Here is a 288,358-nt window from a genome sequence, read left to right as displayed (position 1 = left end):
ACTGGTTTTGAAATTTGATGAGGCAAACATGGGAAATTTGAACATTAATAGAAGCTGTGATATTTAGCATGGAAAGAGAAGACGAGAAAGGCAGTCAATGGTATGTAGCATATTCCAGAAAATGATAATAATCCAATGTTTTCTTCCACTGTTGGGGAATGGGAAGAATTACTGAGGTGCCAAGAGAGTAATGGGCACCTAATTTCAACAGCTCACCTTTCACAGGGCAAATGATCACCAAATAGAGTGGCCCTCCTCTTCACCATGACCAGTTCGTGATTTGCACTGGTGAAGCATAGTTGAAGGTGGGGGGTGGCAGAAAATGGTGCCAATGCCAGACGGCGATCTTTGAGATGAAAAGTGCTCCATCACAATTAAGTACACGTCATTAATGCATTATTGCAGCTTCCATCCTATGTCCCTTTGGGAGGCTTAAATGTGGACTCTGGAATGATCTCCTGCTGGAATCTCATTAGTGCTTCCTCTGCACAAATAAGAACTGGTGTAGTGTGTTAAATTGACTGACACAAACAACCATGCTTTGTCCAGAAATAGAAAATGCAATTTTCTTTAGCAAAATAGAATATGAGAAGCAGCGGGGGGGAAATGTCATGCTCAGAACAAAGGTTTGGCAAGGGAGAAAGGTTAAAATCAATCACCCCTATGAAAAAAAATTGAATCATTTTCTATAGTAATTATCTACACAAAGTAATGATATTAAGTTATAGGATTGAGGACTGCTACCTTCAGATTCTTGAACAATGACAGCAATTCACTACAGAAGATGTTAAGGCTGTAGTTTGGTATATAAATTTCTCAACATTTGAAAGGAGCAAAAATGGATGGTTTTAAAGGGAACAACTTAATATTTTTACCTCTAATAGTAAAAAATAATATTCCTAAGAACTGAGGAGTGTGGGGAAAGAACTTAACATTTCTCCACATGTCTTACCGATTTCCAGCATAGTTTTATCAATGCTCCTGATGATAATACACAAATAAACACAAGTTGATTCAAATGATGGAAATTGAACATTGGACAATTCTAGCAGATTTCCTGCACAAACTTCTAACTGTAGGACTGCCTACCTTGAAGATTTATTTCCCAATCTATTATATACACTGCAGTACTTCAAATTATGTGAATCAACTAGATTGAGATCATCCTAGGATGTTGGCTTGATAGTTCATAATTCAGAGTATTGTCTTATAGTGATTTGTGATCAACACATCTCTGTGGCCACTAAAGACAGGCAACAGGATACTGAGTTAATCAATCAATCATATTTATTGAGCACTTACTCTGTTCTGAACACTGTACTAAGTATGTGGGAGAGTACAACATAACAGAATTGGTCGACGTTCCCTGCCCACAACGAGCTTGCAGTCTAGATGGGGATATAGACATTAATATAAATAAATAAATTACAGATAGCCACATAAGTGCTATGGGGCTGAGGGAAGTGGCAAATAAAGAGTGCAACTCCAAGTGCAAGGGAAATGCAGAAGGGAGTGGGAAAAGAGGAATTGAGGATTTAGTTAGGGAAGGCCTCTTGAAGGAGTGGTACCTTCAATAAGCCTCTGAGCATGGGGAGAGTAATTGTCTGTCTGATATGAAGATGGAGGGCATTCCAGACCAGAAGCAGGACGTGTATGAGAAGTCGGTGGTGAGATAGATTAGGTCGAGGTACAGTAATTAGGTTGGCATTAGAGGGGCGAAATGTGTGGGCTGAGTGGTAGTAGGGAAGAGCAACAAGGTGAGGTAGGAGTGGGCAAGGTGATTGAGTGCTTAAAAACTAATGGTAAGGAGTTCCTGTTTGATATGGAAGTGGAGGTTTGATGTTTTCCCCTTCTTAAGGAGGGGAAAACATGGTCTGAGCATTTTTGTAGAAAAATGATCAGGGCAGTAGAGTACGGACTGGTGCCAGGAGAAACCAGACTAGTAATCAATCAATCAATCGTATTTATTGAGCGCTTACTGTGTGCAGAGCACTGTACTAAGCACTTGGGAAGTACAAGTTGTCAACATATAGAGACGGTCCCTACCCAGCAGTGGGCTCACAGTCTAGAAGGGGGAGACAGAGAACAAAACAAAACATATTAACAAGATAAAATAAATAGAATAGATATGTACAAGTAAAATAAATAGAGTAATAAATACATACAAACATATATACATATATACAGGTACTGTGGGGAAGGGAAGGTGAGGGGTGGAGAGGGGGAGGAGGGGGAGAGGAAGGAGGGACTAGAGTGGGGAGTGACAGGAGGAAGGCAGGTCAGCAAGGAGGCTGATGCTGTAATAAAGGCAGCATGGGATAAGTGCTTGGAATTGGCTTAAGCTGTAGAAGGAACTGTCTACATAAGGAAGACTTTCTTGATAAGGAGGTTGTTTCATTGGAATGGGTTATCCGAAGAGGTGGGGAAACCTTCTCTGTGCAACACTAATTGTGGTGTTTTTGTTAAGTGATTACCACTTATTTTATGGTACTTATTATGCTCCAGATGCTGTACAAGGCACTGGGCACCCCACTGTGCTAAATGCTGGAGTAGTTTCAATACAATCTGATCAGACTCAGTCCCTGTCCCATATGGAACTCACATCTAAAGGAAAGGGAAAACAGGTATTTAATCCCCATTTCACAGATGAGGAAATTGAGCCACAGAGAAGTGAGGTGACTCATCCACTGGTCACACAGAAGGTAAATGGCAGAGTTGCTCTTTCCACTAGGCTGTACTACTGCTCCATCACAACAAGTAACAATCAATGGTACTGGGTACCTTCCTTGTGCAGAGCACTATATTAAGCTCTTGGGAGTGTAAGCCAGAAGCAAAAGAGTTAACCCCTGACCACAAGGAGCTTACAATTGAATGGGAACCTACCTAAATAATCCTGTCTGAAGACTAAGGCATAGGAGCTTGTCATGGACAGTGAATGTATCAGTTCATCGTTATATTGTACTCTCCCAAGTGCTTAATACAGTGTTTGGCATGCAGTAAGCGCACAATACATACATTTGAATGAATGAATGAATGAAGGCTAGGCACTTCGTTGAGAGGTCACTCATTCATTCAATTGTATTTATTGAGCACTTACTGTGTGCACAGTGCTGTACTAAGCGTTTTGGAGAGTACAATATAACAATGAACAGACACATTCCCTGCCCACAGCCAACTCTGTGCCTCAGTTTTTAGGCAATAAAACTGTTCTGATGGTTTGGCCCAACCAGGTTTGCAAGGCAAATCCCACTCTTGACAACAGCAATATGTTCATGAAATCATTTTTAGGCCCTTTGCCATTTTTTAACATAGAAAAAATAAACTGTAAAAGCAAATGTTACTTTCTTGACTAAGAATGGAAATTCCTGGGACAAAATGCTATTTGGGAAAGGAAGTACAAGAAAGGAGAGTGTGAGGACCTCGTTATGACCTCAAGAACCAGGCCCCCCAAAACAGTGTATCACCAGGGTTCTGCCTTTCCAAAGTTTCCTTTTTGGAAGAATATGATCTGTGAGTCAATGGCCTCACCTAGGAGACTAGCCTTGATCTAGAAGTTTAGATGACCTCAATTCCATCTTATATTACCTCACTTAACTCACTTGCCTCACTCATTCACTCTTATATTGCACAACACTTACTACTAATTATGACAGATGAAGGAGTCCATTAATAAAGTGATTTGAGCTTCAGAGAAGAATGGTTTCACAGGAATATCAAGGGGATTATGGCAAAGTGAACATTTAGCTTGAACAGTTCTTGAATGCACAGATGTCAAATGCACTTTGGCAACATTCACTGATTTTTCATATGTGAAATAGATATACCTATTTTACTAATGAGAAAACAAATGCTGCAATTTTGTGAAAAGCTGCTGACAGAAAAAGCAAATAATGTGAGAACCAGGATTTGAACCCTGAAGGCAACCATTGTACTGTGCTTGGGACATTGAGGGGAAAATCTTTCCCTGGGAAGGTGATTGAGTCTGCCATCAGGAATGATGGATGAGTCTCTGTACTGAACCTTCAGGCCCCAAAACCTACATGAAGGAATTTATTTTAGTGCTAGTGGTTTGCGCAGTGTCACTTGCACTTAGTCATCCCTGTCAGTCATGATCCTATTGCGGCACAGAGAACAAGTCAGTAGCTGTTCAGTGTTGCAGCACTGCAAAGTGCACGTGAAGGTTTTTCATGTGCAGAATCCATTCATGGCCAAAGCGACTGCAGCACAGTGCAACTGCTGTGCCCTAGTGCTATAACCCGTCCAGCAGTTTCCTTGGTAGCCCTTCCTGTCCTTTCTGCCCAACTGGCCAGCTATTTTTCAGAATTCCTGCTGAGCCTTCCTCCACACAGAACGCCTGAAGTAGTTCTTCACTAAGAAAACTTCATTGTGATGGCAAAGCCCCAGCAGGCAGAAGTGAGACTAGAACTTAGGTCTCCTGATTCCCAGAGTGGCTCTCTTTCCACTGGACTGACAATAAAGCTACTTGCATTCCTGGAAAGTAATAAATGGGTAAACAATTAATTCAGAAGCAGTAAGAAAATAATATGCATCTTCCTTGGTTTTAAAGTTTAAGGGAGGAAGGATTTAAATTGCTAGGATCTAGTTTGTTGTGTTTCTTAAATGGATTGAATTCTTCCCCCTTAACTCTTTTGTCAGCTACTAAAAGGGATGAAACAAAGAACAGCATAGCAAGGACCCAGGGAAGCTAGGACAAATAAAAACCTAAACTCTTCTCTGTGTATTTAAATTTAAATTGCAACACAGGTAAGGCACAAGAGAGAAGAAAGATTGATGAGCATCTGAAACTAAGGATGAAACCGTTTAAGGTTTTTTAATCCAAAGTTAGTGACATTTGTGCATTTTCATCAGTCTTCAGTACTCTGTACTTTTAAGATTTATACTTGCAGGCAAGTAATTCTCTGACTGGATGAAAACTACTCTCTCTCTTTTCAAAAATCTGCTGTCAAAATACCCCTTTTCACCTCAGCCCCCAGGCCATCTCAAACAAATAACTTCTTTTTTTATGATGGTAGCACAGTTTTAAAGATTTTCATATCCATTTTGAACAGAGCTGGAGTTATTTGAAAATGTGCCATTTCACCTGAGCCCCAAAGCAGTTGCAGAAGGAAAGTCATATGTACCTGTCACTCAAAATGCACCTTTCATAAAAGTACAGCCCTTTGACATAACCTGCTTTCTCACTAATTTTATCTCTCAAAATAGTAACTAAACATTTCTTTACAACCATTTGTCTGGTATGTGTATAATTTGATTTAACACACTTAATTTGGGGATCAGAACTATTTGTCATCAATCCATAACAGAAACCATCTCAAGATGCGATCCAGTTCATCACCCTGCCTCCAGGGAGTCAAAGATCAGTGGCTGCCTGCCCTTACTTTTTGTATTCCCATACCTTTCTAGATTATGAATTAAGGACAGAGGTTACTTTTATGTGTGCCTAATTCTGCACATCTTTTAGCCTTGGTTCAGGTGTCTTGGAGCAGTCAAAGGTATCCAAGGATGGTAATCCAAGGTTTGAGCAGAGGCTAATGCTGGGAGAGCAGAGATCATAGATTTGGGGATTACTAAAGAGACCACTGAGGACCGTGTGTGTGTGTGTGGTTTGTGTCGATGATGTGAAATAACAGTGAACCGTTGGGAGACCCCTGAACAGACTGACCAGCCTGGTGGTTATCCACTGGGAAAGGGCTTACCCTCCTCTAGCAAAGGCTTTGTGACAATCAGTATACCCAGCTGTAAGTATGAAAAGAGTGCCAGGCTCTGTATGGCATAAACCCATTAACACAGCAAGACTCTCTCTTTATCTGCACATAATGTAGGCGAGATTGTTAGGAATTGGTCTTTTCAGCCAGACTTGTGCTCTTGGAAAAGATCCACTTTTGGTAGGGTCATCTTTGAAAATGTAGGACCCCTCTTATATGGATTTTTTTTTGCTTTCAACAGTGACACTATTGATTGTGTGCAGGTGTGGTTGAAAAAGGTCCATGAATAACGAACAGTTCATCCGACACGTGTACCTGCGAGGACGGCTCGTGGCTGTGCTGAGTTTGCTGTCTATTTGGTATCTCACCATTTCAGAGACTGCTTCAGTCCCCTGTTGATACTAGAACCTCTGGGCAAGTGTCACAAACCCTATCCTGATTGCTGCTCTCTAGGGCGGTTTGTCTGATGTGCTGGTCACTTCACATTCTACTCTCCTTACTGCTGATACAAAGATATGGGAGGAAGGTGTAGAGAGTATTGCTAATGCAACGGGTGTAGCCCTGCAGAAGTTGTAGTTTCACTCCTCAGGATACTACTGCCACCAATACCACGTAATGGCAAAAAGTTTGGTCATTCCAAATTTTTTATAGAAAAAGAAAAAAAATGAGAAAGTGAGTTTTGTGCAGTGAACTGCATAAATGAATAAATTTGTGTCCAAAAACCAAAGCAAGGCAGGCTAAGATCATTCTAATCTGCATCAATGCTGGAACTAAGCTGCTGAATCTGGGAATGTAATCAAATGTGGCTTCCCCCATCCTGGCACAGGCATGTAGAGCTAGGTTTGTTTAGTCAGATAAATGTGGCAAATTCAACCTCAGAATCTGCCCACACAGTAGCCTCCCTAGTGCTGCTTGTTGGCAAATATGAACAGTTTTGGTAGGTTGATGTTATTTTTTGACCCATAATTACAGAAATTGAAGTTATGGAATTATAGATTTTTTTTATGTTTGGGGTGAGGCAGAACATGAAGAACAAGCCCTGAGGCCCTGGGGCTGAGCCCCTACTTGAGGTCTCATAAATGAGGGCTCAATGCTGCAAGATTTGGATAAGTAATGCTGTCTGGTTAATCTAATGCATTATGATAGAGTAGCTAAGGTGCCAATACCACCTGGCTCTCTAAGGGATATAATAAGGCTTATGTGCTATATTTTCATCAAATCCAATTTCAGTTTAAAGCAAATAAATCTGCTCTGGTAAAAAGCATTTGCTTATGATACTAATGATTGTGCAAAGCTATTTTTATAACTGCATTAACATTGGATATCTTCTTTCTGTTTCAATTCATTTGGTGTGACATAAGTCAGGAACCATGTGAATTAACTGGGTCATCACATAAGCTTTGGTTCAGATTGGGGGGGGTCTGTTTGAAACTGTCCAACACCCAACAAAGTCTTCACCCTCCCACCAGATCAAAAGTTCCTCAAGGGCAGGAGGGGTGTCTACCAACTCTATTTGCTCTCCCAAGCTCTTAGTGCAGTGCTCTGCATACAGAAAGCACTCAATAAATACAAGTGACTGATCCTGCCTGACAGCTCAGGAGTGCAGATGCTTCCCACTATAGGAACGAAGGATGCTCAGAAGCATGCATTTAGAGTCACTGAGAAGTAGGGTGGCCTCATGGAAAAGGCAGTCCTGGGAATCAGAGAACCTGGGTTCTGATCCAGCTCTGTAGTTCCTATCTGCTGTGTGACCTTGGGCAAGTCATTTAACTTTTCTGTGCCTCAGTTACCTCATCTGTAAAATGGGGATTAAAGATATGAGCCCCATGTGGGACATGGACTGTGTCTAAGCTGATGATATTGTATCTATCCCAGTGCTTAGTTCAGTGTCTAGCACTTAGTAAGTGCTTAAAAAATACTATAAAAAAACACTATTAGAATTTGGGAAACCTGCGGTGGTGAGGAGTCTGAGGACTGCCTCTTCCAACAACTTCCAGCTACTTATTATCTTCTTGTTTATTGCTTTTAATTTTTGGTTGATTGAATTAATCAACCAATAAATGGTATTTATTTCTACTGAGTGCTTGTGAAAGTAAAATCCAATAGAGTTAGTAGACATGATCTCTGATTTTCTATCATGTCTCTAATTTGTTGGCTATATTTGCAATTTATTCCTGATTTTATATATATATATATATATACACACACACACATATACATACACATATACACACACACACACACACCCTTGTCTTCCCCATACTCAGAGTGTGACCCCCTTGTGGGATAATGGGACCATATTGAACCAATTATCTTGCATTTACCTCCGTACGTAGCATAGTGCTTGGCTCATAAAGTGCTGAATAAATACCATGATAATAATAATTTTCCAGATACGTTCACTTAACTGTAGGTAGCATTTTCTTCTGGGCATTTTCAAATATGTTTGTAATTTTCTTTTAGTGAGGGGCTGTCTTCTAAAACAGACAAAGCAATGATCATGTGCAAGACCCATCGCATAGTTGGAAGGTTGAACTTGCCAAATGTCTAGTTCAAAAAATACTTTTCAAAATAGCTTCTTTGTCTAGTCAAATCAGAGTGAATTCCTTTCTCCCTTCCCCATCTACTACTACATCAAACATAGATAACATGAAAAATCACTGTGCTCCACTCAGGGGATAAAAGGCTTTGGTGGAAATCTAACTAAATAGTGGTAATATGTCCACTCTTTCAGTGACCTTCTCTCAGTGAAAACATCATCTGTCACCGGGCCTCATGCTTCTTTTTCATTTTCACAACATGTAAGATAATTTATTTTTAAAATAAGAATTACTTTTGCAAGCCACTAGTTAGGGGCAATTGTGATGCAGGGTTTTGGGTCCTTGGAGCTGGAGGGATTCATAGATTGTGTGCTGAAGGGGCAGGATGGAAGAGTATAAAAGAAAGAATAGCTGGAAATTGTCTATAAGAACAGCGAATGTAGGATGAAGGAGTAAGAATACCTGGAGATTATAATCAAGGATAGGAACTACAGAGAGAGAGTAAGGAACCAGAACAGAAGAAGATTATCTTTACCGAACAGGAGGACAAGACCACAGGAGCTATAAAGGATAGCATCTACAAGAAAACATGGAGAGAAGAGGTTGGATAAAGGAGAATTTTCACCCAAAGGACCTAAGGGATAAGGTGGGAGGGAGCTTCTCCAGATACAAAGTTCATATGAAATAATCAAAAGGTAATCTTGGAAAAGACTGAGCAGAATCTATGAGGAGTGGGACAGGGGAATATTAAATCATACCAGATTCCTCCACAACAATCAATCAATTAACCAATGGTATTTATTAGGCATTTGTTATGTTCAGAGACCCATTCTAAGCACTTGGGCAAGTACAATAAATAGAGTTGGTAGACACATTTCCTGTCAACAAAGAGTTTAGAGTCTAGAGGGGGGACAGACATTAATATAAGTAAATGAATAATTTACAATATATAATGTAAAGATATATACATAGGTGCTGTGTGCTGTGGGGTTGAGGGTGGGACAAATATTAAATGCCCAAGTTCAGAGATCCAAGAGCATAGACGATGGAAATGGAAGACAGAGACAAGGAAAAGAGGGCATAATTGGGGAAGACCTCTTGGAGGAGTGTGACTTTAATAATGCTTTTAAGGTGGGGACAGCGGTGGTCTCATGTATGGAGGGGGAAGGGGGTCTAGCCTGGGAGAAGATGTGGGAGAGGGGTTGGCAATGAGGTAGATGAGATCAGGCACAGTAAGCAAGCTGGCAATAGAGGAGCAAAGTGTGTGGCTTGGGCTGTAGTAGATCAGTGAGGTGAGGTAGGAGGGGGAGAGATGATTGAGTACTTTAAAGCCAATGGTAAGGAGTTTCTGTTTGATCTCTTACTCCCTTCTGTGTCTCCCTGACTTGCTCCCTTTGTTCTTCCCCCTTTCCCAGCCTCACAACACTTATGCATATATTTGTAATTTTATTTATTTGCATTGATGTCTGTCTCCCCACCTCTAGACTGTGAGCTCTTTGTGCGTAGGGAATGTCACTGTTTATGTTGCACTGTAATTTCCCAAGCACTTAGTATAGTGGTCTGCACGCAGTAAGCACTCAATAAATGCAATTGAATGAATGAATGATTGTGAGATAGGGAGGATAGTGGTATTGCCTACAGTGATGAAAAAGACAGAAGGGAGGACAGGGTTTGGGTGAGTAGATGAGGAGTTCCATTTTGGACATGTTTAGTTTGCCATGTCAGGAGACTTTCAAGTAGAGGTGGGCTGAAGGCAGGAGGAAATGTGGGACTGCACAGAGGGAAAGAGGGAGATTTGGAAATCTTCCTTGAAGAGGTGGTAGTTGAAGCCATGGAAGCAAATTAGTTCTTCAAAAGCCTGGGTGTAGTTGGAGAATAGAAGGGGACCCAGAACTGAGACTTGAGGTTTTCCCACAGTTAGAGAGTGGGAGGCAGAGGAGGATACTGTGGAAGAGACTGAGAAGGAACAGCCAGAGAAATAGGAGAAGCAGGAGAGAACCATATTAGTGAAGCCAAGGTTTCCAGGAGAAAGGGATGGTCCACAGTTTCAAAGGCAGTTACATGGTCAAGGAGGATTAGGATGGAGTGGAGGTTGTTGGATTTGGCTGGAAGAAGGTCATTGGTGACCTTAGAGAAGGCAGTTACCAAGGAGTGAAGGGGGCGGAAGCCAGATTGGGGGTAGGGGGTGATGGAGAGAATTGTAGGAGAGGAAGTGGATGCAGATATCTCACACAAGGAGTTTGGAAAGCAGTGGTAGGAGGGAGATGGGGTGAAAACTGGATGGAGCCGTGGGGTCAAGGGAAAGGTGTTTTTTTTAGGATAGGGGATATAAGAACATGTTTGAAAGCAGCGGGTTTGAGGGTTTGTGATACTACTAGGAAAGATGGGAGAGTCAAAGAATGGGCAGTAGGAAGGTCAAACTGGAGAGGAGCAGGGGGGATTTTAGGGTTATCACACTTGATGGTTGCAATTTCATCAATCAAGCATGTGGTCAGGTCATCAGGGGCAAGCGATGGGGGGAAGTGCAGGGTTTGAGGAGGGAGGTAAACACTGAAACAGCTGACACAGGCAATATGCTGTGTTTCTGAGGTTTTACCAATTTTCTATTCATGATGGAACATTTTTTCCAATCTAGGATTCTTCCCTTTTTGTAATGTTTCTCACTTTTTACAAATCACAGCACTTTTAATATTTATTCATTTTGAGGTTTTGAGTATAAATGTGAGTTAAAAATAAAGTTAGCATTTCACTGCAACTCCCAGACAGAACTTTTTCCTGCAGTATATTAAATAATAATAATAATTCTGTTGTTTGTTAAGTGCTTACTGTGTGCCAGGCACTGTACTAAGCGCTGGGGTGGATACAAACAAATCAGGTTGGACATAGTACCTGTCCAATGTGGGGTTCACAGTTTCAATCCCCATTTTACAGATGAGGAAACTGAGGCACAGAGTGGGGAAGTGACTTGCCCAAGGTCACACAGCAGACAAGTGGCAGAGCCAGGATAAGAACCCACCTTCTGACTCCCAGCCCTGTGCTCTATAGACTATGCCATGCTGCTTCCCACTTATATTGGTAAGGTATTTATATGTAAACATTTCAAGTACTGGGTATTTAGGAAATAAAAAACACTTTCACCTTTAAAAAAATGGAACAAAATGAAATTTGGGGAAATCAATCAATCAATCAATCAATCGTATTTATTGAGTGCTTACTATGTGCAGAGCACTGTACTAAGCGCTTGGGAAGTACAAATTGGCAACATATACAGTCCCTACCCAACAGTGGGCTCACAGTCTAAAAGGGGGAGACAGAGAATAAAACCAAACATACTAACAAAATAAAATAAATAGGATAGATATGTACAAGTAAAAATCAGATTGTTATAAGCCAAAATATGCATACTGTGCATTGACAAAGTGTTCTATTTAAATCCATCAATAATAATAATAATAATAATAATAATAATAATGGTATTAAGTGCTTACTATGTGCAACGCACTGTTCTAAGCGCTGGGGAGGTTACAAGGTGATCAGGTTGTCCCACGGGGGGCTCACAGTTTTAATCCCCATTTTACAGATGAGGTAACTGAGGCCCAGAGAAGTTAAGTGACTTGCCCAAAGTCACACAGCTGACAAGTGGCAGAGCTGGGATTTGAATGATAGCCTCAATCAAAAGAATTAAGAACAAATTATGGGAGACATACATGGAGTCTGATTTCTTTGAATGACACCCTATTTCTAATGACATAATTACACTAGTGCAAGTAAAATCAATCAATCAATCATATTTTGTAAGTGCTTGCTATGTGCAGAGCACTGTACTAAGCACTTGAGAGAGTACAATATAACAGAATTAGTAGACACGTTCCCTGACCATAATGAACTTACAGTCTAGAGGGGGAGACAGACATTAAGAGTTGTGGGGTGAATATCAAATGTTCAAAGGTCACAGTTCGGAGTGCATAGATGACACAGAAGGGAGAGAGAGCCAGGGAAAGGAGAATCGGGGAAGACCTCTTGGAAAAGATGTGACCTCAATAACGCTAAAAGGTATGGTCCCTGCCCTAAAGGATCTTACAATTGAATGAGGAAGATAGGTAGATGTAAACTGTTTGCAAACAGTGGGAGTATAAGGAAGAACAATGATACAACAGCTAACATATGTTATTTCATAAATAAATAATTGAATACGCACTAATGGTGGTTGTTAGCTGAGTGGAAATTACTAGGGAAATTATAATCGTAGGGGCTGTTAAACACTTATTAAGTGCCAAGCACTGTACTAAGCACTGGGGTGGATACAAGCTTATCAGACACTGTCCCTATCCCACATGGACTCACAGTATGATCTCCTCCTGTCTCTCTAGCTGCTCATTCTCAGACTCTTTCATGGGCTCCTCCTCTGCCTCCCATTCCCTAACTGTGGGAGTCCCTCAAGGCTCAGTTCTGGGTCCACTTCTATTCTCCTTCTACACCCACTCCCTTGGAGAACTAATTTGCTTTCAAGGCTTCAACTGCCATCTCTGTGTGGATGATTCCTAAATCTACATATCCAGCCCTAATCTCTCTCCATCTCTACAGTCTCACATTTCCTCCTGCCTTCAAGACAACTCTACTTGGATATCCCACTGACAGAAACTTAACATGTCCAAAACAGAACTCCTTATCTTTCCACCCAAACCCTGTCCTTCCCCGAGTTTTCCAGCACTGTAGATAGTACCATCATCCTTCCTGTCTCACAAGCCCATTGTTGGGTAGGAATTGTCTCTGTTGCCAAATTGTACTTTCCAGGCACTTAGTACAGTGCTCTGCACACAGTAAGCACTCAATAAATGATTGTATGAAAAAGCCAGTAACCTTGGTGTTATCCCTGACTCATTGCTCTCGTTCAACACACATATCCAATCCACCCCTAAATTCTAGCAATTCAACCTTCACAACATTGCTAAAATCTGCCCTTTCCTCTCCATTCAAATTGCTACCATGTTAATCCAAGTACTTATTCTATCCCGGCTTGATTACTGTATCAGCCTCCTTGCTGACCTCCCTGCCTCCTGTCTCTCCCCACTCCAGTCCACACTTCACTTTGCTGCTCCAATCATTTTTCTACAAAAACATTAAGGCCATGTTTCCCCACTCCTCAAGAATCTGCAGTGGTTGCCCATCCACTTCTTCCTCAAAAAGAAACTCCTTACTATCGGCTTTAAAGCACTCGATCACCTCGTCGCTCCTATTTCACCTCGCTGCTCTCCTACTACAACCCAGCCTGCACACTTTGCTCTTCTAATGCCAACCTACTCACTGTACCTCAATCTCATGTACTCACCACCAACCACTCATACACATCCTGCCTCTGACCTGGAATGCCCACCCTTTTCATATCCAACTGACAATTACTTTCCCCACCTCCAAAGTCTTATTAAAGGCACATCTCTTCCAAGAGCCCTCCCCAAGCAAGCCCTCATTTCCTCTTTTCCCGCTCACTTCTACATTGCCCTGATTTACTCCCTTTATTCCCCCCTCCCTCAGCCCCACAGCACTTTTGTATATATCTATAATTTATATATTTATATTAACGTCGGTCTCCCCCTCTAAACTGTGAGCTTGCTGTGGGCAGGGGACATGTCTACCAACTCTGTTGGAGTGTTCTCTCCCAAGTGCTTAGTACAGGGTTCTGCACACAGTAAAGGCTCAATAAATATGATCGATAGATTGGTTGATTAAGGGGAAGAAAAAATAGATATTTAATCTCCCTTTTACAGCAGGCATTTATAATCCAGTCAAAGATTTGGGGCCAGAATGAGAGCAAGGAGATGAGGTGGTTTTTGGAAGAGGCAGAGAATGATTTTGTACAATAGGAGAGCTTTAAATGTGCTTGAAAACAAAGAAGGACCCACAGAAGAGTGAGAGGTGGAAGATGGCACTAAGGAAAGAAGTGGTTTTTTTTAGAGATGAAAGGGGATGGGGTGCATAGTCGAGGTAGAGTTTGACTTTAATAGCGGGGGGGGCACATCTTGAGATACAGTTGGAAAGGGGGAAGCAGCATGGCTCAGTGGAAAGAGCACGGGCTTGGGAGTCAGAGGTCATGGGTTCGAATTCCGGCTCCACCACTTGTCAGCTGTGTGATCTTGGGCAAGCCACTTAACTTCTCTGAGCCTGTTACCTCATCTGTAAAATGAGAATTAAGACTGTGAGCCCCAAGTGGGACAACCTGATCACCTTGTATTCCCTCCAGTGCTTAGAAAAGTGCTTTGCACATAGTAAGCACTTAACAAATACCACCATTATTATTATTATTATTATTATTATTAAAAGAAGAGAATGTGAACATGGGGGCAGGAGAGAATTAAGAATGGGTTTCAAATACTCATTTTGGAATTACTAATAGTAAATTAGAAATTACCTTAAAGAGTCAATTCTCTGACAAATTCAATACAAAGGATTAATTAGGGAAATCCAAAAAAACTCAACCCAGAGTGAAAATATCTTTAAAAATGCTAAAAATTCATTTTTCTTACTATGCCACTTATTGCTGCAAGAAAAAAATTAAGCAACTTATCATCTCTAAATATACTCCTGAATTTCCTAGTCTTGAACACCAGAGAATCTGAGCTTGTTTCACCCTCTTCTCTTGTTCAAATATAATTGCCTTTTGCATTGCAAACTTGCAATCTTAGTGCTAATTAGTAGCCTCAGATTGATTGCAATGAAAGACAGCAACCCTGCTGTATGTATAAATTAATAGCTATATGCCATCACACCAAGGAGGGGAAGGGTCTTGTTCAAAGCCTATTTAGGGGGGAAAAAAACTGTTTTTCCAAACCTCTCATCACTGCACTATCTACTGTCAAACAGAATCCACCTTTGTAACCTGGCATATTTGAGACCCAATCCTTCTGATAGAGATAGACATCAATGATGACAACAGGGCTACTCTGACCCTGACCAAATGAAACTTGTTTGGTACACAGAATCCCATCAATGTATCGTGAAAGGATGACAAGCACATCTTCTCATTAGCCTCTGAAAAACAACTAAAAAAACAAAACTAGTCCACAAAATAGCCTACCTAACCAATCCAGATGGCTGCTCACCAGCCCTAACCTGTCTCCTCACCAGCTCTAACCTATGGAACTTTCCTGTCATCTAGAAATAATAGCTAAGCTAATATGTCTGAATATCTGAAAAATGCACCCACTGGTGGGAATGATTGATTTATGAAATGGTTTCATCATTATCTGTTGGTGGGACTTGAAACATCTATGAATCACTGCAGGCACTTGAGTCTCCAGTGGTCTACAGTGAATGGGTGCTTCTCAAAGACCATTTGTCTCACTCAGTACCAACATTCCTTGTGTTCTGGAGAGGTATCTAATTCACAACTGTGGTTAGTCATTACCTCCTGTGAGAGCTCAGGTATGGTTGAAATGATTTTCCATTACCCACCCTGCTTGAGACTCCTCCCCCTGCCTCAAATCTGCCCAGCCGTATCTCTCCCCAACTCTAAAGCCCTCCTAAAATGTCTCCTCTTTCAGGTCTCATTACCTGACTAATCCTCACCTTCCTGGTCATACCGTTCCATCAGTTACCTTTAGTATTTACAAGTATATTGGCTTATTCATTCCACTTATTTTTGCATTTACTTGTTGATGTTAGCTCACTTTTACCTTTACTGGTTACATCAACATTTCTCTGCTGGTTTCCACTGGTGCACTTACAATTTGTAGCCGTCTGTCTCCCTCATTAGATTGCCAGCTCTTTGCAGTCAGGAGCCATGAATTTTACTTTCATTGTATGCACCTAAGTACCTAATATAGTAAGTGCTCAATAAATCCTGATGATGATGACGATGGGTGCTTAATCAATGCCAGTTGTGGATTACAGCTGTGTGACCTTGGGCAAGCCACTTAACTTCTCTGTGCCTCCAGCATGGCTCGGTGGGAAGGAGCATGGGCTTTGGAGTCAGAGGTTGTGGGTTCAAATCCCGGCTCCGCCAATTAGCTGTGTGACTTTGGGCAAGTCACTTCACTTCTCTGTGCCTCAGTTACCTCATCTGTAAAATGGGGATGAAGACTGTGAGCCCCCCCGTGGGGCAACCTGATCACCTTGTAACGTCTCCAGTGCTTAGAACAGTGCTTTGCACAGAGTAAGCGCTTAATAAATGCCATTATTATTATTATTCCCTCATCTGTAAAATGGGGATTAAGACTGTGAGCCCCACGTGGGACTACCTGATTATCATGTATCTACCCCAGCGCTAAGAACAGTGCTTGGAACATAGTAAGTGCTTAACAAATATCAACATTATTATTTCAGGATGATCTGGATAAGGTAGTAGAAAGCCAACTACGTATCATCCACTTTTAAGCAACGGGATGGGAAGAAAAACTGTCCTTTTACTGTCAAGGGCAAAAGTCACTAATGAACGGGCAGAGGAACTCTCTGACTATAACTTTATGCCTTAATTCTTTGTAGACAACTGGACAAATTCAAGGGATAGGGCACACAGACAATTGTAGTCATCACTTAAGGCAGCCTGAAGAATAGAGAGTGAGAGTGGTGTAATAAAGAAAACAGGTTTTGTTTTAGCTAGCCTCAGCTGAGTCCATGGTGATTAATAAACCTTTCTCCGTCATGAGAGTGTCTGAGAGCACAGATAGCAAGAAAGTTAATTTTAAATCTAATCTAGATTGTTAGTTTGTCTACGTTGACCGCAAAGGATTTTTGCAAGTTATTTCCAAGATGCGAAATGCATATTCACTGTTTAACTTGTGAGAAGCATTGTGTCTTAGTGGAAAGAGCCCGAGCCTAGGAGTCAGAGGACCTGGGTTCTAATCCTGGCTTTGACCCTTGTCTGCTGTGTTAACTTGGGCAAGTCACTTAACTTCTCTATGCCTCAGTTACCTCATCCGTAAAATGGGGATTAAGACTCTGATCTCCACCTGGAACATGGACTATGTCCAAGATGATCAGCTTGTGTCTAACCCCAGCACTTAGTACAGTGCCTGGCACATAGTAAGCCATTAATAAATAGCATTAAAAATGCTATAGATTCTCTGGGATGGCAGAAGAGAATTTCTAGAAGAAAACTGAATTTTGGCCAATATTTTGATGAAAATCCTGGCAGACATAAGAAGAGAGCAAAAGCTTGCCACCAACACTACCATTTTAGATTAAAGTAATGAACTAGAAGTCACTTCTTTTCCACATAACTCAGGCAAGTTATTTAAATCCTCTTTGTGCCTTATTCCTCCTACCAGGCTGATTTTATAGAGAAAGCAGAGTAAACACTTTGAAATCCTTTGAACCAAGGTCTGCTAAAAATTCAGGGTTACTACCATCCCATATGTGTTTAAAAAGTACACATTTCATGAAGCAGCTTGGTCTAGTAGATAGAATATGAGCCTGGGAGTCGAAAGGACCTGGGGTTCTAATACTGGCTCCACCACTTGTCTGCTGTGTGACCCTGGATAAGTCATTTAACTTCTCTGTGCCACAGTTACCTCATCTGTAAAATGGGGATTAAGACTGTGAGCCCGATGTGGGACATGGACTCTGTCCAACCTGATTATTTTGTATCTACCCTAGCACTTGGTACAATGCCTGGCACATAGTAAATGCTTAACAAATAACATTTAAAAAAAAAGCAGTGAAATGCTGACAAAGCAAAAATCCAGAGGTATAGAACAATATCATAAGATGGAAGTATTAAAAAATTAAAAGCAGCAGCAACACTGTAAAATGAACAATACCCAAGGCAGGTGGTAGAGGTGAAGAGAGTCACAAAGAACCCCCACACTGAAACACAGAGCAGTTATTCAGATTGGAGTACTTTTATTGTGTGATTAACCACAGTGTAACATCCACAGAGTAAAATGAGGATTCAAGTACTAGAATTCCTCAATAGAGGAAGAGTAGAGCAATTTTTCTGGATCAAATCCCACAGTTTTATGTAAGGATACTAATTCCTGAATAAGGAGTATTAGTCACCAAGGAGTTAAAGTGAATTGGGCATCAATTAATCAATGGTATGTACTGAGCTCTTACTGTGTGCAGAACATTTTACTAATTGCTTTGGAGAACATAATATAATAGAGTTGGTAGACATGATCCATGCCCTCAAGTAGCTTTATAGTCTAGCAGGGGAGACAGACATTAAAATATATTATTGCTATGTTCATGAGTGCTGTGGGGCTGAGGGTGGGTGAATAAAGGGTACACTTCTAAGTGCAAGAACAATGCAGAAGAGAGAAGGAGTGGGGAGGAGCTGTTTGGGGTTTTAAAGTGCCAATATATTAATGAGCATGCAAAGTAATGTAAGGGTTGAAGGTGGATCTGTCTGTGGAAGGTTGGGATTTCAGAGGTCTATATCTGTAGATGTCAAATTACAATAAAGGTAACTGGTGTACCAACTATGGTGTAAGTTAAATGCTCTTCCTTTGCTGACTAGCTTAAGAAAACCAACTACCTGTGATACCTCCTGTTCTCTTTTGGTTGTTGTTAAAACTGCCATTGAAGTTGTGGTGGTGACAAGATTTTTTTTAAAAACGATGAAATTGAACTGGAAGAGTGCATCTTTCACTAAACATTTCCATTTTCGGAATTAGACCATAATCAAAGGTGCGCAAGAGCACTTGAGGCCACCACTTAAGAATCTATGGTAGCAGAATCCCTATATGGCCAACTGGCCAGGGAGACATAGCATATATCAGGGAAAAGAACTGAAGATATAGGAAACCCAGGAAAAGCCTGGGCTTGGAGAAAACAGCAGCTCATTGATCCAGGGCAGTAAAATCACAAGGAGAAGACTAGGAACTGGAGGCTGTGGAAAATGTAAAAATGTTCTGCAAGGGGAACAAAAGGAGACTGTTGGGCCCAAGGAAATGGGATCAAATCCGTAACTAGAAAATATCCCTCCCCATAAATGAGGCAATAAAAGACTGGAAGAAAATGTTGTCATTTTTCAGACCAGCAGGAAGCCTTTGATTATGCTAAACAACAATTACCAGGACACTAGGGTCGCCTTCTAGACCCCTTTCTGGGAATGAAGCAGTAATTGGGAATCAGCAGTGAGGAAAAGTCTACCATGTGGAAGAGACCTAGCCAGTTCCTAACTTTTGATATTTAGCACTTGAAGGATCTGAGCAAAATCTAGGGTATGTAAATGAGGCTATGGCTGTTTTGGTTTTGAAGGACACCCTACAGTCTCCAGAGAGACAGAGATAGAGGACAAGGGTCTTCCCTCTTCATCTGAGTCAGAGCTCTGAGACCTGGCTCATCTTCCAGTGTTTTCCTATTGTGGTGATATTTCATTATAGAATTTTAGTGATCTTTACTGTGGAGTAGAAAATCTGAGATAGTTAAATCAGTTGGAGCTGTTGTTGTGAGCTGAAAGGTTTTAGATTGCTTTTCCATTCACTATAACTGTGAATTTTTTCATTCTTTTAGGATTGTTACTGCTCATTGCTACTATATCGTACACCCTTTTAGTTACTAAAGGTTTCATAAATAGCAATTAGTATATACACAGTCTCCTGGAATCTGTTTTAGCACTTCATATGTGTCACAAATTCAACTATGGTAACTATTAGTCACATAGTGCTGAGAGACATGTAATTCAAGCTGCACTATTCATTCAATCACACAATTCATTCAGTTTGAGTGCTTACTGTGTGCAGAGCACTGTACTGGCTGTTGGGTTTAAACCAAATCAAAAATGAATTTAAACATCCTAGATATCCAGGCTCAAAACATGCTCTAAGATCTATGTGGCATTTATACTGTTCTAATACACAAGAGGCCTCTTGAAATCCTCGGAACCCCTCAATGCCCTATTGAATTCAATGGTAGGGAGTGAAATAAATCTCTGCTTTGATTTAACCAAACCAAATAAAAAATAATTTGAACATCATAAATGCACAGCCTTAAATTATGCTCTAAGACCTATGTGATATTTATACTGCTTTCCTAAACCCCAAAAAGGCTCTTACAATCCTCTGAACCCCTCAGTGTCTTGTTGAATTTAATGGTAGAGTCAAATGCATCCCTGCTCTGATTAACCAATTTCTCCAGAGTTTCTGTCCGTACTCATAAAAAAAATGGACAATGTGGGGGCCAAAAAACAGAGATAAAAGCCCATTGCTAACCACTGCTTGACCACATCGCTCTCTCACTGTCAACAGCCCACCATGCCCTCAACCACCCTTTAAGAAAAGGAAGAGACTGTAAACTCATCCCTAGATTGTAAACTCACTGTGCTCCAGGAATGTGTCAGTTATATTGTTAGATTGTACTCTCCCAAGAAGTTAGCAGAGGGCTCTGCACACGGTAAGTGTTCAATAAATATGATTGATTGATTGAAAAGTGTCTATGTTACCCAAGTGAGTTTGAACAGTAGGATTAGGGGAGGCAGTATCCATAGGTCAACCATTTCTCCCAGAAACCCAGATAATAGGACTCCAAGGTCTTAGATCAATGGCAGTAGGTGGCAGGGTAAATGTTAAAAGGAATACTCAGATGGAAAAGGAGCCGTGTGTGTGTGTGTGTGTGTGTGAACGCGCGCAAAAAAAAGAGGGGTAAGAAGACTTTTTGCCCTCCCAGGTATCATGCTCCACCCTTCACTTACTTCTGGAAACCAGTTCTAAGCTGCTCCCAAGTCCCTTTAAGGTGCTCATGCACATGTACAAATGGCAAAACCAGAAGCCCACTGGAAGATTTCTATTTCGGCCTCATTGGAGCCTTCAAGCCATGCTTAATGGAAGGTGGCTTTCATGTTTTCAAAGTGCAAATCCTAAACCTTCTATGGACAGAGGGATTACTAAAGTTGACTATATTTGTTGTGCAGAATAGGCCATCTGTTGTGCATCATTCCCTGAAACCTAAAGGTTACATTTAAAAGAGTTCTTTAAAAATAAGGATAAACACAGAAACAGAAAAGGCTTTGTGACTAGATGCTGACATTCTGAATTCTAAATTGGTGGCAAATGAAATGAAAGAACCAGTAGGTAAGGATCATTTCTACCGCTCCCGCTGCAAGCGAGGATTTAAGAGACTGGAGAAAAGCTAATGTAACATTGATGTTTAAAAAGGATTAGCAGAAGAACAGGAAAGCTACAGACTTGTGAATCTGACCTTTAATATGGGAAAGATTACTGAGTCCCTAATAAAGGATAAAAATAGAACATTTCATAGCGAAAGAAAGGTCAAAGACAGGTGCACTGATGTTATAAAAAAGGGGTTAACCTTAAAGGTATCTATAGCTTTGGAGCCTGACATGGAGAAAAGGAGCAAATCACCAGTCTGTTAAGCAGGTCAGCAACAGAACTGCAAAATGGGATTAGAAAATTTGACACTGACAGTGATGCCTAAGAGGGTGAAAAATGCATTCACTAACAGTGACTGTAAGGATTGGCACGTGAAGACAGATCGCTTTAACGGGAAGTATTTAAGGCGTATTCTTTGACATTTAAGGTCAAGTCCATCTATCAATCAATCAATTCATCAATCATATTCATTGAGTGCTTACTGTGTGCAAAGCACTTGGGAGAGTACAATGTAATAGAGTTGGTAGACACATTCCCTGCCACCAAGATGTCACAGCCTAGAGTGGAAGATCACAGTCCAGAGGAGGCACTCATAATAAATATCATGTGGAATGCTGTCAGTCTCTTTTTACGATTGGTATATATGATTGGTATTTATAAGGTAATTTACATTTTGCTGGTAATTTTGTAATACTTCTAAAATCAAAAGGGCTTTTTATAGCAAAGATGAGAGACTTTGGAGTTCAGCGGATGCAAGGGCACACAGGTTTATCAGTGAGATGTCTTTAAATGATGAAAAATATAAAACTACATGGATTTGGTCAAGAAAAAGGAACAAACGCAGCATGGTTTGGCACTTTTTCCAAGAGGATTAAGAATTCAAATCCATCTGCTCAATCTCTAACAAAGTAAGAAATTTATCAGAAGGTTGGGGCAGCTCTCATAGCTACAGAAGGACAGCAGACAAACTGGAAGGCCATTCTGGCATGGCACAGAAGGCTGGTTCAATGAGAGGAAAACTGCACATTTCTGGACAGCCTACTACAGTACTGGATGAGGTGTCAAAGGAGGTTATTCCCAGGATTATGGATTAGATATTCAATACTGAGACTCAAACCCATATTCCTTATTTCAGTCTTTACCTGTGATACTAGATCCAGTTTTAATCATAATAATAATAATGATGATATTTGTTAAGCATTTACTATGTGCTAGGCTCTGTACTAAGCATTGGGGTAGATACAGGCAAATTGGGTTGGACACAGTCTCTGCCCCATGTGGGGCTCACAGTATCAATCCCCATTTTACAAATGAGGTAACTGAGGCACAGAGAAGTGAAGTGATTTGACCAAGGTCACACAGCAGACAAGTGGGAGAGCCGGGATTATATATACAAACACACATATATATATATATATATATATATATATATATATATATATATATATATTTAGCCTCATTAGATAAGAATATTTGTAGTAGTTCATTGTCAGCAGGGACTGTATCTGTTGATTGTGATATTCAACTCTCCCAAGCACTTAGTACAGTGCTTTGCACACAGTAAGCACACCATAAATACAATTGAATGAAAGAATGATGTGTTTATTATGTGACATACACAGTACTACTAAGCGCTGGGGTGGATTCAAGATAAGAAAAGCAGCAAGGCCTAGCGGAAAGGCCATGAGCTTGGGAATCAGGCAGACCTGGGTTCTAATCCCAGCCCCACTTCTTGTCTGCTGTATGACCTTGGGCAAGTCACTTAACTTCTCTGTGCCTCAGTGACCTCATCTGTAAAATGGGGATTAAGCCTTATTCCCTCCTACTTGGACTGCGATCCCCCTGATTATCTTGTACCTACTCCACTGCTTAGTGCAGTCCTTGGCACACAGTAAATGCTTATCAAATACCATTACCATTATTATATTTGTTAAATGCTAACTGTGTTACCAAACACTGGTACTGGTTAAGCGCTTACTATGTGCCGGGCACTGGTTTGTTTTTTAAATGGCATTTATTAAGCACTTACTATGTGCAAAGCACTGTTCTAAGTGCTGGGGAGGTTACAAGGTGATCAGGTTGTCCCATGGGGGGCTCATAGTCTTAATCCCCATTTTACAGATGAGGTAACTGAGACACAGAAAAGTTAAGTGACTTGCCCAAAGTCACACAGCTGACAATTGGTGGAGCTGGGATTTGAATCCATGACCTCTGACTCCAAAGCCCGGGGTCTTTCCACTGAGCCACGCTGCTTCTTTCTTGCTGTTCTAAGCACTGGGATGGACACAAGCAATTCAGTTTGGTCGCATCCCTTTCCCACATGGGGCTCACAGTCTCAATTCCCATCTTACAGATGAGGTAACTGAGGCCCAGAGAAGTGAAGTGACTTATCCAAGGTCACACAACAGACAAGTGATGGAACCGGTATTAGAACCCATAACCTTCTGAATCCCAGGCTCGTGCTCTATCCACTGTGCCATGCTGCTTCTCACTTGTAAGTGCTGGGATAGATACAAGATGTCAGGTCTGACGTAGTCCCTTCTAATCCCTGCTGTGTGTTCCTGGGCAAGTCACTTAACTTTTCTGTGCCTCTCCACCTCAGTGTCTTCATCTGTAAAATAAGGTTTAAGTAAATGTGAGGATTGTGAGCCCCTTATGGGACAGGGACTATGTCGGACCTGATATCTCCTATCTACCCCAGAACTTAGTACAGTGCTTGACACATAGTAAGCATATCATAATAATAGTATTTATATAATAATTATAATTCAAATGCTTCCTTTGAACAAGGAAACATAATTCTGTCACTGTTTTTCTTTTCACATGAAAAAATAATTTTCCTCTAAACCCTTCCCATATTTTGTACCTTTGAGGATTTCTTGAGATAAGTACCTGTGTATCTTCCTTCTGAATAGTCAGATTTCAGCAGGAGTGTCTGTTATTTGCAACTGCTCAGTGTGATCTCTGCAAAATTTTTTATCTCAATAGCTAGATATGCAAGCAGATAAGACTGCTACCCAAGAGATCATTATTGAATACACTCAATTGTATCCATGCAAGGAGCTGAGCAGGCAAGGTGAATAAATTATGAATTCAGGAGTGTGCAGCCTGCAATGACTTTCATTTCCCCTCTTCCCTCCTGTGAATGCAAAGACTTTCTTAAACTGTGTATACTTTATTAATCATTGTTTTGATTTACTTCAACCTATAAATGGTTAGAGTATCCGAGGGATTTCTGGACACCCCTCTAGTTAATCAGATTAGGGATCTGAATGCAGCTGTGACAGAATAGTCTTTATATGTGAAATGACAAATGGAAAAACCTTCCCTTTCTAAGGCTTGTAACTGGTTGTTTGTTTAAAATAACAGTTTTAGATCCCTTTCCTACTGTGCTGTCTATAAATGATGAACTTTCAGACTGGAAATTATATGAGAGGAATTTAACAAATGGTTCCTCCACAAGGGATACCACCGTAATTAAACACTCCAAAATCCTCTACATACTGTTTGTTGAAAATTCAATTGGTATCATGAAATGGTCTTCAACACCCACATTTAAAGTGACCAGTTCATTCCATCTAATTAGGCTGCTGGGGGCTGTTAATGAATACAGTTGTACAAATCCTTGATAGGAGGATGGAGACACTGATACCCTCCTTAAACTGTATTTATTAAGTTGAAAGCCTTGCTTCAACACTAATGCAAGACTACTGTATTCAATTTTATTTATATGCACTAGCTCAGTAATTATTTTGGGAGCACCTATTGGTACTTGGCCATATTTTCATTTTTGATTGCATAATTTTACAAAACAGAAAAAATATGCATGCAGCCTCCTGGTAGTTTATATTGTAGGAGAGATCAAATGTAAAGGCACACATAGGCAAAAAGAGAGCCATATGCACTGATACACTGGTGGGAGTTGAATCACACTTTTGTTAGGTTTTCAGCTCAGCAGTACCTCATCTCCCCAGCATTTTGACAATGCTCTCTGACACTCAATCGCTCCCTATAGTCAGTACATGAATTGTACTGCCAAGTGCCTTCTGCTGAAGGAATCTGCGGAATGGACATTGTTGTGCTACGTAAAAGGTTTCCAACCTATTAACATGGCTAATAGTGTCGACACTAAGAAGACTAATGATCCAGGAATCCAGCAGAATCACAAGAATGATGAAATGAGAAATCATGCACTCCACTGATTTTTAATTTGTTCTGTTAGTTTTTAGCAGCTGAAAAATTCAGTGGCTTTGACTTAGAGAAACATATCTTTGGTATGAAATGGACATTAGTAGTAAAAAAAAAAAAAAACCCTCAGGTGGTATAATTAAAAGCACTTTGTCCTAAACTCCTGGGTTGTGATGAAGCTACACCAGGGAGAACATCAAGGACTTAATGGGTAACAATTTAGCTCCAAACCCACTTTCTCCCCAGCTAAGTTCATCACCTCAAACTCACTCTCCACTGCCATCAGGTGTCAGATCCTCAAATCCACTGATACACATCACAGAGACTGGGAATTTTAAGTTGAATTGTGCAATGGTTATTACTAGTTGTACAAGGAACTGATGAGGTTCACAAGGGGACATTTTCTTTTCCAAAGAAATCCTGCTTTTAGACACACCATGATCACACCTTTGAGGAGCATAACTTATTGGCTCTGGTGTCATGGTGATTAAAAAACTCAATGGTATTTATTGAGTGCTTGCTGTGTCCAGATCACTGTACTAAGCACTTGGGAGAGTACAATATAACAGAGTTGGTAGACACATTCCCTGCCCACAATGAGCTTGCAGTCTAGAGGGGGATAAAGACATTAATATAAATGGAAGAATCATGGATCTGTACAAGTGATGTGGGGCTGAAGGAGAGGAGAATAAGGGGTGAAAATCCCAGTGCAAAGTTGACACAGGAGTGGGAGAAAAGGAAATGAGGTCTTAGTCAGGGAGGGCCTCTTGGAGAAGGTGTGTTTTTAATATGACTTTGGAGGTGGGGAGAGTGATTGTCTGTCAGATATGAAAACAGAGGGCATTCCAGGCCAGAGGCAGGATGTGGGTGAAAGGTTGGCAGCAAGATAGATGAAATCAAGCTACAGTGAGAAGGTTGGCATTAGAGGAGCAAAGTGTGCACACTGGGTTATAAGTGGGAGAGTAGTGAGGTGAGGTAGGAGGGAGCAAGGTGATTATGTGCTTTAAAGCTGACTGTAAGGAGTTTCTGTTTGATGTGGAGGTGGATGGACAACCACTGGGGGTTTTTGAGAAGTGGAGAAACTTTGTCTGAACATTTTTGTAGAAAAATGATCCAGGCAGCAAATTGAAGTCTGGACTGGAATGAGGTGAGACAGGAGGCAGGGAGGTCAGCAAGGATGCTGATGCAGCAATCAAGGAGGGATATTTTTACTATACCAAAGGTCTAGCGTGCGCATGTGTGTGTGTGTGTGTGTGTGAGCATGCACCCTCTAGGACGATCATGTTACTAACAGTAAGATTTTGTCAGTGTGCAGCTATGGCTGATAAGACCAAAGACCCTAATAGTAGAGGTCTTTAAGATTCTGTTCTGGGCCTCCTATTTTTCTGGCATTACTCTCAGGGAGTTGATCTGCTGAAGACTGTTTGGCTACCACCACTGTGTGGCTACCACCACTATATAGATGAGTCCTAAATCTATCTCATTAGCTCTGACCTCACACATTTCCTCCCGCCTCTAGGACCACTCTATGTGGATGTCTGCTGGCTCCTCAAACTCAATATTCTTGAAACTGAACTCCTCATCTGCCCTCCCAAATCAAATCCCCTTTGCCTCTGGCTCTGCCACTTGTCTGCTGTGCAGCCTTGGGCAAGTCACTTAAGTTCTCTGTGCCTTAGTTACCTCATCTGTATAATGGGGATTAACACTGTGATCCCCATGTGAGACATGGACTGTGTTGAACCTGATTATCTGATTATTTATCCCAGAACTTAGTACAGTGTCTGCCACATAGTAAATACTTAACAAATGCCATTTAAAAAAACCTTTCCCTATCACAGTTTAAAGCACCATTATCCTCCCTGTCCCAGAAACCTACAAATTTGGTATTAACCACACTGACTTTCAGCTCTCATATTCAGTCTATAGCAAGATCCTGGTGGTTTTCCCTCTACAACACTCTCTAGATTCACCCCTTTCTCTCCAACCAACCATCTATGCTCTGGTGGAGGAAATCATTACATCCCTACTATACTGCTGTATCAGCTTCTTCAGAATTCTTCTGCCTACAGCCTCTCCTTGCTCCAATCTATACTTTGCTGCTCTAATCATTTTTTTCTAAATGCTGTTCAACAGAGAGACCTCCCATTTCTCAAAAACCTAACAGGGTTATCCATTCCTCTCCGAACCAGGGAGAAACTCCTGACCAATGGCTTTAAGTCATTCCATCAGCTTTCTCCATTTTACTTATAGATAACTTCTCTCACTTCCCCTCAGTTCGTTCCTTCCAGGTTAACCTCACTGAATCTCGTTCTTGATTCCCATATCTAATCCCTGGCTCACACCACCCTTCCCCTTTCCTGGAGCTCCCTCCCCCACCAGACCACTGAAATCCTCATTTACAGAACCCTTCTGAAAACACACCTGCTCTAGAAAGCATTCCCTGATTAAGCTCCATCTTCCCAGATCCTGTCCATCCAACTGCTACTCTTACCTTAGCACATGTTTAATACCTTAGCATCTATGCAAAATCTCAATTTATATCCATTTATACTTATTGATTTATTCTTCCACACTTTTGCTATCAACTTCTGGAATAATGTTTCTGTCTTCCCTGAAATTATTTGTATATGGCCATTTTTAAATGACATTTGTTAAGCGCTTACTATGTGCCAGACGCTGTTCTAAGTGCTGGGGTCGATACAAGCTAATCAGGTTGGATAGAGTCCATGTCCCTCATGGGGCTCACAGTCTTAATCCCCACTCCTGTCTCTCCCTACTTCAATCTATACTTCACGCTGCTGCCCGGATCATCTTTGTGCAGAAAAGCTCTGGGCATTTTACTCATCATCATCATCATCAATCGTATTTATTGAGCACTTACTATGTGCAGAGCACTGTACTAAGCGCTTGGGAAGTACAAATTGGCAACATATAGAGACAGTCCCTACCCAGCAGTGGGCTCACAGTCTAAAAGGGGGAGACAGAGAACAAAACCAAACATACTAACAAAATAAAATATATAGAATAGATAAGTACAAGTAAAATCAATAAATAAATAGAGTAATAAATATGTACAAACATATATACAGGTGCTGTGGGGAAGGGAAGGAGGTAAGATGGGGGGGATGGAGAGGGGGACAAGGGGGAGAGGAAGGAAGGGGCTCAGTCTGGGAAGGCCTCCTGGAGGAGGTGAGCTCTCAGTAGGGCCTTGAAGGGAGGAAGAGAGCTAGCTTGGCAGATGGGCAGAGGGAGGGCATTCCAGGCCCGGGGGATGACGTGGGCCGGGGGTCGATGGCGGGACAGGCGAGAACGAGGTACGGTGAGGGGATTAGCGGCAGAGGAGCAGAGGGTGCGGGCTGGGCTGTAGAAGGAGAGAAGGGAGGTGAGGTAGGAGGGGGCGAAGTGATGGACAGATTCTCCTATTCTCCCATCAGATTCTCAGATACTCCCCTCCTCAAAAATCTCCAGTGGCTACCAATCAACCTACACATCAGGCAAAAACTCCTCACTCTCGGCTTCAAGGCTGTCCATCACCTCGCCCTCTCCTACCTCAGCTCCGTTCTCTCCTTCTACAGCCCAGCAGGCACCCTCTGCTCCTCTGCCGCTAATCTCCTCACCGTGCCTCATTCTCGCCTGTCCCGCCATCGACCCCCGGCCCACGTCGTCCCCCGGGCCTGGAATGCCCTCCCTCTGCACATCCGCCAAGCTAGCTCTCTTCCTCCCTTCAAAGCCCTACTGAGAGCTCACCTCCTCCAGGAGGCCTTCCCAGACTGAGCCCCATCCTTCCTCTCCCTCTCCTCCCCCTCCCTATCCCCCCCACCTTACCTCCTTCCCCTCCCCACAGCACCTGTATATATGTATATATGTTTGCACATATTTATTATTGTATTTATTTATTTATTTTACTTGTACATATTTATTCTATTTATTTTATTTTGTTAATATGTTTTCTTTTGTTGTCTTTCTCCCCCTTCTAGACTGTGAACCCACTGTTGGGTAGGGACTGTCTCTATATGTGCCAACTTGTACTTCCCAAGTGCTTAGTAAACTGCTCTGCACACAGTAAGTGCTCAGTATATACGATTGAATGAATGAACTTTACAGATGAGGTAACTGAGGCACAGAGATGTTAAGTGACTTGCCCAAGCAGGGGATATCCTCTTGAGAACTGTCTGAGGAGGATAAGAGTGTGGTTGAGGGGTGGGAAGGAACTAGGGAGGTGAGAGGAAGATTCTGGGGATCTCACATCTGATGTCTTCCATTCTGTCAACAAAGTAGACAGAGAGAGGGAAGATGCGGGCACTGGGAGTTTCAGGAGGGAGTTAAAGGTCTAGATTAGTTGGTGGAGGCAATGGACATGGTTAGTGAGATGAAAGTAGTGTTGCTGAATAGAAGCAAGAGAATATTTATTGTAGGTGAGGATGAACTTGAAGTGACCAAAGCCAGGTGATGCCTTGATTTCTACCAACAGTGCTCAACAAGAGCAGAAGTGGAAGTGATCGAGGCTGGAGTTGGGTGGTACAAAATCAATGGAGGGACAGGGGACAAAGGATTTGACCTCGGTGGAGAGGGCAGAGTTGAGGCCATAAATCTGTGCATCAGGAGGGGAGGTTCGATAGGAAATCTAAATAGGGCATGCTATATATGTGTGTGGGAGGGTATGTTTCTGTGGTAGAGAGGATAGTTTTGCAGGGTGGGGAAGTGAGAGAAGGCAGTTTAAGGGGCTGCGGTCAGGGAGTGGGATTTCAGTGATGATGAAATCCAGTTTGTGTGCAGGTTGGTGAGTGGATGAGATGGGATCAAGCAGGAGATTGGTGTAGGTGAGGAGTGAGGAAGCCAGTGGCTGGGGTGTCATAAACAATGAAGGATAGATAGAGAGATAGATAGTTTTCTAGACTGTGAGCCCGCTGTTGGGTAGGGACCGTCTGTGTATGTTTCCAAATTGTAATACCCAAGCGCTTAGTACAGTGCTCTGCACACAGTAAGTGCTCAATAAATACGATTGAATGAATGGACAGATAGATAGATAGATAGATATAAATGTGGTATGCCTATTGCAAGTTTGTATATCAGGCAATGATAATCTTTGAGTGTTTGCATTCTGAACATTTAAAGGACTAATACAGTGTTTGTAATTGTTTTTCTTTTAAGTAGAAGCCCTCTCTCTTGGTAAAGGGAGCTAGTACTTTGGAAGTCCTGGGAAAATAAGCATTTCATGTCTCCAGTTGGAATGGGGTGGTGGGGAGTTTTAAAGAGTGGAGCTACCTGCTGCTCCAGGCAAAATCTGCAAGCGGGAACTAAATATATATAAGGCTGGTTATCCAGCTTGTAGAAGATTGTGTATTGTGCAATGTTACAAGTATGACAGGGCTTGTTAAGACATCAAAATTAAAATGTTTAAACCTCATCATTTACTGTATCTTCAGTTTGTGCCTTCCAGAGTCCATTAGTAGACAGTGGCTTTTCGTGGAATATATTTTTTTTTCCTGATGAAGTGATATCTACAAGTATACTTATTGAAAAGGAATAGCAGCGAACAAGGCTAAAAAGAAAAGGTGAGATCAGGAGATGAGAAAGGTTCAAAATCATTCAATTAATGAATCAATGGTATTTTCTGAGCACTTACTATGTGCAGCACACTGAACTAAGTGCTTGGGAGAGTACAGTATAACAGAATTAGCAGATACGCTCCCTGCCCATAATGAGTTTACAGACTAGAGGGGGGGACAGACATTAGTATGAATAAATGTCATTTATAATATATAGTTTAAAGTTATGTACATAAGCCTATGGGGTTGGGGGTGGGACAAATATCAAATGTATAAAGGTCACAAATCCAAATTCATAGATGACACAGAAGGGAGAGCATATCAGGGAAAAGAGGATTTAATCAGGTCTGGGTTGTAGTAGAAGATTAGTGAAGTGAGGTAAGATGGGGCAAGCTGACTGAGTGCTTTAAAGCCAATGGTAAGGAGTTTCTGTTCAAAAGCAAATAAAGTCAGATGGGGGATTAAAGGAAAGACAAAAGTGACAAAAGAGAATTAATTAAAGGGAAAAAATAGATAACACATGTCCATATTTAATAGTTTATAGGTACCCAAATCCATTATGGAAGAATAGAAATAAGAGGAGCTACTCAAGTGTTCTATTCAATAATTAACGCCCAAGAAGTAAACTGCTAAATTTGGGAGAAATATTAAAAGAAGGGCAATGGTAATACCTCCATAGAAGAATAGCACCTTGCCAAGAGAAAATTACATAAAAAATTTAATAACGGTGATATATAACCATTAATGAGCCATATCTTTCAGGCAGAATCATTTTCCTTCTGGGAAATATTTTACTGGCCTTAACAGTAAGTTTACTAATGGTGATGTAGAATTTTTACTATACAGATATTAAAGTGCTTCTTAAAGGGTCATTTTTTTACCTTTCAAGAGCATTTATCTTATTCAACTTGTAGAAGTTTTCTAAACTTCCCTCAATCCACTTTCACATAAGACAGGCAGAGCACAGCACAATTATTCCCACAACCAATACAGGAAGCCTGCTAGCAGTTAAGGAACAGGTTAAAGCCTAGATATCCTGGTCATCCCAATGAGAGGTAGAAATGAGGGAAACCAAGGATGAAACAACCTATGTCAGACAGTAGTATTTGAAATTCCTGGTCATAGTAATCAATCAATCAGTGGTATTTATTGAGTGCTTTACTGTATGCAGAGTGCTAAGTACTTGGAAGAGTAATAATAATAATAATAATGGTATTTATTAAGCACTTACTATGTGCCAGTCACTCTACTAAGCGCTAGGCTGAATACAAGTAAATTTAGTTGGACACAGTCCCTGTCCCAAATGGGGCTCACAGTCTCAATCTCCATTATACAGATGAGGTAACTACGGGACAGAGAAGTGAAGTGATTTGCCCAAGGTCACACAGCAGACAAGTGGTGGAGATGGGTTTAGAACGCATGACCTTCTGACTCTCATGCCTGTGCTGTATCCACTGTGCCATAGTGCTTCTCCAATAAAATATATTCTCTGTACAATATAACAGAGTTGGTAGACACATTCCCTGTCCACAAGGAGAATACAAGTCTACGTGAGGAGTAATCCACCTTCCTTCTCTCCTTTTCCATGCCCACTCTGATCCTCGGAGATTCAACATCCACATGGATATCCCTGGTGACTCCTCTGACGCCCACCTTCTATCTCTCCTTGACGTTGCCAACCTCTTGCTCCACCCCACCTCGCCCACTCACCAACTTGGTCATACCCTCGACCTCATCATCTCCTACCGCTGCACTGTGTCCACCCTCACCAACACTGAAATCCCTCTCTCTGATCATAATCTTCTCACCTGCCTCCTCACTCACACTCCTTTCCCCTGTAAATCCATATTACTCTCTCAGAGATCTCCGCTCTCTTGACCCCATTCATCTGAGAGCCTCACACCCCACCTCACCTCCCTCTCCTCTCTACCCAATCTTGATGATCAGATTACTGCTCTCAACTCTACCCCTTCTACTCAGCTAGACTCACTCGCTCCCCTTTCCCTTCGCCGCTCTCATACCACTAACCCACAGCCTTGGATCACTGCCACTGTCTGCCTCCGCTCTTATGCTCGAGCTGCCGAACGCTGCTGGCAAAAGTCTAAACACCATGCCAAACTCGTTCACTTCAAGCTTATCCTTTCCTGCCTTAACTCAGCCCTCTCCTCTACCAGACAAACCTATTTCTCCTCCCTTATTGACACCCATGCCCATCATCCCCATCAGCTCTTCCGTACATTCAACTCCCTTCTCAGGCCTCTGGTTCCTCCCCCTCCTCCTTCCCTCACCCCCAACGATCTGGCCTCCTAATTCATTAATAAAATTAAATCCATCGGGTCTGACCACCCCAAAGTCACTCCCCCCCCCCCCTTCTCCCACCCCCCGGCTCTCAACACTCTCTGCTACTCTCCCATCCTTCCCAGCGGTATCCTCAGAGGAGCTCTCCTCCCTCCTCTCAAGTGCTACTCTGGCCACCTGTGCTTCTGACCCCATTCCCTCTCATCTCATGAAATCTCTCGCTCCATCCCTTCTCCCCTCCTTAACTTCCATCTTCAACCGCTCACTCTCCACTGGTTCCTTCCCCTCTGCCTTCAAACACGCCCATGTCTCTCTCATCCTAAAAAACCCCTCTCTTGACCCCACCTCACCTTCTAGTTATCGCCCCATCTCCCTCTTACCATTCCTTTCCAAACTCCTTGAATGAGTCATCTACATGTGCTGCCTCGAATTCCTCAACACCAACTCTCTCCTCAACCCCCTCCAGTCTGGCTTCCGTCCCCTACATTCCCCGGACACTGCCCTCTCAAAGGTCACCAATGATCTCCTGCTTGCCAAATCCAACGGCTCATACTCTATCCTAATCCTCCTCGACCTCTCAGCTGCCTTCGACACTGTGGACCACCCCCTTCTCCTCAACACACTATGCAACCTTGGCTTCACTGACTCTGTCCTCTCCTGGTTCTCCTCTTATCTCTCCGGTCGTTCGTTCTCAGTTTCTTTTGCAGGCTCCTCCTCCCCCTCCCATCCCCTTACTGTGGGGGTTCCTCAAGGTTCAGTTCTTGGTCCCCTTCTGTTCTCAATCTACACTCACTCCCTAGGTGACCTCATTCACTCCCACGGCTTCAACTATTATCTCTATGCTGATGACACCCAAATCTACATCTCTGCCCCTGCTCTCTCCCTCTCCCTCCAGGCTCACATCTCCTCCTGCCTTCAGGACATCTCCATCTGTATGTCTGCCTGCCACCTAAAACTCAACATGTCCAAGACTGAACTCCTTGTCTTCCCTCCCAAACCCTGCCCTCTCCCTGACTTTCCCATCACTGTTGATGGCACTACCATCCTTCCCGTCTCACAAGCCCGCAAACTTGGTGTCATCCTCGACTCCACTCTCTCGTTCACCCCTCACATCCAAGCCATCACCAAAACCTGCCGGTCTCAGCTCCGCAACATTGCCAAGACCTGCCCTTTCCTCTCCATTCACACCACTACCCTGCTTGTGCAAGCTCTCATCCTATCCTGTCTGGACTACTGTATCAGCCTCCTCACTGATCTCCCATCCTCTTGTCTTTCCCCACTTCAATCCATACTTCACGCCGCTCCCCAGATTGTCTTTGTCCAGAAACGCTCTGGGCATGTTACTCCCCTCCGCAAAAATCTCCAGTGGCTACCAATCAACCTACGCATCAGGCAGAAACTCCTCACCCTCGTCTTCAAGGCTCTCCATCACCTCGCCCCCTTCTACCTCACCTCCCTTCTCTCCTTCTACAGCCCAGCTCGCACCCTCCGCTCCTCTGCCACCAATCTCCTCACTGTGCCTCGTTCTCGCCTGTCCCGCCATCGACCCCCGGCCCACGTCATCCCAATGGCCTGGAATGCCCTCCCTCCCCACATCCACCAAGCTAGCTCTCTTCCTCCCTTCAAGGCCCTACTGAGAGCTCACCTCCATCAGGAGGCCTTCCCAGACTGAGCCCCCTCCTTCCTCTCCCCCTCCTCCCCCCGCCTTACCTCCTTCCCTTCCCCATAGCACCTGTATATATGTATATATGTTTGTACATATTTATTACTCTATTTATTTATTTATTTTACTTGTACATATCTATTCTATTTATTTTATTTTGTTAATATGTTTTGTTTTGTTCTCTGTCTCCCCCTTCTAGACTGTGAGCCCACTGTTGGGTAGGGACATCTCTATGTGTTGCCAATTTGTACTTCCCAAGTGCTTAGCACAGTGCTCTGCACACAGTAAGTGCTTAACAAATACGATTGATTGATTGATTGATTACAGAGAGGGTTGATTAGGAAGGACCAGATGTGGCTTTGTTCATTCATTCATTCCATCATATTTATTGAGTGCTTACTATGTGCGGAGCACTGCACTAAGCACTTGGAAAGTACAATTCAGCAACAGAGACAATCCCTAACCAACAATGGGTTCGAGGTCTAGAATTCATAGGACCAACACCATCCATCTACCTTGAATGGATTAAATCTAATCTTGATTATTTAAACACACCATTATTTTAGTGCTCCAGTGGAAATGATACAACGATTTTCTTTGGTTTCCTCATATGAAGACTTGTTGGACAAAATACAAATGATGTAACTAACAAAGACAGGCTTCCTAGAGTAAGTCACTTCTATTCCCTCCTGTTTCCTAACCATACAGGAGCAATGCTTTTGTTCAACAGACATTCATTGCCTACAGAGTAGTACCTAGAGTGTGGTTGTCAATGAATCAGTGTTGTGAAGTGTTGTGGCTCAATGGTTGGTGCCCAGTACACAGTCCTGTTTGAATACTTTTATCAGTGACTCTGATGAAGGAATAGAGAGCATCTTCACTGAATGAGCAGATGGTATCAAGGTGCTGTGGCTGACTAGCATGCTGGAAGTTAGGATCTGAATTAAAAGTAACCAAGTGGGCAATTTTTTAAAACATAGAGAATGAAATTTATTTTTAAAAAAGAGGCAGGGAAGCATAGAGGACAAACAAGCTGCACAAAAATAAAATAAGGAAACAATGAACTAGTGCCGGTCCAACAGAAGAGAGCTCAGGCTTCAGAATGGATACAAGCTTCGCTATGGCCCAGTGATAGGGTGCTGGAGTTCAATATTTTAATTCATGCATAGGAATAGAGAATATAAGAATTGTACTCATACTCAGCATTGTGTTGTGTTCTGGGATAGGGACAAACAAGTAACAAGGAGAATCACAAAGGTGATTTAAGGATTCCAAAATAAAATCCATTGGTAATTGGGACTATTCTTTTTAAAAGAAATAAGGGTTAGGGGCAGTTTAATAATGAGATCCAAGTATTTGAAAGGCTATTACCCATTGGACGGTGACAAGAACTATTCTCAATTCCCACTGAAGCTCGAAAATGGAAGCAAGAAAAAACTACAGCAATTTAGGTTAGTTTGAAGGAAAGCTGCCCTGATGGTAAAGACAGTCTATGGAATGTCACAATCTAGAGATCTTTAAAAATAGAACAGAATCTTATTTGTCAGGGAAGAGCTATGTGAGACCTCTTTCAAGGATGTGTCAAAACGGACAACCAGAGAACTAACACTTTGGAGCACAGGTCTAAATTCAAAGATATCTTGATAAAAATCATTTAACAAAAACCAGGATGAAATTCAACAAGAAAAAGTGTAAGGTACTCATGCAATTAGAGAAAACACACACACACACACACACACGCAAGAAGAACCAAAGCTGGATAAGAACAAGTACCACTGAAAGAACCACGGGTCATGTGTGACCCCTACTTGAATAGAAGTCAGCACTATAATGTCAATATTTTTAAAAATATATGTTACTGGGCTTTATCAAGAAACCCTGTTGACGCTGCATTGCTTGAATACTTATACGGGAATCATGTTCAGCCTCGGTCACCACATTTTGAAAAGGATGAAAAACTGGAAAGCATAGAGGGAAAGCAACCAAAATGATTCAAGTCATATAAAATACCTCAAGTCATTTGAGGAAAAATGAAAGGAATTATAGTTGTTGAGGCTAAGTTGTGACAATGTTGCCTCCGATGTACTCGTGTAAATGCTCCATCAAAGGGCAAGTGGCAAGAAAAACAACTGGAGAGAGTCAGCCACGGGGAGCTGGAAGGAGAAGTGGCAGGAAAGCAGTAAGAGAATTGCCCCCTCTGCCATTCCACCCCCCAGTAAAATTGTCTGTGTCGACTTTCTCCCTGGCCCTTCTGCCGCTGCAGGGCCAGCAGGGAAGGAGGCAACAGAATGGATATTGATCGTTCAAAATGCCGATTCACATACAGCAGTTTCTGAAAAATGAGGAACAGCCTTTCTGGGTCACATTAAAGTAGGGCAGGAATCATTTCTACCAACTATATTGTACATTTTCAAGGGCTTAGGACAGTGCTCTGCACAACCAATAAGTACTATTGATTGATTGATAAAAATAGAAGATGAGTTCATAAGAGGTGAGTGTTAGACATGGATCTTGCCCCCAAAGAAAACAAGGGAAAATCAGCTTTAAATTAAAGAGAAGGTTCAGTTGGACTTAAAGAACTTCTTTATCAACAGGGCGATAAAAAACATTAGACTAATATAAGCGAGGAAATTGTCGCTTCTCCATTCTTAAAGATCTTTAAGAAAATAGGAGTAAATCAGCTACCCTAGAAGTGTTTAGTTAATCAATCAATCAATCATATTTATTGAGAGCTTACTGTGTGCAGAGCACTGGGAAGTACAAGTTGGCAACATACAGAGACAGTCCCTACCCAACAGTGGGCTCACAGTCTAGTTGGTCGCTCTTCATCCTGGAGGGAAGAGATTGGTTAGGTGATTTCTTAAGCACTCTTTTACTTTTGAGTCTATTTGGTACTAAGTATTGTGAAACAACCCATTACACCAAGTGACCTTTTGTTTGTTTGTTTACTTCCAAACAACATTCCTGGAGTTATCTTCATGCTTCTTCTCTCATTTTATATGTTCCATGTATTCTCGAACACTAAGGTGAGGGCCAACTGTTCATATCAATCAATTGTATCTTTGGAGTGCTTACTGTGTGCAGAGCACTGCCCTAAGTCTTGTGAAGCAGCATGGTCTAGTGGAAAGAGCATAGGGCCTGTGAGTCAGAGGGGCCTGGGTTTTAATCTCAGCTCTTCCAAGTGTCTGCTGTGTGACCTTGGGCAAGTCACTTAATGCCTCAGTTTCCTCATCTGTGAAATGGGGATTTAATACCTCCCTCCTACTTTGACTGTAAGCCCCATGTGAGACAGGGACTGGGTCCAATGTGATAAACTTGTATCTCCCTCAGAGCTTAGAACAGTGCCTGACACATACATAGTAAGCACTTAACAAATATCATCATCATCATCACTAAGCTCTTGGGAGAGTACAATATGACAAGGTTGGTAGATACATTCCCTGCCCACAAGGAGCTTGCAGACTGGAAATAGTCACTTTTATTGTCCCATTTTGAAGAAATAATATTCTTTATTAGAATATTAGAATATGCTTTCTAATATCAGAAGGTCAGTTGCTAGAAATTCATCCAATCTGTCTATTCTGGATTTAGCTGCTGCTCTAGTTTGAGAAGATGGCATATGACAGCATGTGACTGTGGCTGAAAAGACTAATGTGACACAAACACTTCTGCTGCATTGATTGCATTTAAGAATCTATCCATGCTATGGTACTGGATTTGTTCCACACTGGACCTGTCTCTGCTTTCAAGGCTGCAATTTAGTATCCTGATCTTTATGAAGTGTTTGCTCAGGAAAAGCAATCTGTCTCTTGATTGCTGCACACCAGTCTGTCTGTCAATCAATCACATTTATTGAGCACTCACTGTGTGCAGAACACTGTACTAAGCGCTTGGGAGAGTACAATATAACAGAATTGGTAAAGACATTCCCTGCCCACAGCGAATTTACAATCTAGATGGGGAGATAGACATTAACACAAATAAATAATGTACAGCTATGTACATAAGTACTTTGGGGCTGACAGTGGGTCTGATACCAAATGTCCAAAGGGTACAGTAGGTCCAAATACATAGATGACACTGAAGGGAGAGGGAGCTGGGGGAAAGAGGGATTAATCCAGAAAGGCCTCTTGGAGGAGATGTGGCCTTAATGTGACGGTCTGTTGCAGTGCCTTCCCAACAGTCCACACTGATTTTTTGTATTGCCTGAACTATAGTAGTAATGGTATTTATTAAGTGCTTACTGGATGCAATACACTTTGCTAAACACTTGGAAATCTATCAAACAATGCTATTTATTGAAGTGCTTTCTGTGTGCAGAGCACAGTACTAAGCACTTGGGAGAGTACAGTACAACAGGTTGGTAGACAAGTTCCCTGCCCACAACAAGCTTACAGTCCAGAGAACCTGAAGGGAAATTGGAGGCTTTCTTATTGGAAGAGGCTGGAATTGATCAATAATCAGTGGTATTTATTGCTGGCACATAGTAAGCACTTAGTAGCAGTGTGGCTCAGTGGAAAGAGCACGGGCTTGGGAGTCAGAGGTCAAGGGTTCTAATTCTGGTTCTGCCACTTTTCAGCCGTGTGACTTTGGGCAAGTCACTTAACTTCTCTGTGCCCCATTTACCTCATCTGTAAAATGGGGATTAAGACTGTGAGCCCCACGTGAAACAACCTGATTACCTTGTATCCCCTCCAGCACTTAGAACAGTGCTTGGCACATAGTACGTGCTTAACAAATACCATCATTATTACTTAACAAGCATTACAATTATTCATTAGTATTATTATGAAGAGTCTGTGGTCTGGTGGAGTTTGCCAGGTGTGGTGGACGGGGAGTTCCAGACTAAGGGGGGCAGAGTGAATGAGGGGATGGAGGTGGGAGAGTTGAGAGTGTGGTGCAGTTAGAATGTGAGCTTGGGAAGAATGAAGTGTGAGAGCGGGGGGTAGGAGGTGAATGGGGCTGATATATCAGATGGTGAGAGTTGATGGAGAGCCTTGAAGCTAATCATAGTAGTTCCAGGTCTCATGGCCACATAGACTTTTGTAAACCACAAAAGCTTTTACAGGTCTTCAATTTAGTATGGTGCCCTTTGAATAAGAGGTGCTTTCCAGCAGATTGGAAGTGTATTATGATATCTCCCAATACCTCCTGTCTCCATTTCAAGCATACGGATGGATACTGAAGCAAACCTTGGGAAGTACTATGTCCAGAAATGAAAGTTTTAAAAAAAGTCTTGCCTGTATGCCCATGTTGTTACAAGTGAGCTCAGTCCCTTCCTGGGCTCCACTTGTTGGACAGGGGACAGGAAACCTCCAGGAAGGAGCCCCTATCCTTCTGCACTCCTCCCCGCACCAGGACAGAGCAGCTGTCCCCATAGCCTGGTGGGAGTACAGGCCCACGGCTCAGACCAGACAATCTCTTGAGGGTCATTCCAGCTTCCAGATTCTACTAAAAGCTGAGCACGACAAGTTATTTCCTTACGTCTTTTTTCCTGTCAAAGAGCATTCTTCCATGAAGTTATTTTCTCCCTCACATACTGGCATCCTGTTAGCCTCCATATTTTATTCAAAACATGCCAGTGCTTGGGTAGCTGCCAGGCAATCCCCAGCATCTCTCTGAACAGACTGACAGAACCTGATTTGTGGAGCTCTTTTTAGGCTAAAGCTCATTCCCATTTCTTAAGAGACCGTGTAAGTCAGTGAGGTCTCAAAGAAGGTGGGCGATAACTTCCTGCTCCTTCCTGACCTCAATCTCTCATCCTCATTACCTAACTGCCGATGAAAATTTTCATCATTCCTAAATCCTGCTCTGCCAGTGAAGCTCCATCAGGGCTCAGTAATAATGACTTCCTTGGGGTGTGTTTCCTGTAGCCTATTATTTTCCCACCACTGAGAGGGCAGTTGTGAAAATGCTCTCAGGCTTTCCATCTAATGCCTCCAGTAAAAGCAGAACCACCAGTATGAACAAGTTCTAGGGGGAGCCCACCCCAGCCAGCCCTTAGGGTGAATGGCGTGTTACACCTAGGGCACTGTAACCACAGCGGGCCAAATCTGGCATTGCAATAATCACTTCTTTCCATTGTACCACCAGTGCTCAATTTTTCAGGGGAAAAAAATAGAATAAATATTTTAGTCACAGATTCTGTGAGCCACAGTAGAAATCTCAAAGTCACTTTGCTTGTATTTTCTTTCCCACTTGAATTATTTTTATGCTGATATTTTCCCTATGACCAGGACTCATAATTTCTATGTGTTTAATTGCAGAGATATACCTAAAGTAGCTGATTATTATTCTACTTACCTTTGCGATCTCTTGATCCTTAACACCTCTCTTTTCACAGTTCACTTTTACTTGGTTGTTATGAGTCCCAGTAGATAAATACCTTAAAGTTAGCATCATTAAATAACACTGCTTTAAAAAAAATCTTGAAATGTTGAGCTCTAGCAGCATGAGCAAGTTCCAATTAGTACAGATCAAAGTACAGTGAGCTAAGAAGAAAGTGAATATGGGAAGGGGAGATAATAAAAGTTACAACTACTCTGACTCAAAGAACATGGAAAGATGCATTTTTTTAAACAGAGACAGGAATATTTTCATCTGCCTAGTTAAGCTGATTTACATTTACTTTTTCACAAGACATTTTCCCTTGCTACTTAATTTAGTTAACTGGCTGTTAAGAAATCAGAAATTCTGTTACCTAACAGTCTGGTGTGGTGTGTTTTGTGTGTATGTGTGTGTGTGTGTATGTAAATTTTCTAGGGCATCCTTAGAGACCTAAATAATTGTTCTTCGTAGCTTTAATTGCTGTCTTCTTTTAGTTCGGTTTGGTGTGAAATGTTCCCTAGAAGTCTGTGTTTATACCTGCTGGACAGAAATAGGTGGATTATAAGGAACTGAATGAAAAGATCAGGCAGGCCCTTTTACAAGCTTCCAAGAGATCAGCTGGAATTGTGATTATGCACACTAAGGTGTAGACAGCTGGAAACCACTTACCCACCAGAAGTGTTTTGTGGGGATTTCAGAAAAAAAAAAAGCTTGTAAATGTGAAAAAATATGGAAAGGAAGAGGGACTATGTCCAACCTGATTAACTTGTATCTACCATAGTGCTTGGCACATAGTAAGCGCTTAACAAGTATGATAATTATTATTATTAGAAAATGTCTACATTTCACTCAGTTCATTTAAAGTAAAAATGGCAGAAGCTATGGTTCTCACTTCTTTGGACTTGCATGGGGGTCCTGACCCTAACCATTATTACCTAACCTAACCATTAACAACTGGTGGTTATGATTCCTAATATTGTCTAGAATCAATTTTACCTTCTCAATCTGCTTTACACAGACACATAAAGCCCTCGGTGGAGTGTAGCAATGACAGAGGGAGTTAAGAATAGGAATTACAGACATAGCTTCATCGGCTGGCTCCCTGACGTCTAGCCAAAACTCCCTGAATTGGGGCCCATGGGGCTGGCAGAGGCGAGAACTCTGAGCAGTGAGTGGTGGTGGATGGCAGCAACTCGGATTCCTACTTTGAACTATTCTTGCCGTTGTTGTTCCTTTCCTTGCTAGGCTCCCTGCTGCTTCACCACCCTGGCCAAATGCTGGAAGCAGGACCAAGCCTGTGTAGCAGCCTCAGTGGGTCGGTTGGTCAGGGAATTGGGCTATCATGTGTACAAAGATCCCTCTGATGTATAATCTGAAAAGGGCACCTCTTCTCAGGATAGCACTTTGTGCACCACAATGGGCTAAACGGAGTGGTGAACACAGTAAGCGCTCAATAAATACGATTGAGTGAATGAATAATCTTGTATCTACGCCAGGTACCTAGCAAGTGCTTAACAAATGTCATTTTAAAAAGAGAGAGCGAGAGAGAGAAGAGGAAAGACCTCTTTAGAAAAGAGAGGCACTTACTGCCGTGAGTCATCCAGAAAGCATTGTAAAAACTCTGTAGCATTGTCAGATCCACTGACAATGGTTTTGTGCTGCAAGTGCCATTCTCCTTATTGGATGGCTGCTGTCCTCACTGTCACATACCATCCTGATGTTCCACAATGCAATTGTTCTTTCCTTTGTGTTTGGTAGATTTTGGTTTGTTTCCACACCCCTAGACTTGTGAAAGCCTCACTAATTATGACCCTCTGGTGAACCTGCTGGGGTGAGGCAGGCAGTGACTGAGGCTCCCTTTCCCTTTTTGGGGTGAACTGTGCATTACTCAAAATGGCTTGCCTCTTAAAGCTGGTATTGCCTCTTCAGCAATCAAGTGACCAAAGTTTCACAATGGCCTTTTGATTAGGCTTCCCACTGTTACCGGGGCCTGGAATTGAGTCCCTTTTCTACTAGCGGTGATGGGTTGCACTGAACCAACCACACTCTCTTGCAATTCCTCCATTAACTAATGTCAATTTATTACAAGACTGCTGGCCAAGAATAAGGGTGCTGTCTGTAGTCGTGGAGAAGAAAATCTATGCACTCCCTCCTGAGGTGCAGATGTTGCAGTGCCCACCTGGTATTAATGGAGCTGTTGAGTTTGTCACTCACTTCCTCCATAAAACAATTACTCCCTAGAAAAACAGTGCTATTTGAATGATACAATTCCTGAAAGCCCATGCAGTAATGGTAACCTCAGGAAACAGGTACCAAAATCAATAGAATGAGAAAGATTCCTGGCAGAAAGTAATGTACTAAGCCTGGAAAACATGGGAAGACATCCCTGCAGTCCCAGCATTGCCACTATTCCAAGTTTCATTCCTCCTTTCTAGCCAAATAGTTTTCCAGTATCTCCCCCATCAATCAATCAATACGAGAGAGAGAAAAAGAATAAATGTAGATGGCCTTTCAGGCTCAAACATGATTACCGACTCCAAAACCAAAGTCACTGCATTCATGTTAAAGAACTGTAGGGATTTTGGATCATTCCCAATGTAGTTTTTGTTATAAAAAGGTGATTAAGACAGAAGAACTCAATGGACACTCAGACATTCACTTTTTTGGTTACTTTCCTGAGCTAAGCCTCTCTAATTTATGAGTGGCCCTGGTGGCTCAAGGCCCCCGGAAGAAAGAGACTGGATGCTGAATATGGGATCCTGAACCTCTTTTTGTGCCCCTCCACTCTTTGTACCTGATTCAACCTAGGTTAAGGGAGTTTGTAAGGCGGGTAAAAAAAAAGAGGTGAAGAAGAAAGTTGTTCTTTGGGTTCAGATGTGATGCTATTGATTTCTAGTATTGAACTTCTCTATTTCCCTCCTAAACCCACCCTTCCACCTAAGTTTCCCATAGTTGACAACATCATCACCCTCTGTATCATAGAAGCCCGAAACATGGGCCTCTTCCTTGACTCCTTGCCATTTAAACTCATAGTTAATGTGTCACTAAATCCTGAAGATCTTTTGCTCCACATTTCCTGGATCGGCCCCCTCCTTTCACCCAAACGGCTATCATCCTGGTACAGACCAAAACATCATAACCCAGCTAGACAACTACTTCAGCCTTCTCACTAGTCTCTCTGTCTTCACCCTCTTCTTCTCCTGTCCAAATATACCTCTGCTACTCAAATCATTTTTCTAAAATGTTGTTCAGCATACACCTCTACATTCCTCAAAGTTCTAACGATTACCCATTTTTAATGGCATTTATTAAGCACTATGTGCAAAGCACTGTTCTAAGCACTGGGGAGGTTACAAGGTGATCAGGTTGTCCCACAGGGGGCTCACAGTCAATCCCCATTTTACAGATAAGGTAACTGAGGCACAGAGAAGTTAAGTGACTTGACCAAAGTCACACAGCTGACAATTGGCAGAGCCGAGATTTGAACCCATGACTTCTGACTCCAAAGCCCGTGCTCTTTCCACTGAGCCACACTGTTTCTCTTTGCACCTAGCAGAAACTGCTTACTATTGGCTTTGAGGCTATCCACCACCCCTCTCCCACTAAACCCCAGCTCATGCTCTTTGCTCATCCCAAACTAAATTCACTGTGTCTCCCTGTCTACTCTCCTATCTCTAACTCCCTGTTCAAGTCCTTCTTCCTAACTAGAACTCTCTCCCCATTCAAATGGGCCATATCACAGGCTCTCCCCAAATTCAGAGCCCTCTTGAACTCACATCTCCTCCAGAAGGCTTTCTCTAATTAAGCTCTACCTTTTTAACTCAGGTCAATCCAAAAGCCACACTTTGCACTTATGTTAACACATTTTCCCTCAGTACTTTTGTATATTCATTCACAGTCATTTTTCTTTTTATCTTACCATACTCCTATCAGCAGTTGTAATGTTTTTTCTGCTTCAACGGTACTCAGTTCTGCTATACCATGTGTTATTTCATTACAATGGATATAACATGATAGACAAATTAGGGGGTGCTCTTACAGTACTTAATACAGTAAAATACCTATGATCATCAAAGGTGTAAAACACTGTACTAGCAGCAGACATAACTAATACAGGAATTTATATAGAAATCAGGTCAAGGTGGATCTTTGCACTATCCATCATCTAACCCATAAATTCCCATCGAATCAACGGTTATCACAACAGAATTTGATGAAGACTACAACTTTTGTGGTATAAAACAAATGACTGTATTTGTAAATAATGTAGTGCCTGCAATCTCCTGTTAGATGGTATGTTCCTTGAGAACAGCAACCTAATTATTTTATTGTATTCTCTCAAGGACTTAATATAATGATCTGAATACTCAAGTGGCCAATGATTGATTAATGAGACTTTTACCATTAAACATGTGGCTAATAAGACTGATGTGTGATCAACAACCCCTTCCACATTGTGAACATGTTAGGAATGGAGCACTGTTGCATTTGTTAACCTGGGTTCTGGCACCAGTTTATTATCTGCCTCTGTCAAGATCTTGGAAAATCGTATGGGACACTACACAAGGTATGGATAGGAGAAACATTATTAGGCACAATGAAACAAAAGCTCAAATAATTTGGAATGACCATTGGTAGGAGACAGCAGCATAAGTCAAACCAGTGTGTGTTCAGCAATGAGAAATGGAGAGCTTTCTTTAAAGTGTAAATATATATGCATGAGAGAGAGAGGTCCTTTAGAATCAAAGTTACCACTGACAGTGAAATTTGCCTATGGATCCCTGTGTGAATGAAAAAGGCTAATATGGGGACCCTCAATCCCAAACATACTGTACTCACACCCAGACCACTCCTTGCGAAAATGGCACATTCATTTCCAGTGCCTAGCTTTATTTTTCCTTTTGCTCTATTGTTTCCCAATCCTTTCAGAACTCCTCAAAAAAAGAAGTAGCTTGGCCTAGTGGAAAGAGCACAGGCTTCAGAGTCAGGGGACCTAGATTCTAATTCCACCTCTGACAACTGCTTGCTGTGTGACCTTAGGCAAGTCACTTCACTTTTCTGTGCCTCAGTTTCCACAACTGTTAAATGGGGATTAAGTACATGTTCCACCTCCTACTTAGACTGTAAGCCCCATGTGGGACAGGAGCCAAGTCCAACCTGATTGCCTTGTTTCTACCCCCAGAGTTTAGAACGTGCTTGGAACATAATAAGTGCTTAACAAATACCATAATAATAAAAAGAGCCATATGCTAATCTAGTTGCAGCAACTGATTTCCAGTTTTCACCTGGAATTCAGCATTGAGGTGTTGTTGTACTGTATTTTAAAATCATTTCCTGTGTCATAGCTTTTGGTTTCCCAATTCCATCTGCCTATTCAGCAAGGTGCTTGAGTATCACACTGTAGCCCATTCTGCTCACAGATTTCATCCACTGCAACTGTGTTGAGATGGACAAAGCTACAATGCTAAGAGACTGACATCATTCTAGGCCTGGGTCATTCTTGGTCCTGTCTTGTCATTTGATGTTGAGTAGAACTGATAAGTGATGTTGATGGAATTTTCAAGTATGCAGGGACAGCACTCTAAAGCTTTATAGGGCTTTACTGTGATCTGGAGTCTTCCCCGAATAATTCACAGCACTCCAGTTGTGTCAACCAAAAAGTCATCCTTAGCTCTCTGTATGTTATTTCTATCCTGGGCACATTGGCATATATGTGTAGTTTCATTTAGTTTAATTTGTATATTAAATTACTTGTTTTGCTATTTCATTTTGAGATAGTTGAACTTCTTCCTACTCAGACTATTCGTAGGGGTTTTTTTGTCTGCCTTCCCCATTAGATCGGGAACTCCTTGAAAGGAGGGACTATGCATCTTGCTCTGTGTATTCTCGTGAGTGCTTGGTAAAATGCATCACCCTCAGTCGATGCTCACCCCACTTCCAATCCCACAGCACTCATGTATGTATCTTTAAATTACATAGCATAAATTACTTATTTATTCATATTAATATATGTTTCCCCCATAGACTGTAAGTTCGTTGTGGGCAAGGAACGTTTCTGCTAATTTTGTTGTTTTGTACTCTCCCAAGTGCTTAGTACAGCACTTAATATGATTGATTGAGTGGTTAATAAATACCACCAATTGACGGAGCCTAATACCAGACAACCATGACACTCTGTTGCACCGTCTCTCGTAAGGACACACAAATCCTTTGCATTTGAAGATCATGCCACTGGCATCCTGCAGGAAACTCTCGTTCATTAATTCTATGAGACACTGGGCCATTTGCTGTGTCAGCCAATATCAACAGCATGTCTTGAGCACCTCTTACCGATCTAGCACACGTCAAGTTTGGTGACTCCCAAGAAACCAAGAACTTCTAATCATCATTGAAGAAGTTAAATGGGCCTATGTACTCTATCACATATAGGAAAGTACAGTGCTTAGCACATAGAAAGTGTTCAACAAATATCATTATTGTTATTGTCGTTGTTATTGTTCTAGCATCTTTGTAGAGTGAAGACTTCTCCAGCTTCATTGTTACCCTGTCTTCCTCAGGCTTGGGCTCCATGGCGGAGAGATGCTTCCACCATGGAGCCAACACCGGTCCCTGCCCCCACCCCGATACCACAGAGCCCCATGCATAAAGCCTCTGCTGCCTCAGGGTATCCCTGGGCTGCCCCAGAGGCTTTCCTTACTAGTTCTCTCCTCTCCAACTCCAAGGCACAGTTTGAGTTGAGCTACTGTGCAGAGGAGGTCTGAGCCGATTCATCAGCTCCATGGCACAAAGAAGGAGCTCCAAATTAATTTGTCACCTCCATGGCCCAGAGTAAGCACTGCAGTACTGAAAGGGGAGTCCAGGCTGCCTCTACCGTGGAGCCAATTTGCCTGCCACCTCTCCCTGTCCCCTTTCACCTGCGGCACCTATAGAGGGCCTGAACCGCCGCTGCTTTGGACCACCTCCATTGGACACTAGTGCCTCTGTACCCTTACACTGCACCTAACCCCTACTAGTGCCAGGGTCCATGGTTCCTGATGCCCCAAACCACTCCTCCTTTCCACACACCCCCCAAGTGTGTGCTCCGTGTTCCTCTAACACTTTGGTATTTTGGGGGTGCCCCCTGTTCCCGTCCCAGGCCACGTGGCAGATCCAACCATAAGGTGGAGATCAATGGGAACACTGGAGGAAGGACCAAGACTAATGAATGGGCATCACTGGAGACTGAGGAATGACAACTTCTTCCTCAACCACCAACGACAAGCCAAAAATCCAGTCCTCAGCATGGGAACTATCGATAGTTTCCGCTGGGGGAAATCATCTTCAGGAGGTCCAAGGAGAGTTGACTGTGTCAGCTTGGCACGAGCTTGTGAAATTGGACAGCTGTGTTAAAACCCACCTGTGTGAGTGGCCCCTGCTCAGTACTTGAACCATCTGTCACGTGCTGAGGCCTCCTGGGAATAATAATAATAATGACATTTGTTAAGCATTTACTGTGTGTGGAGCATTATCTAAGTGGTGGGGTAGATACAAGCAAATCAGGTTGGACACAGGGTCTGCCCCACGTGGGGCTCACAGCAGTGTGGCTCAGTGGAAAGAGCCCGGGCTTGGGAGTCAGAGGTCATGGGTTCAAATCCTGGCTCTGCCAATTGTCAGCTGTGTGACTTTGGGCAAGTCACTTAACTTCTGCACCACAGTAAGTGCTCAATAAATACGATTGATTGATTGATTGATTCTCTGTGCCTCAGTTACCTCATCTGTAAAATGGGGATTAAGACTGTGAGCCCCCCGTGGGACAACCTGATCACCTTGTAACCTCTGCAGTGCTTAGAACAGTGCTTTGCACATAGTAAGTGCTTAATAAATGCCATCATTATTATTATTATTATTAATCCCTATTTTACAGATGAGGTAACTGAGGCACAGAGAAGTTAAGTGACTTGCCCAAGGTCACACAACAGATAGGTGGCGGGGCCAGTATTAGAACCCAGGTCCTTCTAACAACCAGACGCATGCTTTATCCACTAGACTATGCTGCTTCTCTAAGAAGAAGTGAGATTAAAGGCTGGAGAGAGCTGTTGTCCCTGCCTTCTCTATGCTACACCTCTCTGGGGTTGGTAGGACTCATCAAAGACAATGGGAGAGTCCTGAAGGGATGTCAATAGCACTTCCCTAGTCTCCTAAAAACACTTTCTACTATCGAAGACCAGGCCCTGAAAAATGCAGAAAACCTAATGATATGCAAAAACACAGCATTTGTTCTGAGTATGTCACCTATATAGTGGTCCTTTGTATTTGAAGATGGCACAAGTAGATGTTGCCACAACAGAGTCATGAAAAAATGGCAAAGCACCTGAACCCAATGGCATACCCTGATATCTTGGCCTAGTAAAATGAGCATGGACTGAGCAATCAGGAGACTGGAATTCTAGTCCCAGTTCTGCTACTGGCTTAAGCACTTGCTTAAGCACTTACTACATGCCAAGCACTGTGCTCAGCGCTGGGGTAGATATTAATATAACAGATCAGGCCCTGTTCCCATAAGGACCTCACATTTTAGGTGGACATAAAACAATAATTAAAAAAGTAACAGTGGATTGCAAAGAACAATGAGTAACAGAGAGTCAACCAAGACAACAACGATCAAGACAAGTTGACCTGCAGTTCTTCGAGTTGTGAGTCCTCAGATTCTTCACTGCTTCAGGCAAACCCAACTACATTTACAAACAACCTCAGGGACGCATAGTAGATCCAGTCCTGTTTAATTTCATTTATTTTCACAGTGCTGTAGACTATGGGTCCCGCAGTAGCCTTTTTAGCTACACATACACCTATAGGTGAACTTCACTGTCGGTGGCATCTACAAGTACAAGAGATAGCTTATATAAGTTCTAGGGGCTTGGAGACCCCCCCCAGACACACACTAAAGCAATAAAAGATGCAAGATGCCCTGCCCTCGAGAAGCTTAAGATCTAATAGGTAAAAAATATACCACCATTATAAGTTAGAGTGCGGTGAGCAAGAATGACTCCATCTTTCAATACAAAAGCCATTTCCTAAGAGACTGGCCTTTGACCCCATGAACAACAAGGTCAAAGGAAGAATTGGAGAAGAAATTGAGTTACCTTGCTGAGAAGTTTGAAGAGGACTTGAATTGCTGAAGAGAAGTGGAATTGTCTTGCAGAGGAGGTTGAGGAGGGGCTGAATTGCCCTGCTGTAGGGCAGAAGGAAGACTGCTGGATGAGCCTGCACAGTAGGCATGGGAGGGAGGGGTAGCTGCCCCCAGGTTTCACCCAGTAATGAGCTGAAGACAGCAGGCAATCGGAACAGCGAATCAGGACCTCATGCGGCAACCACCCTCAAACAACTGATAAAATGGAGAAAGAATTGGTCCCCGGGGCCTGTGGCAAAAACCATCTAAGACACGCACTGAGATGCCTACTGTGGCCATGACCAAAGCACCTAAGACTTGACCAGCCAACCAGCTATCCAACCTTGGCTTCACAGATTCTGTCCTATCCTGGTTCTCCTCTTATCTCTCCGGCCGTTCATTCTCAGTCTCTTTTGCGGGCTCCTCCTCCCCCTCCCATCCCCTTACTGTAGGGGTTCCTCAAGGGTCAGTTCTTGGTCCCCTTCTATTCTCTATCTACACTCACTCCCTTGGTGAACTCATTTACTCCCACAGCTTCAACTATCATGTCTATGCTGATGACACCCAAATCTACACCTCTGCCCCTGCTCTCTCTCCCTCCCTCCAGGCTCGCATCTCCTCCTGCCTTCAGGACATCTCCATCTGGATGTCTGCCCACCATCTAAAACTCAACATGTCCAAGACTGAACTCCTTATCTTCCCTCCCAAACCCTGCCCTCTCCCTGACTTTCCCATCACCGTTGATGGCACTACCATCCTTCCCGTCTCACAAGCCCGCAACCTTGGTGTTTGTTTTGTTCTCTGTCTCCCCCTTCTAGACTGTGAGCCCACTGTTGGGTAGGGACCATCTCTATATGTTGCCAACTTGTACTTCCCAAGCACTTAGTACAGTGCTCTGCACACAGTAAGCGCTCCAATAAATAAGATTGAATGAATGAATGAATACATCAGTGCTGAAATGGCTGGAGGAATGTCCTTATGCAGAAGGTGTGGGGAGGGATTAATCAGGTGCTGTTAGGAGGACCTTGAAGGAGTGGAGGAAAGGTGGTATAGCTAACCTGGAGGGAGACGGGGAAGGGAAGTGGAAAAGCAGGAAATTTGAGCTAGAAGGATTGTCACATTTGCCAAGAAGGGAAAAACACGAGCTGGGTTGGAGTAGAAGAGGTGAGTGGGTGCATAAAGAGGATCCAGGTCACTGAAAGTCATGAAACTGATGGTTGGGAGATCTTCCTGTATACAGGAAGCAATGGGGAACCACTGGAGCAAGCATATGAGGAGCAATAAATGTGCTGCAATAAATGTTTTAATAATAATAATAATAATGATTGCATTTATTAAGTGCTATGTGCAAAGCACTGTTCTAAGTGCTGGGGAGGTTACAAAGTGATCAGGTTGTCCCCTGAGGGGCTCACAGTCTTAATCCCCATTTTATAGATGAGGTAACTGAGGCACAGAGAAGTGAAGTGACTTGCCCAAAGTCATACAGCTGACAATTGGTGGGGATGGGATTTGAACCCATGACCTCTGAATCCACAGCCCGTGCTCTTTCCCTTGAGCCACGCTGCTTCTCATTTTAGAATGATGACATTGTAGTTTCTGGTAAAGAAGACTTGTGGCCTAGTGAAAAGAGTGTGGTCCTGGGAAAGAGGAGCCTGGGGATCTAGTCCCAGATCTGTTACTGGATTGTTTTGTGATATTGGCAAGTCACCTATCCTCTCTGGGCCTCAGTTTCCCCAACTGTAAAGATGGGGCTGAGATAACTTGTTCCCCTTACCTCTTGGATTTGTGAGCCTATGTGGGTCAGGGACTATGTCCAATCAGATTTTTTTAGGGTATTTATCAAGCACTTACTATATGCCAGGCACCATTCTAAGCGCTGGGGTAGATTATTTAGCATCTGCCCCTCAAAGTGTCTGGCACATAGTAAGTGCTTAATAAATATAATTATTAAGTCAAATATTGTTTTTTAAGATGTAGATAAGGTTCCAGTTCTAAATTTACACATTCATCTTGTAATTGTCTGTAAAAGCAAATAAAGAGCAGTAAAAGAATAGTTTTTAAAACAACCATCCTCATAGTATCCAAATCTATTTCTCCTTTCAAGACGTTTTCCGGTAGAATGCCACCTATTGAGATAGAGCCCTCATCTGAAAAATAATGCCACCTCTTGCAGACCTAATTCATGCAGTATTCCTTTTCTGTTGGCAGGTAGGGCAAAAAAAAAATTCAGTTCCAATAAAGTATTATCTTTCCCTTGAGCTGGGGGTGATTGGCATGCTAAAACCTGTATTTCCTTTTACTTTGCCCCTGTTCTGTCAGGGGCATTAAGGCATAACTTTCAGTATCTAATAAAATAGCATTCAATTCATTGGAACATGAGAGTGAGTCACCAATCTTGGCTATCTTCAACAATTCATCTGCAGAGCAATCAGATAATTCTAAACTTGGACCATTAAGGGAAATGTCCTGCTCAGAATGGATTCCAAGGGTTGTCACCATTTTCCTGTGCAATAACCATTTCAATTTACAACAGAAGAATAGGGGATCCTCATTTCCCAATGCAATATAGCAACCATTTTCAAAACAAAGTGATCTGAGGGGGATGATAACCGCGCACTGTCCACTTTGCAGATGGACAGACTTGGAACAATTAATAATACATGATGAATTTCATAATGCAAGTAACCTTTCATATTTACTAAAGTGTATTCTATCATTATCCAGTTGGTGACGGTATTTTACTGTATATTCCACACTCCAATGGCTACCCATTTCCCTATGCATCCAGCAGAAATTTCTCACCACTGACTTCAAGGTTCTCCACCAGTTCTTTCTTTTCATTCAATCGTATTTATTGAGAGCTTACTGTGTGCAGAGCACTGTACTAAATACTTTCTTTTATATGTACACACACACACACACACACACACACACACACAGAGAGAGAGAGAGAGAGAGAGAGAGAGAGAGAGAGAGAGAGAGAGAGAACAGATATATAAGGCAATGCTAAAACACTTCCGTATTTTTACCAAGAAAACTCTATGGACATACTACCAGAACAATTGAAGATGGAGGTGGGGCATTCTGGGAGACATGTCTCCATGTGGGTAGGAAATGACTCGACAGCATAAGACAAGATATATACATATATATATATATATATATATATACACATATCTGCTCTCCTTATCCAATACACCTTAGCTCATGCTCTTTGTTCCTCCCAAGCACAACTTCTTACTGTGTCTCTCTATAGCCTTTCCTATTTCTGACTCATTGTCCATGCCCTTCCCTATGCCTGGAACTACCTTGGGCTTCAAACACAGCAGACCACAACTCTCTCCTCATTGCCAAAGCCCACCTGAAACCCAACTTTCCCCAGTCAATTCCCACCACCCCAGGTCATGTCCACCAGACAGCTTCTTGGCACTTATTTATATACAGTTGTCCTTACCCATTTCTGTTTGCACCCCTCTAGGTCTCCCCTCATTTGATACTGAGCAACTAGAGGTCAGGGATCTGATGAGTATACTTCTACTGTACTCTCCCAAGCACTTAGTAAGTAGATTGCTAGGCACACAGAAGCCCTCAATAAATACTAATGATTGAAAAATCAATATTTCAATTTAATTTTGTTTTAACTCCTAAAGAAGAGGGAGAGCTATGTAGACTTCTGGACTTGCTCGACCATAGCCAAAATTAACCCATGGAAGCTCTGAAAGGTATTAGAGTTTGAGAATTGGAAATCTTTGAAAGGTATTAGAAGGGAAAAGCCACTCTTAAAAAAAAAAAAACCAAAACATGAAAGTCCTTCTTACAGTAGAGGGGAGGGTGGGGGACATTTCTTCTGAGATGCCAGCACCAGATTTCAATCAGCATCACTCAACTTACATTCAGTCCCTAATACCAGGCAGGTCAAGCCTCATAAAATTCCTCTCAAATTCACTCTTCAGCCCCACCCCTATTTCCCATGCCTCATAGACAGAGTAAGTAGCTTGGTGGGGTAAAAGTGCCAGACAACTCATCACTGTACATAATGATGTTATTGTCTGAGTTCCCTCCCACTCCCCACCATCTCCACCTTTTATACTTCTTATTGTCTGAATTAGACTCCCAATCATTAGTATGATTCACAGACCATTTCTTTACACCAGTGATGGCTTGAATCACGATTGATTGCAATATCTATTTTTCAAATGTCTAAATATTCTGCCAATCTTCTAGTTAGTGTTACTGAAGGTGGCAAGTGTTTAGAATTCTGGCTCCCTCTGGGGAGGTGGGATAGTCTTTGTTCAGAGTGAGTCAAGCCATCCTATTATTTCTGTGTACCATATTCTAGGGCGGTCTGCCTGCCACTAGGGCTTATCAGTAGTCAACAGCCATGCTACATTGCTTGAAGTTGTGCTTCAGGATATCCTTTTAGAATTTCTTCCTAGCCACTTGAAATGACCTCACTTCAGCTCAACATAGAAAAATCACTTAGACATTCATTCTCTATCGTGCCTATAAACATACAAATGAAACTGACAAACAAGGAGTGTGACATCTCTGGGAAGTCCAAAACTCTAACCGTATATGTTAGAAGCAGCTACCAATACTTCCGTGTCAGTCAGCATGGTTTGGATCTTCATTCTCTGTTATTGCCAAACCAACCTCCCAAGAGTCACGCTGGCTCTCTTGAACTTACTTTATACTTCTGGGCCAGTTAAGATATCATCAGAGAGCATGACGTTGAGGCAGCAGAACACAGTGAAAGGTTTCCAACTGATGCAAAATCAGTTCTTAACTTCAGCCCTTTTTCAGGTTAGTAAATCTTTAGTATTGGGCTTATCCTCAAAGTGATCAAAAGACTGTTGTACTCTTTCTTTTCTGGTTGTGCTTCTAGATGTCATCCAGTCAACCAGATGTCATGGTTAGACTCCCTCACGAGCTTTTGATAATGCTTGTCACCTTGAGAGGATCAGAAGCAGAATATAACAGAAGCTTCCAAGTCCATTACTGATCCTTGAGCGTGACTGCAAAAAAAGACAGAAAGAACTGATTTTATTTGGAAATCTTTGGCTACTGAGTGGAGTGAAACAATATCACACAAGGTACCATCTGTTCCACAGCAGTCAGCCAGATCTGAAAGCTCTAAGGTCTCAAATGAACTTCTCTGAACAGCTGAACCGGCTAACTGCCGGAATCCAGATCTGATTCAGGTGTCAAGTACCTTGGGTCAGGTTGCTACAGATGGAGTGGAGAACTCTCAGAAGGGATCTGAAACCACTTTGCTGTAAACTTCCAAGCCTTTGGAGATAGGTCAAGGTGGGAGTGGAGTACTCAGAGCAGCTGTGGACCAAACCAAATCATCCACGCAAAATCCCTGGACCTGGATTGGTACAAATGTTCCCAAAGCTTTCCCATATCCACAATGAGTGGCTATCCCACATCCATACAAAATGCACTTAATGGATACTCAACAAATGCAAGCCTGTAGATGATCAAAAATGAATGGCTTTGCAGTTTCTGAAGATGGTGGCAGTAACCAAGATTCTTCCAGGTACTCGATAAATGCAAGCCTGTTGAGGATCAACGGTGAATGACTTCGCAGTTTGTGAATGTGACAGCAGTTACCAAGGTTCTTCCCAGCACAGTATCAACACTAAAGCAGCAATCACTCCAGCCATGAATAGGTCCTGCACACAAAACCTGTGTGTACTTGGCAATGTACTCCACCCTGACTCTCCTATGTGCTCACTAAACTCTGTATCCAAGCAGGAATATGACTACCAGAAAACAGAGCGTGTGAGTGGTGCTGCGCAAACCACTAGCCCGATAATCAATCAATCAATCAATCAATCGTATTTATTGAGCGCTTACTATGTGCAGAGCACTGTACTAAGCGCTTGGGAAGCACAAATTGGCATCACATAGAGACAGTCCCTACCCGATAGTGGGCTCACAGTCTAAAAGGGGGAGACAGAGAACAGAACCAAACATACCAACAAAATAAAATAAGTAGGATAGAAATGTACAAGTAAAATAAATAAATAAATAAACAGAGTAATAAATATGTACAACCATATATACATATATACAGGTGCTGTGGGGAAGGGAAGGAGGTAAGACGGGGATGGAGAGGGGGACGAGGGGGAGAGGAAAGAAGGGGCTCAGTCTGGGAAGGCCTCCTGGAGGAGGTGAGCTCTCAGCAGGGCCTTGAAGGGAGGAAGAGAGCTAGCTTGGCGGATGGGCAGAGGGAGGGCATTCCAGGCCCGGGGGATGACGTGGGCCGGGGGTCGATGGCGGGACAGGCGAGAGCGAGGTACAGTGAGGAGATTAGTGGTGGAGGAGCGGAGGGTGCGGGCTGGGCAGTAGAAGGAGAGAAGGGAGGTGAGGTAGGAGGGGGTGAGGTGGTGGAGAGCCTTGAAGCCCAGGGTGAGGAGTTTCTGCCTGATGCGCAGATTGATCGGTAGCCATTGGAGGTTTTTGAGGAGGGGAGTGATATGTCCAGAGCGTTTCTGGACAAAGACAATCCGGGCAGCAGCATGAAGTATGGATTGAAGTGGAGAGAGACACGAGGATGGGAGATCAGAGAGAAGGCTAGTGCAGTAGTCCAGACGGGATAGGATGAGAGCTTGAATTAGCAGGGTAGCGGTTTGGATGGAGAGGAATGGGCGGATCTTGGCAATGTTGCGGAGCTGAGACCGGCAGGTTTTGGTGACGGCTTGGATGTGAGGGGTGAATGAGAGAGCGGAGTCGAGGATGACACCAAGGTTGCGGGCTTGTGAGACGGGAAGGATGGTAGTGCCGTCAACAGAGATGGGAAAGTCAGGGAGAGGACAAGGTTTGGGAGGGAAGACAAGGAGCTCAGTCTTTGACATGTTGAGCTTTAGGTGGCGGGCGGACATCCAGATGGAGATGTCCTGAAGGCAGGAGGAGATGCGAGCCTGGAGGGAGGGGGAGAGAGCAGGGGCAGAGATGTAGATCTGGGTGTCATCAGCGTAGAGGTGATAGTTGAAGCCGTGGGAGCGAATGAGGTCACCAAGGGAGTGAGTGTAGATTGAGAACAGAAGGGGACCAAGCACTGAACCTTGGGGAACCCCCACAGTAAGAGGATGGGAGGGGGAGGAGGAGCCTGCAAAAGAGACTGAGAAAGAACGACCAGAGAGGTAAGAGGAGAACCAGGAGAGGACGGAGTCTGTGAAGCCAAGGTCAGATAACGTGTTGAGGAGAAGGGGGTGGTCCACAGTGTCAAAGGCAGCTGAGAGGTCGAGGAGGATTAGGACAGAGTATGAGCCGTTGGATTTGGCAAGCAGGAGGTCATTGGTGACCTTTGAGAGCGCAGTTTCCGTGGAATGAAGGGGACGGAAGCCAGACTGGAGGGGGTCGAGGAGAGAGTTGTTGTTGAGGAATTCTAGGCAGCGCGTGTAGACAACTCGTTCAAGGAGTTTGGAAAGGAATGGTAGGAGGGATATGGGACGATAACTAGAAGGTGAGGTGGGGTCAAGAGAGGGTTTTTTTAGGATGGGAGAGACATGGGCATGTTTGAAGGCAGAGGGGAAGGAACCAGTGGAGAGTGAGTGGTTGAAGATGGAAGTTAGGGAGGGGAGAAGGGATGGAGCGAGAGATTTCATAAGATGAGAGGGAATGGGGTCAGAAGCACAGGTGGCCGGAGTAGCACTTGAGAGGAGGGAGGAGAGTTCCTCTGAGGATACTGCTGGGAAGGATGGGAGAGTAGCAGAGAATGTTGAGAGCCGGGGGGTTGGAGAAAGGGGGGAAGAGACTTTGGGGAGGTCGGACCTGATGGATTTAATTTTGTTAATGAAGTAGGAGGCCAGATCGTTGGGGGTGAGGGAAGGAGGAGGGGGAGGAACCGGGGGCCTGAGAAGGGAGTTGAATGTACGGAAGAGCTGGCGGGGGTGATGGGCATGGGTGTCAATAAGGGAGGAGAAATAGTTTTGTCTGGCAGAAGAGAGGGCTGAGTTAAGGCAGGAAAGGATAAACTTGAAGTGAACGAGGTTGGCATGGTGCTTAGACTTTCGCCAGCAGCGTTCAGCAGCTCGAGCATAAGAGCGAAGGAGGCGGACAGTGGCAGTGATCCAGGGCTGTGGGTTAGTGGTGCGAGAGCGGCGAAGGGAAAGGGGAGCGAGCGAGTCTAGCTGAGTAGAAAGGGTAGAGTTGAGAGCAGTAATATGATCATCAAGACTGGGTAGAGAGGAGAGGGCGGCGAGGTGGGGTGTGAGGCATTCCGAAAGATGGGTGGGGTCCAGAGAGCGGAGATCTCTGTGAGGGAGTAATACGGATTTACAGGGGAAAGGAGTGTGAGTGAGGAGGCAGGTGAGAAGATTATGATCAGAGAGAGGGATCACAGAGTTGGTGAGGGTGGACACAGTGCAGCGGTAGGAGATGATGAGGTCAAGGGTATGACCAAGTTGGTGAGTGGGTGAGGTGGGGTGGAGGAAGAGGTTGGCAGCGTCAAGGAGAGATAGAAGGCGGGCGGCAGAGGAGTCGTTAGGGATATCCATGTGGATATTGAAGTCTCCGAGGATCAGAGTGGGCATGGAGAAGGAGAGAAGGAATGTGAGGAAGGGGTCAAAGTCGTTAAAGAAGTTGGAAGTGGGGCCCGGAGGGCGGTAGATGACAGCTACAAGAATCTGGAGGGGGTGGTAGAGGCGAATAATGTGGGCTTCAAAGGAGGGGAAGGAAAGGGAAGGGGGAGGAGGGATAGTGCGAAAGCAACATTGGGGGGCGAGAAGGAAACCGACACCTCCTCCTTTTCCAGTGAGTCTGGGGGAGTGGGAGAAGAAGAGGCCTGCACTGCAGAGAGCAGCAGAAGAGACCGTGTCGTCCGACGACAGCCATGTTTCAGTTAGGGCGAGGAGGAGTAGAGAACTGGAAAGGAAAAGGTCCAGGATGAAAGGAATCTTACTTAAAACGGAGCGGGGGTTCCAGAGGCCACACTTGGCATCAGCTGTCGAGGGTGGGGAGGGAGGGGGAAGGGTGCGAGGGGTGGGGAGGGTTTGGATTGGGATGAGTTGGCGGGGGCCTGGGCGGGGAGAGTGGGAAGGGGGGTGGCGATGGGAAAGGAGAACTGGGATGGGGTGGGGGCGGGGAGAAGGGGAGGAGGGGGGCCGGGAGGGAGAAGCGGAGGACCTGCGCTGGTACAGAGGAATCCTTGGTAGGGGTTGAGGGGGAGCGGTCTTGGTGGGTGAGAGGGAGGGAAACAGCTGGGTGGGAGAGGGGAAGGGGAAGGTGAGGATCAAATCCTCTGCTCAAAGTTATAGGTTCTGAAGTCTCAGGACCAAGGCTCTCCCATTGTTCCTGACACGAGACAGCTATCATTTAGTGTTTTAGTCTCACAACTCAACAATGCAATGACCTGTGCTATGGGGTGGCAAGAATTTTACTTCTATGGCCTGATGATTTCAGATTTCTTATTAATGCTTCAAAGATGTTTGTCTTGGGCCATATTTCTCTTCACTCAATTTTCTCAAAAATATCCTTCACTTATTTTCAGAAAAATCTGCTTTGTGTTTAGATGGTGTCCAAAGGGTAACATAAGTTTCATCAGGCACTTATTGACATGGGTGTTACATCACCGCCAGCCAATCCAGCTGCTCCAGGCCTGTTTCTACTCTCACTACCGCTGCAAACCCACCACCGCAACCACTTTGTGAGGCTTTACGCCCAGCCCGCACCCTCCGCTCCTCTGCCAGCCCTAACGTCCTCACTGGGCCTCGTTCTATTTATTTTGTTAATGATGTGCATATAGCTATAATTCTAGTTATTCTGACTGTTTTGACACCTGTCTACATGTTTTGTTTTGTTGTCTGTCTCCCCCTTCTAGACTGTGAGCCCGTTGTTGGGTAGGGACTGTCTCTATCTGTTGCCGACTTGTACTTCCCAAGCGTTTAGTACAGTGCTCTGCACACAGTAACCACTCAATAAATATGATTGAATGAATGAATGAATGAATAATAGTAATAATAATAATTAAGTGCTTATTAAATGCAAGCCCTGTGCTAAATGCTGGGGTACATACAATACAATCAGACCAGACACAGTCCCTGTTCCACATGTATGAACAGGTATTTAATCCCCATTTTACAGATGAGAGAACTGAAGCACTGAGAAGTTGTGACTTGTCCAAGATCAAACTGCAGGGAAGTAGATGGAGTTAGAACCCAGGTTTCCTAACTCCCACTCTCGTGCTCTTTTCACCGGATTCAAATTCATTTTCCTCACTTAAAAGAGACCCAGATCTTTAAGAACATCAGATCATGTCTTTCAATACCATACAATTGTCCACTACATGCAGCAGAAAAATCTACTGGTAATGTTTAGTTAAAAGAAAAGTGATGTGCAAATGGACACTTTCTATTTTTATCTTGGCTCTTGATTCACACTACCCTCATGACTTGAATTTGCTTATGTTTTCTGTCTGTAGTATTACTTGGCTGAAATACTTTCCTTTTAATCTGTTTGTGCACTTAGGTATAAATCCCATTAATCAATCAATCAATCAATTGTATTTATTGAGGGCTTACTGTGTGCAGAGCACTGTACTAAGCGCTTGGGAAGTACAAGTTGGCAACATATAGAGACAGTCCCTACCCAACAGTGGGCTCACAGTCTAGAAGGGGGAGACAGATAACAAAACCAAACATATTAACAAAATAAAATAAATAGAATAGATATGTACAAGTAAAATAAATAGAGTAATAAATATGTACAAACATATATACGTATATACAGGTGCTGTGGGGAAGGGAAAGAGGTAAGACATGGGGGATAGAGAGGGGGACAAGGGGGAGAGGAAGGAGGGGGCTCAGTTTGGGAGTTTCCTCACAATTTGCATTTCCATAATCATACTTAAATAAGAATTGTGTCTGCATGTTCATCTTGAGTAATTTAAAGAGTGGATAACCTTCCTTTAGTCAATCCAATGAGTTCTAAATCTTTCTCCATGTTTCTAGCTAGTAGTAGCATATCACATACACTGTTCAGTTTAAGGCAAGAAGACCTAGCAAAGACAATCACTTAATTAGAATTCTGGATCTATTCCCAGACCCACCACTGACAATACATTCATAAAAAATAATGTGGGCCATATTTTCTCATGGCTTCAAAGAGCTGTGCTTAGAATAAGACGCTGAACTGTGAGGCTCATTATAATGCAAGATACACACTGTGCCCCTAGATTTGTACACTGAGTCAGAAAATGAATGCAAATCATTTTCCTTAAGACTTGTCCAATGCCAGTACTGTAGTAGTAATGGCATTCATTGAAAACCCACCAAGTACTCAATAAGTTCTCTAAACTGTATGCTCCTTATGGGCAGAGATCATGTTTAACAACTTCACTGCACCGTACTCTCCCAAGCACTTAGTATAGTACTCTCCACTCAGTAAACACTCAATTAATAGAAGTCATTGATTGGTTGCAATGGACTGTACTAAATGCCTGGAAGTGTTCAGTAGAAGCACAAGACATGATTCCTGCCCATAAGGATGTATTATGAATATATTAAAGTCCTAGTTTAAAGTGAATTCAAGTTCATTCTTGTAGTAATCCTATAACCCCATGAAATTACTATTCCCTTTTTATACCTGATAAAACAGAGAGGCGAGAGAACACACAGCATAACATTTTAGGGCTTCAGAGAAATTTTGGAGTGAAGATGAAAAGCCTGAAATTCCATTTTCAGGGAGATTTGACCTCTGCATTTCAAAATAATTGCATATTAAGTCATAAACACTGATGAATAATTCCATAAATTGAAAAATGATTAAAATAACATGCTTAATTATCATTTCAAAGTTCCATTTCTCTCCAGGATTATGTGCCTTCTTTTTGATACTACTTTACAATTCTGCTCTTCACAACAGTTCTGAGATGGAAGAGATTGTCTCTCATTATATCAGACCCAGATTCAGCTGCAGGCCAAGATGGCACTTGGTGGGGGAGGTTGGAAAAGTGTTCACATACTTTCAAGTAGAAGAATTCTGTTCCAATATACACTTCAATTTTAAGGCTAAATATCCCAGATTAATGGCTTCAGTTCCTCAAAGTAAATAGAAATGGTGACCACTAGAAAGATGATTAGATCTCTTAAACAGAGCATTTCATGTTATACCTGCATATATCTCCCTCCTCGTAACAAGGAGGGACTAAGGGATGACTCAGAAGTGTCACTATCACTGCTTACAAAACTAATCTTGTATTTCCTCTTCAAAAGTCTGGAGGGTGGGGAGGGAGGGAATTATGTGGAGGAAGCTACGATCCAGTTGAATACAGGAGCTCTAGGAAACGTTTTTTTCTTGTAGACGATGCTGTCAGAAAATTATAAGAGGCAGATTTTATTCGGCCATTAGGTTATATGGGTGGAGAACGTGAAGCAGAGTGGCCTAGTGAAAAAAGCACGGATCTGGGAGATGGAGGACCTGGATTCTCTAGCCCCAGCTCTGCCTGTTACGGGGAAGTCAGTTAACTTCTCTGTGCTTCAGTTTCCTCACTGTAATATTTAGATTCAAAATCTGTTCTCCCTCCTACTTAGACTGTGAGCCCCCAGTGGGACAGGGACTATGTCCAACCTGATTAACTTGTAATAATAACAATAATAATCATAATAATGGCATTTTATTAAGCACTTACTATGTGCAAAGCACTGTTCTAAGCACTGGGGGGGGTTACAAGGTGATCAGGTTGTCCCACGGGGGGCTCACAGTCTTCATCCCCATTTTACAGATGAGGTAACTGAGGCCCAGAGAAGTTTAGTGACTTGCCCACAGTCACACAGCTGACAAGTGTTAGAGCCAGGATTTGAGCCCATGACCTCTGACTCCAAAGCCCGTGCTCTTTCCACTGCACCACGCTGCTTCTCTACCCCAGTACTTAGAAGAGTGCTTGATACATAATTAATGTTTAACAAATACTATTATTGCTATTACATCCTCATTTATTATTAGGCCTACCATGTGGTCCAGGGATTATGAACCAGGTGATTATCTTGTATCTGCCCTAGCACTTAGTACAGTGCCTGGTATGTAGCAAGCGCTTAACAAGTACCATTAAAAAAAAGCAGGTGACATACCCTCCAGAGTTCTCCTCCCTCCACCCAGCCAAAGTATTGAAAAAGACTGCAAAGGATTACTTACAATGGGAGAGGATTTCTACCGAGGAAAAATTTCTTAGGTCCAGTTGGATCAGAATTCCACTACTGTACATATCATTTTACATACTATTTAAAAACTTCTTTCTCCTATTTGTAAATTATTTTTTTCCCTGCCACCCAACCCTAGATGGTAAACTCCTCATACTGCTGCACACGGAAGGTGCTCGGTCAATATTATAGATCGACTGAACTCCAGAAAAGAATCTGCAAGCCACAGGAGCAGCAGTTAGGCCCAGAGCTAGGGAGACACCAAATTGGAAACATTTCTCCAAGAACAGTGGGCCAAAGACTGAGGGAAAAGAACACCCAAAGTTTCTCTCCATTCTGAATTGGGTAATCCCAACATATTGATTGCATTTTAGCAGGGCCATAGTCACAGAGGAACCATCACTTGGATCAACTATAAATTTAAAATGTTTCATCCAATGTGACTATTATTTTGCTGTATTGCACTCTCCCAAGTGCTTACTACAGTGCTCGGCACACAGTAAGCTCTCAATAAATACAATTGACAGGTTTATTGATTATAGTCCACAAATAACTTTTGTGTTATCACATTTCAATGATAGCTCACCTTCCATTTTTCAGACTAATCTTGGCACCAAACCTTTGGTCCAACATCAATTATCTCACCTATGCAATATCTGATTTGGATTTTATTGCCCCAGGTGTATTAAACTGATTTTTTTTTCAAGTCCAATAGAGGTTTAGTGCTTCCTTTTCATAGTTTGTCACTCTAGGTGTTTTTTAATTATTGCCATATTTTCAGGGATATTTACAATAAATCAAGCTGCCATATTAAAAAAAAAACCTTTCACATGCATACGAGAATCTGTATGAAATAAGTTACAGAAGAGTAATCAACAATACAATCGTGTATTTGGATGTATAGCTCTATAGACCACAATCTGTGTTTAAGAGCTAATTTAGTAAATTCGACTTTGCAAAGAGTTAGGGTTATCTAACAGGACTAGGCAGTATATTCCAAAAGGACATTTTGCTCACAATAATTCATTGTTAGCAATGCCTTTGCCTCTTCCAAAAATGGGAATTTGTAAGCAAAGTTTGGCAAGAAGTTGAGGTTGAAGGGTTTGTTGGTTGGTAAGCAAAAGATAAACCAGAACAGATCAGGGAAGAAAGGGCAGAGAAAAAATATGGTCTCTCTCAATGTCTACGGACCCTATGGATACGTTTAAAAAATGAAAAACAAAACAAAACAACAACATGTAAACCTTAAAGACATCTGTAGAAAGGTAGGCAAGGCTCATGCCAGGAGCATTTATGAGTTGTATTTGCATCCTATTAAAGCAGTATAGGTTAGCAGAAAGAGCACGGGTTTAGGAGTCAGAGGCCCTGGGTTCTAATCCATCCTCTGCCACCTGTCTGCTGTGTGACCTTGGGCAAATCATTTAACTTCTCTGTGCCTCAGTTCATTCATCTGCAAAATGGGGATTCAGTACCTCTTCTCCCTCTATGTAGTCTGTGAGGCCCATGAGAAACCTGATTATCTTGTATCTACCCCAGCACTTAGTACAGTGCTTGACGTAATAAATACCACAATTATTATTATTATTATTATTATTGTTATCATGGTACTTACTGAGCATTTTGTACTAAGCACTGGGACAAATGCAAGATGATCAGTAAGACAGACTTCCTTTCCCACTTGGGGCTCACTGTTTAAGTGGAGAAGAATAGATTCACAGAACAATGATGACAAGTTACAATCAATAGTAAGCAGCTTAAAAGCAGAAATCAACATTCTTTCAAAAATTTGACGGACACGTTCCCTGCCCACATGTAGTTTACAGTCTAGAAGGGGAGATAAACATTAAAATAAATTGTGGATGCAAACATAAGTACTGAGGGACTGATGGTGGAGCAAATAATGGGTACAAATCCAAGTGCAAGGGTGATGCAGGAGGGAGAGGAAATAGGGGAAATGAGGACTTAGGGAAGGCTTCTTGGAAAAGACATGCTTTCCACAAGGCTTTGAAGGGATGGAGACTTATCTCTCCCACTTTAAAGCCCTATTGAAGGTACATCTCCTCCAAGAAGTCTTCCCTGACTAAGCCCTCCTCTCCTCTTCGCCTACTCCATTCTACACCACTCTTACTTGCTCATTCATTCATCCTCCCTCCCATCCTTACAGCACATATGTATATGTCTGTAATTTATTTATTTATATTAATTCCTGTCTCCCCTCTAGACTGTGAGCTCATTGTGGGCAGGAATGTGTCTATTTGTCTCTATATTGTACTCTTCAAAGTGCTCAGTACAGTGCTTTGCACACAGTAAGCCTCAATAAATATGATTGAAAAAAAATGAAGGGGGAGGGAGTTCTAGGCCAGAGGCAGGACATGGGTGAGGGGTCAGCGACGAGATAGATAAGACTGATGTACAGTGAGTAGGCTGATGTTAGAGGAGAGAAGTTAGATTGCTGGGTTGTAGAAGGAAGTCAGGGAGGTAAGATGGGAGGGGGCAAGGTGTTTGAGGGCTTTAAATTCAATGGTAAGGAGTTTCTGTTTGATATGGAGGTGGATGGGAAATCACTGGAGGTTCTTGAGGAGTAGGGAAGCATGGACCAAACGTTTTTGTAGAAAAAATGATCCAGGAAGCAGAGTGAATTATGGACTGGAGTGAGGAGAAACAGGAGTCAGGGAGCTCAGCAAGGAGGCGGATGCAGTAGTCAAGGCAGGATAGTATAAGTGCTTGGATTAACATGGTAGCAGTTTGAATGGAGAGGAAACAGTGAATTTTAGCAATGTTGTGCAGGTTGAACCTATTGGATTTGGTGACAGATTGAATAGCTTGGTTGAATTTCATTCATTCAATCAATCATATTTATTGAGTGCTTACTGTGTGCAGAGCACTGTACTAAGCGCTTAGTACAGTTGAATGAGAGCTGAGATGAGGATAATGCCAAGGTTTCAGCCTAATGAGACAGGGAAGTTGGTGGTGCCATCTACTATGATGGGAAATTCGGGGGAGGACATGGTTTGGGTGGGAAGATGAGGCGTTCTGTTTTGGACAGGTTAGGTTTGAGGTGTTACCAGGACATCCAAGCAGAGATGTTCTGCAGGCAGAAGGAAATATGAAACTGCAGAGAAAGAGAAAGATCAGGGCTGGAGATCATCCTCACAGAGATGGAAGTTGAAGCCATGGGAGTGAATGAATTCTCCAAGGGAGTGGGTGTAGGTGGAGAATAGAAGGGGATTCAGAAATGAGCCCTAAATTAGCACTCCCGAAGTTAGGGGGTGGGAGGTAGAGAAGGAGCCTGCAAAAGCAACTGAGAAGGAACAGACAGCTGGAGAATTAGGAGAACCAGGAGAGGACAGTGTCAGTGAAGCCAAGATTAGAAAATGTTTCCAGGAGAAGGGGGTTGTCCACAGTATCAAAGGCAGCTGAGTGGTGGAGGAGGATTAGGATGGAGTGGAGGCTGTTGTATCTGGTGAGAAGAAGGTAATTGGTGACTTTAGAGATGGCAGTTTCCATGGAGTAAAGGGGGTGGAAGCCAGATTGAACAGGTTAAGGAGTGGAGGCAGTGTCTAGAGGCAACTTGCTCAAGTAGTTTGGAGAGGAATGGTAGGAGAGGTAGGGACAAGGAGCTGTGGGGTCAAAAGAGGGTGTTTTAAGGATGGGGAGCCATAAACCTGTTTCAAAGCAGGAGGGAAGAAAAAGCCATTGGAGAGTGAGCAGTTGAGGATGGCTATGAGGAAGGGAGGGAGGGAAGGTGTGAAGGGATGGGGTCGAGGGCACAGGTGGAGAGGGTAGATTTTGAAAGGAGGCCGGAGATCTGGGGAGATTGGCTTTTGTTTTTAAAAAGCTCAAATACCAACAAAATTATAATAGAACCAGTGGAAATTCACCAATGAAAGTGAATATACAACACTCTCCCCCACACCTCCCTGGGAGGTGAGTTCATATTTAGAATATATTAGGTTTGCTAGAAAAAATTCCTTTCTCGCTTGCTGATTTCTCCAGAAATTTCATTGTACATATCTGGTTTACTGTTTTTCAAGATTTTATCTTCACATCTGGGCTGGTTTTCTACGCTTGAAAGGATCTTCCCCTCAATGGTGGAAGTCAGGTACAGATCATGACTGAGTGTTTCTACCATCTGGGGAGATACCTTGTTTTTCTGTGAGGAGGGTGGCTCCATCTTGGGAAGCAGCATGGCGTAGCGGGTAGAGCCCGGTCCTGGGAGTCAGAAGGTCATGAGTTCTAATCCCGACTTCACCCCCTCCCCTCGTGCCCCCACGCCACCCCAATCTGCAGTGTGACCCTGGACAAGTTGCTTCACTTCTCTGGGCCTCAGTTCCCTCAACTGTAAAATGGGGATGAAGATCGTGAGCCCCACATGGAACAACCTGATGACCTTGTAATCCCCCAGCACTTAGAACAGTGCTTGGCACATAGTAAGTGCTTAACAAGTACTATTATTATTATTATTATTATTATTATTATCTGTACTCTTTGGTAACGCTATTGTTGTAGGTTTAGAGTTATATCGCTTTCTCAGTGATGAGTAAATGTCCTTAGTTTGGTGGTGAGCAGCATATCCCCGAATCACTTAAGCTTTGACAGCTCACCATTGCCTGGTCTTGAGCTTAATCGACATATTGTTAGAGAAGCAGCGTGGCTCAGTGGAAAGAGTCAGAGCTTGGGAGTCAGAGGTCATGGGTTCTAATCCCGGCTCCACCACATATCTGCTGTGTGACCTTGGGCAAGTCACTTAACTTCTCTAAGTCTCCTTTACCTCATCTGTAAAATGGGGATTAAGACTGTGAGCCCCATGTGGGACAACCTGATCACCTTGTATTCCCCCCCCCCCCAGTGCTTAGAACAGTGTTTTGCAAATAGTAAGCGCTTAACAAATGCCATTATTATATTATGCCAAAGGTTATCATAGCACTCTTTTTTGTTAAAATCACAAGGAGTTGAAAGTGGCACCTGATGCATTTCTCTTGCATTGCCCCAAGGAGTTCTTCAATTTCTGAGTCATAAGCACTTAATACAATGCTCTGCACACAGTAACTGCTCAGTAAATACCACTGATTGATTTTCATTGAGTCAGTCTTGGTGCCAGGCCTTCATTATAGATTTATTGTTTCCTACAAGTATGCAGCTCAGGATATTGGTCATTTAATCACTGAATAAGTAGAGGCATTCAGTGTCACCTTGGGTGTTTGAGCAGTTTATTTAGGAACCAACTGCTCACTCTAAAAGGGAAGAAACTTAGAAAGGGGTTCCAATATTTGCAATATTAACTGTAAAATGGCTTGGTTTCAGACGATACAATTGTCTACAAAGACTTTCTGCCCACATAATTCATTTTTCCAGTGTAGAGACAATTCACACGCCTGATCAGTAAGGAATCTTAACCCTATATCTAGCAAGTATTTTTGTTATTAAGCTAAGGGTCAATGAATTACTGCCTTACAGTCGAGAAATTGAGGTACTTGCTGTTGTTGTTTTGATTTCTGTTCTACTTCCTAGTTCCAAATTAAAATGGTGAATTCAATAGCAGTGCCTCCCAAGAATAATTCTTCATTTTGTTGACTGTAAGTGTGGGCATTTTCCCTTTATATGTAATTTTTCACATAGCGTCTGAAGGTGTAAACTTCCAAGCCGCTATGGGAGTGAAACAGTAGGCATTACTCTTTCCTGACTTAAACACATTGCAGTGCAAATTGGATGTTTGTTTGCAGCTTTATGATATAATGTTTGGTGATATGTCTATCATAAGACTGGATGAAAACCAATTATATGTGTTGTACTGTAAAGTGATTAACTACTGGCCTGAGAACCCAATGCTGTTTGATTCACTAGAAACATATTTGCCAGCCCTGGTTTTTAACAAGGCAAGCAGCAGTTCCACTCATAAATGTTACTCATCACATAATAGCTCTTTATAAGAATAAAACTACATACTTATGCGGTAGAGAGAAATCAGGAATGCAAGACACTAATTGATGTGATCCCTAAAGCTTTATCTCCCTAATATATAGTAATAGGAATTAGAAAATCTCAACTGTGAGAACTCTGGTCAGGATTTTACAATGCTACACAATGAGGAAGATTTCAGGGCAAACCATTATATTTTTCTGGTAAAGCCTCCCTAGGCAACAGATTAGATTTGTACCATGACTCCCTCTTTCAATTACACTTGGAAAAACTGCAGTCACAGCTTGAAACTCCAGCCACATTCCGATTTTCAGTGCTTATGTTTTAGTTATTCTTCTGCTCTGGCTGTTTACAATTGACTGCCATGGTAAAGAATAACCTAATGCTACTAATAAAACAAATCCCTTCTTACTGAAATACCTCTAGTAAAGTCAAGTCATTAAAAAAACCCAACAATCTAGATAAAGTGGGAGGGGTTTTGCTTTTATGGCCAAAACTATTTGCAACCCCTAGAGGGAGATGAGATACTACGTTGTCAGGCACCCTGACAATTAGTGATTGGCTTTAAGGGAAGTCATCATAAAAATCAGCAAGGCTGGATAGAAGCATGTGTGCCCTTAACACTCCGTATTTTCATTCATTCATTCGTATTTATTGGGCGCTTACTGTGTGCAGAGCACTGTACTCAGCACTTAATTGTACTTCTAACTCAGCATTTTAAGACCAGGAAACCAAAAATCATGCATGGAAAAGGCAAAAAGCAGACCTCAAAGAGATTCAGCCAAATTCACAAATTTGAATTTACATTTAAGAACCCAAACCCTGGGTGATGTTTCCTATTTTACCAAACTGACCATGGGAGGGGGCTTCCTCTTATGCTGTGGGCAGGGATGGGGTTTACCACCTGTCACCCGTCGTCCGGGGACAGGTTTCAGTGATTGGCGAGGTGAGAGAGACAGAGACAGAGACAGAGAGACAGAGAGAGACAGAGACAGAGACAGAGAGAGAGAGAGAGAGAGAGAGGCTGGGGACGGAAAGCCTGAGTTTTATATAAAATTTATTCCGCGAGGCGAATTGAATTGAATTCCGCCTAAACAATTAATTGTTTAGGCGCAATGGATTGGACTTCCCTTTCGCGAGGAATATAATCAATTAGCAATATTAGAGCTTCCCTACACGGGAAGAACACAATCACACGTTAATCGCGCGTGGGTGAGGCGGCTAGCTCTCACCCATGTGCACTTCCCATTCGGGAAGAATCCACTTACTTTCCTACATGGGAAGAATTCATTCCGTTACCCGCGCACGTGGTGGGCGGCTAGCTCTCACCATGTGCTCTCCCTACATGGGAGGAATCTACTCATGATTCCCATCAGCAGCGGGGTACCTGGGTCCCACCCACGAGACACTCACCCGTCCCGCGGCCCTTGCCTCAGTGTGTTGGTTCTGATTGCAGAGCGGGCATCTTGGCCTTCGGGGCAGAGAAAGACACATGGGTGGTTGCTGCTGCTGCGTGTCTTGGTGTTCTGACCCTGAAGGTCAGAGGCGACAGGTATTTATCGCCTGTACCCCTAGGCCATTCCAGCTTCCGGCCTCAGTCTATCCAATTTCTGCCCTCACCCCTCTTCCATATCTAATTTGATTGGCACTGGGGCGAGGGACACCTTCTGTATTCCCGGCTTGGGCTGTCAATCTGGCAGATTTGGTTGTGGGGGCCGTATCCCACCCTCACTTCCGAGTTCTGCCTGCTGGCTCAAGTGGCCATGAGATAGCTTTTGACCTCGAGATGGCCGGTACCCCAGGGTCACCTTGGGACACCACCTCTACTGTGTTGCACTCTCCCAAGTGCTTAGCAGAGTGCCCTGCACACAGTAAGCCCGCAGTAAATACCATTTATTGATTGACTGCTTGATTCCATGTTTTAAGAGAGAGCATGAATGATAGAAAAGGGGTCTAAATCACAGTCTAACTCCTAAATGATAGCAGTGCCCTGTTTGGTAAATTTTCTCTTATTGTTATTCAGCATCAAAGACAAATGCAGTTCCTGGAGGCAAATGAAACAGAGGTGCAAATTAGAATCACACCTCTCCGTCTCATTGTGATATCTCTTCTTGTCTGAATAAACACACTTTCCCAATCCTGCCCATGGCAAGTAGCCACTCTTAACACTTGCACTAGAAATCAGCCACCACATATTACATTTAAGTTGCATTCTGCAACATATGGCATGCTCTTGGTTCGAGAGGAAACTAAAGTACACTCAGGTGAGTTGAGAATCACTGATATTTCTCTAGAAAGAGGGAATGAAGACCAGTAATGAACCAAGGGCTCCAGGATATTCATATGCAATGTATTATTCACTGCAAAAGGCAGTAGCTGTTTGACAAAGGGGTGATAATTAACCACCCGCAAAACCTATCAATGGCTTAAATGCGGAGAACTTCATAGTGTTTCAGAGAAATTGGCCATAACCTCACTACAACCCACAAACTGAAGGCATCCATTAATTTGTAAAGCTATGTTAACTACGATGACTTGGCCACAGGTACAAGCTTCAAGTACTGAAGTTGCTACATACGTGCTTTCAGGTTTTTTTTCTTTCTGATTGGGTGGGAGGATTAAAATTGGACCTTAAACTTAAGGAAAAAAAATCATAAAATGTGTTTTAGTTTAGATATCCAAGTTTGGGAGATTTTAGAAAAGCAAGCACACATAAAATATGAATTAAATATGCTACATGAGTATCAAAGAGTTATAAAACAGTGTTTCATTTGGCATATGCATTCCTAAGGACACCGTTGATTTTCGAAAATCACCACTTAACTGGTACACCCAGAGGAAATTATTTTCAGGGTGACTTTAATTGCCATTATCTCAGTGGAAAACTAAAGCATATACATCACTCAGTTTATGGTAGAGGACCAGACTGAAAAAGATTTCACAAGTTAAAGGTTTTAATAAAATTTGGGCATCCATTTCTGTTCTGTACAGTTGCTTGGAAGGGTTTCATCCCAAGTGAAATGTGATAGAGAGACTGTAAAGTGGTTGTGGGCAGGGAATGTGTCTGTTACACTGTACTCTCCCAAGCACTTAGTACAGTGCTCTGCACACAGTAAGTGCTCCACAAATATGATTGACTGACTGACTAGAGAGGTCACAGAATGCTCCCACTCTCTGTTTTGATTTGAGAAATTTGAGACATCTACTACATCCTGGAGTATTAAAAAATTAGATCATTCCACAATCTAGAGTCTGAATCTCACCAAATCCTCTTAGGAAAATGACTGGGGTTAATTTAAGACACTTTGAAATGGCTAAGAGGGATAGTTCAGGAAACCCACAGTGACCAGGAACCTAACCTATCCAGTGCTAATGTGATTATTCAATTTCATTGACCCTGGTTAGTGTGTCCATGTTCTTCCCCCAGGAAGGAAGGCATATCTTCAAAATTCATAAAACACAGCTCCCTTACAAAGATAATTTTTCAAGTGTCAGCTCTAGGGACAGTTTGGGAATCTGTTTGCAAACAAAATAATTACAATGAAAACATGATATGTTTTTTCTTACAATGCTAGTTTGGGCTCAAGCAGATATTCAGTACTCTAAAATCTGGGATTTGAGAGATCCCCTAAGTCTTCAAACTTTTGATGTCTTTCAATAAACTCTTGAAACACTAGTCCTGTGACTAGGATCACAAAATGTTTTCTCAAGAATCTACAAGTCAATGGAACGATCTTCCCTAAATTGACTTTAATAGGTTTACGCAATGCATACCAACCTTCTGCTCTCCAAGGAATGTAAATGGAAGTTATTAGACTAGGCACATTAGATGTCTCTGGGTAGAGCAGGAAGGCTTAAAACAAGTGTCTGTTTGCACAGCTCACACCTGTGAGCTTTCATTCAGAAGAGGGAAGACCTCTCAGCACCCGTTTCAGTGAGCTGCCCATCCGGACGTCTCGTTTCATTCAGTGCTGTGATTTTTCTCGGAAATGAGGCTAGAATAAAATCAATAGATTGGAATTAAAGCTAGAGCTCAGAACTGAAGCAGAAGGTATAGAGTACTGATGGCGAGTCATCTACACTTCAAAGAGAATCTTTGGGGTAAGCAAGAGTTCAATCACTGAAACAAAGCACAACCTGGAAGCTAGATATAGAAAGATCTCTGACAAGCAAAAGTTGCTCCTTTTGATAAGCAAATGTTGAAGTCCCTTAGATAAGCAGACCAGAATGGGGGGAGGAAGCAGTAAATATACATGCACATATATGTATATTTATATGTGCATATATGTGCATACATATATGGTGCATACATGGTATTTTTAAGCACTTACTATATGCCAGGCACTGTACTAAGTGCTGGGGTAGATACCAGCTAATCAGGTTGAACACATTCTATATGCAAAATGGGGCTCACATTCTTAATCCCAATTTTACACCTGAAGTAACTGAGGCACAGAGAAGTTAAGTGACTTGCCCAAGGTCACACAGCAGACAAGTAGCAGAGCCAGGATTAGAACCCAGGTCCTTCTGACTCCCAGACCGGTGCTCCATCCACTAGGCCTTGCTGCTTGTTCAACTGAAACAAGAAAACTTATGCACTCAGTTCTTTCATAACATTTTTTCACAGCATGCTTTGGGTTGAGCACTATCAGGAAATTAGGGAACGTTCTACCAATAGTGTGCATCTGATGGCGGAAGTTGTTCTGGATGGCCACCAAGTCGCCGGGTGACTAAAGAATTAGTCAGACAGCATGTGACTGCCGAAAGTTTTAATAAAGTTTTATTGGTAAGGCTGAAGACCGAATAGGGGGTAACGCACCTGGCGGGCTCATTTCCTTAAGGGAAAAGGACCCAAAGACCAAATAGGGGGTAACGCACCCAGTGGGCTCATTTCCTTAAGGGAAATGTCTTTGTCCAGAAACGCTCTGGACATGTTACTCCCCTCCTCAAAAATCTCCAGTGGCTTCCAATCAATCTGCGCATCAGGCAGAAACTCCTCACCCTGGGCTTCAAGGCTCTCCATCACCTCGCCCCCTCCTACCTCACCTCCCTTCTCTCCTTCTACAGCCCAGCCCGCACCCTCCGCTCCTCTGCCGCTAATCTCCTCACAGTACCTCGTTCTCGCCTGTCCCGCCATCGACCCCCGGCCCATGTCATCCCCCGGGCATGGCCTGCCCTCCCTCTGCCCATCCGCCAAGCTAGCTCTCTTCCTCCCTTCAAGGCCCTACTGAGAGCTCACCTACTCCCGGAGGCCTTCCCAGACTGAGCCCCTTCCTTCCTCTCCCCCTCACCCCCCTCTCCATCCCCCCCATCTTACCTCCTTCCCTTCCCCACTGAACCTGTATATATCTATATATGTTTGTACATATTTATTACTCTATTTATTTATTTATTTTACTTGTACATATCTATTCTATTTATTTTATTTTGTTAGTATGTTTGGTTTTGTTCTCTGTCTCCCCCTCTTAGACTGTGAGCCCACTGTTGGGTAGGGACTGTCTCTATATGTTGCCAACTTGTAATTCCCAAGCGCTTAATACAGTGCTCTGCACACAGTAAGCGCTCAATAAATATGATTGATGATGATGATGATGATGATGAAAAGACCCCAAAGACCGAATAGGGGGTAACACACCCGGCAGGCTCATTTCCTTAAGGGAAAAGGCCCCGAAGACCGAATAGGGGGTAACGTACCTGGCAGGCTCATTTCCTTAAGGGAAAAGGCCCCAAGTGCCCGATACAATGGGCTTATATACTGCTGTTGCTGATCACAGTGATTGGTAGATTTGAAAACAGTGGGGACAGGATTGGTGCAGATTTGGTACAGATTTGGTGCAGAGCTGGGCAGAGTCCATCTCCCTATTTGGTTTGGTTCCTGGACCCAGCCAGTGGGCTGCAGGGTCTAAGGCCAATACCAAATATGGCAACAGAACCGCATACATTCAAACAATATCTGCAACCTTTCCATGGTTCCCCCCTCAAAGACATACGACCCTTATTCCTAAGGGGTTGCTGAGGGTCGGTGGTCCGTCTTCTGGAACGGCTTCATGCTGGCAGTGGGCGATGAACTCATAACTAGATGCATTTGGGTTTGTATGGGTGTACCGCAAACTGGTCGTGAGCCCGATGGCGAGATGGCGGTGGTGTCACGGTCGGGGTGATTTCTCGTACAGCCTGTAAGATGGGGGCAGCGTCCCCCTCAGGTTCCTCAGTTGACTTCTGTCCCGTGGGTTGGTGCTCTTCCCTGTGGAGCCGGAGGTTGCCGATTCGGTTACAGGTGTATTGGGAGGGAGTGTCCTCCTGGGGAGAATCAGAAAAATCTGGGACAAGACGTGTCCTCGGTTTTGGTGCAGGCTGCCTGTCCGTGTTTTCAAGGGGTATGTCCCTAAGGTCTGGTCTGCTAGAGTAACTCTCATCAATTTTGTTTAGGCAATCATGAACTGGGGCTGGCCAGTCCCCTTCCCCATCTTCCGGAAGAGGGAGAAGGGTTGCTGGGTTCAAGGAGTTACAGGTCTTTAAGATAACCTCAGGGGTGTCAAGAAGGAGGGCTTGATATTGCAGCAAGCGGCCTCCCGTGAGCCAATGCTCGCCCCTATTTCCTAGCACTGCTAGGACCCGATGTGGGGTATAGACGGTAAGGGTTTAGACCAAAGTCAGGTTTCTGCTCTCCTGTACCGCTACGGCAGTGGCTGCTACCGCATGGAGACATGCTGGCCAACCAGAGGCGACACTATCCAACCACTTGGAAAAATATGCTACCGCCCGAAAGTCTGACCCCAACGATTGACCTAGAACCGCAGCACAGTGGTGTCGCTGCTCGTCTACATATAAGGCAAAAGGTTTGGCTAGGTCAGACCAAACAGTTCCTGCTGGTATAAACATGGTAGGGGGGGTAGTTTGGCGACAAGATTTTGAGATGCCATCAATCCCCACCACCCTTACTCCAGATGGATGGGTAGGACCGCAAGAACTGGGAAGGACAGAATAGGTCCCGTATTGATAAGAAAATTTATAATCTTACCGGACACTTCCACGCTCCCCCTGGGTTCGGCCACGGAGATGGTTCCTGCGGGGGCCCGGCCGTTCCCTGGGCCCCGTCAGTCCAGGCTCTCAGATGCGCCAACAGCTGGGAACTGGCCAGCCTCAGGGTCAGCGCTTGCCTCCAGTAGTGGGCAGTCCCGCTTCCAGTGCCCGTGTCCCCGGCAGAGGGGCCACGGTCCAGGTGGCTGGCGGCCGTGACCAGGCCTCCACGCCTGGGGGCACTCCCAAGCCCAATGGCCAGACTGGTGGCACACAAAACAGGGCTTCCCGGACCCTGGGCCAAGGGCAAGCACCGTTGCCACATTGGGCGACCTTTCAGGGTGAGACCGACCCTTCGTCAGGGCCGCCACAAGTAACTGGGCCTGCTCTCTGCCCTTCACTTTGGACCTGCGGTCCTTCTCATCCCAGGTTGCCTGGTCACGGTTGTTAAAAACTCTAAAGGCAGCCTCTAACAACTGATTTGTGGGGGTTTGTGGCCCCAACTGCTCCTTCTGTAATTTTCGGTGGATAGCTTCAGCTGATTGATTAATAAAATGCATATTCAGAATAACACTTCCCTCTACCGAGTCGGGATCAAGCTGGGTGTACGTTCGAATTGCCTCTGCCAGTCTGAGTCTAAACATAGCGGGGTTTCTCAGTAGAGTCCTGGGTCACAGCTCGGACCCGATCATAGTTAACTTGTTTCCTAATTCCTTTCTCCATGCCCGCCAGTAGGCATGTAATCATATGATCCCGGAGCTGTCTATCAGTACTCTCCCCTGATAAGTCCACTCTGGTTTGGAGCGAGGGACAGCTATAAAGCAACAGGTTAAGATCTTTCCATGACAGATCGTACTGCAGGGTCAAACTCCGGAATTCTTCCCGAAAGCACTTGGGGTCCGCAGAATATTGTCCCAATTTCCGTTTTGCCATTTCCGGTTCGCTCAAAGAGAAGGAAGCCTGTACCCGCACTATCTTTCCCTTCTCCCCTGCAACCTCCCTCAAGAGGAGTATCCTTTCCCCTCCTTCTGGAGGGGCATAGCGTGTGCCTCCCTGGGTGCTGGAAGGGCTTAGGGCCCACAAGGTGGACTGGTATGGAGGAGGACATAACAAAGGGTTGGGCCTTGTATTGGTGGTGTTTCCCATTCCCTCAGGGGGAAGAGGGGGGCCCGAAGGTACCTGAGATTCTTAGCCAGAGGGAGGGGGAAAGCCATCCTCCAGGGGTCCCCTGCAGAGGAGAGGATCATCCAGTATATCTGAGGAATTGGACCTTAGGGCTGGACCCCCTGGAGGGGCCCAGGAAAAACACATGCTGCAGTTTTTTTTCTTCAGGGCTTTGGGACAAAGCCATAAAAGCTTGGACATTTCTGACCATTTCCCTAACCGCCTGCAATATAAGAAGTCCAGCTGGAGAATGGTATTATAATTTAGTGACCCATATTCAGGCCAGACCTCCTGATCCTCTAATTTATACTGGGGCCATTTTGTGGTGCACAAAAAACAACAACAATCAGTTACTGGCATATTAAATCGGCCAAACCAAATTTGTCCTTATTAAAATGTTCCTCTTTTAGGTGATTGAAAACAAAAAAAGCTTCCCATAATGGGTGGAAAATGTTCCTTTTTTGAGGTTCTGTGTCTGTTTCGGGTTAAGACTGACCCGGTCGGCCTTTCTTCCCCCCAGTGAGCCTGGGGACTAGAGGGTGCCTCCGTGAGAGCAGACAAGAACAATTCTGGTTCTGTGTCTGTCTCGGGCTATGTCCGAGCGCCGCGTGGCATCTCACTGGCGCTGGAATACCCGGACCGTCTCCTGACGAGAGGTCCTTTTCCCAGACCGACCCGGTCGGCCTTCCTTCCCCCCTAGTGTAACCCAGGAACTAGAGGGTGCCTCCGCGAGAGCAGACAAGAACAATCCCGGTTCTGTGTCTGTCTCAGGTTATGCCCAAGCGCCGCGTGGCGTCCCACTTGCCCAACCTGTGGTCCCTCCAACTCAAGGCGTCCCCTGATGAGAGGTCCCTTCCCCGGACCGCCTCCTGACGAGAGGTCCTTTCCCGGACCACCTCCTGACGAGGGGTGCTTTTCCCGGACCGTCTCCTGACGAGAGGTCCTCTTCCCGGACCGTCTCCTGACGAGAGGTCCTCTTCCCGGACCGTCTCCTGACGAGAGGTCCTCTTCCCGGACCGTCTCCTGACGAGAGGTCCTCTTCCCGGACCGTCTCCTGACGAGAGGTCCTCTTCCCGGACCGTCTCCTGACGAGAGGTCCTCTTCCCGGACCGTCTCCTGACGAGAGGTCCTTTTACCGGACCATCTCCTGATGAGAGGTCCTTTTCCCGGACCACCTCCTGACGAGAGGTCCTTTTCCCGGACCGACCCGATCGGTCCTTCCTTCCCCGCTAGTGTACCCGGGAACTAGAGGGTGCCTCCACGAGAACAGACAAGAACAATTCAAAAATAAGAACTCACCACTCCGATGGCTTCAGGCTGTGCTGTGGTCAGCCAGGACGGCGGCAGTCACATCTCCTGGATCTCCCCGTACGGGCCACCAAAATGATGGCGGCGGTTGTTCCTGATGACCACCAAGTCGCCAGGCGACTAAAGAATTAGTCAGATAGCATGTGACTGCCTAAAGTTTTAATAAAGCTTTCTTGGTAAGGCTGAAGACCGAATAGGGGGTAACGCACCCGGCGGGCTCATTTCCTTAAGGAAAAAGGCCCCGAAGACCAAATAGGGGGTAACACACCCGGCGGGCTCATTTCCTTAAGGGAAAAGGCCCCAAAGACCGAATGGGGGTAACGCACCCGGAGGGCTCATTTCCTTAAGGGAAAAGGCCCCGAAGACCGAATAGGGGGTAACGCACCCGGCGGGTTCATTTCCTTAAGGGAAAAGGCTCCGAAGACCGAATAGGGGGTAACACAACCGGCCGGCTCATTTCCTTAAGGGAAAAGGCCCCAAGTGCCCGATACAATGGGCTTATATACTGCTGTTGCTGATCACAGTGACTGGTAGATTTGAAAACAGTGGGGACTGGATTGGTGCAGATTTGGTACAGATTTGGTGCAGAGCTGAGCGGAGTCTATCACCTTATTTGGTTTGGTTCCTGGACCCAGCCAGTGGGCTGCAGGGCCTAAGGCCCGTACCAAATATGGCAACAGAACCGCGTACATTCAAACAATATCTGCAACCCTTCCATGGTGCATGGGGGGGCCCCCATCACATCCATCTGGATAGAAAGTGATGCGATGCTGGAAGAAATGGTTTGTGTGCATGCAGGTGTGGCATCAGTCAGGGAATGTGTACTATTCATCAATTGATGGCATTTATTGAGTGTTTGCTCTAAATAACATGGTACCAAGCATTGGGAAAGTACAATAACACAATCCCTGCCCTGCCCTCAAGTAACTCACAAGGAGTTTTCCCTAGCACATGGTCTGTCAGGAAAGTAACCTCTCTGTTGCAGTTGAACTGAGTATATTTAAATCTCAGAGATCAAGCTGATGGTATTGACAAATAGTGATATCGTGTTATGTGTGATGGGTTTTTAGCTGTTTCAATAAATGAGTTCTCTTTTCCACTCCATCATTATACCACTGTGCTCTGATGATTTATTAGTAGGGGGTCTTTCCCTGAGAATCTTCATTTCCCCAACCACTAGGCCAATGAAGTGGAGAGGGAGAAGAGGACTGGAAAGATGCCCTTGGCCTGCCAATCTCCCTTTTCTTAGGGATACTTACCCTCACAACTGAGTTTCCAGTTTAGAGAAACTATCACCCAGGCTGGGGAAGGCATGGTCTAATGGAAAGAGTATGGGCCTGAGAGTCAGGAGATCTCGGTTAGAACCCACTTGTCTGATTTGTGACCTTGGGCAAGTCATTTCCTCATCTGTGAAATGGAGTTTCAATACTTGTTCTTCCTACTCCTAAGACTCTGAACCCATTTGGAGCAGGAACTGTATCCAGTCTAACTCGTATCTTCCTAGCAGTTGGAACAGTGCTTGACACATAGTAAGTGGTTAACAAAACCAAAAAATTATTATTGGTATTATTATTTCATATCTACTCCTACACTTAGTACAGTGCTTGGCACATAGTAAGCACTTAAAAATACCAGTTATTATTATTATCATTATTGTTATCATTATCCTTTGCCAGGGAGCATTGGCTAGAGGAGTAAGGCAGCTCCTAAGATGAGTCAGACCAATGATGGAGAGAAGAGGCCTATTCCAGGAAACGAAGATTGGCTCTGGATTTCCAAATAGCAGCAATAGCTTTTGGTGCAGATACTAGGCACTTTATACTAGCAAGGTTATAGTTTGTCCTTGTGAGCTTCCAAGAGGCCATTCCTGGTTAAACTCTCTTTTCCCCAGCTTGCTCTCCCTTCTGAGTTATCTATGCATTTGGATTTGTGACCTCTGAACATTAGATATTCACCCCACCCCCCAACCCCACACCACATTTTTTTAATGGAATTTGTTAAGTGCTTACTACGTGCCAGGTACTGTACAAAGCGGTGGGGTAGATACAAGCTAATTAGTTTGGCCATAGTCCATGTCCCACATGGGGCCACAGTCTTAATCCCCATTTTACAGATGAGGTAACTGAGGCATAGAAAAGTCAAGTTACTTGCCCAAGGTCACACAGCAGACAGGTGCTGGAACTAGGATTTAGAACCCAAGTCATTCTGACTCCAAGGCCTGTGCTGTATCCACTAGGCCAAGCTGCTTCTGCACATTAAAGATATGAACAGTTAGGTATGTATCTTTAAATTATAAATTATAAATTATTTATTCACATCAATGTCTGTCTCCCCCTCTAGACTGTAAGCTTATTACAGGCAGGGAACATTTCCACTAATTCTACTGTAGTGTACTTTCCCACCTGCTTAGTACAGTGCTCTGTACATAATAATAATAATAATGATGGCATTTGTTAAGCACTTACTATGTGCGAAGCACTGTTCTAAGCGCTGGGGGGGGAAACAAGGTGATCAGGTTGTCCCACGTGGGACTCAGTCTTAATCCCCATTTTACAGATGTGGTAACTGAGGCATAGAAAGTTAAGTGATTTGCCCAAGGTCACACTGCAGACAGGTGCTGGAACTAGGATTTAGATGCCAGGTCATTCTGACTCCAAGGCCTGTGCTGTATCCACTAGGCCAAGCTGCTTCTGGACATTAAAGATATGAACAGTTAGGTATGTATCTTTAAATTAAAAATTAAAAATTATTTATTCACATCAATGTCTGTCTCCCCCTCTAGACTGTAATCTCATTATAGTCAGGGAACATTTCCACTAATTCTACTGTAGCGTACTTTCCCACCGGCTTAGTACAGTGCTCTGTACATAATAATAATAATAATCATAATGATGGCATTTGTTAAGCACTTACATGTGCGAAGCACTGTTCTAAGCACTGGGGGGAGATACAAGGTGATCAGGTTGTCCCACGTGGGACTCACAGTCTTAATCCCCATTTTACAGATGAGGTAACAGGCTCAGAGAAGTTAAGTGACTTGCCCAAGGTCACACAGCAGACATGTGGCAGAGTCGGCATTAGAACCCATGACCTCTGACTCCCAAGCCAGTGCTCTTGCCACTGAGCCACGGTGCTTCTCATATGTACATACTAAATGCTCAATAAATACCATTGATTGATCAACTGATTGATTGGGACAAATCAGGTTATGGTCATGGAGGAGCCAACGGGGTTAGGACTGATTTCTGGGAGCAGGAGACAAGCAGAGTTAGGAGCTAATGGACGCCAAAGTGATTAATAGAAACACCAAGACATTGTTGGGTTGGGATTTTTTTTTGTGGGGCACAGGAGGGCTTAGTTTGTTGCTGGGTGCAAGGGGAAAGCTACTGTGGGTACTGTTGCTGCTGCTGCATATGGGGGCCCTCCAATTGTATCTGTCTTTTTCATCTCTCACAAACACAATCGATGCAGCCAGTTTTAAACATGCATCCATCTATTTTTTTTAATGGTATTTGTTAAGCACTTACTATGTGCCAGGCACTGTTCTAAGTGCTGGGGTAAATATAAATTAATCAGGTTGGACACAGTCCCTGTCCCACATGTGCTCACAGTCTTAATCCCCATTTTACAGATGAGGTAACTGAGGCACAGAGAAGTTAAGTGACTTGCTCAAAGTCACACAGCTGACAAGTGGTGGAGCTGGGATTAGAACCCATGACCTCGGACTCCCAAACCCGTGCTCTTTCCACTGAGCCATGCGGCTTCCCATAGTGCTTCTTCCCATAGTGCTGCTTCCCAAAAGCATTTAACACTATCACCAGGGCTGGACTTTGGCAACTACTGAAAAGGTTTGGCTGCTCTGAAAAGTTTATCAAGATACTAAAAGTATGACAAGGATGATTTGGCTGGTTCCATCTGAACTGATTGAGTCTTATCAGTTACTTTCCCCAGCACCAACAGACAAAGCAGAGCTGTGTACTGTCAGCTCCTTTTCAACTCATTTCACATACCTAGTTCGAGGAATCTGAAAGTTGGATTCGGGCCTGCGACAAAGATGACTGGATCACTCATGCACTGCTGTTTGGTCTCTGGAAGCACACACCTAAGACAATGAGCAAATAATTATGATACACGACTCAGCAACAGCAGATCTCTTTTGGAAGATGATTAGTCTGAATTTGACTGAGATTGTGTACCAGAAACCACCCCACATACTTACAACCAAGAAATTGATAATGCTAGGATGACCACTGGGACATTGTGTGATCAATCAATGCTATTTAGTGAGTGTTTACTGTGTGCAGAGCACTATACTAAAGCTTTGGAGAGAGCTGATAGACAAGATCCCCGCCCTCAGGAAGCTGGCATCAAAATTCAGACCAAACTGAAGGTCAGCAAGGCAATTTTATCCAATCTTCTTTACGGCTGTGAGACTTCAAAGGCCATCCTACAGACAATACTAATCAAGTGGATTGTACTTTCCAAGCGCTTAATACTTTGCTTTGCACACAGTAAGTGCTCAATAAATACAATTGAATGAAGTGACAAGGGAGGATCACAAGGAATGCTGGAATGCTGTCAGACTACTATTACTGAAGAATCTCTTATCACATCCCACCTTGCCTGGGCAGGCTATATAAAGGAGAATGGATGACAGCAGGATACTCAAACAATTACACCCTGGGGAGCTGTAATAATGAAACTGTAAACAGGATGCAAACAAGATAGAAAGAAGGAATGCTTTTAAGACACAATGAAGAAAAATCTCAAATGATTTGGCATAGTGCTGGACATTTGGGAGATAGTTTCAGACAACAGTAGATGGCATACAATAATCAGGAATGCAGTGACTTTCTAGTTCTTCCTTTTACATTTCAGCTCCATCGGTTCTTCCCTCTGCCTACAGCCACACTCCTTCTTACTTGAGTGGAGTTTGGGAGTGGGTATAATGAATCTACACCAGGCCAGGCTCCAACCAGCTTCCCACGCAAACTCCAAGTCTTACGCATAGTCCCTGAGCACGGGCTCCAGTCAGGAGAGAGGAACCAAGTACCAGGCTCACTCTTTCCCTCAGCTTTTAAAATTTATATTTCAGCTCCACTCCTCCTTCTCCCCTTCCTCCTCCCCCATCAGTTCAGATGAACTTCATGCAAGCATATGCAATGGGAAGCATATGTACTCTTTATATTGTATGGCAACTGGCTTCCTGTTGATGCCATGAGGTGCCTGTCTTAGAAAATTGTTGCAAATATTCAAATTTGATATACATTTGGCTTTTGCTTAACTAAGATTCCACAGGAGAGTTGTTCTTTGATTTGAAAATGATGCTGCCAACAGAAGAATGCATCTCTGAGTGTATCATTGAGACTATCTTGCACACTTTGTTCATGATAATGATGGGGGCCCCCCATGCACCATGGAAAGATTGCAGATATTGTTTGAACGTACGCGGTTCTGTTGCCATATTTTGTATGGGCCTTAGACCCCGCAGCCCACTGGCTGGGTCCAGGAACCAAACCAAATAAGGTGATAGACTCCTCCCAGCTCTGCACCAAATCTGTACCAAATCTGCACCAATCCAGTCCCAACTGTTTTCAAATCTACCAATCACTGTGATCAGCAACAGCGGTATATAAGCCCGCTGTATCAGACACTCGGGGCCTTTTCCCTTAAGGAAATGAGCCCGCCGGGTGCGTTCCCCCCTATTCGGTCTTTGGGGCCTTTTCCCTTAAGGAAATGAGCCCACCGGGTGCATTACCCCCTATTCGGTCTTTGGCCTTACCAATAAAACTCTATTAAAACTTTCGGCAGCCACATGCTGTTTGACTAATTCTTTAGTCGCCTGGAAACTTGGTGGCCATCCGGAACAACCGCCGCCATCAATAATACAATAGTTCAACTTTTCTGAACCTTTACCAGTCAGTGGTATATTTTTAGTCTTTACTGTGTGCATATTAAGCAATTTGGGAAAGTTCAATAGAGCAAGTAGACAGGAGGCTTAATTTGGAGAAGCTGTTTGTGCAGGAATGGTGATGATTGGCCTATGCCATCCAAACTCATTCACCCTGTCCTTCTGTGTCTATTGGCACCCATTGGAAGAGAGCTGGTAGGAAGAAGGGATACAGTCTGTGGTCACAGAACAGAACATCTCAAAGACCTGAACGGACCTGACCAGAACATCTCGGGTGACACTGTGCCCTCATCTATTTTGCTAAGATACTCAGGTTGGCTCAGTACAGGTTGGGGGAGGTAGGGTCTTTGAAACTTTCCTGTGAAAACCAGGGGAAAAATAACAAACAAGAAGCAAGAAAATACAAATAAACAAGAGTAACAACCAAACCAAACCAAAACAAAAAAGCTACAGGGGTCCTCCACTGTGAAATTGCTAGAGCACCTGAGCAGGGAATATACAGGCCATGGCAGTTGTTTCAGGGGCCAGTGCAACATCATCAGTACATCTTCCTTTGGGTAGATTTGGAAAACCTGATCCCAATGACTGTCTAACTGTAAAACCATCCTTCCTCCCACCTCCAGTTATTGTTTTGGTAAGGAAAGACTTCTCCAAAACAAGGTGGATTCAAACCCCATTTCCAAGAGCCATTCTTCATTAGGACATACAATCACCCCAAACCTGGCCAGTTTCCGTGCCACAAATGATGCCATAGACTGTAGATGCTACAGACCATAAGCTCACTATAGACTGTAAACTCCTCATGGTTAGGGAACTTGTCTACCAATTCTGTTATATTACACTCTCCCAGGCACTTAGTAAGTTCTCTCCACACGGTAAGTGCTCAATAAACATGCTTGATTGATTGCCATACTTTCTGGGCAATAAATTCTCATCATCAGGCAATGCCTCAGTCAGAGGGAGTGTGGTATGGAAGCAACACTTGAAGAGAGTGAAGGAGCAGGGGGGAACAAATTGGAAAACACCTATACTCTCTTATAACAATAATAATAACTATAGCATTTGTTAATAATAATAGCATTTATTAAGTGCTTACTATGTGCAAAGCACTGTTCTAAACACTTACTGTGTGTCAAGCACTGTTTTAAGCTCTGCGTTAAATACAAGCTAATCAGGTTGGACACAGTCTCTTTCCCACATGGGGCTCACAGTCTTAATCCCCATTTTACAGATGAGATAACTGAGGCACAGAAAAGTTAAGTGGCTTGCCCAAGGTCACACAGCAGACAAGTGGCAGAGCTGGGATTAGAACTCAAGTCCTGACTTTCAGGCCCGTGCTCTATCCATTAGACCACACTGCTCCTCAGAAGAGAAGGGTACCACACCAGCCAGGATGCCAGGAGTTGGAAAAACTGAAGGATTTCCCCAAAGTCCCCTTTTCTAGGTTGGGACCATAGAAGGACATAGAGAAATAATTGCCACCATTGGCCCCTTGCTCACATTCTTCATTTGACCTGGAACTCCTTCTCCCTTTGTATCTGACAGTCCACCATTCTTCTCACCTTCAAACCCCTCCTAAAATCACATCTCCTCCAAGAGGCCTTCCCAGAGTAAGCCCTCATTTTCTCTATCCATCCTCCCCTCTGTGTCAACTATACAATTGGCTGTGTACTCCTTAAGCACTTTGATACTCACCCCAGCCCCACAACAGGTATGTAAATATTCTTATTCCCTACTATTTTCCCTATCCATCATCTATTTTAATGTCTGTCCCTCCACATGGACACGTGGGTAGGGATCATGTCTACAGTGCTCTGCACACAGTAAGCACTGAATAATCACTATTGACTGATGGATTTCCTTCCTGTTGCCTGGATTCAGTTTGCATACTATGGTTGAGTGAGACACTTCAATCAGTCAATTAATCAATAGTATTCATTGAGCCCTTACTGTGCGCACAGCACTGTACTAAGTACTTGAGAGTACAACACAACAATTTAACAGACACATTCCCTACCCACAATGAGCTTACAGTCTAGAGGAGGAGATCAATCAATCAATCAATCTAAAGTACAGAATATGGCTAGCAAAAGTGGTTTGCTAATTGAGGGATTAATTGCAAATAATGAGTGGAAAAGCACGAATGGAATTGAAGATTAAGAAAAAGAGGGTCTAACTTACTTGTTTCCCTTCTACTAATAGTAATGATATTTACTAAGTGCTTACTGTGTGCAGAGCACATACCAAGCACTAGAGAAGCAGCAAGGCCTAGTGGAAAGAGCATAGACCTGGAAATCAGAAGGACCCAGGTAATAATCCTGGCTTTACCACTTGTCTGCTGTGTGACCTTGGACAAGTCATTTAGATTCTCTGTGCCTCAGTGACCTCATCTGTAAAATGAGGATTAAGATTGTAAGTCCCATGTGGGATGTTAATTGTGTCCAACCTGATTAGCTCATCTCCAGCCCAGCACTTAGTACAGTGCCTGTTACATAGTGAGCCCTTAGCAAATACCATTTGAAAAAAAAAGAAATAAAAAACACTGGAAAAGAATACACAAGTGGGAATGCAACGAGAGGCTCACAATCTAAAAATAAAAAGGGGAAGTGGGGACTGGCAGTAGACACATAAGGAGAGGTTAAACATAACACTGAGAACATAAAGACAAAAACCAAACATGAATAGGGTTCCGTGGCAGGAGGAGCAGAATTTCAGGCTCTTTGCAGCTCCAAGTCCACAATTACAACTATAGCAGCAGTAGCAGCTACAGTCTTCCTGAGGTTTAGTGAAGGGGATACCAAGCTGCAGCTACTTCCTTTCGTCCCACCGGGATGATGGAAGGCGAGTTGCGATGGAGGTCCCTTGATGACACAGATGAGGCAGCATGGCATCCGAGCGAGGAGGATAGTGAGGATCAGCTGGGATCAGCAATGGAGGGGGGCAGACACATCTAATACATGATCTGGTAAGATTTCATTAATATGTCTTCTGAGTCTCAGATTCAACCACTTGAAAATTCAGATTTGCCAACCACAGCCCAGAAACCAAAAGCTCAAAATGGACACAAGTATACTTTGCATAGCCTAAGCGTACCTAATTCGGACATCCAGGATTTCTATTAGCTTTCTTCCATGAACCACACAGCTGTGAAGCAAATTACTTTAGCCTGGATTCTTAATTACCGTGTGGAGGACCCTGGAATCTATAATACTACAGTTTGGGCACGAAGACATCGGAGCCTACATTTGGAAACACTATTTGATAAGAGCTCCAGGTGGCAGCTCTGCAGATTTGAACAGACGCCTATTTCCCTCCGCCCATGAGGCAGATGGCTCTCAGACAGGGAATGAGATTAATCTGTGAGAATGAATCCTATCTGCAGCACAAATTCCATAAATGCATCCTTGACTCATGTAGGCAGTGAGTATTCCTTAGGGTGACCTTTGTTCTTTGAAGGGTCTTAATGGCAAATGGGAAATCTTACATGCCACTGGCAGAACTTTAGAATTCTCCGCACATCAAGGCAACCCCTAAACATTCCAATTCAATCCCCAAGGCAAAAAAAAACCCCAAAACCTTTGAATCCAGTTCTATCACTAGGTTGTTCAGCAATACACCCTCTAGACTCCAGGAGAGGTACTTGACAGTCCTCTCCCCACAGCTCATCCAGTGAAGGAGCTGTGCCTGCTTCATGGGCAGAATGACTGCATTGTGAGAATTCCTTGGGAGAACTTGCTAACTGTCCTAAAGAAAACAAGTCTTCTGGGTGGAAACAGGAGTACCCACTTGGTTTCAGGGAAATGGTATTTTAGAAATTTTGTCTCACCTGCCACCAGATTTGGGGGGAGAGGGAGGCAGGGGCTTAGTTTATTTAGTGTTTTTCATTATGGGCATATGGAAAGGAGAGAGAAAATGATGAGAAAGTGGAATTTATTAGAGAGGGCCAAGAGTGGAGAGGACTAACATAATCAGCATGGCCTAGTGGAAAGAGCACGGGCTTGGGAGTCAGAGGTCGTGGGTTCTAATCCCATCTCTGCCACTTGTCAGCTGTGTGAAAAGACTATGCCTTGGTCTCTTTCACTAGTTCCTTTTCTGCTCCCCTCGCCCAACACCCTTACTGTAGGGGTCCCTCAAGGTTCAGTTCTGGGTTCCCTTCTGTTCTCCATCTATACCCACTCCCTAGGGGAGCTCAAACACCCCCATGCTTCAGCTACCATCTCTATTCAAGAGGCTCCCAAATCTACACCTACAGCCCTGACCTCTCCCCATCTCTGCATTCAGGATATCTCTGCTTAATGTTCTGCTGACACCTCAAATGCAACATGTCCAAAAGTGAACTTCTGACCTTCCCTCCCTAACTCTCTCTTCTCCCTAACCTTCCTATCACTGTTGACAACACCATCTTCCTTGCTCACAAACACGCATTATCCTTATTATCCTGATCTCCCTCCTTTAACTCACATATTGTCAATCACTAAAATCTCCACCTCCCAGCCTCCTGTCTCCCCATTCCAATCCATACTTCACTCTGCTGCATGGATCATTTATCAATAAAAACGTACACTCCATGTCTCCCCACTCCTCAAGAAGCTCCAATGGCTGCCAATCCACCTCCGCATCAAACACAAACTCCTTACCTTTGGCTTTAAAGTACTCAATCAGCTTGCCCCATCCTATCTCACCTCACTGATCTACTACAGTTCAGCCCACACACTCCGCTCCTCTAACACCAGCTTACTCACGGTGGCCCAGTCTCATCTAAATCTCTGCCAACCCCTTTCCCACATCTTCCCCCTAGCCTGCAACTCCCTCCCCCTCCACAAATGCCAGACACCACTCTCTCCACCTTCAAATCACTAATAAAGTTCCCAATTAAGCCTTTCCCAATTTAGCCCTCTTCTGCAGCTTGCTCTCCCTTCTGCATTGTCTACGAACTTGGATCTGTGACTTTTAGACATTTGATATTTGCCCCACCCCCAACCCCAAAGCACTTATGTACATATCTTTGAGCGGTATATTATAAATTACTTTATTCCTATCAATGTCTATTCCCCCCACCCTAGACTGTAAGCTCATTCTGGATAGAGAGCATGTCTGGCACTTCTGTTGTATTGTACTCTCCCGAGTGCTTAGCATGGTGCTCTGCACATATTAAGTGCTTAATAAATACCACTGATTGATACAAAGAAGCAGCATGACTCAGTGGAAAGAGCATGGGCTTGGGAGTCAGAGATCATGGGTTCAAATCCTGCTCTGCCAATTGTCAGCTGTGTGACTTTGGGCAAGTCACTTAACTTCTCTGTGCCTCAGTTCCCTCATCTGTAAAATGGGGATGAAGACTGTGAGCCCCCCATGGGACAACCTGATCACCTTCTAACCTCCCCAGCGCTTAGAACAGTGCTTTGCACATAGTAAGTGCTTAATAAATGCCATCATTATTAACAAATGTCATTATTATTATCATCATTATTTTTATTATTCAAGCTGAAATTAGGCATTCAAAAACAAGGGGTTCTAATTTTAAGGTTGCAGTGAAGTATACCTTGAGACAACACTACATTTCAACTGAAAACTGAAAGACAATTGAAGCAGACAGATCAGCATGGTGCACTAAAATCAAGCAAAGGTGGTTCTTTTTTGAGCAGAAACTTTAGGACAATAAGGAATCAAGGAGGAAAAAGTAAAAATAATGCCAGGACCTACAACCAACACAAAAGCACAACAAAAATCAGGCTGTGTAGGCATGAGGGATTGTCCCTGGACTGTGGACCCCACATTGGTTTGAAAGCCACACGTGACCTCTTTTTTTTACAATGGACAACCTCAGAAGTTATTGAAATAAAGTCTATTTCATTTTAGAATTCTGAAATTTATATAAACTGTAGGATTTAATTTTTAGAATAAGCTTTCATATGCATTCTCTTCACTGTGGTTTTAATATCACAAGTAGATTCTCATAATGATTTACCATCAGTCCAAGTTTCAACAGTTAACTTTGTGATTGACTGACTGATCATCAGTATTTATTGAGTGCCTACTCTGCGCCAAAAACTGCCTTAGACACTTGGACAATCTCAGAAATACAACATGTGATGCCTATACTCAAGGAGTTAGCCTGAGGCAAACAAGCAGACAAAATGATGAATATGTAATAGTTGAATGTGTGTGAGAATAGTAATAATAGAGAAGCAGCATGGCCTAGTGGATAGAGCACAGGCCTGGGTATCAAAAGGACCAGGGTTCTAATCCTGACTCCACCATATGTCTGCTGTGTGACCTTGGGCAAGTCACTTCACTTCTCTGTGCCTCAGTTTCCTCATCTGTGCCATGGGGATTAAGACTGTGAGCCCCAGGTGGGGCGGGGGCTGTGTCCAACCCGATTTGCTTGCATCTACCCCAGTGCTTAGTACAGTGCTTGACACGTAATAAGCGCTTAACAAATGCCACTATTATCATCATTATTATTAACAATGATAATAATAATAATAATTGGGAATTTGTCAAGCACTTACTATGTGCCAAGCATTATATTAAGCACTGGGGTAAAAACATGATAAGCAGACCGAACAAAGTCCCTGTTCCACAGGGGGCTCAGAGCTTGATTAGGAAGGAGAACAGGAATTGAATCATCATTTTACAGATGAGGAAACTGGGGCATGGAGAAGGTAAGCAAATTTTCCAGGGTCACACAGCAAGCAGGCGGCTAAGCTGGGATTAAAACCCAGGTCCCCTGACCCTCAAGCCCATCTTTTTTCCAACTGTGTCATGCTGCATCGTATATAAGTCAACCAAATGGATAAAGAAATAACAAAAACAGGTGAGCACTGAGGTGACTGATGGGATAACCAGGAAGGGGGAGGGGGAGGAATGAAGAGTGATCACTTATGCCCTCGCTGCTCATTTTCATCAATAGTCATTCAATCGCATTTATTGAGCACTTACTGTGAGCAGAGCACTGTACTAAGCGCTTGGTGAACGAGGGGGAGGAATGGTGTGGCTGTCTCCCTAACTCGAGGCGTGGTAGAGTTAATTCCACTTGGACTTTATATAGATTTAAAAATTAAAGTGTAACTAGAACTACCACAAAGAGTACTATACTCCCAGTCCATTCATTTCCTAGAATTGTAGCATAAGGCCTGTCTGAAAATTGATATAAAAATGTAAGCTTTCCATTTCTATAAATGTATTAATTTTTTTTGGAAAGCAGTGGAAACTCTTTTTTCATTTTGTTGCTTGAGATTCTCATGAATATTTCCTGAGGTAAAACACATGAGAGGCAGAATGTGTTGAAAGATTCCAACATTTCATAATGTCATTTTTTATGATATTTGTTTAGCCCTCACTATGTGACAAGCACTTTACTAAGTGCTGGGATAGATTCAGTATAATCAGGTTGGCCACAGTTCCTTTGCCACGTAGGGTTTACAATCTACGTTGGAGGGAGGAGGATTAAATCCCCATTTTACAGATGAGGTACTGAGGCACAAAGAATTTAAATGGCATGCCCAAGGTCACACACAGCAAGCAACTGGCAGAGCCAGGATTACAACCCAGGTCCTTTGTTCCCCTGGCCCATGCTCTTTCCATTAGGCCACATTTCACAAAGTGACTGAGTGAATAATTGCCCAGAAGTGGAGGATTTGTGCATTGTAATCTGCATCTTGCTGATGACTTTGACTACATTAGCCTATTCTTCTATGAGGCCATTTCCTTGTACATGAAGCTAATAAGAACAGCCTCCCTCACAAGGCTGCAAAAAAATTATACAGCATTTTGTAAAAAAAAAAAAAAAAGGAAAAAAGAAAGAAAATAGATCGACTTCATTGTCCAGTTTGACTTTCTGAAATCTGGGTTTAGTGTCTCAAGAGTCTTCACAAAGAAAATACTACCCAACTAGACCACTGTATTAGCCTCTTATTAGTGGCCCTGCCCCAGTCTCTTCCCTCTATCCTACACTCCCTAGGTCTTCTATCTAAAATGTCATTCAGCACATCCCCACATACCTCCAATGGTCACTCTTCCTTCTTTCTCCACATTAAAGCCCTGAAGCAGAATCTCTTTACCATTAGCTTCAAGGCACTCCATCAATTCTACTCTTCTTACTTATCAGCTCTTTCCTTCCACCTCACCCATATCACACATCATACTTCACACATTTTTTTTTACTATGTTTGCTCTTAACTCTCCATCCTCTGACCCCTTGTTCTCAATCCTCCCTTTTGCTTGGAATTCCCTCCCCTTTCAAATCTGTCAAATCATAGCTCTCCCCATTATCATGTTAATCCAATAACCACTCTGAACATTCGTTTACATACCTATCCTTAGCCCTTCTGAATATTTCAAACTATGTTAATTTGCATTAATCTACCAGGCCATATTCCTACAAACACCTGTAAATTGTTTTTTTTTTCTCCTGCTCCCATTAATTGTACAGTAATAAATGGTATTTATTTGCATCATTTATGGGATCCCTGCCCTCAGGGACCTTACAGTGTAGTGATATAATTTGTGTCTACCAGTCTACCCCACTAAATTTTTAACTCCCTGAGGACTGGAGTTATGTCTTTCCCTTTTTTGTACTCTTCTAAGTACTTAGCACAGTGCACACTGAATAAGTTGACACTCAAGAGGGACGTAGCATAGCCTAGGGGAAAGAGCAAGGGCCTAGGAATCAGAGGGCCTGGATTCTAATTCCAGCTCTGCCAACTGCTTTCTGTGTGACCTTGGGCAAGTCACTTAGTTCTCTGTGCCTCAGTTTACTCCCCTATAAACTGGGGTTGCAGTAACTGTTCTCCCTCCTACTTAGACTGCAAGCCCTATGTGCAACAGGGACTGTGTCCAACCTTGTTATCTTGTATCGATCCCAGTGGTTTGTACAGTACTAGGCTTGGCAAATGGTAAGCACTTAAATGCCATAATAATTATTATTGTCATTATTAACCAGGCACTACAGGTCACTTCAACCAACACAGTATCTTCCGCCTGTTCGGAAGTTATTCTTGAGTTTAAAGATGAAGCTATCCACAGTGAGATAGTGTCAGGGCAGGTGGGCGTGGCTGATAAAAGCAATGTGGGATGGAGAGCTCCTTCTATGTCAGTTGCATGTAAAGATTGCCCCTTGCCGCACTGCTGCATTTTTTTTTTTATCCACTGTGCCTGGCACTGTTTTCCTCCCCCCTTCTTAGTGTAATGATCTTCCTGAAGCCTCTACTCTAAGATAGCTACCCCATATCTGACTGGTATATCCCAGGCTGACCTGCCTTCTGACGCTGCTTCCCAGCAGTCAACTGCTGCATATACAAAACACGCTAGTAATATTATTCATTGTCACCCACCTAGTTAAGAGCAGCATGGTCTAGAGGAAAGAACAACGGCCTGAGAGTCAGAGGACTCCCGGCTATGCCAACTGCTTGCTGTGTGACCTTGGGCAAGTCACTTAACTTACCTGTGCCTCAGTTTCCTCAACTGCAAAATGGGGATAAAATCCTCCTCCCTCCTACTTAGACTTTGAGCCCCATGTTGGACAGGGACTGTGCCCAACCTAATAAACTCGTACCTATCCCAACCCTTAGAACAGTGCTTGACATATAGTAAGCGCTTAACAAATACCATAAAAATGAACAAATTTGAGTAAACACACAAAGTGGAAAATGAAAGTAAGGAGGAAACTATCACTGAGAGAACAGTATCATGTCTGGAGATGAGTCACGCTGGGGTTTAAATGAGAGCGTAAGGGTGAATGAAACTACCCAAGTCATTTTCAGCACCAGAATAAACACCTTTGCTCTGGCTGCAAACAAGCAAGTATGGTATTTAATTGATCATGGTGGGGATGTCATCCTGTATACAGGATTTGGCTTGAGAGTTCACAATCAAATTCTTAGTTGCCAATGTGACATACACTGAAGAATCCCCTATTTGAACAATCCAAATACAGATTCTAAATGCACACTTGGCTTTTTATGATCTCTGCTGGAGCTTATAGTATCTAACAGCTGCAACTGTGACTGTTCTCACTAATTGCTTCCAGCCACAAAAAGAATAAACAATCGCTACAGGAAGAAAATTCAACCAGCCAAATATTAATGAATTTTTCAGCAGCCAGAGTCTCTCAGGTCTTGGCTAAAGGAAATCTCATTGATGGTAAAGATCTAGTACATTAAAGGGGACAGAGGTTACATTTAGAAAAGACAAATTCAAAACTTGCATAAAAAGAACAGTATGCTGATCCTGAAAGCATTTAAGATATTATAAGGTATACAACTTTTAACATATGGAAAATCATCTGATGGGTGCTATTTTTAAGGTTTAGCTCTACTGCAAAAATAGACATTTACTCATAAGGAAGTTTTAGTAGAGAACAAGCACAATCTCTGTCTGCCTCATTGTTATTTTTTAAGGCTACTGCTTTTTAGAGAGACTTTTATGGCCCACTCCGATGTAACAGGGGAATCCAGGTGCACAATAATACATGTCTTTCAGCCTCGTCAATCCTTTGCAAAGTGCTCTCTAGCATCAGACGCTTTGCTGAGCACCTGTCTAGCCCATAAGGGGCCACTATTTGCTGAGATCTTGCAGGGAAAAAAAGATCACTGCAATCAGACAACCTGTGAAGCAAGAAAGGACTAGAAATTACTCACCTGTAATTTAATTCTTCATCATCATCTTCTTTTTTTCTTCTTCTTCTCTTCCCCACTCAATAACAGAACTCTGCTGCAACAGTACCAAATGGGGAAGAGGAGAGCTCCCTATCCATAATTCTCTGAAAGGAAAAAGGGATCAGCTCTACACAGTCTTCTCCTTATTCTTGGAAAGATTACTGAACTGCAGCCTCTAAGTCTCAGTGAGTGAAGGGAAGCTGGTTGGTTGCCCGTCAGAGGCAGCCAAGGTGCATTTAGGCAAGGTCCAGAAGTTAACTATTCTTTTACTTGATTTGGTTGCATTGGTATAGAATTTGACAATAAATTGGATATGTATATTGCATAGGAATCAATATTTCTTGACTGACATTTAGGTGATAAGGAAAAGCAGAATTAAAATTAATATGCCTACCGATTTGGGGGGGAAACCATGAATATAGCAATAGCAATAATGATGATACTTATGAATGTGTGAACTGTGTGCAAGGCACTGTTCTAAGTACTTTGGAGAGTACCATATAACAAAGTTGGTAGATATGTTCCCTGCCCACAGTAAGCTTATAGTCTAGAGAGGGAGGCAGACATTAATAATAATCGCTAAATTTCAGATACGTACATAAGTGCTATGGAGCTGAGGGAGAGGTGCAAATCCAAGTACAAGGATGACCTGGAAGAGAGTGGGAGAAGAGGAAATGAGGGCTTAGCTAGGGAAGCCCTCTTGGAGAAGATGTGCTTTTAATAAGGCTTTGAGGGTGGGGAGAGTGTTAGTCTTTCTGATAAGAGGAAGGAGGGCATTCCAGGACAAAAGCAGCACTTGGGTGAGGAGTCGGCAGCAAGATAGGTGAGATTGAGGTACAGTGAGTAGGTTGGCATTAGAGGAGTGAAGTGTGCAGGCTAGATTGTAGTAGGAAAGCCACTAGGTAAAGTAGGAGGGGGTAAGGTGATTGAGTGCTTTAAAATCGATGGTAAGGAGTTTCTGTTTGATGAAGAGGCGGTTGGTCAACCACTGGAGGTCCCTAAGAAGTGGGAAAACATGGCCTGGGGGTCTCTGTAGAAAAATGATCTGGTCAGCAGAGTGAAGTATGGACTGGTGTGGGGAGAGACAGGAGGCAGGGAGGTCAGCAAAGAGGCTGATACAGTAATTAAGGCATGATAGGATAAATGCTTGGATAAACATTATAGCAGTTTGGATGGAGAGAAAAGGGAGAATTTTATCAATGTTGTGAAAGTCGAACTGACAGAATTTAGTGACAGATTGAATATGTGGGTTGAATGAGAGAGAGGAGTTGAGGATACCGCCAAGGTTCTGGGCGTTATCCCATGGGATGCTTATTTGTCTCCCTACTGGGACAGCCCCCACCCCCAGCTCCCTTGGGATCACCAGCTCCAACATAAAAACACAGACAAAACTGATTCTCCAACTTCTAGTGCCTTTCTGGCTTCCAAATCCGGTTCCTTCTCCCCGTCTAAGATTTCTAGCTGATGCAAACACTTGTGCTAAATTAAATCAGACTGACAATACAGCTCTTGGCACCAATTCTGCCTTACAAAGCAGAAGAAAGCTAAGGCCTCTGGAGGCATAATTTTTCAGATAGAAAGTGTAAGCTGTTAAAGAGGAGAGAGGTGGCCTGATGTAAAGAATGCAATTGAACAGGTTTGGCTCTATTGAGTAATGACAATTTTAATCAAGAACAGAAAAATAAAACTGCATTCAGTCCTTCACTGACCCTATTTTATACTATAGTCCTTCCCAAAAATCAGAATTTTTTTTCTGCTTTGAGATCCTTATATATGATCCTCCAGCCAGTGAAGAGGACCTAAATTTTTTAAACAAGGACAAGGAAGAAAAACTGGAACTTGGAGAGTATGACAGCGGCAAAGAGTAGTCTCGAACTAATTAAATGAAACGTCATGAAATTTTTAACACTACTCATTTCTCTGCCTTGGCAGAACTTGATTCTAGAAATTCTCACTCATGAATGTTTTGGAAATCTACTAATTATCACTAAAAATATAAAACCAAATTCATATATCACAAATGCTATTTGTACGCACCTGTATTAACTGTGGGGTTATGATACACCCTATTTCAGAAGTAGGACTATAACATCAAACTAAAAACACGGGAAATTGAAAAAATTTCCAGGAAACCCACTAAGTGCTTTAGCAGCAGTAGAAGGAATGTCAGAATGTCATATGAGATATGGAGGAATGTAAAAAGAAAGTTCAAAGAAACTGAAGTTCTTTCATTAATTTCCATATCATATCATAATAAATGATGCCTTTAACAATTATTTCATAATCTGGATATGATCAAAGTAACCCATCTTTCTACTGGAATTACTTTGCACAATGAGTCAATGACAAAATTTTTTAAATTCAAACCTTTTTTAGAATAGTAAAAACTGTAGATAAATTAATTCAATTCATCCCTATTTTGAAGGGTGCATAAATTAACGTTCATGTGAAGTGTCAAAATATAGAAGTTTTTTTTCAAAATGGTATTTGTTAAGCACTTACTATGTGCTAGGCACTGTACTAAAAGATACAAGCCAATCAGGTTGGACAAAGTCCAGACCTCAAATGGGGCTCACAGTCTTAATCCCCATTTTACAGATGAGGTAACTGAGGCACAGAGAAGTGAAGTGACATGCCCAAGGGCGCCCAGCAGACAAGTGATGGAGGCAGGGTTTAGAACCCAGGTCCTCTGACTCTTAGGCCCATGTTCAATCCACTAGGATGTGCTGCTTCTCTGTGCTTTAGAATCTTTGCAGTCTGTCATGATTAAATGTACTAATTTTTCAACGAAGGGATAATTGCTATCATTGTTCAATTCATTTCCAGTAAAAAAAAAAAGTCTTTGGAACAACAAGTTCTTATTTCATGATCAATATTTGCCTGTTTGCATTGCACGTCTGGTTAAGTTTTTACTTCAATCACTCTGACCCTTAATTTTACCTATGATTCACCATGACCTGTGTGGAACTTTGCAAGACACCAAAACTCCTGCGCTGAATCTGTGCCACTCTGAAGAATTGAAGAATGAAGGGACGAAAGAGAAACTTCGGCTTCTATTACATGCTTTCCAAAGACGGAGAAGCCATGATGTCATTTTACTTGGAAATTGCCAAGGGTCTACTCCTAACTCATTTTCCAACCCATACTAATCAAAAAGCTCTTTGATGGTTATAGTCTTATAGAAGATAAACTTCTTGGGGGTCAGGGAATGGGTCTTCATTTGCCTTGTGCTAGTATGCCTGGGAGGAGCTCAAACACCTGTGAGGAGTGTGCACCCTTGGCCTCCCTCCCACCCACCAGACTACTGAACACCACAGCCAGGAGCCCCCAATGTTTCCCCACTGTGCCAACTGAGGCTTCATGGCCAATCTGCACCAGCAGAAGCTGGGAGACATGAACCAGTGTCATGATGCCTCCACATCCTTTTAGATTATTGGGAAGGCCGTGGCTACGACTGTCATGACTGTTGTACTCTGAGCTGAGAGGATATCTCAGGATATAGCATCTATTTTTCTTGTTGTACTTATTAACTTTTTCTTTTAAGGTTGCATTTGTGTTTTTACAGTTTTATTTTCCTTATGCGCCCATTCTCAATCCTCTCCCCCTTTATTTTTAGACCGTGTGTCTTTTGAGAACAAGTGACTGATTCTCATTCCATCTATTTTTTTCCCTAGCATATAGTAAATGTTTGGCACACAGAGAATTAATAAATGCTATTGCCACACATCTGTCATACCTTCCTAAGTGTTTAGTGTAGTGCATTGCACCCAGTAGGTGTTCAAATACCAAGACTATTATTGGTAGTGAAAAAAGGCAGAAAACAATTAAACCCTAACATTTGGAAATGTTTGCAAAACACCAGCATTACACAAACTAAGAGGAAATTCCTTGTGATGCTTGAGAGATTTGAATAAGAAAATAATGAAACAATGTAGTATACTTAGGCATTACAGCAATGGGGACTATATAAAGGCTAAGTCAAAGGGGAAAATAATCTGGTTTCTATTTTAAAATCATTGGGCTTGAAAGAGGGGCCACATTAAGAAATGGGCAGTATTGCAATGTTATATAAGCAATAAAATTAATCATTCATATTTCAATCAATTCCTCATATTTGTTGAGCACTTAACGTGTGCAGAGCACTGTACTAAGCACTTGGGAGAGTACAATGTGAAAGAGTTGGTAGATACCTTCCCTGCCCACAATGAATTTACAGTCTAGAAGGGGAGACAAACATTAATATAAATTAACAGAAGCAGCATGGCCTAAGGGTAAGAGTTTAGGAGTCAGAGGACATGGGTTCTAATCCTGGATCCGCCACTTGTCTCTGTGTGACCTTGGGCTAGTCACTTAACTTCTCTGTGCCTCAGTGACCTCATATGTAAAATGGGGATTAAGACTGTGAGCCCCATGTGGGACAGGGACTGTGTCCAACCTGATTACCTTGTATCTACCCCAGTTCTTAGAACATTTCTTGGCACATAGTAAGTGCTTAAAATATACCATAATTATTATCATAAATAAATTATGGATATGTACATAAGTGCTGTGGGGCTGAAGGAGGGGTGAAAAAAGGGTGCGAATTCAAGAGTAAGGGTGATGCACAAGGGAATGAGAGAAGAGGAAATGAGTGTTTAGTTGGGGAAGGCTTCTTGGAGGAGATGTGCCTTCAATAAGGCTTTGCAGGTGGGGACAGTGATGGTCTGTTTGAGATAAAGGGGAGGGTGTTCCAGGCCAGAGGCAAGATGTGGGCAAGAGGTTGGCAGTGAGATAGACAAGATCGAGGTACAGTGAGTAGGTTAGCGTTAAAGCATCAGTGTGCAGTTTGGGCTGTAGTAGGAAAGCAGTGAGGTAAGGTAGGAGGAAGCAAGGTGATTTGAGTGCTTTAAAGCTGATGGTAAGGAGTTCCTGTTTGACGCAGAGGTGAACAGGCAACCAGTGGAAGTTCTTGAGGAGCGTGGAAACATGGACGGAACGTTTTTGTAGAAAAATGATCTGTGCAGCAGAATGACGTAGGGACTAGAGTGGGGAGACACAGGAAGGTCAGCAAGGAGGCTGATGCAGTAATCAAGGTGGGATAGGATAAGGGCTTGGATTAACATGGGTAGCAGTTAGGATGGAAAGAAAAGGGTGGATTTTAATGAGATTTTGAAGGTTGAACCGACAGGATTTAGGGACAGATTGAATATGTGACTAAATCTCTCTTTGCCAGAAAACACCCCTTTCATTAAATGGTAAGATTGTCCTTCGCCCCAAATCTCAAAATTCACTGTCAACCCTCAAATCAGGCTAGGAGAAGCAGTGTGACCTAGTGGAAAGAGCACAGGCCTGGGAGTCAGAAGAACTGGGTTCTAATCCCAGCTCTGCCACTTACCTGCTGTGACTTTGGGCAAATGATGTAACTTTTCTGTACTTAAATTTCCTAAACCGTAAAATGGGAATTAAATTCTACCTAGTCTGTGAGCCTCATGTGGCATAGGGATTGTGTCCAATTTAACCTTGTATCTACCCCAGGCCTTAGAACAGTGTTTGGCATATAATAAACACTTAAATACCATAGTAACACACACACACATATATATATATATATATATATGTGTGTTATATATACCACTTATGTTATATAACATATATGCATATATATAATATGCATATATATAACATATATGACTTGCCCAAAGTCACACAGCTGACAAGTGGCGGGGTTGGGATTGGAACCCATGACCTCTGACTCCCAAGCCCGTGCTCTTTCCACTGAGCCACACTGCTTCTCCATGCAATGAACTGTACTGATTGGGAAGTACGAACCAAAAATTGAAACATTCCTTGCCCATGAAGAATTTACACTCTAATATGGTAGACAAACATAACTTAGTTTACAAATAGAATAGTCAAGATAAATAATTGAATTTATAATTGAAACAATCATTGACTGACATTCTTGGATTTTTGCATGAGGAAATGCATATCTAAATGTCCAGAAGAGAAATACATATAAATATATTCGTAAGTGCTGGTTAATAGCATCCCCTACAGGGCTCTGTTCACAGGAAGTGCATAGTACAGTGCTCTGCCCTAAGGAAGTGTCCTATATATTGTTGAAGGAATGAATGTTTTTAGATTGCTATGGGAGAGTATCACTGAGGCAAGCTAGGTTAAGATCCAGGGAGTCAAAGTGAGTAATTGACTTATCCTCCCCATCTTACCTCCTTCCCTTCCCCACAGCACCTGTATATATGTATATATGTTTGTACATATTTATTACTCTATTTTACTTGTACATATCTATTCTATTTTATTTTGTTAGTATGTTTGGTTTTGTTCTCTGTCTCCCCCTTTTAGACTGTGAGCCCACTGTTGGGTAGGGACTATCTCAGTATGTTGCCAACTTGTACTTCCCAAGCGCTTAGTACAGTGCTCTGCACACAGTAAGCGCTCAATACAATTGATTGATATGCATATATGTTATATACCACTTTAATTTAGCTACTATATTATATATGAACATAGATGTTCTTCATATTTGACAAGACACCACTCGTTCTGGTATGCCCTAGGCACCTCCAACCACGTGGATTTAACCCACTGCTGATCACACCCCAGACCTACTAATTGGCTGCACGACTCCTCCAGATACCAATGTCCACTTCACCACAGCTCTCAGGGCCCTTGGCCTCCTCCTCCTCTACAGGACCCCTCTGCCTCTCCAGGAAGTTGCACCAGTTCTTCTCCATATCACCAAAGAATCTCCGTCCCGACCTGTCATGTGCCATCCTGGCAGGACAGAGAAAACAGCCACAGCCTGACACCACTGCCCCAAAATCTCAAGAAGACTGCAGCGGATGCTATTATAGGAGTCATTATGGCCACTGTCTTGACTGTGAAATCTGAACCATGATGAACCTGAAATCAACTCCTCCTACCACCATAGCTCCGTCATAGCTAATTTTTTTTTGTCTTTATGTTGTCTTAGTGTTTTCTTACAATTCTTCTTGTATATCTTGCACCAGTCCCCTCTCCCACACCCCCCTTTATTTTTAGATCGATTCCCCCCTGAGGGCCAGGAGCGCATCTAATTCACACCTGTGTGTTCTTTCCAGTTCTTAGTCCGATTTGCACTTCCCAAGCGCTTAGTACAGTTCTCTGCACACAGTAAGCGCTCAATACATATGATTGAATGAACGAATAGTACAGTGCTTTGCACACAAAAAGCATTTAATTACTATCACTGATGGTGTGTGTGTGTGTGTATGTATATAAAGGCCAATGCAGGATCCACAGTCTCTGCCGCATCGGGCACACAGATTGGTTGTCTCTTGCCGTGCTGCTGTTTTTAATGTTTGTAGCACCTGGCACTATTTTCTCTTTTGCCTTCTTGTCTCTCTTCTCATACAAAGATTTTGCTCAGAGTGTGCTACTCCATTCTTGATGGCAGTGCATGATGCAGGTCTATGCTCAGCAAAAGATTCCCTGTTTTCAGGTGGGATGCAACATTGTCAAGGCATAATCAAGACATATTCCATCCATTTTTTTTCTGAATAGCAAAAAGTGATGAGACTTCATCCATACTTCAGAATAGTACCAATAAATTAATTTGATATCTTGTATATCTTATGTTTCCTTGATTCATCTCACCGTGTCATCATGCTCTGTATTTGCTTCAAAAAGGCTAGTATACTACATTCACTCCAATAAGCATACAGTAGATTAAAACAGTTGAAAAATTAATGTAACCCAGTTCTATAAAGATTGTTAATGGCTATAAAAGTGAGAAACAAGGGCACTTATGACTACCGTTCCTAAAAAAAAAAATCCCTCTCTCAAACTATCAACATAAGTACTATAATTTCTCTGGGTAATAAAACAACCTAGAGGCTTCAGGGAGGAAACACATTAGGAACTATTGAAAATGTAGAGGCCCTCATCTGCAACAATTTTTCCTGTCACAAATTGCCATCTGATTTTGACAAGTCTCCAAGGGCATTACCACACCTCACCTAAAGAGAAGACTCATCCATTCATAATGGAATAACATGTCACAGGGCAATGATTCTGTAGCTACACAACTATTTTATGGGTATCTAACTTAATGGATCCCCAATCTTGAATTTCAAGCACACCTCGTGAGATGACTGAGTTACGTTTCTCAAACATCTGGCTCTATTTTGGGGTGTGTTTCCCACTCATGTGCATGTCAGAAATCAGGATCTGTAGTAGAACAAGTCCCAGTGTTTCAACTGAGCCCCAAAGCAAAGCAAGCTTACACTGTAATATTCCTCTATTTCTTTGCCTCTTCTCCCTCCCTAGCAGCTTTCCTATTACTGCCACACCCCAAACCTCAGTCCGACTTTTCCCCTGCTCTCCAGTGTTTTTTCTAAATGTGAATTACAGCAACAGCTTCTGCAGCTTTTTTTAAAAAATGGTATTTTGTTACACCCTTAGTATTAAGCACTGTAGCCCCACCTGTTGAGAACAAGCCAGGAAAGGGTGCAGAGGTGCTTGTGCTGTTATTCAATCATATTTACTGAGTGCTTACTGTTGCCCTATATCCCACCCCTGTCCCAATTCTAACAGCAGGGGCAGAAATATGGTACTGCAAGCAGAAAGGGAATGGGGAGTGATGGCACATGGCAATGGCTGCTAATATCCATTAGGGTTAGGGTGCTTAAAGAAAGAAAAAAACCCACTGCAATGTAGGAGGGAGACAGAAAGGGAGATCGGTGTATGGGGCTTCTCTTTAGGGTATGGGAGGAAGGCAGAAAAATGGCTGGGAACTGAAGAGAGATTATCACAGAGAGGAGGAAGGGGTGAGGGAGGAATGGAACTGCAGTAGAGACTGGGTGTTCTGTTGGGAGTAGGGTTGACATATGCTGAGATAATTACAGTATTTGTTAAATGTTTACTGTTTGTCAGGCACTATACCAAGTGCTGGAATAGATACAAGCTAATCAGGTTGGACACAGTCCCTGGCCCATGTGAGGCTCAGTCTCAATCCCCATTTTACAGATGAGGGGACTGAGGCACAGAGATGTGAAGTGACTTTCCCAAGGTCACATAGCAGACAAGTGGCAGAGCCAGGATTAGAACCCAATCTGCTTCCCTGGCCCATGCTCTATCCACTAAACAAATAGCGCAGGATGCATCCCAGACTGCATGCACTACGGGGTGGCCTTAATCTGGACTACGCCTGTATTACATTTCTTTAATTCCTTTACCATCGGTTCAGAAATAGTACTCAGGTTTTGCTTTTGGTCTTCTAGTAAATCATACTTGAGTGTTTACTGTGTGTAGAGCACTGTACTAAGCACTTGGGAGATTACAATGTAGCAATATAACAGACATGTTCTCTGCCCACAATCTTTCAGTCTAGATGATTTCTAGGCAGTAAGAACTCCAGATGTTGGCTGTATTAACCTAACATGGTTTATGCCTGGCTATTGGAAATTCCTGAGCACTCAGACACATGAGCAACTACAGCCATTGTTATTTTCAATCATATTTGAGTGCTTACTGTGTGCAGCAGTGTACTAAGCACTTGGGAGAGTCCAATATAACGGAGTTGGTATGCACATTCCCTGCCCTCAAGGGGCTTCCAGTCTAGAAGGGGAGACAAACATTAAAATAAATTACGGATATGCTCACAAACAATAATAATAATGATGGCATCACTGTGGGGTTGGGTGAAGTAAGGTGTACAAATCCAAGTGCAAGGGAGATACAGAAGGGAAAGGGAGAAGGAGAAATAAGGGCTTAGTTGGGTAAGGATTCTTGGAGAAGTGATTTTAATAAGGCTTTGCTCTGCACAGTAAGCACCCAGTAACCGATTGATTTGAAGATGGAGTGAACATCTGTCAGAAATGAAGGGGGAAGGAGTTCCAGGCCAGAGGCAGGACATGGGCAAGGACTTGGAAGTGAGATAGATAAGACTGAGGTACAGTGATTAGGTCAGTGTTAGAGCAGCAAAATGAACATGCTGGGTTGTAGTAGGAAATCAGTGAGGTAGGATAGGTAGGGCAAAGTGATTGAGTGCTTTAAAGCCAATTCATTCATTCGTTCATATTTATTGAGCGCTTACTGTGTGCAGAGCACTGTACTAAGCGCTTGGGAAATACAAGTTGGCAACTATATAGAGACGGTGCCTACCCAACAACGGGGAGTCTCTATTTGAGGTTGAGGGGAATTGGCAAGCACCAGAGGTTCTTGAATCCTCAGGGAAGCAGAAAATTAATTTTATTTGTTTGCTGGGTGACCTTAACTTGGCTCCATCACTTGTCTGCTGGGTGAAGTCACTTAACTTCTCTGGGCCTGTTATCTTTAAAATGGGAACTAAGAGTATAAGCCCATTGTGGGACATGGGATCTGTCCAACCTGATTGATATATATCTACCCTAGCAGTTACTACAGTTCCTGGCACATAATAAGCATTTAAATACCATAAAAAAAGGCTAAATCCTAGCTCACTGCAGGCAGGGCATATGTCTACCAACTCTGATGTATTGCATTCTCCCAAGCGCTTAGTACAGTGCTCTGCACCCAGTAAGCACTCAATGAATAACACTGACTGATCAATGTGGTAGCAGTTTGGTCAGAGAGGAAAGGGTGGACTTTACTGATGTTAAGGGTAGACGATCAGGATTTGGTGACATTGAGTTTATGGGTTGAATCTGAGAGATGAGTCAAAGATAATCCACCTCAAGGATTATTTTTTCCAAGTTACATTTGACTCAAGGGGAGAGAGTCCCTACCAAGGGGGAAAAAAAGCGATTCTTCAAACAAAATTATAATACGCTGTGTGTAAACTAGATTTGAACTAGGGTTTATCACATCTCACAGTTTGCATCCATGAGTGGCACACTAAACTCACTTGCACAACCTCGGAAAACACACCCTTTGGAGAGGGGCATCACATCCTTTGGAAGGTTCGGTGTCAATATGGCCTAAGCGGGAGTCAACTCAATTTCATGTGCACCATAGGTAATCGCCACTGAGGTACGGAAGTCAACTTCAGTCTGACAGCTTACTTTTAAATCTGAAGAAGTCCCTGAGTTGTGGGGCTGCTCCTTTTTCATGCACTGTATGAAAGTCTGCAGGTGCATACAAAAAAAAATCAATTAATCTTTCCCTAGATTTTTTGCAGGTTTAAAGACATGGGGTATGCTTGCTACAGGTTATCCCATTGATAGGTATTTAATACTCTACTTGCGGTGGGGGCAGGGGGAGTAAAAAAGGATTTGGTTCATTTTCACATTACGGTCTTCAGCCTGGTAACATTTTAGGAATCCCAAATTAGAACAGGTTTTCAACTAAAGTTTTGAGTAAACCATGCACACAATTCAAGGGAACCCTGTTAAGTTTAGAGCAAGAGAGAAGCAATGTACATAGAGACCTACTCACCACTTTCCCTTCAACTTTGTTTATTGATGTACTGAACATGAAAAAGTACAAAGGATCCAAACACAAAAGAAAACATGTACAGCTTCTTAATACTCAACAGAATATATTTTCTATTCCAACAGATGTGAATTCTTACTGTACAACTTCAAATAAATACCAGCCTTACATTTTATTAAGTGCTCTGATAAACACTGTAAAGTGAAGCACAATTTACATGCCTTCTCATCAATGCCTTTGTTTGCTTCAGAAGTATAGGAAAGAAGCAGGTAGCTACTATTTTCCCAACAGGGAAACCTTACTTTTTAAAGTATATACATTTTTTTAAATTTTTTTAAAGCAGAACTTTACCTTTGACAATCTAAATGCACCTAAGGATATGAGAAAGTGCTAAGCCAATTGATTTCTGAATAGCATTGAGTGGGTCAGCATGAAAACTCGCTTTTTCACTTTAGCACGCGCTTCACAGGATATGTACTGTACTATACTGAAAAATTTAAACTACATTTTAAATAAAGGATAAAACCCAAAGCAACTGCAAAGATAATGTACAACTATGTTATGCATAGCACATTACTTGTTCTAAGGGGAAGCATATGAGCATCTCAGTTTATACAAAAAGCAGGACGTAACTATATAGTAGTTATCAGTGCATCCTCATGAAGGCATTTTTGCCCTCAGCTTTTTTCCAAAATTTGTTAATAAGCTCAATGCTAATCAGAAAATATTCTGTAGTTTTAAAATTTCTTCCATACATGGCAAAGACTTATTTTATTATTTCCCCAAATAGTGATGTAAGTAAGCATCATACAAAGTTAAATTTCAATAGCATACAGGTATTTATGATTTTTGTATGAAAAATGTAAGGAAATGTGTTCAAAACCTATTATACTCATTTTTTTACAACATATTTATAAATGAAAATGTAGCATCACCATAAACAGCTGAAGCTAGACTATCTACAGACAAAATTAGCAACAAATTTGATGCACTGTAAATTCAAGTCCTCAGGACAACAAAAATGAATTAGACTTCAAGTAACAATGTTAATGCCATTTACAAAGGAAAAAACTCATACGAAAACATTCAAAACCTGAACATCACTTGGCATGTAAGAAAACAAAAACAAAAAGTAGTTGAAAGTTTCATTAAACACAAGGTCTTATTTACATTACACAAAGCTCAGGTGTTAGCCTTGAACGTAACTTTCAAAATACCTTCAAATACATCCAACTCTGATCGCTTTTGCTGATTTGCTGCCATGCAAACCATGTGCAACGTCTTTTCTTAAGACAAAACAATTCTTCAAACAATACTGCAAGTACATCACTAAACACCATGAGCTCTATCTGAAGGGAATTCTTTAGGAAGAACAGATTTTTTTTTTCCCCCATCTCTTGGTAATTTGAATTTCTTGCTTGCTCTTATACATTACTTTTTAAATTTTTATTTGTTTCAAAATCACAAATTAATGTGAGCCAGCTATCACATAGTAACCAGGATGATCAGACACTCCACTGATGATTACAAAAATGAAACCAACAGTGTTTCCCACAGAGTCTATTTCTTTAATACAAAGATCTCAAAAGTATTTTCTACATCATAAATCTTTCTAAATTTTCCAACCACTGCAAATTTCCTGGTAAGTTTTAAAAGCTCACTAGGTGTCATATGAAGAGATTTCTCAAAGTATTCAAGTCAAAATATTTGTTCCAGGACCAGTAAAAAGTTTCTCCAAATTTTCTTTTTTATAAAAATAGATGCTTTTTTTTTTAAACCCACATCAAAGAGGCTCTTATCTCTTTGGCAAGGTACTGCTTTACGAAAAGTTCTCCAGTATTCTTACAATAAGCATTTTATAATGTAGCCCCACCCTTCCCCAACCCAAATCATAGTTACAAAATAAATACTGTTCATAACTTTATAAATAAAATTGTAAACTTCAAAATACTTTTCTCCAACGGACATAACGGCAATGCACTAAATGTAAAGTACAACACAAAGCTAATCTGAAATCAAGAACAGGAGAGACATTTTGATTTAAGTCTTACAACAAAGCCTTAATATTTACTCACAGGCTCAAGGCAGTTATGTAAAAAGAAAAGAAACTTCTTCCCTTAGCTGAAACATTTTAAAAGGTCCACCTTCTTCAAAGAAGGCAATAGAATGCAATGTGACAGGTAAAAACCCTGTACCTCTTGCCTATATTCAAACATAAAAGATATTTAAGAAGTTTTAATTCAAATACTAGCAATAAAAAATCTCACATATTTCTTAGGATGCTAAGTAGTCGATTTATCCCCATCTCAACACTGACTTACAAAGACTATTTATTAATGTATAAAGTTTATCTTAACTTGCCTTTGTCATATAGTTTTAATATATAAACCGAGGGCAACTAATTAAGCTTTGTGCGTTTTATTTGTCTTAAAGGAGACCTGCAATACTCTGTCTCCCAGGCGGTATCCATTCAGGCTGGCTATCGCCATGGCTGCCTCATCATAGTTTGTCATAGTTACAAATCCAAAACCTTTGCATTTATTTGTGTTAAAGTCACGTATGACCTTCACATTGGTTACAGCTCCGAAGGGTCCAAACATTTGCCACAGGATGCTCTCATCGGCGTCAGGAGCCAAGTTGTACACAAAAATGCACCAACCTGTCCCAGCATGTCCTGGGATATTAATTCCAGCCAAACTGGTCATGCCATCAATGGTCATTGGCGAAAACCTACTAAACAATAGGGAAAAAGCAAAATTAAAAGTTGGTTACTGCAAAGACCTTTCCAGAGCTCTGATTTGGTAATCTCCCCCAATCATAAGTGAAAGTATTAAATATTTGTAGGTTACACACATCATAGCTAGCACTAACATGCTGTATATTTCAAGGCAAAATAATCTACCTCCAAGATAATGGATAGGTTTCGTAATGCAGCTCTACATTCACAACACAACACACACAGGACTGGTTGCACGAACTAAAGCAGTATTAAGAAAAAAAAAAATCCATCAACATGCTGAACCACCAAGATGCAATAGTAATGAAAAATGGTTTCAAAAACCCCCCACAAAACCCAACTCAAGTGGCATCCAGTAGTAAATTCTTAAAGGTTTTCCCTTTCAGTGAATTTTGCTTCAGAAGCCCCCAGTTACCAGGTTGAACGTGCAAAATTAAACCCAACACAAAGCTTATGGGAAAGCTATGATACGCCAAAATGATTTTTCCAAAATGAAACAAAGTAATGAATCAACTGGAATAGTATTATGAGCCTAATGCCATTCTTCATTACCTCTTTACTCCATAAGCCATATTGAGCAGATTGTCCAACCTGCAAAACACACATTTAGCAAACTGTTCAGTCTTTAGCTTCCCTCCCCCAAAATTGTGTGCTTGTAAAGTTTGGCTGCTTACTGCCATTTTCCTTGAAAATATTTTTTTTACAGTGGGGTGTTCAAAGCCTTAAAGTTGCAATGAACACAGTGGTAACAAGCATTACAGAACTTTTAGTGCTCATGAAACCAGGTGCATGTTGCCATAAGTCACAGTACATTAGCATTTCTGGCGGTCACAATGTCCAATAGAAACTTCAGTTTCTGATCACGATACATAGGTCAGGGTGACACGGCATACAACCTGTACTGGTAGGGGAAATCCTTTCTATCCCCACTGTAGCCTTTTGATTAAAATCCTCCAGAGAAAATTTTTATAGTCAATCTTCACCTACTCTAATGCAAATAATTACCATTTCCATAGCAATAGGGGCCATGTGATGACATATCACTCCATCCTAAATTCAAAAGGATTAAATAATCATTGATTTCTGAAAAGGCCAATTACTATTTTGGGACAGGATGTTCTCCAATTGGATATTTCTCAGTGGGCTCTAGAAAAACATGCTCAATGGTTTGAGCATTCTATAGTAAGGGTTTTAATCAGATAAAGGAATAGTGTACATTTGCATCTACATATGTTATTATATACACAAACACACACACACATTTATAATCTCCTCTACAGCTCAAGAAGGTCAAGGGAAAAAAATCCTTATGGGTTCATTGGCTACTAAGATTTTTCAGTCCTGCTTTTCTGGGTTCATCAGAACATTGGGAAAATGGTGACAATTTTTTGCAGTTTGCTTCTAAATATAAAAGTCTATTCTTAAGAATTTTCCCTGGGGATGGACCTGCTGCCTGGGCTGGGGGAGGGGGGTGGTGGGGAAAGGAACCAATGATAGTCAACTTTAAATTTAAGGAGGAAACATAAAAACAATGACAAGTATCCACCCTAAATCCAACCACTAGTGGGAAGTGCAGGATCCTAGATGATAATAACAATTGTTGGCCTTCAAAATGGACCACAAAAAAGTAGTCTCATTCAGTATTAAAACTGGCACTTGAAAATGGGAAAACCTTTCTGAATTAAGTTACCCGTAGCCAATTATTTTTAAATTACTCATATTCAAATTGTCCTAAATGTTTGAGTCAATTTCTCTATCAAAAACAAGACACTTTTTGAACAGACTGTAAAATGAGGAAATAAGTACTAGGACAATCACCTTCGGTATCTTAAAGGTTCAGAAGGAGACATTAAAAAACCCACACAGGAATGAGCTACAAAAACATGCAGGGGATCAAACTACCTAAAATACAAAGATTCAAACTACCAAAAGATATCTTAGTACAATCCTTTCATAATGGCATCTTTGCGCCTGTTTCCTGAACAGGTGATCAGCTTGATCTGGGCTGTTACAGATTTTTTTTAAGCAAATGAGAATATAATTTTTAAAACACCATGACTATGTTTTTTTCCATATTACCATATTCAATTTTGGTAAACAGCTTTAAATAAGGCCTTAGACCTATGCAATTTATAAAGTTGAATGACATGAAGGCATGAGAAGGCAGAAGGCAGAGAAGCAGCATGGCTCAGTGGAAAAAGCACAGGCAGAGGTCATGGGTTCTAATCCTGGCTCCGCCACTTAGCTATGCGACTTTGGGCAAGTCACTTAACTTCTCTGTGCCTCAGTTACCTCATCTGTAAAATGGGGATTAAGACTGTGAGCCCCATGTGGGATAACCTGATTACCTTATATCTCCTCCAGTGCTTAGAACAGTGCTTGGCACATTGTAAGTGCTTAACAAATATTATTATTATTATGAGCTTGCTTTAACGCTGGAGAGAAAAAATGGATTTTCACTGCATCTGATAAAATTAAAGCTCCTTCAGGGTAGATAATGTTAGAGGTAAATTAATTCAATTTTCATCCATTCTACTTACGGAGAAAACATTTGGGAGGCTGGAACTAGAGTCCTTACTCCAAAATTAAGCCTCATTGTAATTTATGTATTGTAGTCATGATATACACAGATTTAGAGAGACAGTGAAAGAAAGTCTAATGTACTTCGACCCTTTGAAAAATACTCCCTATACAGCCTGTTCCCCATACTTTTGAATAACTGCATTCTAGGTTCAAAATGATCTGCAGTTTGACTTCAAATTATCAAAGGCACAATCTTAAAATGTGAGATGGATGAATTATTCATTTAAAAGGGTTATTCCTAACATTATATACTTTAAAACTAAAACAAAAATTTTATGCTAGGAAAGTGGGAGGAAAACTTATGATACATCTAGGGTAGAAACTGCTGACAATGCCTAATTGCTCGACAGAGAAGCAATGTGACAGTGGCAAGAGCATGGGTTTGGGAGTCAGAGGACATGGGTTCTAGTCCTGGCGCCGCCATTGGTGTGCTTTGTGAATTTGGGCAAACCACTTAACTTCTCTGTGCCTCAGTGACCTCATCTGTAAAATGGGGATTAAGATTGTGAACCCCACATGGGACAACCTGATTACCTTGTATCTACCCCAGTGCTTAGAACAGTGCTTGGCACATAGTAAGTGCTTACTAAATACCATAATTATTATATAAGTGACAAGGACAGGACAATGATGGATGCTGGTAACCAGTACTGGGTGGTGTCTTATCAGGCAACAAGAACAATATAAACGAGGTGTAAATGGTGAGATGATAAAAGGCAAACATGTTCAACTTTAAGCAGCACCAGAGGTTGGCAAAATATGCTCCACACGTCACATCTGGCCTGGCTTTGAGCTAGCTGCTTCAAGCCCATGTGGCTTCTACCCAATTATAATTACATTTGTTAATTGCTTCTAACGTGCAAAGCATTCTTCTAAGAACTAGGGTAGATACAAGTTCAGCAAGTCTATGATTTAACACCATTCTCTCCCCAGACTTCCCAACAGCCAGGAAAACTTGGTGTGTTCCTCCAAGCCTTAGAGGTCTGTAAGCGCCTTTCAGGCTAATATAATTGGCCATGCCTGAGCTACACAATAAAGAGCTTCAGATCCTCTCCAAACACATGTACAGATGCTCTGTAAACTCATTATGGGCAGGAAGCTATTTCTGTTGTACTGTATTCTCCCAAGTGCTTAGTATAGGGTAAGCACTCAATAAATACCATTGATTGATTGTTTACTGAAGACAGGCTTAGCAGGTGCCAAGTGTGCTCTGAGAATAGGTGACTACATATTTTTCTGCCTGTCCTCAAACTCTAAAAAAAGAAAAATAATTAAATGGCCAAAGATGCACCCCTCTGTTTCCTTTCATAATACGATGCCCAGCTATTGCGATCCCATCACAAAAGCATTATAGCCATGCAGCCAGCAACAAATCCCTGCCTTTCTCCTGATGCTAATGCAGCCCAGCCAGGAAGTTGCATGGGGGGGATGTCATACTCCCAGTCCTCAAACTCAATCAATTGTTGCCCGTGGGGAGGGGCCACAAAAGAAAGGGAGCCATTAAGATAAAGTTCACAGGTAATTCAAATGAACCAAATTGCACAGGTTTCATGCCTGCAGTCCAATCCCTCAATACTGTATTAAAAGAAGTCACTCCATTGTTTCTTTGTATTTCCAGAAAAATCAATGAGATCTTGTGAAACACTTGGGAATCCAGAGTTTAGAAGCAGCAACTATGAAGCATCTCCGGGAAACAGGATCAAGAGTGGGGTGCCAGGGTAGGTTACCCCAAATCTCCCTTCCACCAGTCACTTAGCTAAAAGATAACTGTGAGCTCTAAGACTGGAGAGGGCAGATCAGTCCCTTAGCCTGCTTTCACTTTGCATGGGAACTCTACCTCACCTCACTATCAACATCTTGCTCATGCCCTCCTTCTTTGTCTAGGGCTCCATCCCCTTTCACATCCAACAGGTCACCACTCTTCACATCTTCAAAGCTCTACTGGAGTCACATATCCAGGAAGCCTTCCCTGACTAAAAAACTCTCATCACCTCACCTTATCCTCTGTCCCTTCTGCATCACCTATGCACTTAGGTCCATACCCACATAAGCACTTATGTACTCACCTCCCTGTCCCCACAGCACTTAAGTACATACCCTTATACTCTGCTGTTTCTCCTATGTTAATGTCTGTCCTTCTAGACTGTAAGCTCCTTGTAGGCAGGGATTGCATCTACCAGTTCTCTTACAGTGTACTTTCCCAAGTGCTTAGTGTAGTGCTCTGCACAAAGTAAGCCTTTATTAAATACCACTGAGGAAAAAACAACAGGTATAAACAAATAAGCACGCTAAAGCTCCATCCTTCGTCTGCTTTTCTCCCCCTAATTCTACACTGCTGCTCTGGGGAAGATCCAGGATTCAGAAAACAATCCTCTGTGGCAGTTGAGAAACTTCCTAGTCCTGCACCTAAATTGGGAAAGGGGTGGGAAGTTTTCTGGGCATTCCATCAAGCAACACATAATAATAATAATAATATTGGTATTTGTTAAGTGCTTACTAAGTGCAAAGCACTGTTCTATGCGCAGGGGGGTGGGGGGAGATACAAGGTGATCAAGTTGTCCCACGTGGGGCTCACAGTCTTAATCCCCATTTTACAGATGAGGTAACTGAGGCTCAGAGAAGTGACTTGCCCAAGGTCACAAAGCAAACGTGTTGCAGAGCCAGGATTAGAACCCATGACCTCTGACTCCCAAGCCCGAGCTCTTTCTACTGAGCCACGCTGCTTCTCTAAAAATGTTCATCCATTCCCATACTGGGTGTTGAACCCAGGCCACCTGGGTGAAAACCAGGAATCATCACCTCACACAGGCCCTTTCCTCTTGGTATTTCCAAGGCCCAGGAGGAACATTTTCTTGCCCTTTCTAAACTCTGGTTATCTTATTTGTATAATACCCTACTTTCCTCAGTCATCTTTCAAACTGAGCACAAGAAACACAAAACCACAAAAGGTAAGGCTGGGCTATATAGGCACAGTATATATAAATTATACCTCTCCATTCTGTTTTCAAAGATGATGCTTCTCGTGATAAAACCCTATTAATGTGTGCAAGTGGCTGAAAAGACCTGTGTAAGCAGCATACTCTTCCACATGGTTGCACTTACGGACAGAAGCCCTGAAGTTTAAACCCTTTTTCGTAAAGCTTGGGAAAACTAGACTGGGCAGGGAATGTGTTTGTTTATTGTTGTATTGTTCTCTCCCAAGCACTCCAGTACAGTGTCCTGCACACAGTAAGTGCTCAATAAATACAACTGAATGAATGGCCTGGACTCAGTGGATCTCACTTATGCCCTGTTGGACATAATTCTGATTAATTATAATAATTATGGTACTTCCTAAGCACTGTTATAGGCACTAATTCCTCAAAAGGAGCAAGAACAAGATGGTTCTTGCCAATAGACAACTTTTCACCAGGCTATGACACCATCACCAACACTTACCTACACCTATTACAGCACCTTAGTGACCTAACAACATCCAATAAGGCTCCCTTCACTGTGCCATTTGTGACAAAACTAGACATGCTTCCCAGGAAGAAACTACCAGAATCCTTTCTGTTAATAAAACTAGCCTGCTTAAAACTTTCTATGGAGGGAGATAAATCTTTTCATTTACCAAATTCCAGTCCAAAACACAGAGGATATTCCTTTTTAAGTTCTCTTTCCTTAGATGAATGTCTAGGAGGGGGAAGTGAAAAAGGTTAAGCAAATTGTGGCCCTATCAAGCTTTTAATTATTTTTAAAACAGCTGCTAGAAAAAGCTCCCCTTGAAGGCTTCCAAAACCAGCCATATGTATACCTATTATTATTATTAATGACAATAATAATGGTATTTGTTAAGTGCATATTATGTACCAAGCCCTGGGGCCAATCATCAGACACAGTCCCTGCCTCATATTGGGTTTATAATCTAAGAGGGAGGGAGAAATGGTATTTAAATCCCCATTTTACAAATGAAGAAACTGAGGTACCAAGAAGCAAAGTGACTTGCCCACAGCAGGCAAGTGTCAGAGCTGAGATTAGAACTAAGGTCTCTTGATCCCAATTAAACTCCACTATAAAGTACATTAGAGAGTAATGTCTATATTACCTCTGCGTAACACATGAGAGTAAATTATTTTTAATTAAGTGGTCAGGAACAAGAAAGGGGAAAAAAAATCAGTGTGGACTTATATAAGGGGAAAAAAAATCTAGTGGTGAGGACAGTTAGCATTTTTGTCTCAAGGATACCATATGGCCACAAACGATATTAAAACTAAATTCCACAGGTCAACTTAAATGACATCCTTATTAAGTCAGTAGTGCTTTAAAAAAGCACTTCTCTTCCCTGAATAGGCTGAAGAAAAGTTGATGTTGCTTGAGATCTTGATTTTACATTATTTCAACAATTAAACAGTTTTTAATGTTCTATTTACATGTGTCAATAGTGGTGCTTTAAAAAAAATTAAAATACTGTGCTCCATTTTAATGGACTAAAAAACAAAAAATAGAGGAAAGCTCAAAGCATTCTTCTAAGAATTTGACAAAATATGTGCATATATAAAAAATGTATATAGATGTTGTAATAATGTACAAATTAGTAATTTGGCAATTCTGAGGTTTTTCTGTCCAATATAAAAAAAAGACTAGTAGGCAGCCCCTGAGGATCCCCAAATCCAGTCGTTGGGAAGAAAGAATTACATTAGACTTACCTAAAACGTTGAGCCTGCTGAGCTAGCGGTCCTGGGTACCTTCTGTTTGGAGACTGGTACAGCTGGGAAAGGATGGCTTGATTGGTTTTTTGGCTTGGATTGTTAGCGAACTTTACAGTGATTGGCTCTGTGGCACCTGGAGGTTTTTGGCCATTTAGGCCTTTGATAGCTTCTTCTGCCTCAATTCGCTTGTCAAACCGAATGAAACCTACTCCCCTGGATACTCCTGTATTGGAAGAGAAAAGTGGAGAGAACGCATTAATACCTCTTTTCAAATACAATTTTAGAACAACTTCATATCAAGTTTTAGGGAAACAATTAAAATCAAGTACAAGTAATTTACCACCATTTCGGGCTCAGTTGAGTTAAATTTGATTAGTCTGAATGCCCATCTTCATTGTAAATCTTGCTATGGTTTATGATAAAGCCTCATTAATGCAAACCTCACTGATGCAGAATTCGTGATCATATGATGTAGTACTTACTCAAATGGTTCTCTTTCACCTCCTCCACCATGCAGACACAGTGCTGCTCCGGAGATAGTTGGGGGTGTACACACCTCTAGCTCCAGACACACACAAACAGAAAACCTTCTCCTTCTTGGATCTAGAGACGGCTAGAGACACTCAAAATCCTGGCCCTGAAAGGAGCCAGAAGCACAGACAGGCCCTAAGTGCCTGGAGGGGGGCTGAGAAATGTTCCCAGCCCTTGAGTCCAACTCCTTGGGGCAGGGTGGGGAAACGTGCTCCTCACTGAACTCAGCCTGCAGTGGACTGGCCAGGGCTCTATGGGCTAATAAACAGTAGCAAATGTTTAGACCAAATGTCAGTTCCAAATTGTATCCTTACACTGTTTTGTAAACCCCTAGGAAGAGCCTGTTAAAGACAATAGCAGCAAACTGGCAGAAGGAAGGCTTTTTGCATATCTACAGCTTCCCAGTCCCTGCCTTGCTGATAAAGTAATGAAACAGGTCAAGGGATAAGACACATGGAGACATCCCTGGAGTTACACCAAAGTTGATTTAGAACCTGGCAGGGAGTTAGTTAGGGACCAGTAGGGAGGTAAAAGATCTGGGAAGCAAAAGTGAAGAGCTTCTTGCCAAAGAAATGAGGGAAGTCATGTGGAGAGGGTAGAGAAAGACCCTAGCTGAAGCCCAGGTATAAATAAATAACTTTTAAAGTTACTAGTTCAGGGAATGGTATGGAGCCAAAAGAGAGATGTGTGTGATATATCCTCAAAAATCTCCAGTGGCTACCAATCAATCTGCGCATCAGGCAGAAACTCCTCACCCTTGGCTTCAAGGCTCTCCATCACCCTGCCCCCTCCTACCTCACCTCCCTTCTCTCCTTCTACAGCCCAGCCCGCACCCTCCGCTCCTCTGCCGCTAATCTCCTCACCGTGCCTCGTTCTCGCCTGTCCTGCCGTCGACCCCCGGCCCACCTCATCCCCCTGGCCTGGAATGCCCTCCCTCTGCCCATCCGCCAAGCTACCTCTCTTCCTCCCTTCAAGGCCCTACTGAGAGCTCACCTTCCCAGACTGAGCCCCCTCCTTCCTCTCCCCCTCATCCCCCTCTCCATCCCCCCCATCTTACCTCCTTCCCTTCCCCACAGCACCTGAATATATATGTTTGTACATATTTATTACTCTATTTTACTTGTACATACCTATTCTATTTTTTTAATTTTGTTAATAAGTCTGGTTTTGTTTTCTGTCTCCCGCTTCTAGACTGTGAGGCCACTGTTGGGTACGGACTGTCTCTATATGTTGCCAACTTGTACTTCCCAAATGCTTAGTACAGTGCTCTGCACACAGTAAGTGCTCAATACGATTGATTGATTTGATTTTAGACTACTTTGACCTTGTACTAGTGCACCTCATCTGATATAAGCTTGTTCTGTACCAGTTACTGTTTATGATTTTACTGAATATTTGAACTACCTTTCCTTGGCTTTAATAAAACACTGCTCATCTGTTTTGCTTAAAGGAAAGGGTTGTGTATCACAAAACTCAAGAGACGTCTGGGCCAGACAGTTCAACCTGACATTCCCATGCTTTTCAGTGGGGCTACAAAAGTGTCACAGGATGGTGGCAATGATTTACCTAAATAAAATCACAGGATGCTCTAGCTGGAAAACTCTGGATTACAATGAGTTCTAGAGTGTGGGTTGGGCAAATTTCTGGCTGCTGCAGGCAGTAGAAAACTTTTGTACCATAGAAACTGAGCCCTGTGTGAGGTTTCAGGAAATAAGAAGCCCAGATCACCCAGATTCAGCTCTCTGCCATGGACAGGGACCAGAGAAAGCCCAGCCACACCCAGCCAGTGGGGGAACAATTTTGGGAAGTGGAAGACCCATCATGATAGTTCCACTTCCAGCTGGCTCCTTTTCAGCTCAAAGGAGCAGGGCAGGCTAGCTATGCGGGGGCACAGACTTCTAACATGGAGGGCCAGCTATAGTACTATCAACGGTATGTTCAAGTTTCACATTTACATATTTGCTTCTTTTCTGTGGCGAGTTGAGCCCTGCTGTTGGTCTAGTGAAAAGAGCCCCACTTGGATTTCAGATGGGGCTTTAGTCCCATTTCTGCCAGCAGTGGTAAATGTTTCTGATTGAAACCCTGGGTATTCCACAAGGTGGACAGGGCCAGCAGCAATCTTGAAAAAAAGCTGGCCAATATGGGTCACAATGACCACAGAAAAACTACTACGACAGCTACCTGTTGGGCTATGGTGTTCTGGCACAGAATCTGCATAATGCTGTAATTAATTCAGCTATAAAAAGTCCCGGGAGCCAGGGGAGACCAGAAACCCTTCAGTGTGATGCACCTGACCTACTCGCTTACTGCACTCAGTTGGGAAAATGGCTGGCAGGAATGTGAGAGTATGGCATGGCACTGCGCAAACCAATTTCTCCTCATAGGTTCTCTGCCCTGAAGTTTCAGGATTGTGGTTCATTCATCATTTCCGATAGTGAGAGACTCCATCCCAGATCTATAGCAATTTTCTTTTCCTAATACCAAAAACAGTATTCAATACTTCCAAGCCATGCTTAAAGACACCCTGCCCCAGAGAATAAAAAGCTCAAGGGAGAAAATTTATGGTGTGGTACTCGGAAGGAATTCTCAAAATGTTTTTTTCCTCCAACTAGTCTAATCAAAATTTCACCACATATTGTGGTGGTATATTTTTAGATCAATTCTTCAGAAGATCTGTAACCCAACTCCTCCAGGACAGAAAAGGGATTAGAACAGGAGGAACAGAGGGTTGGAAAGGGTTATACAGGATGTCTCAGACTTCTCAAAGACAATGACAAAGTTTCATCAAAGTTGAACAGTCCACTGCTACATCCAAGTGATTCAAAACACTCCAGGGTGGGACTCCAAAAACGGAGTTGATCATCTTCAGATATTTTTATTCCCAACTGGAATGTAATTCCCTTATTACATTCCAAACCAAAATAACCAAAAAACCAAAAAAAAACAAAATAACCAAATTTTTTTATAACCAAATTTTTTTATAACCAAAAAAACCCTATGCACAATTATTCCCTATTGAATCAATTTATGCAACCCTTTAAAGTCAAAATCAGAATGCCAGAGGAATAACTTGGCTTCTCCTCATTGTTTTATCCAAAGAGGAAAGTTGCAGTTCAATAGCCTAAATAGTCTGTCTGAGGAAATTACCTCGAAGACAGCGATGGTTTTTCTTTAGTTGTCAACCTTATATCTCATTTCTGAATTTAGCATTCATTGTTACTGTCAACTTGAACCTCAACCTTGGTCTATTCCACACACAGGAATCTCATTTTGAACAACAGGATTTAGATTTTCTTGTATGAATAAAAATTGAAGTGCTCAAGCATATTCATAAGGTTTTTTTGAGTGCTGTAGAAGAAATTCAAAATCTGATGAATTACCTAACTAGTCCTGTACATGTACTTAATGCTTCATAAAAAAGGGTTTTAAATTATCTTTAGTCACAACATAAGCAGTAAATTGGTGACCAGAAAGCACAAGGCAGACAGTTGGAATGAAAGGAAATTCATTCATTCAATTGTATTTATTGAGCACTTACTGTGTGCAAAGCACTATACAAAGTTCATGGGAGAGTACAATATAATCTATGGCTGACAAAGGTTTTTGAGTTTAAATTCCACCAAGGCTAATCTCTTCCCACTCATCACCCCTACCTCCCCACCCCAGATAATAAAACTGCTCTAGTAGTAGCCTTTATAGGGTTTCTCACTGATGATCTGTTTCACCAATCATGGTCAAGGCCAAAGAGGTATATACATTCTCTATAGAACTACACTTGATGTTGTGACAAATTTAGAAAATAGGATTTTCATATTTAGAGCACCACCTATTCTGTTTTCATCAAGACCTGTACGCTTCTTGTGGGCGGAGAACATGCCTAACCAATTCTGCTACACTATATTCTCCCAAGCGCTTTGTACAGTGCTCTGCACACAGTAAACACTCAATAAATGATTGATTAAACAAAAATGCATTAAAGGGAAAAAGTGAAAGGGGCAAAAAGCATAGAGTTACCATAAAATGCTGCATCTAAATTGCTAGATTTGTGATTTCCAACCATGAAATACCCTGTGATGTTCAATGGGAATGACATTATTGAAAGAATGTGGCACGAGTGCTGTGAAGATAAACAGTCCTCAATCTGCTTCACTGCTTTCCCGCTACAAAGTATTTTCTTGATAGAGCTGAATCAGTTTCCCCAAGCCCTGGACTAACAGTTTTATTTGTTCAAAAACAACAAAAAAAATGTTATTTGTGCTGATTATTCTGATGCATTTCATATCTGTTAAGCAAATTACATTATGAAGCAATGGCAAAAAGGGAAAGTATTTTAGCCTACTGAAAACCATTAACCATTTCCATCTTAATACACATTTTACACAATAATTTGTTTTTGGACTGGTGCTCCAACAGAAAGCTTTTAAACCTTCAAAATCTACCTTTCACAAAGCTATCAAAAATAAACTCCCAATTTCCATTTTATATTAAAGTGGTATTAACTGCACACAGTTTATCTCTTTTGCTCAATCTCAATAATTTTATACTCTTGGATATCCCCATACTAGACAGCATGACCTTAAACTATTTTAGTAACAATTACTGGGTTGGACCTGGTGTAATTCCTACCAGAGAACCAGCTGTGCATTTCTGCATGAAAGTTTGCTTTTTATAGAAATAAGATTGTTTATTAGCATTTTATAAGGAGCATGGGGACTATTTTCACACCGCAGCTTGGAAATGAAGATTATAGCAGCTGTAAATTTATTACAAGCCATAAAACAGGCTTCAAGCCTGCACTTCGGGGTGGAAATGACTCAAGCTGGCTCACCCCACAATCTATTTTTGTCCATGCATATTTATGAACAAACCCAGCAGAAAATTGCATTTTCAGGCCCACATATACCTTTGATAGGTTCTGGAAAAAAAGACTGCTATAGAGGAAGGCAGAATATTTCACAACCTGCCTGTCTGAGAAAGTGAAATAGACAGTGCAGAGCAGCTGCCTACTTACCAGTGACTTGGTCAACCAGAATACGGGAGGTAATGATACGTCCATACTGGGAAAAAAGCTGCTCCAATTCCTTCTGAGTCATTGTCTTGGGAAGTCCACTGACATATAAATTTGCATCTCTAATTGAAGCAGAACTTGGACGAGCATAGGAAACCTTGAAAAAGGAAGACCATTTTAAACAGGTAAATAGAATGGACATGTACATGCAGCTCTCCTCTAACACAGGGGTTGTAAAACCCAGCATTAAGGAAAACTCACACCAGGGTACTCACCGGTTCCCACACCGCCTGCCTGTGCACAAACCACTTCTTCTGACACTATGGTGCACTGTATCAAAACAGGCTTGTGCCGCTGGATGCATATTCCCTAACAAAAATTCTTGCCAAAATGCATAATGAAAATGCATTATGGTGGAACTGAATATACTAATCTCCCTCAACTAAAAGGGGGTACAGCTGATGCAGAATGCCATCATACAAGAGAATATCTTGTGACTTCAGCAATAGACATTGCTGTTGCCTTCACTGGTTTCGTAACCTTTTGAATGTATAAAAGTTTGTGGGGAAGGGGTCTTCTTGCATTCTCTGTATAGTGGGCATGAGCTCTTAAACTATGTACCATACTATAGAAATAAACATGCATTTTGGATGATCACCACAACATGGACATTTTGCCACAAGTTTCCAGCTGAGCAAGTCCTCTCCAAATGGACTCTCCCCACTCCATCCAATCAACATAGCTTCTTCTCCATATCCCCTTTTCCAGACCCAGATGTGACTAGGCGAGTGGATATGGAGGAATCAAATCTCTGCATCCCACTGCCACTACCAGAACTTAATACAGTGCTAAGCGCTTAGTACAGTGCTCTGCATGCAGTAAGCGCTCAATAAATATGATTGAATGAATGAATACAGCAGGCACTTGGATGATCATAAGCTATCCCTTTCTTCTTCCTACCCTCAGTCATAAACTGATAATATGCAAGAAGGAAATCTAATATCAGTCTCAGTTAAGACAGCAGTGCCTCTTGGCAACACCCTGTGCCTCACAGTCTACTTTAGGAATGCACGGCTCACTGGGTGAAGTTCTAGAAAAGATGTCCATAGTGCCAAAGACATGGTTTTTCAACACCACAAAGCAGAATAAGTTTCACATTCAAGTGTCATCTTTGAATTTGAAGGACAGATCACATTCGAGACAGGCACACACCCAAAATATATATGATCCTCAAAATGCTTAGTACTCTAAGAACTGGACAGAAAATAGCTCCCTCAACTCCTATTCACCACAATCCTCTAAAAATAAGTTGGTTTTTTTTAAAATAAGAACTAGCATATAGGTTTAAATTTTAAAGAACCATTTCCATCCTGCAAGATAGCACAACTAATTCTATGCAGAGATCAATAAGCTGTATCCTGTCAAATGAAAGCTTGAACCTTTGCTCTTCTCTTCCCTAACTGCTCTGCCATACCCCATCCCCAGGTTTTTCATAGGAGAAATGATTCAAAGGCATAATATCGTCCATTATAATTTCTAACCTTTATTAAGTGCATACAATATCCAAAGTATTGACCCATCTCACTGGAAAACAGTTTGGGTGATGACTCAGTTCTCATCACTCTGCCATTTCTTTTCTCAATAGATGACAATAAGATTTACCTCAAGCTAGAGCTCTTCTGTAAGTAGTTTGAGAGACTTTTTTTAGCTTTCAAATATATTATGCATAATTTTAGTCCTAAACTGTTTGGGAAAAATCTTTGACAACACCATACTTTAGCAATCTTATAAAGCCCAAACAAAAATAGAGTCCTATGAACTAATGAAAAAAAAAAGAAAAAAAAAACAAACAAGAAATGCACACAAGAACAAAAGGGTCCTTAAAGGTAACAGAGGTCAGAGAATAAGCACTTGAATGAAAATGAATGTCTGACATTGAAGAAAATACAGGGTTCACTGCCCTTTTTTAAAAAAACGGTATTTGTTATGAGCTTTCTATATGCCAGGCACTGTACTAAGCAGTGAGGTAGATACAAGCTAATCAGGTTGGACAAAGTCTCTGTTCCACATGGGGTTCAGTTTTAATCCCCACTTTACAGATGAGGTAATCAAGGCACAGAGAAGTGAAGTGAATTGCCCAAGGTCACACAGCAGACAAGTGGCAAAGCCGGGATTAAAACCCAGGTCCTTCTGAATTCCAGGCCCCTGCTCTATTCACTAGGCCACACTGCTTATCTTACATGTCTCTCTTCTCAGAGATTTATCTAGTAATGGCCCAGTTGCAGTTGCAGAATAGTTAGGTATTCTCTTAGGGTAGGGAATACAGTGACTCCAGGAGTCCTGGATTTGAGCCAAATGCACAATAAAACCTCCAGTCCAATTCAAGTACCATCCCAGTCTCCCAGCATCTTATAAACCAGGGATGACCTAGAGTCAGGAAAACAACTTTGGGGCCTTAGTTACCAACAGACCAGCTTCTGGTAGGGGTTCTCAGGGCATCCCTCCTACCCCACTTTAAGCCACTGAAAGAGTGGTGACATGACCATGCCCCTCCTTCTTGGCACAAATCTGGGAACAGAATTTTGGACTATCAGGCTAAAATGCCAAAACAGGAAACACCTAGCCTCCTGGGGAAAAAAAAAGCAGCTCACTGGACCAAGCCAATGATACAGATGTTGGATGGGAGGTTATGAAAGCTGTGAAAATGTTTTGGTGGGAGGAAAACAAGAGGACACAACTCGGGACAGAAGGGGAAATTACACATAAAGTAGAAAAGGGAACCAACTCTAATGACAAAAGACCCTTCTGCACAAATGTAACAATACAAGAATTGATAAAAATCCCCAAAAAGGAGAGTCCCCCCCCCTCAATAAATCAATGATTTTGACCATTACCCCAGGAAGACAGAGATAACCATATGTCATTGGCCATGAATCAATTCATAGGAAAAATAAAACCTCCCAGGATTATTGCAGTGACTGAAAATTAACACCAAATTGATGAATCAGAAACCAGGATTGGCAAATCTTTATTTTTTTTTAGATTAAGGATCATTTTATGAGAAATATGGGTAAACTATACGCTATAAGAATGAGACCATGGCTACCTTGTTTTTGGAGAATTGGGGAGGGGTGCGGAAGGGAGAAGGAGGGGGAGAGGACAAGCACTAGCTCCAACGAGAAAACAAGCACTTAACCTATCCTGCCTTGCTTACTGGTGACCTCTGTGCCTCTGCTGCCTGCTTCATTTTTCTACAAAGCCATTCAGTTCATGTTTCTCCTCTCCTCAAGAACGTCCAGGGGTTGCCCAACAACCCCTACAACAAGCAGAAACTCCTCACCCTTGGCTTTAAAGCACTCATCTTCTTCTCCCCCTCCCAACACTTAACCTCCTCAATTTCCTAATGCAACCCAGCCTGCACACTGTGCTCCTCTAATATCAACATACTCACTGTACCTCAGTCTCATCTATCTCGCTGCTGACCTCTTCCCACATTCTGCTCTGGCCTGGAAATCCTTCCCTCTTCATATCTGACCAGTGATCATTCTCCCCATCTTCAAAACCTTATTAAAAGCACATCTCCTCCAAGACATCTTCCCCGACTAAGCCCTCATTTCCTCTTCTCCCACTCCCTTCCATGTCACCCCCGCACTTGGATTTGCACCCTTTAGTCACCTCTCCCTTAGTCCCATAGCACTTATGTACATATCTGTAATTTATTTTATATTATTATCTGTCTACCCCTGTAGACTGTAAGCTTGCTGAGTCCACTAACTTTTATATTGTACTCTCCCAAGGGCTTAGTACAGTGCTCTGCACAGAGTAAGTGCTCAAATACGATTCAATTCTTCATCCTTTGTGCTAGAGCTGGGAGATCTGGACAGTTCCAGTATGTTCCTTTTGCAATATAACTTTAGTTCTAGAATTTGCTCAATCTATTGCTTTAGTGTAGGGGAGAACATGTGGGAGACTTTTGCCAAAGTTCAGCCTTACTGCTAATTGAAAGCTTTTTCAACTCATTAGAACGTCTATTATTTTTTTCATATGCTTTGAGATTGTCTATTGTTCCATAGGAAGGACTTTGTATGTGCAGTACATGAAGAGTCCTAGAAATCCAAGATTCCTCATAATCTTTAACATACACACTTCAACTCCACCCATTCTCTCTCATGTGTCCCTACTCTGAGAAGTGAGGATAGCTATAGTCTTTAAACAAGCCAATCCTGGTGAAATACCTTTTTAAAGTTTCAGACCAACTTCAGCCCAGAGTCAGAAAAACAAGAGAAGTACATCAAAAGTGCATCACAAGCAGGTAACTTCCCAATCTCCTCCTGGACAAACTTTTGACCTTGAAGGTGCTATTCTTTTAAGCTCAACTCAGCCATCACTTGCAGAGAAAATGTTAAAAGTGCTCTAGAATGATTAGGTGGCTAAAAGGCACACTTTTAAGTAAAATGGCTGAAATTAGATGTTGCGCTCAAATGGAAGGGCTGTTGTCCTGATTATCTTAATCAATGGTATTTATTAAGCACTTGTGTGCAGAGCACTGTACTAAGCCCTTGGGAGAGTACAATAAAAACAGAGTTTGTAGACAAGTTCCCTGCCCACAAAAGGTTACAGTCTTGAGGGGGGAAACAGACATTAATATAATTACAGATCCGTACACATGTGCTGTGGGGCTGAGTTGGGGGCGGGGGTGAATTAAGGGGCAAATTAGGGTGATGCAGAAGGGAATGGCAGAAGAGAAAATGAGGGCTCAGTAGGGGAAGGCCTCATGGAGGAGATGTGCTTTTAATAAGGTTTTGAAGGCGGGGAGAGTAATTGCCTGTCAGATATGAAGAGGGAGGTCCTTCCAGGCCAGAGATAATCTTGTACTTACCCCAGTGATTGGCTCATAAGTACAGAGGAGCAGCATGGCCTAGTCGCAAGAGCACGGGCTTGGGAGTCAGAGGTCATGGGTTCTAATCCTGGCTCCACCACTTGTCTGCTGTGTGACCTTGGACAAGTCACTTAACTTCTCTGGGCCTCAGTTACCTCATCTGTAAAATGGGGACTGAGACCGTGAGCCCCATGTGGGACAACCTGATTACCTTGCATTTACCCCAGCGCTTAGAACAGTGCTTGGCACAAAGTAAGTGCTTAGCAAATGCCACAATTATTATTATTTTTACTTAAGGCAAGCTACAATTACTACTCATTATAATTTAGAATAGATTGGAGCTCAAAACTGAGGTAGAAGGATGACTGCAGTAAAAATCCTCCTCTCTACAACACCAGTAGAGAGTCTTATGCATTTCAAATAAATGATTTGGGGTAAATAATGGGTCTATATTTACAAGCCAGGCACTAACTGATTCAAATCTGACAAGCAAAAGTTATAAAAATCCCTCTCCAAGAGCAAAGGGTGTGGTTCCTGTGATAAGACTGTATATATGTATATATGTTTGTACATATTTATTACTCTATTTTACTTGTACATATCGATTCTTTTTATTTTGTTAGTATGTTTGGTTTTGTTCTCTGTCTCCCCCTTTTAGACTGTGAGCCCACTGTTGGGTAGGGACTGTCTCTATATGTTGCCAATTTGTACTTCCCCAGCGCTTAGTACAGTGCTCTGCACATAGTAAGTGCTCAATAAATACGATTGATGATGATGATGATAAGACCCCAGCAGGGAGTGGAAAACTTGTATACTTTATAGATCAAGCTGATGATAGTCTTAAATAGTAATACCACCTTATAAATGCTTTTCTTTGATGCTTGGTGTATAGAAACAGGCTGATCCTTACAATTTGTGAGTTCTCATTTCCACTCAATCAACAGCATTTCTTGAGCACTTAATGTGGAGAGCACTGTAATAAGCACTTGGGAAATACAAGAGAATTAGTAGACACAATCCCTGCCTGAATTCCAGGTTGTTATTCCCTTGGGCTTCCTGACTGGTTAGCAAAGCTCTTTCTTTCCCTCTGGTAATTCCTTATCTCCGCAAAGGAGCAGAGGTTCGAGATAAGGGGATGTCCATTGAAAGGAGCTGCCTAACTCCCCTTTCTCAGGGACACTTAAACAATTTCAGTTGAATTTCTGATTTAGATCTAAATAAACTCACCCAGGCCAGAGGATGACTGGAGCAGCTCCTGAGGCTGATGGAGATAGGACTACTGGTCCAGAAAATGAAGGGCAGCTAAGATTTCTAAAGGAGCCTAGGATAAATCAGGTTAGGGTCATAGAGTAGTTAATGGGATTAGGAGTGGTAGTTGGGAGCCAGGGGAGAGCATGGTTAAAGCCACCGTGAAGTTGACCAGAAGGTCAAAATTACTGCAAAGCAAATGGAAGTTTGTGGCTTCTTTTTGGAATCCTGAAACAATCAGGAATAAGATACAACGGTGCAAGCAATTGAATACACAAGACCTTACACAGTTGGGATTCTGGATAAGACTTTTGTTGAGTGCAAAAGTTAAGCTATTGTGGGTATTATTGCACAAGCGTTTAAGAACTTTCCAAGTTAGTTTCCATGCTTATTCTATCTTGCCTTGACTACTGCATCAGCCCCCCTTCTGACCTCCCTGTCTCCTGTATCTTCTTACTCCAGTCCATACTTCACTCTTTTGTCTGGATCATTTTTCTGCAAAACCATTCAGTTCCAATTTCCCCACTCCTCAAGAACCTCCAGTGGTTGCTCATCCACTTTAGCATCAAACTCCTTACCATCAGCTTTAAAGCATGTAATCACCATGCCTCATCCTACCTTATCTCCCTGATTTTCTACAACCCAGCCCATACGCTTTGCTCCTCTCCTGCCAACCTACTCACTGTACCTCCACCTGGCCTATCTCACTGCTGACCTCTCCCCACATCCTGCCTCTGGCCTGGAATGTCCATCCTCTTCACTGCTGACAGATGATCACTCTCCCCACTTTCAAAGCCTTATTAAAAGCATATCTCCTCCAAGAGGCCATCCCCAACTAAGCCCTCATTTCCTCTTTTCCCCCTCTCTTCGGTGCTGCCCTTGCACTTGCAGCCTTTATTCACTCCTCCCTTAGGCCCATAGCACTTGTGTACATATCAGTAATTTGTTTATATCCCCCTCGAGATTGTAGGCTCATCCTGGGCACAGAAAAATTACAGTGCCTTATCCCACCGTGAGCAGGGAATGTGACTGTTACACTGTACTCTCCCAAGTGCTTAGTGCAGTGCTCTGCACACAGTAAGTGCTCCAATAAGATTGGTGGATTGATACAATTAATGAATGAATACCATGAAAATTTTTGCTGGGTTAGTTAAGAATTGCTCACTACCACGTTTTAAATAGGAAATCATGAATTCAATATTTCCCATTCCATTTCCAACCAGTAAATATTCAGATATATGATCCCTTGGCACATGTAAGAAATGAGACACAAAACTAGCAAAATGCAAGGGTGAGAATGCAAGCATGAAAATCTCATAAGTGTTTCAGTCATAACTACTATAAAGGACCATTCCCCCACTAATGTTTGGAAACTTTACAGTAAAATTTCAAAAGCAAAGCATCTTTCATGCTTCTATGCCCACTCTGTCTCCATTCCAGTTCCTCCTCTTCTCACTGCCCTTTAACTGAGCATCCTGCTGGCTTGGACCTGGGCCTTCCATTCATATACCCACTCTTGGAGAGCTCATTCCCTCGTGCACTTTCAGTTAGCTTCGCTATGTGGCTGACTTCCAAAGTCGATATTTCCAGGCTTCCAAGCTCATTTCATCCTCTTCATGTTCATCCCACTACCTGACACTGAAGATTCTTCCCTCTCAAAACCTCCCCTTTTCCTAGAGTAATAATTGCTGTCAGTGGTACCATTCAAGTTCATAACTTGGGCAACATATAGAATCTATTGTTTTTCAGCCCCAGATTTTATATTGCTTCTACCCATGGACTATTGCTTTTCATGATCTACATTCCTTGACTCACCCAGAGTTTTTAAAGTCTCTTTAAAGGATCATGTAAATTTCTCACAAGCATTTTCTCCTCAGTGAGTGAAATGATGCATATACAGCTACCCTTCTGGTCCAAAGAGGACAATACCAGAGTCTCTATTTTAGTATATGTAGGTGTAACTGAAGATATCAGCTTAAGACCAGCAATCATCCAGCATCCTCCACATATAAAAACTGTCTTTGGCCGCACTGCTGAATTTATGACCCATAATGCCTGGAGCTGTTTCCACATCTCCTTGGTATCATGATCTTCTGGAAGCCTCTGCTCCAATAAGGTTAACTCATTTTGAATTGTACACCAGACTGTTTCCTGTAGCTGCCTCCCAATTATCCACTGCTATGTCATACTGTTTTATGTTTAGTTTCATTGTCTTGAAAATGTTTCTCTGTGTACCCTCTATACAATGACCTTATTCCAGTAATTTAGAAGACAGCAGGATATCTGGCCTCATCACCTCTCCAAAGGGCAGGACATGTGAGGCCATGGGGATTGTTCCAAGACCGATGACCTAAGATCCTCCTCATTGTCTATGGTCCTCTCCTGGCACTTAATGTTAAGTACTGTATGACAGGTGGCATTGCTGAAACTCTTCCGGAAGATGGTGTGGCACATGTGGTAGGTCCAAGTCTAAAGTCATAAAAAGTTGAACACTACAACTGCCACACTTACCTTAGGTTTGGTCAATTTTTATGCCATGCTGGTGCCCCCTTCTAGACTGTGAGCCTGTTGTTGGGTAGGGACCTTCTCTATATGCTGCCAACTTGTACTTCCCAAGCGCTTAGTACAGTGCTCTGCACAAAGTAAGTGCTCATTAAATACAACTGAATGAATGTATGGTGCCGCATTTTGTCTGAGTCTAAAGGACACATCAGCTTATTGATTAGCCTTCTGCCTCCTTGTCAACCTTGCACCATTGGACAGTGATGTCTAGGTAGCTGAATTTAGTGGCAGACTTCTACTCCGTGTTGCCAGATATGACGTCAACATCACAGCACTGAGCAAAAGAGAACTTCCTCACAAAAGCCAGGTCCCAGAAATAGGTGCCGGATAATCTTCTCTGACATGGCATTCCCTCTTCTGAATGAAGGCTAGCAGTTAAAGGCTTACTCACCAGAATGCCATACTTCTCAAGCCTTCTTAAATTTACCCAAATTTACCCAAGTTTCCAGTGATCCTAACCTTACTACTAAAACAGAAAGGGGTATGCCCCAATCATGAATATCTATACCCCTACCATGTCTGAAGAGAAAAGATTTCATTAGATTCTAAATCCTCATTACAGCATTACCAATGTCTGTTGAGCTGATTCTTAAGAAAGATTTCAATGCATATGGGGACAGTGATGCTGAAAAGTGAAGAAAAAAAATAAGTCAGTGGACATGGAAGAAATATGCTAAATAACAATGGATTGTTCCTGATCAGGGAACCCACCCAATGTAGTTTTTCACTATCCAAAGAAAAGATATCTTGGATGCCCCTAAGATCCAAGAGGTGGAATTATATTGCTAACTACTTAGATCTTATTAGACAGCAAGACAAAGCTATCTGAATTACTGCAAAGTGTGGCACTGAGTGCTGGACTGAACCATGATACCTCAATATATTCCAAACCATGGTCTCAAATTGCCAACCTGAAAACAAAAGAAACATTCAAGGAACTTTAGAACATTAAAACAACTGTTTTACAACAAAAACAAACCCCAAACAAACCAATCTGATCAAAGATTGATTGTTTCCATGGAGTACTCCTTACCAGACAGCCTTTAAGAATATGAGTGCTTCCAGAAGAAAGTTCTAGGATTAGTTTGTTGATATTTAGCTTGTTTTGCCATAAGTAGTTCTTCGATCTTAATCGTTCTCATCACTTTGAAGATCCTCAAAACACTGAGAAAAGGGATGCTTACTGAACCATTCTGTGGAATTCAGAACAAGCTAAGGAGCTTGTGTGAAAGTTGATGGGATTCCAGGATTGAGGTACAAGGCAATGCAGATCAAATCCAAATGAGACACATCTACACATCTAAGGATGTATACTGATCCTACATACCACCATGGCACTACTGGAGAGATGTATCTACTCCAGATGCAAGGAAGGGATTGTAAGGAAATGGCAACATCACTTTATGGAGCTCCTTACCCCTACACATCTATAAGGATGCCCCTCTACAAAAAAAGGAGTTTGCCACTATGGGATATGGTTCTCACTCAGACACTTGCAGCACCTCCTCTGCAATCAGAACCAGGAAGAAGAGCCTAAGTCCTGAATTTGATGGCAACCAGCTGAGATCTGCAACAGCCAGGACACAAGCTGCTCAGCTGCCATTGTAGGCTCTTCCACAACATAAGAAACACTAAGAAAATGCCACAGGATTTCAAGGATGCCACCATCATCACCATCTTCAGGAACAAAAGGGAGAGAATGGACTCCAGAGACTATCATTGGCTCTCAATGTTCTACACTGCCAGTGAGATTCTAGCCAGCGTCCTCCTGGACCGATTACTGAAGAAAACAATTAACTGTGCCCTATGGGGCTCGCCTCAGCAGATGGGATCCTCGCTGCTCATCAGATATAGAATAAATTCATGGGACAAAAATCAAGGCCCCCCTACACAGCGTGAGTAAACCTTACAAAAGCATAATGATAATAATAATAATAATAGTATTTGTTAAGCGCTTACTATGTTCCGAGCACTGTTCTAAGCACTGGGGTAGATACAAGGTTAACAGGTTGTCCCACTTGGGGCTCACAGTCTTCATCCCCATTTTACAGATGTGGTAACTGAGGCCCAGAGAAGTGAAGTGACTTGCCCAAAGTCACACAGCTGACAAGTGGCAGAGCTGGGATTCAAACTCATGACCTCTGACTCCCAAGCCCGGGCTCTTTTCACTAAGTAGACCTGGGCTCTGACAATAACTGACCAGGGTTCACTGTCCTGAGAAGTTTCTCCAGATCCTATTATTGATCCATGAAGAAATGGCTGGCCGCATCACTATTGGAGAAGACTTCTCTAATCCTTTCCCCGTTGCCAATAAAGTAGGACAATGTTCTTGATGCAACCCTGTTTAACCCCTTTTATGCAGCTGACCTCAAAAACATAAAGAAGAATATGAAAGCTTGTGCTTAACACTGCTGAATGAATGTCACTCAGTAATTTGGCACCACACCCTATAGAAAGGTGAGCATCAAAATGGACCTCAGAAACTTAAGTCCTCTGAAAAAAACAAGAGTCTCCATTTAGAAGCCTCATAGCAAGACAGAAGTATTATTGGGAGTTTCTCAAGACCTTCTGACTGTACTACACAGTTCCACGAGACTGGGTAGGACAGCAAGCACACTGTTCCTCTGAACATTATTTAGTGCCCTTATCAGAAGCAGAATCCAGGGATAGTTGTGGTATTCACATTTATTTGTTTGGATTATGCTTTTTTATACCAGCTAATGGTTTAACTACAGTTCAACAGAGTTGCAGTGCCTTTCTCAATATGTTAAATCTTCCCGGACTGTTTCAGGAGGCAGGGAAGACAGAGGGGAGGAACCCCACAAGATCAGGTATCACCATATTAGAGGTGTGAGTTCTGTGGCACATTTTACAGCAAAAAACCCCCCAAAAAACAGTTTTTCCAGAAAGAAGCTCTGCATGGCCAGCAAGGTAAATGAGATCACTAAAGGAAGAGTGTCATCCTTTAATAAGTGAAACGCTCACCGAAGAACAAGAAAGCCCATAAAGAGCGTCAAGTCAGATGCAGAGAGAAAATTAGATCAAAAGGACTTTGAAGAGCACCTTGAAAAATAAGCCAAAGCCAATAATAATAATAATAATAAACACCCTTGGAACATATCAAAAGCAGGGAGCCACCTAATGACCATGGCATAAACAGTACACACAAGGATGAATCATTAAAGCTACACAGCCCCAGATCATTCAGAGATGTTTCTAAAGCACTTAAGAAGAATAAAGATGGCTCCAGGGTCATCATGAACAAGAAGGGAACGGGAACACTTCATTATTCTCTTAGACATACCTGCTAGCAGAGATGAGGTCCTATAAAGAGGAGAGAATTTGTCAACTATTTGCTCCAACTATTTAGAAAGTCGTAATAGCAACAAGGAGATATATAAAATGGGGGAGCACCTGTACCTCATGGCACACCTATTCAGGTCTACAAGCTTATACAGGACACGCCACTTCAAGACTTACACAAGAGCTTTCTCAACATACAGAATACTGAGGAGATATTACTGGACCTGAAGGAATCACCACGGTCAAGAGGAAAAGTAAAAGGTCCAATCACCACAACTACTACGGCACTTAAGTCCCCTCCATCACTAGTGATAGCCTAGACAATGTCTTTCTGCTCTCGTTACATGAGAATATTGTTAGTCATAGGCTCCTGGAATTACAATGTACCATGAGTCCTCAGAATGGCACAGTGGACATAAATTTGACAGCAGCTCATATCGAAGACAAGAGAAGGGAGCAGCATCAAAAGCTCTATCCAGTTTTCACTGATGTTCAAAAGCACGCGCCACATCAGTAAATCAAGACTAGCAACCAGTAAACTTGGCTCCCCTAAAAAGTCCATCAAGATCATGGAGACTGCTCCACAGTGGCATGGCTGATCACATCAGCACTGACCAATCATTTCCCCAGTGCCAAAGAAGAAGGGCTGTGTATAAGCGTTCCATTTCGGAAATGCTTTCTGAAAATGATAGCCAAGCAAGTGTCAGCTTCAGGGAATTTTCCAGGGAAGAAACTTTGCCCCATTTTTTTCTAACCCTCTCCTCCCTATCCCTGTACCCCCAAACTCTATCTCACCACAACCTATTCTATTCTATTTCTGTGACTTTTCTTTTGTACATCTCCAAAGCAACAGGCCTCACTGCTGTTTCCATTAGCCAACCGCCTCCCATGCCCAGCAAAGTCAGAGGATAGGGGAGCAGGAACTCGCCTGAGTTGGGGCAGGATAACAGCAGCAGCTACAGACAATTAGGAAGAGGACCAAGTGGCTGCTAGGAAGGGGAAAAGGTCCAAGGGAACAGTTAAGTTATTGACAGACAAAGGTGGTTGAAATCAATCATATTATTGAACACTTACTCTGTGCAGAGCACTGTGCTACGTGCTTGAAAAGCAGCATGGCAGAGTGGATAGAGCACGGGCCTAAGAGTCAGAGGGTCATGGGTTCTAATCCTGGCTCTGCCACTTGTCTGCTGTGTGACTTTGGGCAAGTCATGTCACTTCTGTCTTCGTTACCTCATCTGTACAATGGGGATTGAGACTGTGAGCCCCACATGGGACAGGGACTGTGTCCAAACTGATTTGCTTGTATCCACCCCAGCGCTTGTCTGGCACATAGTAAGCACTTAAAAAACATAATTATTATCATTATTAATGTTAGAGAGCTGAGGGTGAAAAAGGTTCAGTGATATGGTTTTCAGAGAAATTGTGATGAAACCTCCCATCGATGACAAACGGAGTGAAGCAGTGTGGCCTACTGGATAGAGCTCAGGCTTGGGAGTCAAAAGGATCTGTAATCTAATCCCAGCTCCACCACTCATCTGCTGTGTGACCCTGGACAAGTCACTTGACTTCTGCATCTCAGTCTAAATCCCCATTTGACAGATGAGGCAGCTATGAGCCCCATGTGGGACAGAGATTGGGTCCAACTTGATTAGCTTGTATTTACCCTAGCACTTCGTATAGTACCTGGCACACAATAAGTGCTTAACAACTACCATTAAAAAAAAAAAAAAAAGTGGACCTTGGTCCTGACAGTTCAAAATAATCACCTGCACAAAATAATTGATTACAGTGATAGTGACTTGCAGAGGGCCACTCACACTTTCTTGTTCCTGCCTGCCAAGCTGAGAAGCATTGTGGCCTGGGAGTCGGAAGGACCTGGGTTCTAAAGCCCAACTCTGCCACTTGTCTGTGTGACCCTGGGCAAGTCACTTAAATTCTCTGTGCCTCAGTTCCCTCACCTATAAAATGGGGATTAAGACTTGTGAGCCCCCTGTGGGACATGGACTGTGTCCAACCTGATTACCTTGCATTTACCCTAGCACTTTGAATAAGGCCTGGCACATATTAAGTCCTTACCAAATACCATAAAAAAATGTTCCCACTTGGACAAGGAGTGCAATGACTGAATATGGGGGCTGCCTATTGAAACGTACATTGTTATAAGGGGCCAGTGTTCATGGGATATGTTGCTACCAGTGACTCCGAACAAACAGGAAAGCCCTGCAGGCAGAACTAGGGTTGTTTACTAACAAGACTGAAATCCAGGATCTCTGCAGCAGTGTTTCTGTGACTGCAGTCCTTTTTTTCCCCCTCCTTCCTTCAAAGTTCCCAGAGGAAAGTCCCACAAACTTTGTATTTTGTATAATTGCTTATGTGGCTGTCCATTTTTGAAGAAGACACCTAGCAGCAAAGTGCACCACTGAGGGCTTAGTACAACCTGATTATCTTGTATCTACCCCAGTGTTCGAGTACAGTCCCTGGAACATAGTAAGTGCTTAATAAATACCACAATCATCATCATCAGTGTTCTCTGAAATGCTATCGGCTTCACGAGCAGGGCTCCAGAGGCAGGTGGAGACCTATAGGCAACATGTGGATAAGACGGTGGTGCAGAGAGAAGGGGCTTCAGAGTCTAAGGACTGCTAGACATTCTGGGGAAGGTGGAACTTGTACAGTTAGGGTGTGGCTCCACTTCAACAAAAATGGCACTGAAAACAAATTTAAGTGGTAGATCAGGCTTTAAACTAAACTGAGAGGAAGGTCAATAGTGTGGAAAAGCAAAATCCAACTGACAACTCCCAGGAAGTGGTAGCTCAAGGACAAGGAAATGCTGGAGGTGTCAGAGGGTCATAAAATAGGACACAAGAGGAAAAACACTGAGGACAGATCAGGCTGTCCATCAAATGGGGAAGCTGACTGATGACAAAAGGTAAAGCTAAAATATATGCACAAGCTTCTCTACAAATGCTAGAAGGCTAAGAATTATAATGAGGACTTTGATCTAATTGGTAGCTCAAAATTGGTTCAGGGAAGGCAAAACAAAAATAGCACACAGGTACAAAAGATCTAGAAATGAGGCACTCTGGGATAGCATAAATAGCAATAACAAAAGCCTTAGTGGACAAGGGGATGACCATGTAATTTCTTTCAAAAAGACCATAGAGCACCCAACCAGGATTAGGAAATTGATCAGGAAATGTCAGGTGAGACTGGGGATATGGTTAAATCTAGAGAAGTAGAAATGGGAAGTGGAGGGAGAGGTCAACAATCCTCCCATATATAGGCTGAATAAACTCATTAGGAAAAGTGGAGGTAAGCTTTTAGTATTGGATAATTCACTGCTTTTGACTACCTACTTTATGACAGCTAGCCACAGTGTCAACAAGAATTAATTATTAGATTTAATCCTGAGAAGTGGACAGCATCTGATGTAGAAGCTACCTATGGAAGAGCCACTCTGCACTAGTAACTACAATTCAAAATTAACATTTTTCCAGGGAGGCATGGAAAGGTCCCAAAAAGCAACACGAGAATACCTAATTTTAGAAAGGGTAACTGATTAACATAAACCTTAACAGAAAAAGGATAAACGATAACAGAAAAAAAAAAAAAGAAACCCAAGAGATGTACTAGCAGCCTGAAGGTTGGTTTAAACAGAATACCATCTTTGAGGCCTAGTTAAAATGTCATGCCACTTACAGAGAAGAAAAGGCAATCCAACAGAAACCCTGCAAGAAAGACTACCTGGACAGGGCAAAGGATCAGAAAATATAGTCCTCCTCCTAAAAGTAGAAAGTTCATCTGAATGAGAACGGAAATGTCTAAATTCGCAGATCAGGGGTAAATGAAATAAGGGGGGCCACAAAAGTATCTGAAGACCACCTTGCAAGGGATGTCAAAGCTAATCATTAGAGATTTTTCCAGTACATCAAACTATGAAAGCCAGCTAAGGAACTGGTGGGGCCACAAGTTTTCTCAACATGGAAAGTAGTGATTAGAGAATAATAAGGGAGAAACCGAAGAAGCTCAACACATTCTTTATAGCTGGGTCTGTACTAAGGAAGGTATAAGTGTGGCTCAGTGGAAAGAGCACGGGCTTTGGAGTCAGAGTTCATGGGTTCAAATCCCGGCTCCGCCAATTGTCAGCTGTGTGACTTTGGGCAAGTCACTTCACTTCTCTGTGCCTCAATTACCTCATCTGTAAAATGGGGATTAAGATTGTGAGCCCCAGTGGGACAACCTGATCACCTTGTAACCTCCCCAGAGCTTATAACAGTGCTTTGCACATAGTAAGTGCTTAATAAATGTCATCACTATTATCAGTCTCATAACTAAATTGTTTTTATGGCCAACAGGTCAAAGGAACTAGATAGAATTGAGGTGATCATAGAAGATGTTTTAAATCAAACTGATACACTAGAAGTAAACAAATCACTGGACCTGGATGGCATCCACCAAAAATCTCCGAAAGAACTAGAGGTGGGAGTTGCAGAACTCCCAGCAGGGGCGTGTGATCTATCTTTGCACGGAGTCTCTGTATCAGAGGACTGGCGGATTGCCAATGCAACTCCCAAGAATAAAACAAGTTTCAGAGGTTATCCTCTAGATTATAGATTGATAAATTCCACTTCTACTCCTAAGACATTAGTAGAATTGGTAATTACATTTAGGTTCAGTGATCACACAGAAAAAACACAACTTGTTAGGGACAAGACAACATGGTTTCTTTAAGGGGAAATTACGCCTCAGTGATCTGTTGGATTTCTTTGAAAGGGTCAACAAGCAGGTTGATAGAGGGGAACCAGGAGACTTAGTATTTTTATATTTAAGAGGTCTTTGACAGGTTTTTACACCAGAGGCCTTTAATAGCCACATGTAATCAGGAGTTGGAAGGGAATATTCTGCAAATAAAAAAAACCCTTACTCAATAAGGAAGAAAACAAAGAGTAAGCTAAATATCCACTTTTCAGGATAGAATAGTGTACATAGTAAAGGTCCACCCCAGGGATCAATATTAGTACTGACTTAGATTAATACCCTTATAGATTATCTGGAAGAGAGAACGTGCAGTGAAATTGCCAAAATTTGCAGGTGACACTAAGCCTTCTTGGTGGTGGCCATGCAGATGGGGATAAGCTCCATGAAAACCTCTTCAAGTTGAGTGAGTAAACTGAAAAAACAGCAGATGAACTTCATTGGGAGTGAGTAAAGAAAAACAATTCAAATTGCCACTGCATGTTGATAGGCTTTGAACTCAAGCGAGTTCTTGATTCACTGTTTTTCAATTCCTTGATTCAACATTGCAGGAGCAGCCAAAAATTCCAACCAAATGTTGGGCATCATCAGGAAGGGGGCAGAAACCAAAAGGCATACATAGCTCTGTGATTTTATAAAAACCATGATGCATATATACATACCTATACACATACACACACACCTATACCTGAATGCTTTTTGCACATCTTAGGAAGAACATAGTAGAGCTGGACAAGGTATAGATAAGGCAACCAAGATAATTAGGATGATGGAGAAGCATCCAGGTGAGGATAGGTCTTCTGAGTTAGGACTCTTCAGTCTGGAAAGGGGCAGACTGAAAAGGGAATGACTGAAATCTGTACAATGATGAATAGTAGTTATGGTATTTAAGCACTTGTGTGTGCCAGGTACTGTACGAAGCATGAAAGGTGCAAATAGGACAAACATGGAATTGCTCTTCAACCTGGAGCCAGAGGGTGGTACGTACAAAATAAACACAAAGAAACACTTCTTCACACAGCATGTGGGAACCATATGGGTCTGGTACCACAGGAAATTGTGCAGGTGAAAATATCAATGCATTCAAGAAGAGTGATACCTTCACGGATGAGAAACTCTAAGAAAGTGACAGTGTTAGAGAACACAAGCCTCCTCCATTAGGAGGAGTTTCAGAAAAAGTGACCATTACACTGTTTCTATAAGCCTTCTAAAGTTTTAGTTAGAAACAGAATATTGGATTATATGGACCACTGGTCTGAACCAATAAGGGTTTGCTTATGTGCGGATGTAGCTGAGGACCTGGTTAAGGAAAGCATCCCGATGGAAGGTCCCAGATGGAACAGTCCTCCTTCCCTGAGCTCCTCTGCAATCCCTACAACCCCTCATCAGTTCCAATATTTCATTACGCTTCTGTTTCTCTGGTTCCAAGACTGTAGCACAGGACAGACAAGCATAGGCAACTCGGGGTTGGGATAATATGGCAGGATTCCCAGTTAGGGCTTGGGTCATGACTTTGACAGCAGGCAGACTATGGAGCTATTCAGCTATGGATAGAACAGGGGTTCTGAGTGAGCATTTTTCCAGCCCTGTAGTGAGGCCAAAACAGAATGAGAAATGTGAGGAAGTTAGAGCCCTTGTTTGGGGGGACTGGAAACAGAAAGGAAAGAGGATATTTTCAATAGACTTCTGGTGCAATGCCAAAAATGGCTAATTTAAGGGGAAATGGGAAATCAAAAGCCCAGGAACATTTGATTTATAAGGACTGCACTATTTTCCATGGGCCTGTAATAAGAAAATTCACTTAGAAAATGTTTAAGTAAAGGGAATAGTTCCATTCAAAGCATCAGTTTATATAGCTAAATTGTAAGTAAAAGATGCTATTTCAGTCTTTAAAACAAGATCTACAGGAAAGAACTGAAAGCCACAGTAACTGGATCATTCCCTTACTATTTCTGAGAGAAGGTTGGGCTTGGCTTCTTTGCTAAACCCCAAAAGAAATGAATGTAACTTTCAAACACAATATATTTAAGGAACTGTACTAAATTCAAAATCTCTTAAAATCCCATTTTCAGGTGGGGGATAAAAAGTATTACTGGGACCAAACAGAACTGGTCTTCACCCCAAAGGTGGCACGGGAAAACATGTGGACCCTGGAATCCCAATGGAGAAGCTCCAAGATAACATGGGATGTCACAAAGCCTTTAGATGGCAAAGCAGACTCCCTGCCTAACATTATTTACCTGGTCACCTTGGCCAAAGAGTCAGATAATGCCCAGAGCCTCCTTGCCAACAGAAGCTATGTGAAGCTATATTGAACCTGACTTACCTTCCTGGAGGTCCTTACTGATTTTTCTTAGTGTATTAAGTACTGTTACCAAGTCAGGCCAATGGTCTATCCTACACAGTACTGAAGGCAACAGTTGCAACAGAAGGCCTAAGAAACTGCCTAATGGTTGCTCTCCTGGACATCCATCTTAACAGCTGTGGATGTACCACCTAGCAAACCAGTCTGGTACCAGGCAGCAACTGGGAGAAAGATTGCTCTCCTTCAGCCAAGTGACAGACTGGAAAGCTGAAACAGGTTCTGTATGGAACAAACGTTAACAGCAAAGAACCATCTTTATGTGCATACAATGGGGGGAAAAAGAGCATAGGCCACATATACCTTTTCAGTATATGATTATATAATCTACCTTTTCTGCCTAGGAAACTTGTGAACCTCTCACCCACACAAATTAGCTATTTCTATTACTACTGTGGAAATTTAGGGATAAGGGGAGGAGGAAAAAAAAAGAAAGAAGAGGGAGTAAACCTATTTTACAATTGCTCCAAGACAAACTGTTCTACTGGTTCAAATAAGCAGAAGCACCTCACTTTATCTTGAGAATACAGTCCTGAGGTATTTAATTACACTGTCAAGACCACTAAATGGTCTGGCACCATGCCCTCTCCTTCAATCTCTGCTGATTGATAGCATCAATAAGATTCGCTTGCTTTAATTAAATCTCCAAATAAGATCCCTTCTGCTACTTGCTAGATCAATGTTCTTCAATACAAGAAGAACAAAGTACAGAGGCAACTGGTGTTTCTCCCCTTACCTTCACAGATTAACAACCGCCAATGTGCTAAGGAAGTTTTATATAAATACATATTTCATAGTTCCCTTGAGGCTCTTGACAATGGAAAGATTACTTAAGAAACTAAGCTTGCCCTAATAACTGGAGATTCCTTTTCATAGATATGGTTCTATAATTATGGAAAGGTATGAGCAGAGCAATTTGACTAGTATCAATCGTATTTGAGTGCTGACTGTGTGCAGAACACTGTCTAAAGTACCTGGGAAAGTACAATATAACAGAGTTGATAGACATGCTCCCTGCCCATAAAGAGCCTATATTCTGGAGGGAACAATATCCTCTCATTTGACATTTAAAATTTGGAAAACACTAAATCTAAATTAAACCTCCATATTCAAGATTTTGGCAAGACAGTTTGAAAATATCCTTCCTGAGGAAGGATACACTTCATTACAAAATTATGAACTAAGTTAATTGGCCATTATCCACGGTGTGATTTATCCAAAACTCTTTCACATTTTCTCATACTCCTTCTTGCCACCCATTTCATACTATTTTTTCCACTAATAATGGTACTTGTTAAGCACTTACTATGTGCCAAGCACTGGACTAAGCAAAGGGGTAGATACAGGATAATCAAGTTGGACACAGTCCCTGTTCGACATTGGGTCCATGGCCTAAATTAGAGGGAGGAAGATTTAATCCCCATTTTACAGATGAGGTAACAGGCACAGGTAAGTGAAGCAAATGTAGACTCAAACTAAAAGGAAGAGAGCAAGTGAGAGAGAGAGAGAGAGAGAGAGAGAGAGAGAGAGAGAGAGGAAGAGAGAACAAGAACGAGAAAGACAGACAGTGCAAGGATTCTTGCTAGTGCTTGAAATTTCTTTCTGTGGCTGTTTGTCTTCATGTTCCCCCAACCTAGAAAGTTGTAAGCAATGTTCCAAAACTTTGGTTTTGGGAACTGTACATGCCTCTAATTCTACTCCCCACTGAACCATAAGCTGGTTCTCCACACACGGAGCTCAACACCTTCATCCTTTCCTGAACCACAAGGATGGACCCCTTAGAACTTCCAGCACAGTAGCATATTTCACATAATTTGGCTTTAGGCAGCAGGGTAATTCATTCAATCGTATTTATTGAGCACTTACTATGTGCAGAGCACTAACCCAGATGGACTGAGGCAAAAACAAAAAGCAATCCCGGTGGCCCAAATTAGAGATTGAGGGAGCCACTCAGTTCAGGTGACACACTATACTAACATTTTGGTACTAAGCAGAGTAATTCAACAGTAATAAAAAAAATATGAGTTAGCATTAAGTAAACAACTCCGACTACAGGTATCAGAAAAATTCAGGTCATGTCATTTTCCTTTACCATTAGCTTTAAAGCACTCAATCAGCTTGTCCCCTGCTATCTCACCTCACTGATTTCCTACTTCTACCCAGTCCGCACACTTTGCTCCTGTAATGCCAACCTACTCACTGTACCTCATCACCGACTCCTTGCCCACATCCTCTCTCTGGCCTGGAAGTCTCTCCCCCTCTGACCTTCAAAGTCTTATTAAAATCACATCTCCTCCAAGAGGTCATCCCCAATTAAGCCCTCATTTCCTCTATTCCTTCTCCCTTATGTCACCTCTGCACTTGGATCTGTACCCTTAAACCACTTGATATTCACCCCACCTTCAGCCCCTTAGCACTTAAGTAAATATCTATAATTTATTTTAATGCCTGTCTCCTCTAGACTGTAAGCTCCTAGTAGGCAGGGTAGGTGTCTACCAAGCTTGTTGTACTGTAGTCTCCCAAGTGCTTAGTAGAGTGCTCTGCACACAGTAAGTGATCAATAGATACCATTAACTGGGTAATTTACCCAATTACAATAGCCAGGACATTCTGACCACCTCATCACAAGTGTAGTTCTTCCCTTCCTTGGGACTACAGGTGAGATTCCATTTTCAAGTCAAATACCACTGAACTAATGTTAATGTGACAAATTTCAGGCAAAACATGCCAGTTCTCCAATCAACACATGAAATAGTTACCAAATTATAGTTTTGTCCTCTTTCTAGTCATGAAAAGGAAACACACTAGCCTACTTTTCTAACACTGCTAAAAAAAAAAACCCAACAAAACAGCTTTCTGGAATAGCTTTGTGGGTGTATTTTTGGAAGTGGAGCAGGCAACAGGAACAGTGATACCAGTGATAACTTTTTGTTATCTACATTAAATTTAAAAAGATTCCATTTTACTACCAGTGTGGCAGTGCGGGGGGGGGGGGGGGGGGGCACGTTGAAGGGGAGATGAGGGGCAAACAGAGGAACAAGGTGTTGGGGGAGGAGAAAGAGTTGCAATAGAGGAAAGGATGAATAAGGGACCAGGGGAAGGGAATGAAGAAAATGCTGCCACCACTAACCCCCAACATTTGTCACTTTAGTTGCAGCCTGGATGCTGCCACCACCTCCATTGGACTCCCACTGTTCTAGTAGAGCCAGAGAGCCCTGAGAGCCACCACCTGAATCAGGCAATGGCCGAAGTGGGAAATTCCTGGGGGGGGGGGGGGGGGGGGGGGGTCCACAACCAGAAACCAGTAGCAATTACAGCCACTTTTACCTGCTATATCTGGCTCTTCCAGGTGAGGGACAGATTTCAGCACTTAGGTTTCAGGTTCCGATTTCAGCGTGTTGGCTGAAACATGTTCAGCACTGGCATGTCGCCAGTGGTGCCAGAAGCTCCTGTTCCCAAGCCTGGAAGTGCTAGATCAGTGGTGGTGATGTCTGGTGCTTCCACAGTTCAAAGATTCCCACCACAAGCTGATATCCTTAATGGATCATCCCACTGTAAGATTTTTTCAAGTACCTGAGGGGCCTAACTATACTACCAAAATTGACACATCACTCGACCCTCATTTCTAGATCCTTTCAAGTAAATGACACTTATTACACAAGCTCTGAAAAGGAAAGTGAGGACTACCCGGAATTACTTCACATAATCGAAGTTATGGGATTCATGGGTAGACTTCAGCACTCTGTTCTGGGAAAAAAAGATAGTCAAGGGAAAGAATGTAGTAGTTTAGGGAGAGCAGCAGCCAGAAAGGGTGAGCAGGCTTTAAGGGAAAAAAAATACATCAGACAAGCATCTTTTAAAACTCAGCAACAGATTCCAGAGAAACTATTTACAAGTTCCACCTAAAAGAAACACCAACTGAAGGGCAGGGCTGGTGTTCAGGGGGAAAAAGCAAGCAGGGTAATTGCCCAGGGCCCTAACCAAGGCAGCTTTGAGAGAATCCATTTTGGGGAGCCAGAGATATGGCACTGTACCTACCAAGGAGGTAGCAGTTTAATGGATGAAACAACTATCAGCAAACATTTAGCTCCTCAAACCTTCCACCTCACTCTAGAAGCAGGCTCCAAGCGAAGAAGCCATCTGCCCCGTGCCCTCATTTATGTAACACAGGGCCTGCTAGAGCATGCCGCTAGGTATCACAGCTTTGGGCTTAGAGGGCCTCATTAAAAATGACCAGATTCTTGATTTAAGTGCTTCCTTCACTACCCAAGGACAGGAGTGAAAGCAAAAATTGACTCATACTGGAACAGGGGGGTGGGGAAGAAGGATTAAAAGACAAGGCCACCATGGTAGCAGTGTTGGCTCCTCAATTCCTGGTCATTCCCATAAAACCGGGCAGTCATGGGGGTGGTGTGATAAGGCAAAGCATTTAAAACCACAGTACTGGCAAGCTGCTCTCGTTCACCCTGCATCCAGTGAGGACAGTGGGATCACGACAGGTCCCCAGGCTAAGCCAGAGGCCCAAAGAGCAGGAGTATAGACCAACTCCCCCTCCCCGCCAATACCAAGTCACCGTGGGAGCTGATATTGCTGCTGGTGGCTGACTGGCACACCGCAGTTCGGGCCCCACATGGCAACCTCAGGCCAGCACTCCATCATGGCCAAGTCAGCTCCTTGGGACACACATCAACGAGGGGCAGCCCGGCCCCTTCACTGTCATGGGGTCCCTGGTCCAGAAGGGCAGTGCCAAAAGAAAAGGAGCATCTGCTTTCAAGTAATTCAAAACATGAACAGGCACACTGTACTTTTTTTTTTTTTTTTTAAACCACCTCCCATTTCAGCTTATCTCCAACTCTAAGTACTCTCCCCAAGCCCCAGTTGATGTGTTGGCAGCAAAAGCCAGTTCCAGGAGGGCCCAGTCACTGGGAGAGACCCAGATGTTCAGAGCCCAACTTGGCCAGCCTCTCCCCAGCCCTTCTGAAATGTCTCAAAGGGAGGAGCAACCAAACAGATGTTGATTGGCAAGAAAGTCATGATGGGCAGGAGTTGGATTGCTACACTACTTGTAAACTCCTCAAGGGCAAGGACCGTGTCCCCTACTTCTTTTGTATGGTCCCAAGCACCTAGTACAGTGCTCTGCACACAGGAGGCACTCAATAAATACTGATGATGATGATGATACAAAAACATTGACTCAGGTATTTGGAAAAGGGTGGGAATATGGGCTTTTCTTTCACATTCTTCATCCCCACTACTCACAGCTCCCCAAACTGTCACTTACAGTCCCTTTCTGGTAAGGTATTGCCAGGGTCAAAAAATTTATATCCAATTCAGTTTTCTCTATGGCAAAAAAGAGTAGCCAGTATGCAAGGGTTACTTACCATAAACTGAGTATTCCGAAGATGTGGAGACCTGCCAGATGATCACTCTGGTAGCCGCTCCAGGATACCCCTGGACTCGTCCTTGTAAAGCTTGTGATGCTGCCTCCCTGGATAACAGGCAGCCTGACTGGAAAGGGGTCAGGCTCTGCCCCTTCCATGTTCCTAGGGAGGCTGGCCCCCCTCCCCTCCAGTTTCCCGACAGAGCTGGAGCCCTGCCGAATAGAGCACAAAGAGAAAAAAGCACCACCCTCAAGAGAGGGGAGGATGGCGGATTTGATCATCTGGCGTGACTACACATCTTTGGAGAACTCAAGTTACTGAAAGTAATCTCTGCTTCTCCCAAGGTGGGTAAGGGACACGCCAGATGATCACGCAGGTAGCTTTCACACCTGGTCCCAGGAAGGTGGTGGGATTGAGCTGAGTGAAACAGGTGCCGCAGGATGCATCTACCAGAATGGGTCTCTCCACTAGAAGCTATATGCAAACAATAGTGACTGAGAAATATAAGTGGAGTCTTCTATGGAGGCCTTGCTTAGGGCTGCTGAAGGGACTGCCAGACCGCTGACAGAGTGGGTGGAGACTGACTCTGGGAGGGTGAGCCCTGCTCCATTACAAAATGGAATGTGATTTTTGCCAGCCATCTCTTCAAGATTGTCTCCTGGGACCTTGGCTTCACGGGGCAGATTACGTCACCCATCCAACATGAATGCTGTGAGCTAACTGGAGAGTAAAGCACTATCTTCCCTGACATCCAGAGTGCATAGGGCCGCCTCTGCTGAGAAATTAGGTTTCAAAAGAAAGGAGGGCAAATTGATCTTCAGGTTGATGCAAAGGCTGGAGACTGCCTTGAATAGAAAACCCATGTAAGTGTGCAAAATAGTCATATTATCAAAGATCCTGGAAAGGAGATCATGGCTCAAACACTTGAATCTTGCTCGTGCATTGGCAGGAGGCAACTGCCACCAGAAAAAAAAAAAATCTTCTCAAAGAGCATTTTGAGGCAATGCTACAAAAGGGGCTCAGTTTGGTCAGATGGGTGAGACTAGGGTTACTCTCCCCAGGTGTACGAAGGGTTTTCACTGGTGATAGGTTTGAACAGATCCTTCAAAAACTGAGCCACAAGGGGATGGAGTTCTCCACCAGCCTACTCTTTTGAGAAGCTTGAAAGGTGGAGAGGGCCCCTAAATGCACATAACAGAAACCACCTTGAGTCCTGTATGGTCCAAGTGAGAGGAATATTCCAAAATGAATGCTTGAACAGATCAGTGGTACAAAAATCAGCCCCAAAGAAAGAACTGCATCCCCTTCAGTAGACAAATCTGGTGGTAGGCTCCCTGACCAGTCAACAAGAACTGGATCCGTGTCCTGATATACCCAATGTGCTCATCCCTACCTACTCAGAAGCCACGCTACTAGCTATAGCAGCTACTGTGACCTGGATGTTTTATTCAGCTCCCATCCAAGGTAAGCAAAAATGAGTTCCACCTTAGCAGAACTGACCACCTATGATATGTTTATGAGTCTTAGGGAGCTAACCTTTCCTGGTCTAAAGATGCAGGGGCCCTCCAGGATCAATGTAAGTTTTCCAGAATCTTGGACAACAGGATTAGGGGATGGTTATCCAAACTGATCACTTCAACCAAAATCAGAGCATTTATTGCTACTTCCCCTGAACTCAGTGATCTAAGGGAGAACATGGATAGATTAGCATTCTCCACTGAGGCAAGGTGGCTGACTTAAAAGTACCCAGTAATCTAACAGGTCTTGAGCAACTTCAGGATCTTAGCACCATTCGTGGGGTCCAGGGCTTCTCCCCTCAGTTTTTCTAGCGTCTATTCTCATTTCCTAGAAAAGGAGAGGCAAGGAAAGCCAAGCCTCATCATCCACTGCCCAGCTCTAGATTCAAATATTCCAAGAAATGGGCTCTGGAGTAAATACCATCTTGTTTAGATAGAACATGGTGGATTATTTGCCTGAACCAGGATGAACCAGATTGCTAGATGAACTATTTTTAATGGTATTTCTTAAGCATTCACTATGTGCCAGGCACTGCACTAAGCACTGTGGTAGATGCAAGCTAATCAGGCTGGACACAGTCCATGTCCCAGGAGAAGCAGCATGGCTCAGTGGAAAGAGCATGGGCTTTGGAATCAGAGGTCAGGGGTTCAAATCCCAGCTCTGCCAACTGTCAGCTGTGTGACTTTGGGTAAGTCACTTAACTTCTCTGTGCCTCAGTTACCTCATCTGTAAAATGGGGATTAAAACTGTGAGCCCCCAGTGGGACAACCTGATCACCCTGTAACCTGGGGACAGCGCTTAGAACAGTGCTTTGCACATAGTAAGCCCTTAAATACCATTATCATTATTATGATTACAGGGCTCACAGTCTTAACCCCCATTTTACAGATGAGGTACAGAGAAGTTAAGCGACTTGTCCAAGGTCACAGCACACAAGTGATGGAGCCATGATTAGAACCCAGGTCCTCTGGATCCCAGGCCCATGCTCTATCCACTAGGCCACGCTGCTTCTCATTTGAATTATTTGAACTATTTGAATGCCTTCAGCACTTCAATGTGTGACCCCTAGAAACTGCATAACAGTGTTTCCTGAGCCCTTGGGCCCCATAAGAGGGTACCCCAATCTTTCAATGAGGTACCTGTTATCTATACCCCCTGATGAAGGGTGGTCTCTTGACAAGCTTGCTCTCTGGGACCATCACCTGAGGGTCACAGGACATATACCAAGTTCTCTAGCCTCAAAAGATAGGAGCATAAATGCTTCTCTCCACTGCAATCTGATGACTAGTTGAATGGGACTCAATCAAAAGTGAAGCAAGGGAAGACCATCCGTCATGGTTACCGTAAAGTCTGGTAGGTGAGAAATCACTTTTGCCAGTACATGGTTTTGCACTTGGAGGCCTGATTTACCACTAGAATGTCTTAGGCCCTGCTTTCCAATTCCCAATTGCCCCAAAGAAGTCCAGGACTTGAGATGGAATGGTCCTGAACTTCAGGAGCTTCAATCTGAAGCCCAGGCAGTGCCAAGCAGCATTAGAGCAATGCCATGATGTACTCCAGGTCCTGCAAGGGGGACAACACAGAGGTTTTCCTGGTTAGCCATCCAATTAAAAAAAGAGTATGGAGCCCTGCCATATGATCCAAGACATAGGAGCTGCCAGGCACTTTGTGAAAATCCACAGGAGAAATTTAAGCCTAGAGGAAGGGGAACAAGCCAAAAGTGATAATCCCTATCCAAAAACAGAGGGATATATGACATACAAGGTATAAAATTTGTGGAAATAAGCATCCTTCTTGTTGAGGGAACTATATCCCTTGGGGTAATGTTGCAGGGGGAGGAAACAAGGATGCCAATTTGAAATTTTCTTTTGTTATGTTCAAATTTAGCTCCCTGAGGTCCAAGACAGGCTGCAGGTCACCCAATTTCTAGAGTTTAAGGAAGAAATAAAATAGGAATAGAACTTCTGGCCCTCACTTCCTTAGTTAAGTTTTTCAAAATACAAGCTGAGCTTCACAGCATGTTGTTGTGAAATAGCTTAGGCTTGTGTGATAACAGGTAAACTATTTGGCCTCAGCCAAGCAAGCCAAGACACCTCTTGCCTCACCTCACTTACAGACACTGACCTAATTCTTGATGGTATCACGCATAGCTTTACTGACCAACTCCAGTGACAGGTATGGCCTCTGACAATGGTCAGCATTTGTGGCTGGTATTTTATCATGTAGGCCAAATGACTGGATGCTGTGACTGCAGAATTTAGAGCATGAGCTTCTGTGCCAATGCACTTGGAGATGGGGGTCAAGGGATCTAGTTACTGCACAAGGCTCCCACAACAACTGGCTCTACCCATGGTGGAAATAAACCCCTTGGTGGTGGGGTGGAGGAAAGGCTGCCAGGTTCCACAAGGCAGGTGTGGCTACTTCCCTAAGGAACAAGTGACAAGGAACCAGAGGACTAAGGATCCTCCTTAACCACACATGGCTGCTCCATTATCAAGGCAAAGTCCATAAGGTTTGGTGGTTCTGATATAGGAGGTATTTTCTCAAGTTGGTAGGTCTTCTCACAGAAGTCTCCCCCCCCCCATCATCATCATCATCACCAGTATTTATTGAGTACCTGAGTGTAGAACACTGAAGTGCTTGGAAGCATACAAAGTAGAGGGTACGATCCCTGCCCTTGAGGAGCTTATAATCTAATGGGGAAGAGGAGAAGTAGATACAGATAATATACATACAATGGAAATAAAAGGGAAAAAGCATATGCAACCAGTAACAAAAATAAGCAAAAAATGAATACGTGGTATAAGTAAACCAATATACACAAGTGCTAAAGGTGGTTGATAAGGTGACCTGACTTAAGGAGGTAGGCGTTAGTCATGGAATGCCTCCTGGAGGAGGGCTTTGAAGGTGGGGAGGAACATAGTTCGCTAAATTTTAAGAAAGAAGCCCCATGCAGTAATAAATGTGCACAATGGGTCAGAGACGGGAAAGTTAAGAGCAAAGTAGAGTTAGAAGGTTAGAGTACAAGCTGAGAGAAGAGAGTGGAAATGTAAGGAGACTGCTGGTAGAGAGCCTTGAAACCCCTGCCTCAGATGGAGAGGCATCAGTTGCCATTGGAGGGTCTTAAGTGAGTGAAACATTCCAAATAGTATTTTAGTAACACGATCCAAGGAATGCAGGACAGGCTGAAGAGGGGAGAGGCTGGAGGCCAGAAGGTCAATAAGGTGATTAATGCAGTAGTCCCACCAGAAGGAATCAAGACCTTGGACCAAGACTGGGGTAGAGGATTGAGAGGAAGGAATGGATCTGGGAAACAATGGCAGGATTTAGATTCAATGTGGGAGGGGAAAGACAGGAGTTAAAAGTGATACTAAGGTTGCTGCCTTCTGAGATAGGGAGAATGGTGCTGGAGTCACCTGAGAGGGGAATGGTAGGAAGTGGTTGTTTAAGGTGGAAAATGAGAAGTTTTGTTTTCAGGATATTTCCATATGGATAACCCAGTGGCATCTTACACTCAATATGGCAAAAAACAATTTAAGTATTATGCAGGTGAGAGGTTAAGGCTAGCAAGAGATTTGCAAATCATCCACAAAGAGGTGATAGCTGAAACCTAAGGAGTGGATGAGGTCCCCAAGAAATTGTGAAGAATGAGAAGAGTAGAGAAGCCTTGTGGGATACCCACTGTTAAAAGGTGAGAGTAGGAATGAAAACCAACAAAGGAGACCAGGAAAGAGAAGTCAGGGAGCAAATCAAAGGGGACTATGTGTGGGTGAGGCAGAGGTCAGGGAGAGTTCCTAAGAGAAAGGAGTGGCTAAAAATGTCTAGCTAAAAGTGTCTAAGAGTCAAGAATTCAAAGAGGCCTATGACTAAGAAAAATCTATTAGTTGTGGTCAAAAGGTGGTCATTGTATACCTTGCTGAGCAGTTTCAGTAAGGGACATGGGCACAAAACAGATTTCAGAGAGTCGAGTGAATAGAGGGGACATGAAGGCAGCAGGTGAGTATGGTTTGTTTAAGGCTATGAGGAGAACAGGTACAAGGGACTGGAAAAATGGATGGGGGTATGGCAGAATCAGAGAGGGTTATCTGAGCACATTTGGAAGCAAATGAAAGAAGCCAGAAGAGAATGAAAGGTTGAAGACAGCAGTAAGGGAAGAGAAAAGGTTGGAAGCAAGTGTTTTGGAGAGGTCAGAGGGGTTGGGGTTCATGACAGAGGTCAAGGGGTTAGATTTTAAGAGCAGGCAGGAGACATTTGAGACAGCTGGGAAATAGGAAAATGCAAGGGGGAGCAGAAGGACAGAGGCAAAGGTAACTCTTGGAGAAGTTCATCTCTAATGGCCACTTTTTAGTACCAAAGTAGCTAGCAAGGTCATCTGAGTAAGAGAAGGAAGAGGTGGGCAACTAATGGCTTTGAAAAGGAAGGAATAGTTGGCAAAGGTTATAAGCCAATGAGGGAGATACCATAGCACTATTAAGCATTTCAAAGGGCCCATTTACAGCTAAAGGGTAAGCATGAAGGGGTAGAGAACACAGTCAGGTTTTTGGGTTTCAACCAACAATACTCAGTTGCATGAATGAATGCAGAAATGGTGGGGGTGGGAGGGGGGGAGAGATGCTGGTAGTGTACAGACAACAGGCAGAAGGACAAGGGAGCAAGCAAATTGGATTTAGCAGAGGGCAGTGTTGAGGGCCTTGGGACCTTCCTTCTAGTGATGAAAACATTCTAGGGAATACAGAACACCTGATTGTCTGGAAGAGGGGGAGGGGACCAAGAGACAAAGTCTCTGCAAGGGCCAGGGACAGGAGATGATGGTGAAGTGGGGAATGATCCAAGCAAGAGTGGTATTCCAGATTGGGTGAACTTGAGGTGGTGCACTCTGGTACCTATATTTTCCAGAATATGCCCCTACTGGTTGGTGTGTTGCTCATGAAGGATGAAGTTAGGGTCTGAAGAATCCAGTAGAGATAGAAGTGGGCAAAGGAATTGAGAGGTGGAAAGTGAGAAAGTATCTAATTCACCGAGAAATGCTCTAGCTCGAGATAACCCTTCCAGAATGACCTTCATTAGCAGTGAAGCCAGAAATGGGGTTTGGGTGATAAGCAACTGCAAAGATGTGCTCATGAAATGACATTTGGAAGAGTGTCGATTTCAATCTGAATGAATCACGGGGCGGGGGTGGACAGCAGGGAGAGAAGAGAAGAGAGAAACCAGAGGATGTCTAAGATGGGAGTTGGGGACTAATTCTCAGGAGGAATCCTGAATTCATGTTCTGGTTATAAATAAATAAATGTCAGGAGGCTGTTTGAATACATAAACTCAGGCAACCTGAAAAAAGTCCCTGAAATCCTGAGGTAAGTTTTTGCAGGGATAATCATCGGGGCACCATGCCATGCTAGAGCCTAGCCAACTCAAATGGGCCTCTGACTTGGCCTAGAATGCAGAGACTGCTCAAAAGAAAAGAAAAGCAGTGCTGTTCCCTTGGGGGCTAAAAATAAAGGAGTCTCTCCTTGAGACTGATGACAAAAAGAAGGAAACTAAATCTGTTCTTCTCTTTAAAGGAAGGCAGGGGGAGGAAAGGCATGAGCAACAGAAAAAATGCTGCATGATTTGGAGGAGGGGAGCGATGAAAGCATGCCTTAACACCCAAGGTAATCACACAGCCCAAGAGCCGCCACTGTCCACATGAAGACGCACAAGAGGGAAACTCCTTTCTCCCTGTAAGGACTGCCACTGCTGCTGGAGACAGGAAGTGAAACTGACTGCTTGCAATAAGCTTTTGAATGCTCCCCTCTTTAGGCATGATCAGATCAGGGAGGCTGAATGGTGGCGGGGGAGGGAGGAATGCCCACCCTGCTGAGAACTCATTTAGGCATCCTATGGGCCAGGCTGCACTAGCTGAGCCCTTTCCTCCCCAGGAAAGGAGGAGCAGAGGGATTATGGTGGGGAGGGAGTCCTGAATTGAGGGACTGGGAACCCTCCCCTAACTCCAGAGTGCTGCCATAGCAGCAATAAGTGGACAGGTTTGGAGGCTTCAGCCAACAGGACCTGAGAGTTTAAGTCCACAGCTACACAGCTGAGGCTACAAAACAAAACCCATGCAGATGTAAGGGGATTTATATCCCAAAGGGAGCTTTAATAGCTCTTATCTTACTCCCTTTCTTTTCTCGTGCTTATTTAGAAAATCCCCAGCACCCCTGAAATCCAGGAAAGGAATATTCAGAGGCCACTATAATTTGGATGGGGTGGAGGGGTGTCCAATCTCAAGCCAACTACAACTAGAGAACTACCCTCAGAAGGGGGTTTTGGGATGAGAACCCCCTTTCATTCAAGCCTGTGACACAGGGATGAGTGAAAGGGCCCAGCACCATAAAAGGAGTGCTTGGAGCCTTCAGGCTTTTAGGGTATGGAATACTATCAGTTGTGCCAATGGGTGGGTGGGTGGGTGGGGGGGGGGGGGGGAAGGTATAACCCCCTCCACCACTGTTAGCTTACCTGAGGTGAGTCTCCGTGGTCTTCACAGCAAGGCGCCTGGAGGGGAACTGGAGAGGAGAGGGGCCGACCTCCCTAGGAACATGGGAGGGGCAGAGCCTGACCTCTTTCTGGTCAGGCTGTCTTATCCAGGGAGGCAGCATTTACAAGGAAGAGTCCAGGGGTATCCAGGAACGGCTACCAAAGTGAACATCTGGCGTGTCCCTTACCTACCTTTGGAGAAGTAATAGTATAAACAATTGTCAAAACAGATCCTTTGCAATATAAAGTTCAGTATAACTTCACATTTGGTCCCCATTAATTTTTTTACTTATGATCATTCACAATGCTACTTACCCCTCTGTGCCCCCCAAACCCCAGATTTCTCCCAGTAAGGATTGCCACTGCTGCCCCAATAGCCTTTTTTGTTTCAAATTAGGAAGCTTTAACAAGTCATTTCTTTCTTCATTGTTCTTGAAAATGGTGATTATGGAGGTATCTGGCATTTTCTCAGTGTTCCATATGCTGAAGATAAGCTCCTATAGATGTCTGAGAATTAGGTCCTCTCCTTGCTTAAACCCAGATTCCTGCAGGAATGCCACCAAATCTGGGTGTACTTCCATTTTTCAGGGTTTTCATCGGGTAGGCTACTTCCTCAAAAGCCAGAGTTCATGTCATGCCGTAACATTTTGACAATTTCTATGCTTCAGAGAGTCGTCTCCCAGTGGTGGAAGGTATGTTCAGAATGGTCTTACCAACTGGATAGGATCCCTTTATTTTCCTGTGATGAGGGTGGTTCCATCTGAACTCTTCCGGAGTGAAACTTCTTTTATGATTAATCAAAGTCTTTAGCTTGTTGTCAGTCAGCAAGCATATCTTTAGATCTCTTCAACTCTGGCATCCCATCATTAGTTGCTGGAACTCATTGCAAGCTTCAGAAGGCCTCCATCGTGTTATCGTCACCCATTAGGCCATAGGTACCAAGGTGCTCTTGATGTATTTTCTGTTTTGCTGCAAGTGGATTTTTTTTTTAAACTCAAGTTGTGGTCATCAAATCCTAATCTTGATGTGGTCTTCCTCATACCCCCAGTCTTGATTTCTACTTGCTAAAGGGTCTAAGAGAAGGTCCCATTCACATAATTATTCTCGGCAGCAGTTCACTGTTCCAATATAGCTACTAGGATGTGATCATGACCTTGCGGGGTTCTTTATTTGGAAGGAATATTTAGCTTTCTTGATGGGTCAGATGCCACTATTCGATGCCCTGGTTGCAGCACAGCTTGAGTTTGGAGCGTATGAGCCACTGACGTTTGGTCCAACACTCAGCTCTTCACATGACTGCAGTGATCCTTACACCTTTTGAGTTTCACTGATGATCGATGATCTAACCTAGATGATGTCTTTTACACCTTGTGGGTGTGCATGATGCCTCTCTCTCGTTTGGAAGGTGGACATTAGTGTTAGTAATTAAGAGCTGATGGTCAGCACACTTGCTGAGCAGAAGTATACCACTAGAGTGCTATTTACTGTTCCAATTCTGTTAAGTCTGATGTCTTTCCTAAATTTCAGCATCAGTACTCCCACCCCCGCAAGAAAATAGTTTAGAAACCACTATGCAGACAACTACAACTCTTTGAGGCACATCTGCAAGATGACAAGAAAGTGATTATGAATCATCTTGCAAATTAAGCACAGCACCAGGGACCGAAGAAAACCTATATTCAGGAAGTCCTACATAGAATACATATATATATTTAAATCAGAAACCCAGAACTTAATGCTGTCATGAAATTCTGCTAGTTAAGCAGTACACTCTCCAATGCTGCACAGAAGTCAAAGAAATTGGAAAACAACCTCCCGAAAAACATGTTGGCTGTTTTCATTCTGATAAGACAGAGTGGGTGACAATGGAACATCCAGCTCCATACCCAGTTGAAGGTCTATAAAGCTGACATGGTGTTCAACCTTCTACAATGGCTGTGAGACCTGGACCTACTAAAGCAAAACACATCCAGCTTCGTGAGCTGTTTTGCCAGCATCACCTTAGAACAATGATCTACATCAAATGGCAAGACAAGATTACCAACAAGGAATGTAGTCAGCTCAACAGGATCGAAACAGTGCTCACTGTACAGGGCACGAAAGGAGTACAGAGGACAGCAGGAAACCTCGTGGCTGTATGGTGAACTGAAAGGGGGCATATACAAGCCAGGAGTGCAAAATGAATAATTTAAACGACAAAGTAGAGTCTCAAACAATGTAACCCAGCACTGGATTAGAGCAGTCAGACCAGCCTGGTGGGCAGCAATAGGGAGAAGATCTGGATACCAAGAGGCAGGCTTGAAAACTGAAAGAGGTCCTGTACGGGACAAACATTAGCACAGCAAAGGAACTATCTGCAGAACCACACAGTGCACAAGTGAGTATCAATCATGCACTCTTTCCAGCCACATTTACACACATGGAGAGGACCTCCCCATCAGTAGCATTATCTCACAAAATTTGATTCTTTTTTTTTTTTTTTTTTTTTTTTTAAAAGGCATAAGCACCCCTCTCCCCTACCCAAGCACCCAGACACAGAATTTGGGATCTTCAAGCAGAGGGGAGGGTGTTAAAGCCTCTGATAACCAACAGCAGGAGAATATGGAGAAAAGGCAGAGGACTCAACAGGGCTGAAAGGGTATATTTACTGTCAACCCCACCTATGCTACTGATTTAAAGAGTCAGACAGAGAAGGGGACCAGTAGTGATCCCTGGAACAAGAAGTTAAAACTTAGCACCCACCCACCTGTAACAAAACTGCACTTTGGAAAATGTATTCTACAATTACCTTTTCAGAAATTCAGATGGGATTTCTCCCCCCTCAGTCCAAATTAATGTGATTTGGCCATAGCTCCTACTATCCTCACAATGAGCAAAAATGGATTCCCATAGGATAAAGCAGCTACCTAAAAAACTGTCCTAGAAATTTCTAAGGAACTAAACTGTTAAGGAACATTAGCCAGCACATCCAATTAATAACTTTAGTTTTAAAGTCCTCCAAGTTTGATGAGCACCTCATCATTAGTGATCAATTCATCATGGGCATTACACCTTTGGAGAAAGGCAAGTTTCAAATATTTTCGTGGCCACCTCATCTTTCCTCAAGTCTTCAACCAAAACAAATACAAATAAGGCAGAAGTCTAACTCAGAACAAATGAAGAGGGGCCCCGATGTATAGAAATGCCTCTGTTTGCAAGATCTACTGGACTGGAGAAGTATTCACTGGACATCAGGCATTAACAGAATCATTCATTTTGACATAAAGTCACATCTACATGCTTCTGTGGTAAAGACTTGAGAATGTGTTTGAAAGACAACCCCTGCTCTATTTTAAGGTATAGATTAAACTCAGATGACCATTTTTTAACACTCTAAAGAGCGATGTGTAAAATGTGGTGTGAGCGCCTATGCCCTGTAGAATTAAGGGATACTTTTAAAAGAAAGCCTGGTCTGCTTGTATTTAGTATATGGAAAAAAAGCTTACTTTGCAAATTACCATTTATAAGAGTTCTACATATAGGTCTGGAGGTATTAGTTGATGCTTTGAGATTAATCAAAAATCACTTGAAGCATATACCAGCAGTTCCTCACCAATACGGTTTTCTTTGGAAACAAAAATTGAAGTTATACTGAATGCCAATATAGATGCATTTGATACTGCCAATTTCTCATCTGCACTTACCTTCTGACTGCTGTACAAAATGCAGAATTCCTGTGATTTCCAAGATGACTGGCACAGTACCCCAGCTTATATTTTAATGCTAGGATTCCAGTCACTGAACAGGAGCAAGACCTACCTGTAGGGCCCAGGAACCTCCATTTCTCCACTCTCCCTACTATTGTATGTTTTGTTTTCTATAGTTCTCCTAGTCTATCAGGTGTAAACACATTCAAAGTAGCATACACAATTTGGAAAAATGGAGATATGCCCTAACCCTATTGGGAAGCTCTAGCATTCCCCAATTTTGCTTTAAGCCACCTGCAGAAAGTGTGCTAAAGCACTGGATCAAGTGCTGGGGCACTAGGGCTTAACTGCAGCCACTATCATCCCATCACTACCCTAGGCACATGGCATTTGTGCCACATCATCCCCTCCAGCTCCTTCTGCTCTTAATCTTCTGAACTGGGGAAATAGTTTTTAAATAACTAGAATTAAATCCAAAAGTGTCAAAGGGTTTTTTAAACCGCATTTTACTCAATTTTTAAAAAAGTCAAAGAATTTGATCTGAATCTGTTTTAACTCATCCCAAAGCCATACATTAATACAAATGCTGGATGCCACATCTCTAATACAGGAATACATAATATATTATATGTTCCTTATGGGTAGAGATTGAATATACCAACTCTACTGTACATTTCCAAGCACACAGTACAGTGCTCAGCACACAGTAAAGGCTTGATAAATGTGTGTGTGTGGGGGGGCAGTTAGAGAGGACTAAGGAGACAAGGGGAGGAGTAGGAGGGGGGAGGAGGGGGAGGGAGGGGAGGGAGAAGGGGAAGAGGAGGAGGGAGGGGAGGGAGAAGGAGGAGAGGAGGAGGGAGGGGAGGGAGAAGGGGGAGAGGAGGAGGGAGGGGAGAGAAGGGGGAGAGGAGGAGGAGGGAGAAGGGGGAGAGAGGGGGGATAAAAAGGAGGGAGTGGGGGGGGCAAGAAGTAGGGACAGTGGCTCCAAAAAGGGGGGCAAGAGGAAGCGAGACAGAGATCTAGTGACAGACATCCATAGCTTGGCATAAACTGGTGGAACCTGTCCTGGATGCAAAAATATTTATTTTAAACATACGTGTTTGACCAACTGAGCCATTTCCTTCAGGTCAATTAACTATTAGAGCTGGTAGGACATTTGTATTAGACAGAGCAATAGTACAGGGAAAGTGGTGCAAAGCTAAGGTAATATCCCTTAACTGACAATACTGGAGGAAATCTCTTTAAAAGTGAGATCACATTTTCCAAGAACATAAGCAGAAATAGGGAAGTAGCTCATTCCAAATACAACATAGTAGGACTCCGGTTCCCTAGGAAAGAGCCCTTTCATTTCTGACTCCTCTCAGGTCAATGCTTGGTTTTTGGTTTGTTTCCCAAGTTCAACAGTTTGAGGATAAAAGGTCCCTTCTATATCTTACATAGATACGTAATCTGTTTCCTGTGTGGGCAACAGAGAAAAAATCTTGTGCTAGGAATCTATAAAAATATGCAGGCACCCTAAATCGTTACAATAAAAGTATTTTAAAACAAAACTTACAACAGAAAAGAGTTAAGTGAAGGCAATAACTGATGAACACTCAGAAATACAATAAGACCTGGTGCTTTTCCAGTCACTTCAAGTTGTACTGAACAGGAATAAAGATTCTTTTAATTTGAGATGTCAGTCCCCATATGATCAGGACATCTTCAGTTTATCCATTTCAGCATTTCTGTACAGAACATTACCTGACAAACGTCCCTTCACTATAACTGAATGAGGGTGATTATTTAAAGTAGTTTAAAAGGTTGCTACTTCCTAACTCTAACAATAGTAGTAATAATAATAATAATACCTCCAATACTTGTGGTATGTTAAGCGCTTACTATGTGTCAACTATAAACAATAAACTATAACTATAAATGGTAGCTTATGTTGTCCCAGTAAATGAAGTGGCTTTTAAACCAAAGATAGCCTGGTCACAGACAGGATCCAGTGAATTGTGGTCTTAAGGGAAAAAAAAAAATGAAGTTAAACTGGGTTCTTTAGTTACAAAATTATAAAAAGCATACTTTGATTGTTTTGGTTTGAAGTCTTAATCCGTTCAGCGTGTTGATAGCTTTTTCAGCATCCTTAGGGTCAATGTAGTTCACAAAGCCATACCCCAAGCTCTGACCTAATGAAAGAGGAAAAAAAGATACATATTAGTTCTGTAGTGCTTGAGTTAAAACTGATAAAGGCTTATTGCAGGTATGGCAAATTAATTTGTGCAGATGGGTCACACTTTAGAAAAAAAATAGCAATAATTTTAGCTTTAAGCTATTAGCAACCTAATACAATATTAACAAAACAAATGAAAATGAAATTGAATAGAACTACTGATTTCCTAGCGATACAATATTAGTGGATGGGGTTTCCGGGGGGGTGAGACAGTGGTATAAGATTGAAAAACACACACACACACACACACACACCTCAGCATTCCTTGCTCAGGATGGTGGGAGCAATAGTACTTCTGCTATATGGACTTGCTCTGAGGAATTTTCAGCCAGGACATCCCCTCTCCTCTTCAACCCAACGCATATGCACCTACATTCTAAAAACCCAGAGATCAGACTTCTGGCAACAGCAGCCACAACAGGGCAGCAGGAGTCCCATTAGCCCAGAGCAACATCAAGGACTCCATTCCAGGCAGAGGTGGGAGAAGGGTGAGCAAAGCTAGTTCCCTCCCACTTCCCTTCTGAAGCTAGCTGTCCTCAGCAAGTCAAAAAACACTTACGGCAGGCCATGTGCCCCGTGAGTTTGTGTGGATAGAGACTATAAAACTATTTTAAATACAAATCTCACCTGAAACAAGCATTTGTCTATTCACTGATCTAGAGGTAGAAGAAAACACACACACACACCTGTCTTATCAAGCAGTGTTAAAAGAAGCCAGAAAAACCTAGCATAGGTCAGGGTTCTGTAAGGGAAAGGAGCAAAGAAAAAGAAACAGTTTATATAATTTAGACTGGGCAGCAGAGTGAAGTACGGACTGGAGTGGGGAGAGACAGGAAGCAGGAAGGTCAGCAAGGAGGCTGATACAATAATCAAGATAGAATAGGATAAGTGCTTTCATCAGCATAGTAGCAGTGTAAATGGAGGAGAGGGCAGGTGTCAGTGATGTTCTGAAGGTAGAATCGACAGATTTGGTCACAGAGTGAATGTGTGGGTTATATGAGAGAGAGATGAGTTGAGGATAATTCCAAGGTTATGGGCTTGGGAGAACAGGGAAGATGGTGATAATGTCTACTGTGATGGAAAAGGCAGAGGGAGGACAGGGATTGAATGAGCAGATGAGTTCTGTTTTGGGTGTGTTTAGTCTGAGGTGTCAGCAGGACATCCAGGTAGAACCGTCCTGAAGGTAGGAGGAAATACAAGACAGTGAAAGGAGAAAGATCAAGAGTGGAAAGGTAGGTTTGGGAATCAGCCGCATAAGGATGGTAGTGGAAGCCACGGGAGCAAGTGACTTCTCCATGGGAGTTGGTGTAAATGGAGAAAAGAAGGGGAAACCAGAACTGAACCTTGAGGGACACCCACTGTCAGAGGGCAGGAGGCAGAGGTGAAGCCTGCTAAAGAGACTGAGAAGGAGCAGTCAGAGAGGCAAAAAGAAAAATCCAGAGGACTGTCGGTGAAGCCAAGGTTGGACAACCTTTCAAGGAGAAGCCTGGGGGGGGGGGGGGCGTCCACAGTGAAGGCAGCTGAGAGGTCTAGGAAGATTAGGATGGAGTAGCGGTCATCGGATTTGGCGAAAAGGTCACTGGTGCCTTTAGGTAGGGCTGTTTCTGTGGAATGGAAGGGGTGGAAACTAGACTGAAGGGGAACAAGGAGAGAACAGAGGAGAGGAAGTGGAAAGAGCATGTGTAGGCAACTCTCTCAAGGAGTTTGGAGAGGAATGGTTCTAGGGAGATGGGATGATAACCAGAGGGAGCTGTGGTGGGGGGAGGGGGGGTGTCAAAGGAGGGCTTCTGGCACCTGAAAAGTTTAAGACTTCTTGGGGTTAAAAAGATTTAGCATACTCTTTGCTCATCTTGGATCACCTGGAAAAAGAGCAAATTGGCATCCATGATGGCAGCATTTTCAAAGTAAACTGACAAGAAAAATGCAGGAGAATTTTCTAACTACACTACAGCAGCAATCTGAGAAGTCAATAGCATGACTCAAGATTAATGAATTAATGAATCCTTGTTTCCTGCTGCTCTTTAATCCAAAGATTGTTATGGTAAAATGGACAAGATGTCATTCCACATATCCATAAAACCCCCAGAAATTTCAGTTCAATATGGCATTAGGGTTTTGTTATATATGAACTGTAAATCAAGTTACTTTTCAACCAGAAATTGCTTCTGCATTTTTTTAAGAAACAGTCCATTAGTGAAACACCTAATATGAAACCCTTCCACCCAAAATATCCCTTCCTCCTTTCCAAGTCACTTGTTTCTAAAAACCAAGCACTCACCCTTGACCACTACCTTGTTGCAAAGTTCAAGGCAGTGCTGATCAAAGGGATTCAGGATGAGTGGTCAGGAGCCAACACAATCTGTACGTCTCAGACTATAAACACTGCCAAGAATTATGATTTAATAGAAACATGCCCTCAAGCTGGTAGCTGGACTAGGGAAACAGTCACTATTTCCCTGGGGTGGGGCAGGAGGGAAGGGAGAGCAATGGGGAGCCTCAGATTCCCAGTGACCTCAGCCTCTCAACCTTAAGGATCACTTCTGATTTGCAGAGTGCAAAAAATACTCTCGACTGATTTGTGGCATTTATTCAGTGCTTACTAGGTACCAAGCACTGTACCAAGCATAGGGGTAAATAAAAAACCAATCAGGTCAGATAGTCCCTGACCCACATGGGGCTCATGGTCCAAGTAGGATGAAAAACAGGTACTGTAACCCCATTGTACAGATGAGGAAACTGAGGTATACAGAAGTTCAGTGACTTGCCCAAGGTCACAGCAGGTAAGTGGCAGATTCAGAATTAGAACTCGGGTACTCTGACTGCACCCCCCCCCCCACCCCCAGGCCCATGCCCCTTCCACTAGGCCACATTGTTGTATCCCTGCAATACTTTAACTGACATTGATTAATTCTCCCTGAAGTTCAGGGCTCAAATTTCCCAAGTTCCATGGTGAATTTGATCTCAATTTCTGGCATTTTAATCAGGTCTAACTAATCATTGTGGGCAGGGGACAACGACCAACTTTGCAGTATTGTACTCTCACAAGTGCTTACACTCTACTGGAAGAAAGGCAAAACCAAGTGAACATGTCCAAGAGAGACTATTTCCCGACAAAATGACTGGCTGAACATATTTTCCTCCACAAATTTAACTTGGAGATTAAAAAGGGAAGAGGATTTGAACTACACACTAGAAAATAAATCACAAAACCAGGAAGCCAGCCCCTTTCTATCTTTCCCACAAGGACTGATTGAGAGGAGAGAGCCTACAGCCTGCCATAGGCCACACACAGCAGAGCAGTTTCGGAGAAGGAATACTCTGGGAGCTTGGCTCTGCCCAGGACCACCCCTTTGCTGCTATGAAGCAAAAAGAATCAGCTTCTTTATCTGTTGGGAAATATAGTTTGCTCCTTTCCCTCTATGCATATTCCATGACATCCCCAACAAGCCCTCCAATTGGATATTTGAAATATCACTCAGCTGTCACCATGGGCTATGATGCCATTACCCTAGGACCATTTACTTTTTCTACTTCAGTCAGTAGGATGTCTTGCTATATAGTTACTGTAAAAATCAAAAGACAATCAAAATTGAAATGATAAAAGTGAATATTTTCTTCAGTCAGTTAGCATTTCTCAGTGGGGAGTACAGAGACCACCCCTCCTACAGTGCAACTTTGAACTTCAGGGAGGGTGCAATTTTGTGACACGTGTTCTCATCCTCCAGCATCACCACAGGATGGAGGAGCTACTACGGATGGAGCCCGTGATCTGATTTCCCCATGATTTGGGTACAAGAGTCCCCTGGCAAGTGAGTCACCAAGCGGCAGCTGTTCAAAAGTTTGAGAGGGCTTCAACACTGGAGATCATGTTGCCCAAGGAGAGAGTTGTCTTCAGTCACCAGATCAATTATTGATGGGCATGGGAAAGAGAGCATGTATTACTCAAATAATTGGGGGGCGGGAGGGAAGAAGAGAAAAAAAAAATCAAAACATTTCTCACCCAGTCCTCTAGAGATCATCCTTCCCCCAAGCCCTCACATTGCCAGACCCTCATCCCCTGAAATGATGGGGTTCTGTCAGTACCAGGCCTGGGATATTAGGTCCAGGAGCTCCAGGGTTAAAGGAGCATTGGCAGAGGGAATAAGGTGGAGAGTGGTTGATGGGGTCAGTGTCTTGGAAGGAAGTGGGGTTAAGAATCCCCTGGTTCCCCCTCCAGCTCCCTTTCATGAACCAAACCACTGGCTACTGCTTATAAGTAATCAGATTCTTCATAATAATAGCCATGGGCATAATGCAAGACCAGAAGCCAGGCTGAGGCAGCCCAAGTGCCCTTAATACAAATCACTGAAGGTAGGAACCAGCCCCACAGCGCTAATGTACATATCCATAATTTGCATTAATGTCCGTCTCCCCCTCTAGACTGTAAGCTCCTTGTGAGCAGGGAATGCATCTATCAGCTCTGTTTTATTGTACTCACCCAAGTGCTTAGTACAGTGCCCTGCACAGAGTAAGCACTCAAATACGATTTATTTGATTATCCTAGCCTCACCCCTCCAACTTCTGACAAGTATTCTTTCCCTTGGATGCCATGCGAGGGCCCCCCAAAGAGTCAGTTTCTCCAAACCCTTTTTTGCACTATTTCCTGAAATTTCCTTGAGTGTTTGCCCCACCTGCCTCTTCTCTACTTCTCCCAGTCAAACAAATGGCTCTGTTTCATCAGAGTATTAAAATTTCTGGGGTGGTTAGTGGGATTTACAGGTGAGTTCTAAACAGATCATGGAAAATGGAACTAGAAAGCTCTGAACAACTGTGAAGAAATGGCAACAACAAAAAACACAGACTATTGGCCTAATGAATGAGGGATAATTCCAAATGCAAAAGATTGAGGATTACTGGCATAGTTTTAAAATATTCAACTGTCAGATACCTAATGGTCCAAGAACGATGCTAATTCCTGAAATATGCAGAATGAATCAAACAGAGGTATAACAAAAGCATTGAGGGAACAGAGGCAGGAAGAGGACCATAGAGGAAAACACATTTAAAACAGAAAAAGAAATTAATGGAGAACTACTATGAACCATCAGGCTATTACAATAGAAGAAATCTTCCTTGTATCTACTGCAAGATAGAATAAATCAAACCTTAAAACCTAAAGGCCATATCAAGTAATGGATGGCAACAACTTGGAACTAATAACTTCAAAATTAACATTTTTAATCTACTAGACAGATAGGGCAGCAAAGATATTGGTTGGTGATCCTAAGCACATTGGCCCCCAAGAAGTGGCAATCAATAGTATTCAAGCACTTCTTCTGTGCACAGCACAGGAAATAAAAGATACAGGAAAGTCTGTAAACTAAGGAGCTTACACTCTAGAGGCATTCATGGCCAGAGCACTAACCTAGGCGATATTAGGAATGAGAGATGAGGAACAGAGGAGGGAGCATTAAGGGAGACATCCACTGTGGGAAATCCCATTCAGCCATCCTCCTCCCTGGCCAGATCCTCCATTAGATAATACGCTCCTTGAGAGGAAGGACCACGATAAGCACTGACTTACTGACCATGTGTTTTTACTTTGCTTGTACTAACCCAAGCAGTCAGTTCCGTGCTCTGCCAATAAAAAGTGTTCAATAAATACAACTCATTATTCAAAGTTCCTATAGTTGCATCCCCTACAGCCCTTCTGCCTCTTTTGGAGTGGTGGGGGTAAAGGGTATGTGTAGACAGAGGAAGATGCTGCTTGTTCAAACTCCTGACATGTAAAAGGAGTTTCCTGTAACCAACAATATGATACAGTTGAATGGTAGACTCAAAACCACATGGTTTGAAATACTAGTCCCTAGACGCTTTACCTGAAGAGTTAGATTATAAAGATTCAATTTGAAGCTCATTTTTCTCTTGCTCCTTTCACTTCAAATCATGAAAGTGCTGATAGGATACATAGCTATTAGATTTTTTTTCTACAATAGAAGATTTTTTGATTATATAAACAGCAACTCTTCTAAATTTTGCTATGATAATCATAGGCCAGAGAAGGACCTTAAGTATTCATTTCACCATTCCCATGATTCTAGACAGACTGAATGGAAACCACTGAAAAACTACTTAGTGGTCAATTATAAAACTACCAAATTTGCCAGGTGTAGGACAGGCACATCAATAACTAGATTGTTCAATATTATTAAATGTAGCTTTTAGGCATCTAAAAAAACCCACCTTAAATGCTACTGAGTATTCAGATGTTAATATTTCACATCAGCTAAGACTTTACAATTTGAAATTTTACAAGTGTCATTAAAATGAAATTTCATAATTCAAAGATCATCTAGAAAAATGTGACAGATTTACATAAATCTGTCCCACAGATGTGTAAACATGAGTTAAGAGATGTCAGCATGTAATTTCATTTTGACTACTTTTTCATTAAAATGCATTGTCTGCTGCGCAGTCTAGTTCATGCAGTGAAAAAAATTATGTTAGTTCTAGAAAGTCTTATCAAATCAAGAATGGCAAGAGATGGACACCCTCACTGAACCATCGCTACTGATTTACTTCAAATATGAGGATTTCAATACAGTAGACCACTTTATGGACAAAATGCCTCACCATCAGGTTGAAAGAGTCTCCATCTCCCTCTTACCATCTGCTTGCTTCTTCTGTTACACCTCACTTCATGCCAAGCAAGCCTAGATTCACACCATGCTCTTGCCTTACCACCAACCCATTGCTCACATAATAATAATAATGATGGCATTTGTTAAGTGCTTACTATGTGCAGAGCACTGTTCTAACAGCTTTCCCACCTACCTAGAATATCCTCCCTCAACTGTGCCAAAACACAATTTTCCCCTCCTGCAAATCTCATTTTCCTATTCATGACATCCCATTTGCTACCTCTTTACTGAGCTGTTTGTTACTTATCCCACTTCATCTATCCCCTCACTCTTGACTTTGGCATATTCATCAATTTATGCTCATTGTGAGCAGAGGATTAGTCTACCAACTTTTATATTGTGCACTTGCAAGCACTTAGTACAGTGCTCTGGACATAAGTGCTCAATATGATTAGTTGAGCCTTCTGTTTTCCCCCCCCCAAGTGGATTGTAAGCTTTTTGAGGACAGATAGTGATCTACCACTTTTGCTGGATGCCCAAGCAATTAGTATGTTGCATGTGATAGACATTCAAGGGTACAGATGAGCACAATTAAAGTACATTTAAAATAGATCTGCTACTACCAGAGACAGGTTTTCATGGTGCTGCACTGGAGTCCACATATAGACAGGAAGGAATAAAACTGCTAGTTTACCTTTCTTTTTTCAAATGTAAAGGTCACCACTTTTCCATGAATTTGCCACCCAAGTACAAATGCTAGGATATCAGATTAAGGACAGTTTTATATGAACTAAAGGATCCAAATAGGAAGGCTCACCTCCTCCAAGAGGCCTTCCCAGACTAAACCCCCTTTTCTTTAGCTCCTCCTCCCTTCCACATTGCCCCAACTGGCTCCCTTTGCTCTATTCCCACACCCCACAGCACTTGTATATATATATATATATGTATGTACATATCTATAGTTCTATTTATTTATATTGATGCCTGTCTACTTATTTTGATGTCTGTCTCCTTCCTCCTAGACTGTAAGCTTGGTTTGGGCAGATTGTCTTTATTGCTGAACTCTACTTTCCAAGCGCTTAGTACAGTGCTCTGCACATAGTAAGCACTCAATAAATATGATTAAATGAATGAATTACACCATATTCCCTTTTCTCTCTTCAAGGTTACTGCCTTCAAAAGCCTAGATGGGATTCAATTCAATCATTTATTGCGTGCTTACTGTGTGCAGAACACACTATTAAATGCTTGGGGGAATACAACAGACACATTCCTTGCCCACAATGAGTTTACAGTCTCAATTAATAGTATGTATTGAGCACTTAACCCGTGCAGAACATGCAGAGCACTTTAATAAGCACTTCAGGGAGTACAGAGTAAGCATAACCTCAGCAATGTGGAGAAAAAAACCTAAATTACAATTAGAAGAAAGCCACAGGATGTAAATATGTGCAATGTGGTGGTGGGATATGAGTACCCAAGTGCTTTGTTCTTGGTTACTGATTGAATATATTTATTCAGATAGGCCATGCAATTTCTTAGGAATCATATTAGTTTGGCAGCCAACGGAGCATTTCACAAGCCAGATGTTACACAAGAAAAAAATAACTTGGGGCAATGTGATCTGGTGTCATTTGTCATATGAGAAGATCAATAAGCAATATCTATGTTTCATTTCAGTTTAGTATCCAGTAAGCAAAAATTTGGACTTCAATTCTTAATTGAAAGCCTAAACCTTCCATAATCTAAAAGGTGGCACTTGTATACTTGGATCCTTATGACAAACCCCTTAGTAAAGTAAGAGACAGGGTTGTGCATGTTAATATTGGAACATGAGACAATCATCAGTGAAGAGAAAGGCTGAGAAAATTATTGGGAATGATAAAAATCGGCTCCCAAGCCTGGACTGAATATGTAATAAAGTCTGATTACAAGATTTCAAAGTAAGAGCTGTAATCCTAATTAGATCCTAAGAAGACAAAAAACCTGCAAGGTTTTGAGAACTGGAAAAAAACTTAATTTTTAAATTTCCAAAGTGGGCATAGCAATCATTCCATAGTATTTGGTTTTGTAAGTTTTGCTGTTAGGCTAAACTTTCTCTGTATTTTGAATCTCATTTGCAAGGCTGTTGAAACATGTACTACATAGATATAGGAAACATTCCTCCTCCAAAACTAAGTCACAAATTTAGTTGCGGGATGGGGGCTAAAGAGGAGAGGAATACAGAAGAAAGAGGAAAGAGGTAAAAAGACTTCAGTACTCATTTAAATCAAACATGAGCAGAAAGGATCTAAGCATACAGATGTAAAATTGGCCAAAATGAAGTCTGCAAGAGGGAGAGACACCAATGATGCTTGCAGATACTATCAACAACATGATTTTCCTCCAGAAAGATCATTTCGTTCCTTAGACTGTGAACCCCATGTGAGAAAGCAACTATGCCCTACTTGATTATCTTGTATCTACCCCAGTACTTGGTTCACAGCTTGGCACATGGTAAGCACTTAATAGCATGTTAGGGTTAATGAAAAATACCCCCCACCCCCACCCCATCAAGTTGTGCAAAACATCGATTCTTTAAAGGATTAAATTATGAGGGTAAAATCCCCAAATTAACCCATTCTCATGCCAAGTTTCAGTACTTAAGTGCTGAGTATAACAATGCCTAAACACAAATACTACAGGCACAGCTAGAGAATCAACACAATAATAATAATAGTATTTTTTAAGTGCTTACTATATGCCAAACACTGTACTAAATGCTGGGGGGTAGATAAAGCATAATTAGGTCCCATATGGGGCTCAAAGTAGGAGGGAGAACATGTATTGAATCCCCATTATGCAAAAGGGTGAACTGAGGCACAGAGGAGTTAAAATCGAGTTGACCAAGATCACACAGCAGGTAGGATTAGAACGGAAGGCTTCTGACTCTTAGGCCCATGGTTTTTCTACTGGGCCATGGTGCTTCCCTGTACTCTGGTGCTTAGAATAGTGCTTGGCACATAGTAAGCACTCAACAAATACCATTATTATTATTATTACTACTTAGTTCCATGGTAGGGAAATCCATATAGAAGTCATAGCAGTAGTATGGTAAAATGATCAAAGGTAAACTGCAATGTACCCTGTTCTCAATATTTTTAAGTTTAAAAAAGAAGTCAGGTAACAAATAGCCATTTTGTTTTGGGCCCAGGTAATATTATGGCTAGACTTTACGACCATTTGATTCTCCCACAATAGATTATTTCTAAAAGAGTAAAGATAAAATTATATTTGTTATCCATATGCATAAATAGCCCTTTAAAATGAGACTTATGTAACACTGAACAACTTCTGAATCTCCAACATTCATTCTCTCTCTCTCTCTCTCTCTCTCTCTCTCTCTCTCTCACACACACACACACACACACACACACACACACACACACACACACAGAGAGAGAGAGAGAGAGAGGAAGGGAACCACTTTTCGGATTCCCATTAAATACCACTACTATACATTTTATTTGGCAAGAATTTTTCATGTGATGGCAGGAAAAAGAGACAAATACAATTATAAATATATTTTAAACAGATTTTTACAATGACTAATTTGTTTAAAGTACTTTAACACAAAATCAATTACCAATTAACTCATTTCCCTTGACTATAAATGTCTTCAACAGCATCTAAACCAAAGGGAAAGAGCTTATTTCAATTATTAGCGCACTTTCCCTCATGACTGATTTCTAGATGCCGAAAAGAGTGCAAAGATACTATTTTTAAAAGTTCATGCATTTATTCATTCATTCAATCATATTTATTGAGCGCTTACTGTGTGCAGAGCACTGTACTAAGTGCTTGGGAAGTACAAGTTGGCAACATAGAGAGACGGTCCCTACCCAACAGTGGGCTCACAGTCTCGAAGGGGGAGACAGACAACAAAACAAAACATATTAACAAAATAAAATAAATAGAATAGTAAATTGGAATAGAATAGAGTTCATTGAGTTCAAAATTTAACTACCAATCTTTACATACAAACACGGTCCAACATGATACAAAAAAGAGACCCTCAGTGACTGTGAGGGAGAGCAGGAACAGGATGAAAGAAATAACCACCTAGAAGACAAAAGTGCCTGGGACCTGAAACATTTTAATAGTCAAAAGATGAGGCTTTTCTCATTTTCTGCCTTCCCTATGCTGTAAGTTCCTTGAGGATAGGGATAAGGCTCACTAATTCTAGCATACTCCTCCAACTGCTTAGTACGGTATCCTGCACTCAAATTATTTTGACTGGTTGACTTCTGCCCCTATGCTGAAACTCTCTGGCTGTATCCTAGGGAAAGGTTTTCCCATGCCATGAGTAACCCCTTTAGAAGCATGTTAAGCCCATAACCCCCTTTTTGTTTTCCCAGAAAAACTTGGTGATAAGATGATAGAGATTTAAGTGTTTAGGACAAGTCTCCTGCTTTTCCTTTATTTTCAGAATTAAACACCGTGGTGTGTTATAAGGATGAGACCCTTGATTTTGCACAAAATATGACCCTCAGGTCCCTCTGGAATTGATTTACATTCCAACTCCCTTGCTTGTACCCCTAGTGATTGCGGGATATTAGACTAGAGATTGTTTTACAGGCCAAAAGTTTTTTTTCTTTGTTTGGGCTAGTCAGTCACTTGACTACCTGCAGAGTGCTACACTAGTAATGGAGGGTTGCAAACAAAGTAGCCAGCCACCAAGAATTTTCCAATTGGGTAAAATCAGATATAGAAATTCACAGACTACAACATGAAATGATGAAAGCAGCAGCATGGCCTAGTGACTAGTGCAATTTGCACTTTGCATAAAACAATGTGTTAAATTTAGTGCCCTCTGGCATATCACTTCCTGTGATCTCAGCCAGACAGACAGATAGGCTCCAAGCAAAGACCCGAGTGATAGCACATATTGTCTTACTCCTCTTATTTCAAGGCTGTTGTCCGCCTCTCTGTAAAGGATGTCAGGCTCTTAGCCCCCACTGTGCTACTCACAACCCAGACACTGGAAGTGAGCCAGGCCCACTCATGCTGTGACCGGGTTGGATTGCTGAAGACAAACAGGCTAAGCTAAAGATGCTGGCATTAACTCTACCCCTGGATCCACTTCTTGAGAATAACTCTTTTTAACATCAACTCAACCCCTAATCTACTTCCTAAACTAACTCACTCAAACAGCCCTCTGTTTATTGCAGCCTGCCAAGGTGGAGGGACCCCCAGCTGAGTGATTGGAGAAGAAAGAAAACTGCACTGTCATCCCAAAATGCCAAAACCTGAGCAAACTAGTTGATAGTAATAGATTAGGGCAGATCCAGAAGCCCCATGTTACGGTCAACAAGAATAGCATAAAAGGAGAGGGAAACGAAACTCAGGCTGCTGCTCACTGTCATCCTAAGGGGAGGCAGGAACAGCCCAAGCCCAAGGGACCACTTAAGCCAGAGATGCCTGTGCCTGACTAATCTCACAGGAGGAGACCTCTACACCTGGGTGGGGCGGGGACAGTCATAGGTTGCTATATAGCCGAGTCTGCGAGTTCCTCTTGATTGTATGCTTTACATTAAAATATCTAGTTTTTAACCAAGTTGCTGCGATCATCCCCTTGGCAGCCCCAACACAGCCCTCTAATTCATTCAATCGTATTTACTGAGTGCTTATTATGTGCAAAGCACTGTACTAATAATCTCAGATACTGAGTTGGCCATTCAGGACCTGACACCTAGTGGAAAAAACCCAGACCTGGCAGGGGGCCTGAGTTCTAATTCTGATTCCACCACTTGTCTGCTCTGTGACCTTGCTCAAGACACTTAATTTCTCTGTGACTCAGTTCCCTCATCTGCATAATAGGGATTTAATCCCTGTGTTCCCTCCTACTTAGACCATGAGCCTCATGTGGGACCTGATTATCTTGTATCTACTTCAGTGTCTTGTACAGGGCTTGGCACATAGCAATTAAATACCACAATTACAAGAACACATTTTAAGGAATCATATTCAATTGCTAGAAGGTATCAGATGTGATTAGAGCACGATGGTGTAACCTGGGAAGGCTTCATGTAGGTGAGCTTTTTGGAGAAAAGATTTGAAGGGGAGAAGGGGCAGTTTCAGATGTCATTTACAGAGGGTGGGAAGTCACATATAAACAACTGTGAGGAGGCTATCTTGACTGTAATGAAGAGGAAAGGTAGGAGATGAGGGTAGTTAGGTAAAGGATATCTAAATAGTGGGGGCCTTTAGTTGATACAAACTGCAATCACCAGTCACTGCAGGTTCTAAGAAGGGTAAAGAAAACATTTGAGGAAGACGATCCCTGCTGCTGTATGCACAGTCAGGTGTGAAATGAGGAGATTATAAAAAGAAATGCCTGCTTAGAGTCATTGTGTAACAGGCAGTTGTCAAGCCCATGGGTGTGGCAAAAAGGCCATCAGGAAATGCCATTCAAAAGAGATCTTACATTAAAGCAAAAAAGGCGTTAAGGTATCACGACCTTGCATACTTATACTCTACTAAAGCTCGAAACACCCCAGAGGTTTACTCAGAGGAAATGAGTATCCAACTCAAAAATGGAATTAAAAGATATCTGATGCTGAGAAGGGTGTTCAGAGATTCTGCTTCATGGCCAGACACTGAACCCTTAGTACAGGCCAGCTGTCCCACCAAGTCAAATGAGTGAGGATGTGGATGATTTGGAAGCAGTGCTGGGAGTCAGAAGGACCTGAGTTCTAATCCCAGCCCTGCAGAGCTGTATAACCTTGGGTAGATCACTTCACTATGCTTCAGTTACCTCATCTGTAAAATGAGGATTAAGACAGAGGTCCACGTGGGACAAGGACTGTGCCCAAACCGATTTGCTTGTATCTACTCCAGCACTTAGAACAGTGCCTGGCACATAGTAAGCACTTAAATGCCACACTTATTTTTATCATCACCACTCCTAGGAAAACAATTTAAGTGCACACTCCGTTGATTGTGGTAATGCCAGCTAAAGTCAAATAGGAACTGGTGGCCCATTGCTGTGATAGCACATGTGCTGAAGAGGCTCCAGCACCATTCAGGAACACCCTACCTGCTTGAAGCCCTAAACAATAATGATGATGGCATTTGTTAAGCGCTTACTATGTGCCAAGCACTGTTCTAAGCACTAGAGGGGATACAAGTTAATATGGTTGTCTCACGTGGGGCTCACAATCTTTATCCCCTTTTTACAGATGAGGTAACAGGCAGAGAAGTTAAATGACTTGCCCAAAGTCACACAGCTGACAAGTGGCGGAGCCAGGATTAGAACCTTTTTTGAATAAAGGTTCATGGATGCAGGCTTCACAGTCAAATCATTTACCTCAAGCCCTCCCAAACTTTGAGGCATTAGTGAGCAACTAGGGACCCCTGGTTTCGCTCTAAAATGGAAGTGCAACTACACGTTCATCCTTGCAAGTGCCCTTAACAATGACGGAAAAAAGATTATAACACAATCCAGACAGATTCATTTTAGCAGTACCATTGTCTGGGAAACTGATTTTCATTGGAAGTTGCAAGGCCCATGTGGGAATAATGCCAAATCACAGAGAAAGCTAATATAAGTCTCAAGTTGTCTCAACAGCAATGACCTAGTCCCACTCATTGGACAGGCTTCTTGGGTGCTCATGTCACACTGATCTTTGTAGCAACTGTGAAAAGAGTTTCTCTCGCCTCAAGCAAGAGGTTTGCAATGAGCCCGGTCTGTCCACTGCAGGAGCCTTAAGGCTCCACGGCACTTTCACCCTGCTTGAGTTTGTGCTTCACAAGTTGTTTCTATTGTTTATTCTGCTCTCCTGACTTTTGGCTTCCCCCTTCCAAATCACTACATAGCAGCTGCTTCAGTATTCTGCCTAGCTTGGCTGTGAATACTGCTTCAATGCTACTGTGGTCCAGGATCTCACTGGTAATCTTGCCCTGCCATTTGGCAGTGAGTAAGGTTTCTAGATGTTTCAACTACTCTAGAAGCTGTAGTAGGCTCGATTCTTGCAACTATAAAGGAGGTCGGTCACCACAACAGTTTTAAGAGACCATCAACTTGGTCTATTAAGCAGTGTGGCCTAGTAGAAAGAGCCCGGGTGCCAGAGGGCCTGGGTTCTAATCCCAGCTCTGCCATTTGTCATTCATTCAATTCATATTTACTGAGCACTTACTCTGTGCAGAGCACTGTACTAAGCACTTCAGAGAGTACAATACAACAATGAACAGACATTCTCTGCCCACAGACATCAATATAAATAAATTACAGATATTTACGTAAGTGTTGTGGGAGTTGGTGCCAGAAAGGGAAAACAAAGGGAGCAAGTCAGGGAGTAGGAGAAGAGGAAAGGAGGGGCTTAGTCTGGGAAGGTCTCCTGGAGATGTGCCTTCAGTAAGGCTTCGAAGTGGGGGAGAGTAATTGTCAGATTTGAGGGAGGGCATTCCATGTCAGAGACAGGATGTGGGCTTGGGGTTGCTGGTGAGGCACAGTGAGAAGGTTGGCATTAAAGGAGCGAAGTGTCTGGGCTGGGTTGTAGAAGCAGAGTAATGAGGTAGGAGGGGGCAAAGTGATGGAGTTGTGAGGAGTTTTTGTTTGATGTGATGTGGAGGTGGATGGGCAACCACCGGAGTTTTTTGGGGAGCGGAGTGACATGTCCTGAATGTTTTTGTGGAAAAATGATCTGGGCAGCAGAGTGAAGTATGAACTGGAGTGGAAAGAGAGAGGAGGCTGGAAGGTCAGCAAGTAGGTTCTTGCAGTAATCCAGGCGGGACAGGATGAGTGGCTGTATTAAGGTAGCAGTTTGGACAGAGAGGAGAAGGCAGATTTTAGCGATGTTGTGAAGGTGAGACCGGCAGGATTTAGTGATGGACTGAATATGTGGGTTGAATGAGAGAGAGGAGTCAAGGATAACACCAAGGTTATGGGCTTATGAGACAGGAAGGATTGACCTTGGCCAAGTCACTTAACATTTCTGGGCCTCAGTTACCCCATTTGTAGAATCGGGGTTTAGACTGTGAGCCCTATGTGGGATAGGAATGTGTCCAACTCGATAAACTTGTATCTACCCCATAGCTTAGTACAGTGCCTGGCATATAGTAAGAACTTAATACCATTAAAAAAAAACAAACACAAAATACCCTCGCTTTGGAGCTTGATGCCTTGTAGTCACCATCATGTTTTACAGTCTGTCAAAGCCCCTCCAAGCTTTTTTGATTGTTGTTTTCATCTCCTTATCTATTCCTTAGTTGTTGGATGGAGAACTGCGACCTTGGGCAAGTCACTTCACTTTGGTGCCTCAGTTTCCTCAACTGCAAAATGGGAATTCAAAACCCCTTCTCTACTTAGACTCTGAGTTCCATGTGGGCTTTGTATTAATGCTTCATGTGAAGGAATCAGAAATCGAGGCACAAACTATTTGAGTCAAAGTGAACAAGGACAAGCATAGTATGAGTTCTGGGCATGGTTTAGGCATTTTAGTTGATGTTTTATTTTACTTTAGCTCAGCATCGCTATAGTCACTCTTAAAAATACATGCCAATCCGTAACCGAGGATTTAAGAATAAAAAATTTTACAGAGATATTTTGCCTTTATAATGGAGTTTAGTAATGCATAAATTCACCTGAAGATTGGTTATGTTCAAAGTGTCAAAACATTGTATATATAAAACTAGCAGGAGAACTTCAAATGCAATCTACACCTTAGCTTTCTAAATTCTCAAGCACAAAAAATATCTTCCACAGTGTCTGAGAACAAACTGGGTGCAGAGCATTGCACCAGGATCTTAGGAGAGTACAAAAGAAATAAGAGAGACAGTCCCTGCCATTTAGGAGTTTGCGATTTAATACAGGAGACAGGTAAAATTTATAATTAGTGGGAGTTGCACAAGGTACAATTAGTAATGGCAGGAATATGGAAAATTGACTAAAGTGAATTCAATATGTAAGTAGAGATATACTTATAAGGGTAGTTTTAAAAATACATGCTAATGGAGATTTTTGGAAAACATTCAGTTGGGAAAGGCTTGTGTGTATCTTCAGGAGGACTTTGAAGCTGGAGAGGGGTGTGCAGATATGAAGGGGAAGTGACAAGGGGAAGGGCAGTATGAACAATGGGTTGTTGCCAACTTGTACTTCCCAAGCGCTTAGTACAGTGCTCTGCACAAAGTGCTCAATAAATACGACTGAATGAATGTAGGCAAGTTAATGGCAAAACATAGATAGTACGGTGAGCTTGGGAACCAAAGAGGCACACATAGGGAGTAGGAAGTGAAGACAGCCAATACCTAGAAGGGAAAGCCTTCAAGCCACTGGTCAGGAGTTTCTCCTTGACTCAGAGGGAAATGGATAGCCATTGAATGTTTGGTGGAGTGGAGAGATGTCTGCTTAGCATCACTTTAGAAAGATCATGCAGGCATCAGAGTGGGGCATACACTGGAAAGGGAGAGATGTTAGGAGCAGGGAGACCAGTGAAGATCCTGATTTAGTTGCGTAGTGAGGAGAGAATGAGAACAAACCAAGGAGTTGGTTGGGTGGACCTCAAAAATATTCACTTGTGAATGTCACTACTCCCTGTGTAGGCATTTGAAACAATGAAGTTTCTACCTCTACAATTGTTTTTGGTCAACATTTTGGAGAGATTACTCCAAAAATTCCCACAGTTTCCATTCCAACTTGGCCTGATAACCCAAATGCCCATATTAAAGCCAATTCTGCATTATCTAGAAGAAAAGCATTTGTGAAAAGGTTTTGTCAAATTCTATACTGTCATTTCATCATATTTCAGCCTCCTTCCTACAGCCAATCCTCAGAGTTGCTGGTAAGCAACATTGAGTTTTCCAGTTTCATTTCCTTTCTTCCTTCTCCACCTTTTGAGGAAAAAACAGTGAGATTACCCAAAGCTAAGCAACAATAGGACACAAAGAATAAACCACAAACTAATCAAGAAATGACTAAAATAATAATAACAATGATGGTATTTGTTAAGTGCTCACTATGTGCCAAGCACTGTACTACGTGTTCGGGTAGATATAAGGTCATCAGGTCCCACATGGGGCTCCCAGTCTGTCAGAGGGAGAACAGGTACTGAATCCCCATTTTGTGGATGAGGGAACTGACCCACAGAGAAGTGAAATGACTTGCCCAAGGTCACACAGCAGGTAAGCGGCAGAGGTGGGATTAGAACCCATGTCTTCTGACTCCCAGTCCAATGCTCTCTCCACTAGACCACACTGCTTCTCAGTAAGACTTCAGGTCAGATCTTTTCCAACCTGCACAACATATTTCCCCCCAAACATCCTTCTGCATCCCTATCCCCAAAGCACCATAATCTTGATTAGTAATTAAATGAAAGTCAACTCAGCATCCCAGTTCTGATAATTGCTTGCTGTGTGACCTTGTGCAGGTCACAACTTCTCTGGGTTTCAATTTCCTCATCTGTAAAGTGGGGATTCAATACCTGATCTCCCTCCTTAGACTGTGAGGCCCTTGTGGACTATCTGACCTTATAAACTTGTATTCATTCATTCATTCAATCGTATTTATTGAGTGCTTACTGTGTGCACAGCACTGTACTAAGCTCTTGAGAAGTACAAGTTGGTAACATATAGAGACAGTCCCTACCCAACAGCGGGCTCACAGTCTAGAAGGGGGAGACAGACAACAAAACATATTAACAAAATAAAACAAATAGAATAGTAAATATGTACAAGTAAAATCAGTAGAGTAATAAATCTGTACAAACATATATACAGGTGCTGTGGGAAGGGGAAGAAGGTAGGGCGGAGGGATGGGGAGAGGAAGGAGGGGGCTCAGTCTGGGAGGGCCTCCTGGAGGAGGTGAGCTCTCAGGAGGGCACTGAAGGGAGGAAGAGAGCTAGCTTGGCGGATGGGCAGAGGGAGGGCATTCCAGGCCCGGGGGATGACGTGGGCCGGGGGTCGACGGCGGGACAGGTGAGAGCGGGGTACGGTGAGGAGGTTAGTGGCAGAGGAGCAGAGGGTGCGGGCTGGGCTGTAGAAGGAAAGAAGGGAGGTGAGGTAGGAAGGGGCGAGGTGATGGAGAGCCTTGAAGCCGAGGGTGAGGAGTTTTTGCCTAATGCGTAGGTTGATTGATAGCCACTGGAGATTTTTGAGAAAGGGAGTAACATGCCCAGAGTGTTTCTGCACAATGATCCGGGAAGCAGCGTGAAGTATAGATTGAAGTGGGGAGGGACAGGAGGGTGGGAGATCGGAGAGGAGGCTGATGCAGTAATCCAGTTGGGATAGGATGAGAGATTGAGCCAGCAGGGTGGCAGTTTGGATGGAGAGGAAAGGGCGGATCTTGGCGATGTTGCGGAGGTGAGACCAGCAGTTTTTGGTGACGGATTGGAAGTGAGGGGTGAACGAGAGCGCAGAGTCGAGGATGACACCAAGGTTGCGGGCTTGTGAGACGGGAAGGATGGTAGTGCCGTCAACAGTGATGGAAAAGTCGGGGAGAGGGCAGGGTTTGGGAGGGAAGATAAGGAGTTAGACATATCGAGTTTTAGATGGCGGGCAGACATCCAGATGGAGATGTCTTGAAGGCAGGAGGAGACACAAGCCTGAAGGGAGGACAGAGAGCAGGGGCAGAGATGTAGATTTGGGTGTCATCAGCGTAGAGATGATAGTTGAAGCCATGGGAGCAAATGAGGTCACCAAGGGAGTGAGTGTAGACAGAGAACAGAAGGGGACCAAGAACTGACCATTGAGGAACCCCTACAGTAAGGGGATGGGAGGGGGAGGAGGAGCCTGCAAAAGAGACTGAGAACGAACAGCCGGAGAGATAAGAGAAAAACCAGGAGAGGACGGAGTCTGTGAAGCCAAGGCTGGATAGCGTGTTGAGGAGAAGGGGGTGGTCCACAGTGTCAAAGGCAGCTGAGAGGTCGAGGAGGATTAGGATAGAGTAGGAGCTGTTCGATTTGCCAAGCAGGAGATCACTGGTGACTTTTGAGAGGGCAGTTTCCATGGAATGTAGGGGACAGAAGCCAGATTGGAGGGGGTCGAGGAGAGAGTTGGCGTTGAGGAATTCGAGGCAGCAGGTGTAGATGACTTGTTCAAGGAGTTTGGAAAGGAATGGTAGGAGGGAGATAGGGTGATAACTAGAAGGGGAGGTGGGGTCAAGAGAGGGTTTTTTTAGGATGGGCGGAAGACGTGGGCATGTTTGAAGGCAGAGGGGAAGGAACCAGTGGAGAGTGAGTGGTTGAAGATGGAGTTAAGGAGGGGAGGAGGAACGGGACGAGAGATGTCATAAGATGAGAGGGAATGGGGTCAGAAGCACAGGTGGCTGGAGTAGCACTTGAGAGGACGGAGGAGATCTCATCTGAGGATACTGCTGGGAAGGATGGGAGAGTAGCGGAGAGGGTTGAGAGCCGGGGGGTTGGAGAATGGGGAGGAGTGACTTTGGGGAGCTCAGACCTGATGGAGTTAATTTTACTAATGAAGTAGGAGGCCAGATCTTTGGAGGTGAGGGAAGGAGGAGGGGGAGGAACAGGAGGCCTGAGAAGGGTGTTAAATGCCTGATCTTATTAACTTGTATCTATCCCAGTGCTTAGAAGAGTGCTCAACATATTAAGCCCTCAAAACATACCATAATAATTAGCATACCAAGATTCTCAAATGATCATCATCCACTTAATGCTGACTATGTTAAAGGTTAGGCAATTTTAAGAGAAACATCTACCACTCTGCTGCTAAATCCTTGACAGAGAAGCTTTTCTGACCTCAAATGCAAAGCTTAGAATAGGCAATAAGGCAACACGGCTTCAATCCTGTAGCAATCTTAGATGCCTAGTGCTCTAAGCACTGTTCTAAAAGGACTTCAAGGAAAAAAAATATTTCAAGAACCATTCTAGTTTAAGAAACCAAACATTTTACACAACCAAAGCATTTTCTAGAGAACAATGAAGCAAATCAATTCTGTTTATTGAGCACTTACTGTGCACAGAGCACTGTATTAAGTACTTGGGAGAGTACAGTATAACAGTTGGTAGCCATTCCCTACACACAGTGAGCTTAAAGTCTAGAGGGGGATTACAGACATTAATATACATAAGGTAGGGGTTGGAGGTGTAGATTTGGGAATCATCCTCAAATAGAGATGGCAGTTGATGACCTTTTATTGCTATGAGTGATTGCACTGCAAGTGTAGCCCCCAACAGAAAAATTGATTTTAAAATTCACTCAGCATTCACAACTGTGGCTTAAGCTTTCTCAACACTTACAACATTTAGAGGAAATTCATCACATGCATGTTTATTGCAAGGAAACCCTAGCCATAAAGTTTTACCCAACAGTCACAATTAAGACTGATTTTAGTTAGGTCACATTGTGAAGCAACTTACCCATAGGAATCAAACACTCCGGCTAAAGGACTCAAGTTCATACATATGCTCCCTATATCTTTAGATGGTTCATCTAAGGTTCCCGGGGAAGGAAATGAAGTTATTGTTCTGCCCAAAATAGGAAAAAATGGCTAGACTTTTGTACTAAAGCCTAAGATTCAATATGTGAAACAAGTCTGAATAAATACCAATTTGAGGAGATTTGCTTCTCTATAATAAATCTGAAATCCTCACCTCAAACTTTAGCTCTAGAATTGGCAATGTGTTCAAATACCACATTTTAGTCATTACTTGGTGATTTCTAGAATGTTAATGTTCTTTCAAAGTTGACAAAATGGACCATTACGTTAAATATTGGGAATAGTTTCCTAAGGTCAAGATGACATTGAAATGCCACTAAGATTGTATACTCTCTGCAGATTCTTTCCCTTCTTCTCTTTCTCTCCCCCACCTCCACCTCCAAACACACACATACACACACCTTGGAATCATTGATGTTAGGTGATGTTTGATGTCAGTGAGAAATCATAAAATCGTAGAAGTCAAACTGACATCCTTCAAGAATGGAAAAATATCCATGCACTTGCCTAAACAAATCACAGTATGCAATCAGACAAACTTCTGTAAGTGTCTAAACACTGATGTTGGAAGACACAACAGTTTCATAGGAACTTAGAAACGTGTGTGTGTGTGTGTGTGTGTGTGTGTGTGTGTGTGTGTGAGAGAGAGAGAGAGAGAGAGAGAGAGAGAAAACACGAGAGAGCAAGAGCACGCACATGTACACAAGCTGGCCTATTTTCTCTAACAGACAAGTACTGAGAGTGAAATGCTATCCATTCACGATAGTGTGATGGAAAAGACTCCTTATTGTGTAATTAAGATAGTTTCTTGATTGGCAAGTGTAATGGACATATACAGGTTCCACTCATATTTTCAAGCCTGCCTCTTACTGTGCACAGTAGGCACTTAATATTGCTACTACATACAGTATAACAGCATTCAGGAACAGTAACAGCAGCAGTATAACAGCAACAGTGTAAGCATAGCAGTATTCAGGAGAGTATAACAGCAAGACCCACATTCCTTGCCCTCTAGGAGCTTAACAATAAGGCGGAGAAGGGAAGAGAGAAGACAAACTAAATTTACAATTAAAAAACAGGAGAAGAACTAAAGAGAAAGAAAAGGGAAAAGGGGAAGGTGGCCAAGGAGAGGAAGTTCTAGATAGTCACCTTCTCCACTGCAGTATTTTTCACCTGCCCCTACTCCCACCACCAATCCTCACAAGCCTGCCAGGTAACCTGGGGCAGGAAAGGAGGTAGATGCACTGGGGAAATGGCAAAGGTCAGTCCCAGAGATGGCCCAAAGCTTCTGAGACTGAAGCCATGGGGCAACATACCCACACAAGCAGCAACAGAGGCAGAGTCAGGAAATAGCCCTGAGCTGCTAGCCCCACAGGCCACGAACTGGACCATGGCTCTGATGTCCCAACACTCTTCATTTTGCTGCCAGAATGGCAAGGGTGAGGCAGGTGAACAGCTTGCCTCCATATGTCCAGGAGTTCCCCAGTCCTGAAGCCCCATGAAGAAAAAAATAGCCAGGATCTCCTTTTTCCCTCCTGCTAGTAAGGGGCTACACTTTGGCTCCACCTCCAAGACATCAGGTCTGTTCTGGCCACCAGCTCTGTGTAAAAAGCTATTTTGCTTCCTTGATGCCAAACCAAAGGGTACCATTGCCCCCTTCACCCCATCAAGTTGATGCAACTACTATATACAGCACTTAAAGTATTCAACCTAGGCAACACAAACCAGTGTTCCTTTCAATTCTATATCACACATGCAATTTGCCAACGACCTCTTAATCACATTCTGTCTCTTGCCTGGAACTCCTATGCCCTTGAATCCTCACCTCCTGAATATTTAGGCACTCACCTCCCCCATCCACCTAACTGGTGGACATATCTTTAAATTCAGTTGCTTCCCCTTACCTGTAATTTACTTTAGTGTTGGTCTACTTTACCTTGAGGGCAGGAGTCATGTCTAACTATTGTACTATCCCAAGAGACAAGCAAACTGCTCTGGACAGAGGAAGTTCTCAAATAACATAGATTGATGCAGCTCTAAAACTACAGAATTATAAGGAGTGTTTCCAAAATTTTTGGTTGGGGGAGAACATATGGAGTATGGTCTGTGGCATGCAGTCCCTTTCATACTGAAGGATGGGTGAGGGAGGGAGAGGAGGTCAGGTCTCAGATTAGTATAAAAGACAAGAAAGGTAGTATTTGACCTTGTCCAAGCTAGTGTACAAACATGCCCTAAAGAAAAACAAAAAAAAAAACCCAACAAAAGCACTGCAAAAGTCTCCAATTGGTTGTCTGAAAATTTTCCCAGTGCATAAGCAGCAGCATGGCCTAGTGGAGTCAGAGGAGCAGCACGGCATAATGAATAGAGCATGGATCTGTGAGTCGGGAGGTCATAGGTTCTAATCCCAGCTCTACCACTTGTCTGCTGTGTGTCCCTGGGCAAGGCACCTCACGTCTCTGTCCCTGAATGATCTCATCTGTAAAATAGGGATGAAGACTGTGAGCCCTAGACAGGTCAAGGACTGCGTCCAACCCGATTTGCCCATATCCACCCCAGCACTTACTACAGTGTCTGGAACACAGTAAGTGTTTAAATACCATAATTATTATGGCCTGGATTCTAATCCTGACTCTAACTCCCCTTCTGTAAGACCTATGGCATGTCACTTTTCTCTGTGCCTCAATTTCCTCATTTGTAAAATGGGGATTAAATTCTACTCCCTCTTAAAGTGTGAGACCCATGTGGGACAGGGCCTATGTCCAACTTGATTATCCTGGATCTACCTCAGAGCTTAGTATAGTGCTTAGCATTTAGTAAGCACTTAACTAAATTCAATTTTCCTCAGACTTACTGATAGTCCACAGCACTTGTCAACTCTTCAAATTCAGTTGTAATAACCTTCAAGAGGCCCTCCAGTGAACATTCCTCTATAGCACAGTCAGCCTACACTCACTCCATCATTTTGGATGAAACAACTCAGTGGGCAAGCATTATGATGGATTAAGATCTTGACCACAGTAAGCACTCGATAAATATGACTGAATGAATGAATGACCATCTCTGAGGAGCCCAACTTCCTTCACATTGCTAGAATCCAAGTCCATAGGTGTTAAATGGTTTTGTAAGAAAACGCCAGGACAAGAAAACCAAAAAGTATCCAAAGTATTTACACCAGGGATATACAAGTAAATTTATTTACAATTAATCCAGTGAGAGGGGTTAGATGTTAAAACTGATCATTGTCAATATAAGTGCTTTGCACATAGTAAGTGCTTAATAAATGTGATTATTATTGACTGTGTGTGTGTGTGTGTGTGTGTGTGTGTGTGTGTGTGTGTGTGTATGTGCACGTGTATGCATACGCAGAGCACTGCTCAATGCTTCTGTGAGCATATTATAGAAGTAGCAGGCATTGTCCCTGCCCTTGAGGAATTGACAGTTTGAGGGGTGGGGCAGAAGAAGGGAAAGAGGAGTGACTGCCAGATTGTATATATAAAAAAATGGAAATATGGTTCAATTAGTAACTTTCCACATCCAAGGCATTCAGCATAAAGTAGAATTCAGACCTTTTAAAGAATTCATGTGACAAATATTTCTAAAAACTTGTAATTACAAGAAAAAATGGGAGATGTTTCATCAGAAAAATAGTGTGACAGGTGTTAGTTCACAAGAAGAATTCAACATGAATGGAACACTCCACCCTAGGAAAATGGGGCTGGCCAAAAGCAGAAATGTCTTTTTGCCAACTTTAAGTATTTAGTTTCACACTTTCATACACCCTATTTCAAGAAGCTTGATAAAAACCCACCAAAGTCCAAATATATGGATTCTTTGAGATTTAGATCTGACTTGATTTCAACATTATGAACATCTGCACTCAGTGTCCTGGGGGTGTTAACTTCACACGTGCCAAGAAAATGCACCAATTCCATACCCGATGTATCCTTGTGACCAAAGAGTACAAAATGCAAAACTATGATTTCGCATTGTCTTAAAACAACTGCTCCAGAGTTAAGGACCCTGTACAAGCTGAACTCAAACTGCTTTATATACCAACTCAGGTTCAGTAGGCCTTTCAGAGTCACCATATACCATTTCAGAGGTTATATTCATTCATTCAATAGTATTTATTGAGTGCTTACTGTGTGCAGAGCACTGTACTAAGCGCTTGGGAAGTACAAGTTGGCAACATATAGAGACGGTCCCCACCCAACAGTGGGCTCACAGTCTAGAAGGGGGAGACAGACAACAAAACATTAACAAAATTAGAATAAATATGTACAAACAAAATAGAGTAATACGTACAAACATATATACAGGTGCTGTGGGGAGGGGAAGGAGGTAAGGCGGGGTGGATGGGGAGGGGGACGAGGGGAAGAGGAAGGAGGAGGCTCAGTCTGGGAAGGCCTCCTGAAAGAGGTGAGCTCTCAGTAGGGCCTTGAAGGGAGGAAGAGAGCTAGCTTGGCGGATGTGGGGAGGGAGGGCATTCCAGGCCAGGGGGATGACGTGGGCCGGGGGTCAACGGCAGGACAGGGGAGAACGAGGCACGGTGAGGAAATCAGCGGCAGAGGAGCAGAGGGTGCGGGCTGGGTTGTAGAAGGAGAGAAGGGAGGTGAGGTAAGAGGGGGCGAGGTGATGGAGAGCCTTGAAGCCGAGGGTGAGGTGTTTTTGCCTGATGTGTCAGTTGATTGGTAGCCACTGGAGATTTTTGAGGAGGGGGGTAACATGCCCAGAGCGTTTCTGGACAAAGACAATCCGGGCAGCGGCATGAAGTATGGATTGAAGTGGGGAGGGACAGGACGATGGGAGATTGGAGAGGAGGCTGATACAGTAATCCAGCCGGGATAGGATAAGAGCTTGAACGAGCAGGGTAGCAGTCTGGATGGAGAGGCAGGGGGTATCTTGGCGATGTTGCGGAGGTGAGACCGGCAGGATTTGGTGATGGATTGGATGTGAGGGGTGAACGAGAGAGTGGAGTCGAGGATGACACCAAGGTTGCAGGCTTGTGAGACGGGAAGGATGGTAGTGCCGTCAACAGTGATGGGAAAGTCAGGGAGATGGCAGGGTTTGGGAGGAAAGACAGGGAGTTCAGTCTTGGACATGAGTTTTAGGTGGCGGGCAGACATCCAGATGGAGATGTCCTGAAGGCAGGAGGAGATGCGAGCCTGGAGGGAAGGAGAGAGAGCAGGGGCAGAGATGTAGATTTGGGTGTCATCAGCTTAGAGATGATAGTTGAAGCCGTGGGAGCGAATGAGGTCGCCAAGGGAGTGAGTATAGATCGAGAACAGAAGGGAACCAAGAACTGAACCTTGAGGAACCCCTACAGTAAGGGGATGGGGGGGGAGGAGCCTGTAAAAGAGACTGAGAATGAACGACCGGAGAGATAAGAGGAGAACCAGGAGAGGACAGAGTCTGTGAAGCCAAGGTTGGATAGCTTGTTGAGGAGAAGGGGGTCGTTCACAGTGTCGAGGGCAGCTGAGAGGTCGAGGAGGATTAGGATAGAGTAGGAGCCATTCGATTTGGCAAGCAGGAGGTCATTGATGACCTTTGAGAGGTCAGTTTCTGTGGAATGTAGGGGACAGAAGCCAGATTGGAGGGGGTTGAGGAGAGAGTTGGCGTTGAGGAATTCAAGGCAGCAGGTGTAGACAACTCGTTCAAGGAGTTTGGAAAGGAATGGTAGAATCAATCAATCAATCAATCGTGTTTATTGAGCGCTTACTATGTGCAGAGCACTGTACTAAGCGCTTGGGAAGTACAAATTGGCAACACATAGAGGCAGTCCCTACCCAACAGTGGGCTCACAGTCTAAAAGGGGGAGACAGAGAACAGAACCAAACATACCAACAAAATAAAATAAATAGGATAGAAATGTACAAGTAAAATAAAGAAATAGAGTAATAAATATGTACAACCATATAAATATGTACAACCATAGAAGGGAAGGTAGAAGGTAGAAGGGAGATAGGGCGATAACTAGAAGGTGAGGTGGGGTCAAGAGAGGGGTTTTTTAGGGTGGGAGAGAGGTGGGCATGTTTGAAGGCAGAGGGGAAGGAAACAGTGGAGAGTGGGCAGTTGAAGATGGAAGTTAAGGAGGGGAGAAGAGACAGAGTGAGAGATTTCATAAGATGAGAGGGAATGGGGTCAGAAGCACAGGTGGCCGGAGTAGCACTTGAGAGGAGGGAGGAGAGCTCCTCTAAGGATACTGCTGGGAAGGGTGGGAGAGTAGCCAAGAGCATTGAGACCCAGGGGGTTGGATGTGGGGGGGAGTGGCTTTGGGGAGCTCAGACCTGATGGATTTAATTTTATTAATGAAGTAGGAGGCCAGATCGTTGGGGGTGAGGGAAGGAGGAGGGGGAGGAACCGGGGGCCTGAGAAGGGAGTTGAATGTATGGAAGAGCTGACGGGGATGATGGGTATGGGTGTCAACAAGGGAGGAGAAATAGTTTTGTCTGGCAGAAAAGTGGGCTGAGTTAAGGCAGGAAAGGATAAACTTGCAGTGAACGAGGTTGGCATGGTGTTTAGACTTTCGCCAGCAGCGTTCAGCAGCTCGAGCATAAGAGCGAAGGAGGCAGACAGTGGCAGTGATCCAGGGCTGTGGGTTAGTGGTACGAGAGCGGCAAACGGAAAGGGGAGCGAGCAAGTCCAGCTGAGTAGAAAGCCAGAAGATCTGCATAATGGAAACTGGGAGGGACTACAGGCAAGACAGCTCTCTGGTCTGCTGAATACCATATTCCCAGCAGCCAATGTGACAACTGTGTGAGTGTAATAAAACCCCTGAGGAGTCAGTCTCAAGTACCTGGTTTGGACTTGACATTTCAGATCGTGTTGTCTGTGAACTAAGCCTAAGTGGGTGTCAGTACAAGGCTCAGTAGTTCAAGTCTTAAAACATTTGTGGTCTTTATAAACCTGGACTCCAAAGCAATGCTTAAAAAGCAGGCAAAATTGATTTCAATGTTGAACAGAAAAACATATCCTAAAGAAAGCAGGGAGAATAATGGTGGGAACCTGTGACGATATCTCCTTTTTCTCCAAGCACAACAAAACTGCTACATCGTTTGACTGTCCAACTTCTACAAACCATTAAAAGTGCTTTCATTGACTTTTTAAAGTAAATGGCAAAGACCTAAAAAAAAATACAGATAAGTATTTCTCTAAAATTGGAGGAAAAAAAACCCTTGCTCTATTATATCCTCTACTTGGACTCTGTTTCAATTCAACAAGTGGAAAAAAACAGATTGGAGGGCATTAATACAAAACTAAAGGTTTTTAAAAAGCAGTGGTAAAAGTAATACACTTTCCCAAAATCTAGTGTATGAGAGAATTCAAAGACCCAGTTAGCATTTATATTGCTCTTTTAACATCTGTCATGTACTATAAAGTTAATTCTACCAACCCAGGAGTTAAGAATCACTGATGAAGTACTCCAGTTATCCTATGAAATGCATCCAAATTCAATTCTGAATAATTCAAAAAACTAAGCTTCATGTGGACCCCCTCCCACCTCTAAAAACAGCCCTCCAACTATAAGGAATCTTTTCACAATTACATACCTGTTATTTTGTCTCTTACAAGTTTACATGACTCTATCTCACCAATGCTCCCAAACAGACTTTTCAACTCTTCCTGTGTCATGTTCTGAGGAAGGTAGTTGACTATTAAATTGGTCTTGCTGTCCTCCGTGTTACCAGAGTCAACTGGTGATGAGCAGTTGTTGTTTATGGTACTTGGACCATTGGCTGTGTTATTGCAAGTGGGCCCATTAGACAGTTGTGTTTCCATGGCAGCAATTACCTGCTAAACAGAGAGAAAGTAAGAACTGTCAGAATTCATATTTCACAATCTAGGACAATTCCAGCCAATGATTTAAAGACACATCACAAGTGGAACTACCAAAGTTACTTTGAAACCTTTACCACTACCACAATTAACTGCCTAGCTAGCTCTATAGCTTATGCATGTTATGCACACAATATATAAAGACAATTTAAATTGCTATTTGAACACTTTTTTTTTAATTACAGCCTTAGTCTCTTCATATTCCCTTACTCACCTGCAACATGCTTGGACTTAGGGGAAGTGTAGAGGACCTAAAGGTACAGAATTGAGCCTTTACTAAAATTTCCTAAAGGAAAATAGTAAGGCACACTGCAAACATTTTGAAAAATCTATTAGCTTTCAGAAATTGAACTGACAAATTATCAAAACTACATCCATGAAGCTAAAAAGTACATTGGATGCATTTTTTTGCTAACATTTGCTGTTTTGGTTGCTTTTTCAGTATTGAAGTTGATTTGCAGTATTCAACTATGTTAGTGATGAAAACAATAATGGATGCTTAAGTTTAAGGAAGTGAACAGGATTTGCAGCTATGAAGTACTTCTTTCATGTTACGCAAACTAAAAAGCCATTTTTTTCCATCTTTCAAACTAGAAAATGACTTGTTGAATCACTTATCCACCAGTGAAGCTATGTGGTAAAATAAAAATCCCTATAAAATTCAATTTGATTCTCTGGTTTGAATCTTAGACTATCTACCCCCCAAAAAACCATCACTAAACAAACCCAACTTAAGCAAATAAGCCATCCCAAGGAAGTCCGGCATGAACTGAAAACTGCTGATCAGTTCTGAAAATAAATCTTCAATTTTTAATTCTGGACAAATGGTCATAGTAGGGCAAACTGGACACCCGTGAAATGGTTAGCAGTTTTGGATCTGGTTCTCAAACTCCAGTCCTACATTCAGAAGAGATATGTCTCACCCTTAAGTCTTCAGAGATATTCCACTAAGCACCGTTGACCTACTTAAAACACATGTTTTATGGGTAAAAATGACCCAGCACTTAGCTGATACAATTTTAAGTGTCCAAACTTTGAAGTCTTTTTTGAAAGGATGGTCCTCTGTACTTATCCCATAAATCACTAGACTCAACAAGAAAAAAAAGTGTCTCTAAGTAGTTCTGAATTAGTGGGGATTTGTATTTGTAAAGATTTTAAATATCAACAAAAGGAGTCATCAACTGAGAGGGCATAAATACCTATAAAGTAATAAAATTTCCTGGACCTGGGTAGCAGAGTGCCTTTCCTATCGATCTGTGATATCTGAAGACTTACCCAAAATAAAAAAGAAGTATTTACAAAGGCAGCAGAGTATAGTGAAATGAGTTCTGAATTGGGCACTCACAGGAGGGTTGGGGGGGATAAAGGCCTCCAGGAGGATTTTAGCCAAGTCATTTACTAGGCTTCAGTTCTTCAATTCTGTTAAATAGGCATTTTGTCCTCATCTCTTTCCCTCACAGGTTCATGGAAGGGGTGGATAAAGGATGCAATTGAAACTCCTAAGTGGGAAGGGGAGTGGAAAGGAGAACAACCTAAGACACACACAAGGAAGTCAGTTCTCCTGTAATGTGGGATTTGCACTCCTGAACCCCCAGATTAAGAAACTCATACACCTTGACCAACACCTCACGCTTGCACACAATTATTTCTTCCAACATACCATCACATTCCATCCAGATACCTGGTGTTGGAAGAATATTACCCAACTCATCTGTCAAGTTCTATCCAAAACACGATATGAACACATACGTTAGAGAAGAACTGACTTAGATATGTAAGTGTAACCCATGCTATAAGTGGGTTACATTCCTTAAGGAAATAATTGTATCATGGGGGTACACTCTTTCTCAAAGACTTAAAGTTACCAGCCCCAATATGAAGGCCATACATTACAAGTAAAAAAGTTACACTATAAACCTCATTCCTCTCCACCTCTGCCCATTAACTCTCCCTGCACCCTCAACTCACCTACCGGCACCACCAGTTTCTCCTCCCCAACAGCCCCATTTCAAACTTTAATCATAGCGGCAACTCTTTCCACAGCCATGATCTCGTTTCCCCCATCACCAACACTATACATGCTTCCTGGAGTATAGCTCCACCTCCATGCCCAAGCCAAAGTGGTAGGAATGGGGACAGGGATGGCTCTCCTCCACCTTCCCCTTCAGTCCATTCCTATGACTTTGTCTAGGGTAGGGAGGTGGGTCTATACCCTGGGATGGGAGAAGAGAGCAGCAACAACACTCCCAGCAGCAACTGTGGATATGGTTAAAATTATGGGAGAAGGGGCACAGAAAAACTGCCAGTGATGGGGGAGTATTTTGTTTACCTGCTTGATTGGACAAAATGTCAAGAGATACAAATGCTAAGGTAGTGCAGGTCATAATCCAGGGTACACCTATATTTTTAGACTAAAATGCATTTACAAGTAACTTGCTTGAAACTGGGAGGGCAATAGAGAAGATTTCCTCCATAATATAGAGATGTGATCCAATTTTACAAAATAAAGCTGCAGTACTACCCAGCAGTGTTCTTTCATGGCAACACTCCTATGGTTATCCTTTTTTTTCTGGCACAGTAAAACAATGAGATGCTAGACAAGGAAATGGCCCATGCCAATTAACACAAATTGCTTTTCAAATGTTAGGATATGTGGAGGAAATGGTGGACCCTGAACATTGGATTCTGACTAAACCTCACTGGGACAGCATTTAAAATATAAAGTGTTCATTGATTGAAATTAGCAGGATTTATCAAGGACAACAAACAATCCTCATTTAACTGCACATTTATTTTTATGTTCAGGTGGCAAGAATGAGATACTAAGCCAACATTCAAGTGAACAGCTGCAGTAGGCTGTGTGTGCTGAAATTACAGCATTTCTCAGCTATAGGACCATCTGCTCAAAATAAAATGATACTAATGTGCTATATTTTACAAATAATGCATATTCCGATGATAGGTTCAACACAACTGTTCACAGAATGTGAACTCTTTAAGCAGTTACTGGGCAAGTGATTCAGCCAGAAAAAAAAAAAAAACCTTACAATTTAACATTTTAAGCAGCAGGAATTGTAAATAACTTCAAAAATTATTAACAAAAAAAGATACGTAGCACAGAGAATTTAGAGTTACTGTAACTTAGTATTCAGACCATACCAAAACTTTTTTGTTTAAAACATTTATACTCTTTTCTCATATGCTAGACATTTCAACACTGCACTAAAACCTAATTCAGATTTTACGGCAAACAAAATGTGGTTCGAATTCTATGTATGACACTAGTTACTACACTTGTGCCTACTCTATATGGCTTGTTAGGACTTTGAGCACATTGCAATTTTTAGATTGCCAAATGAAAGATTCAAGTATTTGGTATGGCCTCAGCACTACTGCAACGTTAAAAAGTAGCCTACATAATTTAAGAAAAATCCCACAGACCCCAGTCCAAGGCTCTGCTGCCCACGAACCACTTCTAAGCAGAGAAGCCACATCACACAGTCTGACTGCCATGTTAGTTTGGAGTTGCCGTCTGCAATATGGACACAAAAAGTACCGTATGTTAGATTAGCAAGATAATGCAACAAATCAGTTTGTACAAATTTACAGTAATCGTGTTTATATTCCCAGCACGTCCATGCAGTGTGGCTTAATTGAATTTGAGGCAATTCCAATCTAATCTTTCGAATTGAGTTAAATGTGTAGATTTCTTGAATAAGAAAGCATTTGAATTAGGTGACTGATTTACGGGTAGCACAAACTAGATTAAATCTAAAGTCATAAAGAACCATTTTAAACTATCATATCTATTTTTTAAACAGCATGCTATTCTGATAGTTTACACTGAATGGGTGAAACAAAGAAATGTGCAAGATACCAAGCTGTGCAATACCACCTCGACTTATGAGTATGAAGCTGCCACTATGTGGTCTTAAAGCTTTCTTCCCACACCCTAAAAATGGCAAGAGGAGGTGAGAAAGAAGAGGTAAAGAGAATAGGGCTACTGGTGCACAAGATCTAAATTTGTTCTTGAAGAGTTTCAATGCATTTTGTATTCTAAAACTAGAATACCAGAACTAAAATACCATTTTGCCACTCCCACGTACTAAAATGGCATCTTGACAAAGTTTTCCCAAAAGTTGTTCACAGGGCTGTAAACCAGTATCTTTCAAATGGAATAATTGGACCAATAAATACCAGAGTTGGGAATAATGCTTGTGATCCTTACCACATCAACTAGATTTTAAGTAGATAAATTGCAAACCCAATACGATGGTTAAATACTAGTCCTATGCAACCTCATAATTCATGGATCACTTGCATGTCCAAATACCTTAACAGTGGCCCAAAACATAAGCAGTCTCCTTTTTTTTTATTTGCTCACACATAGGCATGCTAAGCCAGTTCCTCTTTTTCCAATCTCAGAATTATGTAGTACTAGTGGTACTTGAGGACTGAGTGCAGCACATAGTTGAAACACAAAACACATTTCCTGCCTACAAGAAACTGACACAAACTGAAGAAATAAATTTAAAAATATTCAATATGCAAAATTGTATTTGATCACTTACTATGTGCAGAGCACTGAACTAAGCACTGAGGAGAGTACACTGCAGAGTTGGTAGACATTCCCTGCCCACAAGGAGAAATATATACACACAAGAGCTGAGGAGGTATATATAAACATAAATGCAAGAGGGGACTGAAGGGTTGATAAAAATCAGGATACTGGTAATTGGAGAAAGCAGGATCTTTGGAGAGTTTAGGTCTGGCGAATATGGCAGGGGCCAAGAAAGTTCCAGGCCCTGGAGAGAGTGTGAGCAGAGCTCGGAGGTGGATCTGGGATGAACAAAGAGTCAGTCAATCGCATTTATGGAGCTCTAAGTGCAGTGCACTGTACTAAGCGCTTGGGAGAGTACACTAACACAGACATTTCCCGCCCACAATGAGCTTACATTCTAGAGGGAGCACAAAGGGGAGGGAGAAGAGCCATTAAGGTGGACAGTGCTGATAAGCATCTTAAGGCCGATCGATATTTTTTTGAGCACTTAGTGTGCACAGCACTGTATTAAGTGCTTAGGAAAGTACAATACAGAGTTGGTAGGCATGATCGCTGCCCACAACAGAGTCTTTGCTTGATGTGGAGGGAAATGGGCAGCCATTGGAGGGTTTGGAGAGGGAAAGACATCGATCATATTTTTTGAGCACTTGCTGCATGCAGAGCACTGTACCAAGCACTTGGGAGAGTAGGATAAGAGAGTTGATAGACACACTCCCTGCCCACAATGAGCTGACGGTCTAGAGGCATATGCTGAGAGGCTCTGCAGGAAGATAACCCAGGCAGCAGCGGGTTGGGGGAGAAAGTTGGAGACAGGGAAAGCAGGGAAGAGTCTAATGCAATAGTCTAGTCATGATCTGATAATCTTTTGAACCAGCATAGTGGCTGCATGCCAAGTTGGGAAGCTTGATCTTGAGTCTTGATCAAGTCATCCTTAAAAGTGTAGTATAGCTACCAAGGATTGCGCTTACCTGTTTTTCCAGCACCTTTTTTCTTAAATATTTGTTTTTATTCTAGTTTTAACATTTATTTTGAATGAGTGATGCTCTAGTAGGTAACTTGACAGCGAGCTTTCCTGGTAAAAAATGTACCCTTCATGCTAACAGCTCAGTTTAGAGAGTGGCTCATAGGGTTCCTTTAAGCCCAATTTCCCTATCCAAACCAGTTAATTTAGGATGACCCCATGATTATATAACTGAGCAACTAAGAGCATGCAATGAAAAGCACAGAATTCCAGCAAAGTTGATTAAGGAATGCTTTCCACTAGATACCTCAATGAATCACAAAAGCTTTATGACCACTTACCTTTTTCCTTATTGTAAAACGTTTCATAATTTCATAGCCTGATTAATTGGAGGTCAACACAGACTTACTAAATTTGGCTTCTACAGTTCCATTCCACAGATAAAACTATTGAGTTAATCATCTTGTTCCCTTTAAGAATCATTACCAATAAACGTTTTTATTACATCATGTTCCATAAGATTATGTATTTCACAAATGGTCTACTGTACTTGCCATATGAAGAGACATCCCTTCTGTTCTAGTTAGCTACAACTTCCTGTGAAATGGTAGGGATGTGTTAAGTAGTGTGGCTCCGTGGAAGGAGCACGAGCTTGGGAGTCAGAGGATGTGGGTTCTAATCCCGGCTCCACCACTTGTCTGTTGTGTGACCTCAGGCAAGTCACAACTTCTTTGTGCCTTAGTTACCTCATCTGTAAAATGGGGATTAAAAGTGAGCCCCATGTGGGACAACCTGATTACCCTGTATCTACTCCAGTGCTTAGAACAGTGTTTGGCACATAGTGAGCGCTTAATACCATCATTATTATACATCACCCCTATACTTATACTGGCCAAAGTTCATGTCCTAAAAATATAAAACTAAGGACTAGAAATTTTGTGCTACTGAATCCACCACTGACTATTTTGCTGTCAGCCTTGTGAATATCTATCCAACCTCTGACTCAAATTCCTTGAGAGAAAGAGGGCATATCGGACACATAAGCATTCATTTTAAGCCTTAGAAAAAGGAACCTGGTAAAAACATGTATTGTAAGAACAAGTTCATTTTCACCACTCTATTATTTTGTGTTTGTTAGTTTCATGAAATCTATTGGCATAGATGGGCCAGAACTCTTTTAAACATCAGTACACCATTGAAAAGCATTGTGATAAACAGAAGTTATATGAGTAGCAGGTTTTCTGGTTTGCCATTCTTCTCACTAACTTCTACTCCACACTTTAATTGCAAACTAACATTTACTTTTTATTTCATTGTTTACACAATCCTTTGAGTAACTCGATTTCCACAATCCTGTAACAGAGGGTGAAGTTTGGGAGGAAAGTGGCAATAGAATTTTCACCAAATTCAAGAATCTTTTTCCTATAGAAAGGAACAGCAGTAAGAAGGGAGAAAAGCAGTATTCCAACACATTCTTGCTGTACTTAATCTTTTGAAAGGAACAACATGCATTTGTACAAATAGAAGCCCCAGTGTGCTGTGTTTCATTGCAAAACGTTTTGGATCAGAGTAATGTGATGCTTCCAAAATCTCAGATAATGCAAAAAACAAGCAAATGAACAACAACAAAAAAAAAACCCAACCCAAAACCCCCTCACTCCTTACAGATGCAACAGAATAAGATTTAAAAAAACTCTTACTTTGCATTCTATCACAATTTACAAAATCACTGTATAATAGAAGAAAACATATTTTATTTCAAAAACAAGCATTTACTGTTGAAACTATGCTTGTCACACAAATCCTTATTCTATCACACCAAACAAAAATAGTTTAAGTGTTGAATGGAATGATGCTCTTAGCATCTGAATGGTCCATAATGATGGGGGTGGAGACTGTTTTGCATCTTCTTTGGCTGGTTTTCCATTCCTCCTGGTTAACAAAAGGCTGTGGGTTGAAAGTTACTTTGTGGGGGGGGGAAAAAAAGGACCTTGTTCCCATCTGGCTAGAAATTGTGTAGAATTTGTCCACGTTACAGATAAATATAATTAGTTCTTAATTAAAAAAAAACTACAGAGTCTATTGTGAATTCAACAACTTCATTGCCTTTGGTGACAAGATGCCGTATTTTCTGAAGTTACTTCGGTAAAGATGGTCACTCCATGTTTTGGACCAGATTGCTTAGAATTCTGTAAGCTAAATTCATCTGGCAGGCTAAGTTTGGTTAGTTACAGATAAGCACTTCTATGATTTGGTTCCTTTTTATTTTTCAAATGGTATGTGTTAAGCACTTACTATGTGCCAGGTACCGTTTGAAGCGCTGGGGTAGATACAAGTCAAATCAGGTTGGGCACAGTCCATGTCCCACATGGGGCTCACATTTGTAATAGCTCTGTACACAGTAAGCCCTCAAAAATGATTGATTCCCCACCCGTCTCACTTGCCCAGATTCTATAGGTTTAACTGCACTTAGGCAAAGTTTGGATGCTAGCAAAGCTCAGGTAAATAGCTCCCTGAAACTTTCAAAACAGAAAATTAGATGCCAAAATTATTTTTAAAGTGTTCAGTCTATTAACCCCATAGCAGAATGCTGGTTAGCACCAGAATTTGTTTTAAAAAAGTCTTTATGCTTTGTTTTTTCCAGTACTCCCAAAGTTTATCGCATCAACCAGTTTGACAATTATGACGGTAAACCAAAACACGAGTCTGAAAATATAGTCTAGAATCACTTCCAAACAGTGAAGAGGACCACTTCAGTCATCATCTGTAAACACTATACAGAGAATGCAGAAGTCCTATCTTTGGAAAGCAGATGAAAATTGCTAGAAGGGAGTGTTAATTGGTATTTGCAAGACATAGGAATTGTGGGTCCTCTTGTTTTACGCTACTAAGCGGACATGCTTCTGTCAGTTAATCCACAAGTAGTAAAAACAGGAATTTTAAGAATCATAGTTGTGTCACATACAACCCCCTGAGTACCTTCAGCTGTATACCACAATAGGAGATAGCCTAGTAATCCTCTTCCTTTTTAAGAGTAAATCACTAGAATTTGGGGGACTTCAGGATAAGGATCTCCACTTTGAATCTAGAAGACCTACTTTGTTCCATAGGATAGTAGCCTCTATTAGTGTAAGTTTCAGGTAATTTAGATAAGGAATGAGATAAGCAACAAGAGCCATTTGGATGCTTAGTTAAAAAAAAAGGGGGGGGGGGGCAACAGAAGACATAGCATCACAGAGGAACTCAATATACTTGAAGCATCTTTGTAGATAACATGTTGCTAACGGCCCATCAGTGAAAAGGGCAGAAAGAAGTCACCGCATAAGAACTTAGACCTTAAGTAGGTCTGGTGCTGGGGCAGCTTCAGTAGTTTTAGACAAAGTTACCTTTAAAAAAAAATCTACATCCAATAGATACTGATGGTGTTTTTTAAACATGTCTCGCACTGTTCAAATTCCTCTACTTTTAAGCCTTCTATCAAGAGTATGTGAGAATCTACTGTGTGAAGGAGTGCTCCACGAGGCTATGGAAAAGCCCAATGAAAGAGGCCTGACTCCAATCCTTACAATCTCATGAAGAGGCAGGCAAACAAACTGTATAGGGTTAGGAGCAGGAGGAAAGTTATGAAGTCAACTGGTAGCAAGGGCGGGGGGAAATGGAGTACACATATTGATAGGAGCAGAATGGTTTAAGTGAAAGTGTGGGCCTGGGGGACAGAGGACCTGGGTTCTAATCCTGGCTCTATCAATTGCCTGCTGCGTGACCTTCAAGTCGCTTAACTTTTCCATGCCTCAGTCTCCTCACCTGTAAAATAAGGATTCTCCCTCCTATCTCATATCTACTCCAGCAGTTAGACCTGCCTGACACAGTAAGTGCTTAAATACAACAACAGTACATATGCGTAAATGCTAAGGGTGACTGTTAGGATGACAACATGACATGAGAAACTAGGAATGCCTCTTGAAGGTCTCTAAAAACATGGGATATTTGGGCTCAGCAATATTTAGCAACCTGTGAAAAATACTTGGATAGGGCTTATGGCAATGTAAACATATTCCCTAATGTCTAAAGGATTGCAGCCCCAAATTGTTAAACTTCTGGAAGCTCATGCAGAGGGCTAACAGTTATAGCAAAGCTGTTCAGCCTATTGTGAGGGCAATTCAACAACCATTTCACCGATGTCGTCATTATGAATGTTAAAGGAAGTCTTAGATTCTACCTTTAAATGGTTTAAATCTTGCTAGTAATGGTATTTATGGAATACCAAACTATGACAGGGACTGTGACCAACCCAATTTGCTTGTAGCCACCCAAGCGCTTAGTACAGTGTCTGGCACATAGTGCTTAAATACCATCATCAACATTTTACAGGTGAGGTGACAGGCACAGAGAAGTTAAGTAACTTGCCCAAGGCCACACAGCAGACAAGTGGCAGAGCCAGGATTAGTACCCATGACCTGACTCCCGGGCCCATGCTCTACCCACTATACCATGCTGCTTCCGTTCTGAAACTATTTTACGACAATCCAAAAAGTGTTTATTCCCCAACTCTAATGAGCTCCTGAATTCCACAATGTTAATGATATAAAAGATACTAATAACATTATTACAAATTTAAGCTATTTCAGTATAGCATGAAGTTTGTTGAAGAGCTTCAGTTGTGAGCAGACTTAAAAGCTAAAAACCAATCTGTAAGAAAATTAAAACTGATTAAAAAATTGGGTAGTCTCGTATGTTACCCATGGCATTATCCTCTACTCATCTCTCTTTTACAACCCACAGATTCAATCTGTCACCAAATCCTGTCAGTTCTACATTCAGATTATCGCTGGGGGGGGGGGGGGGGGGGGGAAGCCACACCCTTTCCTCTCCACCCAAATTGCTATTATGATGATCCAAGCCCTTATCCTAGCCCACTTTGATTACTCCATCAACTTCCTTGCTGATCTTCCTGTCTCTCCCCACTCCATTCATTCAATAGTATTTATTGAGCGCTTACTGTGTGCAGAGCACTGTACTAAGCGCTTGGGAAGTACAAGTTGGCAACATAGATATGGTCCCTACCCAACAGCAGACTCACAGTCTAGAATGGGGAGACAGACAACAAAACATAGTAATAAAATAAAATAAACAGAATATGTGCAAGTAAAATAGTGTAATAAATATGTACAAACATATATACATATATACAGGTGCTGAGGGGAGGGGAAGGAGGTAAGGCGGGGGGATGGGGAGGGGGAGGACGGGGAGAGGAAGGAGGGGGCCCAGTCTGGGAAGGCCTCCTGGAGGAGGTGAGCTCTCAGTAGGGCTTTGAAGGGAGGAAGAGAGCTAGCTTGGCGGATGTGCGGAGGGAGGGCATTCCAGGCCAGGGGAAGAACATGGGCCGGGGGTCGATGGCGGGACAGGCAAGAACGAGGCACAGTGAGGAGATTAGCAGCAGAGGAGGGGAGGGTGCGGGCTGGGTTGTAGAAGGAAAGAAGGGAGGTGAGGTAGAAGGGGGCGAGGTGATGGAGAGCCTTGAAGCCGAGGGTGAGGAGTTTTTGCCTGATGCGTAGGTTGATTGGTAGCCACTGGAGATTTTTGAGGAGGGGAGTAACATGCCCAGAGCGTTTCTGCACAAAGACGATCCGGGCAGCGGCATGAAGTATGGATTGAAGTGGGGAGAGACAGGAGGATCGGAGATCGGAGAGGAGGCTGATGCAGTAATCCAGTTGGGATAGGATGAGAGATTGAACCAGCAGGGTAGTGGTTTGGATGGAGAGGAAAGGGTGGATCTTGGTGATGTTGAGGTGGTGAGACCGGCAGGTTTTGCTGACGGATTGGATGTGAGGGGTGAATGAGAGAGCGGAGTTGAGGATGACACCAAGGTTGCGGGCTTGTGAGACTGGAAGAATGGCAGTACCGTCAACAGCGATGGGAAAGTCAGGGAGAGGGCAGGGTTTGGGAGGGAAGATAAGGAGTTCAGTCTCAGACATGTTGAGCTTTAGGTGGCGGGCAGACATCCAGATGGAGATGTCTTGAAGGCAGGAGGAGATACGAGCCTGAAGGGAGGGAGAGAGAGCGCAGGGGCAGAGATGTAGATTTGGGTGTCATCAGCGTAGAGATAGTTGAAGCCGTGAGAGCGAATGAGGTCACCAAGGGAGTGAGTGTAGACAGAGAACAGAAGGGGACCAAGAACTGACCCTTGAGGAACCCTTACACTAAGGGGATGGGAGGGGGAGCCCTCAAAAGAGACTGAGAATGAACAGCTGGAGAGATAAGAGGAGAACCAGGAGAGGACGGAGTCTGTGAAGCCAAGGTTGGATAGCATGTTGAGGAGAAGGGGGTGGTCCACAATGTCGAAAGGTCGAGGAGGATTAGGATAGAGTAGGAGCCCTTTGATTTGGCAAGCAGGAGGTCACTGGTGACCTTTGAGAGGGCAGTTTCCGTGGAATGTAAGGGACGGAAGCCAGATTGGAGGGGGTGGAGGAGAGAGTTGGCGTTGAGGAATTCAAGGCAGCGGGTGTAGACGACTCGTTCAAGGAGTTTGGAAAGGAATGGTAGGAGGGAGATAGGGCGATAACTAGAAGGTGAGGTGAGGTGAAGAGAGGGTTTTTTTAGGATGGGAGAGACATGGGCATGTTTGAAGGCAGAGGGGAAGGATCCAGTGGAGAGTGAGCGGTTGAAGATGGAAGTTAAGGAGGGGAGAAGGGACGGAGCAAGAGATTTCATAAGATGGGAGGGAATGGGGTCAGAAGCACAGGTGGCCGGAGTAGCACTTGAGAGGAGGGAGGAGAGCTCCTCTGAGGATACTGCAGGGAAGGATGGGAGAGTGGCGAAGAGAGTTGAGAGCCGGGGGGTTGGAGAAGGGTGGGGGAGTGACTTTGGGGAGATCAGACCTGATGGATTTAATTTTATTAATGAAGTAGGAGGCCAGATCGTTGGGGGTGAGGGAAGGAGGAGGGGGAGGAACAGGGAGCCTGAGAAGGGAGTTGAATGTACGGAAGAGCTGACGGGGATGATGGGCATGGGTGTCAATAAGGGAGGAGAAATAGTTTTGTCTGGCAGAGAAGAGGGCAGAGTTAAGACAGGAAAGGATAAACCTGAAGTGAACGAGGTTGGCATGGTGTTTAGACTTTCGCCAGCAGCATTCGGCAGCTCGAGCATAAGAGCAAAGGAGGTGGACAGTGGCAGTGATCCAGGGCTGTGGGTTAGTGGTACAAGAGCGGCAAAGGGAAAGGAAAGCGAGGGAGTCGAGTCCATACTCTGTTGCCCAGATCACTTGTCTACAGAACAATTCACTTCATATTCCCCCACTCAAGGACTTGCCATAATTGCCCAACCACCTCTGAATCAAATAGAAACTTTGCCATTTGCTTTAAGGCATTCCAACTGCCCCGCCTAGCTTACCTGCTGATTTCCTACTACAGCCCAGTCTACTTCTCTAATACGCCTCTACACTATAAGCTTATTACAGGCAGGGGACGTGTCTGCTAACTTTTGAATTGTATTCTCCCAAGTGCTTAGTATGGTGTTCTGCACATAGTAAGTGCTCAAATACCACTGACTGTTCGATTCATCAACATCCACTGTATCTCGATTTCATCTATCTTGCTGCTGACCCCTTGCCCATATCTTCCCTCTGGCCTAAACTCCCTCCCCATCTGTATACACACACACCAGACCTAAACTCCCTCCACACACACACACACACACACACACACACACACAGACCACTCTCCCCACCTTCAAAACCTCATTAAAAAAAAAAAAATCACATCTCCTCCAAGAGGCCTTCCTGGATTTTTCCCTACCCCCTACCTAAATGCCTACTCCCAGGCATTTAGATCTGTACCCCTTTAAGTACTTGATATTTCACTCCACTTTCAGCCCCATAGCACTTATGTACATATCTGTAATTTTATTTTAATGTCTGTCTCCCCCTAGACTGTAAGCAACTAGTGTGCAGGGAATGTGCTTATTACAGTGCTCTGCACACAGTAAGTGCTCAAATATATACAATTGATTAAAATAAAAACTATATACCTATGTCCCTTCTAGTCCTAAATTAGTGCTGGCAAAAGTTAGAGAACCACATACAATGGTAGTTTTTGAATTGTAATTCAAACCAAGAACATACATACTATGGGGGAGACAGGCAGATAAAGGAAGGGAAATAAAAAATTTGAAGATATGAGTGTGATCTCTAATTTGAAGGTTAAATTCTCAAGAGTTATATCAACTGAAAATTAGAGGCAACTGGGGCAGACAGACCAGCATTGCACATTGTAATCAAGGAAAGAGCAGCAGCTTCAAGAGGATCTTGAAACAAAGAGGCAAAAAGCAAAAACCAAGTCAAACCCTGGAAAGAAATTATACAACAACCCAATGAAGGACAAAAGAACACAGAGTGGTCAGGATTAAGGGTCCTGAATTACCCTTTATAGCTTCATATGCATCCATAGGTGAACTGCATGGTCAGTGATGTTTTTGAACACAAAAGATAACTAAAAGGAATAACTGACTAGATTTTGGAAGCTCAATTATAAATTTCATCCTATTTGCCACAGAAAGGCCTTAACTGGAAAATATACAAGTATAAATTCCTGTAAGATCCTTGGGGGTAAAGAATGTGACTACCAACTCTGTTACATTGTACTCTCCCAAAAGGTTTGGATAGTGCTCTGCACACAGTGAGCACTCATGTACCATTGATTACTTCCTTGATTGATAGTATAACATCACACCCTTGGGGTTCACAGAGGCAGGGAGAAGCCAGGGGCACAGGGGAGAAGCTTTCATTCCCCTTTTTTGTAGTGGGAAATAGTAGTCTTAATTTTCATTAGGAAATAGAGGCATCAGGTGCCTAAGCTGTCATATTTTCTGCACCTGAAACATTATCGAGAAGAGTCAGAATGAAAACAGACCAATGAGAGATAACTAAGAGTACCCCAGCCATGTCCTAAACTGGTACATCTCATGATTTGCATAATAATAATGATGATGTTGGTATTTGTTAAGCACTTACTATGTGCTAAGCACTGTTCTAAGCGCTGGGGGAGATACAAGGTAAGCAGGTTGTCCCACGTGGGGCTCACAGTCTTCATCCCCATTTTACAGATGTGATAACTGAAGCACGGAGAAGTGAAGTGACTTGCCCAAAATCACACAGACAAGTGGCAGAGCTGGGATTAGAACCCACGTCCTCTGGCTCCCAAGCCCCGGCTCTTTCCATTAAGCCACAAAGCCTCTGAACAGAGAAGTGTATGCCATGCCAACAGAAATGCCATCCTTGTACTCCCATAGGGGGAACTCCCTCCTTTCTTAAACATTTAAGATTACAGGCGTCTCCATCATTGTGGTCTTAAGTACTTACCACATTTTACACAAGGGGAACTTGAAGGCTCAGAGTTTAAAGGGACCTGCCCACAGTCAGTCAGTCACATAGCCCTCTGAGTTCAGGGGCAGAGCTGGGAACTAGAACTCTCATCTCAATTCCCAGTCCTAGGCTCTTTCCACTAAACCATCCTGCCTCCCCGACAAAGCTAATAGCGTCAATATGCTCATGTTCCATGCTACAGCTAAATGGCTAACATGAGTGATTTTAACTTGAACAGCAGTGCTTTATTATTATTATTAATAATAAAATTTGTTAAGCACTTACTATGTACCAGGCACTGTACTGAGCTCTGGGGTAGATACAAGCAAATCAGGTTGACATAGTTCCTGTCCCACATGGGGCTCAGTCTTAATCGCCATTTTTCATGATGTGACAGGCGCAGAGGAGCCAAGTGATTTGCCCAAGGTCACACAGCAGACAAGTGGTAGCGCCAGAATTAGAACCCAAACACTTCTGACTCCCAAGTCTGTGCTCTATCCACTAGGCCATGCTGTTCTCTTTCTTGCAGGAGACCACTATCACTTTAGTGCCTTACACAAAGGATCAGAAAATGAAGTATTTTTTTAAATACTACATTATTCCAAGGATAGGCCAGAAAATTAAGTGAAGAACCCTCACATACCACTTTGGTAATGAATAAATGTTTGCTGCATTTCCTTCCAATTAGGTAGCAAGTGAGGTTCAGTTCCAGGTTTATTAAAGTCAAGAAGCAGCATGGCTTAGTGGTGAGAGCACGGGCTTAGAAGTCAGAGGATTTGGGGTCTAATCCTGCCTCCGCGACTTGTCTGCTGTGTGACCTTGGGCAAGCCACTTAACTTCTCTGTGCCTCAGCTACCCTCATCGGTAAAATGGGGATTAAGACTGTGATCCCAACATGAGACGACCTGATTACCTTGTACATACCCCAGCACTTAGAACAGTGCTTGGCACATATTAAGTGCTTAACAAATACCATCATTATTATTACTATTAAGATCAGCTCCCCACTGTGAGGCAAGATCTATTTTTCCTCTTCACACCTGGTCTAGATACTCCTGCTTTCAGCTTCATCAGAATAGCTGAGCTCTGGTGAGAGTATCACGCAAGCATGAGCAGAGGTAGTGGGCAAAGGGAGATCTGAAAGTAGAATGGCTTAGTGGAAACATCATGGGACTGGGAGCCCGGGAACCTGGGTTCTAACCCCAGATCTTCACTTATCTGTGCCTGTTTCATCATCTGTGAAATGGAGACTGAATAACCCCTCTCCCTCCCCTTCTTGCCCTGCTTCTCCCCACAACCTACCTCACTTGATTTCAAAGTACTGTGAATTTGCAGACTGACAGTTTCATGACAACAAAATTAGAACCACGGTTCTAATCCCAGCTCTGCCACTGGTCTTCTGTGTGACCTTGGGCAAGTCACTTAACTTCTCTGTGCCTCAATTCCCTCATCTGTAAAACGGGGATTAAAACCGTGAACCCCATGTAAAACATGAACTGGGTCTAACCTGATTAACTTGAATCTACCCCCAGCGCTTAGTACACTGCCTGGCACATAGTAAGTTCTTACTAAAGGTCATTAAAAAAATGGAAAGGCAATATTAAAACTTCAGAAGGGCATGAATCTGCCACCTGTGGCAAGCGGCAAATTTACCTAGCGCTGACGTTGCTCTAGATATTTCCTGCCCCGTAACAGCATTTAAAATGTTTCAATTACAGAAAAATAGTTAGAGCTTTTACTTACAACCTTCCCTCAAGACTTTTCATCCAAGTGGCCTTCTTGCAGTCAATAGCATAGAAAAAAAAATAATGGTTATTCACAACAAACTTTCTATAATTATATTTTGGTAAACAATGTGGGTTTATCTTATTTTTAGGATATTTTATATAAAGATTTGTCTGCTACTTCAGGAGAAGATGGGAAAAAAATGTATATCAGAACCCCAGAAAAGTTATTCTGAAAGTAACCAGAGGTATTATAGGTACTGATGGGGAGTCCTATTATACTCAAAAACTAGATATTAAAAGGTAGTAGTAATATTGTATGGCATTGAAAATTGGAGTGCAGGTATGAGAGTTTCAGGGGAAGAAAAATATTTGCAGAATTACAGGCATTCCTCTTACAACAGTTGTATTCCTGCAAACAACAGTGTTATCCAAAAACTGGTTTTTTCAACTACTGTTGGAAACATGGGGATAGATTAAAGATTTTTAAAAAACAAAAACAAGTGAAATACCTGGATTTTATCATACTTGATGAAGCTGAAGGCTGTGGAAGGCAATAAAATAACCTTATAATGCTGCTTTAAAGCTTTAGAGGACTAAACTTTGAAGTGAAGTATTATTTGTTTCTCTGACACCTGATAATTTATGGGTGGTCAGCTCACAAAAACCCAATTTACATCTGCTTAAAATTTTTTGTAAATAATGCCTTTCAAAAAATTTTATTTGTGGTATTTGTTAAACACTATTAAGTGCTGGGGTAAGTACAAGATAATTGGGTCAGACAGGCCCTATGCCACTTTGGGCAGGGAGAATTGGTATTCCCCATTTTAAGCACAGAGAAGTTAAGTGACTTTCCCCAAGGTCATACAGCAGTTAGGTGATGGATCTGGGATTAGAACACAGATCATCTGACTCCCAGGGCCCTACTCCATCCACTAGGCCATGCTACTTCTCCAATAGTTGCAAAGTTTTTTTTGGTTTTTTTTTAAAAAGTATGTTAAGCACTTTCCTAGGTGTCAAACCCTTCTAATCACTGGGGTAGATACAAGTGATCTGTCCCTCATGGGGCTTACAGTTTAACTAGGAGGGAGAACTGAGGCACAGAGAAGTTCAGTGACTTGCCCAAGGTCACAGAGCAAGCATTTGGCAGAGCAGGGATAAGAACCCAGGTCCTCTGATTCCCAAGCCTGTGCTTTTTCCACTAGGCCACGCTGCTTCCCAATGTCAGAGTTGAATGCAACTGGATCATTTTTGAAGGCTAATGAACTAATTTATAACAAGGTTGCTGCACAATCCTGTCAAGTGTCTGAAACAGCATTCCTGGCACAGCCACATCAAATTATAACCAATCCATAGCTATGGCAGGCTCATTGTGCTCCCTTATTCTTCCATCATATTCTATCCAAATTGCACTCTAATGTCATTCTGCCAGAATGCTTGTTCTCTAAAATAGAAAATGCCATGGGATCCTCCCCAAGCTGTCTTTGCTTCATTTCACTTCCTAATTGTTCCCTAAATCCTGGAATGATGCTAATTTTCCTACTGCAAAAACACTATTCTCTTGTCTTCACATCCATGGCATCTTGTACCAATAGATGAGCAATCTAATCCAAGTCACACATGAAATACATGGAGATTACATAAACTCTGATGAAGCAGCAAAACAATGTTACAAATAGACAATATGATGAAGCAGCAAGGATTAGAGCATATACTATTTCACTGCTCAAATTGCTTTATTTTATTAGAAGAAGCCTCCAAGGAAAAATGCCTTGCCAATATTTTCTGGAAGCATTCTTGATGGCTACAGAAATGTATTCTAATTGAAGTAGTAAGGAGGGAGGAGAAAAAAGGTCCATTACTTGTCAAGCATAACCTCACCAGATGCTGCCATAATTTTAACCTGCTGCTAATGAAGAACTACTTTTTTTAGGGAAATGAATGCTGATCACATGAGTTCCTATCTGCTAGAGTAATAGGGCAATAGGGTAATATAAGATGCTTCCTTCTCCCTTCCAAAGAAAATCTGCCCACAAGGAGCTTAAAAATAAGAGGGGTGACAAGTATTGTCAAAAACAGTAGTTGAAATAACTCAATGTACAATGCCAACCAACTTTGGTTTTAACAGCATAGTTCTCAACTGGTTCTCTTCCTACTTCGTTGTACAGTCTCATTCACTGGCCTCTCATTCCTTAATTGAGGTTGTGTCAAAGCTGTTGTGCTTCCCTACTCTTCTTGCTTTACTCATTTGCTCAGAGAGCTCATTTAGCCACATAGTTCTATTCGGATGACTCCCAAATCTCACTAGCCATGACCTCAACAGAAATTTTGCATTTCCTTCTGCCTTCAGAACATTGCCATACGGGTGTCCCACAGGCAAGTGAAGCTCCGTATGGCAAAAACTGAACTCATCTTTCTTCCCAAATCTACTCCAAATACTAATAATTGCGGTATTTGTTAAGTGCTTACTATGTGCCAAGCTCCATATACAGTGCTGGGATAAATATAAGATAACCACATTGGACAGTTCCTGTGCTCACAAATGAATTAGTATTCCTCTAGTAGTTGACACCACCACTTCGTATGCCATAATGTCCACAATCTTTATATCATTCTCGACTGTTCGCTCCCTTCAACTCTAATATTCTCCAAATATTGCTCATTTAATTTCTCCACAACTTTTCCCTATCTACCGTCCCACCTCAAAAGCCTCTTCATTTTTCTCCAGATCTCCAGCCTATCCCCTTCTCAAAAGTTTTCAAAGGCTACTTTCATCCCTCCCCATATCACCCTTAAATTCCTGATCATTGGCTTTAAGGCACTCCATTAGCTCCTACTTATCAACTCTCCTCCCAGTACACCAGCGTTCACTTTCATTCTTCCCAAACTAACCATCTCATGGTGATGAATTTTCTACCCTCTCTGCTCCCTGTCCCTTCAAAATCCACAACTCCCCATATTCAAAGCCTTCCATTTCTTGCACTCCATAACCAGAACCATTACATTCATCATAGCACTAAAAAAAAAGTTGCTTTTAATTCTAATTCTGCTCAATATCAGCTACCGTATTTGCTTCTTTGTGGTACTAATCTCAAACAATAAAATATCAATACAGTAGAAAAACTTACTTGGTTAAAAAAAAAACTCCACTGAAGTCTAGCACATATTTAAATATCCTTTGTTGATACAGAACAAATAATCCACTCCCATTCAGCTGAACCCAAGGCCCAATCAGGCAAATTAACATAAACCTAGGGCCTGAAAGACTGGCCAGGAAATCAAGTGATGGGTGGTCAAATAATAATTTTTCATTAAAATGGAAATTGTGGCCAATGACACTTTCAGGATATTCATTGACATCAGGTGAGCTGACACATAGAACATTGGTAAATATGGGAAGCCTAAATTAAGGTGATGGCAATTTTTATTGGCTAACCAATATAGGTATAGCTAACAATTGAGGGCAGCAGTAATTGAGCTAGGGGTTGAGAGACATCCTTTTAGACAGATTTACAAAAATTAGAGCCAATGTTGGATTGTTAAATTATATCAAGTATTAAGGCTTTGTGTTCCAAGGTTCTATAATTAGTCACCTGTTCCAGACAGTTCCACATATTGCCATCTAATAAGCAAGCAGAAATGAGTTGCAACTGACTTTATTAACCTGGCAATTACTATTATGAGAACATATATGGAAAGCATCAATATATCGGGGGGGGGGGGGGGAAGAAAAAACAAAAAACACACTCATCCAGGCTCTCCATGCTGACTGGTGAACTACAGTTTCAGGGATAGTGGAACAACCTACTAACAGTTACCAGAGAAGAGTCCTCGCAATCCACTTGCAGCACAAGGGTCAATGATGTGAAGTAGAAAGGCCCGGAATCTTTGAAAAACCTTCTCCTGGATCTTGGGCTTAGTAACCAGAAGATGGGAGGCAATATGGCTTAAGTGCAAGACTAATGGAAGGAAGACAAGTTAATTATTTTACCATAAAACAATTTTTCCTCACATTTGTGACTACATTTTATCTTAAGAGGTAAAAAGATTGCAGAACTACTACAAGAATGAATCAGCTTGCCAGCATTGAAGATACACTCACAGCCACACAGCTTCTCTAAGATGGGATTTCGGGTGAATGGATGGTAGCAATATACTCAAGCAGCTGCTGTATGAGGAACGGAAAAGGGGCACATGCCAGCCAGAGGGCAGAATAAATGGTTTAAAGACAAAGAAACAGAGTCTCAAACAATGCAAAGTAGCAGTAGACTGTTTGGGGAATCAACACTTCCCTCTGGGCTGATGTGTTTGCTGCAAACAGTAGATGAGAGGCAGACACAAAAACAGACAGGCTCTGTATGGGACTAACCCATTAGCACAACATGGACTTCTGTGCAAATAATGAGGAGAGTTGCTAGTCTTGCATTGGTGTTTACATTCACACTTTCACATGGACAGAAATCTCACCATCACTGGGGTCATCTTCAAAATGAAGGACAGTTATATACTGAATTTAACCATCTACAAACAGAAAAAGGAAATACTCTGGAAATAGGAATTCATCTGTGTGGTTGGCTAATTAATTTTTAAGTATTAGTTCATGGTTTTGCCAATGTGGTATTAACCTGCTTTTTCCTCCCTCTCAAACCACTCTTTTATAGTCTCAACAACTGCCTCCTCATCCCTTAACTGTGGGTGTCCCAAAATGTTCTGTTCTTGGTCATCCATTCTCCGCACTCTACAGGATCTTAGCCTCTTCAGCTCCACCCTCTATGCTTAGGACCCCAATCAACCTCTCCAGCTCGAAGCTCCCCCAACTATTCAGTCTTGCATTTTGTCTTGCTTCCATAATATCAAGGCCTGCAATCACCTCAACTTCCCCAAAACTTTTCTCTCCTAACCCCACCACCTCCTAATTTTACCATTTCTCTCCATAACTTTACCATCCTCCATTACAGCTCAGAACCATAGTGATGTAAATATAGTAGAGTTTGCTAGTAGATATAAAAACTGCAGGTAAATACACAAACTTCTCTATAGCACTGAAGACTAAGAATGGGAACCAAGACCCTCCTAGCAATGTTTTGTGATTATAAAAATTGTGGTTTCAACAGTAACTGTAACGGTTTGAAAGACAGTTTTCAGTTTTAAGCCTAGAAGACTAAAGTTGTTCAAAAAAGATTAAAACAAGCTATCCAAAGCATCACAAAACTCAAGAAAAGCTATTGTATTTTTGGTAATCTGTGCTTTTATGAATATTGCATGGCTACCACATTTCGTTAGAAAAGAGGTTATGTTCCTAATCTATTAGTGCCCCCGCCAATTCTAATCCATTAGTTGATCTGTTGTTCAATATGGAAATAACTGAGGATAGCACTTCTTTCTGCAAGCCACAAAACCTAATAATTTTCTTAAGTTTTTGTTGCACTACTGCTTTCATGCTTACCAGCTTGTTTTCCCATAGGCACAGCACTAATGTTACTTTCTCAAAAAGTCTAAAAGCTAATTATCCCTAATTAAACCCAATTTAGCATACAAACTCCTAGAGGCTCTGAACTGTCTCACATGCTAACTGTACAAAACCCTTTCTATATCAACGCCCCATAAGTCACTAAGAACCACGCCTTCAAAAATATTCAACTTTACCCAGCTATTAAAAAAATCAAGAACCTGGGAGCAAATAATAGGTACATCATTCGATCTTCCCTGACTGATATCAAGTAGGCAATTAACTCTTCCCCCTCCTTACGATTTGGAAACTAAGATCTCTGGAATGGAATAATTCAAGCAACACAGGAGAGAGGATCCCAACTAGAACCACCTACCGCCAAGAACACAACTTTTTCAGATGCCATCTGAGCCAAAAAGTACAATTTTTAATGGCATTTGCTGCTACTCACCACTGTTGATTATTCCTACCACAATCTGACCATCAAGGTGCAGAATTGAGAGAGCACTGGAATACATCAACTGGTTAAGCTCTTAAGGAGCTTTTTCGTTTCTCCTTGAGATGCACATAACACTTGTCCTCTTTGAAGGACACAAACTCAAGCACTCAACCTTTCTTCAATTAAAATGTTTTCAGGCTAGCTATTCTAAGAATAAGAAACTAGAGATCAGTCACAAAATGACAGTCTTAAGAAATGTGACTAATTCATGATTTATAAAGAGACAAGGATCAGGGAGGGGAGGTGCGCAGGGAAGACAACAAAGCACCTTCCACTCCCAGTTAATAATGGAATTATGTTAAAATATTGATGAAGCAGCACCATGGCCTAGTGGAAAGAGCCCAGGCCTAGGAATCAGAGGACATAGGTTCTAATCCCAACTAAACCACTAACCTGCTGTGTGACCTTGGGTAAGTCACAACTTCTCTGTGCTTTGGTTTTCTCATCTGTAAAATGGAGATTAAAATGTACTCCCTTCTTAGACTGAGCCCCAAATGGGATAGGGGCTGTCTCCAGTTTAGTACAGTGCTTGGAACATAGAAAGAGCTTAAATACCATTATTACTATTATGATCATCAACCTTTCACAACCGCCAAATTTTGTTCACTACTTCCCAGGCAAAAGTGCAGAGCACACATATTCTTGCCTATTCTTCACATGTCTCTCAATTTCCAAGAAACTTCAATGCATCTCAAATACTTGATAGTAACTTGATTAGTAGGTCCTGAATCCAATCCCTACTCTATTACCCACATCCATAATCTATTTTCATGCCTGTCTCCCCCTGTAGATTTGCTGCAGTGTGAATTATATTCAGGAACTGAATTTAGGAGGGTAATGCAAGATGTGTAAAATGCTTATTCTATTTTCTCTATGCTCCTCCCACAACCTTGCTCTTTGTTCTCAACTTGCCTTACTGTTTCAGAGTGGTACAGCAATTGCACACCTTGAGTCGAAAGAAAGCACAACTATGCTGTGATTTTCATTCTCTGTAATACTTTCCAAAGTATTCCAAGATAAATGCCCTTTTCAGTGTTACAAAACCCATCAACACTACTGTTAGGTTAATCGTTACTTTTCTCCACTCTTTCCAAATCAGAGGCTACTGAAAAAAGAAAGTTATGAACATAGGTTGTGTGCAAAGAGTCAATTTACTCTATATTGGCAACTGCAATAAGCACCTAAAAAAGGATCTCTGGAATAGAGAGTTCAGTGAACTGGCTACTGCTAAAATGGAGATTGCTAGGGTGTTCCGTTTCAGTTAAGGAAAAGGTGAATTGCCAATTAAGGAGAAACTAAATTTCTCTATTTGTTGTATACCTATAAATTTGGTGAGTAATAGAGTAATCTTTATTACTCCTAATTTTTCAAGTTTCCAACTGTGAACACATTTTGAGTATTTTTTTTTATAAAGTGTTTTCTAGTGTATATTATGGAATACTCCAATTTAATCAAGGGGACAAATACAGTTCAATGAAACTGCACACTGTTAAGGCCTATTTTCTCCACCCCAATGCCAAAACACACCCAAAACAAAACAATTCAGAGCCAAGACACTCTGATTTAAGGTTATTTTTATTGGCTGCATAATACTATAACAGGGAATGCTTGTTTCTAAATGTTTATTTTCTAAAATTGTTCTTTAAGTGTACCCTGAACGCTCCTGCACAGAAGCCTTCTCTAAGCCCTTCATCACCCATATCCACCACTCCATGTGTGTCGACTGGAACTTGGCTATGTACCCTTTGCACACTGATATACACCCCAGCCTCACAGTACTTACATAAATTAATATTTTTCAATTCTGCTATTTCCCCCATCTCTATTTTAATGTCTGTCTCCCCCAGTAGACGGTAAACTCCTTGTGGGCAGGGAATCTATCTACCAACTCAGTTGTACTGTACTTACACCCAAGCATCTAGTACAGTGCTCTCTGGAAACAGTAAGCGCTCAATAAATACCATTAGTTTAACTTTTTAAATGTTATTTATTAAACTCTTACTATATGCCAGGCACTGTACTATATGCTGGGGTAATCAGGTTGGACACAGTCTATGTCCCATCTCACAGTCTTAATTCCCATTTTAGATGAGGGATTTGCCTAAAGTCAAGGAGATGAGTGGTAGAGCCTATCAATCGAAGCAGCATAGCCTAGTGAAAAAGACCGCAGACCTGGGAATCAGAGGACCTGAGTTCTAATCCCAGCTCTGCCAATTGCTTGAGCAAGTCACAACTTCTCTGGCCTCACTTTCCTCACCTATATAATGGTGATTAAATACCTGTTCTCCCTCCTACTTAGACTGTAAATCTCATGCAGAACAGGGACTGTGTCCAATCTAGCATGTACTACCCCAGCAGTTCAAACAGTGTTTGATGCATAGTAAGTGCTTAATACCATTAAAAAGACACTTGAGCACTAATAATAATAATAATGATGGCATTTATTAAGCACTTACTATGTTCAAAGCACTGTTCTAACCAAAGGGGAGGTTACAAGGTGAACAGGTTGCCCCTCGGGGGGGCTCACAGTCTTAATCCCCATTTTACAGATGAGGTAACTAAGGCAGAGAGAAGTTAAGTGACTTACCCGAAGTCACACAACTGACAATCGGCGGAGCCGGGGTTTGAACCCATGACCTCTGACTCCAAAGCCCGTGCTCTTTCCACTGAACTACGCTGCTTCTCTGCAGAGCACCATGATAAACTCTTGGGAGAGTAGTAATAACACAATGGTATTTGGTAAGCACTCACTATGTACCGGGAGGCACTGTTTTAAGTACTAGGGTGGATACAAGCAAATCGGGTTGGAAACAGTCCCCGTCCCACATAAGGCTCTCGGTCTTAATCCCCATTTTACAGATGCACAAACAGGCGCAGAGAAGTTAAATGACTTATCCAAGGTCACACAGCAGACATGTGGCAGTCGGGATTAGAACCCAGGTCCATTCTGACTCTTAGGCCCATGCTCTATCCATTAGGCCACGCTCTTGGACAAGATGTGACCTTAATAATGTTCTGAAGGTGGAGAGAGACTGGTGGTCTGGTGTATATGGAAGGGGGAGGGAGAGGGAATTCCATGCTGGGGGAGGACATGGGAAAGAGGTCGGCAGCACGATAGATTAGACTGGGGCAGAGTGAATAAACCGGTGCTAGAGAAGCAAAGCGTGCGGCCTGGAGGATTAGAACCCAGGTCCTCTGACTCTCAAATCCATGCTCTTTCCACTAAGCCACACCACTTCCATAAAATTAGGCAAAGCAGAATGAACGAATAAGCAATATTCTTAATTACCTTGCCCCCAAAGCAGTTTCTTCTTGTACCGGTCCAAAAGGAGCTCGGAAAAGCATTTTTTGGAATCGTGACTCGCATAAGAGAGTGTAAAAGTTCAAGTCATTTACTTAGCTTGGAAAGATTGCAGCAAATTTCCAAGAAGAGTCACTCGTAAGCTACATCTATGGGTTAACGCTCTAGGCTTGCTAGTAATGCACCCCCCAAAACCGACCAGATTCTTCCAAGTTAACGGTGTAACGAGTTCAATGCTAACCGTCTGAGAGTGTTATTTCACCAATCGTTCTCGCCCTCCCTGACCCACCCCCTTCCCCAGATGCGAGTGGTCAGAAAAGCAACCCACTCACCCCGACGGGCGCTGGAGCACGGCCTGCGGTCGCCACGGGCCCGTGGAAGAGGATGCTTTGGTTCTGAAAGGCGCCAGGTGGAGAGAAGCCAATCGGGAGAGCGAGAGCTGCTTAATTGCTTAGCGGCCACTACAGCGGGTCTCCTATGGGGCCACCGAGTGCAGGCCTGATGGGGTAGGTAGGGGGCCGGAGGAGCAGCAAGAACTGTGCAGTCTCTTTCTCCTGCCTGGAGAGGGTTAGGAAGGTTTGAATTCCAAGTAGTTGCCTGCCTCCCTGCCCTGCTCTGATTTGTTTTAGCTCCGCAGGGGCTTTTCCTCTTCACTGCTTCGGTGCCCTTGCCCATTCTCTTCCTCCTCTCCTCTCCCCACGGGCCTTGGGAACCCTGTTCCTAACACCACTTCGGGGCAGCAAAGACACTACCTCTACCACTTGAATCCATTTCAACACCTTTTAACTCGGCTCTCTGATGTGTCGGCAGGGTGCTTTGCAACTCTGGCATCCATCCCGCCCTTCTCCCACGGAGAGAAAGTGAGGGAGAGAGACGGAGACAAAAAAAACACCACCACAATCAGGAACTGGTTGTTTTTCTTTCCTCCTCTTCCTCTCTTCTCATTACATAATTACACCTTCACAATCAAGTGGGCTACATTTAAATTAATTTGATTTCATCTGTTGTTGGGGAGGGACCGTCTCTATATGTTGCCAGCTTGTACTTCCCAAGCGCTTAGTACAGTGCTCTGCACATGGTAAGCACTCAATAAATACGACTGAATGAAAATGAATGAATTTCATGTGTTTCAGAGAAGCAGCATGGCTCAGTGGGAAGAGCACGGGCTTTGGAGTCAGTGGTCATGGGTTCAAATCCCACTCTGCCAATTGTCAGCTGTGTGACTTCGGGCAAGCCACTTAACTCCTTTGTGCCTCAGTTACCTCATCTGTAAAATGGGGATTAAGACTGTGAGCCCCCCGTGGGACAACCTGATCACCTTGTAGACTGTGAGCCCACTGTTGGGTAGGGCCTGTCTCTATATGTTGCCAACTTGTACTTCCCAGGTGCATAGTACAGTGCTCTGCACACAGTAAGCGCTCAATAAATACGATTGATTGATTGTAACCTCCCCGGCGCTTAGAACAGTGCTTTGCACATAGTAAGTGCTTAATAAATGCCATTATTATTATGTGTTCAATTAGTATGATTGGCTCTGTGTTCGAAGATTTCCATTTGTTTAGCCCTTCTGCATGAAAAGGTTGCAGACCCTTACCCTAGATCATAGTCACTTAAATACTGAGGGCAAAAGAGGAAGTCGCACTAATAAAAATTAAGAGTAAAATACTCGTAGATAGGTGGAGGAAAAGGCTAAAGCAGGGAATCAAAGAGCAAGCGAATACAAGAGTACCAACCTAATCTACATGTGCTTTATATAGGTTCCCTCACCTATCCAAGGAAAGTGTGGGTTGACAGCCTTTTAGTGAACCACTTTTCCCTTCTTTTAGACATTTTACACTTTTGCCCCACCCTAAATTATAATTCACCCAATCATAATTACCTAAATAATCAAGTTAAAAATAAGAACTTGAGATCACATTAAAACAGATTAGATGTCAGACTTCTGTCAGTTAAAAAAAAATTCGGTTCCTCCAGAAGTAGCCCGGGAAGATCAACTGTCACCCAAAACCTAATGGCTATTGCACTAGAGTCTTACAGATTTTTATTTAACCTGATTTAGGTATCCCGACTTCAATACACTGAACTCTTGTCCTTCTCCCTAATTTGCTGCCCCCCATAAACAGCAGTTTCAGATGGGTATGGGATTGGCAGCGGGATGAAGAGGAAGGCACTCCGAGTTCTTCCAAAATCCCACATTACAGAAAATCCTCATTATACCATTCACCGGGTCTAACACTACACGAGCATAAACTTTACTTTTCCCCCCCTAGACACCATATTCCATGGCATTCAAACAGACTCATGTTGCTAGAAGAATGTTCCCTAACTTCCCAAGACTCTTAGTCAAGCATATAGAGGACATGCATTATGACAGAATGGAGTGTACTAACTTCAGCCAGGACAGCGAACAGGTGTGTGGTAGTTATGGCCACCCCAGAAAATGTACAGATATTTACTGACTTCCCTGAAGTGATGGGATGTAACACTGACAGGGAGGCTTATGAATGGTGAAGTTGACTCCTTCCACCCCATCCTTGCTCTTCCATGTTTCCAGCCTATTACCAGCCCTCCTATCTCTCCTCATATTCCATGCACTAGTATATTTTCACAGTATCAGCTGCCATCTGGCACCACCTTTCCTCTCATTCAATCATATTTATTGAGCGCTTACTGTGTGCAAAGCACTTCCAGCTTGTAGCCGCAACTCCGTACCTCAAACCCAGAAACAGGGGGCAAACCAGGGATTTTCTTTGGGGGGGGGGGGGGGGTTGGGGCGGAAGCAACATAAATCCCCTCGGCCACCAAGGCCATTCCTTTTAGGATGGCTGAGAAGGGAGAGGGGCGGGGCAGTGTGCCTGCAGCAAGAGTTGTTGCTATGATTAAAGTGCAAAACAAAGAAAAAAAAAGATACTGAGGCATGTTTTAGTGTACTTAGTTATAGGACTCAGGTTAGGGCTAGTTCTGGAACAAAACCTCATTTGCATGTAAGCCTATGGAAAAAACAGACCCCATGACAGCCACATTTCAGGGACCATAATCAGGCTGTATTGCAGGGATGACTGTGCTACTATCAAAAGCATGTGCGATACAAGTTGATAGTGCCTGTTATATTGTAGTGTCCCATGCACTTAGTACAGAGCTCTGCACACAGTAAACACTCAATGAACAAGTTCTGCAGTGGCAAATTAAGGTGAATCCACAACGCTGAAGTGACATCTGTGGCTACAGAACTGGGATGGGTATGCATGAGGGGATGGCACCAGGATATTGGCAGTGAGTAATAATAATGATGGTATTTGTTAAGCCCTTACTATGTGCCAAGCACTGTTCTAAACACTGAGGTAGATACAAGGTAATCAGGTTTCACATGTGGGGCTCACAGTCTAAATCCCCATTTTACAGATGAGGTAACAGGCACAGAGAAGTGACTTGCTCAATCACACAGCTGATAAGTGGAGGAGTCGGGATTAGAACCCACAACCTCTGACTCCCAAGTCTGCGCTCTTGCCAATAAGCCATGCTGCTTCTCTATAGAGGGACTACCTCAATTAAGAGTGATTAGCAGTCACAATGAAACATAGCTTCAGGTGATGTGGGAAAGCTGAAGAACGCTGGGAGACAACAGAACTGGCCTGCAGTAATCAGTGTGAGTAGCTCGTTTTGATCAAAGGGAGCAAATGGCTCATGAGATCGAGACAACTACTAGCGTGGAACAGAGGATGGGGCACAGGCCTGGAAGACTGAAGCACCTGGGTTCTAATACCCACTCTGTCACGAGTCTGCAGTGTACCCTTGGCCAAGTCTTAGCTTCTCTGTGCTCCAGTTACTTCGTCTGTAAAATAGGAATGAATACGGTGAACCCCCTGGATTGTGTCTAACCTGATCTTGTATCTACCCCAGGACTTAGTACAGGGCCTGACACATAGTAAGTGCTTAGCAAATAACATAAAAATCGACTTAAAATTTTCATGTGACTGCAGTCCCAGCCACACACACATGCAAGCGTAAACTATGGACAGAGACTGCGATTCAAAAATAAAGTGATAGGGTCAAGGTTTGTTTTTTTCCTCCCCTATTGTAAACTACACCTAATTGATACCTGCAACAGTTTACCTTGGTGACTTCTGAGCATGTTTTCTGAAAAGAGCACAATAGTTGTCCTTGTGTTCAAAGATGACATTGCTGACCTAAACTCACGTGTGAGTTCCGTAGGGGACAAGGGACTGTCTCTCTGACCTGATGATCTTGTGTCTACCCCAGTGCTTGGAACACAGAAAACACTTAAACTGTTAGCATTAAAGAGAGTGTGTGTGTGTGTGTGTGTGTGTGTATGTGTGTGTGTGTGTGTGTGTGTGTGTGTGTGTGTATAAGAGAAAAGGCCAATAGCTGTGGAACTCACCATTTTGTTTTTTAAAAATGGAATTTAAGGACTTGCTATATTCCAGGCACTGTATTAAGTACTGGGGTAGTTTTCTCTGTCTCCTTGTCTCATTTTCCTACTGAAACTTTTGCTCAAAGAATAGCCACTCCTTTCTTGATACCAGTGCTTTATTCTGGTCTAATCCTCTGCAATTGACTCCCAGTGTTCAGCTGGGATGCAGCATTTATGAAGCTACGTTTCACAATTTCCTTAAAAGGTTTCCTCTGCCCTCCTTGCTTTCAGTTTGCTCTAATTCAGATCTCCATACAGCAGCTGTTTGGGAATAAGCTATCATTTATTCTCTACACATGTTCCACCTTTAAGGTGAGCATAGCTTCAAATGCCAGGTAACTGTTACAGAGCTGCAAAACAATTTTCCTGTAATAGCTACCTTTTCCCTATTTAAGAATACAAAATCTATTCCAATGAGAGGAGAAGTGTGAAATTAAGGGAAAAAAGTTTGAAAAGGAAGAAAAATTAAAATTACTGTTTAAAAGACAACTTTTCAAGAATCAAACAAAGGAAAGGACTTAGCACAATCACAATTTCTTTTTTCCGTGCTGAGCTGCAAATGTAAATGTTAACTGACAATATTTTTTAAAAAGAAAACAGCCATTTGGGAATCTCTGCCTCACACTTTGTTTAAATTGCAGTTTAAAATGTGTGCATGTGTGTCTGGGCGGGGCAGTATGTGGAAGAGATACAATGGAGATTCAAAATAATTTCATCCAGAACCACTGATACATCAAGAGCCATCAATATTTTGAAAAATTATCTTCACAAGAGACCTGCCAAATAAAGTCCTCAATAGCTTTCAGAGGTCAGAGGTTCATGTGATGAATGATGTAAATGGTGGCTACACTAATATCTATGTATCTGTACAAGTTCAAATAGGACACAAGTGAGATTTTTTTTTTTTTATAAGTGTACAAAGATGTGACTGCCAATCCTTTTGCATTGTGCACACTTAGAGATTTAATAGTGAAATGCAATGTGCAACAAGGGGCAATGTGCCTGGTGCTGTTTCTGTTCCTCAGCGTTTCACAATTTTTATGAAGCCTCTGCTTTAAGACACATTTCTGACTTACCTGCCAAGCTGATCTGTCTTCTACTACTCAGTCAAAACTATCCACTGCTAGGCCACATGTGCACTTCTGTATTATTAAAGGATTTCTTCTGCCCATCTTTCTACCACAACACTAAAGCCCGGTATGGGCAGGGACTGTCTCTCATTATTGCTGAATTGTACTTTCCAAGCACTTAGTACTGTGCTCTGCACACAGTAAGTACTCAATAAATATGATTGCATGAACGGACTCATCAAGAAGCAGCTCTTTGGATATCCTGCTGTCATCATCCATTCCCTGCCCAAGGAAGGTGTGTTCCACCCAGGTAAGGTGTAATGCAGTGGGCATTACTTCAATACTGGTGGCCTGACTGTGGTCATTGTTTGTGACCCTGCATTGTCATTTGACATATCACATAGATAGTGGTGGTACCATTGCTTTAGAATAAATATGATAGTCCAAGTCTCAGCCATAAAAAAGGTTGGGCACAATGCCTTTGTATTTTCATTTGGTCTGAATTTTGATGTCATGTGGACATGGCTCATATTAATCTTGATTTGATTTTCTACCTCATTTTATTTTTTATGGAATTTGATAAGTGCTTACTATGTGTTTTATTTTATTAGATTATTATCTATAATTCTATTTCTTGTGATGCTATTGATGCCTGTTTACTTGTTTTGATGTCTGTTTCCCCCCTTCTGGACGGTAAACCCATTGTTGGGTACGGACTGTCTCCATTTTGTTACTGAATTGTACTTTCCAAGCACTTAATAAAGTGCTCTGCACACAGTAAGTGCTTAATACAACTGAATGAATGAAAGAATGTGTCAGGCATCATACTAAGAGCTAGGGTAGATACAAGCTAATCAGGTCAGGCATAGTCTAAGTCCCATGGGGGGTTAACAGTATTAATCCCCATTTTACGGATGAGGTAACAGGTATAGAGAAGTGAAGTGACTAGACCACGCTGCTGCTCAATCCTTGAATCATTGAATGCTATGAGGTAGCACTGCTTAGTAGAAAGAGCCAAGGCCTGAATCAGGAGACCCAGATTCTACTTCTAGCTCCTTGCCTATGTGACCTTGGGCAACAACTGCTCTGTGCTTGTTTCCTCATCTGTAAAGTGGAAATGAAACAACCCGTTCTCCCTCCTTAGGATTGTGAACACTGTGTGGGGCGGGGACTCTGTGCAGTCTGATCTTGCATCCATCCCAGTGCTTGGCATACATTAAGTGCTCAATATCATGATTATGTTACCTGGATGGCATACTGTCAAGTAACAGCATTCAGTTCTGTGTTGCTATGTGGTAGAATATGCCAGATGTGGACTTCAAGCTAACAACTCAGCCCACACACTCTGTTCTAACACCAACCTACTCACTGTGCCTCAGCCTCATCTACCTTCTCACTAATCCTTTGACCATGTACTTCCTCTGGCCTGGAACTCCCTGCCCCATCACACATGATAGACCACCACTCTCCCCACCTTCAAAGCCTTATTCAAAGAAAAGAAAAATCATTCATTCACTCAATCGTATTTATTGAGCACTTACTGTGTGCAGAGCACTGTACTAAGTGCTTGAATCACACCTCTAAGAGGTCTTCCCCAACAAAGCCATAATTTTCCCTACTCCCTTCTGGGTCACCAACACACTTGGATCTGTACTCTTGAATCACTTGATATCCACCCCCACCCACAGCACCTTTTGTACATACCTGTAATTTAAATGTCTGTCTTCCCCTCTGTAAGATCCTTTTGGGCAGGGAATTGTATTGTACTCTCCCAAGCACTTGGTACAGTGCTTTGCTGAATCTGAGGATTAGTTGGTTTTCCCACACATCTTGTGTGCATACACATGTGAAGCTCAGAGTACAGACACTCCTCAATGAGTTGATTCACAGACTGAATTGAAAGCTTCCCCAGAGAATCAGGATCTTATGAATCCTATTTCTAGATCCCCAGTGCATCCTTGAACATGAGTGTGTAGAAGAGGTTGAATAGAACTGGATTTAGTACCCAATCCCATTTTACTTCACTGGAGATATGGAAATGATTCAACCAAAGCTTCTCCAGTTCTGATGTGGTCTTGCTATAATATTAAAAAACGCTCACAAGTCACCTTGGAAGTAGTATTCTTGTAGGTTGCATGTATCCCTTTCCAGTTCTATTTCCTGTCTCATCCTTCCCCCAAAACAGAGCTGGGAAAAGGCTTTGAAGAACCACTGTGGGGAGAAGTACAACCCTAAAAATCTATCCCATCACCCTGATAACTGGAATGATTATGCTTGGAGAGAGAAAATAACTCCCTGCCAAGATTGGTGTATATAGTCCTGATTTAGCTCTAGGAATTCCTAGTAGGTTGTAGAGCACTCTCACAAGCTGTTCTCCCCTTCAATAGGCCACGTCCTGAAATGGAGCTCATCAGGAAAAAAAATGATCTGCACTTGATGACTGATAGCATTATTCACATACACCAATTCCACAGACCTAGGACAACACTATTCTCTTAGAAACCCTTCTCTCACTAGGTGTTCTCCCAATTTCCACCCATGGTCTTAGCCACAGAAACATAGCTTCTATTCTTAAGTGTGAAGCTCCTCTGCATTACTGTAAAACGCAATGTTTTTACCATAAAAGGAGTAATCTGCAGAAGCCAAAAGATGCAGCATTTTCAGAGAAAGCCAACATAGCCTTCATTCTAAGGCGACAACTACCATCGGCCATTATAATGCTCCTACAAGTGCTCTCAAAATTCATTAGTGCTATTTTCACAGTACTCTGGTCCAAAGCAACTTTCTTTGAAGTGATAGAGTGTTTAAAGCCCATTTTGCATTCCACAGTGATAACAGATCTATTTAACAAAGATAATGACAGATTTTTTAGAATGTTAGCAAGAGGTGCCTTTCTGGAAATTAGAATGTGAAGCGCTGTAAAAATTTACACAAAACACACCAATTTAAAAACATTTCAGTATTGGTACATACCTACTGTGCTATTTGATCATGCAACTTGTGTGCATCTCTTCAACATAATTTTTTTGTATCTTGGGAATGTATTAATGTGCTTTACATTATTTCCTATGGGAAACTATGCTTCATTCAGCACTCTTTTGTGTAACATTTTCACAGAACCAATTAAAAGTGCTAACTGGGGTACAGCAGTAAAAAGCTTTATTTAAAAATAATAAAACAAATATGCAAGGATTCAGATGCTTTGGAAGCAGCATGGCCTACTGGAAAAAGCATAGATCTGGACATCGGGAAACCTCGGTTCTAATCCCAGCTCTGCCACTTGGTTGCTGTGTGATCTTGGGTAAGTCACTTCACTTCTCTGTGCCTCAGTTTTCTTATCTGTAAAATGTGGATTCAATACCTGTTCTCCTTCCAACTCAGACAAAAAGCTCCATGTGGGACAGGGATGGGCGTCCAGCCTAATTGTCTTCAATCTACCCCATTGCTTTGAACAGTACTTGAAACAGTGCTTGACACAGAGTAAGTGCTTAACAAATAATGACCTTCACTGACCTAAACTCTAAGCTTTCAGATAGGCATTTTGAAACAAAAGGGGCTCAGGAGATAGAGACTCACACTTACATTCTGTTCTGAGTTACAAATATAATAGGCTTTTATGTTTCATGCTTGCATATTTTCCTCAAGAAATGCTATGGGCCTTGTCTTACAGATTAAAGCCACAGCTCCTCATACCTCCATCTGGATTTCGTTTAGGGACAGGCTTCCTCCAGGTGTTTATTTGACTGCTTTATTACAGCATTTCATTCATTCAATCATATTGATTTAGCACATACTGTGGGTAGAACACTGTACTAAGTGCTTGAGAAAGTACAAAGTAACACACACATTCCCTGCCCACAACGAGGTTACAGTCTAGAGGATTTGTTAAGCACTATTTGTCAAGCACTGTTCTAAGCACTGGGGCAGACACAAGTTCATCAGGGTGGACACAGTACCCGTCCCACATGGAATGAGAACAGGTATTGGATCTCCATTTTACACAGAGAAGTTGTGACTTGCCAAAGGTCACACAGCAGACAACTGGCAGAGCTTGGATTAGAACCTAGGATGTTTTTCTCCTAGCACTGTTTTGTTTTTTAAATGGAATTTAAGCACTTATGCTAGGCACTGTTCTAAGCACTGAGGAAGATAAAGTGATCCGTTTGGACACAGTCCATGTCCCCCCCGTCCCCCCCGTCCCCCCCCCCCACGTGGGGCTCACAGTCTTAATCCCCATTTTACAGATGCTGTAACTGAGGTACAGAGAAGTTAGGTTAATTGCCCAAGGTCCCACAGCAGAAAAGTGTCAGAGCCAGGATCAGAACCCAGGTTTTTCTTACTCCCAGGCCCGTGCTCTATCCACTAGGCAATCCTGCTTCCCTGATTATGTGAAGATTTAAAGAGGTGGCCCAGTAGTGGTTCTTGGCTAACCCATGTGACGTCGTCATCCCCCACCCCAAACAGGAACTGATCCTGTATGAAACTAATTTATTAGGAATAGTTCCTTACTACCCTATGTGCAACAGTTTGGACGGAAGTACAGTCAAACAGGCTTTAAAGCCATACTTGCATGCATGGTTAGGATCTCATGTTCTGAAGCAATATCCTGGGAAGAGATAGACCGGTGTTTATACTTAGACAAAATTATTCCTCGTCCCGGGTAACGTGGGAGGGAGAGATTAGGGATACATAAAAAGTCTTACTGTTAAAGAGTAGCATCTGGCAGGACTTTGATTTCAACTCCCCCCCCCCCCCCCACCCCGTGTTCTGAAGAGGGTGCTAGAAAGCAAAATGGTCTTAAAGTGAGCAAAATGACAGAAGCAACTCAGCCCCTGAAGCACTGAGCGTTAATAGCATTCCTTTCAAAAGCTACAGTTAAACCTGATTTGTCATTTACATTTTGGAAACAACACCCCTTTGTTCATTTCAAAGCAGGCACGGGGAAGACGTTTAACTTTTCTACTTAGGGTTAATTTATTACATTTGTGGCATGTTTGATTTTTTTTTTTTTTGCTGTTTCTCATGGTAAAATAGTACCCACATCATGGTGCTTTTGCAGATTACAGATTAGATAAACTGGAGTTCAGAGAGCCAGCCAATTGCTACCGGAAACCTGAACCGATCTACACAATCTTATTCTGGATTTTTAAAGTTTTCAGATTGCTCTGACATGGAAGCTGTGTGCCACCCAGGAGACTAGCTGCAGTTGCCTACTTCGCCCCTCATCAGGGTCTCCGGCTTCCCTTTGTAAACCCCTTATGGACAGGGAACGTGTCTATTATATTGTACTCTCCCAAGGGCTTAGTGCAGTGTTCTGCACACAGTAAACACTCAATAATAATGTTGGTATTTGTTAAGCGCTTACTATGTGCAAAGCACTGTTCTAAGCACTGGGGGGAACACAAGGATATGAGGTTGTCTCATGTGGGGCTCACAGTCAATCCCCATTTTACAGATGAGGGAACTGAGGCACAGGGAAGTGACTTGCTCAAGGTCACACAGCAGACATGTGGGGGAGGCGGGATTCGAACCCATGACCTCTGACTCCCAAGCCCACGCTTTCCATTGAGCCATGCTGCTTCTCAATACGACTGACAGTTCCAGACTGAGGTGGTCTTAAGACCAAGGCTAAAGGCAGTGGAACTCTGAACAAGTCCTACCCGAGCAGTAAGGAGTCTGAATCTGCTACATTACTTGAAATGCTCTGCAGCTCTTTTGTGTTGATTATAGTCCTTGTCTAATGTTGTTTTTCCACGTTCATCATTTCAATCGCCCTTGTTTGTCCAATGTCTGTCCCCTAACTCCCTCATTCTTAAATTTAGCCCCCTGAAGACCAAGAACTACCTAATTCTTGTGTATTTTCCCCAGCACTTAGTACAGTAGTCACTCAAATACTATTTTTAAAGTGTTATGCTCATAAAAGAAAAAAATGAGTTTGCCATGCTGTGCTCACAACTACTGCTGCACTGAGAAAAAAAAAAAAAAAAAAAAATCACACCTAACCGTTACCAGAATACTGGTAAAATCATTAAATTTGTATTTCATTGGCTCAATGCACTCCTTTTTTAGAATGTGATTATATGACTAATTTTGAGCTATTGTCCATGCAAAAGATTTTCTGAAAAATATTTATGGATGCTATACCTGCTGGGTGCATAAGGGAAACTCACAGATGGAATTTTCATGTTTTTTGGCAGGGGGTAGATGTAATCTGTATCCTGTCCTTGGTTTGCTTTCAAGTTAGCACTTACAGTCACTAGAGAATAGTTCTGAACTTCTGTTACCGCCCAAATTTTTCTCCATGTTCTCTGGCCCCATTTCTAGTCCAGGAAAAGATCAGACAGTAAACACCAAAGGTGGCAAGCATTTGGTCTATGAGAAAAGTGATGATTGCAACAAAACTTCACTGGGTGGGACATGAGGAAAGCAGTTTTCCTAAGCATATACTCTATGGTTAGCTGAAATGAGGCCACAAGTAGGCTGAATATTTGACTTTACCCCACCTGGCATAGCTCACAACCACTGGGTAACAACAGCAGAAGGCAAGCCAGCTTAGTGTGGGACGGGGCGGTGCTCGACCTGATTGTCTTGCATCTACCACAGCACTTAGTACATACTAAGTGCATAACTAATGCCACAATTTTACTATTATTAATGCATTATTACCAGGAATGGGATGGTTATTTTAGAGCAAAGGATTTAGGAAGATTAAAAAAAAAAAACTGAATAGCATTTACTGAGCACCTTATTGTGTACAGAGTACTGTACTATGTATTTGGGAGAATACAATCAAGGTAGAAAAAAGAGCAAGGAGTGGAATAACTGTTCAGGTCATTACAAATATAAGAAAAACCCTCTAAGCAATTCAAAGGCCTGTTTTTTGTGAGTCTTCCCAGCCACATTCACACTTGTACTCTCCCAAGCGCTTAGTTCAGTGCTCTACACACAGTATGAGCCTAAGAAATACACTTGGACTTAAAAAACCCTATGGTCACATGCCAGTTTAGGCCACAAAATTATACACTCCACACAAACCCTTTTCTGCATATTGAGACACAGGTTTAAAGATATTTACAGAATTTAAGATTATCCTGAAATAGGACATTTGAAAGATGAAACGTCAATATTTCAAGTATTTTTGTTTACTTACCCAAATATCACAATCTGCAAATAGGATTAATGAATTAGATAAGCCTGTGTCCAGGGAAGGGGTGGGGTGAAAGAAACACGGAACACATGATTCCCATAGGTCAACGTGTCAAAGCATTAAATCAATCAATCGTATTTATTGAGTGCTTACTGTGTGCAGAGCACTGTACTAAGCGCTTGGGAAGTACAAGTTGGCAACATATAGAGACAGTCCCTACCCAACAGTGGGCTCACAGTCTAGAAGCGGGAGACAGAGAACAAAACATATTAACAAAATAAAATAGAATAGATATGTACAAGTAAAACAAATAGAGTAAGAAATATGTACAAACATATATACATATATACAGGTGCTGTGGGGAAGGGAAGGAGGTAAGGCTGGGAGGGATGGAGAGGGGGAGGAGGGGGAGAGGAAGGAGGGGGCTCAGTCTGGGAAGGCCTCCTGGAGGAGGTGAGCTCTCAGTAGGGCCTTGAAGGGAGGAAGAGAGCTAGCTTGGCGGATGTTGGGAGGGAGTGCATTCCAGGCCAAGGGGATGAAGTGGGCCGGGGGTCGACGGCGGGACAGGCGAGAACGAGGCACGGTGAGGAGATCAGTGACAGAGGAGCGGAGGGTGGGGGCTGGGCTGGAGAAGGAGAGAAGGGAGGTGAGGTAGGAGGGGGCGAGGTGATGGAGAGCCTTGAAGCCCAGGGTGAGGAGTTTCTGCCTGATGCGTAGGTTGATTGGTAGCGACTGGAGATTTTAACCTCAATGTGGCTCCAACCACATTTTTGCTGCACACCAGTCACAGAAGTGTAGAAAATGGTATCAAGATCTATATAGTATTTATGGACCATACAAAAGCAGAACACTATTAGAAGGCGTGAGCTCTGGTAATTACTAAAACTTCTCCACCTAAAGTTTTAAATCAAAATCTTAAGACTAAGTTCCTCATGGGCAGGGAATGTGTCTGCCAATGCTGTCGTACTGAACTCTCCCAAATGCTCAGTATAGTACTCTGCACAGACTAAGCACTCAACAAATACCATTGATTGATTACGTGGTTGGTTTTCACAATTAAGGGGAATGAGTCTGATCCACCTATTCCACAGCTATGCTCAAGGCTGTAGTCTACAGCATCCTCTCAGTCTGGCTCCACCTCTCCTTCAAACGTGGCCATCTTACCCAAAAACTAAAGTACACTTTCACATCCTCCAGTTATCACTCCCATCCTCCTATTACCTTTCAAACTTCTTGAACCCACCATAATCTCACTCAACAATATTTACTGAGTGCTTACTCTGTGCAGTGCACTGTATATGTAATCTGGTTTACAGCTTTTTGCTCTTCTGAGATTGAACTCACCAAGGTCTCCAGTGACCTCTTCAGTGACGTTTACTGGGCACAAGTGCTTGGGAGAGTACAATAAAAGCAAGACACATTCCCTTCCCTCAATTATCTTTCAGTCTAAGGGGAAAGATAGAAAGACAAAAAATTACCAATAGTGGGTGCAGAGGAGGAATGAGAATACAGCAGGTAATACAAATGTCAGGATGAAATAACTTTATTGAATATGCAAATAGCAAAGCAGCATTGCCTAGTAGAAAAAGCACAGGCCTAGGAATCAGGGAACCTGTGATCTAATCCCAGCTCTTCCACTTGGCTGCTTGCTATGTGACCTTGGGCAAGTCACTCCACTTCTCTATGCCTCAGTTACTTTATCTGCAAAATGGGGAATAAGATTGTAAACCCCATGTGAGACTTGAATCTTTCCAAACTGATTATCTTGTATCTGCCCCAACACTGTCTGGCACATAGTAAGCACTTAAATGCCACTGGTGGGTGGGGGGGGGAAGAAGAGAAGAGAACCCTCCTCCTCCCCCACCCAAAAAAACAATCACCTGGACCACAGAGTGTACAACACACTAGGCAGGGAAGTGGGAAGGGAGCTAATACAGTTGTCTGTTCAAGGTGATGAGCATCTGTACCAGGATGGTAGCTATTTAGGTGGAGAGGTAAGGCACATCTCAGGAATGCAGCTTCCTTTTTCTGTTTTAAATGGTATTTAAGTGCTTATGTGCCAGGCACTGTTCTAAGCTCTGGTGTAGACACAAGCTAATCAGGTTGGACCCAGTCCCTGTTCCAAATAGGGTTCATAATCTTAATCCCCACTTCAGAGATGAGGTAACAGGCACAGAGAAATGAAGCTACTTGCCCAAGTCACACAGCCGACAAGTTGCAAAACTGGAATTAGAACCCAGGTCCCGACTCCCAGGCCCATGGTCTTTCCCCCAGGCCATGCTGTTTCCTTTTTAACAGAAAGAGTATTGTTACAGGTTCACCTAGCCCAGGTTTCCTGACAGCTGCATCAGAATATCTAGAAGGATCAGGTGATAGCTTTGCTTCTTGAGATACATCCTCCTAAAGATAGATCAAACGTTCTTAATTTTTTCCTCGCCATTATCAACTTTACTTTTACTAAGTCTACCCAACCTCACTTTATCCAATCCCTCTCGAGTTTCCTGAGATCTTGTGCCTGCACAACTTCATGTGGTAATTCTCTCTCTCTCTCTCACACACACACACACACACACACAAAAAAAAAAAAAAAAACCAAAAAAAAAACAGCCACCATGTTTGCCATCCTTGGCTAGCATGGGCTACACCCATTCTTCTACTGTTTCCTGTCTAGGAGGAGTCACTAGGCAAGCCTGTATATATGTATAAATGTTTGTACATATTTATTACTCTATTTTACTTGTACATATTTATTCTATTTTATTTGGTTTATATGTTTTGTTGTCTGTCTCCCCCTTCTAGACTGTGAGTCCGCTGTTGGGTAGGGACCGTCTCTATATGTTGCAAACTGTACTTCCCAAGCACTTAGTACAGTGCTCTGCACACAGTAAGCGCTCAATAAATATGATTGAATGAATGAATGATGCCTGTTTAAGAATTTCTATTCCCTAGATCCCATTTGGGCTAAGAGGCACACTATCTGCTTGACAAGAGGGAAGTAGAGCATTCAACCAAATGTACGTATCAAACTGAAAGAAACTGCACTCCTCCAGGAATGGCTGCCAGACCAAAACCACTTCCATTATTATGTCCTCTCAGTAACTCAAGACAAGTTCACAGGCACCTCAACTAATCCTAGACAAGCAGGTTATTATTAGTCTATTTCCAAATCCAATAAGCAGGGGAAAAGTGTACGTATATAACTATACATGAAATCACACACAATCTGCTTATTGCGAGCCTCAGTCATCCACTTCCACAGTCAGTATTTCAGTGCTGCCATCTAAATTTTCCTCCACATAGTCTTACAATCAGTGTTCATAGGTCAGTAATCCTGTGTTCACATATGTGATGAGAATCCTGGAGCACAGACATACCTTCCGGACCCACTGTTATGTTTTATATGTGAGGAGTGGCATGAACCTTATATTTTAAGCCCTCCACAGGAAGTATTCCAGGTAGGTTTAGAGTTGTTAGGATCCCAATGGAATAGGAGAAGGTACCAGATCAGAGGCAGGTTTCTAGCTACTGTGCTTTCTAAGTCAAACATATAGGTCTCTTCAACTTGGATGACTTCCTGATTACCCAATCTCAAATAATTGATTCATCTGGGTGGTGGTCTGGATTCTTTCAAAGTCAGTGCTATGTCCCATCCCCTATACATATTACTACATAGATGCATTGTAGTGGTGGAAAGATAGCTCTTCTACATTGGATCTAGACTAGACATTATGGTCAGGGAAGGTGTGTTATATAGTACTCTCCTAAGTGCTTAGTACAGTGCTCTGCACACAGTAAATGCTCAAATAGGATTGACTGACCAACTCACCAAAAACGTGCCACAACTTAACAGTGCAGATTAGTTATCTGGACATGATTGAAGAAACATATAACTTGACTATCAACTACTACCTGTGACCCTTATTCTACTACATTTTAGTTGAGAAGGGAAGAAAGAGTCTATCTAAAGGGACAATCCTTCAAGGGCAAGTTTCCATAGAGGAAAGAGGATTTGGGAAAACTTTTTTTTTTTTTTATTTTCCCCAAGAGGCATCTGTATTCCAGAGAAGAAAAGCAACCCATCTTCCCCATTCTACTGCCTGACCCTTTTCCTCCACCCATCTAGATTCACTCCCACCTTTAACACATATTCAATTCTTGAAAAAAGCTGAAACATCACTTATGTTTAAATGTTTTAATTGGTCTGTGCCTGAAGGCTAAAGGAAGTGAGTGGTCCTGTCAATTAAATGGACAAACGTTGGCCAGAACATGTGTGGTAATTCAGGATCAGCCATAAATAATTTGGGGTAAATGAACAAAGGCATAGAACTAGGCAGAGATTCATTAGTACTGTTACTTAAAATGTTAGCTAGGGAAATAAACTAGTGTTAGACAAATTTAATGTGATTTTCCCTAATGACTTAGATGGTGAAAGGCATATAAATTTACAGATGTCATATTTGGATGGGATGACAGTGCTTGATGAGATATTAGCATTCAAAATGACTATGTTGGAGGAGTCAATAAAAGAAGGATTAGAGTTCAAGAACAGGTTTGCACAAAGAAAATTTGGTATGAGGGAGAAGGAGAGTCATTGAATGCTCACTGTGGGCAGGGAATGTCACTGTTTATTGTTGTATTGTACTTTCCCAAGCACTTAGTACAGTGCTCTGCACACAGTGAGTGCTTAAATAGTTGAATGAATTGAATATTGTGATGAGATTCATAATAAAGTTCTGTAAATTTAGAACTGTGAGCTTGACACTTTTGTCATTGCAAACTATCATATTTCCATGTAAACTTTGTTATATTCAGAAGTATTTTAGCAATGATCAGGCTAATGTTAGGATAGAAAGTCTAATTTTTGGAAATACAATTTGAGATGTGGATAAACTGGGGGAGATGATGTTAAAATTTCTGATTTAGACTAGGGAAAAAGGAGGTTACTTAACTGTCTTCAGATATAAAAAAGAACATTTTTAAGTAGGATGGTGACCAGATGTTCTCCATTTCCAGAGAGGCTATAACAAGAAGGAAATTAGCTCAAATTAAACAAGGAGGAAAATTAGGTTAGCCATAATAAAGAACTTCCTGACTAAGGCTGCTGAATCACTGGAGCACACTACCACAAGAGACTGAATAATCTGCCTTTCATAGATTCCTGTAGCTGTTTGGGGGATCCAGGCAAGGGTGTGTGTAGGGTCAGGGTGGGAGAGGTTGGGGGATGATTCTTATGATTGGGGTTCCTCACAGTCATTTAATTCCCTAAAGTACAAATTCCATTAGCACCAAATGTTCAAACACCATGCAAAGCCAATTGATCAATCTTTCTGAAGGAAAAACCCAACAGACTGTATCTTGAATTTGGATAGAAATCTGTAATTGAAAGGTATGAATTTTTCCTCCAAATTCTACCCTCTTTCCCTTCCCCAATTTTTAAGTTTCAGGTTTATTTCGCAAAACACTCCCTCCTCCCCCCACCAACCTTCGGGAACCCTGCGCTCTGCATCCGCCCCCCCCAACCCAAACACACACAGACACACACACACACACACACATGCTTTCTCCACCTCAGACTGAAAAGTTCCACTCCCAGGGCAAGAAAAGAGTTGAACTGCCTTGCTGCAGCCATTGCAAAGTGTAGAATGTCTACTTTTTCACCTAAATCCATTCGGACATCTAAAGCTCCAATGGGAGAGTCCAAGCTGCCACTTCAAAGACCATCATCCCACTTCCAACTGCCATTTACACCATCATTCCCAACTCAGATATGTGGCATTGGTGCTGCCATTCCCTCCCTCTGATCCTATTGGAAGGACTCTTGGGGCCAGGGAATCAGAGTATTTGAAATCTAAAATATTCTCTAGGTTTAAGCCCAGTTATAGCTTAAGTTTAGTAAAAGGAAATAATGATCCCTTTATGCGTTCTATGGGAAGAATAGCCTAGTTACCTTTTGGACATTGCAGCTCATAGGTAGTACTTTGTCGTTTAATGAGAAAGATTAAAATTAACATTCAACTTCAATGTCTATTTTACATTTCATCCTCAAAGTAGTATGCCACTGTTCTGGGTCCCACATTCTACCACCATCCATGTCATGATGCTGGTGTGTATATGCTACCCATTGATGTCCACTATTTTCCACGTTGGGCCACCAAGGATTCCAGAGCACATTCATTACTCTGAAGATGTTTGTTTAAATGCTGGGGGCCAGACAGACAGTCAGTCTTGAGAATCATCTCACCAATTGCCATTTTTTGCCCTTGAGAAATTGTTCTATTTTAAGTTGGTTCAACACATTTAGATATCCTGGGCATGGTTAGATGTTTAAATTTAGAATGCTACTAAAGTTAAGGAAATTTGAATATCAATTAGTTCTAAGTGTGTGTACTGCTACACTTTTGCATTAGGTTTAAAAGGAATGGCTTATAATATGGCCTTTCTCCAAGTTCCATCTGTTATTTTTTTGCCTTCAAATAGTGTTGGTGACTTATGTAAACAGTCAATTGAGTACTTTGCAATCTCACCTTCAGGTTCCCATCTTTACAAACTACTTCCTACTACCAGCCCCCAAGATTTCAAGCCCAGGGATCATTATGAATAATCCCAAGGAAGTAGCATGGCCAAAGGGATAGAGCATGGGCCTGAGAGTAAGAAGGCCATGGGTTCTAATCCCAGCTCTGCCACTTGTCTACTGTGGGACTTTGGGCAAGTCACTTAACTTCTCTGTGCCTCAGTTACCTTACCTGTAAAATGGGGATTAAGACTGTGAGCCCCACATGGGACATGGACTGTGCCCAATCCTATTACTTTGTCTCTACCCCAGTGCTTAGAACAGTGCCTGGCACATAGTAAGTGCTTAAATACCACAAAAAACGATGTGCACATTGTGAAGAGAGAAAATGGGCTCTTGCATTATGACTCCTGTCCTCAATCCATCCATCTAAACTGCTACCTTGCTGGTTCAATCTCTCATCCTATCCCGACTGGATTACTGCATCAGCCTCCTCTCTGATCTCCCATCCTCCTGTCTCTCTCCGCTTCAGTCTATACTTCACTCTGCTGCCCGGATTATCTTTGTACAGAAATGCTCTGGGCATGTCACTCCCCTCAAAAATCTCCAGTGGTTGCCTGTCAACCTACGAATCAAGCAAAAACTCCTCACTATCGGCTTGAAGGCTCTCCATCACCTCGCCCCCTCCTACCTCACCTTCCTTCTCTCCTTCTACAACCCAGCCCACACCCTCTGGAGCTAACCTCACTGTGCCTCATTCTCACTTGTCCTGCCATCGACCCCCAGCCCACATCCTTGCCCGGGCGTGGAACACCTCCCTCCACACATCCAAACTAGCTCTCTTCCTCCCGTCAAAGCCCTCTTGAGAGCTCACCTCCTTCAGGAGGCCTTCCCAGACTGAGCCCCCCTTTTCCTCTCCTCCTCCCCATCCCCCCTGCCCTACCTCCTTCCCCTCCTCACAGTACTTGTATATTTGTACCGATTTATTTCTGTTTTACTTGTACATATTTACTGTTCTATTTATTTTGTTAATGATGTGCATATAGCTATAATTCTATTTGTTCTGATTATTTTGACACCTGTTTACATGTTTTGTTGTCTGTCTCCCCCTTCTAGACTGTGAGCCCGCTGTTGGGTAGATACCATCTCTATATGTTGCCGACTTGTACTTCCCAAGCGCTCTGCACACAGTAAGCGCTCAGTAAATACGATTGAATGAATTTCCCATTTCTAAAATCTAATGCCTGAATTTAAAGGGGAAAAAGTATATAGGCTGGCTGTTTACTGCATTAATTGAAGGATCTAAGGTTCCCAGTTAGAACAAACACTCCATCTCGGGAATGAGAAAAGAGAGTTGACTTCTTTAAAGTAGATCTTGGCATTATGAATTGACACAGGAAGAAGCAATATTAGACTGCTCTGGGAGTGTTGAGAGTTTCTTCCAGGGGCTGGCAGTTAGCTTAGAGGTTCTGAACTATGTCATCTATACTCCCCAAAGATAAAAATCAAAAATAAGTCAGATTGTGAAGGCCTTGAGGGCAAGGATGCTTAACTATTGTACTTTCAGGCATTTAATACTCTACACATAGCAGCACTCAATACTATTGATTCACCATTCTTAGCTATATAGCCCGAAGAAACTAGGCTGTCCAAACCACTGCAAGTCTCCTTCTGTTGATAATAATGGTAGATTATCTAAAGTAATAAAGGGGCCAACTATAGTGCTCTCGAGAAAGTGTCCATGTTGATATCCTACCGAGCTCTTGGACTCAAAACTGCCTTCAGAAACTGTGAAAAACACTGTACAATGCAAAAAGGAAAATGCCTTTACAGATAATACCTATATCAAAGGACTTTCTGCATTTGTATTTTAAAATCTTAACTAGATTTTTTCCTGTTAAGATAGTTCTGAATACAACTTCTCATCTGGTCCCCATTTTCCTGTCCTCTCCATCCCTTCTATGTAATACTGTATATCATTCTGATTTTAGAGTATTTTAGATTGCTGCCTAGGTACTGTTATATAGAAAATTTTTTCCTAGTTCTTTGATTTTTCTACCCCTTTCCCTTCCACTCCCATACTCTAGTTTTAAAACTAGGGAGAATTAATTCACCAACATCTCTACAAACAGTACACAAAAAATACTTAAGGATGCCCTAGAGCCAAACAAGTGAATGACAATTGAAATAAGGTAGGCTAAGACCTTCTTTCTGAAGTAGTCTCACAATAGACTAGATCAAGTCTTTAGGGTTTCTTTCATTTAGCATAAGTTTAATCAGATATTCAATACTTCAAGAATCTTATTCTGCTTTTGCTGAAGTCAAGGCTTTGTGGAAATAGTTTTATCCAAATTTTTAAATCAACAGGGCAAAGAGATGGGTCCACCAAAAGACAGAAAGACATCAGGCAGTTGTAGTGTATTTGGACTAAAGGACACATCCTATGTTTAAGAGGAAAAAAAAAAAGTTAAGGTGATTGATACTGTTTTGATATATTGGAGAGATTTTTTTTTAAGTTTTTAAAGACTCAAATTATGGTACACAGGCTGATTTAAATCAAATTGAACATATACAAGTCACCAGAACTAGATTTACCTACTGCTTCTTTTAAAACATCAAGATTTGGATGAGGCTTTTAAGAAGTAAATTTCCACACCACACTGGTAGGTCTGTAGTTTATAAATAGCAAATAAGCATGTGTCTTTCACCAATCCTCTTCCCCTTTATTCTTAGATTATGAGACTCTTGGAGACTATGTCCATATATCATCCTTATATTTTTTCCGAGCACTAAGTACATAGTAAGCACTTAAATACCATTACTACTACAGCTGCTCCACTTTCCTGGATGGAAAAGAAAAAAGCAGGGGCATGATATAGTCACACTGGGCCACAATCTGGAAAATGGGGGGAGGGAGGGAGAGAGAGTGAGAGTTTTGGGAGGGGGGGCCAGGGGGAAAAAGAAGGGGAAGGGTAGAAAGAGAAAGAAATGGACATTAAATGCTTGTGAGTAGAAAATTTTAGTAGGGCTCGAGATTTTTGTTAAACAGTCACTACAAAATTGCTTCTGAGAAGCAAGAAAATTAATGATCAAAAGATCCAGATAACTGAACAAAAACAGTTTATCAGAATCAATGCCACCAACTTCATCAACATGGAATGCATATAACATTTTAAAGTTACTATGATAGTAAATGGATGCCCAACAATTATTTATGTATGCTCTCACCCCTCTTTCAGCAAGATGAAGAAACTGGAAATAGTTTACTCTAGAGGCTCAAGGAAGATAGCAGGCTTTATTTCTCTTTCACTTAAGCCCCAGAAAATGGGACTCCCTAGACCATTTTCATTAACTCTTTCCTAAGGGAGAAGAGAGGGGAAAACTAATTGAGGACCAAATATTAGCACATGGACAAGTTCAAACAGAACAACTAGGACACTGCAGCTAAAGCCTGTAGCACTAAAGCATGGTCAGAAATTTTGTTAGCATGGGAAAAAGGGACAGGCAGCTCCATACAAGGCTTCAGCTGCACTGTCCCTTTTTGCCATGCTAACAAAATTTCTGACCATGCTCAGCTCCTATCAGAGATAGTCCAACCCAACTTCAGCACCTGAAACTCACTCCCAAGGAGGACTTGTACCATCTGCCTAAGGACTGAAATGTCAGAAGCCTCCTGGAAGCACGTTTCTGACAATTCAGTTCAAACTTCTGTAGTCTTACCTGACATGGGGAGGGAGGGGCCATCACTTGACTTCTCGGTGCCTCAGTTACCTCATCTGTAAAATGGGGATTAAGACTGTGAGCCCCACCTGGGACAACCTGCTAACCTTGTATCTCCCCCAGTGCTTAGAACAGTGCTTGGCATATAGTAAGCACTTAATACCATTATTATTATTATCCTTCAGAATGTAAACTCATTGTGTACAGGGAACATGTCTACCAACTGTGTTATATTGTACTCTCAAGTGCTTACTACAGTGCTCTACACAATTGTTCTCAGCTGTTCAAGTTCAACTTTAAGCCAACCCAACCTGAGTTTTGGGGCTTAGAACCTTGTCTCCAAAATACAGGGTAGGTAGGATTATCACCGGTGAGGGGGAAAGATGTGAAGCCACAAGCAGCCTATCAATTGGGATTTGTAATCTGATAGTGCTACCTAGGCAACAGACCAAATTTCTTGATCTTCATATTACAAGATACATTTAGGGTAAATGAGTGATGGCCAGAGGAAGGAGATTACAACTGTGGTGCCTAGGTGGGATCTTCTGGCAGTTCAAGGAGTAGCTTAAGATTCTTTGCAAAAATCCCCAACAAGGACTTGCCTGCAGCAGGTGTAAATCTCAACCCAAACTATCAAATTTTAATGTAATCTCCTGGTCCTCAGCCTTCCACACCCCTGAGAGAGTGTTTTGCAGGTAGACGATCCCAAGATTCTTTTGGTATACTGCCATCACTATTCTATAACAAAGCTACAGATCTCTCCCTCCTGCCACCCAACAAAAGAACATATTAATCACTTGGAGTTCTATTTGCTTCTGTGGCAGATAGGATTTAGAAGACTTCACACACACACACACACACACACTCTCTCTCTCTCTCTCTCTCTTCAAACTCCTTCCCTCTGCTAGTCAGCCAGTATTACCTTTGCACCTGCCTGACCCAAAAGGTTTCCAGGCTTTAAAAGAACAGTTTAGATTTTACATTCCACATATTCCAGACATATTAGTACTTGGATAGGCAGAATATTAACCCTCAGAAATCTGGCAGGATCAAGCTCCTGTATTGTCATAGCAGGGTTCCTGCCAAAACTCATAAAGGCAGCCTGGGGTCTTGCACAATCACATGGCTCAGTTCAGATGACCATGTAATACGTAGAAATCCTCCTGGATATAGGTTCAGAAACATGGAGCTGTTACTGCCTATTACCCACCCTTTCTGACTCACATTTCAGCAATGCGGATTCAGGCAGAGAGATCATCTACCCAGAATGGGATTCTGATAGATAAGATTCAGATTGGCTTGATGCCCATCTGACTTCTTATTTGCCTTTTGCTCTTTGACAACTTTCCTAATTATCCAGAAAGGGGCTCTAGAAGGAAGGAAATGTACATATCTTACTCCATTTTTGAAGTGCTATCAATTTAAGAGAACATTGAGCCTCAATCCAGTCTCTTTAGGGCACAAGCACCTATGAAAGTCAGAATTAATCCTGTAGAAGGAACTCAGCTGCCATAACTCTAACACTTATTTCATATACCTTACCTGTAAACTGCTAGCAAAAGTGGAAAATGTGTGTCTATCTTGAGGAAGAGGGTGACAACATGGTGAATGAAGTAATCCAGCTACAAAGAGGAAGAAAAAAGGCTGATACTGCTAGGACATCTCAGCCACTTAAAGCTTTGCAAAAAAAAAAAAAAAATCACAGTTTAGTATCATATTAGTAGTGCAGAAGTATTAACAACTGCTGTTTTTCTTTGAAGCAGCTTTTCTTTAAATCAGGAACAATTAATTAAGTCAGAGGGCTCAATACAATGTTCTAACCACTCCCTCTCACATGTATTTACAATGGAGACTTTTCATATTATGAAAAATCCAGGCATCTACTTTTTTAAAAAAAACACACACAACTTAAGCTATGTGAGAATTGAAAGCTTTAATACTAAACTATAAGACATTTAGTAAAACAAATTTATACAAGAAGAATTAAGCAAGGCTGCAGAGAAAAATGTAACTGTAGATGGAAAAAACCTCAAATATCATGGCTAATAAAATGCATGTGCATCCAGTCACTTAAAATTAATTAAAACCCAGAGCAACCAATCCTAACAGTTAAGTTACCAAGTTTTGGTTAAAGATTAGTTAAAAAGAAAAGTTGTGATTTGCAGGTCGGGGGACATTTGGGTGCAATCTAATATATATATATAGTTTAAAGGAGTAGAAATGCATCATTATGTTCAACTTAATTACAAAATGCCAAGAGCTTAATGGCATGTGACATCAGAAAATTTTGCCAATCTGTAGGATTTCCCCCAACCCCCAAGGCTGAACTAGTTGTTCCCCATAACTACAATACTCTTGTAGTGAGAAACATTACACTGATTTTAATTTATTCTTTATGTCACTACATTTTAAAAATATGGCATTGGCTATTAAACAATCCAGGTTAGGTGCAATATTACTTCTAGAGAAAGTGAATTTGCACAGTACGATATGCCGCCAAGTTTTAAGCTAATTACAGCATTGAGCTGAATACATACATCAATACCCTTGTCCACAAAAAAACCCAAACATGAACAGCTGCTTGTCCACTGTATCGGAAGCCTTATTAGTAAAGCAAAGGAATTTTACTGCAAGTGAGATTCACTGATCTTCCCGTATAATCTATTATACCACACCTGTGTGCACAATGTGTCTGGGACTGTGGATCCCAAATTGGAAATTCCCCTCTCCCCCCACCCCCTAATCCCAACACACATGAATTTTGCTAGTTAGTGGTATCTTCAAATATGGAGCAATATCTATTCACATACACACCCCCATTCCTTCAAGTGTTGCAGCAAAATTGGTTGAAGATGCTCTGTTTCCAAAACAAATTTATATTCTGGAGAAAGAGAAAATGGATGGGGGAATGGAGAGAAGAAAAAAAATGCAGCAACTGGTTACCTAAACACTCCTTAGAGCAACCAATTTAACTGACATATGAAAGGCAGAAAAAAGTTGCCACTTTCAGCAAGGAAAGGGTAGAATAGAGGGGTTTTTTGGGGGAGGGTGGAGAGAAGAGATTTGTGTTTTTACAACTAATAAAGACTTTGGAAATATTCACCATCCAAGCTACTTCTTGCCGTCCAGTGGTAAAGAAATGGGGGTGGAACTGTGAAGGATGCAATCATGTTGAAGAGATAGGATAACCCTTCAGTGAAAGTTTAATCCTAAACTCCCAAATTTCACATCCATTCTCATTTAAATTTTGAATTAGATGAAATACAAACAGACTTTCTGGTATCTGATGTGTTCAGAGCTGAAGTTGAAATCCACCCTGTTCTAACACAGGATTACATTTCTAGAAAGTACTAAGGAAAAAACTTGCATTGGAATACTCACTGTGTCCGATGCTGGGCATTTATGGCAGTTTCTTCCAACACTATGTCACTCTATCCAAATAGGCTCGTATTCTCAGGTGAACATTCCCTAATTTCCTAACAGTGTTCTAGTCAAAATATATAGTGAACAAACATGCAGAACTGAATATATTTGAGTATTTCCGGTAACTAGGGGAAGCCTGTCTCAGACTGCAAAAATCTAAGAGCAGGGACAGTGTCTTCCTTTTATTGTATTCAATGTCATGTGCCTGGGAGGGGATCAGGAGGGTAGAAGAGGAAGAAAAAGGAGGCAAAGGAAAAGAGTTAACTTGACAACGGCATAACAGGAAAGAGTAGATGAGCATTCAGGTTTAAGAATAAAATGGTCGTGATACAGCAAGTATAATAATTCCAATGTGTTTTTACGATGCAGAAGGCTGACATATGAATTCTGATGTTAGAAATAGATCACTGAAATAACTTCAATGCAACAGTTTTAAGCCTCATGTGTAGAACTACTTATTTAGAATGAAATACATCTAAGGGACAAAAATATACCTAATGACGTAAGAAGTTACTCCTTAAACTTTTATGGGCCCTGCGGTTCCTTGATGGAATACAGGGGTTTAGTGTTGCTTTTTGAACACTTGTAGAGTGCAAGTAAGAATTTGAGTAAATTCTCAGTAGCAAGAACACCTTAAGGGAGTTTTACTCAGTAATAATTGCTTGTTTTCTTCACTGAACTTGAATTCTTTTAACTACCTGAAATGTCATTATCAGCTGCATGCCAGGAAGATCATACAGTTAGACTATTATATAAAGTCATAGGTGCCACAATCAAGTCAGTAAAACCTGAAAAAGGCTTGAGTTTAAAAATAAACAGATTATTTCAGTTTCTTGTAGAAGATGATTTAGGATTTAAACAAAAAACAAAAAAAAGGTCTTGCCATCTGTTTTCACTATTTCCTCAAAGTAATCATAATCTTGTTCTCCAAATGTGTTTCAGTTGATTTCCAGCAAAGCAATGCTTCTTGTATCTTTGCTCAGCCAGAAATATGCAAATTTAATTGAAAATTCAGAGCAAAACTTAATACTGGTGAGAAATTATGAGCTTTATAGGATATTCTACTTTGCTGGCTTTTCGCTGAATGAGGTAAAATGGCAAGCTGGAGGGTAGAAATAAAAGGAGTGTTCCTCAAATTTGAGTTAATATTAGGACTTCTAGTAATAGGCTTGCCTCACATTAAGGGTCGCCTCCCAACACTTATTTTATTCACAAGTTAGCTGCTGGTATTCCCTCATCTTTTGAATTCAAAAAGGAATCCTTTAGCATAGTATTTTTTTTTAAGTCTTCCAGGAATGTGGCAGAAAGCATTTAGAGTGTTGCCCCCTAAGTAATACCTAAATCCTTAGGTTTTTCAGGGAAATTCATTCAATCGTATGAGTGCTTACTGTGTGCAGAGCACTGCACTAAGCACTTGGGAGAGTAACACAACAGACATTCCCTGCCCACAGTGAGTTTACAATCTAGAAGGGGGATGCCTGGCACCTAAATGCCTAGTGACAGGGCCTCAAACCCCCCAAGACAAATATGCACACCACTGTTTTGCAGGAAAGGACTTTGAAATTTACCAGAAGTAGGACCTTGTTACGTTTAGGTATGTTTGGAAAAAAAAAAAAGTCACTAGAGCTAAGTATGTATGGTGGTGACCTCAATACACAGAAATCACTTTTTGTAAGCCTCCAAATGCTTCCACATCTATTGCTTGTTTATCTTCAAACTATTAGTTAAGAGATAAGACTATCCCCATTTTACAGATGAAAGAGATAGGCTCGGAGGGGTTTAATGATTTAACAAAAAAGTCACAGACCATAGCACTACCAGAACTAGAACACACAGTTCCTGACTCCCAGTCCAGTGCTCTTTCTACTGACTGACTATCTACCAACCCACATTACCAGCTGGGGCAAAGCAAATTATCTTGCAGAGAGTTGTTGCTACACAGTATTTCAACTACCAATTCCCTGGAGTTGAGGCCAACTAAAAATCCTCTCTCGCCACCCTCTTCCTCTCCCCCCCCCCCACACCACCACGTGGTTAATTGTAAATTAGGAATCTTTTAAGTGAAGCATCTGTTCCTACTTTTAAGTTTCCAAAGCTAGATTTCCTATTTTCCTGCATGTGAAATTAGGCATTTAAATATAAAATTAAGAATTTAACCAGCCTGAGAAACTCAGTAAAAGCTAATCATGATTTACTAAATCTTTAGAAATGCTTCATTTGCACCAAGTCAGTGAGTCAGTGATCAGTTAAATGAATCCCACAAACTGAACACTTTAGAGTATTTATTAAATGTTTACTATGTGCTGAGAGAAATACAGGATGATTTCTAACAATCCCTATTCCACAAGGTGTTTACAATCCAAATAGAAAATGCAGAGCTTCAGTGGTTTAGTTTCTCATTTTTTTTTTTTTTTTACTGAGTTCATACATGGCCTAACTCAGTACTAGCATCACCTGAGAACAACTGGACATACTAGTTATAATATGGGTTTTAATGCTATAATTGGAATTTCTGTCCACACATAGAATTTTTAAAAAAGTCAAAGCTGCATGGGATTGGCAACAGCAATGGTCTGTTTTTGCCAAGTGTACCAACCATCATCTTCTGCCCGCCAAACCAACAACAAAACACCTTCCTGGATGCATCAAGGATCAACTAGATTAGATCACAGTATGGTGGAGGGGCTGCAAGAATGCATGGACCAAAAGCAGCCATGCAATCAGTTGTATTTATTGAGTACTTACTATTTACAGAACACTGTACTAAGCACTTGGTAGAGTTCAACAGAATTAGCAGACATGTTCCCTGCCCATAACGAGCTTACATGCAAGGAATAGAAAGCTCAACAAATCATCTTCTTGTCATGTGACAAGTTCACGTTGACTATGCAGCTGATGCTTCAAGAAGTGACCTCCAAGCCACCAAGGCAGCCAGGAACCCTGCAGCAATACCACAGTGGTCCACTGAAGTGGGAAAAACTGCAATCTCCAGTATCAACAAACATTTCTCCATGATCATATATCAGGCACGGTCAGGATACTGGGCAAAGCCAAGCAAAGTCACCAAGATTGGTTCAAGGCAAATGCCTAATACCAATTCTACTCCTAGCAAAATACCTACTGCACCAACAGCACCCCAGGACTCGGCCAAAAGCAAGGCTTACAGAAACCTATGACGCGACACACAGAAATCAAGTTAGGGGGAACATGCACAAAAGGTGGTGGGGTGCCAAAGCGATCCCTGGTAATTAATAGTGTCCACTGAATGTCTTACGTTGAGCACTGTATTAAGCACTTGGGAGAAGAGAAGATACTGTCCCTGCCTCAAAGATCTTAGTCTAGCATTGCTGGGGGCAGGAGAGGAAAGAGGGTAAGAGACAGACAGCAGTTTACTGATGAAAGGGGGAGCATTTCAGAAATACAGTATATACCATGTACAAAGTTGTGACAGAAGGTTGTGAACAACACAGATCATGAAACCCCCAAGAACATCTAATCAGTATTCACCCCTGTACACACCATCACGGCACCTCTTAAAGTGAGGATGGCTCTGGCCTCAGCAAAACAAGGAGGGACTCCTGAAGGGGTGGCTACAACATTTCAATATTCTCAACGTATTTTCTACTATTGAAGAGGAGGCCCTTCAAAACACAGAAAAATCAGCCAATGTAAGACACAGAGGCAAAAGCACCAGGTGCTGCAATTAAATTGTTAACAGAAGAGTCTGAATAGGCACAATGCAGTTGGAACTGTGGGTCCCATGTTGGCCTTTACAGCAACACACAGGCGAATCTCATGGTCAGCAATGCCTTTGACTATGATGCTTGGCTATATACAAAAAGAACACACACAATGCTATGTCCCAGTAGAAGTGTTCTCAACTGGTTCCATGAAAATAGTTTTTCCACGTAAGTGCTAAACAAAGTACAGTTTCCCATAGGAAAAATGTAAAAAAAAAAGTGCACTGCGAAGCATGATGGAGTCTTCTGTTGCGAACAACAGATAAGCTGCCTCATCCCAACCAGCTGAATTCCTGCTGGGGCACAGAGAGGAACAGGCAGTGACACGGCACGCTTCAAAGTACATTCATGGTCTTCCCCCACATTATCTATCCCCAGGAAGAATTAGGACTACATCCCAGGCCTCTTCATCCCTAGACCCGTGTTCTTTCCACTGAAAAGCACAACCAGCAACAGAAATATGTACCCAATAAGACCATAAATGTAGTACAAAGTTTTCAAAGTGTTATTTTTCACCCAAAGCATACTTCATGTTAATCCTCTACAGATTTCACTCTGTTCCATAGACCTTACAGAACATAATGAAAAATTGAAGTGGTTTCATAACTCTAATCAAGTCCCATGAAATATTTCAAGTTTGAGGGGGGAGAGTAAGGCAAAAGTAAACTTTGCAGTATTTTCCTCAGAGGGAGAACTCCACAAGAAAACACACTAAAAATTCAAAAGCACTAACATGAAAGTGTTCTAGAATAATGTTACAACCAGGAATGGCAAGCGCTTAGCAAAGTGCTCTGTGCACAGTAAATGCTCAATAAATACAACTGAATGAATGTGCACATGTATGCCTATAATGTGCTTTGAGTTTGAGGATACTATGGACTGATTTTTTTTTTTTTTAATCAGTATGTGGTGAAGATTAGTCCCACGGGCAATCACTTCTGCACTGTGTATACATAACCACTGTCTTTTGTTGCATTGTTCCTTATCCATAGTGCAGTTTGTTTCTGCTTCTTGGGGTCCTGATCCTCCCAAAGCCTCCGCTTTAAAGACAGTTACCACATTTTTAATTGCTGTACACCAGCTGGAACTATGTCCCCAGTGTTTACTCATCTGCCACCATATTTGAGGTTTTGCCTCATTCTGTCTTTAGTTTCTTCTGTCCACCCTTTCCAGTTTAATTTAGCCCAACATAGAGTAGTTTGAATATCCTGCAGTCACGCATTCTCTTTACATGCCCCACCCAATAAAGGTGTTTTACGAAGAGGAACCAAACTTTTTCCTGCAGTCACCAGGTCTAATGCCAAACGTTTTGGTAAGAACTATGAACCCCACTTAGAAGCATTCATAAATTTTTCCTGTATTTTACACACGTCAAAGATCACATAAGCTGTGTCCCAGCATGGTCCAAAGCTACTTTGGAATTTTGGGAGCATGTGGTTAATTATTTTCTTCAGTAGTCAATCCAAGAAGACTCTGGCTAGACTCTCGAAAGCAATTAAAAGTAACAAGATTCTCCCCCCGAACCCAGGTCCAGTAGTTTCTGCTAGTTGTCTCTTCACTCTTACCATCCCATCACTGGTCACTCATGCTTCCTAGCTTTTTCTTATTTGATGATGAAAGCTTTCCACAGCTACCCCTTTGGTCAAAGTTCTGAGGATCTACAAGGTAGTGTTAACATACAGCTTGTTTTGCTACAGCTTAGGTCCTTAACTTAAAATACTTCTCAAGCCAGTAATAGTGATTTTTTACCCCCTGGAAGCACCAGGAGTCTTAAAGGCCACCTTAGTGTGTACCCTGTAGAGCCATTCTACCATTGTTCACCTTGGTAGAGGCAAATAGGATTTTCTTATTCTAAAAAAGCTGTCAAAAGGAACATGGCACAATGGTGGGAAATTTTGTCCCCTGTACTGCTGGGACTAAAACGCCTACAAGCAACTAGATGACAATTGCAATAACTTCTGGTTTGGCCCAGACTCACTTGCAGTTCATCCCTGGGAGCCAAAGCAAATATCTTGCCAGGCACAAACTGGGGTTGATCCAGGGCCCGGATTTCTGGAAAGCATAGAGCTCTATAGGGGGCATAGGGGAGAGAAAAGAGAGGGAGTAGGGAGGAGAGGGATTCTCAGTCCAAAGTCACTGAGCTTTAAGAAAGCTCTTTAACAGTGTTAAGTTATTTGAATAAGGTCAAATTACATCTTCCAATTGTGGGTTTACTCCCACCATTTTCTGTGAGTCCAAGAGGGAGACTGGAGTTGGTAGTACTAGAAAAAATTGTGAACTTTTCTTTACTACAAAAGGTGGAAGGTTGGAAAACCTCTGGCCCATTTCAGTGGTGACCACTTCATGTGCCTATGGTTTTTACCCAATTATATGGACGGATATTGCTTAGGAAACCATTTGTGGCCAAGGAGGAATTGAATAAATCGTTTCAAGATCTCATGGGAAAGACGGTCCTGCTTTCACATTTACACTGAGAAAAAGCCTGGGCGGTAAATCAATGCTTAAATTAGTAATGAAGTATTCATACAAGTAAACAGCGAGTGCAGAACTCAAAGTTCATATTCAACCATCATGAACTTAACTTGACTAGTCCACACTGAAGTTGACTGGCCCATGTGACAAGTCAGTTTCCTTCAAAGTATTTATATATGTTATTTTAAAAAGGAAGACAGTGTGCCTTGGACTGACAAACTTCAGTGTTCTCCTGATAGCATTTCCTGCTGTCCTTGGACTATCTGTACTGCCTCTACTTCATCCATAGACCCAAGGATGCAGTAATCGTCGTTTGATTAAACTGTTCATGGAAGAAACTTTCTTAAACTCATTCCATCTCCCCAAAATGCAACATTTGTCCTGTGACACTGAAATATTATCTCCTGATGGATACCAGACAGTAGAAGTTGATAACATAAAAAAATTGAAACAAACACTTTGCTCTCACTTCTACCACATCTAATTGAATTGGTCTCTAGAGCTGCAGAATGAAGAGATTAACCTTTAAGACACCTGTTTACTACAAACTACTGTAAAAGTCCATGCACTAATTCCTCAGCTAACACAGAAGGTTGGAACTACCACCCCATTATAAACTCTTCCCCAACAACTCTATTGAAATGTATTGCTGCTATTATTCACTTTGAGTTAATGCTGCAAAGTTTACCTTGGGTTAGGCATTTCCTTTTCCTTCCCTTTAAAGAGGTTGGACTTGATAGGATGGATCAAAGTCCATCTAATGTAAAATTAAAAATAACAGATCAATTTAACATAGTGGCAGATCTGTTAGCACAAGGTGGCTCTTTTCTAAGTAGGACGTGGAAAAAACACTTAAGTAGTCACACGGATACAGAAACAACGAATTCAAAGACTTTCATTATCAGTTCATATTTCTATTGGTATTGGATTGTGTAGCCATTGTGCTTTTAAGGCTTCAGGAATGCATTAATGTGCTTTATATTGTTATCTACGGGAAGCTACACTTCCTTTAGCACTCACTATTTTTCATGGAATCAATTAAACCCTGAGAGGATGTAGCGATATTTCATTATGCTTAATGCAACTTAGATTTACCATCTCCACATGCATGATCTTTCCGTAAACCAAGCGAGAAAGTTAAAATGCTCAGATGTGGCTACTGAATATTTGAATCCAATGAGGAAAATATGCTATCAAAACCAAATATTTGCACGTGACATTTGATTTTAAATTAACCACCTTCATGCAATTAAAGGTATACAGGAACTCCCAGTGGGTGAAAAGCTCTTTCAACAATAGTTCCTCAGTCTCAACACAAACAGCAGCATGATTAGCAGAGTGGGATGGGCAACTATTGGGCCTTACGACAGCCACAATCATGAAGTATCACTGTGGGCAGGGAATGTGTCTGTTGTACTCTCCCAAGCTCTTAGTACAGTGCTTTGCACACAGGAAGTGCTCCATAAACATGACAATGAAGTATGGCAAAAATGTTTGGCCATTCCATGTATTAAGAAATCTTCATGACACTTCTATAGTGACAACTGGCCAATAAGCCTGATACAGTGTCTCCTCACACACACCCTGTTGCTAGTCATTTGTAGGCCAGATACACAATTGGTGGGTAACAATGATGATGGCATTTGTTAAGCGCTTACTATGTGCAAAGCACTGTTCTAAACACTGGGGAGGTTACGAGGTGATCAGGTTGTCCCACGGGGGGGCTCACACTTAATCCCCATTTCACTGATGAGGTAACTGAGGCACAGAGAAGTGACTTAACCAAAGTCACACAGCTGACAGTTGCCGGAGCCGGGATTTGAACCCATGGCCTCTGCCTCCAAAGCCCGTGCTCTTTCCACTGAGCCACGCTGCTTCCCATGTGGTACCTGGATTGCATTTTGTGCTTTCCTGATACGGATATATAGTGCTACTACTTGGGCAACAGAAGGCAACCAATGAAGGAGCAAACCCAAAATGTTATCTATAAAACCCAATCTCTGCTTAAAGAGCAGATAAGCTGTAACTCAGCGGCTTCCAGTTCATTCAGTTTTCCTTGGACTGAATGACTAGGTCTCCTAGGGACTGAATGCTAAAGGCCCTGTTCTCCACAGGGGGGAGGTAAACGAATGACTTGACTGGAGTCAATAGCTCCTGTACAACAATCAATACATGATCATTTGTGTTCTGCACATCATGTGCCACACCCCATTTCTATGAAAGTGACACAATTATTCAGGGACCAAAGCATGCTAAGTTAGAACGCCACCAGCTGAAGGCAAGTCAAAGCTGTGACTAATACCACTTTGGTTATCAGAGGAAAAAAAAAAAAAATCTTGCTTTAGGTAAATTTAACAAAATGAAAGATACTCAGAAAAAGATTAGGGCAAGGTGATTGCCTGATCATTTTTTGCTGGTGCTAAGGGAGAAAGACTAAACAGTAGAAACTAGAGTTGGAGACAAAATATCAAACTGATGATTTTTTTTTAACCTGAGAGCCAACATCCCTCTCTTTCCTATTTTTCAGACCAGTCAATTCACAGATATCTTCTTCCAAAACACACCAGCTGTAACTTCTCCACCAAGCATTTACAACCCACCTGTAACAGAGCACTAAGCAAGATGTCAGCACTCAGGAAAATTAATTGGTCAAATGGAGCAGTGATTTTCTAAAAATGTAAGGCCAGTTACCACTGTAATTACACCCAAAGGCTTCTGATAGTAACTGCTCATTTATGCTCTTCCTCTACCCACCAAAACAGAGGCTATTAGAAAGGAATGCCTCAAAAATTGCTCACAAGCACTCTAACATGCTTTGTAAGAGCAGTTTACCAAGAGGAAAAATAAAATTACAGCAGTCACCCTTTATAACACTTTTAGTGTTTTTTTTTTTTTTTCAGGATAACACTATTGCATTTTAATGCCAGTATTCCTTACAGTGCTCTCACTTCACAATAGATCTTTGGTTTTGTCATATATTAAGTTTTTAAAATGGTATTTACAGTGTGCCAAAGCACTGTGGTAGACAATCAGATCACCCATAGTCCTGTCCCACAAGGGACTCACAATCTAAGTAGGAAGGAGAACAGGTATCTCTGTTTTCCTCTATTTTAAAAGATGAGGAAACTGAAGCCCAGGGAGGTTGTGAATTACCCACGGTCACAAAGCAGGCAAAATGGCAGGTCAGGAACTAGAACCCAGATCTCCCGGCTCCCAGTTCCATGATCTATCCCCTGGGTCACGCTGCCTTCCAGCATACATGCCTTGTATGTTCATCCTGAACAGTCAGCCTGTTTAGGCCCCCAAATAAAACACTGCGTTTTGCAGGTAGGTTACTCCAGCTACCCCTCCAAGGGACAGAGAGCACACTGACCTCAGACTACATCTAAAATAATGCAAATATGGGAGCATTTTGCTCCAAGAGCAGGCCTAATTGCTACAGGTTAAGCTACATATTCCTGTTGCTTCTCAGCAGAGTCAAGTGCCACCAGTTAGCATATCAAAAGAGTTAAGTCGACAGATATGCTAAGTGCCTTGACTCAAGCGAGGGCCAAATCAATATATACAGAGTTGGAAGACAGCTTTTAATGTATATGTAAAACTTGGTTAAAATTTATGATCTGTTACTGGTACATATCGACATTACTGTTTAATCGAGCAAATGATTAAGTTCGGTTAATCTCTTTCTACATATTGTTTTTAGTCCATTTCGGTGGTCGTGGAAAGGTACGTTTTGCATTATTTCCTATGGGAAATTATATTCCGTTTAGCATTCTTTTGCCTAAACAGCATGTTCAAGGAAGTAATTAGGAGCACTATGCGGAGTTTTTCTAGGAGGCTTCCGTTCCTGAGAGAGTATGCTCTTAAGTAATGCTTATTTTCACCTAGCAAAAAACACAAAGATCACAACATCACAGCTTCAATACGTGGACAAGAGGTTTCAGTAAGAGATACTGTTGAGACCGAGAGGTGACCTTGAAAACGTCACCAGGCACTGCAAGTGCGAATCCATCAGGGCAGCAGGGAACACTTTTCAGGAAATCAGCGTGAAACAGAACTCAGTCGCCCTGAATCCTTTCACCGACACATACGACTAGGACTTCACTCCCAATAACACAACATCACCCTTGAACCCAAGGATATTCTTTAGGTTAGATGCACAAAGTTAAAGGTGAATCTTGAGTCTTTACGAGTCTCCAAGTTACGTCTAAATGCTATTCTAGGTTGAAAAGGTTGGGATGAGGGGATGAAGTGGGGAAAATGAAAGGTGAGGGATTATGAAAACGTAAGGTTAAGACGAAGGGATCGTTGAAGAGTGGCTCTGGCTGGTCCACAAATGCCGGGAGACGCGGAAGCTAAATTGCGAGACACACACACACACACACGGATTGACCCTGGAACACGACAGGGAGAACTGGCAGTCACAGGGTTAATCAATCGTATTTATTGAGCGCTTACTATGTGCAGAGCACTGTACTAAGCGCTTGGAAAGTACAAATTGGCATCACATAGAGACAGTCCCTACCCAACAGTGGGGTTAAGTAACTCAGAGTCGTACCTATTGGTTTCGACTTTTGCAGCCGAAAAGACGCACTAGGGGTGCTCCGGGAAAAGACTCGGTGAGGTTGGTTGGGCTAAATGCAACGCTAAAGAGCACCTGTCGGCGCGGGGGGGGGGGGGGGGGGGGAAAGAAATGTTGGATGGAGTGGTTCCGCCCACCCCACCACCTCAAGTGCACCCATTCTCGCGTCCTCCCCTCCTCCTTCTCCAGCTTTCCTTGGTCCGACTCGTGGCCTTGTCGACCCTTATTGGGAATAGGGGAAGGGAGGCCCTCGGCGACTTTCCCGTGCGTCCCAATATCACCGGCATAACCTCTCCTAACGCCTAAAGGGGATGCGGTTGTTTGGTTAAGACCACTTGGTTTCCTTTCCCCTAACCCCCGGTCCGGGGGGGGGGGGGAAAGAACAAAACAGCCTATTTAGAAGTGAGCCCACAGTGGGCGGCAGCTCCAGTGGAAGAACTTAACGTGCATACCGGGCCTTTGAGGATTCAGAAGTCACCAGAGGCGCTTTCAGGGGGGTAGGGAGGATGCCCAGAAACCCCCCCAACTCCCCTCAAGCGTACTCATCCGAGTCCCGTCTGGCTTTTCTCCGGAGCGGGCTTCAAGCTCTGAGCAACTATTCCCTCCTAAATGCCCGGGCTGCGGCACCTGCAGAGAAAGCGCTTGGGCCCCGCTGGGTCTTCTGTTCTCGTCTCCAACCCCGGCCCCGCCCCACTTGCCTTCTTCGACCGCCGCTGGGGCCCCTTCTGCCGCCGTAGTCACGGTGGAGTCGAATCGGAAGCCGCTTTAGCAGCCGCTCCTAGCCGCTGGCGGGAAGACGGAGAGGAGGTCAGGGGGGTGCCCTGCTGCTGCTCTTCTTCTTCTCCTCCTCCTCCTCGCTCGCGTCTATAGGACCTCGCCGCCTCCCGCTGTTTTTTTTTACCAGGACCGGAGGGAGGGGCTTGCTGGAGAAAGCGCCCAGGGGCGGAGCCTTTGGCTAGAGCTAGTACAATTAACCGGCTGGTTAAAGAGCCAAGGGGCAACCTCGAGGGCCCCCTAGAATCGCTCCCGGATAGGGGTTAGAAGTTGCTGCTTCACCCCCTGCACAAGGCTCCTGAGGCCGTTTTCTCGCTGCGCCCTATAAGTGCGGCCAACTCCTCATGAAGTAGCCTGAGGACTGGTGTGGTTTATATATAGCTACATGTATAGACTATGTATAACACGCATACATAAACTGCAGACTGTTGCCCGCTTTGTGTCCTTTTGCGGTAAGTGACGACTCCTCTTGGTGCATCTGGCCTCTCACATGGACTAGAGAACGCCCTCGAATCTACATATACCTGTACGAGATGTCCTGCTTTCGGTTAAAGAGTGGAACCGCTATTCGACTGAAAACGATACACCGTATCCTTCAAACGTCCTCAACAGAGCCCTGCCAAGTAACGGCTTGTCCTTCCATGTTCTCCTCCCGCACCTGACCTCACCTTCATCTCTTACGACTCCCACGAAAACCCCAGACCCGCTTGCAATACGGGCCCTGCAGCCAGAAGCAGAAACGCACTACACCTGAAACACCCAGATGGTTTGTAATTGCATTTTGGTTACCACAAAGCACCTGTGTCATCCCGTTCCCTTTAAATTAAGGCTGTAGGGCCGCCTCTACCACCGAACAGGGGTGTAGGTGAGGCACTTCAGGGCACACCGTGATGCTACAACAAACAACTCCAAAATCTGTTTTTGACTCAAGTTTGAGCAAAGGAGTGGTGGGTTTTTCAAAATCTGTTTTGGACTCAAGTTTGAGCAAAGGAGTGGTGGGTTTTTTTGGGGGGTGGAGGGTGTAAGGCCTTGTCTTTCCTCTATTCTCCCACAGAGGCTAGGTTTCAACTGAATTGTCTAGTTCAGAGTAAAATAATGCTATAATAATGATGGCATTTATTAAACACTTACTATGTGCAAAGTGAGTGCAGTTTACCTGGGTAAGGCCAAAAGTGAATCTTTAGTTTGACCAAAACAAAATAGCTGAATTAAGACCCGATACTTGGTATAGATGATCTGGTTAACTTACAAACAAGGACAGTGATCTTAATGCGAGGGAAGGGGGAGAGGGTTGAGTGACTTTCTCAACCTGGCAGTGTAGATAGCGATTTCATAACACCGCAAGGTCTCAATGGGCTTGAAAACCCTCATGAAGCGGATGAGACTGTTCCAACTTCAAAAGAGACCTGCTTAACCACCCACTTGATGGTCTGTGTTGGCCTCCTTTCAACAGCTGTTTGTAATAGACTGAGTTCAGGTGCAACAGCAACTCCCATAGGTGACCATGGTTTATGGCAAACCTAATAAATCTCTGAGCAAAAAAGCTATTATGTCCTGGTTTGAAGAAGTGAGACTAGGTGATGTCTGCTTCTTGATGAACACACTCTCCTGTGAGTGGAAGTTGCCCCTTATGATAAATTGACCTCTTTAAACCCTTTTTCTGAAGGCAAAGTGGTGGGTGGGTGTGAGGGGGAGGTAAAAAGACGGGTGGTTAGGAGCCAACGAAGAAGAAAAGCATTTTATTAAGTAAGGCACAAATAGGAAAAGGTGACAAGCCAAAAAATGAAATTCTGGAAAGAAACAAAGTGAACAGACTGGTGAAAACCTGTGATGGCTGTATTTAAAAGGTCTTTTTAAGACGAGTTGGGGCCCTGAACCAGTCTCCACAAAGATTCAACACCCTTCATCTTGAGGAATATAACAGCCGAATTCTGAGCAGCATTTTTTCGAGTACTATTGTTTTCCCTCTAGCTTCTAAAATTCAGAACTTCAGTTTAAAATAGGCTGGCCTGCTGCCCCATTTATAAAGCCTTTCACACTTAAATTTTCACTAAGAGTATGGGTGTAAAAGGGGGTAGGAGAAAGAGAGAAATTTTACCCAAGTATCTTGGTTGTTAAGCGAGAAAGTACAGTCACATCCCAACCATTCCCCGAGAATGTGAAGAATACTAAATGGCTTAATATTCCTTTCACCATCATCACAATAATGCTAGATTTGCAACGTATAATTACGAGTTAAAATACACAGTCTCAACACCAGTTTCACTAACCAATACGTGAAAATAGAAACGGGAAACGTGTCCAACTACCAATTTACCACAGTTGTATAGCTCTTGTATTAATTCTTTTCAGATGTGAAATAGGTGGGTACGTAGCAACGTGCTGGGCATAAATTAAACAACAAAGGGCAACGCCGGGTCCTGTCCACGTAGCCCAGCCAGTTTGCAGTTTTAACTAACCGTGCCTCATCAGATCGCTGCGTATGGAGAGGAGGGCTTTTCGCTTAGAGCATGGGTTGGGTGAAGGGGACCAGGGGAGATCAATTCCTTGCTCGGCTTGAGCTCTTAGTATTTTCCCTGTACCAGCCCGCCTGGCTCCAGATTTCTCTCCTGCCAGTGATTTTAAACTTCTCAGAGGCAAACCGAGCCTCGCAGTGGGGATTCCGCTCCCTTCGCCCCCTCAGACACAGGTTTTCCTTTACGCAGCAGAAAGCAAACGGATGTCGCCAGAAGGCTGAGAAACTGCACAAGTTAAAATGAAGCTGGAGTTAAGGCAGGAGGCACAGTCCTGCCAAACGCCTCACATGCTCTCTACCATTTTTCTCCCGTGGCAGTTTTAACAATAGCTACTCGGAGAAAGGAGGGGACCGTGTGTGTGTGTGTCGGGGAGGGGGGTTTTTACGTAGTCAGTCAGGCAAGACTAACAGTTGTAGTTGCAACGGATCCATGACCCACAAAATTGAGCCGGAGTTCCCTCTTCCTCTCCACCCTCCCCCGAAGATGAAGTCAAATGTAAAGGACCAAGGACAGAGATTGGAGTCTACCTCCGTGTCCCCGGGCAGTGTCAAATAGCCTCACGAGCTCAATTGCCGTTTTACCGACACAGCACGCAAGATCTTATTTATGCTTTTCAGAACAAAGGGAATCTCAAATCTTGGACAGAGTGGAGGATTCTGTCCATGACAGAGTCCTTTTTCATATACGCTAGGGATGGTCAAATGTAAAGTCTCTTCGGTCTGTCCCAAATTACAGTAATTAGCTTCCCCAAATCGGTTCCTGCAATCCAGCTATTCATCAGTTTTTGACAGCCTCCGCCCCCCTCCCATCCCCCGCTCCAGAAGACAGCCTTCATGCACTTGGTCCAGTCAACTACAAGTCGTTCTCTGCTGCAGCATCTAAATTGCATTTAGCGATCCTATCGACTCAATAAAATGCTCTTTGGGTAGTGCAATTAACTTGGGGTGTTATCTGACTAATCTGTAAATTTAAGCTTCTCTCTTCGGAATGATACTTTTTCATTCTTCTAGATGCTCTATAATCCTACAGAGTCTTTACGCATGATATAAGCATGCATTCACAAAATACCAAGTTATCCTGTAAAATGCATTCGGATGAAATGAACTTCAAAAATCAATCTGGATATGCATCTCCGTGTCTAGTCTCACATTTGTATGCCTTTTCCCCGCATTTGCCTCTTAGCTTCTCCTAGTGACACCTGTGAAAATTTGGTATATTAAAAAAATCCTTCAAGTATTTATGTATAACTAACATATAATGCAGAGCAATGGCTTTGAAACGAGATATGTGCGGTTAACTTAGTATCCTGTACTCCATTCACTTACTGTGTTTGTCAGCCTTTAGCTGCAAGAAACCATTAAAGAAACCAAATCGCAACTTACCTTTCTCCCTTAAGATTTTTTTTAAAAGTAACGGCGCTGTTGTCCCAATAAGGATGAGCAAGAAGGAGCTGGATAGTTCTCTTAAAGCAACACAAAATCTTAACTGTGAACAGCTTAGCGGAAGCAAATAAAATGAAACGCTTTTCCCGAAGTCCAACACTAAAAGCAATGAGAAAAATGAAAGAAAAGGGAAAACAAAAAAAAAGGGAAAGCAGGGGGGAAAGCCAATACTGTGCTCCTAGAGCAGTTCAACTAAACAAAAAAAAAAGGGGGGGGGGGGACGAGAAACTAATAAAGGAACAAAGAAAGGGATGAAAGAACGTTATTTTGAAAGGAAGATGTCTTTCTCCTTATTGCTTTTCAGAAGCTCGCTACAGAAGTAAGATGCTGCATCTCTAAGTGAGAACAGAAATAAAGGGGGGAGGATGTCTTAAAAGGGAGGCGGACTGGACCACAGATTTATAGCAACCGTATCACCGAGCCCTGCTCTGCCTCCGCACTGGCGTGTGTGCAGCTGCTGTGCCAGGCTTCTATCCTGGGGAGGGGGGGCACGCGCGGAAGTATACAGCAAATCTTGCTACAACGTAACATGCTCGGGGCTTTGGCTTTGTGATTGGTGGAGATGGATACTTCTGCACGGCCTCCGGGCGAAAGCTAGATTCTATTGGCTGCGAGGCCCTGTCAGTCTCGGCCACTCAACGGAGTGCCGTTTCAAGGTAAGTTGTGCGGTGAAGTACACCACTTAACACTGGCGGCGAAGGGTAATGCAAGAAGAAATGAGAGGAGAGTAACGTGGGAGGGTTGGAACTGTGCTATCATAGTTTGCTACATGACATGATCTTTTCTTTTAAACCGTTCCACCCGCGATTCATTTCCTTGCAGTTACTGCCGCATCTACTGCATCTCTCTTTCTCAATATTAAAATATCCGCCGTCTGTGTGTGTCGCTGGAAGCTACTTCTCATTGATCTTAGTGAAAAGAATAGATTTGCATCCGTGACTTCCTCTCCTGCCTTTTACGATTTCTTCTCTCGCGTCTGTGAAGGATATTAGGTGTAGCAATCTGGAATTTTTTTTTTCTCTACCTCCTCAAAATACCGCTGGTATCTTGCTGTTAGGAAAATAATCACGGGGCGAGATTGGAAAACAGATGTGTCGTGAAAAGGATAGTTCAGATTTTCTTGTAGAACAATCCCGTCCGGGGAGAGAGCCAAGGTTCGGAGTTTAGGCATCTGCTTTATTAAGTTTATGATGCCACTTAAAAGAATAGCTGTTTATAGACACACTTGCTATCCTAATTGTTCGTGAACTATATATATGCGTATTGCTGTCAGTAAATGTTAGAATCTCTCACTATATCCCTTATTGAAGACGAACTATTGACCAATTACTGCCGACTTTTTTTTCCTCTAAGGTGAAGACAGTGACATTACTACCTCACATTAATATCAGGAATGCTCGGTAAGCTGAAAAACACATCTTTCCCCACTAGCATTAATTTGCTGCTCCATGGGAATACATAATTCTCGAGGCCGCCTTATATCTAGTAGAAATGTAGCATACTCGGCCTATGTTCTTTTCTGACATTACCCTTAAAGAATATCAGACTTGCTTTCAATCTCGAAACAAATCTACAACTTACTAGAATTCTTCCTTTTTCTTAAACAGAGGATAAATATATACCTCTCTAGCAAAGCGCCCATAGCCTTCAGAGAGTAATTTCTTTAGATGCTTATTTCGTACAGTCGGTTATTATGTAGGGGGGTTTGATGGGGGGGGGGGGGAAGAGAAGAGAAATTGAAAGTAGGGGTGGGAAAAGGAGGGAAAGAACGACATACACCATGATCATTTGAAAGAGACGTGCAGAGTAAATCAGTTTTTCTTGAGAGTGGCCTTGACTGTTTATGAATGATTAATGTGAAAGAAAAGAAACCCATTTATATATCTCCTGTCTGGTCCATATAACAACTTCTACGTTCTATCATTCAGTATGACAACTAGGAGTAGGGCTTGGGGCCTGAATTTACATTTTATCTAATGTTTTGCATTTAAAAATCATTTGACCCTTTTTGAAACAGCTCTTAGTTGTCTTCGTATTGGATTTTCATCTTTTTTTGACAAAATTGGAACTCGATAGGGGAACGAAAGGGGGAAGAAGGAAAAGGTGAAGGACAAGGGAGGTGTGGAGGACTGGGAGAGAAAAAAACATTCAAAACGCCAACTGTCAACAAACAGTGGAATAATTTTTTCACAATCCACTGCAGAGAGAGGCACAGTTATTGTGATAAGTACTCTACTCAAAGTTTAATGTTGTGAAAAGTGAAGCCTATTTATAGTCTAGTTATGAAGGAATTGTTTACCAATGTGTTAACCTTCATTCTTTTAAATTTCCCTGGATTAGGACTAGTTTTATCTAAGGGTTTTTTTTAGCAATTGTTCATCAGTTGTAGATTGTTTTTGCAATTATATAAGCCTGTAATTCTGTAATTGTGTAACTACTTCTAAAGATGCAGAACCTTAAACTTTGTTAAACACCTGTGTTTATATATACAAGTACATTTACTGGGGAGGGAGGGAAGGATGGTAATAGAAATAGAACATATAGGAATTCGTTTCCCAGAAGCTTTTTTTTGGGGGGGGGGGGGGGAGGAGGTCAGAAACATAAGCATTGCAGCTAAACAGACAATTCTGAATGTATTCACTTTAAATGTCATCCACTCAACTTAGATTTGATTATTTTATTTTCAAATAAATCCAGTTTGATTTTTTTTAAGGAATTATCATTCTTCATCAGAATGTCAACAGTACATACACCCTCTGAATCCCCTGAGCAAAATCGTATTGACAATCATTTTAAAATACGATTTCACCTAATCAATAAGCATGTTTCTAAATGAACAATAATTTGTACACATATAATCTTTCCAACTTTTTAATTAAAGTTTAATAATCTTCTCCTAAAATAGGTGCAACATGGATGTCTTCTTTCATTTGGAAATTCTCAATTTATACAGGCATGAAATACAGGATAAACCTTTCCCACAACCAATAAAGTGCACTGTTAAATAAAAACAGCATGTTCCTAATTAAATAGGAATATACAAAATTACATAAAATTCTCCATTCACGTTTAGGCGGGTTTAAAATCACGATCGGTAATGCCAGAACTTTTTTTATTGTCCTCTTTTACGTTAAAATGAAATTGCATTAGTACATGATTAAGAAAGTGTGTCGTCATTGAACCCTCCTATCTCTGATCCGTCTTTAGAGTCCTCTGCTGTGGGGAACGGCAGCAGAGAGGAAGAGAAAGAGGGGATTAGAACTGGCAGCAGGGGGTGGAGAGGGAGCGAAAGGGAAGATAGGTTGAAGGAAGAAAAAAAAATCTTAGAGTCTTTAGACCAGACAAGCCCATGAATACCACCTGACATATTTATTTCCAAGTTATTGATAAGACACTCGTGATTTATTGCTAAATAATGTATTACCCATATAATATTGCAAGCTCTGACCTTTTGGAAAGCTATCCCCCTTTTTTTCTTCTTCTTTTGCTTCAAAGCTTAGCATTAGATTGAAGTGACTTGAAAACCGCCTTTTAATTCTGAAGACCAATAAACCTTTTCTCTTTAGCTGCGCAAATGATTTCACAGGGCACGGTTTGAGGCTACCGGACCAAATACCACTACCCTCGGATTAGGAAGGAAGAGTTAAATGCTGCATTTGTGTTTTGTGTGTTTGTGTGTAGGTGTTTGGGTGCTGGAAATGTTTTATTTTAATTCCCGATTGAAAACAGATGGACCGAAAATGGCTTTCAGGTTACTTTTGGGTGGTTCTGTCCGCTCTTCGCAGCACCATGGCGCGCCAACTTCATTGCAGATTTTTGCATTTCGGATTTAAAAAGCGGAGAAAAAAGTTTCAGCGAGTTTTCAATGGTCACAAACGGTGGAAACCACGACCCGACTGGCTAGTTAAGGAGGTAGGACCATGGACAGAGACAAGCAGGGAGGACCCGGGCTTTCAGCCCATCTCTAGCTACAAACCGCAACAGCAGCTCTTTGAAATCTTTCCGAATCAAGATTATGGATGAAGAAAGGTGCAGGAGGAGAAGGAAACACAACCGATTTCAATTAGGTTTAGTTTCCTAGCTGCTGATAGTCGTGGACAACCATGAAAGCATCCATCCCTGTATCTTATTCAACACACTCTTTGCATACTCTTGTTTTAAAGAAAGAATAAAGAAAATATTGCCTTCGGCTCCCAAAGTGCCCATGTAAAATGAATTTAAATGCAGTACCTTTAGGAAAGAAAGGCTTATGCGAGTAATTCACATGTCTGTATCCAACGTAGTTCTCATTAGACATCACAACAAAGCAATAAAACTACCTCCCCACTTCTCCAAATCCAGCTCCCCACACCCCGCCCCTCCAGAAAACCCTTTAATAAACTATGCGACTACGAGATTGTTCTGTATAGGGCCTTAATATCACTATCCTTTCCCCTTTTAATGACGTCATATATGGGCTAGATCAAGTGGTAACACCATAGTTTTTTTTTTTTTTTTCTTTTTAAACTCTTGGTCCAAATTGGGGATGGGGAGGGAGATGTGAGGAAGGGCGCGTTCACAGCAGAAAACCGTCGCTTTAAAAGATGAAAAATGAATACATGAAAAAATGAATAACAGTTTCAGATTGAACCGTTAAGACTGGCTCCGGGTATATGTCGCTTTAGATTTAGAAAATACCTGCATTGGCTAGGTGTTTTGCTTTTTTTTTTTTTTAAGGTTTGCCTGCCAGGGTTCTGAAACGGAGTTGTTATGCATGTAGGAGAGCATATAGAAGCCACTCAACTATAACTAGACACACACAATGGCTCGAAGTTAATATAAACATTGATATTAACCTTCATATGCTTTTCTTTACTCGTTTACTTTTGCAAGCATTTCCATGAAAAAAGGTGTGGGAGCAGCGGGAGTTCAGGGGAGCGAAGGGTGGAGATGAGGAAGGGGGAAGTGAGAGAGGATCAATTTTTCTCAGCAAAGGTAACAGTAGTGACTGAGTTTTCTGCTATATACAATACATCGCATTCAAGATCATTATTAATAAGAATGTGAATAACAATAAAAACCAAAAGAAGTTAACAAAACCATCTGTCAGATTCTGGAAATCAATCATTTCGCTGACCATTTTATAGTGAACTGGGAAGAAGCATCTTTCTGCTCCAGAGCTCCTGCTTCCGGATTGTTTCTAGCTCTAAAGATTTATGTTTCCACTTGTGTGCGATACACATTTAATTAAAAATAATAAGATCGGGCATACCAACCAGTCAATCAGGTCTTCAGACTCCCCCGCCCTCCTCCAGTCTTTTCCTCACCCCCCCCCCCCCGTGTGTGTGTGTGTGTGTGTGTGTGTGTGTGTGTGTGTGTGTGTTCAGATCAAACGCTTGCACAACAGGGAAAGTGACGGCAGCGGGGCACAGTAACAAAGCCACAGTTAGTACCAGAAGAAGACTGAGGCCCGGAGAGACATAGGAGCTAGAGAAACAGCTGTCTTATCAGCACACTGCAGAGATGGAGATGGCTCAAGAGGTCCTCAACAGATAATCACTTGAATAGGTTTGCAATGCGCCAAACTTCACGCTTGATAAGACCAACCCAATGTAGAGAGCAGCACAGATCCAGCTCCATTCTATTTTATCTGCGCTGTAAATTAAGAAATTGAAATTCAGGTGGCACAGGCAGCATGTTGCTGATAGACCACGAAAGTAAACTGTCATTAGAATGCTTTCGGCAGGCAGAGGAATGGGTTTCTATAATTGGATGGTTTTTCTGTGGTGGTTTTGTTTTATTTTTTAAAAGCTTACCTTTCTTAAAATGACTTCCGGGGTGGGAAGGTGGGATGCGAGAGGGGAATCATCTTTGACACTGTTGTCTTAGTCTATTCAACCGAGGGATTGACTAAATATGTATAGAAAATGTAAAGCTTTGAGAAGCTTATTGTAATAAATACTGAGGTGATGTTTAAGACATACAGTTTGTTTTTAATTAGAATGCTTTCTTTTCTCTTTAAAAGAAAAGGGATGTATTCTACTTTAGTGAAAACAAGGTTTCAGGTCTTGATTTTCACTAAATGTCAATAAACAACCTAGGGATTTTTAGGAAATTAGTTAATCCACAGCCTTATTGGGAGATTTAATAAAATTTCAGAAGATCTTTTGGCTTAGTACAAGAAAATGGCAACTGCAGTGTAGTAGTTCAACTGTATATATGACCAGATATCTTTCTATAAAACTCTGGGTTTACAAAGTCATACTTATCCCAGGAAAGATGTCTTCTGCCTTGAGTTTTGAGAGAATTTCAAGGCATACTTACCTAGACAATTCTTAGAGGTAACTTTCCAAATAATCTTTGTAGATATGTAAATGAGTTCTGTTTGCCTCTTTACTACACATTGCTGCCTGGCTCATCTTCTTGAAATGCAGCTCTGCTCATCTTTTTTCCACTCCAGTACCAGACTAGAACTTAGGGTTCTCTCTGTCATGAACTCAGTGTATATGTTTGAAAATTCATACTTCCTCTGAGAAAATATCTGATAGAAAATATGTTTCCTAATATGCACATGATCAAGTGCACGATCTTGGATTGCGTTGTGCTACTATATTTATTTTCATGACTTACCATATTACCTTTTGATATTTGAGGTCAAAAGTACATTAGAAGATATTCCTAACACGGGAATATGGGGGAGAAAGGAGAGAGGACAGTTGAGAAGGAAACATTACAATTCCTATAATCTCATAATCATGCTGAAAGCATTTCCACCAGCAAAGGCCTCTTTGCTCGACAAACACACTCTTACCCAGCATTTTAAAATTGATTAGTTTTTATTTTGCTTAACCAGAAAACTCTGATCAATGTCTGAGTGCACTTAGCTGACAATTTCTTGTCACTTTGGGAGTTGAAATGGACACTGGGGATTAAAATGAAGTTCATGAAAAGCAAACATGAGACATTTAGAAATTCTATTATACATTTTAAAAGAAGTTTTAATTCTGTTAGCTCTCCCCTTACCACTCACAATGTTATAGCTAAATTCTACAGTCCAAAATAAGATTAATATCACACTCAGAGTTATTGTTTTCTTCTCTGTAGAATAATAGGTTACCTTTTGTTACTGGCATCTGTATTGCTTTACAAATAACATTTAAAAATTTTTTTCCCATGTTAGGTCTGTAATATTTAATGAGAGAAAAGTGGACATTACACTAAGGCAGATTGGCCTTTCTGACATTGCAGAACAATAAAATAGTACCTATTGCTACTACAGAAGTACTTAAAGGAAAACTGTTTCAGAAAATCCCAGCCTAATAGGAAATAGAAAACTGTAGGTAGTATTCCTATGAGAATCGTACTATTATCAATAACAACAATAACTTTGGTATTTGTTAAGCATGGTACTAAATGATGGGCTAGATACAAGATAACCAGGTAGGACACCATCATTGTCTCCCCCTCATCCCCCTCTCCATCACCCCATCTTACCTCCTTCCCTTCCCCACAGCACCTGTATATATGTATTTATGTTTGTACATATTTATTACTCTATTTATTTATTTTACTTGTACATATCTATCCTATTTATTTTGTTAGTGTGTTTGGTTTTGTTCTCTGTCTCCCCCTTTTAGACTGTGAGCCCACTGTTGGGTAGGGACTGTCTCTATATGTTGCCAATTTGTACTTCCCAAGCGCTTAGTACAGTGCTCTGCACATAGTAAGCGCTCAATAAATACGATTGATGATGATGATGATGATGATAATTGGGGCTAAGAGTCCTAAAGGGGAGAAAGATTAGGTATTTAATCTCCATTTTGCAGATGAGGAAAATGAGGCACAGAGAGGTCAAGTGACTTGTCTAGGATTACACAGCAAGCACAAAGTGGAGCTGAGACTAAAACCCCGGTCCACTCACTCCCAGGCCCATGCTCTTTCCACTATCCATGTTCTTTCCCCTGGGGAACATAGCTTCTCTATGTATATACATAATCTTATGGTTATGTGTACCTTAACTTTGAGAGTGAAGAGCTTTACTTTCACTCATTTGTCAAGTGGTTTGATTTATGTGGAGGAATGGCACTACATAAATTTAAAACAATTTTAGCAACAAAAGTGTTCAAATACTGAAAGGAGAAATGGCATCTCTGACTTACTTGGCATGATGTCAATAAAGACGTTTTTATGCCTCAACCTTTCTTCAATTTTGAGGTGTGTTTTTCAGGTTTTCAAACATGAACCTAAACCCAGATGCTAAACTCGGTTTGAATGGTTATCATTTATATTAAGGAGTAAATTCTTAAAAAGAGTCAAATTTAGTTTTCCATAAATAAATTTACCTTGAGGTTGATATTTCCATTACTTGATGTTTTGTGACTCAGAGAATGAATTCTTCTGATGTTAGGAAGGTATGGAAAATGTTGCCACCTTTAAAAGTATGTTCCTATTATTTAAAATACTCCATTTAAAACCAAAAGTAATCTGATCTCAGTGCTCAGTTGATCTACACATGCAAGTTTTCCAGATCATTACTCAAAAGGATGATTTATCCTTCTAATAGGATTCTACACTTCAAATTTTGTTCCTCTGGAGGGACTGATGGGGATTTTTAAATTTCCACTACCTCTGAAAAAAAATATTGCAGTATCTGATCTACTTATAGTAATGTCTTGTCTTATGCTGTCAAGTCATCTCCGACCCAAAGCAACTCCATGAACACATCTCGCCTAGAACAACTCACCTCCATCTGCAATCGTTCTGGTAGTGTATCCATAGAGGTTTCTTGGTAAAAGTATGGAAGTGGTTTACCGTTGCCTCCTTCGGCACAGTAAACTTGAGTGTCCACCCTCGACTCTCTCCCATGCTTCTGCTGCCCAGCACAGGTGAGTTTTGACTTGTAGCAGATTGCCTTCCCACTCACTAGCCCCTGTCCAAGCTTAGGAATGTCTTGGGTATGCCTCTGCTTGACTCTCCCTCCCATAACCAAGACTGGTAAAGTACTGGAAACTCATCAGGTGTGATCCTGAGAGGGGATTTATATTAATTCTATGGAAGAAGTCTGAAGGCCAACTTCTTGAAATAATAAAAAAAAAACTAAGTAAAAGAAAAAAAAAAAGCAGAGCGGTCTAATGGAAAAAGCATGGGCCTGGAAATCAGAGGACATGGGTTCTAATCCCAACTCTGCCACTTGTCTGTTTTGTGACCTTGGGCAAGTCACTTAACTTTTCTGTGCTTCAGTTTCCCCATTTGCAGAATGAGGATTTAATTTCTATCTCCCTCCTATTTAGACTGTGAGACCCGTGGGGGACCCGATTATCTTGTGTCTACCCCAGTGTTTAGTGCATAGTGTTTCGCACTTGTCACTTAAAGGCTTAACAAATATGGCTATTGTTATTATCATTATTAACAATAATAATAATAATAAACAACCTTGTCTCAAATTCAGCCATTGGTAAGCTTTACAAATAAGTTTGCTGGGTCTTTAAATCCTTCTTCTTAAACCCCAGAAGAAGTAGACGTTTCTAAGGAACACATAAGAGTTCAATTACTAACTGGACCTCTGATTTCCTAGGTGTTGAATTATGGTAATTATGGTACTTGTTAAGCACTTGCTATATTCCAAGCGCAGGGTGGATACAAGATAATTAGGTGACCACAGTCCTTATTCCACAAGGGGCTCATGATCTAAGTAGGAGGGAGTAGGATTTAATCCCCATTTTACAGACAAAGAAACCGAGGCATAGAGAAGTTAAGTGACTTGTCCAAGGTCACGCAACAGATCAATGGCAGAGCTGGGATTAGAACCCAGGTCCTTCGACTCCCAGGCCCATATTCTTTCCAGTAGGCCATGCTACTTCCCCATGCAGTTTCTCTTCCTAAATCTCTTATTTTACCTTTCCACAATTTTTTTTTTGATATTTGTCTATAAAAATGAAACTTCTTGGTAGATAGAAATGACCTTCCTATAGAGATGAGTTCAAGAATGGCGATTTAGCATACTGGATCAATGGGATAGATGTTTGAATACTTATTTTCATCTCTTCAGTATAAAGGGAATTGTGACGGTCATATTCATGAGGTTCTAAAAGGTTTTAAAAATGTGTTGCTGGTCTATCTATTCCTAATTCATTAGGCTATTAATGATTTAAAAAAAACCCTGTCTCCTTCCAATCATAGGCTTTAAGGGCACATTTCCCACCATGATTTCATCATGTCCACCCGTAAAAGCCCAAGTTCTCCAAAAATGTTAGCAAATTCGAGTTACTGCTTGATTATACCTTAGATTTATAGGATGGATTTCCTCCAAAAAAAACTAAACAAACCTCAAGACATTTCTCATATTTTATCTGTTCAAAATCCCTGGGAGGCTAGGAGAGGCAGATAATGGTACATTTGTTTTGCATGTGGAGAAAATGAGACACAGTGAAATCAAGTGACTTGGTCAAGGTAATGCAGCTAATTTGGACTAGAATAAATAAGGAGTAATTGTGGTATTTGTTAAGTGCCTGCCAAACACTGTACCAAGCACTGGGGTAGATACAAGGTAATCAGATCGAACACAAGCTATGTCCTTCATGGCACTCACAGTCTAAGGGCTTCCTTTAGAAATTGAGGAAATTGAGGCACAGAGAAGTTAAGTGATATGCCTGTGGTCACATAACAGGCAACTGGAACCTAGAACTAGGTCCCATGACTTCTGGGTCCGTGCTCTTTCCAGTAAGTCCTGATGCTTTCCTCAGTGACCTAATATAGTGCCCTGCACACAGTATGTGTTCCTTAGATGTTGTTTTGGATGATGATGACTAAAGCCTTATGATTAGCTTTCTATAGCTAATCATAGCCCTTCCTTATTTACGTATGTTAATTGCAAGTTTCCCTCAATACTTATGTATATATATCTATATAATCGACTGTGCAGTCAGTTTATTTATTTTGATTACCTTATTTGTAAATATTTTTATGTCTGTCTCTCCAGTTAGAGTGAAATCTCCTTGGGGACAGGGAATGCATCTCGTGCTTCTGTTGTACTTTTCCTAGCTTTCAGTACAGTGTATTGCACCCAGTTGGTACTCAATAAACATCTTTACTAGTACTATAGCTGGTTTCAAATATTTCTTATGAAAGTGAATGGGGGAGTGGGGGGGCTGAAAGAGCCAGGTTGTTGAAATCAAAGTGTACTCTGAATAATTTCATAGCATAAAACCATTCAAAGAGTCACTTCTAGGGGGTTCAGCCCTCTCTTTTATTTGTAATAGTATCTCTATCTCTAAATAGGCAAACTCTGAAAAAAGGAGATAAAACATCCAAACAACATAGAGCTGGAACAGAGTTTGGAATTGCTTGTCTCATGTAGACAGGGCCCCAGTCTAGTGTTCTAGTGTGGCACAGAAGAAGCCCTAATACCATTATTACTAGTCTTAGCTGTGAAAAACTGTATGGCCTAGGATGATGATCCCGACAACCTTGAAGAGTACAGATGGCTCCACCTTCATCACAGATAAGGAAGAAATCCTGAAGAGATGATGGCTACACTTCTTCCCCTGCTTTAGCATAAGCCCCTCGAGGGCAGGGATCACATATTAATTATAATTATACCATACTCTTCCCAAGCATTTAATACAGGACTCTGCAAGCAGTAGGTGTTCAAAAAATACTATAGATTGACTGAACAAATCACAGGAGCCAAAGGGGCTATCTGAGCTTCTGCCCTGTCCATAGCTACCTGACTCTTCATGGCCCAGTGGAATGAGGTTGGGAGTAGGAGTCAGGAGACTGGGTTATCAATCCCAGCTCTGCAACTGGCCTGCTGAATGACCTTGAGCAGGTCACTTGACCTCTCTAGATCTCATTTTTTCTAATCTTTAAAGTAGGGATAATATCCCTGCCCTACCTCTCAGAATCTGAGTCCCCTTTGTCCATTCTGAGTATAGGGTATCTATCCTCATTCTTAGCCCAGTTCTTGGCACACAAGTGGTGCTTAGTGCATGCTATTACCATCACCATGCCATTCTGGACACAGGTTCATACTTGAATATGAGGTCTTAAGAAACACAGGGCCCTGCCAACATGTGAAGTTCTCAGGGTTCTCTGGTGGGCAGTTGCTCGATCACGTTGGATGTGCTGGGTTGAGTGGTTTACAGTTCTCCTACCTTTACTGCACTAGGGTTCTCCTATCTGGCTCTGATCCCAAACTGCACTGCTCTAATTGGCTTGAAGTCAATTGTCTCAGATCTAGGCTCAGACCTACCTCAGAGCCAGGTAGGAGAGCAGTGGCATGGTGGAAATAAAGGAATGTTTACTCCTCAGACTGCAGCTAATGCACGGAAATAATGCATGGATGGACAAAGAAATAGAAACCTTGTTCAAGTCACTTAACTTCTCTGCGCCTCAGTTACCTCATCTGTAAAATGGGGATTAAGACTGGGAGTCCCATGTGAGACAGGGACTGTGCCTAACCTGATTAACTTGTATCTACCCCCAAGCTTAGTACAGTGCCTGGCACATAGTTAGCGCTTAACAAATACCATTAAAAGAATCCTTTGTGAGACTAACAGGGTTTGGAGACGGTGGCTACCAAGCTTCATATTCAACTAAAGGCCTACAGATCTAGGTGGTGCCCGATCTCTGATATGGCTGCGAGGTCTAGATGTACCTTAACACAATACATTGAGTTCATAAGCAATTTTGTCAGCTCCACCTATGAGTCATATTCAACATCAAATGGCAAGGATTACCAACAATGAGATTCTGTAATGAGCTCAGGTGACCAGCACCAAGACAATACTTATTGCAGAACAGCTTTGGTGCATGGGAAATATGAGGATAATAGATGACAGAAGGAAATCTAAGCAGCTGCACTATGACAAGCTTAAAATATGGCACATGCAAGCAAGGAGGACAGAAAGTTGTAAACAATATGGCACAGCACCAGACTGTTGGGCGAAAACAGTGGCAATGAAGAGAGAACCTACCACAAGAGCATAAGAGATTCCATTAGTCAAATGGTCCATTCAACCTAATCTTCTATCTCCAACAGGAACCATGTGATGGTTGCCCTTCTGGATATTCATCTTAATGTAAAGGATATAACTCGAAACAACCCCAGTTTTTCCCATTACATTCCTGGCCAAACCTTCCATGATTTTGCCACCATTAATCACGTCCCTGCTCGGCCTGACCCTTTCCATGCTGAAAAGACCTGTCCTCATAAGGAATTCATTCAGCCTGTCCTCATAAGGAAGTTTATCAATTTCCCTGATTATTTTGGTCATCCTTCTTTATAGATTCTCTAGCTCTATAATGTCTTTCCTGGGAAGCAGTGACCAGAACTGCATATAATATTCCAAGTGTGGACATTGGATGGTTTCACAGATTGGTAAATCTATGTCTTTGGGTTGACTTTCTAGCCCCTTCCTGATGGTGTCAAGCATTCAAGTAACTCTTCCAAGGGCTGTTCTGCTCAAACAGAACCTTCAGAAAGATTAGAATACAAAGAGACAGGTTAGAAAATAGCAGAGCAGCAAAAGGCAAACATATCAAGTGTCTATGGAGTTTATGCATACAGTATGGAAAGGATTGTCAGTCACACATCAGCCTCTTCAAACACACTTGCATGAATGGCTCATTTTACCTTAAGTAGTGTCATCTTTGAAATCAAAGGACAGACATCATGTCTATGTGTGTATAAATATGCATACTTCGTCCATATTAAGTTTATAACATTAAGTATTTCATAAAACCTTTTAATTAAATTCATTTCAGCTCTACTAATGAGACCAAGAAGAGTAAAATCTGTTCTATAGCTCCCTGATAATCAAATAAAAATATTTTGGTTTTACATGCCAGTAATTACATTTTATTGTTCATTGGTGGTTTATTAACATGGATAGATATCTGTTGACAGATTAACAACAATTATACTATGATTTTCTATTTATGAGAGCTGCTATTTAGATATGTAAAGTCCACATTATAATGGTCATGCAAATAAAATGATGCACTATGTAATAGATACAACTAGTCCACCAATTTGAATGATACAATGGCAAATACCTTTTCCTGTTTTGATATCGTAGAATATGTAACCAAAATGAGCATTGAAAATTACAAATGTTTAACCTGGAAGTTATCCTTCCTTGAATTTAGTACATTGTGGATTGGTCTATCTAGAAAATGACTTTAAAGGAATGGTTAAAGTGGAAGAAAAAGGAGGCAGTTAATAGAGTTGACCTTTAATTCTGGGTCTGGGGAGGGGGTGGTCGTGGTGTACTTTTTGTCAGCCAGAAGGGAAAACTAGTTTACTGCTTTTATTTTATTCTATTCTCTAGTGGACATCCATCTACATTACAAAAGTACCCTCCAGTATGTTATTAACCCACTCAAGGTCACGTCCAGGAGGATGAATATCAGAGCTACATGAGGAAGCCTGATTATCAAAATGTAAAATAATCTGAAGTTCAAGGCTGTGCAACAGATAATTGTTTTCCAGAGCACTGAAATCCACAAAATTATTTTAACTCCTCAGGCTGACTTTGTGTCTAATAATAGTACAATCTGTTTTTCAGATGTGAAGAGTGCATATTTTTGAAGAAGTGTTGGTAGGTGAATGAAATCCATTTCAGTTGGTCACCTTTACCTGACATCATAAATTTAATAATATAGTGGCTTTTCAAATGTCAGTTTTGTAAACAGACTTTGGTTGCTTTAACATAAGAAAATATTGTTAAAGAACATTCAAACTTTGGAATAACAGGTATTTTCTTCAATGATTTTGACGATTTACTGTGAAATATCACTTTCTCTTGCTGAGTTTTTTTTATTTTGTGTGGAAAAAAATCATACTTTTATGTCAGTGCTTGCTCTTTTCACTCTTAGACAACTGTTTTTTTTGTCCTAGACTACAGAAAACAGATTCTTAGAAATAGATCCCTGAGAAATTGTGACACTGGAGCTAAGACTGACACTCTGTTTTCTTTGGGTGGTAGCAAAAACTGGGGAAGGCAGGGAGAGAGGGAAGTGAGGAAAACAGAGGCTGAGAGTTCCTACATTTTTCTAAATGGAGCCACTGCCCAGTGGGGAACCTGGCCTATGAAAAAACCACCTCCCTCTAGTGAAAATGACCAAGAATTAACTTTAAGCTTTAGGAGAAAAAATAAATCACCATCTGGGAATGACTCTCTGCAGTCCATAAACGTATTGGTAGCATCCAAAAGGTACATCAATGTTTTCAGTTTGATCACAAGTTATCATAAAAAGAGAAACTGCTAATATGGAGGTTTTGTCCTTGAAGCATGACATTTACTTTTACAGTGTGCATGAACCTTTGGAATATGCATACGTAGAAAATTAGTCAAATAGGATCAAAAGTAAAAGACCATCCATTACTCACAGAATGATTACAAACAGAAATAAAATCCCAAATGCATCTTTAATTACCAACTAACTGAAATAAAAAGAAACACCTTTTTCCTTTTATCACTTGGAACAAATAATTTATTAGTATATTTTGGGTTTTAGCTGTCTTTTTATGAAAGGTATTGCTCTTTTCTGCTTTTTCCATGAATTTCAAAATAGGGAAATTATACTGCTCAGTTTGAATGCCAAATTTCATTTCCCTCAACTGACTTTATGTATAAGTTGCCACATAAACCTTTTCTGGAATTGCTGTTTGCAGCTGAATGACCATGAGGAATATTTGACCCAGATGCTTTTTTCTGCCTTCATTAGGAGTTAGGCTTTATGACTCTTGCTGGGGAGCATTTTCTAGATCCCCCAATGCTTCAGAATTTCCCCAAATGCCTTTTTTCCATCTGTGTTTGGCTAGAAGTTAGTTAAGCTCAATGACTAAGCAACACATTAGAATCTACGGCAACATTAGTTCAAATTTTTGTTCTACTGCTGAGTCACCATGTGACCTTGAATGATTCATGTGCCCTCCTTTTGTTGCAGTTTTGTAATCTATAAACTTGTGATAAAAATATCAACTTTTCTAATCGTGCCATTTGAAATATATGGAATGAAAATTATTGTGCAATCTTTTGTATCCATATATACAAAAATAAAGCTCAATTCTTTTCAATAAAACTTCTGTGAATTCCCAGTTGGACCGTTTCAATGGGCTTTTTGACATGAGTTAGAAACTTTAATCTATGTCTACTCCATTGTCTTACTTATCATCACCTCTGCCAGGCACACAAGATATATATATATATATATATATATATATACATATATATATATATATATACATATATATATATATATATATATATGTAAATGGCTCGGCCAGTGATATAGGTAACACACAGATGAATCCATTGTCTTCTAAATTAGTTCCCCACCAATTCATGTGTTGAGTTTTAATCTGAAAGGCATTTTGCAGTCAGCTTCCATTTGTCTCTCTCTGAGTCAAAACAACGAGTTGAATCTATTGCAAAGCTTGGAACTTAGTTGAGAGACCAAGAGTCTCTCCAGTAGAGAGACTTAGGGCCCCGTGTTCATATTTGATGTTTGGCTAAAGGAAGACAATCAAAATTTATGTGGAGTGAAAATTGGAGGGCAAAATGAAAAGCCAATTGGAATGACCAAAGAGTCAGCGGGTTATTGTTTAGTATTTTTTGAGGAAGAGTCTCCCCACTGGGCCTGGACTGAGGACCTATATTAGGCTGAACTGTGGATAAGCAGGGTAAGCTTAAACTGGGATGGCCTGTGCCTTCTTTATTTTGGTTCTCCTTGGACTTCAGCAGCTGACCGCATCATCACACATGCAGGGAAATTCCTGGCCAGTCACTGGGAGTGCAAGTCCCAACAGCCCTTGGGGAATTTATTTACCATGGTCAGTCCTTCTTTCCTAAACATTAGGTTGCACCTAGCTGGGTGTTGGATCAGGTTCCGGTCCCAGATTCCTTGACTTTGGCTTCTGAGTTTTGTCTGACACAGGGATCTAGCTCCCAGTGCATAACTGACTTTGAGAAACACTTTGAGAAGACACGTTGAGAAGCATTACCTTTCTCAAGGGAGTAGGGCATCATTTAGTACACTCAATTTATTGAGTAGGACATAACTAATCTGCAAGAGTTAATGTAGCTTCCCAAAGTAAGCACCGTTTTCTGAATTCCTTATTCCGAGGGAGTTGGTACACTCTCTGATTCTCTTGCTCATTAAGTGTAAATATTGCTTTATTAAAATTACACCTAGGTCCTATCTGTTTTTGATATAAAAAAAGAAAAAGTACCAAAGGCTCAGTAATAGCTCTGCATGCATTTTATTATAACATTGAAAAATAAGATACTGTTGTAGCAAAAGATCAGAAATGTAGGCTTTTTGTCATTTTAAAAAATATCATGGTACTACTGACTTTTACAAGTGACACTTAAAAAAATTTTTCATTTGCAGTAAAGATCACCATTAGCTGATTTTTATTTTATTTTTTTTGTCTCAAAAGACAGAAAGTGAATGTGCTCTCACCTATTTTCTTTTTGAATGGCAATACAGATCTTAAACCAAACATGAGTGCTGCAATCAATTTCAGTTCAATTTTGTGGGCATGAGTTAAAGCCAATTAAAAAAAATCATTTTTGGTGCAATGAAAGGGGGAAAAATGTGTAAACCCATGAAAGAGAGATTTTGTTCCTAGACACAGATCATCATTTTTCTAAATGTTTGTGCCAGTCCCAAGTCAGAAAGAACAAGTCATATGAATACCAACTATTCAGGGAGGATTTTGATTAATTATCGATGTGTTCTTGGAAAAAATATTGATCTAATAGGAGATTAATGGCGACAATGATGCACCAATAACCTTCAAAATTGCATTCTTTTTAGTGTTAAAATCTGTAGACTTTTAATAAATATTACAAAAGATATTGCTTCAATTTTTCATTGAGAAACAACTTCTGTGGTGATTATATAGCAAACCTAGAATGTTTGAACTGTAATTAAAACATCAAAGCCAAAAAACAAACCTATGTATTTTATTTTTTATCATTTAGGTGTCTTCTACAATAAAGGACCCATTCTTCCCCCATTTAGAGGGAAAATGGGCTGTAGTAAAACTTCTAAGGGACACAATCATGTCTTTCTGCAGGTTAACTCGGTGGCCTTAAAATATCTCCCCCACCTTATGCTGAAAGCAGAGAACTGTTTGTCTTCCCACCTAACATAAATTATGGTGAATAGCTTCCTTACAGGCAATTTGTGCGGGAAGGGAGACATTGCAATGGTTGCTGTGCTCTCGTGAGCTCAAGAGTTTCACATCTGAAAGGCACATTGCAGACCGCCAGGGCCTGAGAAGTGATACTCTCGAAGAAGAAGGCGGAGAGAATAAAGGAGAAGCGTGGAGAGGTTCCCCCCACCCCTCCACAACTCCTGAGGGTATGCTGTTGAGCCCACAGTAGGTAAAACAGAAGAATCAGGTTAACTGTATTCACTTGCATAATTCGCAAGTGTAGGTATTATTCTGAGTAGGCATTATTTTACCCAATTGTCATGTAGGGAAATTGAAGAACAGAGGGCCGTTAAATGACTATTTGAGTTAAGCAGTTTCTGATAAATATCTTCTAACTTTGTACCTACAGCGTAACTGTGCATCGCTAAGCGCTCAGAATCAAACTTATTTTAATTGTTCAATTGCAAGTCTCAAGATTTATATTTTTAATACTCTTTAATGGCCTGCCAATAGAATTGTTCCATTTTCAGAATTTCGAACTATAAACTTACATTGTATTCCTCTTCTTATTTGGTTGGTACTAATTGTCTAGCTCACCGTGGTGTACCATGGTACGTACTTGCTGAGTTGGGGGCAGGCTAGTAGATCGTTGGGAAGACGTCTGCTAGAGCACTCTTGTTCATCACATCCACTAGAGGTAGCCTGACTCTCTTCAGAGTAACTCAGCACATTACTCCTGTACTATGCTTCCTAAGGCCTTGCAGCATTCCCTTCTAATAAGACTCAAGTCTCTGGTATCCCAGATGGCAGTACTATTGGGCTACTGGCTCCATATCAGGGTTATAAAGAAAACACTCCCTCGTTAACACCTCCTGCTAGCTCAATAAAGCAATGTTTAAATAACTGAACTGGCTTCAATGAACTGTACTTGCCATTTTCCTGCTTCTTAGCTACATAAAATGGAGATAATTATGAAGTGGATGTGCAGGTTTAATGAAAGCCAGTTTCTTTTGGTATATTCCTGAAGCAGCAATCATCATCTGTTTGGCTTTTGAAGAGCAACAATTATAATCACTTAAATCCCCAAGGGGAACAAAAATAGAATTTCCATTAGCATATAAAATATACAGCTGGATTGGGCAAGCCTATAAAATTCTGGGGAAATCATTCTAATCTAAATGCTATTCAAAATCACAAGTAAAATGAGTTCAAGAGTATTTTACATGCTTCCTTCCTAAAAAATAGTACATATAACAACATCCAGAGGTTTTTCCTAAAACCAAGCACACGGAGACAAAAATTTGAGACTCCCAGTGAATGGAAATAGGCTAAATTTCATTGTTGGAATAAAGGGCACCAGAATTGTAATAATATTCTGATTTGGAAGTAAACTCTTTAGACTTTGAATGAAAGGTTTTTCCAAGTGGCACTGTTTATTTTTGAGATTGAAAAGAGAACTGGAGCAGGTTTCTTATTTTAACTTTGTTTCAAAAGAATAAATCACACTGGGTAAAGTGCTTAATTGACTTTCAGGTTGATTAGATGTTTTGGCAATGACAAAACAAATATAACAAAAATGAGTAAGATTTCTTTCTCCTTCAAATTATAAATAAGAATGTAATGTTATGTAGAAGAATACAGTTGCCTGAATCAATAAGCACACATGCAACAATGGAAAATAGCAGTTTATGCTTAAGGGAACCAATATTTTTCTATATTTCATTCCTATATTATTCCTGGCAAATAATAAAATTTATACGTGTTCATAAGATAATACTAGTGCAGTTCAAATGCAGATTTTAGAGTCACTCTGGTAATTGACTCACTTCTGCATTTTTATATCTGCTTTCACTAAACACATATCCTTCTTACATGAAATAAACTATAATACAAGGAGATCTTTTACTCCATCCACCTCACCCACAACCAGCATTCACATAATCAATACGTTAAAGATTTTGCACCATTAGTTAGCAGTTATCAAAAGCACTATCTGTGAGTAATACACTAATCATAGAGCCCTCTAAGTCCTAAGTATTCAACAAACAGAAGGTTTGATCCCTTTCATCATATGTAGAATCAAATTTAGTGCTATATTCATTCACATTACTTAACACTGCATTGTTATTCTTCCATAGGGTACATAATTAAAGGACAGATTGTGAATTTGTTATCTATGGAGATTAGAAATCATTGTTGTGTAACAATCCAATAAATTGGTTTATTCTCTAAGAAAATATCTTGAAAATGTTTGATTAATGCAAATTATGTCCCCATGTTGATTGAGGGTAGGAAGTTTAGGAGCAAAATAATGAAATCATGACATTCTAAAATACTTTTTTAGACCTATTCTTCAATATCAACATTTGAGGGTAATGTTAAAAATATCTGGGTTTTTGCTCTGCCAATTGATTGTAATGTCAATTTATGTCAAAGTATCAGCAATCTCACTGTAGGTTAATAATATATCACAATCCTCAGTTTGCTTTTTCCCTGATATCTTTATGAACACACACACACACACACACACAATCTCTCTCTCTCTCACTCACACTCTCTCCCACTCTCTCACACACTTGTGAGAATGGTATCCAGTAAGTGAGGTGGCTTTCATTCTAGCCATCTGTTCCAAATGTTGCATGCACTGAAAAGCATTGGGCAATTAACAGTGCAAAACCTCCAGAATGCATAACGTTCACTGAATGTGCAGTGTAATGACTCGATATTAAAAACAAAACAAAAGGACTAAAAAAACCCCCAATAGTTGTAGGGATTGGAGAATGGAGCATCATCATCAGAACTCAGGAAGCAACTAGAAGGCCTATCAAGTTTTGCCTCCAGTCACTCTTTTTTTTAAAGTTTACAGTTAACTAGCCTGTTAGAATGGTATATACATCTATTTTGAATAGAAGGCAGGGTATACATCATTTTCAAGCATCCTAAATTTAATTTCAAAATTTAATTTTCAGACCGTTCAGAATTCTGCACTTAGCCAATCTGGTAAACTCCAGTCAAAGCAATCTCTTCTTCAACAACAGGCTTTCCCTGGTCATATTATCCTATGTTCTTCAGAGCTCTACTCAATCTTTTTTGGGGTAGACCCTGCCTAATAGTAAATAAATCTCTTTCCTATAAAGAAGCACTCCCTATCCCCTTCTTAATAACTAATCAAAAGAGATGAGATTTTATGAAATTCCAGTTTATTTAATCCTTGCTATTTTATGGGATATTTAGAGAAAATATTCTCAAAGAAAGTGTCTTTGTCTCCTCATTTAGAAACATGGTTAAAGCCTTTTTTAAAAAAGAAAGACAGAGCATTTCTGGTTGTTTAGATTTGTTTATTCTTCATGTGTCTTTTTTATGAGATTGTTCAACTGATTCTCATTTAAAACTTTATGATTCATATAGTTTAAATAACGGCATGCTTTTTAACTTGAAATGAGGGAATTGTCATCCAAAGGCTGTGTCACCTATTTGTCACTATGCGATTTTGTTATGAAGCTGATTTCATTGATTTTAGACTACATTTAATTTGACAAACCTATTAAAGAAATAAATCCTGGACCCCAGAATCAAACATGCTTTAGCAGGTACCAAAATCAGACAGTGGGAATTTATCCCCATAAGTCTTACCCTAGTGTAATTATTGTAAAGCAATGACCTTTTAAATAGTGGTGAATGGTAAAGCAAGTTAAGATGTTAAAAGAACCAATTAAGTTTATTTTAACATCTGCCACTTCAAAAAGATAAGGAGACTGCTCTTTCCATTTAATGGAAAGGTTATAATGTGTGTCCTGTATGTTTTATATACTAACTATATTGACAATTGTTTTGCTCTTTCATCCTTTCCATTATATTTACTATGAACTAAGGCAAACTTGATAAATATACGTCAAACATAAATCCCCAAAGGGGAAAGTCACCATTTTACTATATTCATGCTTTCCCAAATGAGTTTCTTAGTATATTTCTGAATGATCATTCAATGCAGTTTTCCCTTCACACAATAAATGCACATTTCATAGGGAAGAAAATAGCCTACATCTTCAGCTTTGGAAAAGATGAAGCAAAACATGCCATCAACACAATTCCATTTTTGCTAAACTCTGTAATTTATTAAATTGTCTCTCTCAGTAATTGATGATAAATCACAGCTTTTCTAATACTGCTCTTACTCTCTGTGTGAAGCAAGAACCACTTCTGAGTGCTTTAGTTTGGAATGTGCTTGCTGTAGCAACAAGTATCATATTGATTTGTGAAGGGCTATGGTAAAGGACATTGAAGGATGTAAATTGTATACATTAGAAAATAAGAGAAATATTTTGATTTTCATTTTTCAATATAATTGCTTTTGCTTATCACTTCTACTGACTGCCCTGGGCATTAGTACAAAGGTTAGGACCTGCTGTGTTAAATAAAATGCCTTTCTTTCATGAACCGAGCCTAGTTTTTCTCCTCCAGTTTCTCTTTTTCTGAATATACAACAGAGCAGTGAATACTGGATATGTTAAAAACTGCCATCACTGCTCCTACAAGATTTCACTAGCAGAGGATACTTAATCACATTTAGGATTGGGTTTCCAAAAACATACTATCATTTGTGAGATTATCTCTACTGGATGGGAGGTCAGATGTTAGCCAGCCTCTACTGCCTTGCATTGTGAATCTACAATTGGCACTTATAAGAAAAGACACAGATAAGGGGAACATTTTTATGATATTTGTTAAGCACTTACTATGTTCCAGGTGCTGTATGAAGGGGGCAGATACAAGCTAATCAGGTTGGACACAGTCCATGTCTGACATGGGGCTCACAGTCTTAATCCCTATTTTACAGATGTGGTAATTGAGGCTCAAAGAAATTAAGTGATTTGCCCAAGGTCACACAGGAGGTAAGTGGCAGAGCTGGGATTAGAATCCAGGTCCTCTGACTCCCCAGGCCCTTGTTCTTTCCACTAGGCCATGCTGTCACATTAAATGATGGGCTATGCCATGCCATTCTGTTCTAAGAGAAAACTCTAGAAGGAGAACATATGCCAAATTTAATAGTCTCCCAAAATTAGGGTGGTAATAATAATAATGGAATTTATTAAGCACTTACTATGTACAAAGCACTGTTCTAAGCGCTGAAGTAGGAACAAGCCAAGTCCGTAAATTCATATATTTATTGGCATTCAAATATGTCATTCATATATTTTTTCAGAAAAAAATCCAATCATTATCTAAAATTAAATGACTTTGGCTAAGAATGATTAAAACTGTTTCTTTGTTTATTGCCTTCAGTTACAATGAATTTATTTGGCAAGCCCATGGAGATAAGTGCATAATGAATTTAAGTACTTTAAATATACTTAAATTCATTTTTTTGCAATGGATTACATTACTATGAGAAAATATTAATGTACCATATATGCTTTAGTTCTTCCATAATTAAAGGTGTTCATATTCATGCTATCAGGACCCTCCACCTAACAGAACCTTGATTAGCTGGTTTGACATGATGACATCAAAATTGACCTCATTACTTAATCGATTTCAATGTGTTTCTTAAAGACACAATACTTTCCCATTGTCTATCATTATTATGATCCAACGGAAAATTTGTTGAATTTCTACCTCAGTTGGGTGAACACACTTTTAAATGGTGATTGTGGCTACCTTACATATTTAGTGCCTGCTTTCAGAACACTGTCCTCAGCTATTTATACAATTTAAGATAAGTACCTGGCGACGTCTCGCTTGCAGCAACGGATTAAGAGGGTTATTTTTTTTTGGGGGGGGGGGGAGGGTAACTATTCAGGCTTTATAAAGCTTTCAGATAAAAGGGCGCTATATTCCACAGAAGTTTGAAGTAGTAGTATTAAAAGAAATTATGATTAGCTTGGAAGGTAATTGCTAATAGGATCAATTTACAATGGAGAGGTTAAATGGTAAATTACAGTAGTTTCCTTTAGAATCTGTTGGCTATCAACAGACACATAAAATAAGTCAGGTGTGGTAAATGTTATTACAATAAATACCAAACAAATGAAATTCGTTTATCTCTACTGAAGTACAAAATCTAGAAAAAGCTACTTCAGGTGTCTTCTCAGACAGTGCCATTGTTCAGGCAAAAAAGTTTTCCGGTTATATGCTTTACAGTAGCTCCTTAAACACAATTCTTGAGCTCAAGCTAGGGATCCTTACTTACTACTATATTTTTGTGCGTGTGTTTCAGGTTACGATGATATAGTTTGATCCAACACCCCATTTCCAGTCACTGGTACAGTAATTAGAAATGGTTTCAACCGAAAACAAAGTCCTTGGGGGCACTTATCTTTTTCCTTCCTTTCCCAGCCTTCTGAAGTGAAAGAGCAGATGACCCTGCCCCAAACGTGATTATGCAGGTCCCTTACAACATAGTGCATCCCAGTCATCTCCATGGCAACAGCCGGTGACGACTTTGAAGGCAACTAGATCCCCGAACAGGAAAAAAAAAAAAGTTGAAGAATCCTGGGCACAATTAATTCTTTTAAAATTGTGCAGAGGCGGCGAGTAGATTGAAAATGCGGGACTGAGAAATGATCCGGTCACTCATTATGCTTGTATTTGCAAGTTTCAGTCAGTTGGTCTAAGTTGTGAAGTTATGAGGGGAAGGGGGCGAGGGCACAGGGCCCCCCAAACAAGAAAATTCTCCCCCGAGTGCCGGGCAAATTCCTCCCGAAAAAGCGGGAAGGGGAGTGGTTGGGATGCAAGGGAAGGAGCACCGTCTTGCAGTGTGCGTCTTCCATCCGCCCGTGTGTCTCCCCTTCCTCCCGCCCCATCGCTCCCACTCCTTTTGAAACTTAATATTTAGCGCATCTTGAAGGGTTAAAAACAAATGCCTACGCGTGATGGTTTATATACTCACGCAATGGCGATGAAAGAGGGGCTGGTAGAAGAGTAACCCTGGTTGTAGGTGCGTGGAGGGGGAATGTTTGAACTGGGCAGTAATGAACTCAATTGTCCTTTCTCTTCCCTAGCAATTTGGACTGGAAATCAGAGCTACAAAGTTCACTGGAAATCACCCAGTCACCCCTCCCTCCTACCCCCGCGCCCCACACGTTTTCCCCGATCCTCCTCCTCACCCAGCCTCAAGCCAATCACCACCCCAAGAATATAAAACTAGACAAGGCTGAAAGTTTTCTGCTAGGAGTACTCAAACGGCAAACGAAAATCCAACTGGTTTTCGTTTACCTCCCCCGCTCCTCGGCCAAATCCCAAGCCCTTTGTGTGTGATAAACCCTCTTTAACCCTCCCCCCCCCCCCGCCAGGCCCTCCCCCCAACAAACAGAGAATACAAGAAGAAATCGCAATTTTGTTTAAAAAAAAAGTCCACTTACCACTGAACCTCATATTGCTTTGGCATGCTTTTTTGCATTTATGATTTTTCAAAACTGCTAGTACAGGGCGCACCTCGGGGCAAGGCAGGACTAAAGTACCTCTAGTAATCACAACAAAAAGGAGAGACCGTTAACCAATCAGAAATACATTTAACTGTACAATGAAAGCCCCGAGCTAAAATGCACGATTCAGACCGGACAAAGAGGAGTGGTTGGGGGGGGGGGGAACCCACCCACGTAAAACAAAGGTAAAAGGGGTGGGTGGATGGAGGGGAATTGATCCGCGCTTCCATCTGATTAGAGGAAATGACTGCCTTAAAAATCACCTCCGCCACCACCACAGCCGCCAAATACCGTGATAGCCCAAGTGATGGCACTTGCCTCCAGACCCGGAGTTGAGCAGCCGTGAAGAAAAGCCCCATCTAACTTCACTAGCCCTGCCACAATCTTCCAGTGACTGATGCTTTCTTTCGGGAAGAGACTTCCAGAGGCACATATCCGCTTGAAACCATGTCTGTAGATTGGTGGTGCTGCTATTGCTGGGGCTCACAGTTGGCTAATGTTGGTGCCGTCCCCTTCCTCCCTTTCGTGCAGCACAATAGTCGGGGCTGGAAGCACCTCGTTAAGCCAGCCAAAGACCTGGAAGCCGGGCAAGACTGTGACAGCGCTGCCCCCTCTGCAACAGATATATGCCGGATGCAATCAAAGGGTGGATGTGTAAAAATGTGATAATGATAGTATATATCTGTTCACGAGGAGAGGAAATCCCTTTGCCCTTCCCCCACCCCAATCCCACATTTTTTTTCTCTCCCTCTCCCCCCTCCCCCACCCACTCCATCCGTTATTACATTCTCTGCAGTAGGAATATAGCCCTCCAAGTCTGAAAACAAACGGGTCCTCTTAGACTGAGCTGATTATTTACGGCGAATTCATCAGAGTGAGAAAGATACACCTTAAGGAGCCAAGAGAGGAAGGGAAAGAGGAAGATCGGGGGGAGTTGGCAAATAGTTTTAAGCTGTATATAAACATGGACCACAAAATAAACATGGCTTTGTCATGCCAGGGAGCAGCTGTTCCCAGTGAGATTCTGTTTCTCTGTGAACATTCCTGTGGGGGAAGACAGAGAGCGCAGGAGGACCCATGTAAGGGAGAGGGGTGGTTAAGAATATGAGGGGGATGGAAATCTGGGTAGAGAAAGCGGGGTTGGGGAGGAAGGAGAGATGAGAAGTGGAAAGCAGAGAGAAAGGGTGGGGCTGGAAGGGGAGGAAAGGAAGGAAGGAAGGAGATGAGGGAATGAGAGAGAAGGTGGGGAGGACAATAATAATAATAACAATAAGCGTGGTATTTGTTAATCAATCAATCGTATTTATTGAGCGCTTACTGTGTGCAGAGCACTGTACTAAACGCTTGGGAAGTACAAGTTGGCAACATATAGAGACAGTCCCTACCCAACAGTGGGCTCACTGTCTAAAAGGGGGAGACAGAGAACAAAACCAAACATACTAACAAAATAAATAGAATAGATATGTACAAGTAAAATAAATAAATAGAGTAATAAATATGTGCAAACATATGTACATATATACAGGTGCTGTGGGGAAGGGAAGGAGGTAAGATGGGGGAATGGAGGGGGATGAGGGGGAGAGGAAGGAAGGGGCTCAGTCTGTAAGTTAAGCGCTTACTATGTGCCAAGTACGTTACTAAGCGCTGGGGTAGATACAAGCAAATCCGGTTGGAGGCAGTCCCTGTCCCATGGGGCGCTCACAGCCTCAATCCCCATTTTACAGATGAGGCAAAGAAGTGAAGTGACTTGCCCAAGGTCACACAACAGATATGTGGCAGAGCCAGGAACAGAACGCATGACCTTCTGACTCCCAGGCCTGTGCTCTATCTGCTACACCGTGCTGCTTCTCTAAGGATGAAGGAGGTTGGGGGGAAGATAGGGAGAAAGAAAAAAGAGAAGAAAAGGGAGGATGAGAAAGAAGGGGGAGAGGATAGGGGAAGGGAAAAGGGAAGGAAATTAAACCTTTCGGAAGAATGGGGCAATTTGGTTCTAGGAGAGCCTACCTGAAGCATTTGAGGAACTAGTGGACAATTCCTTTTGGAAATAATATACTGCTGCTTTTCTTGTTGAATTGTTTTAACTGAAGTGATATGACTATTTTCTTGTCCGGGGTGGGGGGAATGGTGTCTGCCATTTTCCCCTTCCTCTCTCTCTCCTGCCCTGCCCTTCCCCCTACCTGACACACACAAAACTGTTAAGAATGTGTGCCCTGGGACCTTATCTGATTCAATATGCTGGTACCTTTAACCAGAGCTCAGTACAGAGCTTACGACAAAGTAAGCACTTTTACATATGGAAGGATATTCAAACACATCTACAACTGCAGCACTGGTGTCCTATCTTCTTGCTTCCAGCCTGTCATTTCAGTTCATACTTCACTTTCCTGCCCAGATCATCTTCCTGCAATGTCATTCCACATCCATTTCTCTAAAGTCTTCCAATGGTTACCCATGGGGCTTGGGAGTCAGAAGGACCTGGGCTCTAATCCTGACTCTGCCACTTGTCTTCTGTGTGACCTTGGGCAAGTCACTTCTCTGTGCCTCAGTTAATTTTATCTGTGAAAAGGATTAAGACTGTAAGCCTCATGTGGGACATGGACTGTGTCCAATCTGATTAGCTTATATCTACCCCTAGAATTTAATACAGTGCCTAGCACATAGTAAGCACATGACAAATACCTTAAAAAAGACTCTTTACCATTGACTTTAAAGCATTTCATCAGCTCTCTCTCTCTGATACCTTATCAACTCTGCTTTCCTGCTACTTCAGTGCTGGCACTCTTTGCTCCTCCTAAACTCACTTCCTGGCTGCACCCCACTTACATCATGATCACCTCTGCCCCTTATTCATGTTCGTCCTCTGGACCTCAAATTCCAACCCCACAAAATCAGTCAGAACTGAGTGCTTCTCTACCTTCAAAGCCTTTCTAAAATCTCATCTCCTCCCAACAGCCTTCCCTATCTTATTATCAACCCTACAGGTGCTCTTGTACTTATATATTCCCATTCTCAGCACTTGTGAATACAGCTCTACTCAACTGAACATTCAATTTTATTTATTCACTGCTTGTGAATATTTCGGTCTCCCTCTTTAGACTGCAAGCTTTTTGTGATCAGGAAACATGCATGTCCTGTACTTCTATTACACGTCACAATCGCTTGCATTACATTTAGTAGGTGTCTAATAAAGAGCATTATTACTACCTCTCCTTCTAGAAGAGAGGAGGGGATGAATGGTAGAGAAGAGAAGAAGGGGTGAGGAGGGAAAAGGTGAGAGGAGAGGCAGTAGAAGGGAGGGAGAAGAGAAGGAAGGGGATAGGGTGGAGCGGGATAAAGTGAAAGAGAGGAAGAGGCTGGGTTGGTACAGAAGTGACCAGCATCATTTATAGCATGGAGCATTAGACTTGTTTCTCCCCACCTCCCTGTTACAAGCTTTGGTCAGGTGCTTCCGACTTCCTGTCCCCCATCCTTCTTTCTTCTCTCTCCTCCCCAGGGTGCTTGGGGAGAGGTGACTTGCTTTCATTTTGGGAGCAGCCCCTCTCTCTGCTCTCAGCGATATGAGCTGTGGATCGATCCCCTCTCAGGTGAGCGTTCCAGACGCTCCAGCAAGTTGGGTGACCAGGGTGAGCAAGGCACAGGTATACATGAGCTGCAACAGATGGATGCATTGCCCCTGAAGTAGTGAGAACTGGGATTCCTTGTCTTATCCTTTGCTTGCCCTCCAGACCAACTCTCTCTCTCTAGTTCTTCCCTCTTTTTGACCCCTTGTCTCCTTACCTGCTTCATTTCATCCCAGTGTTCTTTTTGATCTTTTCTTTTCAGATAGCTGACAAGAAAACAACAGCAATAAAAAAGAAACCTTAAACCTTTTATGTAGAAAAGGAGAGGGGAACTCTCCCCCAAACACAGCCAACAAAATTCACTGACATCTTTTTTTTAACTTTGTTGATAGCCTGAAGAGCACAGTTCAGAAGAGCCATTATTTCATTTACAGGAAAGCCTAGCTGGGCACTTTACTTCCCCATGTGGAAAATAGACTCTTTATTATTTCACACTAAACTGTTCATTTTCTACCTAATATGATGCTAGAGTATACACAAGACTCTGGCTTCATAGCTATTATAGTTTAAAAAAAGATTGTCAGAACCAGGAAGCAATTTATTTATTAAATTGTATACAGTGCTTTTCCTCCAAGGAGTTCAGAGCACTGCTTTTCAGCCACACATATTCTTCAAACATTGATAAGATCTCATCGTCAGTAGCAGCATCTTCAAACCCAAAGGACAGATATATTTTCTTCAAACAGTACAACAGCAAAAAAATAGCAGAGAGGCAGGGGTAGACACACCAACTTTCTTGTACATATATATGTATAGTACATATATATGTATAGTACATATATATGTATAGTATGAATTCCTAACATACACATAATATAACTATATAATAGTGTGAAATCTCACTATGTTCTCGACAGGTGAACACAAAGCTAATCGCTTTTTCCCTGGATGAAAGATTTTCTTCAGCAACAGGTTCAAGGAATACATATAAAAAAGGTCCATTGGCAGAAACCGTGTGAGGGGAACTTTCTTTGGAGTTGAAAATGTCAAAAACAGTTTCCTGCAGTTCTTCAAAACATTTTTCTGCCTGTATATTTTACTTTGCTCTCTCTACTTTAATTTCCCACAGACCTGGAGCTTAACTCTTTTAAGGAACAAATTAATATGGGGATAGGCTAACTGACTGAACACATCTTTTCTGTGATACCTCCAAATGCAAGCACATAACAAATTTGGATGCAAGATTTACAGATCATTTTAAACAAATTTAACTTTTGAGTGGGATAACAATGTACATATTGAGTGTGCCTAACTTGAGAACCGTAGGATTGCACCTGAGTGAAGTTAACACAGCTGGAGATTATTAAGACTAGCAGCCAACAATAATGATAAAGGAAACCGGAACCTGATGGCAAATGGGTAGGAATCAAATCACCTTTGTGCAGAGAAGTGGAAAAACGTGTTTGAGAAGCAGTGTTGCCTAGGGGAAAGATCATGGGCCTGGAAATCAGAAGGACCTGGATTCTAATCCCAGCTCTGCCACCTGTCTGCTGTTTGCCTTGGGCAAGTGACTTAACTTCTCTGTGTCTCACTTACCTCACCTGTAAAATGAGGATTAAGACTGTGAACCCCATGTGGGACAGTGACTGTGTCCAACCTGATTATCTTGTATCTATCCCAG

At 42.2% G+C, this 288,358-nt stretch overlaps 1 protein-coding gene across 7 annotated transcripts; it reads right to left on the bottom strand.

The window, feature by feature from the left end:
• Nucleotides 1-108,891: 108,891 nt before the first annotated feature.
• Nucleotides 108,892-257,699, bottom strand: ELAVL2 (ELAV like RNA binding protein 2). Of its 7 annotated transcripts, none has more exons than XM_038769606.1 (8): nt 257,486-257,699; nt 193,305-193,395; nt 189,578-189,821; nt 160,823-160,926; nt 122,555-122,708; nt 117,010-117,235; nt 110,291-110,329; nt 108,892-109,734 (listed from the first exon to the last, which is right to left on the bottom strand). In XM_038769606.1, the coding sequence occupies exons 2-8, from the start codon at nt 193,374-193,376 to the stop codon at nt 109,404-109,406; spliced, it is 1,170 nt and encodes a 389-aa protein (XP_038625534.1). In that variant the 5' UTR covers nt 193,377-193,395; nt 257,486-257,699; the 3' UTR covers nt 108,892-109,403. The 7 variants fall into 7 exon arrangements, with proteins under 7 accessions (XP_038625534.1, XP_038625528.1, XP_038625532.1 ...); XM_038769600.1 differs by having other exon boundaries at nt 108,892-109,731; nt 257,486-257,561; XM_038769604.1 differs by lacking the exon at nt 193,305-193,395 and having other exon boundaries at nt 257,486-257,563.
• Nucleotides 257,700-288,358: the final 30,659 nt, after the last annotated feature.

Source organism: Tachyglossus aculeatus, chromosome X4 (assembly GCF_015852505.1).
Source record: "Tachyglossus aculeatus isolate mTacAcu1 chromosome X4, mTacAcu1.pri, whole genome shotgun sequence".
Lineage (NCBI taxonomy): Eukaryota > Metazoa > Chordata > Mammalia > Monotremata > Tachyglossidae > Tachyglossus > Tachyglossus aculeatus.
The sequence above is the reverse complement of the archived record's forward strand: the minus strand, read 5'-3'. Positions and strand labels throughout refer to the sequence as shown.

What these genes read in the sequence shown, in the direction of transcription:
- ELAVL2 (XM_038769606.1), bottom strand. Translation starts at nt 193,376, where the DNA reads ATGGCAGTCAGACTGTGTGATGTGGCTTCTCTGCTTAGAAGTGGTTCG. An exon ending in TCTGGTTGACCAAGTCACTG is followed by an intron (nt 117,236 to 122,554) that starts GTAAGTAGGCAG and finishes CTTCCAATACAG; the next exon opens with GAGTATCCAGGGGAGTAGGT. An exon ending in ATGGCTTATGGAGTAAAGAG is followed by an intron (nt 109,735 to 110,290) that starts GTAATGAAGAAT and finishes CCTATTGTTTAG; the next exon opens with TAGGTTTTCGCCAATGACCA.